Source organism: Pezoporus flaviventris, unplaced genomic scaffold, assembly GCF_033815535.1.
Source record: "Pezoporus flaviventris isolate CSIRO_AGI_PZ_B2104156 unplaced genomic scaffold, CSIRO_AGI_Pfla_v1 ptg000007l, whole genome shotgun sequence".
NCBI classification, from domain to species: domain Eukaryota; kingdom Metazoa; phylum Chordata; class Aves; order Psittaciformes; family Psittacidae; genus Pezoporus; species Pezoporus flaviventris.
Window position 1 is genome coordinate 70,393,388 of NW_026892555.1, and position 272,571 is coordinate 70,665,958.

General features: G+C 40.2%; 1 protein-coding gene and 2 long non-coding RNA genes across 14 annotated transcripts; 2 read left to right on the top strand and 1 right to left on the bottom strand.

Moving 5' to 3' along the window:
* Window positions 1–33,213: 33,213 nt before the first annotated feature.
* Window positions 33,214–36,263, bottom strand: LOC133267127 (uncharacterized). Its single transcript, XR_009742644.1, has 3 exons — window positions 36,101–36,263; window positions 34,223–34,294; window positions 33,214–34,039 (listed from the first exon to the last, which is right to left on the bottom strand). It is a non-coding gene; the product is annotated as an uncharacterized LOC133267127 (long non-coding RNA).
* On the top strand, window positions 34,706–198,943 carry COBL (cordon-bleu WH2 repeat protein). Of its 12 annotated transcripts, none has more exons than XM_061449117.1 (16): window positions 34,706–34,831; window positions 84,710–84,916; window positions 91,569–91,779; window positions 92,510–92,738; window positions 94,785–94,829; window positions 97,161–97,255; window positions 100,576–100,659; window positions 124,563–124,757; window positions 147,238–147,376; window positions 150,340–150,513; window positions 173,837–174,149; window positions 185,876–185,979; window positions 186,965–188,988; window positions 189,642–189,761; window positions 191,898–192,155; window positions 197,612–198,943. In XM_061449117.1, the coding sequence occupies exons 2-16, from the start codon at window positions 84,717–84,719 to the stop codon at window positions 197,627–197,629; spliced, it is 4,209 nt and encodes a 1,402-aa protein (XP_061305101.1). In that variant the 5' UTR covers window positions 34,706–34,831; window positions 84,710–84,716; the 3' UTR covers window positions 197,630–198,943. The 12 variants fall into 12 exon arrangements, with proteins under 12 accessions (XP_061305101.1, XP_061305107.1, XP_061305110.1 ...); XM_061449123.1 differs by lacking the exon at window positions 34,706–34,831 and adding an exon at window positions 42,475–42,763; XM_061449115.1 differs by lacking the exon at window positions 34,706–34,831 and adding an exon at window positions 42,506–42,763 and having other exon boundaries at window positions 186,968–188,988.
* An 8,940-nt stretch (window positions 198,944–207,883) lies between these two features.
* LOC133267118 (uncharacterized) lies at window positions 207,884–236,667 on the top strand. The gene is made up of 3 exons (XR_009742641.1): window positions 207,884–209,286; window positions 212,780–213,326; window positions 233,717–236,667. It is a non-coding gene; the product is annotated as an uncharacterized LOC133267118 (long non-coding RNA).
* The last annotated feature ends 35,904 nt before the right edge of the window (window positions 236,668–272,571 follow it).

Consider the following 272,571-nt stretch of genomic DNA (forward strand, 5'->3'; position numbering starts at 1 on the left):
ATGGCTTGGAGCAGGAAAAGATTCAAGTGCTTGGTTAAGACTCACCTTTGAAGAACTGCTTCAGAAAACAGTTGACTTGTTTTGCTCTTGCAATGGGAATTCTGAGGAGAGATTATCATCTGTAAAGAATCTAATGGTTTAGGCTCTGACAACCTGGGCAAAGCTGAAAAATAGGAGTCAATCATGCTGTGCAGGGTTTTGGTACTTGGTTTTGAGTGTCCTGTGGTAGGAACTTGGATTTGCTGAGGTTCAAGGTCTGTCTTCTTGGATACTTTCTTTCCTCAGGAGTGTGTGCATGAAGTAGCTAATCAAAGTTTCCCTTGGCCTTGGATTTGAGATGGAGGGATTTATGCAAACTACCTCCACAGCTTGGAGTGGTACTCACATTCGGAACAGAGAAATAAACTGATGGTAAGGAACGACTATTGAGGCAAATCTCCTATTTGTTCAGCTGAAACTGCTGTCAGAAAGTCTTTGTTTAGGATTAAGGGTTTTGACAATTATTGATCTTCCTTATGTAAACTTTGCCTCAACTGTTTAGTGGCCTTGTCAATGAAATTTTATCACTGATTTTCTCATTACCCTCAGCATAATACCAGTTTTGTCTACTGAAGACTTTCTCTCAAATGGGAGCTTTCAAGTCTTAGTCCTTGGATCTTGTTCAACCCCAATTGATTTAATTTCCCATGAATTAAGCCCTTTTTTCACTATGAAAAATAAATCTGGGGAAAATGATTTTCCTCAATACCCTCTATAATGTTATAATTGTCACTCATCTGTAAAAATAATAATAAAAGCACATCACAGTTGCTAGCACATCATGACTGAAACAATGTCATCCAATGCCATGAGCTACTACAGTGTAGGTCAAGTAACTCTTTTTGTTCCAATAGCATGCCTGCTTCTGCTCTTTGGCTTCATTTCTCTCGCTCAAAAATAGCGGATACTTCTGGTCATTAGGGTATTCACAGAGATGCAGAAGGAATTGGTTCAATTCCTACTGTATTTGACATAGATAAGTGTCAGATCTATTTTTGCATTTGCTCTGACGGGTATTTTTGGGATGGCTTTGCTTTGGATTGGAGCCTCCTAAGAAACTGTGTCATAACCATCCTTAGAAAAAAAGTTTCCCTATCAAAACAATACTATCTTGCCTGGGGGAGAAATAAAAAATTGACCAAATCTTGTGAGCACTGTAAGCTCAGGCACCAACTTTCTTCCATGTATTTCAGGTATTTTGATATTCTCTGGTTACTGTATTAGGACCTCCAATTAAGAATAAAATTAAACAGCCCCTCTCCTTCTACTCTGGTGGCTGGACAAACAACAAAATTTGGAAGTATTTACTGGTGTCTGTCAGGAAGTCAGGGTAGTGAGAGATGCTTCAAGAATCACCTTTATTTCTATGTACTTTGAGTAATAGGCATTTTCATGAGAGCTTATGGCAGAATATTCCCTTACTGACCTCTTTTGGCACAACACACTGCAATTCTTGAATTATTTTGTTCTCTCTTTAATGCTATTAGTCCAACTAGCATGTTCTCTACTGCCAGTGGAAGTGACTGGTGATAACCTTAAAAGAGGTTATCATAGTGACCTATATGTCTGTATATATGTCAGCCTGACTGTACCTGCTGTCTGTTTTACCATCTATTCTTTCTGTGGGCCTCTGAAAATTGGGGCAGGTAAGCATCACAAACCCTGGCTGTCAGTTGGTATGGGAGCAGCCCAGTTGCTCAACACAACTACAATGGGTGAAATGAGCTGTGCCTTGAAAAATTTTACCTGGTCTGTGAGTGATTAATTCTGCAGCTGTACTCTCAAAAGTCAGGTATGATTCCTCTGCATGTGAGACAGATGAATACTTTTGTTCCACTGTGTAAATGCTTTAATTTCTTCTAACTTAATCAAAAGTGAGCCATAGCAAGTTTTAGCAGGCTCCAGGGGAAAAAAAAAATGCAGTCAGTATTTTTTGTCATTAGGTTTGTCACTTTTACCTATGAGGTTGGGCTTGGTTTCACTAAACTTCATTTATTTCTTTTACAGAATATTTCACTAAACTTCATTAATTTCTTTTACAGAATATAAAACTTGGGCACGTCAGTGAAAGGTGCTTTCCTGCATTGTTTTTTTTCTAAACACAACTGCTGGTCACTTAATTTTTTAGGTTGGGGCATGTGTGATTTCTTTTTTTCTTTTGGCTTTTTAAATTACAATGTTTACAAGAACAGCAGAGCTAGGAGGCTTTGGAGCATCACCAAATTGCACCATCAGAAAGCCTCTGGATCAATATCCTAATTAGCACCTCTCAAGAGGAGGTCACTGCCCAGAATTGACTCTTCTTGATGCTGTGAAAATAAAGAAAAAGGGTTGCAGGTTGATAATATGGCAATTTTGCATCAGTAGACCAATGATAACAAAGGGAAAGAATCAATTCAGCAATTGACTTCAGAAGAAAAAGACTCCAGTATCTTTTCTGACACCTCTGCTGCATCTCTAAATTTTTGAGATACTTGGGTTTTGGCTTTTCAGGGTAAGACTGCCTGGTAGGAAGGGTCTGAGTCAAATTAGACTCTCTTGTTCTACCCACATATGCTCTGCCTTTTCCAGTGTGATAGGCTTTGGTCCAAGCTGACCCCTAGGTAAAGAGTGACAAAAACTAAGGAGGAGAAAGTGTGGGAATATCTCAGCAGGAGGCTTCATACTGAGGAAGGATTTGCTTTGGCTGCTTTAGTTCTGTGGCCCTCCTCTGCAAGGGAAGGATCAAAAGTTTGCCACTCTGGTTGGTCTATCCGAAGCACTGGTAAGGATAATTCCACCCTCCCTCCCCACCTCCTCCAGTTTATACAAACATTCATTCCTGATGGCACATAACAACAAGCAGAAAGCTGTGAAAATGAGCTTCTTTCATAAAATGAAACTTGTCAATTCATCTCCTCCACAAATCCAAAGTGTGATGGTGCAGTGTTGGTCACTTTGTTGCCCTGTGAAAAGAAGTCTTTGTTCTTCATAGCAGTCTGGAAGCCAAAGGTTAAAGGCTGAATTCTTCCTATGCCTTTTCTCAGGCTGAATCTCACACAAGAGATCAACCAAATCTAGGCTTTTTGTCAGAGCCCTTGCAAAAAAAGGATGAGCTCAACTCTGGAATATGTGAGAGAAGACAGGAGATAAATGATTGATAGGAGAAAAGTTGTTTTTAACATCTCTTTCATTCTGACATATAAACAAAGCATCTATTTGTTCATTTAGCTTTCCTTTTTTAGTGTAAAACCAAATAATGGAGGGAAAACTGTTCAGTCTCCCTGCAAGTGATGTTCCACTTCCTTGCAAGTGTGCCTGTAGTACAATATCTCTCCTCCAGCACTACTCTAGGCCCCCACAGAAGAGCCCTGGGTCTTTGAAGTTCTCTGTGCACCATTGTGTTTATTAGACTTATTATTTATTAGACTTATTATTCTCTTCTTTTGTTGTCTTGTTTTGTTTCCCAACTGAAATGGTACCTCTGCCACTTAAATACATTAGAAACGGTTGCTTCTCTCTTCACTGAAAGAAAGAAATAAATAATGCTGAGGGCTGTTCATCATCACTTCATTCCAGCACTTCTGCTATTTTTGGACTTGTCACACTCAGTCTTCCTTGAACAGATTGCATGTGTGTACAGGTAAATGATGTGCTGGTAATTAAAAGCCTAAGATTTAAAACTAAGCTAATGTTTGAATTTGCGTAAGCTGTCTGTGCTGTGCAGGTCTTCAAGGTCAATCTTAACTTCAGGTAATAACAAGTGATACTTGAGGATGAAACTTTGCATCTTACTATTTATTAGTAACTTCTTTTTACAGTAGCTAAATCTATTTACTTGTATTCTTGTGGAATCTCAGGCTTGGACTGAAATAACAAACATATCCTATCCTCTGAAAACGCTTTAATGTATTATTTCTGGAAGTGGTCCTTAGGGTAACCCTGCAATGAAGGCGCTCTAATTTTCTGCCCATATGGCTTTCTGGTAAACAAACTGTTATCAAAATAAAAGCTCTTCTAGAATGATTGAAATGCATTTAGGGAAAGGCTTTTACCAGCCTGGAAACAAGACACTTGCCAACTGCATCCACTAACAGCTGCTCCTGAACTTTTTGTACAGCATTTTCTGAAAATGGTGTATTAGATTATGTAGGACTGCCCGTTCTTATCCAAGTTCCAATTTTCAGAGTAAACGGTTATGATGAGGTTTGGAGTAGTAAATTAGTAAGTAGAGTACTATAATACTCCATTACCTAGTAATACAGCCCCTTTGTATTAAACCTAGAGCTGGAATTCAATAAAGAATTGCAATTTAAAGGACAGTTTGAAATGCATAATGTTTTTACATCATAACAATTTCCTTGTGAAGCTTTATCTTACAGGCAGCATAAGAGCACTGAAGCAGCTGCCCACATCTGAAAGAAACTGTGACACAATATTTATTGATGGGGTTAGACCCTTTAGAAAACAATGCATGTGTGCATATAAAACCCCCATGCTTTTGTATGTAAGTATATATTTATACATCTCAGCTGTCATAGCACTCCCAGAGGTCTAATTGTGAATTTTTAGCTGAATTGCATCTGTCTGGAAGTTCATTATTCAGCAAGTCCATATGTTGTTGTCATCCACACCTGAACCAAATGCAGATGTGCTGGAGCCTCATGACTTTCTGAAAACTGGATCTCTAACAAGGGTCATGGTTTCACTTTCTCTTAATGAACCCTGTTATTACGTAGTGAGAGATTACAAGGCACTATTGGAACAGAAGGCATGCAGTGCATTTTCTGGAGTATTCAAATAGCAGATAGTCATTCAGCGCAACAATGTGCCAAGGACTTCTTGTTATCATTTAAAACTAATAGTTAGGATGATCACAAAACAAAGTGAGAGGCACCATTTGTGCTGCTCTTTGAACTTTAAGCTTACTGGTTCATATTGATTAAAAAAGATATGTAGTTTGGTTTGGTTTTGGTGTGGAATATTTTTGCTAAGCATGACAGTTTGCTTAAAATCTCTGCAGATAGGAAGACTTACAAAAATACAAGTGCAAGTTACAGCACACAGCAGCTGATGACTGAAGTCAGGATACTCAGCACTACTAATACAGTTTGTTGACAAACACCTGTCCGTTAAATTACTTACCCATCTGCCTGGACAGCACCCTTGTAAGCTTACAATATTTTTCTGGGCTAAGAAGAAAAGCTCTTAGAGATGATTATTAAAGTCATGGGGAAATGGAGACCAAAACTTTCTGCTGACTCTTATGGAAAGTCAAAATAGTATTTGGGTAAGTTTTAGGGTAGAAGCTTATGATTCTTTCTAAAGCTTCTCAGGCTAGCAGTGTTGGGGCACACTTGGCATCATAAACCTGTGCTGTGTACACAGCACAGTAAACTAGCTAGGCTGAGGCCCAACAACAGCCTGGTGTTTCATCTTGGCTAATTAGATCTGCTTCTCTTCTAGTTGCCCTATGCTGTCCTATGTGAGAAGAGTTTCAGGTACCCAGATACCTGTGCTAGTTATAAATGAAGTTATCACATCGCTTCTGAACACAGATGTGTACAGAAGACCCAGTATGAAAGACATCCTGGGGCTGTCTGTGTTTATTACCCTTTCAGGCTGTCAAATGAACCTAGTCTTGAATTATTGTTTTTTTAATGTTTTCTAGGTTATTTTTTTTTTAACCTAATAAATTAAATATGCTACGGAAAAGCAAGCAGAGTTTTGCTCCTTAGCCCAGAAAAACATACTGTAAGCATACAAGGGTGCTGTCCAGGCAGATGGGTAGGTAATTTATTGGGCAGGTGTTTGTCAACAAACTTTATTAGCAGTCCTGAGTCTCCTAGCTTCAGTCATGAGTTGCTCTATGCTGAAACTTGCTGTTGTACTTTTGTAAGTCTTGGGGCAAGGTATTGTGTGTAGGACAAATACTACTTTATGTCCTTGCTGATGTCTGCTATTTGATTAACTTATGCTGTTTAATCAATCTTGGCTTGAAGGACAAGTCCTGGTCAGGTGATGTTGTTAAACATAGTCAGAGAGTCCTTGGGGAAGCAGGGGGAAGAAAATGGCAAGCTCTTTATTGTTTCTCTCCTGCCAAGAGATAGAGTTAAAAATAGAGGGAGTAAAAATACCTGTGAAAATCTTAAGCATGCTCTCTATCGCCCTTGCTCACCTGATGTTTAAAAAAGTCCATTATCTATTGTGCATTTATATACTTTCTTTTGAATGTAAGACTACAATTACCTTGTAGTTTTAGAAGAGACCAGAGATTTGTTTTCAGTATCCTTGTCAAAGCATGCTGGCTGCCAGATAGTCTTCAAGTATCGACTTATAAGCAGGGAAGACCCAAGACATGTAAACTCTGATACCACTTCAAGTTGGCTGCAAAGTGCAAGAGGAAACAGGGAAGAGATTTAGGAGCAAGTTCGGAAAAAAAAAAAAAAAAAGTATTAAAAGCAGAAAATGACCTGTAATAGACACCAAAGCAAATATCCTATAAGAACAAGCAAGCAAAAAAAGCTGTTCTGGGGTATCCCTGTGGTCCAGTTACCTTAATCTATGTTTGAGGAGAACCTCAGAGCTGTGGTAAGATTGGACACCGGATTTTGTCAATCAGGAGCTGAGTGTACCAGAGATCTCCACTGCAGACAGAGGCACGCACCCCTGGGTCCCTGCCTGCGCTGCCCCTCCCTGTCTGCTCCTGCAGAGTGCCCGCAGTGCTGAGCCGTGGAGTCAGCAGGCTAGTGTTTGTGTGCAAAGAGCGGCACTGAAAATGTGAATGGACAATTCTTGTCAACAAATTAGATTATATCACCATTGAAACTGGGAGGACCAATGCGTACCTGTGTGAGCTGTCAAAGAGAATTGTAGGCTGACAGCTTCATAGCTGTTAAGCAATGACATTGAGAGTTAACAATGTGGGCAAACTCCCAGTCTGCAGCCTGAAAGGACTTTCACCTGTAATGGAGAGGATTTGGAATAACCTGGAGAGGTGGGTGTTTGCATAGTGGTAGGAACGATGTGATCCAGATCAGAACAAGCAAAATCAGAATCAGGCAAAACTAGAATGAAACATGCATGAAACTGTACAGACATGATGAGACTCAAATATTTCAGTGTCTTGACTTCTGACCTATTTTTCACATCTGGTCTTTTTACTCTTTCTATATAAACCAGCAGTCATACATACAGAGGCAGGGAAATGCTTCTATGTGGATTATGCCATTTCACTTTGTATTTGTTTTTTCTTGGCAAGAAATCTTCAGAAGAAATATAGTAATGTATGTAGGTGAAGCACTAACAATAACAAACATGCCTCCTGGATAGAAAACTCAGACTACCTTTGACAGCCCTCCAAGATTTATGCTACCAGCCAAATTAGTAGTGTTCAATTAAAGCTGAAAGGTACATTGCCTAGCACACCTCACAGTTGTGAGGTAGGGTCTCAAAACTTCTCAGAAGTCCTCTGTGGTGGCTGCTGCTGCTCAGTGACCTGAGCAAGCTCATGCGTTGCAGGCAGCCAGGGTAAGTGGTAACTTCTTTATCCCTTGCCACTACCCCTGTCTTCCCTATCCCTGATGGACCTCCCCTCCAAAGGTCAAGAAAAGAAGTTTCCTGGTTTGGGATTTTGTAGGGGTGTTTTTGTTTTGAGGTTTGGTTTTGTGTGCATGTTCTTTTTTTCTTGGAGGGGAGGGACTGCCCCATACCTAATGCGGTTTAACATTTGAAAACAGAAGAACTGCTCTGAGTATCCAAACGTGAGGAAGGTGCTGCCTTTGGACACCTGAAATTGGATGCCTTGGTGCGTCTTCCTTAAGCTTTATGATTTGACTTGAACATTTACTGACGGTGGCAACCGTAGCCTGACAAACACATCTTTCCACAAATATTTATCTGAATACTTACATGTGCTTTGTACTTGAGTCCTGTTTGTGTTTCTTTTCAATCAACACCCAATCAAGCAGTATTACTTGCAGGAATGTACTTGGGAACTTTTAATTCTTAAGCAGGGACTGGAAAGAGTTCACAGAAAGCAAGGTTTGATTTCAGAAATGCAGTGTTTACAGAGTAAAAAAAGGTTGGTTAATCATCTGAATAGGAAAATCAACATGTGCCGAGTGCTTTTTCACAATGCCTTATATTTTAAGTATGGCTCCTGAATTATCTGCTGGATAATTATTATACAGGATTTTTGTTAAAAAAATTAAACGCAGAAAAAAATTGCTGAAAGAACTTTTTGAGTGTATATTGTTGTTCTTATTTCATATCCTAATTTTAAATTATTCACATAGTTCTGAAATCCACTGTTTAATAAATTAATTATATTGACACAACAATAACATTTTTCTCATGCAGGCAAAGCTACTTTTACTGAAGCTGAAGACCTTTTCTTAGATGTCAGTAGCAGTTTTATATACTTTTAATATGATTCATAGACATCAGTGCAACAAGAGCTATGAGAGCGTAATACATCTGCATAGCCTTTCTCCCTCTCAGTCTGCATTCGAAAGACAGTGCAACAAATTTGGGAAGAGATTCATCTCTTTCTTCCTCACCAGTGCACAAAAAAAAGAGTGCTTATTTGCAGACTGCCTACCTGTACTTCAGAACCACCTGAAGTCCCAGTAGCAACCATTGAAACTCTCGACAGAAATTTCTACTTGGAGAAACATTCAAATATGTTTTGATTCAAGTGGGGCTTTTAAGTAAAAGGAGTCCAAATGCTACCAGCATAGGAGCAGCCTTGTCGCAAAAATTAATAAAGAATTAAAGATGGGTTTGCAATCCCGATTGGTCCAGGTTTCAGTGAATTATCTGCTTTAAATCCTGTGCTAGAGCTTCTACATTTTTTTTTTCCTGAAAAATTATTTGAATTCCAAGTCCCTGTATTTGTTGAAAGGATGCTCTCGCTTCAAAGATTTTAGAAGTTGATCTTATTCTTTACCTGCATGTCATTTGGCTGAATTATTTTCAACAAATACTGCCTTAGATCTCAAACTGCTTTAGACCTCAACAGAATTCTTGACTTTCCACGCTGCTTACAGGTTTTTGTATTTTTTTCCTTTTTTCTATAAATCTGTAGATGAAGCCTGGCTCCAATTCTCCAGAAAGAATCTAACAAAAGATTTTCTTAATGAAAACAGGTTGGTTGGATGTTTTCAGGTTGGTTTTGATTTTGTTTAATCTACTTTTAAAGAGTAACAGTTAAAACTATAGGCCATATAGTGGTGAGAAGCAAAAGTATGCTGGGTTCTTTTATTTAAAAATGACAGTGTAGATTAATTGCTCCTCTTTACTGAACCTTTCATGATAGCCATAACTTACTGATTTTTAAAAAAAGAATTTTTGCTGTGTATGAAAATACGAGCCCACAAGTTTGATTCTTTTCCCTGACTTAAAGTTGTTACTTTAATGACTTTCCACTGACCACCTATAGGTACCTCTCTTGCTGGTTCCATTATACTCCTTTTGAAACCAACATTTTTCCAACACTTTCAGTAAAACCAGTATATATCTGAAAAGATTAATGTGAGAAACGCTGAACAGCTGGCAGAGCTGGGTATTCCAGGGCAGCTGAAGGGAAGTTTCTTCCTTCTCTGCCTCCCTTTGTTCTCACTGATGAACAGTGCATGCCTACTGCATCTCTTGGGATGACAGAGATGCTGTGCTACCCCATGCTGATGCTGCTAGATCACCTAACCCACAAATGCTCTGATATTTGCCTCATAGAGGCAATCCCTGGAGAACTCCCTTAGTGCTGCTGATGGTGTGCCTCTTGGCTGGATTCCCCTGGATCAAGAGGAATACTTCCAAAAAAAAAGAGGCTATTGAAATTCCATCAGTCTATATGCAATAAAAGGCTTGACTTTTTTAATTCTTAATTGTGGTAGCTGAGGCTGTAGAGTAGACTGCAAAAAAAAGCAGTGAGGGCTTTTCAGTTCTTGGAAAGAAGAGGGACTTGGGCAAAAAGTCAGGGGTTTTTAATCAGAATTTGTACCACCTTTGTAAACACGATGGGGGGGGGGGGGGGGGGGATGTGTAACAAATGTGTCTACCAATTCAGAAGGTAAGTTTAGTAACTGAATCATTTACATTCAAGGAAAGAAGTAACTGCAAGAAGTAAAATGTGAAATTAAAAAAAAAAAGAAGTGGGAAACAAAGACTCTTTGTGGGATCTCAAGAGCCAGAGGGAGTTTGTTTAAACCAGTCGGGCAGGTTAAATGTAGAGGTGCCCTTTCTTTCAACAAGAAATCCCCCAGAATTGTCAGTTGGTCTTAAACCTAGACAGTGAGTCTTTGTCCACTGAATAAACAAAGTGGAATAAACAAAGAAAAACAGTTGTGAACATGGTGATAAAAATACCTTTGAGAAAATCCCAGGGCCTGGAGGGCTGAGATATAGTGGCAAACTGTGATCCACCTCCAGCCTTAGCTTTTCAGTGGCTCCCAGCTTTCCTCAAAACAGTGCAGGAGTTCTTTTCCACCAAGCACCGTATTTCAGTATCCACTTGACTAGCACTGAATCAGGGATGCATTAGATGGGGGGAGAAAAAATGCCTGAGAAGAACATTTTTTAAAGTTGAAGGTTTCACAGTTACTCCAGCTGTATGCTCACTAAAGGTCTCCTGATGTTTGCACAGTGCAAAAAGAGCTTCTATGTTAGCACAACAGAAAACAAAACAAATCTCCAAATGATATTCCCATTTCAAAAATGGTCTACTCTTATCTGAATCTAGCTGGTTCCTACTAGTTGATTAGTATTTAAATCTAGTGATAAAAGTGTGGTGGAAAGAATGAGCTGTGCATTAGCCATCTTGATACAGCTCCTGTTAGATATTCTAACTTGGAGTGAATACAGAGTCAGAGTACACTAACAAATTACTTTAAAACTTCTGCCACCTCTCAGGAAGCGAGCACTTTTTGGCAAAAAGAAAAACTGTTCTTACTCAGAGTTGTCCCTTTTAGATCACTTAATAGATTAAAAGAAGAGAGGCTATTTCTAGTCCAAAATACACTGCCTCTTTGTAATGCATACTGGTGGATCTAGGAGAAATGAATGAATATCTGTCAGAAGAGGTGTTATATTAGAAAAATAGGAATATGTACATTAATCTCTGTGCATGCTTCTTAAAGACTTCTTCTGTTATTTCAATAGTCAGAAAAATGAGGACTGAACCAAACACTTCGTCACAGTGTGTGAATTCATCCTTACCTTGAGGTGGAATAGTCTTTTAGTACATAGAGCTCTTCTTGCCAGTGTATGAAAGAATCTATTGAAAACAGATGTTTTGGCCATCTAATGGGTAGACTGAGTATAAAGTCTGAACAAATCTTCCAGTAAAGAGTTTCCTTCTAGGCAGTACCCGTTATCAAGAAGGTGCTCCTATCTTAGCTATAAGAAAAGGTTAGGGTCAAAAATGTAACAGTAGAAAAGACTGAGTTGTCTCCTTTTCTCACAAAAATAAATTCTAATGTGTGTAGAGAAGAATAAAACATTTCCTATTGTTATCCAGAATTTCTTGCTAATTACTGGGGGCAAGACATTAGGTTCACAAAGAAAAAAGTTGGTAAAATAAGGGAAAAGAAGCGCTATTGAAGTATTCCACAGCTAGTTTGAGAAGCATGGGTGTCATCTCTTCATTCCTGATTCATCAGTCACCTTGAAACAAAGAGCTCATGCATTTGACCTGCTATATTTATTTTTAGTTTAACTTTCATGACAAATCCAACCCTGAAGAGAGAGTGGATCAGAAGTCTGAGCAACTGCTACAGTGAGATTCTGCTAAGTATGTTGGGTTAATAGAACACTCATTTAATCTGCCAGGGAATAACAGAATAATGGCAATAAAAACTCAATATGACAAGCTGTTCTCAAGCTCCAGGCATAACAATCTTCTGATGAAATAAACTCTTCCTCTGCCCTACCCAAATTGTATAATGCCATTAAAGATTTATCGTTTGTTGTGACTAGGTATTAAATTATAAAGAGAAAGCTGGAAGACATTATGTAAAGACTGAAGATACTGTTTCAGTGTCTTGTTCAGGCACTGCTTACCAGCTGATTTACTTATGCCCTGTGCCAAATTACGTAAGAATATACTGAAGAGACAAGAGTGGGTTTTTTCCTTAGTGCTTGTAACTGGTTACAAACATACCAGAAAGTTTCCTGAGACCCAGATGTATGTTAGTCTCTCTTAGGCTTTTCTTATTTGCAGTTGACATGAAGAGCTTTTATTTTTAAGGGTGAAATATCAATGGTGAAGTGCTTGAGAGGATGCAGATGCTTTTTTATTTGTTGGAGGCAGAACACAATGTCAAACACTTTTAGCATTTTTCTCCTTGCTTGCTGTGTAGTTAATAGTAGCCCATACCATAATGGGCTTTGTAAAAGCCATCATTTTCACCAGGTGAGGTTTTCTTCACAATTAAAGGAAACGAAAAAAAAATCAGTATGTGTATACATTTCAGATTGAAAACTAGTCCATTACACCACCCACCCCAAATAAAACCCCTCTGAACATCTTTTCCTACTGGCTTGAGAACTCAAGTTCTCCTCTGCTTTCAGTGCTAGACACCGTAACAGTTAAAGCAATATAAAAAAATAAGTTCTTGACTGTTTGTTTTCAGATCCTGATGTTGAGGGAAGACCAAGACCATACAATCACATTTTGCCAGGCACAAGTCAATAGGATCAATACTTGGCAACCTTACAAAACTCACAGTGATTTAGATTCTAGACTAAATTAAACCTGAATTTAAGATCAATTACCTTCACTGAGAGCTGCTGACTTACAAAATCTGATCTGGGGACTGCTTTTCAGAGGTAGTTAATTACAACGAATGTTGTAGGCGGTCAAAACTGGTTCGGTGCAAGCCATGTCTGGCCAATACATAAGAGAAGTGTAAGTAAAGTCTCATGACTGGTTATGAAAAGGACAGAAAAGCAGCATGTTTAGACTTTCTTCTTTCCATCTCTATCCTCTTGGAAGTTCATATGCTGCTTCTGCAGTTCTACTTCAATTGCAGGAAATAAGTAAGATACCCTACACCCAGTTCTACTCTCTTAAAATTGTGAAAGCTTCCATTTCTCTGCCCCTTGTGTTTGGGAAATGCAGTGATTGCCTCCTTCTGTTGTGTGCTAGGGCTGTTCTGCTGGCAAGTGTAAAACAATCCAAAGTCTTACCAGGCAAGAAGAGCAGCCTTTGGGAGTAGAAGGTGTCTTTATCACACAGTCGAGCCAGTAAAACCTGAGGTGATACACAATAGTATCATCTGTATAAAGATGATATACAGGGCCGTTCTTTGCCGTACGGAGAAATTCGTGTTGGGTATGTGACAGATGTTCTGTATCTTATACATCAATGACTAAATAGTTGAACATATTGTGATTTTACTTTATTTTCTTGTTGTTGCTTAACCATTATGTAGTAACCAAATGCAGTGTTGGTCTGAACAACAGAAAGAGCCAAGAATATATGTTGCTTAATCCATTGTATCTTGCCTTTTACTGGTGTTTATTCTGGCCTGCAGTGATTAACCTATTTTTATTGGCTCACTTTCCTCTTCTGGAAAGTTGGCAAAATTCTCAATACCTGTACTGTACCATGAAAATATTCTGAAACTCAGGTAAAGTGTTAACTGAGATGACTTGTAAAGCACATGAAGAGTCACCACTGAGAAGTGCTATAGTCACTCCGGACATCATTAACTTTTTGCAGGCCACCTGTACTTATTAAGATGACAAGCCAATGAGCTGAAGATTACAAAATAGAAACAGAGGTCCCATTGACATGTGTTTGTCTGTAAATTAGTAGGAAGCAATAGAATGACTGAAGAAAGCACTTAAATAAAACCAGATTTCTTATTCCCTAGTGTTTCACTGGGTATCAGCATGTATTTACAGCTTCAGTTAGCCTAACTTTTCTGGAAAACTGTAATGTTTCAGAAGCTTGCAGGAAGAAACAAGTTACTGTAAGATGAGATAGATCTTTGCTTCAGAAACTTTACCTTTTTATGCACGTGAAAATTGGTTCTCGCTGCTTTACCAGGAAATAATTGTTTGCAACTCTGACAGTTTTAAACTGTTTCTGTTTGTGACCCAAGTTTCAATTCAAAACTATCTAAGTGCAATCATTCCAATACACACCTTTTGTTAAATCTTTTTTTTTTCCAGTGCCCTCTACTGTATTGTGCCTTTTTGCTGCTTTTTTCTCACCACTTAAAAGCCATTAGTTTGCTTTAAACAGTCACTCTTCCAGCTGAACAGATGCAAGCGTCACACAAATGCTGTGAGGAATGTTCCATGGCAGCATCTGGTGCTTCGCTTTAAAGTTTATTTTTAACATGAAATAGTTATGAGTGTTCATTTGTAGCTGAAATGCTGTCTTGTCAAAGCAATGCAATTATGTCTGACCCTTCAACAGGAGGGACAAAAAATGCAGTGATATTGTGTTAAGGTAGACCTGTTCAGGGCAAGCCAGTGACTTTGCTTTGTTATTCATCATATTCATGCAGTGGTGCCTATCTGTATCTTCTATGCTAAGCGCATTCTTTGAAGTCAGGTTGTGTCATGACAAGCTGCATCTTCAAATCTTATCAACAATTTTGGCAACCTGTTTTGGTTGTGGGTTTTTTTTTAAAGTGTTTCTTATTCTAGCTTTCTTTTGTTGAAGAAAATTTGGTGCTGTGGTGTAATTATCTCCTTTGTAATTTTATGTGACATCACAGTGTCATTGAAATCATTGCTACTGTTGCTAAGCATAAAACTGTGATGTCACAATGGTAGATATGATGATATAAAATGAGAACTGACCTTGGAGGCAGGGGGAGGCAACAATAATGGCTTTATGGTAGTTTATCACCCCTGGGGAATCAGTGTGAGCCTCAGCATGGCTGGAGCACTGGGGGAATGAACCGCTGGGGCTGCTGGGGTGCTGCAGAGTTGCTCCCTGACATGCTCTTTTCCCTCAGCTGTGCCCTTTCCATCAGGGCTATGAGAGAGAGAGAGAGGGTCCTCTTACTGCCCGGAGCCAAGCGGCAGCTCCCATCATTCAAAAGGGAATCCCACACTATGGCTTACAGCAGTTTTCCAGTCCTCTGGTGCCAGGGCTGGTGGAGTGAGAGAATCTCTAGCCCATTATTTCCAGCCCTGCAAAAGGACTGACAGGAAACATATTTAAGCAGATGTCTTGTGTTTTAACAAAGTCTCAGTGAGTCATCAGCATACCCTTAGGCATTCAACGAACCAGACAGCTTTTTAATGGCTGTGGCATCTTGCTCACAATCTAATATTATGCACGCATTCCATATAGTTAAATAAAGCACACATCTTCTGCTGGGGAAGGTCCATAACACTTTGCTAATGCTGGTAAATTTGCTGTGCAACTGACGACCTGGCACAAGAAGATGATGCCCTGTACAACCTCAATCTAATTTGGTGTTAACAGCCAGAACCTGATTCTGAGCTGCAAGTGGCATTGCTGTAGCAATCTTTTGGGACACCAGCACTTGTCGTCTTCAAACAACCCATGCAGACAAAAGGCTTTTTGTGAGCTGGCTGGCTGCCTGTGAGGTACATATGCAGCTGTGTGCTACATTAATTTTCCCCTTCTTTGTCCCAACATGCCTCTTGGGGACTGACTCAAAGTGAGTTAAAAGAAGAGAAAGATGTTATCCACATTAGTGTTTCAGCTGTTAACAGCCGTAAGCTCTTTTTTGTCTATGGCTGCAAAAATTAATGTCCTAAATTGGGTGAATCGTTGTGTTGCATTTGACAATTCAGTGCAGCAGCTACTGAGGGTGATAGAGAAGTTTATCTTCTTCATCTGGTCTTTTGATACTCACTTGTGCTTTCCTTCTCCTCCTGTGAGCAGAAATACAGCCCCATGTGCTGCACTCCCCAATTAATGACATCTAATTAATCAGTCTGATGCTAAATGGAAGCACCGGAGGGGAGGACATGTACCCAGCCAACGATCTGGCTACTGAAAGGTCAGGTAAAATATTTACCCACGACTGTGGCTTGCACAGCTGATAATGAACAGTCCCTCCTCCTTGGTCCCATATTTCTGGTCTGCCACTAAGCGTGGATGTGAAGCTCTGTTTCTGTATCAGCAAGAGCAAAGCAAAGCCTCATCTTAAATACCTGATTGGATGATTGCAAAACATTTGTTTCTATGTATGTTGTCGGTTTCATACACCTGATAACCTGATGCCATGAACTGACATGAAACCATTGCTAGAAATAAACCCCAGCTAAATCAAAACGTATTACAGAAGCATGAAAACAAAGAATCTAACAGTGCAAACTTGTGTGAGAAATAAACAGAGTAATTTATGGCACTATTATGTCTAAACAGAATCTTATACTGTTGCAGAGCTGACCTTGGATTAGTATATCTGAGGGGATTTATGTAGACGTGCTTTCCCTGGTTTGTGCAAACAACTCAATCACTTCCTTTGAAAAGAGAAATTGTTTTTTCCAGCCACTTTTTCCTACTTAGTCTGTAAAAATAGTTTTCATCAAATGTCATTTTTACTTATGATTATTATACCAGACTGCCTAAAGACATTGGGAAGTACACTGTACTGCTATGTTTATGGAGGAGGATAACTTCGGAGACTGCTTTCCAAGTGCTGTTGTTTGGGTTTGGTGAGGATTTTTTTCTTAGGTGGTCCAAACAATGCACATTGCCTTTTTAACTAAGATACATCCATTTCAGCAGCACAGTCCATGTACTACAAATAGTTGGTCAAGCAGCCTCAAACAGAATCAAGCAGCCGGGGTATTTCTTCTCCAAGGAAACGGGGCCTCTTCATTTCACCCTTTGATTAATTTGAGGCTAATTTTAGTAGACCTTGAGCCTTGACTGGACTTTTCTCTGGACTCTGTGGAAACACTGCACTGCCTCAATGTTGTTGAATTGCTGATGGTTGCTTCCTCAGATTCTCTAGTGTCCTGCAGAGAATTCACCTTGAATCCTAAATTGATGGAGGAGTGATCTTGCTTTCACCTGCAGAGCTATCAGACCTCTTCTCCTTGAAATCTCATACTGCTGCAGCCTGTTCTGAAAGGTTTTGACTTGCAAATACTGTTCCTGTATTGGAAACTGAATTCTTGCCATGTAAGAGGATGGCTTGTCCTGCTATGTATCCTTTAGAGTTTTAGGGAGGAAAGCACAAATCTGTAACGAACAGGGGCTTTATTGCTGTTCTTGTAAAACTGAAGAGAAATCATTTCATACACATCTACTTTTGCAATGTTTGTTCTGACATAATATCTGAGTTTACCTGTACGAATGCCTCATGCCAGTGTGCTTTACTGGCAGTAATGGGGAATCAACTTGCCACGTCAGTGGAAAATTAAAACATCACCTAGACTTCCTTGATGTTGAATTGATTTGCTATGGAAGTGGGAACAATAATTCTTTCCTGCATGTTGCTTTTCAGTTGTTCTCTTGCTGTGAGAAGAGGGATTTTTTCATGCTGTGATTAGTAAACAGGTAGTGTAACTGTCTGTATAGTGTATTTCTTCATTCTTTGGTATGAAACTTGAAGGGGGTACCAAAGCTCCTACAGACTACAGTAAGCAAATGTGTTAGAAACAATGAGGTATGTGGCATTCTAAAAGATGCACCTGAATGCACTGGTGGTGACATCCTTGCATTGTGGCAGATTGACAGATTCAGCATTACATCTTATACCAGAATTTTAAATACCTTAGCTTTAATAGACATATTTGAATCCAAGGTTGGTTTTTCTTTGCACTTGACAGCAATCATTATGGATTTTTTTATTCTGTCTCTGAAGATGGCCAGGAAACCTGGGTTTGCTGGTTTTTGTCTGGGACCTATTTTCTGTTCATATTGATGACAAACAGGGCACAGTGGCTTAAATATTTTCCTGAAGGAAAAAAATAGTCAAGACTTAAATTGTATTTACTCTGAATAGAAACCTACTCAGTGAGGCCCTTGAGGACACTGTGGTTATTCACTGAGTTGGGTGATACTTTGAATGTGTAACCCCATCTTTTTCATATTAAACAAAGGTAAAGAGATACTGGCATCTGGCCCATTAACATCCTTAATCATGAAGATTCTGCTCAATATGATTAAAGCTGATGGAAACAGGGTCTTTGTTTTGAAAACAAAGCAAAATAAAACTACAAAACCCCACAAACAAACACTGGACTAATTCATCAAGCAAAGATATATATGAAGCCTGAAGCATCAACAAAAGGGATATGAATGGGGAGAAGCTTCCTAGGGCATCTATAAACTCCTTGTCACTTGACAGTAATGATATATAAAGGCATCACAAATAATATAGCCTGTAAGTACCTCTAATATTTATGGAAATTCTGCAATGGAAGCTTACATAAGGGAATTGAAAATATTAATAGGAAGAGTTGTGTGCTTTAAGGAAGCAAATGGAAAGATCGTGACATCTCAGGAAAATCTGAAACTTCACAGAGCTATTAGCAAATTCCACCCTGGGTTTGAGTTCAAATGTTTTTGTTCACACAATGTTTAGTGGAAAACAACTTAAGCAAGATGCACCATGCTGGCTTCATCTATTGCAAAAATTACATTAGCTATGGAATCTGTTAGCTGTATTACAGAGAAGAGCAATATTATCCACAACGTTCATCCTTCAGCTGTTTGGAAATCAGCTGCTGCTGGAAAATATTAACTGGGAAAGAAATTTTGTGGCATGGTGCTGGTTTTGATAAACAAAAATGAAGGAGAATGTCAGAAAGAATGTAAAACACCACACAAACCCTCCAGTGATTTGGGAGAGGATAAGTGCACTTGATTCAGTATCAGGGACTTAAAATCAAGGTTTCCTCATCAACACTAGAGTCCTAAGAAAAGGGCAGGTTAATTGTGTTGTGAAATATGTCCCTCTGAGAGGTATTCCCTCCGAAGTTGAAAAGTCTTAAGGGTCTAACTAATGTAGAGCATAAACACCTTTGATATATGAACTTGTGTGAGATAGAAGTATTTAATTTCTAACTCTACACTGAGTACCAAATAATTGTTTGCTATGCTTTTGCTAATATCCAGACAGCCTGCAGTGATGTGTTTGAAATTAATTCTGTTCTGATTGTCAGCAGGACTAGAGTGACAATTCTGTTCACACATGATCAGTTCTTTAATGCCCTTTAGTTTTTGATCAGAAGCATCACAGTATCAGAAAAACATACAGCTGGAAGCATCTAATCTCACATATGCAATAGGTAAACTTTGAACAGCATTAACATGTAGCATTATATGTCCATCATTCCTTAGAACTGAGGGACTCACAGCTGTAGGACAGGTGTTCATCTCCTGTATATTGTGTTCTAACAGCTGGCTGGAAATGAATCAATTTTCAGTGTCTGAGTAACAGTAAGCCTTATGTATGCACTTAATACTTTAACTTTGTAAGGACTGGCTTGAAAGTAGCAGGGTTTTGGATTCATTTCCTGAAATGTGCATCTCGGTGGGATATTGATAGTGAGTATCTTTTGGCTAGAAGCTCTGAGTTAGTTTGCATTAGGAAGCTGTTCTTATTACGTTTAATTTTTCTCCTTTTTTTTTTTTCCCCCATTTGTTTGTTTTCAGTAGTTGCTGTACAGATGTTTCCCTTCCATATTATTTGAATTGGTACCCAATGCTATAGGTCTGATGTTTTGTGGGTCCTAACATCAGCAGTAACCTAACCACTTTGTGGAGAGGTACAAGTCTATGTTGTGGTATTCTTTTCTTTTTTTAATGCCATAACTTCTGACAAACATCCTTGAATTACCGCTTGTTGAATTCATTAGGGAACTGGTGTTTGTTAAACATCAGATTTGGTTAATAAATGTTTTACATTCTTTTCAAGTCTTTTAAACTATGATCTTCATGTTTATGTATGTGACAGATAAGGTGACAAAGACTCTTTTGCCAAGGAAAAGCACAATACAACAATATTTCCTTTACCAAGGAAAAGCAAAGAATGGATTGAGTTGAAAGACAAGAAGCTAAGGTAAAGGACTGTAACATCCACTTTGTAGGCTTGAATGAACTTTCTTCCCTTTCTTATGCCCTAAAAAAATCTTCTGGCCTTCATTTATTTTGCACCTTATTTGGACAATCTTCTTTGCCATTTGATATGACTGAAATTTCAAGGACATTAGAGAAGACTTTAGTTTTTAGGCAAGTGACTTGCCAAAAACTGTTCTCTGCCATTCTCACTCCACTTCAGTATTATCTGGACTAAATTTTATTTATCAACTACAAAGTGGTTCTGACGCATGTTTTCATCCTGTCTAATAAATACTTTCTCAGCTATGAGTGTGATATCTCCCTTATGCTTAATGGTGAAATAAAGAGTGATTCATCTTTCTCTGCAAACCAAGAAACTGGTGTGCTCAGAACTCAATTCCATCTCCTGGAGGCAACATCTAAAGTAAGAGAGGATGAACTTAGTTACCTAAGTTAAAAGCCTGAAGGTAACAATCCCATAATAACCACTCACTTCACTAAGAGTTGAGAGTATTAATTAGCACCTAACAATTATTTGAGTCTTTGAGAGCTCTGTCTGCTATTGAATAACTCAGATAACCAGCAACTACCCTACAGCAAGCAAGGCTTACTCTCAGAGCACTTGTACTTTACGCATATTTTCTTTTTCCTGTGGGAAGTCCAACTTATTTCAGAAGAAAAACCTGGACTACATTTATTGCAAAGACCAGTGCAACCAAGTATCAGCTCTGCAGTCACTGTCAAGCCACACACGCTGTTGTAAGATAAGGTCAATGAGGGCATTGCGTTTCTCTGCTTCTCCCTTCTCTCTCTGATGCAGTAACTTCAGGAATAAAGACTTTTTGCAAGGATCGTACACAGTCTCTTGAATTTTAAATGAGCTACAGATTACTGTATTTAAAACTGTTCTGAATGCCCACCATAAATTTCATTCACTTTACACATAAGAGCTAAAGGATATTTTTTCCTTGTAGATTTAGTTGTGTGTAGGAAGAACAGGGTTATATGAGGCTATATTCAATGCTGTTGCTGCTATAAAGCTGAGCCTTGCAGGCTACCTGAAACAGTAAGGTTAGCATAGGAAAACTAAAGCAGTATTTTATAGCTGTAGTGAACCTTAAATTAGAATTATTCCTGTGAGCAAAGCATTTTCTTTAAGGAATACCACTTGTCTAAAGGTGATACACTGGGCTTCATTCTGCCATTGGATGCTTATCACAAATCCTTTTCGGCTATTCTCTTTTGGGTAACAGGGGCTGTGGTCTTCTACTGCAGGCAGGGATGTTCATTCCTGATAATACTGACTGGGCAATCCAGAGAGTCTCTTTGGTATTTATGCACCTGGGCTTTTGTGCACATCTGCTCCCACTTTTCAGCACCTATGCATGCTGGAATGACTGCAAGAAGAAAGACGGAATTATGTTTGGGATGTTGCTGATTTTCTTATTATGCACTGAAGAAAGCTGAGTACCCATATTACCATACTATGAGTGTGCATATTACCAACAAGGCATATGGATTAATTACTGATCAAGAGATTAAAGGTGATAATGCACATGATCCCATCTAAGATATTGCTGTCTGAGGGTTGACCAACAGTTTACGTGTTCATTTGGCTTCATGTTCAGGAACTGATTGTATGCTTGGATGCATACAGGTGTTCACTGTTGCTGTGCACATGTTACAGAGAGCCTACAGGATTTATTTTTTATGTTGTTTGACTGTTTTCTCCAGTATGTGTTGCCTTACTGCCCTGCAAAGGTGTTTTCAGATATATCTGAATGGGGCTACCCTCCATCAGCTCTGAAACATGAGCTAGTGAAATAAAGAAGATAGCTGTCTTCCTCTCTACAAACACACGGAGCTGTGTCTCCCTGACAGACTGCAGCTGCCTGCCTGGGGATGATAGTGCTGGGTTTGCTCTGTAGGGTTTGAAGTGATTTTGTCCAGGCAGTACAGGCTTCCTCCTTACTTTCTAGTGAGGTGCCCTACTGATGTTCTTGGGATTAGTCATGGTACCTTAAGTGCTTGCTTCTGTAGAGAAAAATTGAGGGAGAAATGGCAGCTGCCAAAAGAGTGTGACTCTCGTCTAATATTCCTGACAGCCCAAAGATTAATAATTTCAGAAGTGACATGAGCACTAAACACACATATGTGAGCTGAGTGTGATGTGATGTCTGCACGTGATCTTATCTCACTGCTTTCGGAGAAAAAGGTTTTTTTTTTAGTTGATGGGAATTTGATACTTAGGTCTCCTGAGTACTTGTTGGAAACCTGACTGCGAGGCTTATCTGAGTAGGCACAAATTCAGCAGAAATTAGTTTTGTTTGTAGGGTTTTATAGCAGGGGGATTTTATCTGACTAAGGACGGGAGAGGGGTGGGCTCCAAATTTCAAAATTATGGGCAACAGATTCACTCACTATAAAATATAAAGAAATGCAGCTCACAAAATGTACTTTAAATCAACAGCTGCCCCTCGGGAAATCTGACAGCAGTTAGAAAACATTGCTGCTTATCTTATGGACACCTAAGATGTGGGGAAATTGTGTAGTGTGACTACAGCACCTTTTCTTATGATGGACAGTATTTTATTTTGGCTGTGCACAAAACATGTAACCTGTTTGCATAAGCCAAACAATGGAAATGGAAATATATTCCCTGGAGATAGAGAGTAACTTTTATCTACTCTGGTCAAATATGCAGTCAGTATTCAAGTAACAAAATAATGTGTACTAATAGCATCTCTTTTGTATTAGTCTCTCTTTCTTGTTAAAACCATAGTAACTCAAGAGTCTGTACGTGTTTTTCTACTGTGTAGAGAATGGATAGGGACCCTTTAGCCCCACCCAGTGAACTGCTTTTAGATCCTGAAACTGAAGTTAGGGTTTTGTTCAGACCACTTCTGCCACTTCTGAATGAGTCAAAAAGTCTGAAAAGGGCATGGTAAAAAGCAGGTGGGACAAGAGATATGCATGAAATGCCATAAAATATTACCCCTCCTTTCTGTTGGGAATAGAAGTATCTCATTTGTTCAGTCACATTGGTTGCTCAGACATCAGACAAGGCTGGTGTATGCAGACTGTTATGCATATGAGAAGGCTCCAGTTTAAATTTGGTATGCTTTTCCCAGTGTATTCTTGATGACAGACGGGACTTTTTTCCTCGAGATTTCAATGTACTGGCTAGATGGGTTCCATTTGTCTTTAAATGCCACAGAACATATGCTGAGAGTGTCATCAGTCATAGGAGATTATATTTTTAATTGAACTTCATATTTCCAGAATGCTTGAGTACTCTGTGGTGCTCTCAAGTGCTAATGTTTGTGTTAAGACACCATATTAGCACATATGCAACGTGCTCCATTCCATCCATCATACCATCAGGGCATCCATCTGCCTACTAACCCTTCTCAAATGGGGTAGCAGAGCAGCATTTATAGTCAGATCTCATTTCTGCCTGAAAACAGATGAATACAAGATGTTCATGTGCAGGGGTTTTAGAAATAAAAATCCCTCTGGATCAGACCTGCCACCTTTGCAGAGATTTACCTCCTTGCAGAAAATAGGAGCCACCAGCACGAACTCTTGTCTGCACAATGGAAATATCAAGCTGATCAACATTTCCGCATTGCTAGCAAGATAATCCTCTGTTTGAGCTGCTTATCTGAAATCTGTTCCATGAATCTGATGGGAGGATTTACCTTAAGTAGCTGATTATGCTTATGCTGTTGCTGAACTTCCTTCTCTCTCCTTATTCCTTCACTTTAAGAAAAATCATGCAACTCTAGAGACTGTAGACCTCAATTAAAAACAAATGCAACATTATCTAGATGAACACTCATTAGAGCACCTGAAATTATTGTTTTACTTTTGTCCTGATCTACACTTTTCCCCAGATGCTCACTGCTGGTGGCCTCTTTAAGAGAGAGGACAGGGGGCTAGGTGGATTTTTAGCATGAGCTTATCTGGGTGCTCTTACAAAGTAGTAGGGTTTGGATTGGTTGGGTTTTTACCTTCTTTTTTAAGTATATTTGGGGGGTTTTGTTTGCTTGGATCTTTGGGTTGTTAGGCTTGGTTTGGTTTTTGTTTTGTTTTGTGGTTTTGATTTGGTTTGGCTTTTTTGGTTCAGATTGACTGAAGGCACTTAGCTGGAGAATTCCTTTGCATCAGGCTAAGCCCTGTCTGTTGTCCTGGCCTGAACCTGGCTGCGAGGGAAGTGCAAAGACAGAATAAAGAGGTTGCCAGATTAATTATTTCTAGGGCATGTGAGAGTCTTACACTCTTCTGCTCTAACTTAAACTGCGGAGAGGAATCATGGTTAAGGAATTTGTTTTTTAAGGTATTTTGTACCTGATTGAGACTTATGAGGAAGCTTTAGCAATTAAGTGCCACATTTGGCCCTTAATGTGATGGTGATAAAGAATTGCAAAGATGTATGCAACATGTAGTCATACATGAAGGAAAAGTACCATAATATGGGACATAGTTTGGGGTTCATTTCTCAGGCATATAATAAGTTCTGTCCATGAAGAAATGTTTCAATGGTTATTCAGATTTCCCATCCAGTCTCTTTAGGAAGATTCTCTATAGGAAGATCCTCTTTAAGTTCTGTTTGCACACAAACTTTCTTTTCCCTCAGGATGTGCAGTGAGAACAATATAGTTCTCTTGGTGCAGCTACTGAATGAACATCCAGTTCCACCATGCAAGCAGGTCTGGCTTAGGGTGAAGCTTCTTACATAGCCTAGCAAGGTGTCCATCTCATGAGTGTGAGAAAAAGACTTGAATTCAAGTAATAAAAGGCATTTTCATACCCGAGAAGAGGTACTCGTAAGGTCTAAGTTTTACTCATATAGTTATAAAAGCTTTCATTCTCCTTTCACTGAGTTGCTAAACAGAATCACCCTGGATTTCATGCAGCACTGCTGTGGCTTCTTGGGAAGCTGTTGGACATGGCCTTCCTTGAAAGCTCTCCTGCCCACAGCTGGGTATACTGCTCTGTGCAACACGGCCCCTAGGGAAGGAGGAGCAAAACATGCCTGATAGTTCTGGGCATGAAAAATGACAATCTCTGAGGAAGAAATGGCTCCTGTCCAACCTGTCCTCCTACTAATTCCTTAAAGAGGCTAAAGTTTCTCCTCAGAAGGTTTCAGACTTTGGGAATGTTCTGAAATCGCCTTTCATTATCTTTGCAACTATATCTTAATTCTGGATGAATCACAGAAGTTCCCACTAAATCCTCAGGAAGTTTTGGACTCTGGTATTTCAAAAGCAAAGGCGTAAGTAAGTGTTTTATGAAGGCATCTGCTTAGGTATTTTTGTCGTATTTCTTTTATATTGTTTTTCCTTTGCCACATTTATCATGACAGGTTTTACACAGTTACCTCTTTCTCATGATCCTGGCTCCAGTAAAATTTTTAGAAGCCTTTTCATATGTAGTCTATAGGATTTTCCTAAGTGTGAACCCATTTGAACAAATCAGTGCTTCTGGCTAATTCCCTCAAACCAGCACTTCCCAGGACATGCTGAAGTGTTGCAAAAGCTGTGCTTAAACCATGACCATAACCTGTTTTATTCTCCCTCTGGATTTTGACAGTATTTTTGTGCACAGCCATTTACATCACCATGTGCATAAGGCCAAGTACTGAATTATGACAGATTTAGCATGAAACACAGCTTTCAAATTGTTTTGCATTTAGTTTCTACTGACACCTGTGCTAAGCGGCTTTACTAGCCCTGAGGCAGTAGGATCCTACATGTGTCACCAGTGGTTTGATGCCCACAGAACTCTTCAGTTCATGGAAACCTATGTGGGACTTTGCTTGAGACCCAATTATGGTTTGGCAGTTTTTTAACTTCTGTTGCTCCTTGCTACACAGGGTTGTCTTTTGTTATTACATTTCACACCAGTTTTGTAATTTGAGCAACAGATCCTGCAAAAAGAATGTGAGGAAAGAAAATTATTTTTCTCCAGCTTTCTTGTACTAAGAAGTTATTTCCTAAGGCTATCTGCTTAACTGCAGCTTCTGTTTGTGCATGGAGATACTAGAAGAATGGACATTATGGTTCAGCACAGCAGTTTAATCTCTGGTTTTGATTTCTTCTCTATTTATCACCAGGTCCTTTGGGGTGAGATTGAGTAGAGTGTTAAAAGCCCATGCAGTGGCTCCTTTTTTCCCCTTAACTGTTTTCCATGGTTGGTGGCAGGAAAGTTTCTTGCCACTCCCTTGTCTGAGGTTTATGTAATGAATTGATCATAGTCAGTGCTCCCTCTGAACTTGTTCCAGTTTGGCAGAGCTCTGCTGTTCCTGAGTCACCGTGACTCCCAGAGGAATATTTCCTGACTTCAGACCTAGGTAGGCAATTTCTCCCTAATGTGGGCATTTTGAAAACAGTCCCCAACAAGAATCAGGCTCTCAAAAAGATACTGAAACAGTGCCATTGTTCAGGCACATTCTGAGGCTGTAGAAGCTAAAAATACGGACCAGCTCTGACTCTGAGACACCATGCTGAACTTGCTGCTCTGTGTGTTGTGCTTCACTGAATGAGATACTTGCTCTAAGTGCATATTCTAGATGCCTCTGACTGAGAGGGTCAGTCTGAATCTCCTTACGTAAGTGTTTCAACACATGTCATTTATGCACTCTGTATTGTGTGTTTTTTTCTCATGGTCACTGATTTGCTTTCCCACAGACAAGTTCTAAGTGTATCACCATTATCCCAGCAAATCATCAAACTAAACCTTTCACCAAGAACCAATGATACCAGATGTAATACTTCTTGACAGGTAGTTCTACCAGCTTCTTTTCCTGGAAGCCTGGAATAACACTGAAAAGCAGCCAAAGACTCTGCAAATTAGAAGTCTTTTTCTTAGTGATTACCAACATGGAGTAAGCAAAAAGCCAAACATATTGTAACAAAGCAAGCAGTTAAGACCTCGCAGTTGCTAGAGGATGTGATACTCTGCTGACAGTCTGGTGGGTTTGTTTCACAGCCAGTGGTTTTTACAATGAGGGTGCTGAGGCACTGGCACAGGCTGCCCAGAGAAGTTGTGGCTGCCCCATCCCTGGCAGTGTTCAAGGATGGGACTTTGAGCAACCTGGTCTAGTGAAGGTGTCCCTGCCTGTGGCAAGGGAGTTGGAACTGGATGAGCTTTAAAGTTCCCTTCCAACCCAAACCATTCTGTGATTCTATGAAAGCACTCTAAAGTAACAGACCTTGACTAAACCATAAAATCATCCCCATCCCAAAAAACACCACCCAAGTCTGTGTGTGGTTTGGACAGTGAAGTGCATTTGTCCAAGCATCCCCCTTGAGCTGTAACTGTAGGCCAGGCGGGGTTGCTTGCTGGCAAAAAGGTAACTCCTTTTTTTTTTCCTTCTTGAGTCTCTTTGGGAGTTTCTGATTCACTTCCTCAACTTCTGAAACAGAAAACTCAGCATACATATAACTACTTCTGCACTCTCTCCCCAAGACACCAGCAAACATGGGTATTCACCCTCTAGCTCCCTGCGGAGAATTATTCCTTTTTCCTTTCCACCAACAGGTGGAGCAGAGACCTCTCGCCTGTGCTGCTCTCGACAGGAACCTTGCATTAAAAACAGTACACTTGCTTGTTTATGTCCCCAGAAATGATCCCAATCTTTAGGTTATTTCCCTCGCCTTTCCTGCCAACTTGCTTTTACCACTGTGGTCTGTTCTCCACTGGCAGAATGCAAGCATACTGGATGGGACCAATCATCAAGGTCTTTTTTGCTCTCCTTCTAATAATTCTAAAAATTTGTAACACAAAATTCAAGGTACCTTTACTAAAATAAAATTAAAAAAAAAATTAAAAAATGAAAAATTATTCACTCATTAATGTGTGCATTTCTATATTTTGTGTAGGAAACTTCCTGCCAGACCTATGATTTGATCCTAAACTACCAAAAGTGTCCTTACAAATTGCTAACAGACCCAAACAGTGCATAAACAGGTTGCACAACATACACATTCCTATAAGTTAATGTTTAACAGTAGAGTGCCACTACTGAGATCTCTTAAACAGTGCTTGTTTATATGAGAACCCTTTGCATATCTCTGGCAGTGAAGAGTGGATCTCAGTAAAATTTGCACCCAAGTTACACTTAGAGTTGTTCAACTCTTCTAGAGCAGGAGAAAGCCTCCTGCAAAATGAGCATGTGACCTCAGAAATAATTCTAGGGGACTTTTTGTTCACCACTCCTTTATTTGTAATTTGGTTTAAACTATCCTAAATAAGACTGCTGGATTTCAGATGTATTTTGTGCAATTACCTTAAAGCAAGCATAGAGTTCAGCTGTGAGATTGAGGTTGCACTCACGAAAATGCATATAAACTTAATGAAAAGTAGAATTAGGTGTACAGACATGGGCACATACTTTGTCTCTGTTTGCCAAGTTCAGCTTGGGCTCCCTGATGAGGATCAACAACATCAAACCATTAACTGAGGCCAATGTCCCATTACAGTACCCAAAGATAAACACAGGAATGGAGGGGTGTTGATATCTTAATGGCCCAAACAACATTATAATATCTATATAAAAAAAGCACCTTTTTCTCCATTGCTACAGTAGATAGCATTTTGCTTGCCTGAATTTGGACAAGTCACCAGTGGATCAGGGCTGATGGGCTGTGACCTCTAGAAGTTAATATGTTACACAGCAATAGCATAAGACAGTGTTAAGGTAGCAAATGCTGGAATGAGTGCTGACTCCAGGGGGGTTCAAGTCCAAGTGTCTCAATAAGCTCTCCTGTTTGACAGTACTTGGGGTATATTGCTGTACTGTCATCGCTCCTTGAAGATGTCACTTTCACCACCCTCTATCCCCACCCCAAACCAGGAAGCCTATTTGGGCTTCAAACAGCAAAACCCTACTTGTCTGTTTATAGGGTATTTCCCCTGTTGTTATTAGGATGGCTGTAACCTGAAAGGTGGCATGAGGAGGCTGTAAGCATGCTTGGGAGCTGTAAATGTACTTGGGAGCAGCAGGGTTGGTCCTCTAGGTGAACCACCTGCCCCACTGCATGCTACACAGAGACAAAGCTGCTCTGCATGTGAAGGGGGAGGAAAAAGAGGGAACAGCTTTGCTGGGGCCAGACAGGCAGGCTAGACCGCTTCTTTCATGAACTGTGCCAGCTTAGATTAGCTTGAAGTGACTATGAAACTGCAGTCTAAATTAAGCTTCATCGCATGTACCCAGCATTATTCATAATTCCTAAGAGGCAAGAAGTTGGTTGGAGTCTGGGATGGTGTTTAGTTATTTCAATACATTGCCCTTTTTTCTTCCTAGATCTCGTTTGCCTCTTTTTCTAACTAATAAGATAGACTATGACGCCTTAGTATATCCTCAGACTACATATCCTTCATCCTACATATCAGTGGTAGCAGGGATCCTCTGGAAGAGTGCAGTCATTCCATTGGAACACTGCTCCTGTTCAGAAGAAACCTTCCTGCCAGGATGTGACTGGCAGCAACAAGGTCTGGGTTCAAACTGAAGGGAGTTGCTCACAAAGTGGTGACTTGAGGCCTCACCTGGACAAGTGGGAAAATTATACTGAACCAGCTAATTTCTCTGGTTGGCAAATATGAATCAGCTAACAAAGTTCTGTGTTTGGTTTGTTGTTTTTTTTTCTAAGAGAGAACAAATGTATGACCAGGTAGATAACAGAGTGATAGTAACTGACTGTTATAGTTGTTCTTTGACTATAACAGTTCATAGTCTTTTCCTCTGAGGTTGTAATTTCTAGGCTAGATCTTTTCCCATAATCTGCTGTAAGTGAAAGCTAAGATTTGCTGGGCAATACACTGCTGTGTAAAGTGATGCTCTGATTGCTGCTCAGCTCTCTGCCTGCCGTGCCTCTTGCTGCTTCATCTCCATGGGCCCTGCCAGCTCTGCTGAGAGCCCCTATGCTCTCAGCTGGCTGCTCCCCAGCCGGCACAGCCATCCAAGGGACTCTGCAACTGCAGAACTTCTGCAGTGCTTTAAAGCTGAGAACTATGCTTTAAAGCTGAGAACTACCCGCAGCCATCAGCTGAACTGAACTGAACTGAATGGGGAGCTGGACATGGATCTTCAAGGAGTCAGGGAAATTGTTGTTTTTCTGCCTCCGATGCTGATACAGTCTTCAGGACAAACTACCATCCCCTCCCAAGCTAGCTAAGCATAACCACTAGCCTTGCACTCATAGCTTCACATTAGCTATTGCCTTAGGTTGCGACAGCCACTTACCCAGATAAATTTCACAAAGCTGCAAATAAGTTACAAAACTATAAATATCATCACTACAGCTACAAACTTTTCCCTAGTTTGTAAACTCTGTTTCTCAGCAATGTCTCTAAAGTGTAGGAACACAATGTACAAAAAACATATTTAGGGTACAAAAAACATATTTAGGGCATGTCTATTTGGGCTTTCTGTTTGCCTCCCCCTCGACCCACTGGATGGCAAAAGAGCCCTTTTCTGCTGGGGCTTCCCTCCCTGCTGTGGTTCAGAGGTGTCTGAGCAAGAGGTTATTGATTTTGGGGCCCAGCCATCACGTTCAGGACTGAACTAAGGATCGTTCTGCTGCCCAGGTGTTTTCTCTTTATGTTTCTTTAACATAGAGTGCCTGGTCATACAAGAGACAAAAACACAACTCCTTCACAAGCAACTGAAATCCTTACCCCACTGATGTCACAGCTGACACCTCTGGCTGTGGGTGGGTTCAACCTGGCCACTCCAGCTCATCAAAGCAGCCACGAGCTCAGGAATTCTAAACCCTTTTGCTTGTTTTTGCACCTCTTCTCTCACCAAAACTGGAAGCTTTGAGAATAAAACTATACAGGGCGTCCTTTCAGCTCCCTGCTGCAGCTTCGCTTTTATGATGGTGTTAGCAGGATCTTTCATCGTCCGCCTCCCCAGAGCACCCTCTTCATGCCCACACAGCTCATTCCCATTTGAAGTAAAAAGTAAAAAGCTCTTTGGCTTTGCTTAGAGCATAGCTGGGGATTACAAACTCAGATAGCATGATGAAAATAAAGCCAGCCTGTTCTCTTTTCCAGGAAGTAGTGACACCCTGCTTACTTCACCACCTTGGGAAAGGAGTTTACCCCTCCACCCAGAGCTGCATTGGAGAACTATTAGCCCCATGTCCCCAGGGAGCTTTGCCAGAGGCCTCCCAGTGGAGAGCTGCTGGATAAAAATGTTCTAAAGCCTAATTTTGCAGTGAGACCTTGGGGAATTTTTGTTGTTTTGGTTTGGGTTTGTTTTCCTGCCTATTTCTCTCTTCCCTTTCTCAATCATTAGTCTTTTCCAAGCCTTAATCCAATAACTGAAATGTTATTAAGACCTTCATTGGCTGTTTTCTTGTTACAGGTTGTCACAAGACTGTTAAACAAACCACGCTCATCAAAATTTCCTCCCCTGACTTTTCCACAGTCTGTTTTCTGATCATACTCTTGCTTACCAGATCCCTGCAGAACCACGGATTTAACTTTGAACTTCTGTTGATACAATTTAAAAAAGGGACAAATTCCTATTCTATTTTGTTGGCTCAGCTGCTGTACTCTATTTTGATTCCCTTAGGAATAAGTGTTCTGAATCCTGGTGTTCAGTTATGAGTTGACCTCAAACATCCTGTTATGTCAGTGATGAAACAGATACTCTAACTTGAGTGCACAAACACAGATCCAAATCCTTACTTGGGCACTCGAGAATTACAGAGTGGTTTAGGTTGGAAAGGGCCTTTAACAATCATCTAGTTTCAACCCCCTGCCATGGGCAGGGACACCTTCCACTAGACCAGGTTGCTCAAAGCCCCATCCAACCAGGCCTTGAACACTGCCAGGGATGGGGCAGCCACAGCTTCTCTGGGAAACCTGTGCCAGTATCTCAGCACCCTCATAGTGAAGAATTTCTTCCTTATGTTCAATCTAAATGTACCCCCTTGTAGTTTAAAACTGTTACCCCTTGTGTTATCACTAGAGACACTGGTAAAAAATTTGTCCACATCTTTCTTATAAGCTCCCTTAAGTTTTGAAAGGCTGCAATAACGTCTCTCCAGAACCTTTTCTAGGCTCAACAATTCCAGTTCTCCCAGCCTGTCTTCACAGGAGAGGTGCTTCCTCTGATCATCTTTGTGGCCTTCCTCTGGACCCACTACAACAGGTCCATAGCTGTCTTGTGCTGAGGGCCCCAGAGCTGAATGAGGAACATCTGGTCAGGTCTCAGGAGAAGCCCCAGGCATCTGGAGCTTCCAAGTAAGTCAGTATGCAAAAAAAAAAAAAACCAACCCACCCCAAAGAAAACAAAACTCTAGAATTGTGAAATTATGTATGTATGGATAAATGCATGTATTTTGGAGTCTATGTTACATCCATCGAAAATTCTAGGTTTAGCCATGCTTGATCTTCATTCATCAGGAAGGAATGAGGTGTTCATAAAGCAGTAGGGTAACAAATGTAATTGTCAAGATCTGTATTAGACAGCAGTTTGGAAATGCAATTGTAATGTATAAATGAACAGTATTTTATAATTTTGTAAGGAGCCACGTTAAAACTGAAAACATGGTGGCAAGGTATTTGAATTTGCAGTGACACTTGCAAATACCATTCTTTCCTGAAAGGTTAAAAATGCCACGCCTCCAGTTGCACACATACTCCCCTATGACATTAAGATCTCACAGAAGGGGAAGGTTATACCTGTGATGGGGTGACCGTGCTCTGGAGGCCTACCTGTTGTTTAAGGTATGCTGTGAGCTTGGCCACGGTTCAGCTAGGATTGGGCAACCCGACAGAGAAAGGTTTCGGTAGCAGTGAGCCAAGGCTGTGGTGGGGAAGGGCATGGACACCTTCTTTTTTTCACACATAAACATTTGCAGGCAGGAGCTGACCATGCTCCCTCAGCAGGGCAGGACCTAAGGATATCTTCTGCATATGCAAGAAGGAGGACCAGCACTGAGCACCCTGAGAAACCTCTACAGAAGCAATGACTCAGGCCACAGTGGTTGCTGCAAGATCCACAGCTGGTCATTCTTGTGCACACCTACAGTGTCTGACTCAAGCTAGCCTTTGCTTCGTAACCACTGGGGTGTTATGGTGTGTCAAATGCAAAGTATACATGAACAAGTGAAATGTCACTCTGTGATCTTTCGTTTTCTCTTGGAAGCTGTAGACAGGTAGACAGGTTTCAAAATACATCTTGAGTGAAAATTTGCAAAGGCTTCCATGTGCGTTTTGGTCCATTAATGGTCATTAATGTGGGCTTTTGTGACACTTGGATTTAAAACACCAGCCAATGCTGTGAAAGCACATCCATAGTTATCACAGGCATTGATCTAATGCATTTTAGAATTATTTACACCTGAATTTGTTATATTCCAGTAAAAGAAAAAACTGTATGTACAGCTGTGGATTATTTTAATATTTCATCATATTATGAATAAGTATAAAAATTAACCAAACTGATGTATTCCTTTAAATCTCTACGGACACGTGCCTAGTTCCTAAAGAGATAGTTGTCTATATGCTAGACCCTTTGTGACTATTAAGGCCTTTCTGTGATAGACAACTTGTATTAGGAGAAAAGATGGGTCTCTGCAGAACTATTGTTCTCCCTTGTCATGCATCTGTGTTGAGAGAGGGGAAGGTGGAGAAAAGGTGGGGCTCTGGCAGCCTGCTCTGCTGGAAATAAAGAGTTGTGCCAGACACCAGCTGCTGCAAGGACAGCTCCTGCCACGGGGTCAGAGAAGGAGCCAAGCATCAGTTTGCTTTCTGGGCTGTCCTTGAAGAAACGTGGCAGCACACCACTGTGTGTAGCAAACCCACGGGAAGCTTTGAAATCTCATTATTCTAGTCTGCGACTGTGAAGAGTAGGAAATGAGTTGTCTTTGTAAATTAGAGGCGCTCCATATTTATTTTTCCAAAGGCACTCTAAGGACCTACTTTGTATTCCTAATGCCCTGATAATTTTCACGCTGTACATTTTCTGGATACCTGCAGATGACTCACCTGAATAAAAGGGAGTGTTTCATTTTAACTATGTCATAATTTATACCCCTCCCCTAGACTAAGATTGCAGGGTGAGGAGAGCAGGCAAACCAAGAGAAGACAGAGAAATAAAAAGGTTCCAAAGGTTCATCAACCACCGCATGTCAGGTACAGCATGTTTAAAGCACGTGTCAGACTTTTTACCTTCATGTTGTCCTTTAGGGGCCAGCAAACAGCAGGTTCCTGTGAAGATTCATGTAGTGCCAGTACAGGTGGCTAGAGGTAGGATTAAGATGTAATTAACCTCACGCTGGAGAGGAAGAGGGGAAGAAATGAGAGAAGAAAGGTTTCATAAAACACCTTGTCATTACTGCCCATGTTTGCAAGTGATGTGAAAGATTTGGAAAAACCAGTCGGAGCCAGTAGAAAACCTTTCATTAATATTCAGTAGGCTGTTGATCAGGCTGGTGATGTTCTTCAAATAATCCATATTTCCTCCACCCCTCTTCACTGACCAGTTTATCTAATCCCTTCCAATGAGAGTTTTTCTTTATTCTATTTATGTTCTGCTTACAGGAGCAGGGTGAGGAAGGTGACTGCAACCATTTCTAAAGACGGAAGCATTACCCTGTCTTGTCTACGTGACTGCACCTGTCCAATGACACTGTGGTGAACCAACTGTGTACTTCATCTCAGCCCAAGTTCTCCTGGATTAGTACCACTGGACATCTCTGGAAGATCTCCCTTCCTCTTCCTTTGACATACACAGCTAACCCGTATCTTCTGGAAAAGAGCAGCAGGATTGATCTCAAGGTATGCTAGCAGAAAGAAAAGTATTACTGTCTTGTCACTTGTTGATATCAGGGTGTAAAGCTTCTTAATATATGAAGGGAGAGTTAAGAAGCCTTTGCTGGCCCCAGGGGGATGTGTGCTGGGGAAGCCACCTTTGAGCCAGTGATGGTGTCATGACATGACGGTGGCTAGAAAAAGTTTACTGTGCATGATGTCAATTCAAATATGCCCAGGAAGAATTCCTTAAGATAAATGATATCATTATTTACCTCCTCACACTTGTAACCTAGGTCTGAATTATACATAAGGCTTTATGGATGTCAGTCTTCAGACTTCATCTGCCTTCTTCATATGCTCTCCTCACAATAGCATCCATTAAAGTTCTATCCTTCTGGGGTATAAGTCTCAAATTAAGGTAGCGCAGGGATTTCAGGTTCACGAGGTCTACATTTGGGGTGGGAATGAATAAAAGGAAGGCCTTTGGGGACGCATGTGGTAGTTTAACAGTATGCAGGTATCCAGGTCCCTGTTCAGTTTACAGAGAATTCTAGAGATGATATAGTATTTCAAAGTGTCTTATTTTTTCTAGAGAATTAACAAATATAAGTGTAATATTGATGAGCTTTCATATGCATGTGAATCTTTTTGTGCTTTGAGGTGGTGTTCAGCTAAGGTCATCACAAATAATGCAACTCAATGGAAATAGCAGCAGCACCACCAAGCCTGCTACTTTTCTTTTTTTGCCTAAGTACATAGTATTTGTCTTTATCTGCAGTGTATTAATTTTAATTTAAATACAGAACCAAACCCTGTTTTCATTTATGTTGCTATCAATCAGGATTAACCTGAAAGGTGCATCAGATGATGCAACTGTGAAGTGAGAATTACGTAACTATAAAATTCTACAAAATCTATGCTGTTACTTACCTATGCTGAAACTTGAAAATGAAACCTTGAGATACCACTACCTCCTGACCACGGAAACTTTCTAAATTTCACTGAAAGACTGTACTGAAAAAAATCTATTTAGAAGTGGCAGAAGTTTAACACAGTCTGTGAACTAAAAGATAGTTGTGGACATTGTTAATAAAGCCTATCTTATACGTGTTAAATATTTATAGAGAGCACTGTAAGTAGATATAATTCTTCTGATTAGAGCCTCGCCGTATTATATACATGAAAATAGAAATAGCCTTCTAGAAATAGAAACCCTGGTATTCAGTATTAAGTACAGACATGGCTCACTTGCAAATTGTTTTCTAAAGGCATATGGTTACTGCAGGGACTAACTTCAAGAGCAACTTCAGCAGTTAGTAGCTGAAGCCCCACATGACAGCCAGTGTTTCAAAGGCAGCAGGCACTCCTTGCTTCCATTGCTTGCATAACTACCCATGCATCCTGGGAGAAGAGCTGGGTACGATGCAGTATCCAGAGAGCTGGGAGGAGCAGGCTGTTTGCAACAGTGGAGCCACATGGTGTTGTGTGTGGCGTAAACAAAATTGGGAACACGCCATGTCCATACCTTACAGAGAGGGAGCTTTCTGTTTTCTGAATTGCTGCATCACCTCTGCGATGTCAGTCCTGCCTGGCTTTATGAAAACTTGCCCTGTCTGTACCCCATTGACTGGAAAAGTGTCATGCCAAAGTCAAGTGCTCTTCTATGGCTTCATTCCATTTCTAAATGAATTGTTTTCAGTTCTGTGAAAGTTATTTATGCAGAAGGCTCATTAATGTTCTCTTTCTGCTAGTTCTGCTGGGCTGAGCTGCCCAAGAGCTCTACTTCTCTTTCATGAAAATGCTGAAAGAGTGGGTAATTCTAAGCATAGTACAACTTATTTTCATTTAAGACAGAGGCAAAAGGGGTTTTAGTGGTACCAGCATCTGGAAGGCAATGAGTCTCTTTTCTAAAATGCTGCTTTGGCAACCTCAGGCTCTCCTTGGCATGGCAAACAAAGAGCAAAAACCTCAGTGAGGAATAGCTGTAGCTGGGTTTACCCAGCTCAGTACAGTGAAGATACATTTACATAAATTAGCTAATGTTTTAATTTGAATTTTGTTTGCAAGCTGGTCAAGACTGCCCAAATGCTCTTTTCTGTCATATAAAGTGACATGGGCTTCAAGGCTAATTTTATATTTTCCCTGGATAATGGTGTTATCTTCTCTAACACTGTTCTCGGATGAGTATGACCCATGCAACTCTTTTGATTTTGGATATTACCATCTTGCCTAGGAAGTTTCTCACCACAGCTGAGCCCAAGAACACAAGTGCCAGCCCACTGGGTCTGTCCAGGTAAATATTCTTTCGTTAATGTCAGTTTAACTGCAGACTAGGACTGGGGTTTCAAATCCTGAAAAAAAAAGTGCATATAAGAGGATTAGTAGAAAAGAGAGGAAACAGAAGTCTACTTGTCAAAAATATATAGAAAAAAAATGGTAGGGAAAAGCAACAGACCTTCCCCCAAAAGCAAACTGTTGGGGGAAAAAAAGAGGAAGAATAGCATGTAATCAATACTTAACCTTTAAAAAAAAAAAAAAAATCCCCAAAGTTCTGTGGTGCTTACATTCAAGACTGTGTCAGCATATTATAGAGACATATCAGCTTCAGTCTGGGTTATGTCTGCCATGTCCACTTTTAGCCACATTTAAAATAACCTGGTTTTAATTTCCTAATGACTGTGTCGTTCACAGAAATTCCTCTTATTCTATTCTCATCCTGGTTTTAAACCATTTCCTCATCACTGTTCATGTACATCACATTCCCTGCTCTGCATGTGTGCTCTGAAATCCTGTCTAAGGCAAAAGGACACCCTCTTTCCATAATATTTTTACCTGGCATGACAGTGCTCGATCTGCCTTGTGAGTCCTGAGCGTCAGCGTTGGGCTGACAATGCATCATACATCTGCTCATCTCTGTGCTGCGCTGTCTCTCTCTCCACCTCACCCCTTTCCAGACCACACCATAGTTTGAAGGCAGGAGTGCACAGTCAAGCAAAGCAGCATTTTCCACGCAGAGACTTGGAAAGAGCCTCTAGCGTTCTCCATCACACTCCTAATTTATTTTTCTGGGCATCTTAAGGCCAAAAGTCCTCCTAACCTTCACTTACTTCAGGAAGTTTTGGGAGACAAAATCTCTGACAGGATCTATCTTTCAAAACAGAACAGGTTGAGAGAGAAGACAAAGGGCAAGCGTCAGTATTTCTACATATACAGGAGGTAATTACCTGGTAACGCAGAAATAATATGAGCTGTCTCACCTAAAGCTACATAAAACTGTATCTGTAACCACATACTCTTTCAGATGGCTTGTCATGTTTTTGGATAATTGATATCTTTTTCGGGTCTTTTCTTGGAAACCTCTACTGATATCACAGACTTCTTACATGTAAGTCTCTAAAGCCATGCAGAAAACTAAAATCTCTATTCCAAAAACCTCAGGTTGCCCAGGGTAGGAAGTGTCTTTGCTCTCTTCTAGATGCTGCAGAAGTGCAGTTTGGCACTGAGTCACAAAGGAGGCTCCTCAGCGTGACACCAGATGAGTAAGAGAAAGATGAACCAGGAACTTGTCTGTGATTTTCTATGTGACTATGGGCAGATCCAAGCACAGGATCTTTGTTCACCCTTGAGTGCCTCAGTCATGGAGTCATGGTGCCTTTCTGAAGCAAACTCAGCCTCTTCAGGGGTATTTGATAATACTGTGTTAGTCTTGTCTAGAACAGCAATGATGTGATACTTGTTCAAACCTACTCATGGTTTTTGTTATTTCGACACGTTCCTCTAAAATTGGTATCATTTGCTCAGTTATTTCAGGTTCCTAATAAAAATAATAGGACCCATAGGGCCAAATCCCAGAACAACTTTCTGAATTAAGGGTGCTCTGGGACTCAAGGAAATGGTCTAGCAAGGCCTGAAATTTTTTTTTTTTTTCTTTTCCTTTTTTTTTTTTTTTTTCCTATAGATAGCAAAATAAAAATTTTGTGAGCTTGAGGCTATGCAGCTCCAACTGCTGTAATTACGCAGCCAGGAATTTTGCAATTGTACAGTATGTCAACTCTCTTAGAGAGACTAATGGTTCAACTGCAATTTCTAGATTGCTTAGGATTTATGTGGTTTAAAATGTGTGTTTGCTACTAACTAAATGTAACTACAATAATTACTGCTATCTTTTTCTGCTATAAATTTGAGTTTGTTATTTTTGCTTTGGTTTTTAAGCTCAAATCTGGTTTCCAATTCTAGGACAGTCCTCAAACAGTTAAATTGCAGGAAGAGATACATGCTAGACTAGAGAGAAGGCTCTGGTTTACCTAATGATGAGTTGTTTTTTCAACATAAGAAACAAATTCTTTGGTATTAGACTTGTCCTACTAGATTCCTTACATGTTCAGTTAAGTTTATACTATAAACTCAAATTCCTGAAACATTGCAGGCCAGTTTTAGCAGAAGAAAAATGTAACCTTTAAGGTTTGATTCAGTAAAACTACGAACAGTGAAGGTGAGTAAAACCAGGAATAATGTTTTGAAGATTGTGTAAGAGCAGAAATGTGAAATTGCATTGGTGATTATTTTTTTATTTTTAAAGGTCTAAACTATTTTAGAGCAAGGATTTTGTCATCTGACTTAATTTGACTTAATTTTCTTAGGAAATAAACTGAGGAGGCTCATCTAAATGGAGATGAAGCTATACAGACAGGAAAAGGATGAAAGCAGCGCAGGCGAGCTGAACATAGTCTCAGAGACATTTTATGAGATACTGGCAAATACTCATAGAGCCCCTCTCCAAACGAATGCCATTTTCCTAAAAAATGAGCACAGCACCCCGATTGTAGGGATTACAATGCACACAAGAAATGCCCCTTTTGCCCTTTTTTGGGGGAGCTGGGTCCGGTGCCAAGGAACTTGGAGAAAGGCAGATTCCTGTGCTGAACTCAGAGTGTGCTCACTGCATTTCACCCAGCTATTTCATCAGCTAAAAGAGACTGAAGAACTGGGGCCATGGGCAGTCAGTGCTCCCGCACTCTGGAGATGTATAGGATTATTATTTCAGTGATTAGTAGGCTTTCACTCTTTTGCTGTGCTATATAAAAAGTGAACATAATAAGCAAATACTATTTTGTTGTTTTGTGCTTTACACCTCTGCTCAGGTGTGTCACTGTAAAGCAGAAGTTACAGCTGAGGCAAGGGAAGTTCCTTCAGGTTCTTGAAATATCTGTGTAGTTTGCTAACGATGCAGACAGGGGAAGGTTTGGGAGTTTCCAGAGAGGTTTTGTGCCCATGAGTCTATTTCAGGATAGGAAGGAGTTCATTTAGATTGAGGTGAGACGAAAAATGACAAAATAGCTGATGAACAGAGCCATGAAATCAAGTTCACCCATGATTTAACAGATCACCATTCATTCCTGAAGCTATGGTAACTGACAGTGAGCAGTGTCAGAAATAATCCGCTTGCAAAATGAACTATGTAAGATACCCTATTTATTTTTATGAGGGCACAAATTAGGAATATGCGTGTGGCTCAGATAACCAGGGTAATTACTAAACTGTGGCAACTTAGTCAACTTCTACCCATGGTAACACAGAAATTAGAGATCAATGTTTTGCTTCTATAAATTTGTGTATTTGTTCCTCTACATACAGCTAGGACAGCCAGCTGTATCTTGCCCTTCAGCATCTGTACATGTCAGGGACAGAGAGGAAGGAACTGAAAGCAGCATTCTTAGCTGAGAAGATGGGAATTAAGGGGAGACCTCAGGTTGTCAAAGTGCGAGATGACAATATTACAGATGACAATAAGTGTGCTGTAATATGTTGGGGTAAATGCATGGAAATAAATACTTTTACAATAATGCATAAGCCTTGGTACAAGACAAAGGGTGTTTACAGTAACCTTTCATTTATGTAGTGTAGAAAGGGTGAATGCATCCTTTTCTGTTACTGGCAAATTAACCCAATGTCTGAATGTTTCAAAATATTTCCAATCTGCCTGGGATGCGAGTTCCTTGCAGACAGCTACGTCATCACTCACATGCAGCTTCTGACCCAGTTTTGCCAACTCTTGCTTGCTGAGCAAGAAACACTTGGTTTTGGAGCCAGAGCAGCTGCTTGCATTTACTCTGGTCACTGAGCTAGGCAAGACAGTTTCAAACGGGCAGCATATGCAAAGATAGGTGTTCAAGAATATGCTCAAAGACGTATGCTTCCCTGAGGGGAAGGAAACATTTGAGGAAAGGGGTGAGGAAGAGAGGCTGAGAGAACTGGGGTTGTTCAGCCTGGATTAAAGAAGGTTCTGGGGAGACCTCAGAGCAGCTTCCAGTACCTAAAGGGGGCCTATAAGGACTCTGGAGAGGGACTTTTTACAAGGGCATGTAGAGACAGGACAAAGGGGAATGGCTTTAATCTGAAAGAGGGTAGATGTAGATTAGATAAGAGGAAGAAATTCTTTACTGTGAGGGTGGTGAGATACTGGCACAGGTTGCCCAGAGAAGCTGTGACTGCCCCATCCCTGACAGTGTTCAAGGCCAGGCTGGATGGGGCTTTGAGCAATCTGGTGTAGCGGAAGGTGTCCCTGCCTGTGGCAGGGGTGTTGGAACTAGATGAGCTCTAAGGTCCCTTCTAATCCGAACTTCTCTGATTAACCAGAACCTGTGGGACTGTCTCCAAGGCAGACGGGTGAAAAGGCAGGTCAGGCAGCACCTCCTCCTTCCCCTCACAGTCCCCCACCTCAGTTTCTCACCACCACTTTACTGAGCCTGCTTGCTCCTATCTTGCAGTCCCCATGTTGCCTGGCGGCCTGAGGCCTCTTCCATAATCCTCCCATAATGGCCAGAAAAGCCAGGGAAAGCAAAATGGAGACGGCTTGAGGGGAGCAGAGAAATCCTTACATGTCCAAGAGAGGCCAGGGTTCCCAACGCTGGGCACAGCGGACAGCACTCGCAAGCTGCAGTAACACAAGCCGGGCTCCCGCCTCCAGCTGAGTTCTCCTTTCACACACAACAGTTGCTCCCCTGGGAAGCGGCAGGACGGGAATGCCTCTGAAACGGCACCTCAAGACTTCAGCGTGCTGTGAAGGCCGTGCCGGTGGGGCCTTCACACCGCTCGGTGTGAGCCCCGCCTGGGGCGTGAGGCTGTAGGTGCAGCGGGTGAAACACCACTTAGAGGTCTGCCCTGCAGCCCCTCTCTCGACCAAAGCCAATGCTAATGGTAAAAAAATTGTTTGTGCCACCTCTAAGAACACAGAAAAAATCTGTGAGAGTAAAAGTAACGAGAGCCGAGCCTCAGCTGGCTTTACCAGGGGCTGGGCAGGGCTGGAAGCTCAGGAAAAACTCCCCTTCCCCGCGGGGGTCTGCTTCGGGCAAGCTCTGGTTTGCCCAAGTTCATAGCGAAAGGGGTGCAGGAGCTGGACTCTGTCGCGTCCCAATCCTCCAAGTTTCCCATCTCCTGCTTCTCCCCCGCCACGGCGGGGTCGGCCCGGCCGGTTACATGGAAACGGGCCGGCAGCAACCCACCTTCCCGGGCCATTGAGGGGGCAGCGTCCGCCGGCCTCCTTAGCGCTGCCCGCCCCGCCGCTGACCCCAGCCCAGGCAACCTCCTGCTCGGCGTACGCAGCTGAGCCCGTAGCGCGCGGAGCGCGGCGTTACTCCCCTGCCGGCCTGCTAAGGTGGGCGGGCGGGCGGGCGGGGGCCGCTGTGTGCCGCCTGGGCAGGGCACCTCATCCCCGCCCGCGGGAGCGGTGGGTGGCGGCGCCCCGGGCAGTGCCGCCCGGCGGCGGGGCGGGGAGCTGGGCCGGGCGGACGGGAGGCCGGCGCTCACTCGTTTTCTCTCTTCCCTCCCTCTGGATCCCCCAGCTGCCGACCTTCGCCGCTGTCCCGCTGCCGGCCCGCTCCGTCCCTTCAGAAGTGGCGAGAGGGGCGCAGCCATGGAGACCCTTGTGCGCCCCGGGGCCTGCAAGCCTCCCACTGGGTAAGCCCCGGGCCGGACCGGCCGCCGCTAGCCTCCGCGGGCAGGAGCGGCTTCAGACGGCGACAGCGGCCGTGCTGGCCGGCGTGCTGCGGTCCCGTGCCTTCCCTGCCTCCCTCCGGAGCTGGCGCGCAGGTGTCGACCCCGCCGTGCTGAGCACAGCCCTGGGTGGCGGCCGATAGGGGAGAAGGGGACACGACCGGGCAGCGGGGCGAGCGGCGGCAGGCTGAGCCAGGCTGCAGGAGGGTGGAAACCGGCTGCTTCGTCTTTTCCTTTTGCAAGGGGCGCTCCGACCCCGCTGCCCCTCCGCCTGCAAGACCGGGGCGGCCGGAGAGCGGGGATTGCTTTGCTTTGGGGGTCATGTCTTGCAGCGGGCTGGCCAGGCGCGCCACGGCGCTGAGGCGGGCAGGCGGTGGCCGCCTACACCCTTCGGCACTGGCCGCCGAGGTTCGGAGCTGGGGCAGTGGCTGCGGGGAGCAGAAGGGTCTCGAAGCGAGTGCACCCGGTCCGGCGGGTGGGACCCGGGGCCGCAGGGGTCGGTGCGCCCGCTGGCTTGGGTGGTAGCGCGCAGCCGCCAGAAGCTCTGAAAGGGTCATTCAGCCGTCTCGGCCGTGGGTCTCGCTGCCCTACGGCAGGGCCTTGGCGGGGGAAGGAGAGCAGAGCGCTGCCGGCCTCGAGTTCAAAGTGCTCCAAATGGTCAGAGGTTCGTGGGCTGGGCGGCTGTAGGTGCCCCCCGTCCTACGTGTTAGGCAGCGCTTTCGCAGCAGTAGTGCTAAATAGCAGTCAGCCCTTGGGTGACCCACAGGTGGATTTGGGTTTTTGTCAGGCAAACGCAGAACACGCTAGCAGTGGATTTATTAGTCTGTTAATTAAGGGATGAGAGCAGCAGCAAGATGAAGTCCCAAGCGGACTCTTTTGTCAGAGCAGGAGCTGGGCAAGTTTTAAGAGCTGTGCTGTCTGCTCGCTGCAATTTACTGCTCTACTTCACACTGTGCAGGCTGGAAAAGGCTGTGATTGCTTCGGTAGCTTTTATAGTTTTACTTATAATGTTCATGCCCTAAATTTATTTTTAGCGAAGTAGAAAACAGCTTTAAAGTATGTTATGATGGGCTACCAGAGTTTGTTAGGTTTAATTTCCATAGTTTCTGTGTTTGATAGAGTCTTGCAGTGCCTAACTCAGAAAGTAGAACAGGGAGCACTGTGTGAAGGAATTATGTTGTTGCTAGTGCTTTAGTAATGAAACTGTACGTGTGCAGTGTTTCTCTGGCTTGCAGAGTATGACATAACCTGCTTTTTTTTTTGTTGTTGTTTTTGTGAATAAAATGGTTAACTCAAGTTAAAAATCAGCCTGTTTGATCATGACCTTTTATGCTCACCTTCTGTGAAGAGCAGTGGATGCAACGCACCTCCCTTCTCTATGTTGAGGTGATACAATAGTACATCTGCTTTCTAAAATCCCAGTAAATAAGAGATCTAGGATACCAATTTACATGTGTGCTTTGAAGAGTAGCTATCATTTCTCGGATGGAGTGCTGATTAGCAATTGCCTCGATTGCTAAGTTTCTAAAGATTGATTGAACAGTTTGAATTTCCAGTGAGAAGGCGTGTTGTCCCTGTATCTCGGAGATGAGCACTGTTGTCTGAGGACGCTTCTGAACAAACCTCCTGAATCCTGCATAGCCAGTTTCATCTGTGTAAACCTGTTCACGGCCAGATTCTGGTATCACATATATGATCAGAAATTACAGTAACTGCATTAACTTTAGCCAGATTCCTCCTGACATGGCTCAAGGAGTCAAATCCAGTCCTAAGGTGAAGATGTGCTTGCAATATTGTGTAGCAAAGTGTGTGGGTGCTAATCCGCTTCCCTGGAAGCTGATGACAACGCCATCATGTGCACCAGTGGGGATTTCCAGTCTGTTTTGTCTGAGTTGGTTTCATGTCTTTAAATACTGCTTGTTGCCTTTTCTTGCAAGTCACAGGTTCCCAGCCTAGATGTGTCAGTGCTATTAGCAGTGAGCTTCACATAACGGTTTGTAATTCCCTGAATTGCTAACGTCCGATGTGTCAGTGCTATTAGCAGTGAGCTTCACATAACGGTTTGTAATTCCCCAAGTTGCTAACGTCCATGCTGGAAATGGGTGGGTGTTTGGTCCCTGATCAGGTTTTATTCACTCAATGAGAAAATCAGCTAGGGCCAGGGAAGTGCAGCAAGAGGACAGATTCGTCTGTCCTTGTTGGTTTCTGTATGAATCCACATGTGAGCTACATCTATGGAGAGTGCTGGGAACACTGGCATTTAAGGCTGCTGTGGCAGAAACACCTTCCTTTCATGGCAGAAGAAGTGCTATGCATGTTTCCAGTTTATTGATTGCAGTTATGAAAGGGAGGTTAAGATGACCACAACTTCACAATTTTTAACAAAATTTAGGCAGACTTGTTTTGTATGTGTAAATCATTAACAGCAACATTATGAGTTTCCTCTGTTAAACTGAACAATTTTAACATGTTGTTTGGTACAGGGTACAGCGGCTCTGCTCTGTGCTTTACACAGATAAATTGACTACATGTGTTTCATAGTACGGCTCTTTGAGACCTGCATTTAAAAATGGGATGCTATGATGGGATTCTTTTTGTTTTAAATGGCAAAGGAAAACTGCAGTTTGTACTGGTCTTGCAGAGCTTTTCCCATTTCTCAGCACCAAGAATTTTATTACTGCTAATCGCTAGGCATGAGTTTTCTAAAGCTTTACTAAGTCCACAGTGCTTTATTTAATCAACATTTATTTTGGCTTACGAAGGTGAATTTAAGACAACCAGCAGAAGCAGCAGCAGCAGGAATTAGGATTTATTCTATGATCATGAAATGGGTGCTAGAAGAGAGAAATACACTTGTTTAAAATCTGCTGCTTTGGTGTCTGCATCTGCTCTTACTTCATTAAGGAGAGCAGAGATGGGCTTCTCTGGATGTTCTGATCGTTGATTTTTTTGACCATAACATGGGAAGACAGACATTCATTGGTCATAAGTGGCATAGCAGGCCCAAGCTTAAAATGAGGACTTGAAGGGTCAGTTCTGTTCTGCCCTGTTAGGAGCCTCACAAGGTGAAGAGCATCTTCCCCTGTTGCTGAAAGCATCTCCTATCTATCTCCCATGGAAACTAGCCACAGTTCATGGCTCCTTCTTAATGCCTTTATGTCTGAGCTCAGAAGAGCTTCCTATGAGGGTGGTAAGCACTGGTACAGGTTGCCCAGAGAAGCTGTGGATGCCCCAGCCCTGGAAGTGTTCAGGTCCAGGTTGAATGGGGCTTTGAGCAGCCTGGTCTAGTGGAAGGTGTTCTTGCTTGTGACAGGGGGTTGGAACTAGATGATCTTTAAGGTCCCTTCCAGCCCAAACTGTTCTGTGGTTCCTCTTGTGTCGAGCAAATGCGGGGAAAGCCTCTGTGTTAAACAAGATGTATGAGTGTTTTAAGTAGGACCTTTATTTTCTGTGCTTTAACTCCTTCCCTGTCTCACAGGGCCTAATAGTACTAACAAAGGCAGGCGCACATTAGCACACCTGCTTCGGAGGGACTTACCTGTGGGATTGAAGCAGCCCTGGAAGTCAGATAAAGTCTGTGAAATGTCAGTAATGTTTACATGCAGAACCAGGGAAAGCAAACCCCCAGATGCAGAGCAAGTGCCCATCTCAACTTGTTGAAACCTTTCCCGTTCTTTTATGCCCTCTCTGCATAGTTAAGTGGGCTACTTTGTGAAACTGCACATCTAGCTTAAGAGGAAAAGAAAAAGGTTATTTTTTTTAAGGTTTTTTTTTTTTTTTCATCGTGCCTGTGCTCAGGGTATTATTTGTAAACCTTGTCTGGAAAAGCCTGGAGGGCAGAGTTCTCAGCAGAACATCTGTGTGAGCGTCTATAACACTGGTTACACTGTATTACACCTTCAGATGTTACAAGATTTAGGGTATAAAGAAACAATGATGTAGTTAATTTTTTAAATCAAAATTGGGAAACGGAGCTATCTGCATATGTTTCCTCTGGTTTGTATTAATACAAGATTTCTGTGTAACATTCAAAGTACCGGATGGCAATGGGCGATGGCTGCAGTTAAAAATGTAGAGTAGCAGTGTAGTACTGGCTTTGGAGATTGCTGCCTTGGCTGGCTGCAAGGTTGGTGCTTGTGCTTTTGACATTATCCTTTATGCTGTGTCCCTTTTGGTATGTGCACTGCTTCCATAGAATTCAGGCAACGCTTCTTATGTGTACATCTGAGACAAGGAGCTTCTCTGTAATACATTTTTCTGGTACCACAGGCAATGTCAGCCCTATCTTCCTCTCACAGGTAGTTTGGGTCCAGAGTAGTTTTTTCTTTGTCAGTGGAAATACATCACATTACATAAAATTCTGGTAACGGTGCACAAGAATTGTGCATGTTTTTGTGTAAAATGGAACAAGGCAGTTTTTACTGTTTTTCACCTCTGTGGATATAACTGTTGAGGTGGAAGACGTCCGTATTTTTGTTCATGACTAATACCTCAGGGTTGCTGAAGATAAGCAAGGTAATTGTAAGAAAAAGCTAAATGGTGAGTTAGAATGCAGTGTAATCCAGTCCTGACAGCTGTTCTTTCTGAATTCCAATGTCCCATTTCTCCTGTCTTCTTTTCCCTTTTTTTCCTTTTGATTTCTTTCAGCAAACTTAGTTTTGTACTAGAGTACAGGATGAAATAGATGGCCCTCCATTTCTGGGCTGTCTAGAATATTCAAGGTTTGTTTTCACCCTCACCATCTCCCACTCATGTCTCTCATTATTTTCTTTCCTCTTGATATCATTCGTAATTTTTCATCTTGTTCTTATATGCCACTCCTGCTACTGTAAGATGAAATTGAACCTTCTCTTCCCTGTTGTCACCTGTCTTGTTTAGTCTTTCTGTCTTTCTCTTGTAATTTCAGATTCATTTTTCTGCAGGTTTTGCTCCTGTAAGTTTACATCTTTGTTAAATTGCTTATCTTGATGAAAACACTTTACTGCTCTGCTGAAGGTAGCACTATGTTTTGGTGGGACAGATATTACTTACCACCCCATCTGGGCAACTTGCAGAGTATGGTGAATTTCAGGATGTTGCACTAGATAAAGGTGGAGAGAAAGGGGTTTAGTTACAACTTAAAGCACTCTCACCTTTAGGTGATGGTGACCATTAAGGAAAACCAACTATTGAAATACCTATTTTGAAGTCAGTTCCCTAAACAGATGGCTGCTTTGTGTGTAGTTTAATCTTGCTAGGGAAGTGGTATATTGCTTTTTGCAGAATAAGTCAGATCACAGTGCATGATTATAGCCAGAATGAAGGGATTTTTCCTTTTGCATTCCAGGGAATGAGAATTTTCATGAATGTATGTATTGATCCTTAAACATCTATGGTATTTTAAATGCTTAAAGACTCCTGTTGTCATAGACTTGAATTATCCTGTTGTCACAGACTTGAATTTTCTTACAAGCATTTGTGAAGGCTTCCTAACAATATTCTTCTGGGTTAAAGAATTACGTGTAGGAGACTCCATTTTATTTATATAGGCAAAAATGTGAACACATTTGCATGACGTGCTCCAAAAGCAGCCAGGAGGCCTGTGGCAGAGTTAGGGAAGTACCTCACTTCTCCTGAATCACAATTCAGTGCCTTAACAAGTATTCCCCTGTGTCTGGCCTTTAGCTACTCTGTTAGCATCAGCAAACACTTGATTTTCTGGCAAGCACTGCATTCTGTATACTGCAGCTTTTTGTGTTGCTCTGGCATTGTGGTTTCCATGAAAATTGACAGCTTTCACACTTTAATGCTGCTTCTAAGAGATTGAGGGGTCTTTAGAAATCTATTTTTCCATAACACATTAAGCCAGGTTCTGTATTTGAGGCTGGGAATTGGGAGAGACTTAAAATCTGTGTTTCCAGCTAAAATTATGATATAAGGACCTTTTAAAAGTAGCTGCATTTCCAGCTAATGGAAATTACAACCCTTATTAACATATTAATCCTCTTACTGTATAGAGTGTTTCCAGAGCTGTTAGTTGCCCAGTGAGCCAGGCTGCTTATCATTAAATAAGCAATGCTGGGAATAGTGTATTGTTGTCATAGTTTCAGCATGAGAGTGTCAGCAATGAGCTGTGGACTCAACCCATGCCAAGGGGTGAGTCACAGAGATTGCGTGGCAGGGCCACGCTGCGATGGCAGTCACACACAGTGTCTCCTACCCACTGTAGTCCCTTTGCACCACAAATACTGTCTTTTTGGTTTCATTAATCCCCCAGCTAATGAGCTGCCTAAGATGCTGTGCATTTGTGCAGAGTAGTGGTTGTAATCAGAGAAATGGGGAAGAAAATGGATTAAGAACGTTATTTCTGTGTTCCTTGGCTGTTACTAGAGCTCAAGGACTGGGAAGATCTGTGGGACAAAAAAAATAATTTCTTGCTGCTGACCCTATAAATTCAAACTGGTATCTGCATGTTAAGCTGTGTTCTGTGTGTTCATCAGATGTGTTGTATGAAAGAGAGCTGTTGGTCTCCTCTGACAGTTTCAGTCATGAAATGTGAGTTATAAAGCTTTCTTTAGTAGTCAAAAAATAATAGAACCTGGTATATGATTTCTTCTTTAAAGTAGTGAGCATCATTAAGGCAGGTAGGAAAGTTGCAGCTAAACTGAGAACTTGGTGTAGGCTGGGCCTGAGGTACTTGCAGAGGTGCAGTAGATGGGACTGTGGTTTTGGGTTCAGTTCTGTGTTCTCTGCTGTCTTATTTTTTATTAAACGTGATTGACCTGTGCATAAATTTTAAGGTTGATCTGTGAGTTTGTCTGCCTCTCTCTGTGGGTTACAGTGGTGCATGGAAAGTGGAACAGATAAGTAGGCATGATGGAGAATCCTTCACCTAAGTAATCAGCAGCCAGGTAATTAGGGAGTTTGCTTACAGAAAACCCACAATCAAGGACCTACTTGACACAGGAAGGTCTGAGGATTAAATCTGCAGTAGCTTTTACTACATTGAATTGCCAGGACCACCCAGCAGCCTGGAGTCCTCCTTTTTCCTTCAAGCAAGAAGCTGGCATGGAGCTTGAGCAAGAAAATTACATTTTATATTATCAGTGCTCTAAATATAGCCATACTACAAGGTTCAACAGCAAGTATCAATCTACAAGTACTTAATCAGATAAGTGTTACTTTTTGTTTTCACCAAGGGTGACCAACAAGCAGTACAGTGTTGGTGTTGCTATGTGTTGGGTTTTATTTATATAAATGCACATTGATCTGATCCAGCTGTTACTGATGTTTTGTTGTGAAGTTGAGCCAGAAAGGTAGAACTCTGTTGTTTTTCAGTAATTGAGGGTTAATGACTTATTTATTTTGCAAGACCACACAAATGTGTAGAGATTTAAAATGGGTAACATTGATGGTTGATGAGATGCATTCTGAATTTTCAGATGTTGTTTTAATAAATATATGCGCTGCCATTCATCGTAAGACCTCTTTATAATTAATATATATATTATTTATAATTATATAATTTATTATTTATATGTTATTTCTAATTAATATATATTAATACTTTTTGTGAATATTTTGTCAATGGTTTAATTAGACTAGGGAACAATGAAATTCAAGGGCCTGGATATAAACGCATCATTGATTGGTTGTTGCCATCTCTCAGGTCTGAGAGTTGTTCCTGGTAATCTGCTGGTCCCCCTTCCTCTGAAAAGGGAACAGGCAGTTTGGTTTTTTGGGAGTAAGATTTCTCCTTGATACTTGCGTTATGTGGTGTCAGGAGATGGTGTGGTGGTGACGTGAGCAGGAGTTTGTCCTCCCAAGGTTGTGTGAATGTCCTCATGCTGCTGTGTACGTAAGATCCACGAGATGCAGAATCAGCTCTGTCAAATCCGCTGACTTCTCCAGGGACACAAGAGGAAAGCTACAAAAGAGCTCTGGTTTAGATTTATCTAGATTACTTCTGTTTTAAAAACTTGCCTCTTCCTTCCCACCCCACACACCCCACAGTGGGCATTCTCCTGTGGTCATCCTAGAGGTCTCTTGAAAGAAAATAAAGTAGTGAATTCTGTGCAGGATCCTTTAACAAACTACTCCACCTTTTATTTCAGTTGTGTAGTATTGTTGAGTTACAGTAATAATTGATTTTTCCTGCTTTAGCATGTTCCAGAAAGATAAATAAAACCTCCAAGTTATTTTATAATAGAACATTATTTATTTTGTTCTTATTTCTGTGATTAAATAGCTTTTCTTTCTGCATTTTTCTTTTTTGTTTGAGGTCAGTGTATGGCATATGCAGCAAAAATACCACCTAGGTAAATATATCAAGAATGGCATGTGTGATCTTACTGTACAGAACTTGTATTTTCTCTTCTGTTTCTGTCTAAGCATGCCACAAGTGTTTGTCTCCAAAATCAGTAAAGACTTTCAGCCAAATTTGAAGAAAAAACCTGTTTTCTGTGCTTTTCTTTGATCTCTCTTGTGGCAGTGCTTTATTTCTGAACAGCACAGCAGTGATTCTGGGTGCTGATGAGAGAATGTCTTGGTGTGAATCCAGATGCCTTCTTTGTCTTGTCTTTTTTTTTGAGTAACTTTTTGTGGTACTTGGTACCAAGCTTAAACTTTCTTGGATACCAATTAAATTATTCCTGGGTTCCCTGGTGGTGCAGGTCATGTTTCAGTGTCAGCAAGGCTTTCTCTGCTCTAGTGGAACTTGCAGTGTTGCTCCCAGTCACTTCAACGTCTGCTTTGATCAGTCCCTGCTGGAGCATGGCTTTCTCCTTGGGAAGGAGACCAGCCTTTGGCTTCTGCTGTGATTAAAATCTTGCTACTGTGACACTTTCCAGTGCTCCAAAGACTGACTCTACCAATTCATTAAATAGTAGCTACAAATAGGTCAGATCATGTTGCTAAACTGCTGGTGGTGTAATTAAAACAATTACTTATTTTTTCTTTTAATTACCTCTGCTTCTTTGCGTGTGTTGAACTGGAGAGACACGTGGTCATCTCATGGCAACACAGAGCAGCATTGCATGCTAAAATAGTATTATGACATCAGATGTGCATAGCTTTCTGCTTTTCAAGACACAGCCTTTTTACTGTTTTTACGGCTCCTTAAGGTCTGTTGTGCAGCTTCATTCCTTGAGTGGTGCCTTGTCCAGAGCGGGACAAACTGGGACCAGTTTCTGTCCTTACTGAGTCTCGAACCCTGCCTGTATCTAGTGAAGCTGCAGGTCCTTCAGTGCTGGGCTGTGTGTTTTATTGGACTTGCCTAAGGTCAGCATGGCGCAGAGATGATGGGGAGGAACCAGCATGTGCTGAGACATCGTCCTCAAACTCCATCAGGACTTCTATAGGCCAGAAGGTATTTTTATGCCAGTTCTTACATTGCTAAGTGGAGGATTGCTATGCGCAGATCAAATCTGTTGCTCCTGAATATAATACGGTAATGCAGCATTACTTTCTTCTTAGCAAACCTGGCTCTTCCATTATGAGACAAACACAGATGCATCTGTGTGTAATGGATAGAGTCTCCAATATCAAACGTAAAAAGAAAGAAAACAACAGTTACGCCTCACCTTCTGTGTGTAATTACAGAACAGTATTTTATCTTAAATTCAGAGATTTGTGGATTTTCCAAATTACTGTGTGTTTAGGAGGAGGATAAGAAGTTATACTTTATACAGTTTTAAGTAATAAATGTAATTGGCTTATTTTGTCCCTTCATTTTAAGTCCGGCAGATTGTAACATCTTTGTAAAACTATCTAGAAAGAGACTATGTAAGCACAGGCTTAGAAATACATGTTGATGATTAAGCTATTTCATGACAAAAGTGAAGTTGCTGTTCTTCCTAACTTCTAAATAAATACAGTTAATTATATTCCCCTTCCAACTCTTGCACAGGTTTGTAAGAAAAAAGAGAATACCTTCCTGAAAGAGCAGTTATTCTGCAACTAGCATTTGCCCCATTTTTAACCTCACAGGTATCAGGAAACAATCTTTCAGGGAACATTGGTTATACCTCTGGTGAAGAATTTTTTTAAAAGGTATATTTTCCTCCAGCCTCGTATAAGGCAAACCAGGGATTTACTGATTAATTTTTTTTTTAAGCGTCCTTATTTATTTATTTATTTATTTATTTATTTATTTATTTATTTATTTTTAGTAAAAGGCTGTTAGCACAGTATTGTACAGAATGACCAGCAGAGGCTGGGCAGATTTAAGTTTGTCTGTTCCCATGGTTTATCTGACTCTTCTGGGACAGAGACTGAGAGTCTGCTTGCACTTGCCAGAGAGTGAAGAGCCGCAAAAGCACTGGTTAATTGTTTAATGCAATATTGTAAATGGGGCTTTGGTCAGCTGCTCAGAAGCAGCTTAAATTTATATGACCCATTTAGCATGGAGGAGAGCAGGCATGGCTGTGCTCCCGTTCCATTAATATTCAGCTTTTAAGCCAAAGGGCCCGTGGGGTTTGTATTTGCTGTGCTTTACTTGCCATGCTGAGGTGTGCAAATCCCAAGCAGCTCAGCTGAAGTCTCTGGGTCTGCTCCTGCATCAAATAGGTGGGAGAGGGACCGGCGTGAACAGATTGGTAAAACAGTTGTAAGTGCACACTGATCTTGTCTCTTTACTGGGCTTCTGGTTTATATTTTATGTTGCCATAACAAAACCTGGGTATCTCATTTTAAAGGGGAATATGGGTGAGTGTGTTTAGGTAAAGACAGGTGAATTCACTGTCTATATTTCCCTATATTCTCTGCCTGTGGTTGCTTGTATTTATTTACATGATGGTAGACTTCAAAGTGCCAATTTTCCACGAGTATTTTACAGCTAAAGACTTCTTGACCACTAACAATATTTTCCTACTGGTTAAGTATAAGGAGGTCACTTGTTTCCGTTCTCACTTGTTCTTTTTTGGGAGACCAGATAGTAGTAATATTTTTGTGAAAAGCCCACAGCTTGTCATGCCATTATGCCAGCCTTATTTAAGAATACTGCTCATCTATACAACTGTTTATTGTTTATAATTGTGTATTCTCAAATTAGCCATAGTTATTTTGGAATGAAATCTCTTTGCATTCAAGTGGTTAAATCCCATACTTTAACCTATTAAAAATGAGATCCAGGTTTACTGGAAAACATTTTACAAACATAAAACTGCCTGAAGTATAAAACCTGTTTATAGATACCATAGATTTCTTGCTATGAAAAGCACCGTAAATTCCCCATGTGCTTCATTTTCATAAGCAGCTACTTGGAAAGAAATATTGCTTGTGGTGCATTGCCAATTATCTATATACTAATTTGCTACCTGAGAATAATTTCAGATTTTAAAATCAGCTTAGTATTGAATTTGTAGGGGGGGGGGGAAGGTCCTAAACTACTTAATATTTTACAGTTTGGCTTAAATTTACCTGGAAAGAAACTGGCAATGCTGACATTTTTTTTCAGGGTGTGGATGTGAGAAATAAAGGAAGGAATTAACCTTTTAAAAAAGTGGTGTATGTATGAACGGTTTTCAGTCATTATTATGTATGTAAATTCCCACTTACCTGTGTTGTTACAGGTCAAACAACTGTTCTGTATATAAAATATTAAGCTGTCTTCACTTAAGTAGTCTCTGTGTGCAAAACTTAGGTGCCAGATTTGAATAGGAGGCCATGTAGGAGGACTGGGAGCAGAGCTCTGTTCTGCCATCATTCGAGGGGCACTGGTAGAAATCAGCCCTTCACGTGAATGATCCAAATAGCTGAAAAGGGGAAGTACATTCTCTTGCTTCTCTTTTACGGGTTATCATTTGTAGTTTGTCCTTTTGATTAATCTCAGAGAAGTAATGTGGCCTGTGCTGTTTTTTTCCCTATCAAGTGTTAATGAACATGTCACTAGTGTGGAGACCGAATTTGCCTTTCCGGCTTGGCCAGGAGGGGGTGGGCCGAGTTACTTGGGAAAACATAATGTGGAAGCTCAGATGTCAGAGAAGCCCCTCATGCTCCACTTAGCACCTGGCTATCCCTGTGCAACAGTATTTAAATGTTTATAAATCTTTCATAATCATTGTTTATTTGAAAACAAAACCCCAAATCAGCAATAGCGGTTTTGCAGCTTTAAATTGCTTTCACCAAGCATTATTGATGGTTAAAATGTTAAAACACCCTAGGAGGTCTTTTCTCAATTTTCTATGCTGCTTTTCCCTTTTACCAAGGATACTGTCACCATGTATAGAAAGAAAAACTGTAAGTTCAGTGACATTCAGTTGTACTATAGTGATGCTGAAGAGACTAAAAACAGTATTGTTCCAGCAACCAGGTAAATTTTCTAATAAAATTCGTGGAGCTAAATGAATTGGAAATTTCACATTCCTTCATTTTCCATTTTCTGAGCTGCCTGTGATTTGGTCCTTAGTGCTTATCACAGAAAAGTACTGAACTCTTCAGAATTAAATTGTATGAGCTGCTTTGTGTGACTAAGTAGTACATGTGCAACTAAGTGATTGAGAGTGGTGTTTGGAAGGAAGGATTGGGTATAAGTGCTTCATGCACAGCTCTAGTCCTTGCATACAGGTGATCTCAGTAGCAAGCCTTTTTATCAGTGGGTACAGGGGAGAAGTGGCGCATATCATTAGTCTGTTTTACTGCTCATAGAAAAAAATAGATTCTCCTTTATCCTCCTGGGTTTGTAGGCTCTCTCAGCATTTAAAAGCAAATATGTGCCTATGTTAGGATTCTTTGAAAAATTACGGCCTATCTTTGAATTAATATGTTCATATTTCACATGTAGTTGCAGGTGGAAGATGAAAAGGTGTGCTTTGGGCAGCGTGTGTTGAATAATACTGGAAATAAATGCTACTGCATGGGCCTTGCTTCTGGAGCCAGCATGTCCACTGTGTTGTACAGTTGTGCCATTCCTTCCAGAATTGTTCTGCAATCTATTTACATGGAGCAAATGTTGGACTCATGGATGGATTTATGGGGATACTGATCTGGCAGACCGTGCAAGCTTGTAGATTATAAAATTTGCCGTACACAGGGAAACTAAACGTTCCCAAATAAAAACTCTCTTTATTTAGGGAGGTGGTACTGTGAGTTGAAATAAAACCTGGGACGTGGCTTGTGTTCCTCAAAGCACGCGTGGGAGATGAAGAATGAGGGATATCTGGTTTTATTGCTGCACAGTAGCGTGTGGACATCTGATGAAGGCTCAAAATTGCCTGAAATTCTGTGTTAGCTTGTATAGCTCTGTGATTAAGAGGCATGGTGAGAGTGTTTATGTGGTTTGGCAGTGGTGCCTGCAGATTTCATGTTTTTAATAAGTTTGTCTTAATGTATGTATATGTCCCTGGAGCTCAGAGTAAATACAGCCCACTTGGAGAAAACACTTGGAAGAAATGAAACTGTCCCTTGATCGTGAAGTTTATTCCTCTTGGCTTGGCCTTTTTTATTTTTTTTTTATTCCCTCTTGAAAGTTTCTGATTTTGTGGCATGACAGAAGAGCAGGGTTGTGTACTTGAACTTGTATCTGGAGTAAAGTTATTGCAGCTTGGGGACTGCATTATGAAAGTGGTGGAAGGAGCTCTCTCTGCCACGGCTTGCTGTCTGATGGCCACACTTTGCTCAGTCTCATGCTCTTGGGTCCTTCCAGGTCTTGTCCACAAGCCCATAGCTCTTGGCAGAGCTGTAACCCCCCTACAAGTAGGCTTCAGCAGCACTTTGATCTGCTAATGGTGTCCTTACTGCTGACGTTGGACCAGAAGGTCCCAAATCCAGCAGACCGAGGGAGTGCATGTAGAGGGCATATGACAAAGGAAGGGTTTATAAGTGCACAGATATGTAAATTGCTTTCTTCAGGCTGCTTGTATTTTTTATTATTTTTTTTCCACTTACACCTTTCAGTTTTCTCTGCTGTCTTCTCTCACTGGGGGTTCCTGTGAGGCAGAAAAAAGAGGAGAAAGAGGTGTTCGCAAAATAACAAGTTAACTTGTGTAGGTATAGTAATAATCATACAGGTCTACATTATTAGATGTAAATTTTACAACCAGTATATTAGAAGAAACACTTAAAAATCTTAGAGTTAGCTTATATGTAGGATTTAGGTAAGAATAGAATTACTTCTTTTCCCTTAGTCCCTTAGTTTTCAAGCTTAGACAATATAAGTGTATTCTGATACACACCTTTGTAATTATATAAAATTGGTAACATGCCATATGACCTCTGGTTACAGATCTAAATACTGGCGTCAATTCATTTATTATGTTTGTGTGTGTTCTTAAATCAGTCTGCAATTCATAATGTTCCATCTTTATTACAGTTTGCATAAAGTAATGTATTCTAATAGGGCAGTATTTCAGGGAACACTTAAATGAGAGAACTGAGTAGATCATAATACAGTTTTTTTTTACAGTGAAAAATGTTTTTCTTTTCAATAGCATTTAATACTTCATTGCATTAACCTATTTTTGTCACAAAGTGGCTCAGTTAGTATGTACATATTCAGTAGATGGAGTTATATTGATTTAATACATTACTTTTTCACCCCACCTTGAAACTTCAAACAAAATCAAAACGTGCAAGTTTATGATACTGTTATATAAGTCATGAAGTTCCGGTTTAGTAATGACATTAAATGTAGTATAGAAGGAGCAGGGACCTTTTAATCTACAAAATTGACTTAGTCTTAAGTTAAAGTTCTGAATTGTACCAGTGACAGTTTCATTTTCCAGCAAAGTTGAAAGTAATGTTTTAATGTCTGAATCCATTTTGTTTTTAAATACATTTGTGAAAATAGGAGATTTTTGACTTTATGTAGCAGAAATACATGGCATATCTTGCATGTTTTGGTTTCATAGTGAAGAAATTCTAGTTAAAATAAACTGCAGTGACTTACCTTTTTGAGAAAGGGGGAGAAACGATTTTTTTTCTTCCCTTCTAGATCAAGTTTTAATGCCCAAAGGTTTTTTTCCTGTCTCAAATCCTTTCTGAAATGACCAAATAAAAAAAACTTCTGTTTTGCAAGGCCTGCTTTTGATTAATTTGATTGAGTTTTATTTACTTACTTAATCTGAACCATGCCTCCTTCTTATCATGTAAAGTCGCTTACTGTTGCTAAATATACCCATGTAGTTTAAAGAAGCAAAGCTGTGCGTGAGTACGACCCATTCAGAGCGGGGTTGTGGGGTAGGGAGGGACCTGCTGGTAACCCGAGAGCAAGAGCAGATGCTAAATTAGCAGCTGGATCATTAGTAACAAGTCCACAAATGTCTGCTGGGAAATGATCTTCTTTGGACGCATAGTAGCGTGGGTGTGTGGGTTATTCTGAGATTCTAGCATCTAGTTGCTCATTACCCATGATTCAAAGGAAGGTCGTGGAGCCACAAGGATTTTTATTAGTGGGGTGACTGGCAACTTGTTTCCATTGAAAGTACAGGCTGCATTTATAAGTTCTCATTATTGTGTGGCATATTTTTATTAAGACATCAAATTCGAAAATGACTGCATGTACAAGGAGGTTGCTGGCAGTATTGTAGTTACAGACTTAAGTATAAAACCCCACTAAAAGACCTGTAGAAAAGCAAAACAATATGATAAAGGTGTCAATAATCCCAGGGTTATGTTCCATTTCCACCTTTAACATAAACAGGTATTGACCACTGACTGCAGTCCAAAATAGATGATTGTGACTGGATGAGAAACGAAATCATGACTGAGTAACAGGGAGTAGTAAATGATGTGTGTTAAGTGGTAGCCAAGCAGGAGAATTGAAATAAATAAAAGATCAGCAGGGAAAAAAGAAAAAAAGAGCTGTCAGAAAAGTGTTCTTTATTTGGGCGACAAAACTTAAATTTATGTCTAAGTCTCTTGCTAATACATGCTTTGAAATCTATCCGAATATTTAGTGTAGTTTGCCTTCAGTCTGCCCTTTCGCGCCCTATAACTGCAGCACACCTTTCCCGCTGCAGTACTGTGGACTCAGCTATGATGAGGAGTATGTCTGGTTTTACTTCACATTGGAAACCAATATAGTTCTTTATTCCATAAATCAATGGTTATGTAAATGTGTGCACCTACCAGTCACCATTTTCCCACATTGAAGAACATGTTTGTTTTTCATTTAGTGAAAATGATTCAATTTCCTAGTATAAACAGGGACAAAAATGATAGAGATGGATGGGAAAATGCCCCATACTATGGCCCTAGTGTTAATGAAAAGGTTTGTGTTTTCTTCTTTAATTGGGGAAAAAAAGCCTTGTTGTGGAGGGGGAAAAAAGACTTCCAGCTGACTAGTGTGACTATCAGCCTTGTCATCAAAAGGGTTATATTCAACAAAGTGAGTTTGTGGTGTTTGGGGACAGTGTCTGTGATTTAAATTCCCCCTAAACCTAAAACTCCCCTCTGAACTTGTGTCTAGACACCCCCACAACAGTGATTTAACGTCTGAAGGTGTTGTATCCTGTTCAGTTATCCTCTTCTGGTATTTCCATACCAGTGCCAGGAGCTGAAGGTCAGGCAAAAGTTAAGGCTTTGGGGCTGGCAGTGAGGTTTTTGGAGGGCAGGAAAGGGTCTGTAGGTCGTAAAGATGATTCTTAGAGGAGCCCCTTTCTCTGTGCAAACCTCTCGCTTATTTCAGAGGGAGACACACAAGCTGGATCTCAGTTTCAAGACTTTGCTATTCTGGGAGAGGATGAAAAAGAAACTTTCAAACAACTATTTTCATTTTAATATCCTTCTCTGCTAAACAACCTGGCAGCTAGACTAGATCTTCTCTCGCTTCCCTGAAGAATTAAGGATTGGTGTGAAAGAGGTAACAGGTTGAAGTCATTTGGTTACTGTTGGAGTACAGAAGCCCAAGGGAAAAAAAAACATAGCCAGTTTTGGACGATGTAGTGGCTATTTATGTTAGGCTAATTATGTTAGGCTAATTATGGTAGAATGCTGAGTTCATATAACTTGGCAGAAAAAGGTGGAGATATTGCTTGGGTTTTGTGTGTGTATATATATATGTATCTAACATTACCGAGTTTTAATTAACATGTTAATGTCTATGGTAGAATAGTGTGTATGTGTGAAGGCCATATAGTGTTACTCAGTTCCAAGTACACGTGTGGGGGTGGTTTTATTTTGGGAAGGAAGAAAAAAAAGTTACACTCTGGTAGCTTTTTGACAGGGAGGTTAAGGAGTGTGATCCTTCAGTTGCCTTTTGGCAAGGAACTGTTTTTCCATCTTCATATACATGACCATAATTAAGCATTAATGGAAAAACAAAGTAGCTTGTTGTAAATCCTCCAGACAATACATCCCATTCTAGTGGAGATTTGTAATGTTCTGCTGCATAGCTGATGTGCTCGATGAGGCTGCTGTCTGTTGTGAAGCAGGTGGAATGGAGAAAGAATAGAGCTCTTTGTGGTCACCAGGCTAAGGGCAGCTACAGGTTTGGTGTTTTGAATTTGTTTGTTTTTAATATATGTTAAATATTATTTTTTTTAATAAATTCGTGTCTTCCCCTATACAGCAGTTTACTGGGAGCCTTTGCCACTAGCAAAGAGGATTCTTTAGGGTGACACTAATGCTCGATGAGTGGTTGGGCTGTTTCTGATTACAGTTGTACGGGTTAGCCAATTCACTCTGTGTACTTTTGTCTTGCAGTATTTTCTAAATGATAGTTCCATGCAGTTTTCTTACATATGCACTACCATGCTTTAAGCCTAAAGAAAAATTAGCCTTTGCATTACTGTCTGTAAAATCATGTAGTAACTCAAATAGTCATTGCTGCATTGATTTGTATCTGCTGTCTTGTACCTGGTGTGTTAGTTTTGAAGCTTAGGATAGTATCTGCTTTTTTCATTTCCAGTGTTTAATGTGAGGTCTAAATATGAGAATGCACTGCATAGTCTCAGCATGTGAGCCTCTGTATTCGAGTTTGATTCTGCTCGCTTTACTGAAAGGCAGGACATATCCAATGTACCTTGACACTTCTTGAACAATTTTGTTTTCTTCATAAACAGGTCTTCTCTTCATTCAGGACCTATTTTATCAAATTATTCTCTGTTTATTTGTACCTGTGTGTGTCACTTTCTAGTGTTTCCTAACTTCATGGATGATGTGTAATAACAGCATCATGAATGATCTGTAAAGCTCTGGATCAACTCCCAAGTCATTTTACAGCAGACTGCAGTCCATTGTATGTGCAGGGAAGAAGACAACCTTAAGCTTCACTCTTTGCTGATTTATATAGGTGTTAATTAGGAAGATTTCAGTCTAAATTAGTGATTTGAGAGACAGTGGTCACTGTTCTTTAAGTGATATGAACCCTTAATAGAGCATTTTAAAATATATAGTAATTTTAAAAAAGCACTATTAATGCAGAGAAAATGTTTATGGTTTATCATCATTAAACATCTGTGGGGACTGTGGGAGCTAGCCTGGAAGGCCTGACTCTCCAGCCTGAGGATTTGGCCTTCAACACAAGAGCTTGGGTTGTGTGCAAAAGCCAGCAAGGTCAGCTAAGGAGTCTGCAGAACAAACCTTTTAAGATCACATGGGCATGAGTTTAAACAGCATTTGGGATTACACTGTTTTCCAGGTGTATTCCTCTGTATTCTGTCAAATTCCGTATCTTTTTGAAATTGTGGTTAAAACAGACTCTTCCTTGGCAGTGGCTGATTGAAGTCAGGTCTTTCTGTGGATTTTTGTGTAAAGACCCAGGGGCTACTTAAGTGCTGCATCTTCTGGGAGAGAAGCAATGCAGAAATCACAGTGATTGTGTGGTTTGATGCCTCCTTTATCCTTATTCTAGTTCCTGAACTGCTGCCTAAGCTTAAATACCTCAGGTACAAGTTACAGCAGCCCCTTGAAAAGCTTTGTTTGTACATCCAGACATTGTATATACTGATTTTTTTTTTTTTCTTTTTTTCAGCAAACCCTTTGCATTGGGGTTGCAGTGGGAAATATTTTCCCTTAGCAGGCAGTCTAATATATTTTTGTAAACCTTTTTTAGAAATAAGAATTGCTACACAAGGGCTAAGCTCAGAAAGGAATCAGTTTGTGTCTCTAGGACAGGTAGATTCTGCAAATGCAGGCACAACAGGAAATGCCCTCTAAACTCAGGTCCCACACATCCAACTGGTTCTTGTGCCTGCATTGCATCTTGCTGGTTGTGGATCTGGGACAGTTTATTATACAGTTCTGGACTGCAAAGCTAGATTAAAATACAACAAAAATGAGGACTCAAAAAATGCCACTGCCATTGGAAAAGAGGAACAGTTGCTCACACTGTGTGTCTTTTGATGTATTTATTCAATTCAATATAGTATTGTCCTAGCCACCTACCTACTACCATGCAGTAGGTATCTAATGGGTGAGCAAAGGTGCTGTTTTTTCATGTTGGAAATTGCAGTGGATTTTTCCAACAGATCCAGCTGCTGGGAAATCCAGTTTATGCATTCAGACAAAATCCTCATGTGTTTTAACACATGTGAATGTAGGTGTTGAAGGCTGAAATAAAAAAAAAAAAAAAAAGGGGGGGGGGGGTATGCCAGTTCTAAGTTTGAGTTCTGTTCCAGGTTTCTGTGAACAAAGAGCAAGGAGGCCTGACAGGGCTCGATGAGAAGGGAGGGTATTAAGAAATGCTCATTAAAAGGTGTCATAAACCTCTGATATGGGAGCCTCTGCACATTCTCCCTCCTTAAAGGTGTTTCAGTGGTGTACCTGTTTTTCTGTGTGTTTTAACACAGATCCAGTATTAGGTAGGATTTCTCCTCCTCCCCTTGCTTCCCCAGCACATTTCATACCCATCGTGTTTCTCCTGCCAACTATACCTATCTCTCAAGTCTCTGTCTTGCTTTTTCACTGAGCTGGGTTTCTGGCATGTCACACACCATGTGTTACTGCTTTGACTCCCTTGCTTCATGGTAAAGCCCACTGATGCTGAGTTCAAAGCGCCCGTTTGAGTGATGTGCCCCTCTGTGCTCAGCAGGCAGGTGTAAAAAATCAGTCTGCTCCTCTGTGCAGGATTATTCTTGGCCAGAGTGTTTCTAAGGTAACACAGGTGTTGCCATGTATAAACCCACTTCAGAGGGGAGGGTGTGAGCAGGCTTCGAAAGAAGCGGGCATAAACAAGGCAGATCCTGTACATTTCTGTGGCACAGTGATCCCATGAAACCTGCCCAGAAGAGAATCCAGCTTTGTGGAGAAATTGCTTCATGCTGTGTAAACTGAGGTTTGGCTCCAAGAGAGTATTCCTTTTTTCTGTTTTTTCCTTCTTCTTTTTTTGGGTGGTTGTTACTTCTCTTTTATATCCTTGCTGACTGCAGACAGAGTAGCTGTTGTGATTTAGCTACGAAAGACTTAGTGATCACCAGCTATGAATATAAATCCAAGATCAAGAAAAATAAAGCGGGGCTCCGGTGCCAGGACGAAAATTGTTTCTATTTCATTGCCCTGGAAGGATGAATGAAGGAGGTGCGATACTTGGGCAGTTTGTACTAAGCTGCTGTTTGGAGTGATTTCAGGCAAAATTTTCCCCAGGTAGGTCACATGATGTATTGTATCTACCTGGAAATAAAAACACCATTATAGGCAAAGTGGTATAAATGTACACCCTCAAATGAGTTACTTTAGAAAAGAAAGCTGGTCTGTCTGGATTTTGTATTTGAAGAAACATATACAGCGATACACCTGAGGTAACAAGCGAATGAAATCTCTGCTTTTTCACCCACAGTTCAGTTGTGATTTCCAGCTTTCAGTTTCATACTGATTTTTGTACGATGAGTTCCTCTAGTAGCAGGCAGGTAGGTACACATGCTGACTTGTAGGTATGTGTTGAAATACAGTGGTGAGGGCACAAACAAAGGTGTTCAGAAGCAGGCTGCTGCTCATAATAATAACTCATGTGCTTTGAACATCTTAGCTCCTCCAAGTATGTGGGATTTTGATTTGACTGGAAAGGGTAGTTGAAAGCAAGAGATTTTACAGAAGGTGTCATTTGCCAATCTCAGTTTGACCAGAGGTGAAAGCACATTGACAGCACAGGAGACCATCCACAACCACAAAACAGAGGCAATAATTTTTGTCCAGTGTCTCTTGGTGACACTACTGTGAAAAGTTAGGGTTTTTCTTTTCTGATGTTGAATCATCTTGTGAGACAACATAAACAAATACTGTCTCATTAATGTTTTTGACATTTTTTTTTCAGTTTGAGAAAATAAGATACATGTGTTTTTTTGGTTTGTGTGACAGCTGTTATGTAATGTGTGATAGACTTGTCTGTCCTTGCTTAATGCTAAATTTTCACCATAAAATACAGAAGTAGTACAGATTGTCTTGGAGATTATGACAGTTGGGGACTCTAAACTTTATATAGAGACACAAACTTCAGAAGCATTTCTAAAGTGGTAGTGTTCTGTATTTAGTCTTAGACCAGACTGGTAATGGGAGAGAATGTGGAGCTCACTTTCAGGAATTAAAGCAGACTAATGGAACCAAGGTTGCTTTGCTATTGCAGAATATCAGGGTTTTTTCAAGAATAAATTTTTAGCTACATTAAAGAAACATACTTCAGTGGGATTCCATTTTGGCTCTTGGTAATAGCTCATCCATTACTTCATTGTGATCTGGGGATCCTTGTTTTAGCATATATTGGTTTTGGGGACTTTCATATACTTCATGTGCCATGTGCTTTCTTGATGAACTTGCGGACCAAAAGCTTAAAGAAATCTGGCTGTTACTATTAAAAAAACAATTGTCATTTTGAATTAACCCTGTAATGTGTCAACAGGGTTCTTTAGTTTTCAAGCTGCAGATCTGGATCAGACTAAATGTTTTATTTCAGTGTATCAGAAACAGATCTGCACCACTGCTGTGACTGGTGAGAGTATTATTTCCAATTGGACAGCTGTCAGGTCTCTTTCCTTCTATTAATCCATCTTTTAGATCCTCTGCTAGTGCATTTTTTTTACAGTTTTTCTAACAGCAGAGTGGGAAAGAGCAGTTTGTTTTAGGGTATCCCTAAATGCAGAAACTATAAATGTGAATTTTTTTTTCCTCTCCTTTGAAACTCATGTTCAAACTTGACTTTTGTATTAGTTTTCTATCTTAGTAGCTGGCATCAGATGGAGAGATATGAGAAACATGAGTTATGATGCTGATTGACTTCAGGTGAGACAGTGGCACTGCCAGGATGTCTTACTATCTAGAACAGAAAATGAGTTCAGGATTATCTAGTCAAGAATTAAACCAGAGATGAGTAAATTGATGTAAGGAGAAATGAACAACCACTGCTTCTGGATCTGGATCTAACTGTATGACTGATACAGTATGAAGTATTTTTCTGTCAGTGAGCACTTTCCACAAAAATACTAATAAACATTCAGGAAGTTGATTATTCTTTGTCTTTATTTAATAAATGAGTTTCTTATTCTCAGCAACATGATGCATAATCCCATTACATTGACTGTAAAAAACCTGCTTCCGTTTCCCTTTCTTGTTCCAAAATGGGCTACTGTACAATACTTATTGTCTATGCCACAGGAGGAGAGACAGTGGTCTTTTTTTTTTCTTGCACACAATGGCTTACTTGTGGTACTGAAGATTAGCTTTCAGCAGATTACTGAAAAAAGAACAGATACACTGGGTATCTGTCAGTACTAGGTTTCTCTGCAGGCGCTTTTCATCTGGAAAGCATGGCACTTTAAACAGCCTCCAGTTAAGTCTGTAGAGTGTGACTTCCATAATTAAAAACATAGAAGTGAGTTGTTTTTAACTGAGGGCCAAGCTGTGGAATGACAGGTTTCTTAGTATTAGCTAATGAAAATATTTGTAGGAGGTTAAATTCCGAAAACCCCAACTCTTAATCCTCCAGAGCAGCAAAATCTGGTAGTTTATGCATCATATTCTTCTGTCATCCCTGCTGTTGATTTTTTGGGGGAGGCACATACTCCCCACTCTTCTTCTCCAGTTTCTAGCTTACAAAACTGGATAGCTTGCCTACCTGTTATTAATGGCTACAAATTTTGCTGAAAATGTAAAATGTTACTCCTTACTAGGACACAGGTAATTATTAGAAGTAAAATGAGAGTGAGTGGTTCTGTAGTAACACACAATGCAAAGTAATGAACACTTTCAGAAGGGACTTATTTCCTCTTCCTTGTTTCCCAGCTGGATTTTGGCTTTTTCATCCTTTTACCAGTTTTTTGGCTTTGTAGTACTCCACCGTTCTTTTCAAGCATACCTTTTTACTAGTGGTGGACAAGAGAGGAACGATGTGGCAGACCACATACCTGTCTCTTCTTTCACTTTCTGTCTGTGTCTTTATTTTTATTGGTTTTGTTTCTGCAAGTTAATTTTTCATCTTTTTCCAGTTTGTACAAATACAGTGTTCATATTCTTTCGTTTTCTCCTGATGCCTTCCATCCTAAAGGTGTGTGATTCATGTGCTGTTATTCTACCCCAGGCTAGATTTGCTGTTACTGTATCTTGGGTTTGTTGTACAATCAGGAAATGGTTATAAAAAATCAACCACTGCTTTCCCATTCTCTAATAATGAAATGATATAAATATATTTCATACATACATTTTTTTAATCATATACATTTTTAGTTCTTTGGTGTAGTAACTGGAAACAGTTGTAAACATCCATGCCTTGTGTGTAGTTTCCGTTAATAAATTTTGTGTGATTATTTTTTTGAATATGTAAAAATAAAGCTCTCAATGTCACTGTTAGCTTCACACTCAGACACTTTGCTCAAAAATAAAGTTTGGTAATAGGATGTGTGTGCTAAAGAGATTGCAGGAGCAGTTGGTTAAGTTAGAGTTAACATAATGGACCACACTGTTCACATACCAAGGGGATTAAACATTTATCAATTTATTTTCTATAAGGATTGTTACAAAACCCAGCCAGACTGTTGCTGTTACCCCCCTGGCTAGCTGAGATGCCTGTTTGCATTTTGTGATTCCTCTCAGTACGTTCTCTAATGATGGTGTAATTAGCACAGTTTTGCCAAAGGAAAGGGGATTTCTCTTTTGGCTCTTGCATTGTTTTTCATGTGAACAACAAGAATGCATTAGCTAAAAATAGTGTTTAAAAGAACAGGAGCTGGAACGGCCCCTCCAAAACAAGCGGAATAGTGCAGGGTGTGAGCAGCTGCTGCCAACCTGCTAACGCTTGGGTTTAAGCCCAGGCAGAGCAAAGCCTTGATGCCCGCAGGTGGCAGGGCTCCCCCAGCCAGCGCCTTTGCTGTGTCTGTGTCTACTCACATAGGTGTGCTCAATTAGAACTGCCGTCAAACACCTGACCAAATTGCTGATTCCTTAAAAATACTTAACCAGCAATCAGAGACAAGTGTGTTCACTATCAATATGAACAAATACTTTGTTAAAATTTTTCCTCTCTTCTTTTCTCCTCTCCCAAGAGAAATATAAAGCTCTGAAAATAGAAGCAGTGGTATAAACATGCCATTTAAATATATATATCCTCCTTGATGATGTTTTACACATCCATTTTGCCAGCAGGTGGCTATGGAAGATGATCAGGAAGCTCTCTTGAACTCAGTTGTGTTTGAGCCACTGTAGCTCTCTTTTCACTTGGAAAAAGGATGTGAGGATGGGAGCAGAAGGATGTGTGTAGGAGTATGGATGTCTTGCTAGCAGTGGCGGATACCTATATGTTGTGAGGTGCCTTTTTTCAAGTGTCATGTTTTTGAAGAGCTTGAATTTAGTAGGAACATCTGAATTTGGCTCTTTGTTTTCAAGACCATTGCTGCTGACTTAACCTGTGTGAGAAGTTAGTATTTTAATGCTTGTGATCTTCAGTTTACTGACATTTATTCAGTAACAAGGTAACTGAAAAGTTGAAGTAAAAATGCAGGGATGGGGTTTGGACGTCTGGGACAATATACAGAGCCTGTCTGTTGACCATCCAGATGTGTTGCTGCCATCTCTGCATTCACGGAACTTCTGTAAGTTCATTTTAATTAAAGAAGGGATCTAGCTTATTTGAATGGTAGACTTTTGAACTTTGATCAAAGTTTGTCTTACAGTATTCGTAACTGATCACTTAAGAGTAAGACATTTCTGTATCACTGGCATGCTAGATTTGAGTGAGTGGGGGACAAAATGAGGGCAAAAATTAAGCTTGAAATACTTGGGGATTCTGTGTTGATAGTGCCTGTGTAGTTGTATCACCAGGCAAAGGACACAGGTAAGATGGAAACCCTCTTGCCAGAGTTCTGAGGCAGTGTGTGTGATCCTGCGGTGGTGGCCTTTGAATGAGGAGTTCTGCCATTTCTGTGCTGCTGGCGAAGCTTCTTGTTGCCCTTCACGGTTTTCTTGTGTGGTTTCATAAAGCATGTACTGCATTCAGCATGGAGCAAAGGTGAACTGAGTGGCTCAGTGGGAGATATGAACTGGCCCTAAGAGTTTTGCATTGTCTTTACTGTATTGTTTTACTTCTTGGGCTCAGCATGACCTGGATTTCAGTGGGATCTGCTGATCAGCTGCCCCTGTTGGTTTGTTTCTCTATAGCCAGAGACTGTATTGTGGGACACAAGGCTTCCTGCTCATAAGCCGGACACTTAACCACTTGTGGGCCTCAGGCAGCCCAGGTGCTGCAGATTGGCCTCTCAGTAGATCACTGGAGACATCATCAAGAAACCTCTCCACTTTCATGGTGTCTGTGCACTTTGTTGTACTCTGTGTGTCACCAGAGTAGGAGAAGCAGGATGAACGTGGAGGGATCTGCCTGGGTTACGGAGGCTCTGCCTGCAGCAGAGGAATGGATGGGACCTTACTGTCCCACAGCCTCTACTTGTGCCTCAGCTGCTGAGCCTTGGTCAATTTCCCTTGAGTGGAGAAGCTAGATGGAAAGGGAAACTTCTCTGATTCTTCATTTTAGTCAGTGGTGCTAATTATTAACAGTCCTGTGCATCACTGGGGGGAAGGTGTTGGGGCATGGCCTGCAGGGGCACCCCTTGTGTGGAGCGGTCGGGCTGGGGCTGCCTGTTGCTGGACACAGCCGGCTCCGACAGCCCCATCACAGGGCACTACTGAGGCCCTCACCCGCAGGCAGGCACCTCAGGGAAAGCCTGGGTGTCGAAGGGCAGGAAGAGCTGAGCCAAGGGAGTAGTGGGGCCAGTGCTGCAGGAAGCACCATGGCTGAGGTGGTGGTAGCCTGAAGGCACTGCAGCCCATGGAGGAGATGAGTGAGGAGGAAGACAAGAGTGAGGAGGAAGGCGGTGGGAAGAAATAGCTGCTCACAGCCCCTGTGCCCCGCACCTCCCCTGCGGGACCAGCGTGAGCCATCTGGCTGCTGTTGGTTGGGCACTGGGAGCAAGATTCACGTTCCTAGTTATATGTGCAGGACTGTATATGTGTCTTTTAAATACTCTTCCTATCCATCCACCAATTTATGTCAAGAAAAGACCTAGGAAGATACTTTGGAAATATGTAGCCGTGTTTGGGCTCTGTGTGGCTTTTTTTCCAACTGGCTGAAGGAGTAACTGCTCAGTGGTTGCATTAATTAGCTGCCAAGCTACTTGTTGAATCATACCATATGAAGCCAGAGAAGTATTTCTGCTAGCATTAGTTGTTTCTTCTTTCAAGTGAAGATGTTTAAGGACTGACAGAAATTCCCTTTCAGTATGTTCATGCCTAATTAAAATGCAAAAGCACACTGCTTGTCTACTTGATGTTAATTCTTTATGGGTGGAAGTTTGCTGAATCAAGGGAGAGATTGCTAGGTGAGGTTAAGGTTAGGCTATTTTATTTTTATGAAGTGGTGTTTTTTCATGCTAGCACTGATTCTTTAGTATTAATATCATACACATAGGGTTTTTTTCCCATCCTAAGCCTGTTCCATCCTCTGCAGCAGAAATTAAACCCAATATTATGCTCATTATTACCATGAGTATAGAAAGTATTTCCTTTTTTGTCTTTCTGTTTCAGATTTCTTCTGTCTTACTAGTGCCATCTACTACTACCAGCTATGCAGACTGGGTGCGTGAAAAGGGTGTGTGGAATTACTTTGTAAGCCCAACCCAGATATTTTCAATTGTTCAGATTCTTCTAAGTTTAAAAATAAGCAGTTAGACTTGTTACGTGACACCGTGCATATATGTTTAATTTAGTTGTCATTTGCCACAGTTATCAACATGCGGAGTATTTGTGAAAGATTAAAATCTTAATGCATTATTTGTTTTGAGAGAAGAAGTAATTGCGAAATTGAATTCTCACCCTTCTCTTCCTACCCCGTCTCTCTGGATCTAATCCTGTGGTCAGGGACATCTGTGGTAAAGCATAGCTTGCTTTTAACAGCAGTGTGGTTAGGATAATTGGAATAAGACTGATGCATTGATAAGTCTTTGGATATTGACAGGGAAATGGGTCTTTTTGCAAATAGTATTTTGGCTAATCTCTGTGCATGTGCATTTATGTGTTTTATCCACTTGGGGTGGACTTTTTGTGTTGCTGCGTGTGTCTGGCTTACGTTAGGAGGCATCTGCCTCTAGGCATTGATTTTCTGCGTCATACAAAACACAAAGGAGGACACATGATGTTTCATACCAGGTAACATGCTTTTTTGATGCTGCCAGGCCAGGCAAAATCTTCAGTGTAGTCGATTACTGTGCTTATGGACCTAGCAGACCAACTGCTCTGTCAAAACCAGCACATCCTCTTGTGAGAATTTGATACTGGCTGTGTAGCCAACAAGTGACTTCATGGTGTGTAAATGCCTCCAGTGTCTCTTCACTAGCTCTGAATGTGGGCAGTGATGACACACGGGTGGTAATGGATCTCATGTCTTCCATTATTGTGTGATAAATTTTTTGGTGTATAACAACCTAATCAATCAGGGTGGGAGAAAATAAGTTTGGTCTAGCATTTTCCTGGACATTTCCATCCTTTGCTGTCTCATCCTGTTTCCTGATGCTGTGATACTGAACTTAGCCTGCTAGGAGGCCTGGACAGGCAGGGGCTAATGTCTGCTTTGGAGGCATCCTTGCTTTGCCAGCAGCATTCAGCGATGTCCTTCCATCTAGCAACGAGGAGCAATCAGCCTGCTTTGCTCATATCCGCATCAGTAAATGTCTGATAATTTCTTTATTCAAAGTACTGTAGATGAGTATTGTATCAGAAGTTGCATAGAAGAAACAATGCTGCACAGAAATAGCTGGATCCAAATAATGAATGAAACTTACATAGTATTTAATACTTCTCATATATTACTCCTGACTCAGAAGCAGAAACAATAACATAGCCCGGTAACATTTTTAGTACATCAAATACATATACATGGTTATCATTTGTGTAGGGGGAAAACAGCATTTACATGCTGTATGTCCTATGAAGGTGAGAAGCAGGCATGTACTCTTCTCAATTACAGTGTGCAACAGCTACAGGTGTGAGATGCTTTTGTTTCCCTGAAAGGAGAGTACAACAAAACGCTGCACCCTTCCCACACTGGTGTGAGTAGCCCTCAGTCATTTAGCAGCATGTACCCTAAAGGGCAGGAGCTGGATGAGCTTGCAGGATTAACTCAGACAGCATCGCTGTTACTTCTTCAGGGCTAGAATCAGACTTAGGACACAAGGTTCAGCAGTGGTTGGTGTCCTGTGGAAAGAAGCTTGGTGGTCCTCCTGCCTGTGTGTCCTGGGTTCAGCTGTAGCAGTTATTTTTCTCCTTCCTAGCAGCTGATGCAGTGCTGTGTTTTGACTTTAGTCTGAGAACGATGATGATAACACACCGATGTTTTAATTGTTGCTGAGTAATGGTTACTCTGATCAAGGACTTTTCAGTCCCTCATGCTCTGCCAGTGAGGAGGGGCACAAGAAGCCGGGAGGAAGCAGAGACAGGACACCTGACCCAAACTAGCCAAAGGGGTATTCCATCATGCCCAATATATAAACTGTGGGGAGTTACCCAGAAGGCCCAGTTTGCTGCTTGGGTTGGGCTGGGTATCTGTTGGCGGGTGCATCACTTGTGCTTATTGTTTGCTTTTCCTTTCCCTTTTAGTTTTATATTCTCTCTCCTTGTTATTTCCCTTATTATTATTGTATTAGACTTTAGTTATTGGACTGTTCTTATCTCAACCTGTGGGGTTTACATTCTTTCCTCCCCATCCCAGCTGGAGTGTGGGGGGGAAAGGAGGAGTGTGAGTGAATGGAATGGCTGTGTAGTTCTGTGTTACCAGCTGGGCTTAATCCATGACACTGTGTTAGTCAAAATAGGTTCTGACCCCTCCACCCCAGTCTGGTTTTTGGTCACTCTCTCCTTTTCTGTTGGTTTCATGATTCATTCGGCAGCTTAGGCCGATGACTGGTCCATGGGGCTAAGGCTGGTTGCTGCTTACCTTCCTGCTGCAGGATTGCATTAATGATTCATTATAGGCAGACACGTGTGCCACTAGGTGCATGTACTCTGTCATCCGTGTTAACCAGGTAGCCTGCAGAGGAGGAAGTTTTAGGGTTTGGTGCTGTTAAGAAACTGAAAACAAAATTTACATTTGTGTAATGAATGCTATCAGTGTTTTTGTTTGTTTACAAAATACATGAGCCAATGCATGAGCCTTACAGCAGAACTATCTGGGAATATGTCCTGAGCCTGTGGTAGCCCACAGTGAAAGATTTTACATGGTCTGTTGTAGTAAGATAAAGAGGGCTGCCAAAATCTTGAAATAGAACTCTTGCAATAACATGGATCTTAATTAACTTGACCACTTGGGAAGTCTACCTTTTGAAGGTAGAATTTTGTGGAGAAAAATTGTTTTATTTATATAAACCAGTAGCATTTATTTTTTACTTCAATTTATACTATAAAAGAGGGTGTGAGAAGGGTAAAAGCTGTATGCATGCCTTTGCTATGGCCTACATTCCAAGCATGGCACTCAAAAGAACATGATAAATAAGATCTTACACTGGAGGTTATTACTTTTTCTTCCAGAAGTGAGGAAGAGTATGCTTTTTTTGGTTTAGTTTCAAAATAAAAGGAGGTACTCTTTCTGGAGGATCTGTCAGAAATACTGGAGCTCTGTGTTACTTGTTGAGGGGCCAGCTATGACTTTCAGAAACTTGAAATGCTGTCTTTAAATCTTTCAACTCTCTTTTCACCATCTGTGTCTTCTGTATTCAGGGTGGAAACCTCTGACTCAGCTAGAAAGGCGAGTCCCTTTCACTTTTGTTTTGGTAGATGTTACTCTGTGTTTCTCCTGCCTTGCTGCTTTGCTTGGGGGTGGTTTGTGTTGGGCTCAGCAGAAGCGTTCGGAGGAACCTTGCACTATAGACTGCATCCAGGATTTTCCTGGCCAGTAAAGTCCCGTAAACATCAGAGAGGATGCTAGATTTGCTAGCTGTTGAGTGTACTCATCTCTATTTGGGAAGAACTGTGCCAGCATGTGTCAAGTGAGCTACTGTAAGGCCCTGGCTCAGGGAACACTCTCTGTATGCTGATAATTTCACCAATTATCACTATGCCAATGACCTTCCTATTTCAGAGGAGGCGACCAAAGAGGATGTGGTGTGGCCGTTCTGACTCTATCTTGTGTCCTCAGATTTCCTTGACCTCTCTGACTCATTTTAGAATCGGAAATGGTACAAGGTTGGGTGGTAACACAGAAAGATAGGCTTGCTTGTCTTTTTATTGGATTCCCCCCCCCCCCCCCCTTTTTTTTTAATACATTAGTTATATTTGATATTATCTGTTTTCAATAAGATGTAGTAAGAACATATTAGAGAACTTTGCCTTTGCAGATCTAAAAGGAGGCTAGTTAGATTCCCAGGGAAGTACTATGCAGTTGCTTTCAGCATCCCAAAGCTTCCTTAGATGCCATGCTGCTGATGCTCAGCTTTGTCCTGGAGCTTGGAAGTTGTCTTCAGGCTGGGGGAGGCAGCAAGTGGGACTGTCAACACAGAGCTGAAACTGAGCTCTGCTGAGGTTCTGCCAGGCTGAAAATTAGGCTTTCTGCAGGGTCAGTGGCAAAACTCCCATTGACTTCACTGGGTCCCAGCTTACTTTGTTTTGGTTTTTATTGGTTGTGAGGAGGAAAACTCTTCTGTTTCCATTGAGTTTTCCCAGGTAGTAGCTTTCCGATGGGACAGACACCCTTGTTTCAGTATAGTCTGCCAACAGCTTGCACAGCCATGCAGTGCCAGATCTTAATGTGATTTTCATGCAAGGGGAAGTTTATTTGATGATATTCTTTGCCTGTATTTTCGTGAAAAATAATTGAGTATTTGCTTTTTTCAGCCATTGGTTTTATTTGAGTTTAATTGACAGAGGCAGAGATAAGCCTAATACAACAGCTTTTTATAAGCCTGTGTAAAGTTGGTGGATGGTAGAGGTGAGAGGCCTTGTAAACCACCCTACTCTGATGTTAGCAACAGGATAAGGTCCAGAGTTGAAGGCAGTCATTAAGTGCTCCATAATGGAAAAAAGCTCGTGAAACTTCTTACCTTTTTTGGTATCAAAAGCAGTCCCAAGAAGTCAGAGAAACCGAAGGGAATCAGACATCATTAATACTCCTGTTTCATTGGTTTTGTCAAGGAGATGAAAATCTTTTCTTTTGGTTGAAAGACTAGCTCTAAAGTGCAGTGGGTTTTGGTGCTTGCATTCGAGATGTGTCCTTTTTCCATTTCTAGTGTAACCATGTCAGTTCATGTTATAAGGTAATCTAATATACCCTGCTTCTTGTGTGGGTTTTGTAGGCTCTGATGAGTTTGAAGCTAGCTCAGGCATGTCTACGCAATCTTGCTGTCACTGTTGTGATGCCCCACCAGTACTTACAGAGCAGCCTCAAGCATGTTTGCATTGGGTTATCTCTGAGTAGCTTTTAAAGCTCCTAAGTAGTGGATACGTCTGCTCTCTTGGTAACGTTTTCTCATTCATAACAGGTAACACTAATTCCATGGCTTCAGTCTGCTGATGGAGATGATGCAAGGTCTTGGTTTTACTCTAAAGTCCATTACAACCCTGACTCTTGTCTGTCTCCTGTGTCCTGAGACATTGCCACACATCAGTAAAATGCCCAGAATAATCATCCCTGATTTGAATGTGTGTGATAAAGAAGGAGGGTATTTGGCTGCTTCCTCTCTCATTTGATACTGTCTGGGTGTGTTAACATGCCTGATTTATCAAGATTTTCTTCATAGCATGCTTTGCACTGTGTGAGGCTGTTAGGTACTCAGTTGATATCACATCCTTTTTTGATTTGCGTGATTTAAAATCTGTTAAGTACCACATGTGTCTACAGGATACATTAAGTGGAATTTTAAATGGAATCTAACTAAACAAATGGGTTTTGCTGACGTATAAAAATCATTAAAACATTTCTGTTCTTACTTGATGAATCAAAATGAAACTTCAGTCCTACTAATCAGCTGTTTGGCATTGTAAGTGTATTTAGCTGTGTTAACATTTGCAGTTTTCTTTTTCATCGGACTTTCTGGTTTTATGTTAATGTAGGTCTCTCAACTGGAATAGAGTTGGAATAGGGTTTATTGCCTTACATTTAATTTGTAAATTTTCTTCTAATAAATCAAAATACATTTCAGTTTAAGCTAAGAAGCATTCCTGTGTCACTTAGAAAGAAGAGAGTATCTTACAAGTGAAGACAAAATACATGCGGTTCTTGTAAGAGATTTTACTAAGTCAGTCAGCACCAAGAAAAGACACAGAAAATCGCCTGAAGCAGTTGGATTTCCTGATAAAAATACCTGTAGCATCCCATAAATATGGGGTCTGAGAGCAGTTAAGTGTTAGGTTGAAACTGTATGTTTCTGTATCTCATTGACACTGAGTATTTGCTTCATTAACCTTTTTTTAATATATTGATGCACCTGGTTTCTTACTGTGTGATGGAATATGAAGTAAGACTAAATTATAAATGCTAATTAAGAAGATAATTAAGAGAAAGGAATGTCCTAGCATCTCTGATCTATTTCTCTACAAGTGAATGCAAAATGTATCTCATGAAACTTGTTAAATCTTTTAGGGGATTTGTTCTAGCTCTGAAGAGAAGCTTGTCAGCCCTGTAGTTCTGGTGCTGGCAGTTTCCCACTGAAGAGCCCAGTAATCATAGAGCCACAAAACGGTTTGGATTGGAAAGGACCTTAGGATCATCTAGTTCCATCCCTTGCCATGCAGGGACGCTTCACTGTGTTATAAAAATAGGAATTAGCATAGTAAATTTCATCAGAATTTCACTAGCAATATATGTTGGTTTTATCTGACTCTTTCAAAGCTATTCTATCTTCTGTGTCCCTTGTAAACAAACAATCAAAAAAGCACTTTGCTGCAGTAGGGCCGTAATCTACTGAGTCTTCAAGCCTCTAGCTAGTGGTTCATTCTCAGTAGGTGGTAGTGAGGTTGTAAAGTCTTTGTGCACAAAACCAGAGCACAGTCTGAGATACATTTGCTCAGTAACGCAGTGCAAATGTGTCTTGGAAGTTGCATCTTAATTGACAGTGGAAGTCACACCAGGAAAGCTTATAAATCAGTGTTGATAAGCAATATATTTTATATTTGTTTATTTAAATAGCCTTATTGAAAGTGGTTGTTGATAAGAGATTAAGAAAGTACAACCACACTGAAATACGTACAGCACCTATAACTTTAAGGGACTTGGCGCACAGTGTTAGTATTTGTGAGCTAGCCTCAGGCTTGCGTAAGCACATCTTTAGTCTTTGACCCCTCTTGAAACAAATTGTCGTCTCATTGAAGAGAATTATTCTCATGGTTTACTATTAGGCCAGGTTGGACAGAGCCTTCAGTGGCATAGTTTAGTGTGAGGTGTCCCTGCCCATGGCAGGGGGTTTGGAACTAGATGATCTTAAGGTCCTTTCCAACCCTAACTATTCTATGATTCTATGAAAACTAATGTAATTATTGGGTGCTCATAAAGCCTGTTCAACTAGTAAGTTACCTTTCCAGGCCTTAGAGTGTTACTGGAGAGCTCAGTGTGGAGTTGTGGCATGAGGCACGTGGGTGGCATTTGTAGTGCCCTTGCAGAAATACAGCTGACTGGTAGCAGAGTGAGTGCAACTGAAGGATGCGTGTTTACCTGCAACATATGGAGGATGCAATGCCAGGAGTGATTTCAGCTTGCTTAGAAATGCTCTTGGCTTTGTTTCCATGCCAGTGTTTTTCCACAGGTGAGCGTGGTTAGTTAGAATCCAGTTAGCCAACATAAACCTGACTATAATTTCATGAACAATGCTAAGAAATCTCACTAGGTGTCTTGCTAGGTAAATGATTTGACCTTGTGGTTTTTGCAGCTCGGCCACTGGATTTGCCATCTGCAGGGAACTGGGTGTGCAGTGTCTGTGGTTCTAGCCTTCTGTCTGCTAATCTGAGCATCCTTAAAACAGCTCAGTGAAGATTTGAAACCACTAAGAATGGAGCAGTGCCCTACGCTTGGATTATTAGCATGGACACTAACCAATGCCACTGTGCTTAAGCATCAGTAACATTAAAATAGAATCATTCTGTTTTCTTATTTAAGCATACCACTCAAAGCAGTCTCATTTAGTCACAGTAAAGGAACTGGACAACATTCACATGAGCAATGATTTCATTATTGTTATCACTTCTATTATCATCATCATCATCATCATCATTACTATCGGTTGGAATGGAGTGAGACTAATAGCTCAGTACTGTGTAAGTGGGAAAAAACAAATGTGTGTGGATAACAGAGGAAGAAGTAAAAAATACTGGTGGGAATAAGACTGGGTAGTTGGTTACTGAGTGCTTTGCACTAACACATTGCTGATTCCCCTCAAGTCACTTTAACAGCCATTGCTTGGCAATCTTTTGATTCTGGTCAGTGTGAAACAGAGGTAGTTTTTGTTCAGTTGCTGGTGGCTAAACATATTTCCGTCCTAAAACCTAAATGTCTTTTGCCTTTATCTGTGTTTTGGTTCATCTGGACTTTCTTCTCTGACAGATGTCCTTGGGTAAAGACCATGGTTTCAGCATCCCTACCTAGTGTGCTATTTTTCTACTTTTGCTATTCTAGGCCAATTTTTTTTTTTAAGGCATGTTATCCAACCTCCAGTATGAATTGTTAGTGGTTTTTTTTCTGATCACATCTCCCGGGCTAAAGAGTTGCAACTGTTCGTGTATCTCTGACTCAAATATGCAGTATTACCGCAGTTTAGATTGCAGGAATTTAATGTTCCAGAGTAACTCATCTATGCTTTCTTGCCTTTAACCGCAGAAGACTTCTGTTTTTCTTCAGCATATGTTTCAGCAGCTGAGGCAAATATTTACGTAATGTTACCTGCTCTCCCATTTCTCTCTTTTTACTGACGCACAGCATGGTGGAGTTGCATGTGATGGCACCAGCTCGTAGTGTGGTCTTTGCCACACACTGAACATGTGGGTGGTATCTCAAAAGTCCTGTGATACAGCTATTAGTGATACAGACCTCACAGTGCTTGTTCAGTCATTAACTGAATCAGGCATCTGCCCAAATCCTGGGATTTGGCTCCTTTTTAAAAGATTTTCTCTAGGGCCTGTGTTCTATTTTGTTTTGGGAACTGATACAGGTAGATCTGTTAGGCTCCCTAGTGTGACTATGATTAATAGATGTGAAAGCATTTGTAGGCTGTAATACTGTTCTTTGATCAGTTAAAGCTCACTCAACATATAGCTCTATCCTTACTTTCACTCTGAGGGTTCTCGAAAGGAGCAGTGAAGTGCAGGTAATCAAGTGTTCATGCTTATGACTTCTGGCCCTAAAAATTGACTGTATCATGAAACTGATACGTGAAATACTTTGTACTGGATCTTGAGGGAATGTCTCAGTGACTGGAAGGAGGATTAAACTTTTATTGGAAGATAATGTACTTTTAACCTAAAGTGTAGTTCATGTATAAAAAATGAGTGTATTTGGGGATACCAGCCATAGGCTAGTAAGTCATTTGGCATTCCTGCCAGAGGATGAGCTCTTGATAGTTCAGCCACTTAGTGTCACTGCTGGAGTCTGTAGTCCCAGGCGGATAGAAACCAATTTTCTCTTGTTTGGCACCTGTGCAATGATTCACAAGCAGTGGAGCAGCCAGGTCTCTGCCATATGTTGGGACACATCTCAGCTTCTCATGAAATGGGTCACATCTGGGGAGAGATCCATGGTAGCAAAATTTATAACAATGAGCTTACTCGCCTTTACTTTTGAGACTGGGAAACTGCAGCACAATGTTTTTTCATGATTGGTTGGTTAAGTTTGTGAAAGGTGTGAAATTAGAGGTACAATGTTAAGGACTACTTCCGTTACACTGTATCATCTCACCTTGACTTATTTATTTTTCTCTGATTTTACCCTTGGGCAAGCATGGTCATGTACTTCCACCCCTGCTTCCTCTTCTGCAGATGCTTTCATTCAGTTTGCCTCTGGTCTTTTATTTTTTTCCCTTCTGGCATTAAACCTGATTTTAAAATACATAAAGCTGTAGGGTTTCTCATCAGTAGAATCAGATAGAAGATTAAAATATAATTAACTTTCATTTCTTTGCCAAAAACAAATTATTTTTTCCTGTCTATTTTGGGTGACTTTAGCACACCCACAAGGGAATCATTTCATCATGTCTGTCAGTGTGATCCTGCTTTAGAAATGGAATGATCTTTTAAAAGTAATATGAAATTCAAGTAAATATTACAAAAGAGAAAAGTGTGAAATAATTATATGTACTGTAGTACCCAGGAACTCCAATAAAGACTGCTTAAATAAAACAGTATTATTTAAAAAAAAAAAGTAGTGTAAGGAACCGTAACTATTCCCTGAGCCATATCCATGTGGGAGTAATCCAGTTCATTAGACCTTGGTGTCTGCTGAAGATTTCAGCTGTTTAGAAAGTGCCGTACTTGTGTAATATTATAAATGTTATGAAATCTTGTAAAATAATACTGGAAAGAAGTTATTATAAGAGTAATATATTTTAGACCTGTACTTTAACTTCTGTGTATGAGACAATTAAAGGCTGAATCAGCTCCTGCCTCTTCAGTAGTTACAGACACTGTTGTGGTGCTCTCCTAGTTTCTCTTCTCCATCTCTGTCGGATTTCTTTAACTTTTGTTTTCCATTTTCAAAAGTCCTGAGATAGTTTTACATTGGTGCTAATAATCTGTTTGTATTTCCTTTACATTTGTGTTGCGTTGTACTTTTTGTGAGCTGCTGCGTCTAGAAGCTAGAGGGATTTTACTTGCGAAGAGGAAACTTGGCTTATTATAACGCGGGTGTCTTTTTTCTCAGCCTGTGATCTGAGTTTGCTTTGACATAAGCAATGAAGAGTTAAATGTTCTCTGAAGGTATCTGCTTTGAAGGCTGGATTGCTAGGCAAGAGTGACTTCTGTAGTGCTGTGTGTGTCCTCATGGTTTGGAGTTCAAGGTGTGCCTCAGGGCTGGGTTTCTAGCTGTGCAGTACAAGTCGCCAGAGAGGGAGAGTGAAGGTACTCATCTCCTTTTTTTTTTTCCTTAAACAGCAATGTGCATGAATTTCCAGTCAAAAGACTACAGGAGTGTGACCACCTGAAAGCTGAAAATGTTTACTCCCTCTTTTCCACCCAAGGGACATGCTGTGCTTAGCACTGAGCACTTCCTGTTGTTTTATGCCTTCTAATTACAAGATGGGACATATACAGATTTCACAGAGTAGCCCTCTGTAACTGTTCCAGGCTTGTGCATTGCATTGACAAGACTGCAGATTGACTTGACTGAGTTGGAGGTCTTGTGCTAGTTGTTAGCTATATCAGAAATTAATTTTGCCTGTAATTCTGGTGTGTTGAAGGGTGGTTGCTTTTCTGGTTTGGATTAGTCTGGGGCTTTTTTGTTCTTGCTTGGAGCTTTTACCAAATTCCTGGTGATATCCATGGGATGAAGTCTGACCTGTACCTGTAAAGCTGCCTTTGCTTTACAGCTAGGGCAGAGAGGATTCCAGATTTTCTTGAGCATGGTGTGTGTGTGTGTGCATGTTAGACCTTATGAGAATAAAGACAATCTCTGCATAGCATTCCCATGGGGTGGAAGTCCCAGGACCAATTCTGTTTGAAAGAGGGATCACGTTTTTGCAGGATGGGATTGTAAAGTCCAGGTTGCATCCTATTACTTGGTAGTTATATATTAATAAAGTGTAGGTCCAAAGGGCTTGTGTTACTTTGCCTAGAAGTTCTTCATCTGGCGAAACTTTTCTTCATCTCTGTTGCATTTCTTCTATGTGCTGTGCTACAGAAACACTGGTCTTATTAGTCAGTTGGCTTATTTTTCCTTTTCCATTTTGAGAATCTTGATGCTGTTTCTGGGACTAGTGCTGGTAGGTTATTTATGTATTCTGCCTAATTATTTCCTGGCTATTTGCATGTTTTTCAGCTTACGGTAAAGTGAGATGAACTATTTCAAGCCTCAGTAAAAAGCACTGTACATTTGTGTATTAGAATCAGCTGATTGCTTTTACTGTGTTTTCCTTATCCTGGGTTGAAGCATTCATGTAACCATGAGTGCATCATATGTTTGAAGTGTTCTTGCTTGTAACTTCATCCACAGACTAATAGCAGATAGGGGTCTTAACATACCTTAGGACTGAGCACAGGGAAAGATGTTTGTGGAGGAAAAATTTTTGTTGAGCTGAATTTACTTCAAATTTAACTTGTACTGAAGAATGGTGTGCAACTTTTTAATAGTGTGTTTTGTTTATAGAGTTGAAAGTACCCATGCTTAAACAGGCTTTTAAATCACACACTTTCTCTGTGCATTTTAGGGGGGGGGACAAAAAGGCTTTTCTTACTGAGTGCTCTTTTATTGTCGTATATGATCACTGTGACAGAGAAATAATTCCTTTTCTTACTCACATTCAATAATATTAACAGGCTTCTCAGCACCTTCTGACTGCAGTTGCTAGAGCCTGTCAAAAGGCAGCTGCTCATGCAGTTCCAAGGTAGTTAGAGCTGTGGGTTTAAGTGTACGCCGTGTGGAGCTAGTTTCCGAGATGGTTCAGAAAGTTGGCTAGCAAATGCAAAACTGCGCCATGTATCACTCTACAAATGTGAACTTTAAAGGGATCTGCTTCCACTGAAATAGTTTGAGATATGTCATTTGGAAAATGTTGAAAACCAGTCATTTAAAGCAGTCATAGTGTTTCAAGGGAGCATGTAGTTTCTATTGTGGAAAAGTTCATATGAGGTCACCTGAAGCTAGGTTAGAAACACTGCAGTGGGAATGTTTTCCCTTTTCTTTTCTCTGATGTCTCTGAAAGAAATGGACCTGCGCTGTCCTTTCTGCGCAGAAGAAAAGGAAAACTGTAGTATCTGAAAGACCCTGACCATGTAGTGCCAAAAAGAATATGCATTGTTACAGATCTTACTGAAGTAAAGTGAGCATCACTGGTCAGTGTGTAGCTGATGCTTTTGATGGAATGATGCCTGATTTCCTGACACACACTGCCCTCCCTAGCCCTAAGCAGTGTTGCACAAGGTCTGTAACTGCAGATTTGGCTGTAAAGAGTACATAAAAAGTGGCCAGATAAAAATTGCACTTCTGTTTCAGAGCTATAAATTGGTATTAAGGTGTCTGGCCTTGTTTGCCTGTTCCTTCAGAAAACCAGGTGCAGCTTTACGTTGATAGGGAGGGAACAAGCACTGTAGCATAATCACAGTTTACTTTCAGGTCCTTCATCAGGCTCAAAAATCATTCATCATTTCTCCCCTGAAGTTTGAAATCTCTTCAGTTTCAGCTGCTTTCAGTTTCATTCGTTTTATTACCATTGCTTTATTTCTTCTATCTCTGTTCACTGTGAGATCTGGAATTTACAAGTCCAGGTAAACCATAATTAAAGACCCCCTAGTTCTGCCAAGCTCAGGACACTTGGCTGCTTCTTTTCTTCCCACTGTCTTTTGTACTTCGGGAGGAGCACTGTATTGGAATTGTCCCCTCCCACAATATAGGACAAGCTTTAAAAAACAAAAGAAGAAAAGCTTGTTTTAAGAAACAAGTTGTTGTGAATCTCTGTGGCTGCTTATGTGCAGTTTCTGTTACGGAGAGCAAGAATTACATCATTTGTAAATTGATCTGAAGTCCTTAAATATTGGACTGCATGAGTAAAACTACTCTGGCACGATCTAGATTTATGCAAAGCTCCCATGCCTCTCCCCACCTGCTTACAAATAACAACTGTAGGCATATGTAAAGGGCTCTTGAGCAGAAGGTGAAGCTGAACATACAAGATCAAGATGGACTTACAAAAAAGCAAGGTAGCTTGACAAACAGTAAAGGCTTGAACTTTTTATCACCACTTCCAGGGGGAGCTGCAAGTTAGTGACTGATGACTGTGTGACTCATTGGGTGTATACAGGATAAAAAGTGAATGTTCAGGGAAAATTTCCCATGGAAGAGAGATTGCTGTAAATGTGGAATGTGGAGGTAACTCTCCCTGTGTATTTGTAGAGGAATGCCATTTCGTATGCACTCATGAAATGAAAGAAAGTATCTGCATCACTGCTAATTTTGCACTGTCCTGCTGGGATCTCACTGAAAAATGCATTTTCAGGGCAGTGTAGTGATTTTGTGCAAGTAGAGACATGGCATAGAAATTGTTGGTTGCAAATGCTGATTAAAAAGTGTGGGGGGTTTGGCTTGTTTCTCTGTGTGTGTGTGTGTGATGTAGCTCTTACTTTTTTTGTTTTATTTTTTTCTCTTCCAGAAGCTTATATTGGTAATCCAAACTGTGTGTTAGTCTGTTTGTCTGTGAGAGTAGAGATTATCTCTAATTAAAGAAGTGCTCGTTTGGTATTAACTCTGTTCAGTTTTTAATTTTTATTTTTTTCTCCCTGAACACAGTTTCACTCTTGATTGATTCAGCCATTAAGCTTTGCAGGGTATTAAGCATAGAGTGTTTTCTCTGTACTCCTCTCTTCTGGACCTCTTTTTGTGTTGTTTGCACTTTGAAAATGATGTGCAGAATCAGTCTATTCTCTTCCTGCACCCTAGAATCAGGCAGATTTAAAAATGCAGGCAGTAAGCCTGGGTAATAATTTCTCAGTAAATATTTTACTGCTTTTTCCATCTGTTACACTAAAATCTGACTTAAACTAGGCATAAATCTAGTCAGAAGAGGTCACTGGGATATTAATCATCAGAATTAATCCTCTTCAGACATGTGCTTGGTATAAGGCCAGCTATTCAGAAGTTTAACAGTACACATATGGCGCTTATCTCTCTGGCTGCTTGCCAGTGAAGTAAACTTTGAGTTTGTGGTGGTTATGTAGCTCCGTAAAGTACACTGCTTGTTTGGTGCAAGTTATGCAGTTTTTCTGTGTTGCACATAGCCTACTACTGGAGAATGAGTTCTCTTCAGGGTGCTTTCAAAAAGCTATAGTCTCTTAGTATTAGTTGCATGGTAAGGAATGATTCCATTCACGTTTGACCTTTCCCTGCTGCTTCCCTATGAAGTATGATGAGCCAGATTTAATACTACTTAGAGCAGAGGAAGAGATGATACTTCACGTAGAGTAATACTGTGGAACCCAAATATAACTGAATGAAACTTCACCCTGCTTCCACTCCTGCTGCTCTGACTTGGAGGAAACATTCATGTACATAAATACAACTCTTTCTTGAGTCAGGTCTGGACTGGACCCAGCTTTTCTGTTAATCTCTTCAGAGGAGTATGCTTTGTACTCAACAGAATAATGATTATTTCATATCCTAATTATGGAACTGATTCATCCCCTGGGGCATGGAAAACAAACAGTAGGAGTGAGTGCATCATTAAAAAATTAGCGTATTTTTAGAGAAGAGGCAAAATGCAACTCCATTGAAAAGTTTCATTGTAAAGAAAAGTGGCTTGGATTAGAGAAGCTTTTTTAAACAACCTGAGATTATGGCTGAAAGAGCATTTTTTTATATATATACTTTGCTCACAGGAAGTGATTAATTATCTTCTTGCTTTATTTCTCAAGGAGAAGAATGAAAGCTCGTGCTCCTCCTCCACCAAGTCAACCTTCTGCTGCAAGTAGAATTCAGCGCGAGCACAAGTCACCCACAGAGACAGCTTTGATTTCTGATCAGAACCTTGTGAGCGTGAAGGAGAACATGATAAACAGATCGGTGGACTTGACAGTCATTTTACCCAGCGGGGTGGAGCAGAGGAGCACAGTACAAGGAAGGTAAGGCTTTGATTAGTTCTCACTTTCTGGAGCCCTCTGTTCCCAGTGGTGTACTTCCTGATACTAAAGTCTCCCGTTCTGAGTTGATGGGAGTTTCTCTGCCATGCTTCTCTCTGCATTATAGGCAGCTTTTGTACCAAAGTCTCCTGAGGGCTATGTATAAAGGACCCTTCCTACTGGAGCAGGAAGGATTTAGCAGTGATTTTGTCACTCTCTTCCCAATGTATCACCCTCAATACGTGTATGGATCTGTCTTTTCCATGTAGTGTCACTAGGCTAGTGTTAAGTTGTATCACATCTCGTAATACAGAGTGGGTTTGGTGCAGTGAAAGTAGGTGCTGCTGGCAAACAGAATTCCTGACAGGATGCCTGTCTGGAGTCATGCCGAGAAGCAAGTTCAGAAGATGAATGATTCATTGCATTCAGAGCTCCTGCCTTCACAAATACATTGCAGTTGTGTAGACAGCAAGGCATCTGCTGTTATTTAGGAAGCCTTTTCTGTATAAAAGTGTATTGTTTTTTTTCCACAGGAAGGCAGGTTCTCATTGTCACAGGGTACAATCAAGGGCAAACTATACTGGAAAGACAGTTTTGAGTTAATTTTCTTCACCATGGGAGCTCTTCTTTCTCATTCTCTCTGTAAGAACTGTTTTGAAAGAGGAAGACTTACTTCAAGAAAGAATTTGGAAGTGTTCTAAAAATATATTCAATACTATGATGAAACCGTAGCAAACAGAGGTATGGTCAAGACACTGTACAAAGGGATAATACCATGTTAGGAGAATATGTAGATGACTGTTGATAAATCAGGGTCTGTGCTTATTTTACATTTGGGTTTTGCAGTAGTTTGTCTGCATTCCTGTGAAATTACTCTTGTTGGTCTGATATATTAGTCTGTTTTGATGGTTTGTCATCTAATGTGTATTGATGGCTGAGGAAGATGCATATAGCAGAGTGCAGTGTCTGGTACTTAATTCTTCACCCTACTTTTCTTGTAAGAATTGGTGTTTGCTTAGAGACTCTTAGTAGACTAGTGCAACTTGTGTGAGTCAGCCCCAAAACCAGAGTGATGTTAAAAGTTTTAAGGAGAGCAGTGCTTATCAGAGCTCTCAGATTATGCATTTAGTGATTGAGCTTTTATGGGGAGAGTTGGACTAATAAGTGAAAGAAGAGAAAAAGCCTAGAAAGTAGAACAGGACATGAAATGCACTGGCTATTGGGTCCCAAGGAAAGGTAGTGCTATACTGGCAAATACAGGTCGCCTGGGAGCTAACGAGAGGCTAATCTTCATGCAGCATTTTGTATACTGAGATACATAATTGCCATATGGTTAGAAAATATTTTCTTTTATCTGAGAAAAAAAAACCCAAACACTCCCAAGACTACAAGAGTGGTGTTCTGATGTGACCTTTTAAAGAAGCTACAGGAGCAGAGAACAAATGGAAAATCCCAAGAAACACGCTGTCTCTCACAGGTGTTTTTTATTCTTGCCATTGCTAGCTATCACATACATGGAGACTGAGTAATTTATTTGAGTTTTTGGTTTGTGGACTAAAACCTGTAAGAAATGTCAAAAATTAAACCTTAGGCATTTCTCTGGCATTATTTGTATGGTCTATGTTAAACGCTCTAAGCAACCAAAACATTCTCTTGGTTGTTTTGTGAAGGTGCCCACTTCTTTCCATTGCATGACAGGTCTAGGCCCTGGATTTATTAAGTTCCTGCTTGTGCTAACTGATTATCACCAGTGCCTAACCCAGGTAGTAGGTATTCTCCCCCAGTGCTGTCTTGAGCACTTGGAATGGAAAGTTAGTGACAAATATCAGGCACTAATAGTCACCTGTGGGAAATGGAAGACTGTGGAAACTGAGCAGGGAAGTAGGTCATCCCAACAAGTTATGAAATAAGGGTACCCTGTATTGAGCCCTATATTACAATTGTATCAGACGGTGAACAGACCTCATGTGTGCTGCTATTCTTTCTAACCGCTGCAACACGAAATTCTGTACATGAACACTGGTTCATGTTTTTAGAGATGTGGAATACAACCCAAAAAAAATAAATAGTGAAATGCATCTGAAATATTTAGGGGATGATCTGTCTTAAGTGTCCAGGTTTGGGTGAAAGTCCAGGCATTCTCATCTTTTTGCACTGTTTTGACATGGCAAGCTGGACACCTACAAAGTACAATGATAAGCAGAGGTAAGCATTTAATGATGAAGATACTAGATTAAAACAAAGAAGTGTTTAGTTTAGTTTGAAGCAAGTTTGTGAGCTAGTGCAGGTAATAAACTCTTTTCCATGTTCATTCATTTTATCTATGGTGATATCATGGAAGGACATTTCAGACAAATTCTGCCATTGTTTATAGTGCTGTAAATCTTGAGTATTTTCATACCCATAATAAAAAGTGAATTCTGCAAAATCTGTTCTTGAGTACCCAGGGTAAATAGCTTCTCTGTTGCAGAAAAAATTGTAAAACCTTGCCCTGGGCATCATCATAATGAAAAACAATTCTGTAATTTCAGGAATTCAGTTCATAGACGTACACTAGAGGATGTTTGCAAATAACTACTGTAGTTAATTAGTATCATTTAAGGTTATTACAAATGAACCAAGTTAAAAGTCAAAAAATTTATCTTTCAATTTGTTTATTGTACGTAAGCAAAGCAGCATGTTGTTAGTCTTACTTTGCTTTTTATAAAGTTCCTATAAATATCAGCAACAGGGTAGAAAATTGTCATTAAATTTCCTTGAAAGATAGTTCAAGAAAACAAGAAAATGTGTGCTGTTTAAAGGTATTTTATAGTAATCTGGAATTTTAAAGTAGATTTATTTATAAAAGTTAATTCAAGCTGACAGTCTCTCTTTTAAGAGTTTATTGTCATCCTGTAACAGTTTATTCCAGATTTTGGAAATACATAGTACAGCTCGGTATTTACTGTATACGTTGCTGATTGTGTAGGAAGACTTCTTACCTTTCCGTGAAGTGCCTGCTGTGCTTTGGAGCATGAGAAGATAATAATGACTATTTTCTGTTTTTAAATGAAGATAGTGAAAACATAAAGACCTCAGGTCAGCCCCTTTACACTACTGTTTCTTTTCCAATCACTTGTCACTTTAAATTGCTAATATATGTTTGGCATTGACCTAAATAAAGATTCTTTCTTCCAGTTGGAGATTGTTTTTTAATGGACATTTGTAGCATGAAAGTTGAAGGTAAGAGGAAAGTCAGTGTCATTTGATAGAGTACAACTTATCCTACACATTTATTTCCTAGATGTACAAGGCTGTATTCTAAAATAGATCTCTCTGTGTGATCTAAGGAGATCAGGCCAAGCCACACTCAAAACAACTCAGTTGCTTTCTGCCTCTTAAACTGTAGCTGTCTTTTCTCAACAGGACGCAAGCGGTCTGATGTGCTCAAACTTCATTGTGGCTTCAGCCTGATAAATGTTGCTGACAAAGTAGTTATTCTTTACTGTCCAGAATTGGTGTTAAATGTCAAACAGCTTAGTAAAGTATATGAGAACAGAAAGTACTCTCCTTTGCTAAAAATAGTTGTCTGAATCTTAAATTGGGTTCATCCTTCAGTTTTATTGCTGTGCTGTAGTATTTGCATAGCAGTCATTGTTGTTTGGTGTCTGTCACAGTGCTTGGTTTCTCCAGCCAAAATTTCAGCAACATTTTATGAAAGTAAGAAAGTAATGTGTTTCTGAGTAGTTGGAGAGGCAGGAGGCATTTACCTTCCTCATTTTGGCTTTAGAGTTAATCCTTTATGATCAGACCTGCCTGAATTTTTAAAAATAATTATATACAAATAAATATAAAAAAATTAAAAATACCAGGTCTCAAAAGAAGGTTAAAATAAAGTGCAGATATGTCTGGAATAGGATAGAAGCAAATGAAGGAATGACTCTTTGCATCTTACAAGAACTATATTCAGCCCAAGGTTAGAAAGAAAAGTTGGTCTGGATCAGTAGATGGCTAAGTACCATTCTCTTGCTGTGTTTAGTGGCTTCTGTGTGTGGCATATACATAGAGTTACTTAAAATGAAACTTCTATTTAAAATCAAACTGTACTGTATTACAGTTTAGAAGGAAGATTTTTCAAGTTGATGAAATTGAAATATGATATAATTTTGTTCCAAGGACTTGCAAGGTCCTTGTTGCAAGATCCTTGTTGCAAGGACAAAATCCTCTGTCTCCCTCCTTTCTCTTCCCTTCTTCCCCACCCCCAAATTTTTTTCTATCCTTTTGAAGTTTTGAGGAAACTATTTTCCCAAATTTACATTTTGGGAAGAGCATGCTATTCACTTTGAAGTTGTTTCAAAAACTTCAGAGATACTGCTTAGTTTGTACTCCTAAATGATACAGGCGAAGCCTGGGGATGCTTCTCATGGAGCAGTTGCATGTTGTGAGCAGCATGGCTCAGGATGGGATCTTGAAGACTTCCTTAAGTGTTACATTTAAAACACACCTGCTGTGTTATCAGCAGTAAGATGAAACTTCAAATTTGGTTGGATTTTTGAATTGTTCATTGTCTGGAAAAAGATTGTTTAACATGGGTGATTGTCTGCAGCTTACTTTCCCAGGTGGCTGGTGTGGATTCTAATCTTGCAGTTGTACTGTTGCCTCTGAGCATACTTCATCGTTTCAGTGGAAGGTGCATGGAATCAAACTGTTATTTTGATGAACTATATTTAGAAAAAAGTGCTGATCTTTTTTAAAGAAGTGTTTTTAATAAAGTAGTTTGCATGAGGCAAGATAACTGTCCAAATTTGCATGAATTATCACAATATTATGCATTACAGAAATATATTAGCATTCCACTTTAAATAGAAATGTCTAGCACATAAAACACCGTGTATTGCGGTTCTGTCTGGTTATTTGCTTTTGTCTGAAACAATAGTAATAAGGCTGGGGGAAAAAACACATGCAAATTTTAGTTTAAACGAAATATGTCTGTAAACAGACGAGCTAAGATTTATATCAGGCGGACTGACACTTTTTTAAATGCTGACTGCTGCACAGCTGAATGAATATTCATGTAGATACTGGTGTAGGTGGGGTTCTTCTGTAGTTTGGACTTAGTGTAAATGTTTCTTTTGGTTTGTGATGTGTTACATGAATTGAACATGGTTATGAAATGCAGACATTTGCAACTTGAGAACAGTGCCAAAGAAGTTATCACGAAGTGACCTGGTACAGTTTCAATTTAGATACTACATGTTTCTATTTAGATGCTTTCTACGTTAGCAGTTACCACAGTGCTTCTGTTTTTCTGAAGACTCCTATACATATTAATGACATCTGTTTTCCTTGTTTGATCTTCAGTCATCATCTTCTCACTGTGTTCTTGTTTTTTTCAATGTGATCACCTATTTCAGAATTTCCACCCTTTGCACTTTTTCAGCTCACACTGTGTAACTCAGTTAAACTTGAAATAGGTTACTGTAAAGAAGATCCTTTCATGAGCGGGAAGAGCTGTCACCTACATACGTTTTAGGCTTTCAGCTGTTAATAAGGGACTTCTTTTGTTTTCCATTCATGTCATCTTTGCCATTAGCTCTCCAGGGTTCTTCACCAACTTACTGAGCACTTGTTGGCCAGCAACATATACACAGAAGAAGATGGGTGGCAGCAGTTTCTCAGATGCCAATAGCTTGCAGTTGAGGGGCAGTTCTTGAGCTACAGATGTAATGATACTGGTTTATGAAACCAAAACATTTCAGAAAAAAAACCCTCCAGATTTATTAAACCTGTTTTCTCTGATCCTGGATGGAATTTTAGGAAGGAAGATTGAAAAAAATGAAACCCTTCAGTACCTTGGTAGAAGAGAATTTCTGAGGTGTGTAAGAACATGGTTCATATCTGCTATGTCAGGCAGCATCAATCTTCAGTGAATGTTCAGTTAGTGACATAAAATGGAGTACCTCCATGCAGAGGTGTGAAATAAGAGAGAGGCAGTGACTGACTCTTAACCGCATGGTTTAAGAAGCATATCTGCAGTAAGAGTTCTTGATGATGCAAATACTTAAAACCAGATGTTTTTATGCAAGGCTAATATTCTCACCAAAATAAATATGGAAAGGATCACTTGTACTTGGAAATATTGCTGGTGTCAAATGGATTCAGGGAAGTTGTCAAGTTGTAGAGCCAGAAAAAAAATCCTGTCTACCTTTTGTTTCAAATTTAAATGTTCCATTTTGAGTTGTGCTGTGTGCTACATTCAAATCTAGGTGGAGTTTACCATACTGGGAGCGCATCACTTACTTATATCTTGTCTTCATGTACAAGAACAGGGTTTGAATTGGAGAATTTAATGTATGGATTTAGCTGTTAAGATGCACTCTGTCCGCGTTTGGCTTATATTTGTTAGTACTATTACTGGCACTGTGTTCTGCCTCATAGCGAATAGTTAATTGCCAGCTCATAAATGCACACTGAAGTGCAAATATATTTAATTCCTAACAATTTATCTGATCTGTTTAGCATTTCAAAGCATTAGCACTGTTCCCTCCCAAAGATGGCTAACTAGTGACACATCCTCAGCTTGTGTTGTCTTTTTTTTCTCCCATCTTAAAACTGAGGTAAATTTTTTAGCTACTGCTTTTTCTCACACTAACAGTAAATGTTTTTTTCTGTACAGTAAAGCTGTGATGGATCTCCTGGTTGATCTATGCAGCCAGTATCGCTTAAATCCATCCCAACATAGCCTTGAACTGAAGTCTTCAGGAACCCAGCAACCTCTGAGTTACAAGCCAAACACTTTGATAGGAGCACTGGACGTAGAGACGGTACTTCTGAAAGAGAAGGTTCCTGAAGAGAAGGTGAAGCGACCTCTGCCAAGGGTCCCTGAGGTTGGTATTCTGTATGGCTAAAATGGGGCAATGAAACATTATTTCATTCCTATTATTTCAAGCAGTTCTTCCAATTTTTGGATCTTCAAATCAGATGGGAGAAGCTTGAGATTGACTGTAACCTGCTTTACTAGCATAACTGATTTCAGTGCAGTCTGGCAGGTGAAGGTCTGGACTCCAGCATTTAGACAAAACGTTACATTGCATGTCGTTGAATAGATTGAAATCTGCTCTTATAAAGACCCCTGACTGAAGATGGGGGTGATTGAAATTTGCAGTAGTGGCTGAAGTGGCGGTTGTGAGATTGTGTGGTGGGAAGGTAGGGTTTTGGTGGTATTTCATTTGCCATACTTTATTGAGGATAGGGGAGAAGGCTTACTGCTAAAAAAGGTATTTCAAACTATTACGAAGATTCAGAAGTAGCCGTTTTCCAAATATGTTTGCTGAATCAGTATATGTAATTACACTGCCATGCCTTTCAGAGATTCAAAGATTACGTCTGCCTGATTCCTTTTCCTTATTTGCCTGTTCTTGTGAGTGTCTCCTTAGTGACAGGGGAGTTCTATTTTTTTTTAATTATTATTTTTTTAATAATATTTTTAATAGTATGCATGTGCAGTAAGTTTCCCTAGGAGTCAAGACAATATGGAGGTCCCTAATGCCTTTCTCACTGGGGAAGAAGCCTAGCCATCACAGAGGGAGGGCTGAGACTTTGTGTCTGTTTCTGCAGAAATCTGTGAGGCTGGTAGTGAACTACCTGAAAACGCAGAAGACTGTAGTTCGAGTTAGTCCGGAGGTGCCTCTCCACAACATCATCCCAGCTATTTGTGAGAAGTGTGAAGTCAGTCAAGAGCACATTGTTCTTCTGCGAGATGGCATCACTGGGGAGGAGCTGGAGCTTACCAAGTCCTTGGAGGAGCTGGGGATAAAAGAGCTGTATGCCTGGGACAGAAAAAGAGGTGAGCTGAGACTGAAAGCAGTCATGCAGGGTTAGATGAAGTGCTAACAATATTATAGGTGACTTAAAAAGCATTTGTGCTCTTGTTGCTTTGGGGCCCAGCTGAAACAGCAGAATGACATCTCAGTCCTGAGAGCTGCCTGGCTTTGTTCAGTGAGCCGTGCCCAGAGCGGCAGCCAGGACAACAGTGTGCCCAGCCGTCCCTGGCTGCTCTTGGGCCTTGTGCCAGGCTGGGCTGTCCCCTGGCAGGGTGCAGGTTGGCCTGGGGCAGGGCAAAAGGAGGAGCTCTGCTACCTCCTGGAGCTGCTGTCAGTACAGGTGTGTATAACACGGAGGCCTTGTCCAGGCAGAGCTGTCATCTACCTGTGCTGTGAGTTGGAGGGGAAAAAAGAAGCAACATGCCATAGTCATGGCAGCTGCGAAAGCTGAGAGGCAGAGGCAACAGACCAGGGTTTATGAGAAGCAGACTGTGGACAGGTTCATAGACAGTTCCTTTAAGCAGCAAAGCTACTGATGGTTTAGTGAAGAGGAGCTAAGAGGTATTTGTATTTAAAATTATGTTCTCTTATTTATTCATTCGCACTTTCTATTCTCATAGACGATATTGTAGCCTCAGCTTCTTGGACTCGAGTTTTATCAGCCAGATTGTGTATTCAAATAGCATAATTATGCCATGTGCTTTAAAATGCACCTGCTTTAAAAATGCACTTCGACAAGCGCTACTTCCTTTTGAGATCAGAAAGTGATATTCATTAAAATTGTCTCCTGCAGTTTGTCTCTATTGATATGACTTGCAGCACAGTAAATGTACTTATTTATTGTTTAGGTAATGTCAGTCTTGTAGGTGCTGAGCAGCAGGCTTATTTTTTATTTATATACTTACTTATTTATGTTGACATTCTGTCTCTTCTTTCAAACTCCTTTGGTAAGTGACGGTTCTATCTCTATGTAAGTCAAATGAACTTAGACTTTTAAGTAAACCAGATGTCTCCTTTTCTTTTGAATTGTTAGGATGGTCAAAAAAGTGGCTGACAACATGTCATAACTCAATTGCATGTTTGTTTTTTAGGATACGTTTGCTGTAATTAAGCTAGCCATTTTGGAGCACTGTAGTGAACATGCTGAGTATTCATCAGGATTCGTTCAGCATAGTTAAAAGACGATGTCTACAGTAATTAGCCTAAGCCTTCCTTAAACTCTTTTCCTTTAAAATGAAAGCAATGGTGTATATACTAGTGCAATAGTGGTCCTTGAATGCAGCTGTAGCTCATACATCATACAGACTTTACTTCAGTGCTGAATTTATAGCAGAAAATTATCTAAATTGCTTTCTACATCAGCTTTTATATATATGTATATATATATTATTCTTTTTTAACCTTTCAGTATGCCTTTCATTATAGTGAAATCCCCCTTATCCTATTTCAGCCTTTTCTGCCTTCCTCTTTACTTTGCCCCATGGTGTCTGATGAGAACACTGGTAAATACACATAAAATTTACAGAAAGTTCCCTTTGTTCCAGCAAATTCCTCCTTCTGTGTTCTCATTTATAATCTCCAAGAGGAATAATTCCATTGTTTTCAGAAGCAGTTGGTGTATGAATTGTGCACTGAGTAGATGTTCAGTCTGTTTAGTTATCAGAACAGATGGATTCTTAAAACACATTCCCACTGGCAAGTAAGGCATCAGACATGCTGAAAGCATAGGCTGTGCTTGTAAAAGTTGGTTTGAGAAAAGCTTGTGCTTGTCATTCTCTTCTTCCCTGAAACAGATATACCAGGGGCTGAAGGAATATTAAAAGGCAAGCTCTGCTGCCACCTGCTTACTGAATTCGATTTAGCAGTTGAAGCAGCTTCACAAGTGAATTAATACAAATGCAGCTAAACTGCTTCTTGGAGCAGCTCTGCAGGTCTATTGTCAGTCAACATTTTTTTCTGTAGCATTTAGGAAAACAAGCAGTAGGAGTAATTAATGAATATTGTGGCTTATGAGGCGAATTAAACTTTAATATGTCTTCTCTTGTCGTTTCCTTGCCTGCATTTTCCAGTTCCTCCATCAAAAACTCAGTCTGAACCTTCTCTGAACTATAGAGGTACTGTACAATGCCGCTGAGGGAAAACCGTCTTTTCCTTCACACTGTGTTTAATGTGGGTTTGGTAGATGGATCTTTAAGAACGTTTGCTGTAGATAAACAAGCTATTTTAGATCTGTGTTGTCTTTTTGCAAAGTGTTGTTTACATGTCTGTGCTTTCAATCAGAAAAAACAGGCTTCTGTGCCTACTGCTTCTTCAGTAATTGCCATTAAAATGCCAGCAATTAACAAGACCTGTCATTTAACTGTTTTGTGGTATGATGTGTTTCTTTATAGATTCCAAGCATTTTCAGGTTGCCTAAAGCATGACTAGTTGAATTTCAGAAATACTAACATTTCAGAAGTCTCTCAGATGCAAGATTTATTTAGTAACAAATACATAGTATTTTGAGATCTACAAAGTCTTCCACTGAATTCAATTTAAATGTAGTGATGCATTTTAGTATCAAACCCGTGTATGTACATTGAATAACTCTGAGTCGATTCTGACTTCTGAATTGCTATGGTAGGTGGGGTTTGATTGGGTTGCATTGGTGCTTCTACTTCTAGTTAAACAGAAAATGTGTATATCCTTTCCATCACTAAGTATGTTATATTGCTCTAATTATCCTCAAGAAAGGTATGGTTGATTTTTAATTTGCTTTACTACTTTGCATCACTAGTAAACACAACATAAAATAAAAGTGTAGATAAGTTCTTTAAGTTTTCAGGAAGGAAGGAATTCCACTAGCAAGCACATATTACCTGAGGGCCTGTTATCTCTTGGCTTCACTAATGCCAGTACTTTTCCTTCTAATCTTCTGTCATTACCTGTTTTGGCTTCCTCTTATACAAAGCACAGTACTAGAGAGAATATCTACTGTATTTAGTTAAGAAAAATTGATGCAGATTTATAAAAATCCCTTGTTGTTCTGAGATTATAGGCGATGAATTCCAATTTATTGGCGGTACACGATGTTTAATGGTAATGTTGATGGTCAGCTGCTACTGACATGGCTTATGCCAGCCTTTCATCATTATTGTTCATAGTTGAAGACTGTGTAATGGAATCATGATCCACATTTAGTTGCAGCCCAGCTCTGAGCAGAAAAACGTCAGTTTCTGGTGAATGAGCATATTTAGCTCTTAGGATTTGAGGAAGGTATTAATTTATTGCTGTATTTTTTTTTCAGTGGAGTTGCAGCCTTTCTTAAGGATAGTTTCTCCTTATTTTCCTCTGGGTTCATCATCTTTACCCTTCTGCTGTGCTTTGAACTACTGTATGTTCTTAACACCTTCTAGTACCTGACATTGTTGATACGCAAAAGTGATTTGTGTGAAAATCATGTGCTTTGTGTGAAATGCAAATCAGTTAACGGGACTTCTGGGATGAGGATTTTATTTTTTGAAATAAACCTTTATTTTGTGTCAACAAACAAGTCATTTTGCATTAGCTTCTTAACTGTTACTAAATAAAGCAAATATTTAGAAGAGAAAGCAATTTTTTTCTGTACATTAAACTTTCTGTGTGCTAGTGGGATACTCTGATAACTCTGGGAACCAGGGAGAAATCTTTATAGCATTAGTGTCCACTAAAAAAAAGTGGGAGAGCTTTACAGTCTGTACATTGAATATCAAACCAGTGGTTGTTCCCTGTAATGCATGGTTTTACCATTTTGCTTGGCTCATGTGGGGGAAATTGAAGGGAGACTAAACAGTCTGAGAATTCATACAGTTCCTCAGCTAGTTCAAGGAGGACATGCATATTTGAGCTCTTACCACCTGAAATGCATATAAACTCACCTCTTTTCCATCCAGAACTGAAAGCGCCAAGGTGAGAAAAGGAGTACAACCAGCTGGCCTAAGTTGTAAGGAGAACCCCTTTTCCAAATAAAAGTCTTTTTCCTCTTCATGGAACTTTATCCAGATCCATGTGGAGAGTCTTTCCATTAAATTCACTGTGCTAAGTCAGCCCTGTGAATTGTTAAGGATACTTAACCATCAGTTCACCCTTATCTCTTTTTGAAGGTCTTTGAGTACTCCAAGAGTGTTAAGTGAGACATCTAACAAGCAGCTCTGAAGACTTAGCGATTTGTTTTGTCTTATAATGATTACTAAATTGTGATTGCAAGCGTACTACAGTTTATTAAATTATTCAATTATCCTCCATTAGATTTCAGAACAGCGAAAGTTTGGAAAAAGAAAGTGCAGGATCTGCCAGTTACTGGAGAATTCAGTTCATAACATCTCCAGTTCATAAAAACACAGCATTAACCCAGGATGTTTTAAAATACTGATCTTCTGAATCTTTATTTCAGAAATGTAAAAAATATTCCATTATAATTGTTTCAGAACCAAGTCGAAAGACTTCAGTAAACAGTGATGCAATAGAAAAAGAAAAGACAAGACTTCTGGGATTGTTTAATGCTGATAGAAGAAGCAGCAAGGTAAGCAATTGTGTACTACCTCACTAAAATGAATTGGTTTTTTTTCAGATGTATTACGTCTGTGGGTGATGGTGTTTATGGGTGGGTTTTATCATCCCTCCCTCCAAGGAGTAATCTGTTAGCAGGTGCATAAATGATATGCAATTAGTGCAACCTGATGGAGATCTCAGCTGCCTATTGAAACAGCCAGTCACATTTACCATTTACCTTCTTTTTTAATGCTGTGGGTTCGGTAGATGTTAACAAAGGGCAGGAGTTTCAAGCAACTTATGTCCACTTCATAGTGCTCAGATTACAAAATGTATTCATGAAAGAACTGATATAATGTAGAACAATTATGATATCAAGTAGAAGTGTCTTATTAACTCTATTGTCTGTGGATGATGATAAGTTTTATGGCATTTATATCTTTAGAAGTTCTGTGTAGTCATGCTGTTGCCATCTTCAAATCCATAAAACCAAATAATCAGGTGTAGAAGAAATAACTTGCAGTACTAAACTGAAGGATCAGTATCTGATGGGGCACATTAGGCATTTTTAACTTTGTTTTTAATCCTGAGTTGGAAAATTAAAAACAGAAATTCTGTATAAAACAATTCTCTGCTGTTGAGGTGCCTTTATGAAAAATTTGTCAGTCATCATGGGAATTAAATATAGAAAAACTTTTTAACTGAAGAAAAACGCCAATGGACTTTTGACTTCATACTTTTTGCAACCTTCACTAAAAATTTTGGTGTCAACTGATTTTGAATCTAAAGTATTCTATACTCTAGGATATAAAAGTAAAAGGGGAGTTTTCTTTTGTCTAGTTTAAAAAAGCCCTACAAGGCTTTTGAAGTGAAAATATAAAATGTGTGTCTGATCAACTGGTACTAAGAAACTCATGCTTGTTAATGGACCAGCATTTCATCTACCCTTCTAGTTTTCTCAGTCATGTTTTAAAAATGTGAAAACTCTTTATTAGTAGTCTGCCCATTTGGTTACGATCAAATCTGGAGTGCTTTTGCAGGGGAATAGCTTAATGGACACTGGGAATTACTGTGTTGAAAAATCTGATCTGTCATGAATGCTCAGCTATTCTTAACACCTTATAAAGGACACATGCAAACTGTATTCCGTGAGATAGGAAGTCAGTCCCTTTCAGAGTGTTTATCCTGTGTAGGAAAATTATTTCCCCTGTAGAAGGAAACAGAAGCATAACTGAAGCAGTAATGCTGTATCGGCCTGGAACAATTGGGTAAGCAGCGGAGGCAAGAGGCTTGAGCCTCTAGAGCATGCTGCAGGTCTGCAGTTCCTCTGGAAGAACTGAACATACTACAGCGCGCAGTTTCTGAACTATAGTTTGTTCTCTGATTCTGTATTCCTAACCGTCGGTATGAACTGTGTGCTCCTGGAGTTCTAACTCCTGCTGCAGCTCAGATTTAACTTGTAAAAATATTTATGTTTGTAACCTTAAAAAAAGTTGTCATAAAGCATCCCAATTCTGTGGTTACTGCAGTGTGTTTCTCACACCTGAGTTCAGGGTGACTGTCAAAAGATTGTAAACTCCTTTTTTTATTATTCCCTTCTTTATGCTTGATAATCAAAGACAAAGGAGGTGATACTCTGAGGATTTTAAAAATACTAATTTTATTAGATGCCAAGGATATTGAGGATTAATTAACAAGTTACAAGTAGTATTTGACCTGGGGAAAAGTAGGAACTCTGCAAACAAGTCTGTGAGCTTCTAAATCTGAGGTAAAGGTGTAAGTTTTTCTTGCCACTAGTTCTGACAAGTTAATTGACTTTTCTTGGTCATTCCTTTTTTGGACTCTTACTTTCAGATGGCAAGTACTCTGTAGGAAAAGAAACTAAATCAGTCACTTGGTTTAGTCCAGCAAGGATGTCATTGTTGCCTTTTCAGTACAAGCCTCAAGGAGTTTGAACCCAAATAGGTAGAAGGGTTACTGAAAACTGGAGAACAGTGCAGCACACAGGAGCTAGCAGATGTTAACTGGCCATAATACATCTGGCTTGGTACTGCAGAAGATTTCCAGCCAAAACAGCAAGTGAAACTGCTGAACTTAGCAGAATGAGGGCAAATTAAATAAATTCTTAAAAGAAGGATCTGGTAGGTTTATGAAGGGATTATATGATGGGAAGCCCAGTGACTTCAGGGCACTGAAAAAGAAGGCTCAGAGCTCCTACACTCTGCTCTTCACACTTATTCTTACATTTTTTTATTTCTCCACAAGACAAGTTGGCTCTTCTTGTTTTATTTTCTTTGTTTGCATTAGCAGTGATGCTTTTTCTCTGTGTGCATGTATGTGATCATGCATAGTCTGTATTTTAGAACTATTTGATGGCAAGAATTGTCCAAAGTCTTGCACGGTAGTACCACTGCAGAGCTGCAGGTGTTTACAAGGGGAAGGCAGTTTTATTTTGCAAGGGAAGAAAAACATTAGCCTATGTTGCTAAGTGTCCTGGATCAGGTGTCACTGCATGCTACAGGCCTGCACTCAGATTTCCATGCCCACACAAATGCTTTCTTTTTCAGCTAGCTCACCAAAAGCAATAGCTGTGGTATGACAATACACTAGATCTAACTTCTTGAAAGAAACTCTACTATATTATAAACACAGACATAGACTGAAAGCAGAGTCCTCATGGTTGATAGAAATTTCTTGAAAGTATTTCTTTGGTTAACTTTATACTGGCAGGCTTAATGCCAGATCAGGTATCATCTTGTTCTCTCCATTCTAATTTTATGCTGGATCAGTTGCTTTCTGTTTTTCTGCACCTGGCATAAAAAACATAAAGGTGGCATGAGCTCCCTGTGAAATGTAATCATGTGCCTGAGGCTATACCCAGATCAAATTGGCACTGCTAAGCAATCCAGTAGAGCAGAGGTCCTGTGCAGACAGTCATGGGTTGGCTTAATTAGGTAGGGTATATGGTAGTGCACAGAAACAGTCCCATCACTGACGAGGGTCACGGAAGAAGTTCTCTACTTGTTCCCCTCGGTCTGTGGATATAGCAGAGACTTAGGTCTGGTTCCTGGTGATGTACAAGTTGCTAACTACCTGTTTTCCTCCTTGCCCAAGAATTGTTCTGTTTCTTTGTATTATTCTTCTTAAATCTTTCTGCTGATGGATTTCTTAGGGCCTTGCCCACACTAGAGAAATATTTCAGACTACTTCGAAGTTTCTCAGCAACCAGTTACAGAACTACTCAGAGTGTTTGTCTTGGTTCTGTGATGAGGTTTGATGCTTTGCTGTGGCATGGGTTTGCTTCTTTCTTTCCTTTGCTGCTGCTGTGTAGGATACTTGTTTGTGTTGCAGACAGAAGAACACTTGGGGATGAACAGAGATTGTGGTGAGGAGGATGCTTTTAGTTCTGCATCTACAAGTGAAGGAAGCTTGGATGTAAGTACTAACACAGCTTGTAGATGCTATTGCATTCCTATTAGATCCTGCAGTTTAAATAAACAAAACCCACTGCTATTCCTGATGCTTGGCCAAGTAGAAATAGCTTTCTACTTAGCTGGCTTAGTTACGTGAGCACGCTGTTCTTGTATCTTGATGAAGTTAAAATGCAATGCACTGTCTTCAAATAGTACTTGTGAGCTTCACTATAAATAAAGTTTCTTTCAACACTAAATTCTAAGCAGATGTGAGCAAAAAGTGTTTTAACCAAGGACATAGGTGTTGTGACTGTAAGACAGTGACAGTACTGCATGTTGCAAAAGTATGTTTGCCTTATCAGTGACATTTAAAGGGAGCTTTTCTTTTATAAAAACACACCTCATACTTATCTCTTTGCATGTCTTCTGCAGCATGGCAGCATTCCATTTGTTTCATAAGTAGCTTGGAGGTGGAGAGTACTTTTTTTTTAAATACTGGAAATAACAGAAATCATTTTCCTGAAGTATTTCAGTAGGTTTTGGGATACTAAAATCCTGTGAACCGCATTTAGGATGTTTTTTTAAGTGCCTGATGGACTACTAAGTTGTGAGAATTTAGGTATCTAATTAAGAAGTGTGAATCGTAAACACCTTTGTAAGGTTGTTCTGGTGGACTGGTAATCATAGTAAATGCTGTGTCTTTTTGTTGCCTTTTTTAATTGCTTGGCTTTTTGTTATCATACTTTCAAAACCTGGAGAAGACTCTGTTGATGACATGGTAGAAGCCTGAAACATAAGGTTCAGGTCTGAATCCCCCTTTCACAAACAGGTATTTGGAAAAGGAGTGCTGATCTGCAAAACATACAGCCCACTAGCTACAGAGGAAGGTGACAGAAAATTGTGGAAAAAATGGAAGAGTGAGAGAAAAAATCCCAGATGAAAAGGATAAAGAAGTCAAAAGGGAGAAATGGACAGAGAAATGATTGGCTGTGAAGTTTAAAAAAAACTAACTTTGCAAATCTGTGAAGACTTCATAATGAAAGAGTGCTGAAAAGGAAAGCTGCTTATGACACTAAAAATTTGGGTAACACTATAAAGATGAATGTTTAGGGAGGCAGCTTTGTTAACAGAGTCCTAGTAGAAGGTGATGTGGGTAATTGAAATATTCTAGGTAAAAGTATAGAAAATTAATTAGAAGCTCTGCCAAAATAAAATATTTTCATGGTTTGTATTCACTGCCATTAAATGTTAACCTCAGTATGTTGATGCCCAAGTACTAGAAGAGGAAGAGGAGATTCCAAGTGAGAATAAGAAGATAATGCAGATACCCTGAACTAGCTTTTACACTGGTGTTCAGTGCTTTCCTCAGAAAAGAGGCATCTCAGTTCATTTTTGGAGGTAATCTTACTGGGCAAATCATAAATGAAGATCTGGTTTTTTTTCATTTGACGTTGATGAAAAGTTTTCATTACTGTCTTGGACATGTAACTGTCTCCTAAAGGCACAGGTGATAGGGAGCAAAGGGATCTGTTTTCTCTGGAATAGGTTGCCCAGGGACGTTGTGAATGCTCCATCCCTGGCAGTGTTCAAGACCAGGTTGGACAAGGCCTTGGGTGACATGGTTTAGTGTGAGGTGTCCCTGGCCATAGCAAGGGGGTTGGAGCTTGATGATTTTAAGGTCCTTTCCAACCCTAACTATTCTATGTTTCTATGATTATTCAGTTACATGAACATTCCAGAAATTTAATTCTTTTCCCCTTGCTCTTAAGAGCAAATAATCTTCAAAAACAATGTAGCCCTTGTTCAGTGTTTACATCTTTCACTCCTGGCTTGACACCTTTATTTGTATGAGCACCTATCCTGCTAAGATGTAAGTGCATACTTAAATGAATGTGTTGACATAGTTCCATTTTAACTTGGTACTATTCTGTTAAAGCCTGCAGAAGATGTATAAATCTGTATAACAGATCCATTCAGCAGCACAGAAGGTCCTTCCTTTGAACGGGCTAGATGGGCTTCAAGAAAAAGCTCAAAAATTGTGACTTCTTAGATGTAAAACTCTAAAATGCTGTAAACTTGGCATACACAGTTGGCGTAGATAACTTGCGTTAACCTAGGTTAAACTCAGGTGGAAATGCCAATGAAAGTACTTTACAGTTTTTTAAATTCAGCTTAACAGTTCCATATGGGCTAGACTCTGAAACCCTTGGTCATTCTGAGTAATTATTTATTCCACTTGCTGAAAAGATATCCTCACTTACTTTGATGGAACTGAGTATCCTATTTAAAATAAGTGGTATCTTACATAGCCATATATATGTGAAATAGACATTTAGAGCTCATTATATAGATTCATAGAATCATAGAATAGGTAGGGTTGGAAAGGACCTTAAGATCATCCAGTTCCAACCCCCCTGCCATGGGCAGGGACACCTCACACTAAACCATATCACCCAAGGCCTCATCCAACTTGGTCTTGAACACCACCAGGGATGGAGCATTCACAGCCTCCCTGGGCAACCCATTCCAGTGCCTCATCATCCTCACAGTAAAGAACTTCTTCCTTATATCCAATCTAAATATAATATAAATAATAATAATATAAAAGTTTCATTGAGCTGGGATAGAACTTTGACAAAATATCATCCAGTAGATTATCTTTAGTAATTTCATCAGATTTAGTAATTTCATCAGATTTACTTTCTGTTTACTGTTTTGTGTCATCTGAAAGTATTTTGCATTCGTTGTGCAGGTGTAAAAGCCAAAGTCTCAGATCTGTTACTGAAAAGAAAGTGGTTTGCCATTGCCTTCATTATAGTGCCTGACTGTATCAGGAAAAAATCTTCTTGCCTGTAAGGAAATAGGCAACTCATGAAGTAATACTGAGATAAGGGCATTTAAATACTTTTCTCATTGTTACATGTTGGTGATGTGCTCTGAATTGTAGAAAAAAGCAATTATTCCATTTTGGGTATTGACAGGTTTTTTTTTGAAAACCGGGGGATATGAAGGAATAGAATAAAGGTATAAGAAATAAGAGATCCTTAGTATTTATTCAAGCACAAGTTATATTCAGTTTTTAACCACCAAACTATTATCGGTGGCATATTTACCTAATTATTGTTAGAATTATTAATGCTTCTAAAAATACTTTGGATTGTTGATGAGGAATCAGATTTTCAAAATCAAGATGGGAAAGACAACACTTAAGCTTGAGGTGAAAGGGCATTTGTTCACAGTATCAGCAAAAATAAAGGTGAAAAAAGAAGAATTTGTTAACACCTTAGAGAGTGTAAAAATGCAAGAAAAGAATTCTCCATGACAGTCCTCATGAGAGCAGCAGTTCATTATACCATACACAGGATCTGAAATCTAATGGAGTACCGTAAATAAAGCAGAAATCTTTTCCCTTAATCTGTTCCAGTTTTGTGCTAAGCAGATGAGCTTTATATCTGGGTTAACTTTTCATGAATCAAATGCTCTTGAAAGATACTGGTGTGTAAGTACAGCATACAAATAAAGGAGTTGGAAGTTGCAGCACAGTTAACCGTGTTCTGCTTTTTGTGTGCCAAAGACAGACAAAACTGCAATTTAAAACAGCTGGGGGGGGGGGGGGGAAGGAATTTAACTCTGCCGCTTGGTGTCACTATCCTCAAATGAAAAGTTGATCAAGATGAAATTGGGTATTTGGAACGCAGTACTAAAATTAGATGTTTTTATTTTGGGGGCCTTCATGTTTTCATAAATCAAGACCAAAAAAACACGTCCCAAGCCCTGAACGATGTGTAGCTCAGAAGTGGACTTTGTTTATATAATAAATCAGCTTGGGAAAAAATATTTAGAAGTACAGCCAGAGACACTTATCAGAGGATTTGGAACTTCAGCACAAAGTCTTATCGCACAAGGTTTCCTTAGTTCACACAGGGCTTCAGCACAGCAACGTTAGAGGATTTTCGTCAGGACCATTTTTCAAACATTTAGTCTTCAGTGATTGTTTGAATATAGGTAGTACTCATAACACAATCAATGAACCAAAAATGAGGCAAATAGTTCCCTGCTTAACGAATCTGTCATGGCTATTATTATACATGTTCATGAAGAAAACTGTCAGGGAAAAAACAATGGTATTTTAAATACCAGTTTCAGATATGTTTAGGATATGTGTATGGGTTTGGTTTTTTTGGGGGTTTTGGTTTGTTTGTTTTTTTTTTGTTATGTATTTATTTATTTATTTTTATTTTCATGGCACCCGTATAATTGCAAAATCATGTTCGAGAAAAAAATACTGTTACTAATGTTTAAAAAAAGTCATCAGGACTTCTAGTGCATTAGTAACCTTACAGTCACTTCTTAAATGGTGGGAACAGCTATTTTCCCTATAAAGGCTTTTAAAAAATAATTTATTTACCTTTTCAGGGCCTCGTTTGTCTTAATGTACTCTTAACTTTTATGTCCTTGTTGATGGCAGGACATACCTTTCATGATAAACTTTCCCAGTTCAGAAGTGGCTGGAAAGCAGAAATGAAGTACAGTTTCACAAATGCTATTTAAAATGTGATTTCCCTTTACCCATGTCAGATCCCAGGTGATCAGTTAGTACCATCTACTGTCCAGGATTTCACCTCTCATGCCCAGGTATTGTTTAGGGCAGTAGGAATGAAAATACTACCTGTGTCACCTAAATGGAAGTTAACAGCCATCTACTTTTAATATTGCCTTGTATCTGAAGTCCCATTCACTTCAGATTCCTGTTTCATATTCTTGCCTCTTGGTCTCCTGACAATGCTTAGGATGATGTTGTTTATATGTGTTTATTTGTACTAGCAGAGTCAAATCCTGGGCGAGTTCTGTTGTGTTTTACCCAGAGTTATCTATGTACACTGTCAAAGGCATAGGTTGTGATCTGGCCTTGGAACAATTTTTCTTACTGTGGTTTTGTTTGCAAAACATAAAATTCAACAAACTGAGTATGGAGAGTTGTCTAAATACTAAGGCAGACTGGTCTGTTCCCCCCAGGTGCCTGTAAGCCCTTAGTTAGATGCCAGAGGATTCCACTAGGCAAGATAACAGTATAGTTACATAGTTAAATGTTTTCATCTGTGCAACTGTTTACATAATTAGAAGAAAAATAGATTTATTGAATACCAAATATCTCAGGATAAGGTTCACCGTCACGGTAGAGTTACTTTTAGTTTGAGATCCTGTGATACTCTGAGGAAAAAAAAAAAAAAAGAAATCACTTTACTGTTAATTTCCTTGGTAAGAAGAAAGGTTTGCCAGAGCTAACTGGCTTGAGACTGGCATTCAGAGAATTCTGGTAGCAGAGATGACAGTAGTCAACTTTTCCTCCTTGTCTACAGAGGGCAGGAGAAGAAGTAAATTGCTTTATATGCAGCAGTGAAAATTTAACGGGTTTTAGAGAGGGGAGAAAAATCTGACTGCATGGAGGTTTCACAAGGGAGCAGGTTATTAAAGAGACTTATCATCGTGGAATCTGTAAAACCTCCAAAAATATCTAGAGGATGAGCTAGACACGATTCTGCCTTGGAGCAGAGGGATAGACTAGGTGGATGGTGGAGGTGCTTTTCAGCCAGATTATAGCTGCTGAAGAGATGTAGCTGTACCCACCTCCTTTTGTGGTGTACACTTACAGGATACTAAGTCTTTGATCATGTGAATCACAGATACTTTCACATAATATATCTTCAGATTCTTATTGTACATGTGGCATAAATGTATACAATATGTGTTACATGTCATAGCAGAAGGCAAGACCCTGAAACAGTGGTTTCAGTGGCACCAGACTTCAGTTCCTTGCTCCAGAGAGTGATGTTACTAGATCTCTTCAAAGAAAAGGTCTATGGAGTTGGTGTTTAGAAAATTAAAAAAAAAGTCATCCCAGAGCCAGCTGAACTACTCTGGCTAAAAAAAAAAAAAAAGGGGGGGGGGGGGAGGAAGTCTGAGGCAGACACCTGGAATGGAAAGCCTCAGCATCTATGGTTAAAGCATGGTAAACTTACAAGCTAGTATCTGGTGAGGAGACATGTCGGCTGACCCCTGTTGTCTGTTCTGCTTAGCTTGTACTACCACAAGATTGCCAGCTTCATGCATTCAAAAATCACTTGTCAGCTCTTGCCCTCACCACACAAAAGTGGCTTAAGATCATGAGACTGGAAAACAAATCATTCAGGGTGGACTTCCCTTCCCTGTGTTGGCTTCTGAGTGCTGTTTGTAGAGGTCCCGTTTCTAGACTTTTTTTGCAACCATGAAGTTTTTATTAAAATCAAAAGTTTATCACATAGTTATTGGTTGCCAGAGCCTTCATCTTTACATAAAACTGCATGGTTCAGAGAAAAATCACTACAAAACATAGTATTCAAGTTGTTGCTTTTAGAAAGACAACTTGGAGACTTCAGTTCCCGCAGTGTTTTTTGCAGGACATTTTGAAGGAAATATGCTCGTGAAATGTTCTGAAATGAACAGAGATAAATGGATCAAGTTAAATTGAAAGGGTTTGGGTCATACCTACAGAAAGAACTGGGCACAGGTATGCCTGGCAGTGGCTGCTTTAAATACCCAGCATTGTGGTCTTCTGTTGGACACTGGATCTAAGCATCCCAAAGTCAGATTTTCCAGGCTTTAAAGCCACTGAAATCTGCACAGCAGGAGCTGCATGTTAAACTCTGCACATCCTCTGTGTCTGCTACCTGCCTCTGCTCAAGACTGAAACCTTGAGTCAGCTGCTAGGTTTAGGCATTTAAAGCTTTTACTCTGAAAGCTTACCACCTACCACTGTTAGCCAAAACGTGAGTGTGCCAGAATGTGAGTGTGCCAAAATGTGAGAGCGCCAAGTTCAGTTCCCTACCTTTAGAGATACCAGCCGATCTTCTGTCTCTCTCTCAGAACCTTTATTGAGAGATCTACTTCCTCCTTTGCAAAGAAAACCAGAAAAGTTGCTGTGCTGGAGACTGCCTGGAACAAAGCTGTGAGGTATTCTTGATGTGGGAAGCACCCTTTTGTGAAAATACCCAAATATTCAGTGACTCAGAAAGAGACAGCAAGAGCAAGCTGAACTATTCAGACCAGTAACGAAATAACTGCGGTGGCAGCTCTGGGTTCCAGTGCCAGCGCCAGAGATGTTTTTCTATGTTTTATGCTAAGCAGATGTTAGATCCAGCAAACAAGTAGTCACTGGAGCCAGAACTGGAGGAGCCGCATGACTTGCTCCCTGCCCAGTTGAGTGTCCTGATCTCAGACTCTTTCTAGCTAAACTTATATTCCTGTCCTTGAACAGAGAATAATCTTGCTCTGCTCATGAGAGGGGAAAGTTTGTTTTGTCTCAGCTAGAAGAAGGTTTTGAACCTGGATTTACTACATTCTTATTGAATCACTGAATCTGGGGCAAGGGTAGGACAAGAGAGGAGAAAAATAACCATAGCTGCTGCTTCTAACAGTTATCATTTTTGTGGAGCCAGGTTTCTTAGTTTTGCTTTAAGCGCACCTATTGGATCCAGGTGCTGATGAAGGTGGAGAGATTTGCCAATTTTATGGATCCCAGTGGAGTTCAGGCAGGAGTTTAGAAGCATAGTTTCTCAACAGTTTTCACACTCGGCACACCCAGAAGCAGAATTCAAGCATCAAAATGGGAGTAAGCATATCAGAAGGTTATGTGTCACAAACTGATTGAAGGGAAAGCACAAAGTAGTGTGAGTTAGGGAGGCCCAGCCTAACAGGAGTGCGGTAAGTTAGGCTAGTGTGAGGCAATTCAGCTTCCAGTCCTGGGCTGCATGGCATCGTTCTCCATACTGTGGATGTACCCGATTGGTCTGGCTTCAGTTGGCTCAGATATCTCCCTCGGATGTTTAATTAAGACCTGGTGACACACCCTTAACCACCCAAATCCTTTAATGTCTGATTCATCTTTTGTAACTGATTTCACTGAAAAGTTCTGGAAAAAACAGAATAAAGCAGCAGCTAATAAGAGCAATGGCTTTTAATTTGCATTAATAAAAGAACATTAAAAAACAAACGTAAATTCCATTTAAGATTTTTGTAGTGACATCTCAACCACTCAGGCTTTGCTTTCTTGGCTTTTAATATTACCAGAGCCCCTTAATAGTGTATAATAACCTTGTAATTCATATTCACTCATAATTCATTCAGTATATTGTTCTTAGTGTAACTGGTAAGCATGTAGTGCTGTGGAAAATGCCACCTTTAAAGAAATGTTTATGCCAGGATCAGGCTTTTCTACCTGATTGGATAAGCAGAGATGTAGTTCCTTAAAAAAGTCTTTCACATATTTCTGTGTACGTAAAATGCTTTTTATGTTTAAGTTTGGGATGGTCTGGGAATGAGTCGGGGAATTATTAATTCCACTGCGAAGTCCATTTCTGCCTTATTTAATGGTGGATGTCCAAAATATTTCTTGTAAAGCTTTCAAGTATAACTACTGTAGTGAAAGGATTAGTGTGTATTTATGCTAATGCCCTTTATTAGACAAAATCAGAAATGGCTAATTGTATGTCATGGACTCCGTATTTCTAATACAATGGAAGCTTTTTTTTTTTCAGACAGTAAAACCTGTTGCTATAGAGGCATAATTTGAATCACATATAACCATAGATTTATTATATTAGTTTAAAATCCTATTAGCATATGTAGATTTTTAGATACAGTGGAGATTTTCAACGCCAGTTAAGGTATAATTTCTTTCTTTTGCAAGCAATTTCTGAGGTATGAGCACTAATAGGATTTGGTTCTTTTCCAGCCTCTTCTGTGGACAGTGAAGACTCGATTTCATTAAAAGTAGTGGCAAACAATAACATTTCTTTTAATTAGATGATCTCACGATTTCCACACATATTCGTTCTACGCATTATTGTTCGTTGGCAAAACTTTGCTGCTTGGTAGCGTGTGAAACCATATGTCTCAATAACATCTTATGGCAGGTGAGGGAGGATTTGCAAAACAACATTTGCTGACAGGACACAATGCATTTCACTTTGATGGGGAAGTTTTCCTTAGTGAACTTTATGGCTTAGTTTTCTCATGCATAGTCAAACTTATGTGAGGCTTAGTGGGCCTTGCAAGTCTCTCAAAGAGGAGTTCTGTGAAGCCCAGTCTGACTAGCACGAAGTACTGTGTGCAGCTCATTCCTTCATCACTACTAAAAGACTTTTTAATGCCTGTAGCACGTGTTTCTGTTTCACATTCTTTCCACTTTTCTAACAAACAACTGTTAAATTGGATTTTATTGGTCTTCTATGTGCAGCTCAAATACAGATCTTCCTCTTTGAGCTTAGCAGAAATGATTACAAATAATTTCAGACATGGCTTTTTCTCTGACTCTCCAGTGTTCAATATTTCATTTTAATTTTCAGCAGCATTTTGCGATGCAAGCTGAAGAGGGGGAAGATTGACAAATAGCAGTCAGTCTTCTTAAAGACTTTTACAACAGCATGAAGTAATAATACCTCCAGTCAGATCCACTTTCTTCAATTATTATTTTTTTTAATGTCATTTACGCTTTTGAGCAGATCTCAAAATATGCAGAGAAACTAAGAAAAGTGTTTCTGGGTTTATAAATGGTCAGCTGGAAGGCCAGAAGAAAAAGCAGATCAAAGCAAATAGCTGGAGGTAACCCTTCAGAGTTCTTAAATAGGTGCGTAGCTGTAGGTGTTGGACCCACTGACTTTTTCAGTGTCATACCAAGCACCTGCTTCAGTGTTTTGCTGGTTCAGTACCTCAGTGACCTGGGTGAGAGCGCCAGGTGCAACCGATGTCTAGGACGTGAGCTGTGTAGGCAGCCTCTGAAATATGCTGGCATGGTGAGATGGAGAGATTGCCAGTAGATTTATGACTCTTAGTATTTGGTTCCCCCACGCTCCCCTCCTCCAGTTATAACATTTTTTCTTTCCATCACAGGAAAGGCTCAGGTACGCATGCTGATTTTGATCTCTCTCAGTTTCAGCACAGAGCTGGTGTGATTTCACTGACTCTAAATGGAGCTTGTTCTGATTTACAGTTGTTTGCATAGGACAAGAGTCAGCCCATTAAAGTGCACTGTGGAGGTTTGCCTTGTAAAAACTTAATGGCAGCAGATTTGACAGAAGGGGGAAGGGAAGAAGAAACATTTAAGACTATTTATTAATCAGGAATTCCAGGAGTGAGGCTTTTCTTGCCTTGATTCTGGCAAATGTACAGATGAGAGATACTGTGCAGGGACTGTTTCTGCACAAACAGAGAAAGCCCTTTAAACGTAAACATTTGAGCAGCTGGCATGGGAGATTAGTGCAGCAGTGGCGGGAGGGGCGTAATAGTGGATAGTGGTGCTATCTAAATTTAACAAACGCTAAGCTAGGTCCTTGTTCTAGTTGAAGGATTACAGGTCAGAAAGACAATATCAACTAAAAATACTAGCAATTGTACAAGACAGTCATAGTCATTAACTAGTATTTATTTAAAACAACTTGCCTTTCCAAAGTTGTGACTCCCCCAAAAAGGGGAAAAAAATGTTTTGTGAGAAAATGTTCTATGCAACTGGCTTGAATTAAGATAAAAACCAAACCAACCCCACACTTTATTCTGTCTATGGAAGGGCAGTGCTTTGAGACTTCTTAATGTTTTTTCTTTGGATTGTGAACTGTCTTAATGTAATTTTCTAATTTTAATTTCCTGTGGCTGAATATTATATCAAAAGAAAGCATCATGCTGATTGTGAAAATAGTGTAGGGCCTGTTAGCTTCGTAAACATGTGTTCATATGCTGTTTAAAATCACCGGGGGGGGGCTCTGTTGTGGTTTTTTAAACCCTCATCTAATAGTTATGCAACTAGGCTATACATCAGGATATCTGATCATGCATTGGGGTTTTTGTTTTTTGTGTTTTGATCGCACTTTTAAAACAACTCCTTGCCTGTTAGCTGTGATCAGATTCACACGTGTTTTGTTGGAGGTGCTTTACTTTCTTTATTTCTTTAGCAGCAGAGACTAATGTATGGGTTTCTGGAGCCAAATTTTATGTTTAAAAAAATCAGAGCTATGCTTTATGTGCTGGCATTCTTATGATTTTCATTGAGTTTGAAAGTATACTGAAGAAGAAGATCTGGAGAAATGACAGCAGCATAGTTTAGAGCATTACTGTCTTTTGGCATTGTAAAGTTAAGAGTGACCATCCGAGACTTGATGCAGGACTCACTAAAGCCAGTGGAAAAATTCCTCATGGTTTCAGCTGGCTTTGGACCATGTCTTTTATGAGTTGTTGGCCATTATCTACACTAGGCCATTTAAAAATCATTCTTTCTTTTGCTACTTCAGGTTCTCTTTTGCATGTACAAAGGTCCTCTGGCACTTTCACCATCACGTTTGAAAAAGTGAACCTTTTCTGTGGACAGTTGACACACATAAACCCCTCAAAGCTGCTTAATTTACGCAGCAATTTCTCACTAGGGAAGGAGAAAACCCCAAAGTACACATGTTAAGTCTTGTAGATGATGAATTTCAAACAGTGGCAAAGGAAGGGAGTGGCTTTCACCAACCAATAATTTGTTGCAAAAGCAGGTTTTTCTTTATCTGGAGCAGTGCATACCCAGAGAAGTAAGCAGAATTCTCAGTATGGCTTGCCCTGTTTAAGGTGTAATTGTGCTAGTGAAAGTCCAAGTGTAGGTATATGTTGTAATTGTTTACACACTTTTTAACTTCCCTGTCAGTTAAATTGGGGACTATGCTTGAAAAGTTTCTGCCACAGCTCCTCACTGGGGAGTGCACTGCAGTGCGTTGGAATACTCCAGTTAGCAGGAATAAATAGATATGAGAGCTGCAATGTTTTTATTTTTTTTTTTTTAGTATTTCACAGTTAATTCACAAAAAAAAACCCAAGTCTATACACAGTGGGAAAATTAATTTCTTAGGAATAACAAACATTTTATGAGTTAGGCTCTGGTGTCCTAAGGATATAGTACTGAATTTTTAGACTTGGAGAAACTTAGCTGGCTATAGTATACTGCAAAGAAGGATAAAAATATGAAATTATATATGTGTGTATGTATATTAAGTGGGAAAAAGCTGAAGTAACTTGGGCTCTGGCACACCTATACTTCCAGTCACTTTGCAGTGTCCTATATTTTCACTTCATTTTTATTTAGAAGGTGGGGTAGCCTAGACGAAGTTAGAGTTAAAAGGATAATAATGCATGCTCACAATAGGAAAAAAATAAAAAGGCCAAGGATGTTTGAAATAATGTTTGAATATAATTTAAGAAAATTCAAAGGGGTCTGCTTCTTTATTCTTAACCTGTTCTTCTGTGCGAAGTTATTGAACTTGCATGATTTTTTCCAGCATGTTCAGGATATTGATTATCCTCCTAAGAGGATAGCTTTCGAAGAATCTTTCAGGATGGAGAAGAAGCTTGTATCTGAATTTCATGCTCTTGCAGGATTGAGGTCCTGAAATTAATTTCCTTGTGACTTCTTTGGAATATAAGCGTATGTATTTTTCTATCCAAATTGTTCATCTCCTTTAATGGAACAAGCTTCATTTCTGTAGGTATTGATCTGTGGATATTATGAAATAGAAGATGGATGTGCATGATGCCTGGATGTGCTCTCTCCATTGTCCAGCAGGAGAGAGTTGTCTTTGAACCTTTTCTTCACCCCTGTACTCTTATACCCTGTCCTCCTTAGTCCTTCTCTTCACTCTTGTGACCAGCGATGTTGGTGTGGGACTAAATATTCAGCTGTTGTAATCCAGAATGGTTTGTTGGCATCAATACCTGAGCATCAAGCTGTGAGCACGATGTGTGAGTTTGTCTTTTTTTAGTTTTTTTTTTCTCTTCTGCAGCAAGCTGTCATATCTTTTTAAGGGGTTTGTCTGCTCCAGTGCTGTTATTTGCAGCCAGAAATTCTCAACATGAAAGCTGCAGATGCAGTTTGGGGGCTTGCTTAGGCCACCCCTTAGGTTTTCAGGCTCAGCCTGTTGTACTCAGTGTATGTAAGTACGCGTGCATACAGCCGTCTGAAAGGGCTAATTGTAGTAGCAGATTTTGCATGTGTATTTGTACCTGTGTTTGTATGTAGCTACATGTATGCATACACACAGGCTATATGTATATACATGCACATATGTAAGAGCTAATTGAAACAGAATTCCTGGCTGTTGACTTCTCGTTCATGTTGCTAGAATCCTCATAGTGACTCTGTAATTTGGATTTGTTAACATTTGCGCTAATTTCAGAGTTCAAAAGCTGAGTTCTTCTTCTAATTTAAGTTTTAAAATCTTCAGAGCTTGGACTGTTTTTCAATAATATCTTTGGCAGTGTATTATCATTAAAAAGTGTAAAGCTTCCTTTTTGAAAATGTGCTTTGACAGTTGGATATTTTTATTTGTCTCCCTCTAGCTAAGCACCTACAGTTACCATAGACTTCAAAGGGAAACGTAGTTGCACAATGTCATTCTAAATTAACAAAGCTTTTGTGTCAGAATCGGATTATAGGGATTGGAGCTAGGACTCAGTTCCTTGAGCTTGCTTAAAATCAGAGCAACTCCTTTGACTTTAGAGAAGTTCTGCAGATCGTGCTGAAAATTTGCCTTTGAATTTCAGTACGGATTTCCCCCATTCATCAACAGCTCTAAGAAGTAAAGATTTTTCAGAGGCTGAAGGTCACGTGTGTTAGAATTTCAGCAGACACTGAAAGATTATGAGAATGTCTTTTCTCTGGAAAACTTGCCTAAGGAAAATGTTTTCATTAAAATGGGGAAAAGCACTTTAACTGGAATAAAAATAATTTTAATAAAACCCAGAAATAATTTCTTCAAAACCGAACAAATACACACCCAAAAAATTCATGCCAGGAAACTATTCCATTCATAATTCTGGTCCCCATAAAAACTGGCTGTGCAGACATTTAGAGCAGATGTTTTTAAAATTGTATGTTTTATGTGAAGTTTCCATCTCCTTCTCCTCCAGTAAAAATGGGCATATCTACAATGAAAATACAATGAAGATGATCAGTTCTAGTGGCTTGATAGTTCCTATGTGTTAAAATAACTTGTTGTACAAGAAGTTCTTGTCAGTAGTTATTCAAAATATTTTGAATTTCAGAAGGACATATATTGCAAATGTAACAACTCCTATCTTCAGTGACCAAACACATTAGCTAATTGATTCGAAAGAATGAGTAAACCTAGAGAAAATAAATCCGTATTGCAATGATGAATTCATTTTGTTCAAGACCTCTGATCCTTTTTGCGGTTATTTGTGCTGATGGATGCTTAACACCAGTGGAAATTACAAAAATGCCTTTTTTTGCTGTTGTTGGTCTTTGACCTTTTGAACTCCCTGTTTCCTGAAGTCTGTTGCCAGGGCATTAATAACAACAGATTTTAATTTTCAGCTTGGTTGTTCAACACTGTTTGAGTTAATCTGTTTTCCCATAGTGCAGAAGTGTAAGTGAAAGGAGAAGCCAGCCTTTTTAGACTTACAGAAATTTGGCTTTTTCCATCCTCACACTTCCAAGATTGCTCTCACTAAATCTGCTAATGGCCTTCCAAGGCCAAGTGTAAATAGCCTCTTTTCAAATGTTCTTTGTTTTCCTTCTGGCTTGATATTTTCTTGTCTTCTTTCTATACTGGGTTTGAATTGAATTTTGAAGTCTGTGTGATTTTTTCCTAAGTAATTTTGTTTTTCAGGTTTCTTTAAAATGCATTTTTCCACTAGGGTCTGTCATTGGCTTGTAGGCATTTCTTTTGGTACATTTTAAAATGTTTCTGTCGTTATTTTCTTTCATTCTGCCTCATTCCGTATCTTAGGATGCATTAAATCCATTCCACAGAAATATTTATTACACATTCACAAATCTATATATTAATCCCCTTTCAGTACTAAATCTTTACCAGTTTGAGTTCTGTTCATGTGACTCTTTCCCCACGGTTTCCCTTGCCATCTTTCTGGGCTCATCTCAATGAGCAGCCATTGAGTTTTCTTACAGAATAGAGTTTCCATCCTGCACAGTCTCTTTAGTTCATTGTTCCTTCTCCAGGATATGAGCCAGTACTCTTGCCATCATGTTCACTGGAGTCTTCTGCTTTTTGTTTTGCTACTCTCCTTTTCCAGATTTTTGTCTCTGAATTTCTGCAAGGACTCCCACTCTGATCAAGTCTGGTGTTCATATTCACTTCATTTTTCACCATAATGACTGTGGTTTTGTTTCTCTCCTCACTTCTTCCTGTGTTCTTTCCTACTTATTTTTCATCTGCTTTTGTACCACTTTGACAAATATCCAAAAGAGACTTGTAGTATTTTCCACATTTTTTCTCATTTCCTTTTATAATTCATCAAACTCCCTTCATGTCTCTCGTTACAAGCCCGTCTTCTATCCCCATTTGATGAGACGTTTAATCATTAAAAGATAGCGCTTATCTTTATAAATTTTATATATAAATTTATTCTGCTACTTTCCCAAAATGATATTTAAAACAAAAAGACAGTATTCTAACAAATGAGACACAGAGTTGTCCACACACTTCCAGAAGTCAAGATACAACATTTTACGCTTGTGTGAAATGCAAGCAGACCTTATCCTAAGCATCTGCCATCATCCCAGACCATGTCATCCATGGTGCAGCTTGAATGTGGAATTCACCTTAGGTTGCATCTGCATCCTGCACTTGTACCTCCCACCAAAGTGATGGACAGTAATGTTGGCATTAAACTAAAAATTAGCATGGAAAATATCCAATGCAGAAATGTTGTCTGCATGTTAATGAGGAGGTTTTCTCACTGGGAATGTGTTGCCCAAGGAAGTTGTGAATGCTCTATCTGCGGCAGTGTTCAAGGCCAGGTTGGACAGCCCCTTGGATGCCATGGTTTAGTGTGAGATGTCCCTGCCCAGGGCAGGGGGGTTGGAACTTGATGACCTTAAGGTCCTTTCCAACCCTAACTGTTCTGTGATTCTAGAGTTTACATATAGGGAAATTGAGAATCTGGTGAAAAGCAGAATATTAAGTGGAAAATATACTGGCTTGTGTGGTTATGAGCTGAAGTTTGGCCTTGGACAATATGGTTTAGTGTGAGGTGTCCCTGCCCATGGCAGGGGGTTGGAACTAGATGATCTTAAGGTCCTTTCCAACCCTAACTATTCTATGATTCTATGATAAGTTTTCTTTTTTGAACATACGCCTACTTGCTTTGCCACTGACATTTGTTCAGAAGAGAATGGTCAGCAACCCAAGTTTCTTTCACTTGTGGCTGAATAGCTTCAGAGTTCAGTAAAACAATTTTTCATCCTTCATAGGATGTGCAGTGACAGAAATGAAACAAATTATGCATTAGGAAGATCCGTAGCAAGTGTATTTTCACTGCATTGAGGCTGACTTGTCAATGCTAACATCTCTGAATCAAAGAAAAGTTTCTTTTCTTCTGAACAAGTTGCTTAGCTCTGATTCACAAAGTTCACAGGATATGTGCTTGATGGTTACTGCAGTGACGCCAGTGTCCAGATTGATAGGAGAAGACACAAATGATTTATGTGTGCCTTCCAAACATTGATTTATACACTTCGGTCTTCTCATTAGCTCCAGGCAGCATTCCAAGTTGTTGAAACATGGCTCTGCCTTCTTTCCCTCTGTCCCACCATTTAGAAAGGGGGTGTGTACCTTCTCTGGTCAAGAAAGGTTATTTTTGTTCATTGTTCATTTGATACACCATTATCACTACTGGTGATATTACTTTTTTAAAAACTACGAATTTATTTGGAGCAGACTGTCACGTAAACTCAAATGTAAATCAAGTTAGTGTCTCTTCCCTTCTCTGCATGTATTGCCGCAATGGAAAAAAACATTGCATCCATTTCCCTTGCTACTATGACTGTCACTTTCATTCTACCAGGGAGACTTCTTCAGCTTGAAATGAGCGATTTGGGGTAGCAGCAATAGACAAAGATTTTGCTAAGCGTGAAGTGTAGTGTGACGTGGGAAAATGTGGAGAGCAAGACTTGAAAACAGGAGAAATTATTTGAAGGAAATACATTGAATTTTAAATCACTGAAGGTGATTTAAAAGTTTCTATTCTTGAAGCATTCAGGAATCAAATTTATCATAAAATCTCTGAGTTACTTGAATATATTATATATGTATACACACATATGTATATAATCTCATTGTTGGTTTCATATATCTGTATCCCACTCCTTTAGATGTGCCGTGGTAGTTTGTTCACTTTTGGAGAATTCACAGTAAACTTGTGATCTCAGACTGGCTGAATACTGAGGGAGGTGGTAGTAGTAGGTGTTACTGATATTAGCACTTAGGCTTAGCTTTACTGCATCAGACTATAAATTTGCAAGAATTTACAGACATGTTCATGCTTAGCTGGAATAAATGTATTCCCAATCCATGTTTTCTAACCTACAGATCATTTTAGTAAAAAGTTAGATTCCTAAGTATCAAAGGAGACTATTTGAATGTTTGTAAAAGAAACAATCAACTTACTTGTGATTTTTTCATATTCATTTAGTATCCATCTGATTTTCAAATGGATAAGGACTTCTGAATATTGCTTCACACACAAGAAGTTTAAGAAACACTAAAGAAGGTTCTTGGAAGCTCTCTTTGGTTGGGCACCCTCTTGTGCACTGTCGTCGGTGTTAGTGCACAGGGTTTGAGTAAATACCCACACTTGTTCCCTCTTCGAAATTCACAAACAGTGAATTGAAACTTCTTGGTCTGTTTCAGACAGCTTTTCCCCTGGAGGCTTCTACTTTTCTAGTTCCTTCTCTTGGGTGCTTGTTGTTTCAGCTTTTCTACTGCAAAAGAGGTTGCACACCACAGGAGGTGTGGAGTGAACATACATCAGTTGGAGCTGGAAATCAAGCTCATGCTCCTAGCTGTAGAGGTGCTTTACATCATGTGACTTTACTTAAGTAAGGACAAGAAGTAATCAGATAAACTTCTAGGAAGGGAAATGAAGGTGCAAGGAAAAAAAAACGTAATGATAAGGATAGTTAAGCAGTAAAACAGCATAATTGCAGGTGGTGTGGACCTGTGTCATAGGAAGGTCTTGGTAACCTCTGCAATGACAGATTGGTCATGCTACTTCAGTGCTGGGAGAACATAGATGACTTTGTAAAGGAGGTGAACTCCTTGCACCTGGCACTGCTAGGATTTCTGTTCAACAAACTGTATTAAAATGAGAGGAATGTGGTCAGCTGTGGTGAGGGAGAACTGGCAGGAGCATAGGAAAGGGAACATTCTTAGGCATTTCTGATTCTGGCTGTGTTAATGTCTGGTGTCCACCAAATGGGTCCCGACCACAAGATCTGGAATTGCTAGCTAGATGCTACAGTAGACGTGTACAACCATAAGATAGCACCATAGTTGTACAAACTTAAAAGTGTAACTCAAAACTTTTACAGTAAAACATCGAAAGCCTACTTGCCAAACATACAAAATTGTCATGGTACTGCCTGTACGAGTTATTGTTGTGGAGATGAAACAGTTGTTTCTCTTTTAATATTGTGAGGGGTGACCAGATCATTTCAGTGGCAAAATACAATTAGAAAATAAAGCAACATAAATAAATTGCATAAAAATCCCTTAATTTTTTTTTTTTTTTTTTTTTTTTTAGTTCAGAGCAGGAGCTTTCTCTTTCTGCAGACTTTATGCAAGTACCAGAATCACAAGTGCTTCAGGGAGTACAAAACCCAAACTGTATTCAGTGTAGCTAGTTAGAAAAGCAAATCTGAGTAGTTAGATTTTGTTGTTTTTTTTTAAACTATGTCTCCAAGCAGTCTTCTGACCACAGTATTATGCTTTGGTTTGGAAGCAGAGGCTTGGATTAATTCAGTTTTGGTGTTGTCAGATTTAGTTCTAGTATAAGGAATTTCAGAATCATGCCAAGAGAAGCAGCCTCTGACTTCAATTTCTGCAGTAGATCTGACATAAATTACCTGGTGTTTCAAATGGTGAGTCGTAATCAGTTGTGGTGGTGTCATTCAGCAAATCCATAAAAGTTCACATTAAGTTTTGGCATTTGGAGTTTGAATGTCCAGCATGTATAAATATTCTTGCTGTCACTGAGTAGACGAATTTGTCCACCTGCTCTAAATCTTAGCTCTTGCGTTTACCCATGGTAAAAAAAACCCACCACCAAATGTTATTTCCTGCATAACACTTTTATTCTTATGTTTTGTCTCTGTTTTGGAAAAAATAAAACCCCTTTTTGCTGATACATAAGGTACTTTGAGTGCTTAAAAACAGCTCAGTTGACTACTTTTGATTTAAAAACTTCTCAGAAGGAAATTGCATAACAAGACTGGGAGTCAAATACGTTGAGCTTTGGCAAAGAGCTGCGGAGGAAGGATCTGGCTGTAGCAACCTCACAAGAAAAGAACTTGACATTTTGAAAGATTTTTATTGACCGGTGTGGACAGGGAACAGGAAGTCAGAACACTCTCACAGGCAAGCTGCAGTCTCTTCCTTGCTGACCTTTAAATGCCACTTAGTGTCATCAGAAAATCAAGGAAATGCTAATAACAGGGCTTTGGGTAAGAGAGTTATGTATGAGTGATATCTTCTGAAAACAAACATGAGCTGACTTCCATTTTTTATTCACATCTGTTTTTGTAAGAGGCAATTCTCACAACAGTGCACTTTTAATACGTTAATCTTGCATTATTTTATTATCATTAAAATTTTCAGTTGTATCCATAGTATGTCAGAGTTTTAGAATTGCATTCTAGGTTGACTTGGGAACACAGACTGGCCTCTGCTTTAGGGTCTTAATCTAGCTTGTGTTGAGTTCAGGACGCTATGGACTTTTGTAGTCTTGTAGAAAGTTGACTTCTCATTGTCTTTTGAATGACTTGTATGCCTCAGTCACCAGATTACTCTGAGTCTTCGTACTTCTGCATTTTTAACAGCTCCTCTTTGACATTCCAAAAAGTCTTTGGAAGCTAGATTTCAGCCTCAAGAACTAGCAGGAAAAAATCCTAAAAATAAACTGCTAAGCCCCAAAGAAAGCATCTTGTACATTATAAAAAAAAAAAAAAAAAAAAAAAAAGAAAATTCCTTAGATTTCAGCAGTTTAATGACAGGGAGAAAGCTAGCTGGCAAGTGCAATATGGAACAATGGATCCATGAAACCTGATGGCACTATATGTAGGCATGGCATATTATTGCCTCCTTCCAACATCTACTTCGTGGAATTGAAATGAACTTAGGTCCATGGTTGTGATTCGGTACATGTTCAAGACCCTTGCTCAGCTAGAGTCTTAACTTGATTGTTGACTGTACTGGTGTATCTGTACTTATGCTGGGTTTTCTTTGGCTTAATAAAAAAAAAAAATAAATAAAAAGGGAAGAAAGAGGAAGCTATTTCTTTTCTCTTGCTAGGTTGCATTACTTTGTTGTTTTTTGAATTCCTAGGAAAGTGCTCTAATCCTAGCGATCTACCAGACACTGTGATTTTACAAGTTGAGAGACAGTTTTGAAAGCTTGCTATTTAATTCATTGGCATGAATTTTCTTTTTCTGACATGATTTTTCCTTTTTTTTCTTTCTCTTTTTTTTTTTTTTTCACAATACAGTTACAAAACACAGATTGTAGGAACTGATTTTGACTCTGAACAGAACATTCATGCTAACCTGTTTTTCAAATGAAACAGAGGATAAAGGCTGACTTTTTTAGCTAGCTACATTGGCTGCAACACTTCAGCTTGGCTTTCCTCTATTACACTGCTGTAATTTGAGTAGTTCCACTGAAATTAATGCATTGATACCAAATTAAAACAAGAAGAAATAAGAGACAGTTTGGGTAAGTGGCATGTACATACCAGGTCCCTGCAAGTTTGCTTAATTAATGTTGTATACTCCTAATAGTTGCCTTGCTAACCTGCCTGAACCCCACCTCCAAAATCCATTGATTTGGAAAGAAGCTGCACTGCATCTAACACAACATAAAATATAAAAGATGGGTAAGCCATTGTCTGTCTAGATTAGGTTTACAGCGAAAGATGAGTCATGCCAAAACCACTTGTGTCAGTGGTTTGTGTCCAGTGTGTTGATTTTTTCTTTTCTTCTTAAAGCCACTAGGAAGCACTACACGTGGAAATCTTGAAGGTCTGCCTTCATTTAGACAAAGCTCTCATTGCTGACTGATGGGGCTTTCAAAACGACTTTGAAGTTGTGCCTCATTCCACTCCCCTGGAAGCCATAGCAAGTTTTTATTTGAGGGGAAGAGTCTTAACATGAGCATCCTTGAAATGCTCACTCAGTCTATAATGGGCTTGATATAAAGGTTGGACTTGGAAAAGAAAACATAGGTGAATTTTTCAAAATGTTAGGCTGTTTTTTTCTTTCATTAAAATATTATTATAAACTGTTGTCCTACATGACAACTATTTATAGTTTCATGTAAGAATTACATTTTTTTCTTGCATCTTCTGTTAGAAAATTCAAGCTCAAGAAAAACCCAAACACAACAGATTTAGAATGGTTAGTTGTTCATCACTGTATTCCTTCACAGTGATCTGTTCTCTGGAAAAGGATTCTGATAGCTCTTCAGTCACAAGGCCTAGAGGTAGAATCGAATAGGATGGTAATTTAAAACTGGATATATCTTATCTTCTTACTGGTACTCTGTATTTGTAATTCTGTGAGGGGAAGTCTCAGTGGGGTTTATTATTTCTATACGTATTTAAATCTCTTCACAAAATTTCTCAACCTTTTTATCCAGCAAGGAAAATCAAAGAACTGTCACAAAAGCATACCTATTGAATACACTTTAAAATTATTTTGTTCTTTCATTTTATGAGTTTGTGAAAAAAGAAAACTATATTTCCCCCTGTGAATTTTGTCATTTCTTTAGGAGTAAACAAACTTTATTTGATAGGACCAGGTACAGTGTGCACTGGAATGACTTAAAACTTGTAGGTTACAGATGAGGTCATCATTTTTTCCACTGCCTAAGATACAGGGCCAAGAAAAGAGTATATTTATAAGATTAGACCTAATCTTTTAAACCTCACCTTCCACTTTGAGCTTTTTTCTCCATTTGCTAAATAGATGAAGAAGCTATTGCTGCTATTCAGCTCATAAAACTTGTCAATGAAGAAGATGTGGCAAATACTGCTTGACATTAGTCAGTCAGAGAATACCAGTAGCATGCCCTGTTTGTGCCAAATACACTAGTCCAAGACGAAGTCTGCTGTGCAGTGTGCTACATAAAAGGTAACAGAGGCATCCAGCTGGTAGTTTTAACTCGGTGATGGTTATGTAGTCAGTTTTCTATCTGCATTTAGCACTTTCAGTTGCTGTCATGGGAATCTGTAAACCATTGAACTCTACCAAGCAGTCAAGAATATGTACTACATAAATCTTTTTGTACTGTTACTTTTTTTTTTTTACCTTTTATGCTTCATCAGTGCTTCCTCAACGGTTCTAAAATGAAAATAATTGCCTTTTTGAGCTTGCTGACCCTTTTTTTTTTTTTTATTTTTATCTAAGATTGCACTTGGCACTTGTGGAAAGGAATTATCATGCCATGTCACTAATCAAATTCACTGAAACTTACATTCTTACAGTAAGCCACATATCCACCACAGCAATGCAAAGCATTTTCCAGCACTTTCCAGGTTGGAGAACTTGGGTTTAAAGAATTGCCTCTTTTATCTGGAAAGTGATGGGATTTGTGGTGGTCTCAAGTTTCCTGCTTGTATGTATTCTCTAGTTTTGGACCAAATTCTGCCTAAGAGCTTTATGTCCTCAATGAGTGAATTTTGCAAATGCAGTTGCATGTTCTGTTGTGCTAAGAACAGCCTTATCAACCATGGTTATCAGCCTGTGCTTCCGGAATTCGTATCCTGCTCCAGCTCATGGTGGATTGGTATCTGGTGATTTCACAGAAGCCATTTCTGAGAAGCGACCGTCTCGTAACTTAATTAAAAAGTAAAATCTTTAATTTAATATGGATGCTTCTCTTAATTAAAAATAGCAAAAGGTGACTCACAGGTTTGAGGGAAAAGTTTTTGCTTAGGTCTTTATTAGCAGATCCAAAAAATTAATTATGTTGAATCTTAGTGTCAAAACTAAATTAAAAATGCACATTTTCAAGTAATCATGCTTCCCAGTCTTTCCTATTGTAGATTTACTGCTATAAGACTGCATATATTTCTATCTGTGTATTGATATAAAAATATATGAAGGCCTGAGTCTGAAATCAGTGAAATTTTTTCCATTAGTTTCATTAAGTTTTTAGTGAGAACTAAAGTAATTTTTAACATTAAGGAATAATTAAATATTTTCTGCTGCTTCTTTCATCTGGGTTTATTAAAATCCAGAGTGGTGCTTGTCCACAGGGCTTCTTTTGACCAGGTGAAATGGTTGTTTTCAGTAGATTGTGAATTATTATGCTTGATCATGCATATTGGAAATTGATTACAGCAGAGTTTCTCTTACATAAATATGCAGAGAAGACTCCAGTAAATCAGGCATATTGATAATAAAATAGACAAGTCTGGGACACAGCGTGTGATTAATACAGTGTTCCAATTTATGAGCATCTCTTGCTTTCAGAAATGTGTATTGCTTGTAATTTAAATACAGCTGTGAATGTATTTGGATAACCGTAACTATGTATCCTGATGAAGCATATATTTTAAATAGCAAGCAGCAGTAGTGTTCCCATCAATACTACTGTTAAACTGCAGTAGGTGCTTATCATGCCTCGTGACTTACTGCCTATAAGCTTTGTTCCAGTTGATCTTTAGAAGTTTCCAAAAGTTACAGTTTGCAATTCAGCAGGTTTGGCAGAGGAACATACATGATTATTCATATCATTGTTTAAACGCTAAGCAGATGTGTTTTGTTTTCCTTCTTTCTTTCCCATTGTTTCTAGAAAGTGATGTTAATCCAAGATGTTAATCCATTTACAGGGTTTTTCCACTGCACCAAATTCCCCTTCGGTGAATTCTCGTTCCAGTAGCCTGGGTTCATCACTGTCCCTTGGTAACATCTCAGGAATGACAGCAAACCCAGAAGTGAAAAAGCGCAGAGCACCTCCTCCACCGGTTGCGACACCTGCATTGCAGAACGTGGAGATGAGTGGACAAGAAAAGACAGCAGCACAGGTAACAGTGACACCGCAGAATGAGCTGCTTTGCTTGAAGTGCTGGCTACCATTAGTTCATTTGTCAGAGCTAAAGTAATTCACAGATACCGTGACTAGCCATTAGCTGTGGCTCACCAAAACTCTTGATCTTGCAAAATAAAATTACCAGAAATCTTGGAGTTTTGTACATATTCACTGAGCTTTCTTGAGACTGCCTCAAGTTTTATCCCATGTCAGGACTCTTTCTAAATCATAGAATCATAGAATAGTTAGGGTTGGAAAGGACCTTAAGATCATCCAGTTCCAACCCCCGTGCCATGGGCAGGGACACTTCACACTAAACCATGTCACCCAAGGCTTTGTCCAACTTGGCCTTGAACGCCACCAGGGATGGAGCATTCACAACCTCCCTGGGCAACCCATTCCAATGCCTCACCGCCCTCACAGTAAAGATCTCCTTCATTATATCCAATCTAAACTTCCCCTGTTTTAGTTCAGAAACATTTTGTGAGGCCTTATGCTAAAAGAAGGAGAGTGAAGAAAAAATAAGGCAGAAAAGCTGGAAATTGTATAGAGTGACTTGGTGTCCTTATTGGCCAGGACAGTCCTTGAAAATGAGTGACAGTTCTAGTGACTGACAAAAATCTCCTTTGTACTGTTTTGCCCAGAAGCTTGTAAGGCCTACATCCCTGTTTCAGGTACTACTGTGGGATACCAGAAGATCTGCTCTGCTTTCTGAGTCATGCCATGTGACCTTTCAAAGCAGTGCTCTGGTTTTGCTTTTAGAAAAGGTCACTGTTCCTCAATCCAGTTATCAAGAATTAAACAGAAATGGGGGAAAACCTTTCCGAGGATGTAACCCTTTGAAAAGAATAGAGTTAAGGGAAAAGGAAATTGTTCTTGTTTTTATAGTGACATTCAGGTGTGTATGTTACTAGACATGCACAAGCACATTAAGACTTCTGGTTCCACCATCAACAAAAGTAATACATTTTAAATATAATACTGTAAAAGTTAGTATATAAAGCCATGCCAAATAAGAACGCAAGGAGCCAATACCTTCAAGGTTGTGTAACACGGACTGACTCTTATCTGCTTAGGACTTATCACCTGTACAGCAAACTGATCTTTTGAAAGCTGTCTTAGTGCAAAATGGAGTCAGGAATGAATCTTTCAAGTTCAGTATAGAGGGGAAGACTAGGGCACAACCTCACTCTCTGTGACTCTTGCATATCTGCATTAAGACATATGGTAAATAAATGCCTTCTCCAGTGAAGCATTGTGCAGCTAAAGTCAGTGCATGCTCTTCGTAAAGGACTGTGGAACCTTATTTTCCCATTCTTAAGATCTCTAAAAGTATGAATGCTGGAATATACCAGTGTTTTATCTTTCAGAATCGGACTAGGTGCCTTTGAAATAGCACTCATGTATAGACACAACTGAAGAGAAACCACAATGTTGCAACATTTTGTGCACTTTTTGAAATTTCCTTTTGCAATTCCTACTGTAAGTATTTTGATGAGGTTTACTGTGTCTTCCAGAGTTAAACACTGTATTTGAAATAAATAGATCTTTTACTACAAAAGTACTATGGCGTTATAACTCTTAAGTTTCTACAGGTATGATAGCCACAGACTATATAATTTTGCCATTCTCTTAGGCTCATCTCCCTGCAGTGTGGCCATGATATCTTAAATTCTGTTGCATATAATATATACATAATATAAACTCTCTTTAAACAAGTTAATGTTTATATTTCCATCATGGCCGCTGATAGATTAAAGTGCTGACTTTTTGAAGGCATTAGGAGGAAAGTACTTTATTTATCACAAGTAGCATACAGTACGGTGTCAATTTCAAATTCTCTTAGTCTAAAGGAAAAAGCCATTTTGGAGAAGGAAAACAGATGAAGGTTGCATCAGACATTTTTCTGTGACAGAGTTAATTTTGGGCAATAGAAATGTCTTGTGTAGTTGACAAAGGCAATGAAGAGCAAAGCAGATTATGGGCACAGTTGTTAGAGTTGGATTGCACAGTTGCATCTGTTGGGTAAAGGACGTCTTTCTGAAAATGGTTGCATAGGTCAAAATATTAAACAGTTATAGTGTGCCTCTGAAGTTCCTAGGCTGAAAGGTGTTCACAGGGTGCCCTGCAGTTTGAACAGAAATGTGTGTAGTACAGTTGAAATGAAGCACAAGTTCCATGAACCAAGTGAAGAGATTAAGTATTCAGTATTGTGTGGCAAGGTAGCAACAGAGGTATTGTTTATAAGAGAACCCAAATAGTTTTGTTTTATCTACGTGCAGACTATCCAGTTTGCTGTGAAAGTGGAGGAAAAAATCTCAGGGTGTAAGTTGATTTCTTTAGTTTATGGGAAAAAATTAGCAGTGGTCTTTTTTTCAAGGAAGGACGTCAATTCCTTATTAATGAACTTCCTTCCATAAAAAGATAAGATGTTTGTTTAGAAAACTTTATTTATGTGCAACTGTTACTAACAGGAAATCCTACAAAAGGGGAACATGTTTATTTCCAGTGAAGCTAGCACATTAATAGAAAATGAAAAAGGTGGTTCAGAAGGTTTTTTCTTTTTTAACTATCTGATCCCAGAAAGCTGTATAGAAAAGCAAATACTATAGCTGTTATGAATACCTGTAGTTTGACTTCCCAACACAATAAGCCTGTAATTTTTAACCTGTTGTTCAGCTCCAGAGCATTCAGTGTTCTTTATATGAATGGATTCCTTGAGGAATATGCATCTCATCTCCTTGCTTAGTGGTTGCAATCAGAAATTTCCATGTGTATGAAGACTGGGGTGTTTTAATTTATGCTTTATATGTTTAGGTTTTCTCCTTTCACTTTTCTGGATAGGTGGATTGCTGGAATATAATTTTACCATATTGCAGCTTTTGCTTCTGTGGGGCTTACAGTAATTTACGTCCTTGAGGGCAAAGCCCCTGCAGTAACTTTAATTACTTTTTAGTGCAGTGTCATTAGTTTTCCATGTCTGTTTGAAGGTAATGTTTCCTCTGTAACTGTTTTAAATCTCCTCTAGAAAATATTTATTTCTGGTCAGAGCACAACTGAGCAATGTTTCAGTGTGCTGAACACGCATTAAGTAGTTTGCAAAGGAATGCAAAGTCAAAGAAAAGAATCTACAGATTTCTTCCCTGGAGACTTCCCCCCTGCTTATCTTAAACATCTTCCAAGTGATGCTATTTAGGATAACGAGAAGTCACTTGAAAAAAAAAATGCTTCTCAAAAGAACAGGGTATGGCAACATTACCAGTATGAAAAGCCAGAAAGCTGGATACTTTAGAAGCAAGGAGGTTCCCTCCTTCCTTAAGTTGGGAGATGAAGACCACACCATTCAGAGAGCAGAGCCTGAGCAGTGTAGGAGTGAGGAAAAACTGACTCTCCTTTGCAAACAATACCTTTTCTCTATCACAGCACTTAAGATGATGTGCTAGCAGAATTATGAAGTCTCCTACACGCACAGTGTAAACTGAGTCCGTTATAAAACTACACAGTTTTCAGGTTTATTTCCGTGTTTATATAGTTTCCTGGATGTACTGTAGATAAACTAACATACGTTCCTCTCCTCTCCATCCAGATCTTAAACTTGGGTTGTTGACTCCCCATTCTTGGTCAAGGCCATATCTTTAGAGAAGACTACCTGCCCTCAGTGTTTGATCACAGCAGATGTTCTGTCACCACTAATAATTTAGTCATTGAAGAGGCTTACTCATGTAAATAAAAAGGAATGTTGCAGCCAAAAAGAGTCAAAGGCTTGCTCAGATCATTGCTGACAGGTTTCTTTCTTCCTGCTTCTAGTTTATTTTTCACCAATTTTATGCCTAAACGTAAAGTTCAGCTTTAAGAGAATCATTTTAACATGAACAAATATAAAAGAGTCTATCATATCTTTTCTGGAGGAGAAAAGGTACTCATACTAAAACTTTGCCAGATTTCTTATTTATAAAGAGAAGATACTTTCAGTATTTGCTGTACATCTTATTAAATGGGAAGAAATTTCATATGTGGAAATGCAGACAAAATACTATTTTTGCCACCTTAGTTGATTTCAAATACTGACCACCACACTGGATTTTTCTTTTTTCTTTTTTTTTCCTTTTCAAGTCTTTCTGTACTTCTGTGGCAGATAGCAGCCTCCTGCGATGTATGTTCCCCTGTTCCCAGTGAATATTGCACTTGAAAGAATTATGATTCTCCTGGCAATCGTTGTTAGGAGTGCTGCAGAGCTGGCAGGACACTGGGTTAGGCATCCTAGTCATTTAGTAGCATTTTTATGCCTTTGATAGGGATGCTTTTCTCACAGCAGAATTTGTGTTACAGTACTATTCACTGTCCTTTTATACGTAAACCAATATATGATCAAAAGCTTAAGTCCCCTCTGGTTGATTGAGCATTTTAAGATTGTGTCAAAAGAAGGAGGTACTCTAGTGAAATGTCCCACTGAAAGCCATTGAACCCATATGCAGGCAACCTTGCAGGCTGTAAATGACATTTCATTTTGTTCAGCCTGGAGAAGAAAAGGCTCCGGGGAGACCTTAGAGTAGCTTCCAGTACCTAAAGGGGACTTATAAGAAATCTGGAAAGGCACTTTTTACAAGGACATGTAGTGACAGGACAAGGGGCAATGGCTTTAAACTGAGAGAGGGGAGATTCAAATTAGACATTAGGAAAAAATTCTTTATTGTGAGGGTGCTGAGGCCCTGGCACAGGCTGCCCAGAGAAGTTGTGGCTGCCCCATCCCTGGTGGTGTTCAAGGCCAGGTTGGATGGGGCTTTGAGAAATCTGGTCTAGTGGAAGTTGTTCCTGCTTGTGGCAGGGGGTTGGAACTGTATGATCTTTAAGGTCCCTTCCAACCCAAACCATTCTAAGATTCTGTGATTCGATGGCATGGAAATGATGGCAGCATATAGTGAAAACATACCTGGAATACATTCTACCAGCAAGAACCACAGAATAATGTTCAAGTAGTAAAAATAAAGGACAGGCAGTGAACGAAATACATGAATGAAATTATATTGAAATCATTATTAACATACTAAATTTGCTCAAAGCGTTATTAAACCATAGTCTCACCCAGATTTCCAGAATCAGTCCCTGAATTTGCAGTTCTCAGATTTCCCACGTGTATGTGTCTATGCTACAGGCATGGACTTGGAAGCCACTTGAAATGTGACTCATTATCTTCTTTAGAAGTAAAATGTATTCTGAAACAGTGGCCAAGTTTTTTAGAAATGGTTAGCTCAGCTGTCCGTAATTAGGAAGCTGAGTTTGTAGCTTGATGTTTTCTGAACTTTTAAGATGTCAGAAGCTACGTCTGGTTGCTCAGCAACTCGGTATCTGGCCACTGTGATTTTAATATCATATTATTTTTCACTATGCCACCTTCTGTTGCAAAAGGAGTTTAAATTGAGATTGTTAATATAAAAATCTGAGCAAAGCCAGCATTTTCTTCCACTAATGTTCCCCCAGCACAGCAGGGTTTGGTTTTGTTTTATTTTGCACAGATATCTTTCTTCCATGTTTGCACAAAATGATTATCATTCTTCCACCTTACTTCTTCATAATTTAATGCCACAGCTTTGTGGTTAGCTGACTGCAAGGAGAATCTTGATCAGTATTTAATCACACTGTTACTGCTGTTCTCCTCAGGTTTTCAAAATGACATATTTTCCTATGGCTGCAAATTAATCTCTAAAGCAATGAATACAGGTCCTGTAGAACAGTGTAGAGTAAGGTATATTCCTAATATGTACATTTGTGTCAGTAAGGATGCCATCAGTAGAGCTGTCCATCTGTGTGTCCTGTGAGTTAAAGTTTCTTAAATCTGCTGTGAACCTGGGTTTTTTGGGTGAATCTGGTATTTCAGATAGTAATAACACTGCAGTTGGCTTTCCTTCTGAGAAACAGATGAGTGCGTAGAAAGAACCTATGTTTGTATGGATGACAGACTTTTTTACTCACAAATTTTCTTGGACTATCAAAAGCATCCTTTTATGGGAGAGGCATGGTAGCAGCTGGCACTGCAATTGTAGGAAAGTTGAGGGACAGAACATGCACAACTGCATGAGAACATCTACCATGAACTGAGATTTATCATAGGCAGGTGTCTAAACCTGCTTGATTAACGTATGCTGTGAACACCTCTAGAAGCACCATATTCTCACTACCTTACTGCCTTCTACCTCTTCCTTTGTGCATCTGCTGTAATTCATTGTTGTGAAAGCTTCACTCTTATCAGAGTCCTGTGTCCAGAAAAGAAAAGTTTCAATTTGCTTTAAATTTGCCTAGTTGGTTAATCCTGTTTTTGTAGAAATTATTGTGGTTGTATTTCTGGGAGGGGTTGTTTGGATTTCATACTTCAGCAGAATAGCCTTATGCTGTAGGTATTTTCTTCCCTTTTGCCTTATGGTTTTTTTTTCCGTATAAGGTGAAGTCTGTATGAATTCTTGTATTATACTTCTTTAAAATGTGAAAGGTAGTGAGCAGTTCCTGGTGTAGACCATCTGACAGTTGTATTCAGCTTAAATTAGGAGCCAAGAATTCAGTAAAAGGCTGGATGGACTTAGATTAGTTATCTCCCTTTCTTAGGTTACACCTAAGCCAGAAATGTCTACTAGAAGTCAACAAGATATGAGTGCATGTTTTTTTTATCATCTTTCAGAGAGGAAGGGAGGTTTCTTTTGACTCGGAGGTCTTCTGGGTGAGGTCTTCTCAACCTTTCTCTTATGACACATTTCCTTTCTCAAGTGTTCTGTGAATATATTTTTGTTTTGCTTTGTTGGGTTTTTTTTTTCTGTGGAACATCTAGAAGTCTCTTTTGAGAATAACAGATACTTTTTTCACATTCTGAGGAAGGATGCAATGAATCAGTTTCTGCTGTAGGAAAAAGCTGGTTTTCATAATGTCTTTTACTTCTACAAAATACTGCATCTTCTAGGTTACTTCTCAGGTTTTTATAAGTTCCATAAGGATACGAAAGCAGGGTTTGTTCTGAAGGAGAAGGGAGAACACTTGACTGATTTTTTAATGTTTTTTAAAATGTTGATTTAAAGTTATTTAATAACTGGGTTTGTTCTTTTTCTGGTTTCATTTTCTTGTTGTGCACAAAGAAGTCCTGAAATGTGTATGCTGTGTGTTTTTAAAAGCTCCTTAGCTTGTGTTTGTTAACTGAGGATATCATGTGTGTTAGCCAAAGCTATCTTCAGTTTTCATGGTAGACTTGCTAGAGTTCTCAGGTGATGTGTGGTATCTCTTAATAGCATTTTTGTGATGAGGGCAGGGATATTGAATCTTCATGAAAAATGCTTTTTCTCAAAAATTTCCAGAGTTTTTGAGATGATAGAGGGGTAGTACAGCTGCTAAGAAAACTTGTTAAGTCATGCTGTATTCCTAGGTTTTGTATTACAGTTTTGATGTTAGTTGCTGGAGTGCACATGGTACTGCTGTGCGATGCCAGACTGAGAAGCTGGGGACTTCTTATACAGTTGGCATGAGGCAGTATTTTGGTGAGGTCAAAGAGTAGCTGAGTCTTTCTGTGTATTAATATGGATATATATGTAGTTAATAGGTAAACCCATTACAAATTGAGATTGCATCTATTTCTCTATATTTCACATCAAATTCATGTAGCACTCACTTATTTTGGATGTACTAGGCTGTAAGTACTTTTCGTTAGGTTTTGAGTATCTGTCGTGGGTTCTCTCGTTGGGGCTTTTATTCCAGTTATTCTGTCTGAAATTTTCCTTAGAAGCTTATTTACTTCATTTATGCATTTCTGTAGATGTTGAGTTTATGGGTATGATGGGGTCTTTTTCATTTGCTCATAAAGACATCTATTTTATAAATAAATACATATTTTATAAAGAAATCATTTATTTTGCCACACTGATATAAACACTGCCTTGCTCTTTGGCTAGAGAGTTGCCTACTGTTCTCCTAGGATGATAAAGCACTTCAAGTTTGCTTTACATCTTTCACAGGTTAAGGTTGTCCACATAGGCAGATAATGAACATGGAGCTTGTCCAGTAACATAGATAAGGAACGTGCTTTAGTTCCTTTGTCTGAAGAGTGTGCTCTAATTCCTTTGTCTGAGCAGCAGCTGTGCAAAGTATTCTCAGGATGATGCACCAGAGACTGCAGTGCTATCTGAAACGGAAAAGATTTTACAAAATAACTGTGTATTAAGTCTCTTTCTACTGTGTGGAGCAAAGAAATAGAGGAAATAGAATAGTGTTGCTAAATGCTACCAGTGCCACATTTTGGGTTTTCATAAAGAAATTCAGAGGAGGAGAGGAAAACAAAAAAAGTGAGAGTTGGCATTTACAAAGTTTGCGGGAAATAAAGAAAACCGTAAGTCTCCCAACATGGCTTATAGTGGGAAAATTAATAGAAATGTAATAGAAAATTTAACTAGTTGTCATCTGTGAAGATAATGAACAGGGTAAATATAGCTTTAGTAAAACAGAAACCTTACCTTACAACTCTCTTAGAGTGCTCTTGACGCATGCAGCAGACAGATGGATATGTGTGATCTGGTTGATACAGTCTGTCTGGGTTCCTACAAAGCTTCCACAAAATTCCCTCACCAGGGATTTCTTAAGGAAATCAAGTCTCCATTCCATAAGGAGGAGGGTCATTTTATTCTTAAATAACTGACAGTAAAGAAGAGAAGAGTCACGGGTTAGGAGTTAATAATCTGCTCATCTAGTGGTGGAACGTTGCAACAGCTTTAGGGTATTTAAGGATCCATGTTCATCATATTAAGAAGTGACCTGGAAAAAACAGTAAAGTGACAGTTTGTTGCTGGTACTTGAGTTATCCAGATAGTACAAAGGCTGAGAAAGAAACTGTTGGACGACCTTATGAGATTGACTGCTGGCAGCACTTGCAGGTGAAAACAAGTAAAATTCTATGGAGGTGTGAAGTGATACACATGAGAAAAAAACACCACTCTGAATTTTCCCTAATACCTTGTAAAATATTGGTCTCTAAGGTGGCAATAACCAGTTAGGAAGATCTTAGAATCATGAGACATACTTCTTTGAAAAAAGGCAGCTCAAACATCAACAGCAATCAAAAAAGCAAATCAGATGCAGAATGTTTTAGGAGAGGAAAAGAAGGTAAAACCAGATCTTTATTACACCACTGTATTGTGAACTTTATTATGCCATCTTAGATACTACAGTAGCGTTCCCCTTGTTTCAGATTTTCTGTATTACAGAATGGGAAGAGTCTCATGGAAGGGCATCAAGTGTAATTGAAGGTGTAGAGTAGCCTAATACGGAGACAACTAAGTAAACCATTATTCTTCACTTGACTCTTCATTTGAGATTTGACTATTCAGCCAGCCATTACAAGAGCATTTGAAGATAGTAAGAATGAGGCAAACCCCACAAAGCCAAAGTGTGTTGTTCTTTATGCGAGCAATAGATCCATGGAATGCCTTGCCAGGGGTTGATGTGGGTGCCAAAAATTTTACTTACACTCAAGAGGAGAATGAACAAATGCTGCAAGGATGACCAGTCTGTGTGAATCTTTAAATATAAACCACACCAGGAAGTCACCGTTACGAAGATGGTTGATAGATGTAAAAATACTCGGGAGGAGGTAGTAGTGAACATACCTTCTTCCCTTTTCTTCTGCTGCCCTCCAGGTGCTTCCTGCAGTCTGATACAGAAGCCTGAGCAGAACCCTTGATCTAACCCAGTAGAGATACTTTTGGAGAATACTGAAGAGATTTGTATCTAAATATTTGTCTCATATGATCTGATACCACTCCAGGAAAGTCACTGGCAGCATTCTCAATGACTTCACTTGGTCTTCTTATCACTGTAATTTGATAATGAGGCATGTCTCTTGTTAGAAACAGCTGTCTTTGATTGCTAGTCCCAATCATCGCTCTTTGTTTTGTGCTCGTAAGTGCAAAACTTGCAGAATGAGGCTGTAAGTTTTGCAAGGAAATCATATGAGCAAAAAGAATTTTACAGCATGAGCCCTAAAGCAACTTGCCTGGTATACATGTTGCAACTTAGTATTGTAAGTGCAATATCGAAGAGCCCTACAGGACTCCGAGGGTCATATTTTCAGCCCCCTGGACTGCATCTCAAAATACAAAATACAAAATAGAAAGCAGCATGAAAGGCTTGATCCCATTCTATTTGCAATCAATATCAGATCCACATGCATGTCAGATATTCTCTAGTTTGCAGGTCCTCTGAGGAAAAAACAGCAGGGACACTTCTGACTTGTGCAGTGATGGGGCTATTGTTTTTCTTAGCAAATGATGATATTTCTACCTTTCAGGAGATAGCAAGTCAAATTGGTCTTTTATGGTGTGCTGCTTTTCTGGATCTGTTCACTTGTGCTCAAAGGATTGGGCAATATTTCTTAAAAGTGTGTAATGGTGGAGCTTGTCTTAATGACTTTCAGTTAATTGCCTTGTGTTGAAAAAAAGCCATATACAAACTATTGCACTTCATAGACATGAAATTCTGTGATGACATGCATTAAGTTTTATAGAAACAGTCAGCTTTGTAACCGGTCGTAAACCTGAAAAGTTTTATCTTTTTAGTATTTCCACTGGAGATGAACCTGACTTGTGCTCTCCTATTGCAGATTTCATTATCAAGATGTACCAGAACCGGTAGTAGGAATAAGAGTGAGTAGTACAAGAGGTCTGTGGTCCTTAAAATGCCCTACATCACAGTAAATGCCTGGGAAATCAGAACACCAAACAATTAAATTCAATTTGAAGTTATCTGTTCAGTTTTCTCTAAAGAGCTCTAAAGCTGACATTCAGTTAGCTGAATGAGAAGTATCCAGACTTGTTCATGTCTGACAAAACAATGCTCAGGTGGCAAACATGAAACCAGCCAATAGAACATCAGATAGTATTTACTGTGCAATCTTGATGCTTTATTTCATTGAAGAAGTACATTCTAGTTTTGGTAAAGGATGCAGGCCTAAATTAGAAGAAAGTAGAGAAATGTGCAGTGATGGCTGATGCTTTGTATGATGCTTTACATGATGCTGTTATGTAAAGGATCAAATTCAGGAAGGCTCAAAAAAAAGCTGCTAGTGAGAGGAGTAATTTGTACTTCTTTTTATGAGAAAAACAGCTGTAAAAATTAATTCTGGTATTTGTGCACTTAACCAACATGTTAATTCTTTAAAAGTAGTTATCAAAGGCTACAGCTAGATGACACATGCACTGTAGTAACTACTTTCTCAATATCTTCAAAGAGTATTAGTTAAGGGTATGTTACATTTTAATACTTCTTTGTACATCTAAAGAAATTCCATAGTTTCAGTCCAAATTACCACCCCTCCCGTTTAGAGCTCCTAATGATCATGTTGCTGCACATTTGTTTACTAGCAGAGCGTGTCCCATTTTGAAAACAAAATTCCAGAAAGCATTTTAATAACTTTAGGCAAATGGTTTTTAGCCGACCAATTTATTTTCCAAGAGGTGTTGTGTAATTAATACCCTCATTTTCCAACTCTTTTGTCCTGTAATTTTAAATAAAGTAAGGTGTCCCAGTGTGATGAATTAATTAAAAGGAATCTTAGTTTTCTCAGTCAAGAAGTGATTAAGTGGAGTTGATTATATTTTTCTGAAGTTTGGCCAGTATCAACAAGGTGCAAAATGTCAGTGGAGGTTTTGATGCCAGCCAGAGGGTGCAGCCTCTCAGAAGTGCAGGGGGAAGTAAGACTGCATTTACACTGACTCTTTGAGAATCTGTTGTAACGCAGTTTATGGTCAAGTAACAGGTTTTGCACCAGAGTAACTTAGAATTTTAAAGTCTGCTTTAAAATTATGTCTGTTTCTGAAAGAGTGCTGCTTCTTCAGCCTCTGGAAAAAAATCTGCTGCTTTGTAAGACGAATCCACTGTGTGTCTTTATTGCATTACTAGAATTAAGGTTTTTGCAACTTTGGCCATAAAATGGCAGCAGTGTAAGTTAAGAGTGATTTAAATTGCTTATCTGCTTTAATTGAAGGCTGGGCTGTGTGAAGTAGTGAGTATTTCATGATTTGGACGTAGATAGGCAGTTATTTACTGTAGAGGGGTGGAAGAGTGTAATTTCAAAATTTTGTCAGTTCCTCTATGGTCTGTTGTCCTGTTTTTCTCTGCGAAGTAGTCCAGTCGTGCACTCTAACCTGTGTAGGTATGACCTCTGAATCAACATCAAAGTGAGAGTGACCTGGTGATCCTTGATATGTGTATAAGAACCCAGGCAAGGTGGCTTGCAGTGTCTTTATTTTACCATTTCATGTACATCACATAATAATCATGCAAGAATAAGAGATTTGTTTGACAGGAGGGCTTCTGATTTAAGATAGCAATTAATAAAATAGATCCTTTTATTCTTTTGCAAGAAAACGTACATCTTGAGAGTTGAGTCATAGAATTATGTGCAAGAAAATTCTTGGAATAGTCTTTTCACCAACATCAATAGCATTCTTGATCTTTTGCAATAATCTAGTTTCTTCTGGCTGTGAGTTAGTTCATGGATCACCTGCCAACTGGTACTAAACAGGCTATACTACCTGCCTTGGGAATAATACCACAGCTTACCATCTGGTGAGATCATGATACTATCACTTGACCTCCACATGTGGTCTCTGTCAAGCACTTCATTGAAAACTGGAAAGACATCAGGGCCGGAACATACTGTTCTATGCAGCCCTGAATTTTGGCAGGGTTGCAACATTTAGTAAGTAAACTTCATCTGGCTTGCAAGTCACAGACAAATAGGACAGGCTGATGTCATCATAAGCTTTAACTCTCATTAAAGAGAAAGTATGTGTCAAGTAATTATTAGGCTCTGTTGGGCAAGGTATTTAGGGGAAGTTAATAGACAAAGATGATTTTAAGCAGTGAGGCTTCTGAAGAGCTGGCATTCAGTAAGCAATGAAACATGACCCTAACACTGTGCTTAATTTAGAAACTGGCTTTGTGTCGCTTTTCACATTTTGCTTGTAACTCCACCTTTCTTAGATCCTAAATTAAAATGGTAAAAAATTACAGAATAGAAAAATTAACTACGTAAATGCATTCTGTGTAAATCAAGTTTAATTTAATGTTTTAATAGCATGGCGTTCAGGTCATTGTTTAGCCAAACAAGAAAGCAAGGAAAAACGTCACAAGTATTATCTAATAAAAACTGTTCTCTGCTACTTCAGGCTGTCATTTGAGTTACATTCACAATAATATCCCAAAAGTAAGGGGAGAGGGGACCACCAATACAGTTCCTCTGACTGCATATCACTTCAGGTTTTCGCCTTTAGAGGATGAACAGTGCAGGTCACTGGGAGAAATAGGCACCTTATTTTGTTTGCAGCGTGCAACAGACAGCCCCTGAGTCTTGCTCAGCTCTGTGTTGCTGACACTTCCAGGCAGAGATAGCAAGAAGCATGCCATGGTGGCATTATCTAACATGTCTTTGCAGCAGAGTCTGTTTGCAGTTTTGGATGATAAAAATCTTATACTTGTGGGAAGGTACCTTGATGTAGAGCCACGTTACTTTACAGTCCTCATTAGTATTTAGTATTAGTTATTGATGTCATGGTACCACTTTGCTATTCCCCTCTTCCTGCTTTCTGAAGGTTGTAGAAACAGGCTTCTGGCTGCCCTTAAGTGCTGTAAGGAGCTAGAGTTGAGTGGAAATTTGCAGCGGGGCATTAGGAAGGGATGGTATGGACTAGATGATTCTACATTACCTGATTCTACAAAATTGGTAAAGAATTGGGAACTATGACTTGACTTACCGCCCAGACCAGGTTTCCCAGGCATTCTGTGTGCCTGCAGATGCAGAGGGCTGATATAAGAGGGTTGAACACAGGGAATAGGTCAGATATGTTTTTCTCTAAGTTGAGAAGACTTCTGAGGTGATTGCCTAGGACTTGGTGCTAAGCACAAGAAATTCAACTTGGCTATCTCTACAGAAGAAAATTTGAAGTGTGGAGGAAAGCTTAAGCTCCAGGGAGGTATGTCACTTAGTGGCAATAGAAAGGGTATGGTTCTCCTTGTTCCTGGTCAAACATTTCTGTGATTGCCTTCTGCTTTCTAGCCATAACACTTCTTAGGCAACAGTCCATCCTTTTGGCAGAAAATTGGACAAAGATGCAGGCTAAATTTTGCAGACCTTCACTTGTCTCACAACATCTCAGATTTTTAAGGGCAAGCAAGCAGACCAACCAATCTGCCAGCCTGTAATCCTGGATGTGACGCTGAGGAATTAAAAATGGTATAGAAAACCCTTCAGCCAGTGCCTTTCCCAAAGGCAGTGACTCACAGAAATTACATTGATCATGTCAAACTCATTGGCAAAGTTGTCAGAAGAAATATGAGCTGCAGTCCTGCTATGTATTTTTAACTCTTACTCATGTTCATTTGTCGTATTAATTGTATTGCTTTAACTAAAAAGATAAGCACAAATATGAAATGAAAATTTGGAGGTTGTTTTTGCCTTTTTTTGTTTAACTTCTCTAGAGGAGAAATGAATCTTAGTAGTAAACTGCTTTGTGGTGGGTTTAAAGTGCAATTTTTAAGTGTTTGAGAGGTTTTTTGTTGTTTCCTCTCCCGCCCCCCCAATGAAGACATAAATGAGGAGGATTAAATTGTATTCAGAGAAACAGAGGAAGTTCAATTCTTTGCCAAAGCAAACATCCGCAGACTTGTGTAGTCTACATGTTTCAATGCATGTGAAAATATTTGGTGATGTGGAGTGACTTCCCTGAGTGGAAATAATATTGCAGCTAGCAATGAGATTTTGCAAAAGAAGGAAATCACAGCTATCTTAGTAATTTAACATCTCAAAAATTTGTTTATGGATAGTTTCCTGTCTGACACATGGAAGTGAACAAGTTAAAGTGTTTAAAGATTAGAATGACATTAATTTTTAACTGCCCTTGACCATGACTTTTCACAAAGGGTGTGTTCAATAAAAACAGATGGAAAAATGAGCTTGCCCCTTCACCTTGTAGTGGCTTTCATGTGTCAACTGATTTAGCTTTCTGTTGCCAGTCAGCTGAGTATTCAAGGACATCCTTGGCTTTCACCTTTTTTATTTTATAAATAAAATAGCAAGAACATAGTAATTTCTGTAAAATCCAGCAATGCTGAGCTTTTTTTTATGAAGACTGAGATGTTTTTGCAGTCACAGCTTTTTTTTCTTTTTTTGATAGTGACTACTAAATTCCATTACAAAACTCTAATACCAGATTTGTATAATGCAAAAAAATTAATTTTAAATTAAGCAGCATAAAAGTAGGCAAAGCTATACAATATTTCATGGCATCTGATTAAAAGATTAATTACAATGTATTTGCAGAAAAGCAATTCGATTTGCACTCTATAAGCCAGACTTCTCACTTAACGCAGTGCCTGATCCTTGCAAAGCAAACTCAGAAGCTAAGGCCATGAGTATGGACAGAGTGCAGCCACCACATTGTCCAAACGCAGTACAGGAGGCACGGTGCAGAGCTTCAAACTTAGGAGGGAACACCCTGATACAAAGCAGTGTTGTGTCAGAACACAAATGCAGCTGTCCTGCTTGAAGAGTTAGTTGGTGTTATACTGTGGACTTGAACTCATGTTGGCAGCAGCTTGGGCATCTCTCATCTAACCTTGTTCCATGTGGGAGTGGCGTGTCCGGAGTAGCACCAGCTATTGGGTCTAGTCAGTCCAAATGTCAGTCTTGCTATCACACCATGCTTGTCTATATAACTTACTTTAAATCTCCCTTTAACTTTATTAATAATTTTATCTTCAGGTTTGTGAGATCCAACACTGAAAAGCAAGATGTACAGAACTAAAATTACCAATGAGGAGAAATTGCTTGCTAATTTGTAAAGCATAGTTATTTCTATGCATCTTATCAAATGATAAGTTTTTCAGATATTATCCTCTTTTAGCATTGTTTCCATGTTCCAGATTTTTTAGTATCTCTATGTATTTTGGTTTCGCAATATGTCACTGGATTGCATGGGATCCTAGTATGCATTTTAAATAACCCATACAAGTGCATTCTACAACATCAGAACATGTTTCGGGGAAACATCAGGCTGCTGTCTTTGAGTGCCATTTGTAATGCGCGTGTGGATTAAACATTCAGTTTTTAATCAAATGAAATGGGTACTACCCAATAAGGAAACAAGGTAGAGAAGTTAAGTGCTGAATAGGCAATTTAATACAATGAAGCTCACAGTGGTCAGCCTCATGAATTGCTCATGCACCCAGTTTATTTGAGAGCTCCTTGAATTTTCCTTTGTCAGTGTATGCTGGTGAAAAGCCTAATAATGTATGACCTGTCCAGGGAATATTAGACATATGAGTAAATGTTGTTTAAGACACATTAATGTTCAGTAGGGACTTCTTGTGGTTTCTAGTGCTAGGCATGTTGAAGCATCTGTTGCCCTGTGAAAATGCAAAATCAGCTGGATAGAATAGTTTTTATATCATCAAGCTTAGTGGACAGATTTATGTCTCCATTCTGCAGCTGAAAGATTTATCTCTCTAATTTTCTTAGAACGGCTCCTCCTCAACTGCTTTAAATTATGTACAAAATCGTAGCAAAATATTGTTAAAAACTCTCAAACCATAAATCTTACTGACATACCAACCTACCACTTGTCTTTCATACAGTGCTATAAAGCATCAGTGCAGTTATGGTTATATCAGGAGTTTAGAACTGGTTAATAAAATACGTGTCTTTTCTTCTTTCTTTACTTGTAAAATGGCTCTTAATTATGTCAAGATTTCTTAAATTCTTTATGAAGGGAAGAGGGTTGTGATGGTCCCACCCATAGTTTGAGATTATGCCATTGTTTGTTTAGTTACAGATTAGCTCTGATTTTTTTCTGTGGATCATATTTAAACGCTCTTGTAATTCTGCAGGCATTCTGACCCCACACGATATCATCACCAGCAGGTGTATCAGAGTCTGGCCTGCTTAAATCAAAGTGTGTGTCTAGTCAGTGTTGGATGATGGAAACCAGTTTTTAGTCAGAGCATGGTAGTGATTGAATCCATGTGTTCTTTTTCCAATCCTTTTTATTTACTTCTAAAAATAATTTCTGCAAACAATCACTCACTGATTCCCTGAACAAGACACTTTTGTATACAAATCAGACAGAATGCATTCTATAGCACAATAAAAGATCCTGATGTGTAATATTGCACTAAAAAAAAATATAGAAGCAAGAGAGTATCTGAGCTGTCTTAACAACAGTTTGTATCATATGCTATGTAATTTTTTATTTGCATGTGCTAAACCACCATGGGACATCCCGTAAAAACAATCCTTTCCAGACATAACCCTGTTGCTGGTAGAGTATGTGTATTGCCTGTAGCTATGATGTATGAGCAGGAAGAAAATAGCTTTAAGGATGGTTTTGTTAAATAGGAAACCTGGAAAATTGCTAAGTTTTCATGTTTCCATTTCTCCTTTTTTATGGCAAAATAATAGCAGTGAGACTAAAGGAAAAATCTGTTGCCATAAGACAAATGTTTCTTGTAACATTTATGAAAATATTGGGAAGAGTTGTTTGGATTTTGAAGCAAAAGTATGCACTTTTTTTGTAACATCACAATCACATTTTGACTAGATCCACTGAGGGAGTTTCTGTTAAAGCATGGTTAGAACTGCTTAGATCTGTCTATCAATTATTCAGGGTTTCTCTGTTAAGTCTGTATGCCAGCTACTATACCTGCAGTTGTTCAGGGAAAACCTGTTCTAGGTAACTCAGGGAGGTTCTGATTGCTTTTAGTGTGCAAGCCCAAGAAAGTCTTTCCATGGTAATTTTTCAGTTGTTCTTGTATTCTTAGTTGTGTTTCTGAGCTGATTGCTCAGCTTTTTTTTTCAGGCTCTTTCTCAGACCTGCAGAAAGTACATGTCTCTTGTGTATCTATGCTTCTTCCAAGACGTCAGCTCTCCTTTGCCTTGTTCTCCTGATGTCTGTGTCCCAACACAGTAGTCCTTGAAGAATATCAAGCCCCCTTCAGCTTAATTCAGTAAATGGGCAAAATGTATTGCTTGAAGGCAGTAGCTCCCAGAAGGCATCCAAGTGGCCTTCAGCATCTAGTTGAGAAGTTAATGTGATGTTTTTCTAGTGTTAGCTTAGGGATTTTTACCTCACTGTATCATCATTTTGGAGCACCTTGGTAGTTGCTATGTTCTTTACTAGTCAAGATATAACTGCAGTTAAGAACAACATTACAGTACTTAGTTATTTAATAGGGATGCCCTGTGTGCACTTCCCTAGGTTTCCTTAAGCCCAGTCCCTTTTTCTTTACCATCTATGTCAAGAATGTGTGCATTACTTGCATAATAAACATTTCCGTTAGAAAGATTAATAGGAAAGGGTCGATACAAAACCCTCATGTCTGACTTCTAAGCAGAGGACAGGCAAGGCAAAGGAGCGGAGCTCACATTGGATTTTTGTGTGAGAACCTCCTTGCCTTTGAATGCTTGATGAATTTGGTGGTGGTGGCTTTTGCTTCCTTGGGCCTCCATTAATATTCTTCATGAATTCATATTCAGTGAAACTTAACCCAAAGAAAATACTGGCCTCTTACAAACTCAGTTTACACATCCACTCTTGCAGTATGCACAGACCTTTTGCAAGTAACATGACTGTCAAATGTTACTGATTGAAAATTTCAAGAACCTAGTGGTTTAGGATTCTTTTCCACACAGTTTTGACACATAACCTCCCCATGACATTGTTTTGGTCTAAATATATTCTAAAATCTTATCTAAAGCTCTCAAATCTTAATAAAGATGTTGAGCTTTCACAGAAGGAAAACTCATTCAGCACATTCCTCAGATATTTTGTCTGCAGTATTTGAAGTGGTTTTCAAACAGCATGTGAGCCATGACAGTAATGTAATGGAAAATGCGTTTTTTGCATCATATATGGTCTTAGCAATGTAAGAACAGAAGTGACACTGTTTGTCTGAACTAGGTCCTTTTGGCCCACTTTATTCATTTCTAGCTCACTTGATGGTATTAATTATAGTCAAAGAACACTTGCTAATATCTTTTAAAAATATGTATTTGTTACATAACAGAAGCTGGCCTACTAATTTCTCCTAGTTAAAAATGCTACATAGGTGGAACACAAGTGTTGAGAGTAGGAAATACTCTGCTACATCTACAGAGGAGTTCCTGTAACAAAGTTTGAATGGAAAATTACTTCGGATAATGTTGTTAAGGCTTCATTTCTTCATAAAAGAAGAGGCCAGCCATAACAAATTACTTTCAAATTCAGTTGGGTTTGTATATATACAATTGCAAGAAAGAAACGGCGTGTTCTTTGTGTGTTTTTCCATTTATGTTTAGCATCGTAGGTTTACTGAAGTTGGCGTTAAAGAACTACTTTTAACAATTTTTATGACCTGTTCTTGAACTAGACACTTCTTATATACATTGTAGTGTGGCTGGCTTTAAACAAGCTTTTCATCTTCTTTATAGTGTTTTTAAAGTACACTCCACTTAGCTGACAGTTGAATAAAAGCATTTTTTTGTGTGTATTTGACCAAACTTGCGTTATTGTAGTTGCGCACTAGCTATTTTCTAGCCTTTTCTTTAGCTGTAGCAGCACGTTCATCCATACATCTAATGTTCCTTGGCAGATTCAACTAAATAGGAAGGCATAGAGTTGAAACACATAAGCTGCCTTCTAACATGGATCCTTTCTTCTTAGTAACGCAGTAATGTATCTTTGAGGAATTTGACTACCAAAGTAACATCCTTTACTCATCTGGTACTTGGGGAAAGGTAATTAGTGCTCTCTGTAATTTCAGGGGGAAACTCAAGTTTCCTTACTTTCTGCCTTGACTCTCAAGATTTCCTAGACTTTTGAATCATGAGTCCATCATTTTTTTGTCCTCAAGTAAAATGACCTTTCTGTCTGGAGAGACAGGAGTGACTGTGAAAACTGCAAAATGCTATTAAATAACAGCTAAAGTTGTGACTTGTGCTTGTGAAGTGTCGGGGAGGTTCAGATGCTGCCTGTCTCCCAGATGATTGAAGTTCTTCATAGCTGCTGAATTTTGGAAACTTTGCAGTCATATTAATCAAAGTCCCCACTTGGATAATTTTCTCTTCTTTTGTAATGCAGTATCCTGAAGGATCAAGATAGGGTATTAAATGCTCATGTCTTCAGGTATGTGAAAGGGAGCGCAGACGAATGTCATTTTTTTTCCAAGTGCCTATTTGCCAATTGCCCAAAACAGACATGGAAAAGAATGCAGCATCAGGTAGCTATCTTACATGTAATTCCTCCTCTGTAAACCAAAGCCTGATGAGTCTGTTCCACTGAACAGTTTCCCATGTTCAGCTCAATACTGGGTATTCTATTCTATAGGAACTGGGGGGTGGAGGGATGAGATACAACTTCAGTCAATTCCAGTCAGTTCCTAATCCCTGGAAGGCAGTCGCTTCATCAGGAGAAGTGATGAAGATATTCACTTCTGTATTTGCTTAATATGGAGCAAATTCGGGGCAGAAGTTTTTAAGAGGAGCTCTAAAAGTTTGCTGTACCCATTCCTGAGCATTTAACCTTGTGCTCTTTTCTGGGGATAAGTAGAATTTTTCAAATCCATGCAGTTTTATGACCAGAATTGAAGTCTGCAATATCACAAGTTACTGTTGACATTCTTGCTCATTTACTGTGCCTAAGTTTATCTAGATTGGCCTTACTGGTTTTATCTAGTGGACATTTAATGGAAAATGCAGAAATAATACATGGTAGTAGGAAATAAGACCAGGACGCTTCACTGTGCGGGTGGTGAGGCCCTGGCACAGGTTGCCCAGAGAAGCTGTGAGTGCCCCATCACTGACAGTGTTCAAGGCCAGGTTGTACGGGGCTTTGAGCAACCTGGCCTAGTGGAAGGTGTCCCTGCCCATGGCCTAGATGATCTTTAAGGTCCCTTCCAACCCAAACCAGTCTATGATTCTGTTCTCTGACACGTTTCTTTCCAAAGACCCAACGCCTTTCTGTCCAAACCTCCAGCCCCTCCATCTTACAGAAGCAGTTTGCTACAAAGCTGCAGCACATCTTGGTTGATGTGCTCTATTGCCAGTGCAATTTATTACCAAGTTTCTCCATATACAAGATATAGGTTCGCCAGGAAGGGATAGAGGGTGTCCAGCTGTCATGTGACACAGTGGTTAGAGCATTATCCTCAAAGGTGGGAACAGAATGTTTGTAGTTTATAACCTAAGACCCTCCTGAGTGCTTTTAAAAAGTGAGGGAGACTCTATTCATGTCCCACTCTTTGTAAAATTAATTTATTCTCAGAGTTCTCACCCAGTGTAGGAACAGATGTGTATAAATTAGTGCCTTTCCTCTTAATTCTGATAATGACTTTGAGCAGCGTGAAGCTATTATTTGTTAAATGAAATCTTCCACAACAAATGTATTTTAAGGGTTCATTAGTCCTCTGGATTAAAGAAAATATTATTATTATTGTTCTTGTTGAGGCCTTTGAAATACTAGCAAACCACCAGGCAGTTCTGTATATTAGATACCTTAGGCTATGGGGTGTATCAGGATGAACAGAGCAGTGAAGTCACACAAGTGAAGACTCAGGAACGTCAACAGCATGCCATGTGTGGGCAGCTCCCATTACCCTCTGCCTCAGCTAAGCCTGGTTCCGTCTAGTGTTGTTAGTACCCTTCAAATACAAGAATTCAACAGATTTTCCTGCATGGTTTTGTTATTATTATTTTTCCAGAAAAAGAAATTAAGAGCTAAGTTCCAACAAGCTACAGAAAATATTATGCAACCCAGTAAAACCCAAGTCACTTGTAATAAATTTTGTCATGTTTTTAAAAGCAGCATAAACAGCAATGTAGTCTTGGCTTACCAACCAGCATGTGCCATTGTTGGAAACTGAGGTGTTACGGATCATCAGAAGTATGTCTGTGAAGTCCAGTAGAAGTAAATAGAGTACAGTATGATTTCATATCATCATGCAAGCAAACTTTCAGTTCTGATTCTTCTCTCAGAAGTCCTTAAACAAAACTTTGAGAGGGAAAGAAAAGAAAGGTAGTTTATTCCGTACACATACCGACTGGATTATTGAACCATAATTTAAGGTTTGAAGAAACCAATGCAAAACAAGATTATACTATGGCTTGAGTTTAACAACACATGTAGTGTCATTCTATGCATTGTTGAATGTTGGGCTCTCTAGTTCTCTTTTACCACAAACATCAAATGTCTACCAGACTGGTGTTACTGATGGGACATTCGTCTGCAGTTCTTGTCCCTTTCCTTCTCCAAGTTCAATGTTATTATACCTCTTCTGTCTTTTTCATCTCTTATTGGCACTATAAATGCTCGTTATAAGTATCCTGTGCTCAGAAATTAGGTCTTATGACAAATACTTTGTTGCTAACAATTTACAACATCAACAAAACGTTTCCTTTACTGTGCCTATTCCAACTTTGCTAGATTTCACAAGGAGGATCCCTAAACGATTTACAGAAAAAGAAGAGGCGTGCCCCTCTTCCACCAACTGCATCTGCTCCACCCACTCCTGCCATCCCAAACAGGACAGAAGAGAGGGAAGACAAGAGGAAGAGCACAATGGGTGAGAGGCATTCTTTTCTCCTGTGTAATCACATGCATGTGCTTTTGGTGCTCTCTGTTTGAAGTTTCCTTAATTCTGTTATGCTGTGAGTTTAGAAACTTTTGTAACTTGGTGGAAAAAAGCCACATTTCTCTGCAGAATGAAAGTCTGGAAATAAGTGTTTCTATATTACCACCTTTTTTTAACGGCACCTTTCAAAGTACTATAGGGTAGTAGAAGGTAGCTAACACTCATCAGATAATTTTAATGTTTGGTACATGCTGCATACCCAAAAGCACTAGCCTTGGGCCTATTCTGCACCTCTAAGGTCATGGTGGTTTTGGTAGCAAATGGTAATTTGGAAATGGTAAATGGAAATGCTAGTAAATGGAGATAGGCTAGGCAATGCTGAATGCAGCTGAGGCCGTGGGGTTTTGTTAGAATAATAACTATTACAGTCAACCTTGTTCATTAGCTCCCAGTGTTCTTAAAGCCTGAAGACATTTTCTTTTGCTGGAGTCCTGCAGCAGTTTGATATCAACTGCCCATATTCTTTGAGGCTTTTTCTTTTGAATTTGGTCCTCATTTTTTTAATCAGTCCATCAATCAGTCTCTGCAGAGTCTTTAGCTAATCAGTAGAAGAAGAGAACTGGTGCTCTCAAAGGAGTGCTTACATAGTTGGGTACAATAAAAGAAACTCTGGCGCTCAGCTGTCCATGACACCATGTTTACTCTCATCCAGGAAGACTGAAAAACGTTCTCCCAGACCTCTGTTCTTATCTGACTGTTAGTTTGTTCAGATCAGTGGGAGCTTTGCCCAAGTGAGGACCCCAAGATTATGCTTTTAGCAAACAAAGTGATTTTATGATGGGTAAAGATATGAGATAATAACCCCACATATATTGGAACTCATTTTTCAGCACATTAAGAAAATTGTTCTTCAAGTGCCATAACGCACTCAGTGCACTTCAGTTTGTGCCTTTGACCTCATGTTTCATAAAGTGCCTAAGACATACAGATATGACATCCTGTCGTACATAATTGCTTACATTACAAATGCCTCACAGTTTAGAAAAAAAAACTCTTGGCTTTGTTCCAACATTTATTTTCAGTGAATGCCTCACATTTAATGCCTCAGCATTTGTGTAGCAGCAGGAGTCCATTATCTTGGGACATGTTGGACTCCACTGACATCTCTTACTTAAACCCTCTAAGGGGAACGTTATTGCTGTGCCATATAACACAGGAGTTTTCAGCAAATTGGCTTACTTTAACCACTGCAGATGTCAGTCTGATGCTTTGCCCTACTGCTGATCACTTAGTGATGACATTTGGTGCTTTAACTTTTAGTGGTCATTTTATTTTGCATCTGTGCTCAATATGTTACAAATGAAATAAAGCAGAGCAAAGCCACTTCTAGTCCGTTCAGTAGTGTGTATATAAATGCTTGCTGGACAGACTCTGCTGATGTAGGATTCTGGAGTATCATTTACTTTAATGGAGCCTTATTATTTTATACCAACAAAGAACTTTCCCACAGTAGCCCTATCTTCAGATTTTTTCTGTACATTTTCTGCTACTTTCTTGAATGAATGCGTTCATTAACAAGAAAAAAAAATGTTAACAGCAAGGGAAGTTTGGTAAAACAGCCTCTCTTCAGGGTCCTTGCAGGAAAACAATGAGAAAGCACAGATGGCTCTGAGAGAAGAGAGAAAAGCTGTAAAAAAAAAGGAAGACTGTAGTGAAGGGAAAATGTGCTGCAAGAAACAGGCAGCCACATGATGGAAAAAGGATTATAGCTACCTATGTATCTCTCAAGTTAGCTACATGAATCAAAGCAAAAGATCTTACCAAAAATACTCTCAAACTGGCAAATTCACTTCAGTATTCAATACTGAAGCACTTACTGTGACCCTGAACTATTGTGCTCAGTTTTCTTAAAGCAGTAAAAAGGAGTCTGCACATTTGCCAGAATTAATTTGTGTTTTGAATTTCTGGAAGCTAGCGACTAGCTAGAAAATCATAATGTTTTAATCTTTTTTCCTCCCTCTCAGTTCTGCTTCACTTTTGAGCAGCACGAGAGCATGAGCTTTAGAGTATAGGGATGACCAGAATGGATCAGACCAGAGGTTTTCAGCAGTGACGATAGCAGATGCCTGAGTTAGTGTATGAGAGCAGAATGAGCAGGTAGTCATGGTTCCTCAGTGTAATTGCAGCATCTAAGGACTTTCCAAATTGTAGTAGCTCTATGTCTGTACACTAGAAACTAACAGGAGGTTTTTAACATTGCAAATGGTTACCAGTGTATAGTGCAAAGTTGGAAGTATTTATTTAGTGCTTGAACATAGTATTTAAATAAGCTCTCAGCCAAAGTTATGAGTATTTCTTTTGATAACTTAAACACTGATTTGCAAAAAACAACTTAATCATCTTTACAATGTCAAAATAATAAAAAACCTACTCAGAAAAAGGAAAGAAAAACCTGTCAAGATATTTCAAAATACTGACCTAAGTATCGTCCTCTTTCTCTCTGAGAGTCAGGAAAACAGTCATGTAAAGTATCCTAGAGGTCAACAAATGCAGGCAGTTTGGCACTTAAGAAGATAAAAATAAACCACATTTTCACATTTCCTTACATAGCTTGTTTCTTTTTTTTTTTTTTTTTAATTGAACTTTTTTTCTCCTTCTTTATGTCTGCCAAAACTGTGATTTTAACTGTCAGTTGCGATGTGCACATAGGCCCCATGCTCGATTCTGGTCCTGTTGCTATTGGTTTAAAAGAGACCTAGCTTTTCCTTCTCCCTTAATTATTTGGGGTAAATAAGAGCAGATTTAGATCCAGAGAGATTTTGGATGTGGGTAAGGGAATATCAATGTGTGTTTGAAAATAGTAATTTTCAATAAAAATAACAATTAAACAAGGAAAATTAATGAAATATTCATTATCTTGCAGTGAAGTAACTAGTCAATTGATCCTCCTGTAGGTGATGGACGGCAGGTGCCACAAAAGCCTCCTAGAGCTAGCACCACCCGAGGTCCACCCCAGTTAGTGATCCCCCCACCCCCACCTTACCCTCCTCCTGACAGAGACATTGTGGATCCAACAGTGTGTTACACAGAAGCAGATGTTACAGCACCAACAGAGCTGGTACCTAAACGTATGTTTGAAAATACATGTATTTGCATTTCCACTCCTTTGATGGTTACTGTCAGGGGTAGCTTTTCCAGACTTTCCTCTCTGCTGTCTAGACATACATGTCTGTTTTTTCCCTTTTTATCTAGCCTGTTGTTTTCTAAAATGTCCAATGCAGTGTAACTAATTAATACAAAGTAACCAAAATGTTTGTTTGGAGACACTTTTTTTGGATGATACCTGGCCACTGTATGGAAATATTTAAAAACAACCATCAAACCTTGTGACTTTGTGCAGCTGGAAGCAAAAAGCTGTTCTCTTGTATTAGTTGTCCGTGTTTGGTTTTCTGGACTAACGTGTTTTCTGTCTCTCCAGGTAAGAATTCCTGTGAGAGTCTGTAGGTCTGTCAGTCTAGGTTGAAAACTGCAGGGTGTTTGCCGTAGCAAAATTAAACCATTTACAAGAGGTGTATGTTGTTAAAGGCCTTCCTGTCCTAATGGGTACATCTTCCTTGCCATCTCTGGGTAGTCTTTTGTGTGATTCTACCCTTTGTGGCATAACAGTTATCAGACAAAGAAATACGCTCCTTTCCACATCCTTGTGTATTTGTGAAAAGCATGTTTTCATACTACTTTTTTGTGCTTATCCATTGATTGTCTTTAAATCTTTGTACACAGTCCAAGTCTTTGATCACGTATTGTGTTCCCTGTGGGCTTGCCCTGCACACCCATGTAGATCCTGTAAAGACAGTGAAGCTCTGCATGTTATGGCTTCTCATGAACACGCTTCCTTTGAAGGTCAGGAGGGTGTTTCCTAACCATGGTATAGAGAAATGTCTCTGTTACTTGACAAAACTTTTTCCAGGACATTTTCTTTACCAAACTTAATCTGCAGGTAGCAGTTCTCTGCTACATGAATGTTGGTGTGGTGTCGTTGGACAACCGCGAAATCTGTAGCATTATTTTCAAATCTGTGCTGAGGAAATACAGATTGACAAGTTTTATTGGTGGGAAAAGAAGGAAATTAAGGAGATCATGCTAACAGAAAACCTGACTCTAATTGAGGATTAACCCTAACTCATTTTTACTCACATATGCACAGAAACCGTATCATACTTAAAACCTTTTTTTTTTTTTTTTTCTAGATACCATCAGCTTCCCTAAAATATTTTTTTTATTAAAAATCCATTGTGGCCTTCTTTTCATTAATATTTATGCTTCATTTGAGTTTCTACCACTGTTATTTTGCAATGCTTTTCTGATCTACTTTGGTGATCAAATACCCTTTAATCAATGCAGCCCCGATTTTATCAGCCTGATCGTTTGCTCTTAAGCACAATATCCCAGCTGAAAGGATTTGATGAAGCTTGTACTTGGAAACCTAGCATGAGCTTTTATTATTCTCCGAGAGCAAAAGAATGGTGCTTAGTGCATACTTACTTTAGACTTAAAGCATGAGTGTCGAAGAGGGACAACTTGAGCTTTATAATTACACTGTGCTCTACCTAGATAAAGATGCGTATATAGATTTACACAAGAGAAATGCGTGTAGATGTACCCATGAAAGAAAGCAGCATGTATGACAGATGCTAATTATATTGCCTAATGCCGTTCTGAAAGGTGCTTAGATACTGTAGTGATTGAGCAGTATAAGAACAGAGTTTTGCAATGATGTTTTTTATTGCCTGAGAATGCCTCAAGCAGTGCAAATAGGACTTTGGCGGTGGATTCAAAGAGCAACAGTTTTCAGTCTTCCTAACTAACCTCAGTAAGTGTGTTTTCTCATAGAACAAGGTGGTAAAGTGGATAAGCTACTGATGCTAGCTATTGATGAAAAGCATGTTTGTTCTAAAAATCACTCTTAAAACAGCTTTCTCAGATGAGGATTGCAGTCTTCCTTCACTGAGTGGGTGACTGTCAGCAGCAGTTTATCTTTCACAAGATGAAATTCCAAGTCAGAAATTAAAATTCTGTAATCGTGTGGAGTTTTAAGTTCTTGTTCCGTACCATCTGCCACTGTCTGTGGGGCATTGTGCTTCACCCCTTGCTCCTTCCCAGCAAATACACAGTTGTTCCACTGTGCTCTGCGAAACCCGTGTTGAGGAACTTTGATTTCATAGAGGATGGTGATAGTCACTCTTCATGGAGTTTTCCAAACTTATATAGAGTGTAAGTCATTCATGAATAGGGCTTTTAGTAAGGTACTTGAGCTTTTCTGACTCTAATGGTGAGAGTCTTTTCTACAAAGCAAGAGTACAGCTGTTTCTCATAGTTTTTAATCTTTCTGTTCTCATTACATGACCTTTCCTCTTAACTTTAGGTCTGGCAGACCCTTAGCTGCATGTTGTATACATGTCTAAAATGATATGGGATCCTATCTCTTTCCCTGTCTTACTAATCAGATTGTTCATGATCTGTGATTCTAAGACTAACTGCATTTTGGGAATGCAGAAATGGAGATTGTCAGCTCTGTTGCATGGTGTTTTATTATGTCACATAGTTTGTGAAGTTCCCACTAAGTGAGTCAATAGCAAGCTCTGTGCTACTTACCTCAGGTAAAGAATGCACACACTGAAAGATTGCTGCACCTGGGCAAGCAATTAAAACATGCTGCCTTGAAACATTTTCAACTAACTAATTAGAATAACTGCAATATTCCCATGAACCCATGCTTAGCCGTTTATTTCACTTATTATGAGCTATCATTAAGAATTGCACTAAGAAATTAAAAGCTGTTTGAAAAATAATAAAAAAGTCACCTTCTTTTAGAGCGAGATCCACTCTGACAGTGGGTAAAGTGCTAGTGAATTCAGGGTTCGCACTGGGTAAGGGTTTGACAACTGTTTGATTTTTAAATTTCAGAATGTGCTCTGTCCTTATAGAAGTGAAATCATGGTTTGAACCTGTCTTTAGTTTTAACTATAGATCAAAATAATCAATCATCACTTAACCAGAAAATCTGAAAAGGATGAAGGAATAGGTATAACCATTTACTGGTTGTTTCAAAGAGATGACATGTCTGCTACTAGTTGATGGATAATAGCAGGTTAATGGGAAGGAGCCTTGCCCTCTTATCTATTTTTTAATGTTTTTCACTGTATCCTTGATATATTAATAGGTAATACAAGCCACTTGGCAAAAGGTGTGACAATTTCACAAGCAATTCAGTCATATTTCTTCAGTCTTTCACAGTCATTAGGGATATTTTCTAAGGGTTGGACTTTGTTAACCTGAAGCAAAAATAGGTAGAGAAACTCACTGAGAGGAAACTGCATTCTCTTGCCTGTGGTTCTAAATTAATCGAGAACTGCAGGCTGCTGCATAGGTAATTTTGTGTGTTCCTCATAGTGCACTGTGTCAGAAGGCATCTGTGAAGTGACCCAGCCTTTTCTCTTGGAGATGGTCTTTAAAGCAAAAAACTTGTAAGCGTGACTTAGGAGATTTACAGCACCACCACCACTCCATCTATTCATCCAGCCTGATTTGAGGCTAAAGAATGGAGTTTCCTACATCATCTGTCTTGTACCTTCTGGAGAATGAAAATTCAGGCAAAGTAAAGAAGAATTCATAGACATGTTGCATATCAGTAGGTGTGTTGTGCTTTTGGGATTGAGTTAGTTTGTGCTAAGGGAGTTAATCTCAGAGCATCTGCTGGATTTTAATGCATGTATCCACTTCCTTTGGATGTCTGATTCTTCATTGTTACTAAGCATCTTAGCCATTCTGCTGTTTCACCTACACAATATTTATAATTTTATCCTTTTACTCTTTTCCCCCAACAGTTTACTGTTGTGCATCATTCCCTTCATATACCAAGCGAGTCTGACAGACCTTGCCTCTTCTTACGATCTTCATACCTCTGAACCTTCTATTGCCTCTGCTACCCTGATTCTTCTGTTGCCTTCCTTCCTCCCCTGCTGGAAAAGAACCTTTTTTTTTTTCTGACTGAGATTTTGGCTTCCTTTATTTTTAAACTTGCACATTCTCTTTTAATTACTATTGATTATTTTTGGCTGTGGTTCATACTCATTTGTGAGATGTATGCTCCAGAACTGAATGCTGTGTTACATAAATCTATATGTCAGCCTGAGAAAGGTTATCTGCACATTTGTCTATTCTTTTTCAAAAGATTCTTTTTATTTCGAGCCATGTTGAATTTGATTTGGGTTTGCAAAGATTGTGTTTTGGGATGGGGTGTCTTACTTTCAATACTGTTTAGAGATTTAATGAAAACTTCCTAAAAGCATTTTTCATTTTTTTTCTATTAGCCTAGGTACAACATTTTACATTCTCTAACATATTCTATTTTTCTTTCACTCAATATGTTTTGTTCCTTTGGAACAAAACAAGAACTGGGCATGGCTTAGTCAAGTTGAAGTGCAAGATTCTTTCTATATCTTGGCTATTAATCAAGCTGCCAAGAAAAAAGAAACAGATCTGTTGGATCTGTAAGGGGCCTAAAAGGAATACTAAGAACCACTACCAAATGCACTGATTCATAGGCTTTACTTCTGCTTTCATCCTGATGCTTAATATGAGTAATTTTATCTTGATGATGGAGATATCCTGTGGAAATCAAGGTGTGTGTTCTATTTCTGTATCAAAAGATGCAAACACTGTTTGCTCAAGATATATCTTGTTCCACAAGTCTGCTTTTTACAGTTGTACTAGGAATACTCAGCGAGTTATAATTAAAATATCAACTATAGGATTGTACTTACCGAAACCTTATTTGTGCTGAAGAAAGTCCTTTATGTGAAAGGCCTGTAAGACATGTATTTTTAATCATTCTGAACTATAAACATGGGTTTTATGAGTTGCAATGGTGCACACACCCAGAACTATTCTGACCTCACATGTACGGTGATTTAAGACATTTATATTATTTAAATGAGTGAGTTGCAATACATAACTCTAATTTAAATGATGAAAAATTATTGTTTTACCCTCAAGCAGATAATCATGTTCATCTTGAATCCTTTCCAGGTAGGCAAAATGGAGAACAAGAAAGCAAAGCATTCCTATGGATAATGCGAAACATGACTAGAAAGGGTTTTGACAGTTTTTAATACAAATATAACATGTTAGTTTGTAAGCGATGCTTCAGAAAGTATACTTAATACCCTAAGGGTCTTCTAATAAAAGTGGAGCAGAATTGAACTCTCTACGCTGCCAGGTACTTTGTAATAGCTTCTTAAGACAGGACAATGGTTTAATTGTAAGTCTTCTCTTTAAAAAAAAAACTTAGTAGGTGTTCACAATGTGAAGATTAAGAACCTAATTTACCCATTCTTATTACTCTATTTACATCCTATTTGTAACTCCATAGAGTTACATGCCCTGTGGAGTTCAGACTAGTATAAAAATGGCATAATGAAGTGGTGAAACAAAGCTTCTTGCATTGTGTACAATGTAGAAGTACAGTGTATTGTAAAAGCAGTTCTTTGCATTGGCACCAGTTTAGCTTAAAGGACATTCGAGTTTTCAACAAAATAAGATTTTTGATGAAAGTTTCCTTGCCTTCAAGGAATACTATGATCCCTCTCCACAGAGCAGACAAGTTTGCTGTAAAAAGCTCTGCTTTCAGGTGGTCTGCTCAAAGTCCTATAAATACTCTTGGTAAAAACTCAAAAAGTTCCTTACTTGTCCTTAACTTAGTTTTGTTTTTGGTTTTGGTTTTGGTTGTTTGTTTTGTTGTGTTTTGTTTTGTTCTTTGTTTTGTTTTATTTCTAATTAAAATGCAAAAGTTGCCTCTAAAAGTATGTTTATGGGGATTATCATTTTCTGTAAAATTCCTGTGTAAAATATTTTAATGACCAGTTTAAGCTAGCCAGCTCTAGCACTCCATTTCTGAACTAAAAAAAGAAATTCCTTTCTTATGCCAGTTCATATCCTCTGTTTCATAAGTGCCAGGTATATACAGTATTGAACAGAACTTTAAGAGAAGAAAGAAAGAAGAAAAAAATTATACTTCTAATATTAGTATGTTTAAAACCTCCCAATATTATATACAGTGTGGGAAAGACCTTTCAGTGACACTCATAAAATCCAAATCTGTTCAATGGAATTGCATAGGTACTCTGTTTCACAACTGTAAATTCATTAATGGTGTGTGTGCTTAAACAAAGTGTGTTTGTGGGAATATGAACTTGCTGGAAGTTTGGTTCATGAGCATCAGCTCAATGCTGAGTTGCAGTTGGGGAATCCCCACTTGTTCTAGGCTTCGACCCAGGATTTCTCATGTTGCCTCGATTCAGCTTCTGGAAGAGAATGAGAGTTCTTCTGTCATTTCCAATGAGAAGAAGATATGTCAGTTTAGGTCAGTTTGGTGGAGTCTTAGATTAGCATTGATGTGAAAGGACACTGGTTTTACTCCTTTTATTTTAACCATGGACACACTAGAAGTGTAATGAAAATGTCATGGAGAAGTTGGTAACAAATTGACTACTATAGTGCAATTTTTCATCAAAATGCTCTTACCAAAGTTAGTAAGAAACACATTTAATATATTCAGGATTTATCTGCACTAGCAAACAGCATTGCTGTCCTTTATGGCAAGGTATCTGGGTGAAAAACAAATAAACAAAAAAAAAAAACAAAACAAACCCCAAACTGAAAAATACTGTTGAGCCCTTTCAGGACAAGTAAATGCATAGATAGCTTATAAATCAAAACAAATTCCAGTATTATGACTTCGATGGCAGTGACGTTCAGTGCTCATAGGAAATAAGGATAGATTTATAATTTATGATTAAACCCATTCTGACACCTGATGAATGGGCTCAACTCCTATGAAATCCAGTGAATTGGAAACAGATTCAGTTTCCTGGTGCACAGATTTTACTGAATGACCGTATAAATGCTTTTTTATGTTGACCACCAGAGGGAGCCGATGTTGTCACGCATCTGCAGTAGGTAAGCAAGGAGGAATAATACTAAAGTTGTAAGCTAATAGATACCGCACTTACACAAAGATTTTCAATTCTTTAAGTGTGCCATGAAATTAAGCAGAATTTACTGAGTCGTTTTGTTCAGCAACCAAAAAGAAAAAATAACTGTTTTTTTCTTGATTTTTTTTTTTTTTTAATCGGTTTCATTACAAATAGGAAAATTAAGGTAAAATCATATTTGGAGGTGATGCCACAGTGTTGGCATCTTCCAGACGTAATCTCAAACTTTTGCTCTAGGCGTTCTTGCAAAGGGTGGTGGCATGTTGGGTTGGTTATTACATCACATGGATATTGCTGGTGTATTTATGGTAGCTGTGTCCAAGGTGTGGAAATTAGTGCATATGGCTGGTGTCTGTGCTTCAAAAAAGTGCACAGGAGTAGGTCAGGTTTAGTGCCAGTATAGGAAGACATGTTCTGCTAGAAAGATTTATCAGCTTGAGTTTTAGCATTTTAAAAGCATGAGCAGATTGTGTTAGTATCTATCCTCTTTCACAGAGAAATGACTTCATTACCATCACTTCAGTCATTCACAGGCTCAAATCTAGAATTCAGAGACTCTCCAAACATCCTTAAATGTCTTTTCTACATGCAGTGCTTTCTTTTTTTTCCCCTTAAGATTGAAATCTTTGAGGATTGAAATGAATGTTGTCTTTCTCACTGAGCAGCTGGATTTTTTCATTTTAAGCTACAAGGCTGTAGAATATTAAACTTTGAACTCATTCCATTTTTATCTTTAGAAAATATGTTACTGGTCCAGAACTAAAATTTTTTCTGGGCAGGTAAAATATGGAGAAAATATTCTGAATATATGAATGGAAAAAATAATTTCTCCTTTTTTTGTTCATTTTTAACTGGAACTATTTAAAGGTGTCTATGGCATCTAGAGTGCTCAAATAAGTGCCAGGGGAGAGTGATTGGTATAGAATTCATCCAGTCCAAATTGTATGATGAATTGCAAAGACCTACAATGCATTTAAACATATGGCCATGCAATCTATCATATGCCCATCATCTGTCCCTGTATTCTGTATTTATAAAGTAAACTCTGTGGCTGTGGTTCTCATACACTCATCATTTAAGTTTACATCCATTTTAAGCTCTCTTTATTGTTCCATCCCAGTATAAAAGTGCCTCTTTGTGAGAGTTGGGCCGTGTGTGTGCATATAAGACACCAGTTCTGTCTTCTGTACTTGGCTTCCAGTCACTGCCGTGACTCTCAATATATATTTAGTACATGCAGTAGGCACCATTTAACTTTCCGTACTAAAATACATGTTATTTTAGAAGACAGAATGTAATTTATTCCATCCCTTGAAAATTACAGCCATGTTGTTTTCTAATGTCACTGCAAAACTATGAGCTCCCCCCTCAAGGACAGTGAGACAAACTTGCTGTAACTATTTACACATTTCTCATTCAGGTATCTCGTATATGGTACACAGATAAGGTTCTGTATTGCACCTTTTCTATGGCTAGAGGAGTCCACTGTTAAAATTCATAAGAAGTTGAGAGAACACAATGTGACGTAGTTAATTCTTTGTTTATCCAGAAGAGCTTACACATAATAAGCTCTGCTGATTTTTGCTGAAGTGGAGAAGGGGGAAGGTGATCCTGTATTTTTCTATGCAAAAATCAGCTCTTTATTCCTTGATTATTGCATATTCTTCTGTAATGCTCTGACTTCAAGTGGTAAATGACTGTTGAAAGGACCAAGCCCATTAGCAAGAATGAACTACTTTAGAAGTTAATAACATACTGAATAGGTATCAACTACTGAGTCCTTTATATCCCTTGAATGTTCCTTGAACATGAAAGTTTGTTGGTTTTGGTTTGACTTTTTTTTTTTTTTCCTGTTCAGTTCTAATAAGAAAATTATAAGTTTCGGTCAACAAATCTGATTCATTTTCTCATGCCTTGAGAAAGTTCTGAAGCAGGTGATTCAGTCTTGGATAAAGGTAACACCAGTTGAAAAGGGGGTATTTTGTATTCACTCATGTGTTCACTCTGCTGCTGCCTGTATTGGAAATAATACCTGTGATTCTGCAGACTCTGAACAAGAAATCAGTCCTATTATAAGGGAGCACAGTTCCATTGAATATAACAAATTATTTTCTGGTTACATTATATGGGACTAGACTTCAGTAAATTAAATAGCCTTTCTAGCCTCATTTCCTGTTATTTAGGGGTTTAAGTGATCATTTACATATTTCATAGACTGTGGAATAAATCTTAACGTCGCTTTTCCCATCCTGGCTAAATGTAAAGACATTTCTCTTATAATGCCCTTGCAGCCAGCTCTGAAATCCAAGTAGTTTGTGGATAAACTGTGAAAGTTTATTCTAAGTGTAACCAAATTCCCTATTTTCCTCTTCCTTAGTTAAAATAAGAGCAGTTTAATTATGTGAGCTGTACCTTTGATAACTCATCTTAAACATACTCCGTTGTACTCAAACATTGAACATGAAGAAACCATCACACCCATACAAATAGAGACACTTATGGTTTATCAGTACCAAGCTGGACTAAACATCTGTGTCCATCCAAATACATGCATGTGGTGTGAGTGTGTGTGTGAGAACTTTAATCCTGGGTAGGCATTTGAAGTTACGCTTGAGCTACACATTATGTGTTGGCCAGATCAAACTGGAAGGTTGGCATTTGAAATGGCATTGAAATTTGTAGTGTGAGATCCTACAGGTTCAAATGCGGGCAATGCACAGGGAGCTACATAAAGCAAACTGTTGAAAGTTTTTGTATTCTCTGTTCCAGGTAGGTGATAACACCCATACCAAAGTGCTTATCCATCTTTAGAGGTGCTTGTACTCAGCTTTTCCTATTACCACTTCTTAGCCAGTAAACACTGACTAAAATGCATGCCTGCTTTCTTCTAAGAAATTGAGAATTCTGGCCATGCACATTCACTTCTGGGTTTTAGGGCCTGAGGGAGCAAAAGGCTGAGAGCAGAGACAGAGTCTCTTTTGTCAGCTCCTTTTGTGGATTCCATAATTGGTTCCTGGCATGGATGAAAGAACTACTTTCCAACCTACTGTACCATAAGCAAAGGTGGGGTGTAATGGAGGACAAAGACCTAAAACAAAAGAAGACCAAGGAAAGAATGAGAAAGGAGGACTAAGACAGACAATTTTTTTTTCTTTTAACACTGTTGTGGTTAAAAGGTGAAGGTAAAGTTGCTAAATGTGTGGTAACCTCCCATGAGCAGTGAAGGACTGGGAGTGGAGTATCTGCTTACATATTAGAGCAAACAAAACAAGAGTTTTTTTCAGTTAAAGCGTGTAATGAAAATTATCGATACCTGATTTTTACAACATGTAGGTTACCATTTTAGTTCTTGTCTCTCCCGTGATTGTTTCTTTTGTCAGTTTTTTTCTTTGAGAAGTTAAAAACTGAAGGGGAAAATCCTTTTTCATTTGTAAAAACATGAAAATTAATGACGAAATATTTTCAATATTTTTTCCATAACTAAGCGAAAACATGCCACAACTCTCTAAGGTGTGTGTATAAGTGAAACAGTCAAGACTTGAATGTAAGAATTTGAGAATTCTTATACTTCATAAATTATAAGAATTATGAGGAATTATAGAATTAGAACTACTGTAATAAAAACTAATCTGTTAGCATTAAGGTCAACATGGTAACTGTCTTTATTTGGCTTCTACTTGTAAGCGATGAAGCAATTTGGAAGCTAAACAGACTCATACTTGATTTGTTCTACAGAAGGCCTTACAGTGGACTGCTAAGGGCTGTAGAAGGCTAAGCCTGTATCACCTGCTAGTGTTGCTGGAAGTAGATATGACTTTGGGGACTATTGCATGAATGCATTGATATTTTGGTTTTATTCTGAAACCCTGTTTGGGTACTACCAGTCTCTTGGACATGTTAGCTCAGAAGTGACATAGTTCTTTTTTATCAGGTATCCTGCTTTCTCCCCAAAAAGAGGATTTCACACACACCACCACCACACCCCCTCCATCCCCCCCCCCCCCCCCCAATAAATCTTGTTTCAATTAAATAAAACATATGTAAACATTTTATTGATAATTTATAACTTTAAAGTATATTTTTTTACCTTTTAAAACCCTTTCCTGCTTGCTTTAAGAAAGCGAAAACAATATGCCGGTTAGCTGAGCAATCACTTAAAGAAATTTAGAGATTTAAGTGTCCAGTTTTCTAAATGAACACATTAAAAAAAAAAAGCATGCATATACTGCAATTTGTTTTCTCCACTCCCCTGTGGACATGCCCAGCTTCCTCTGTACCTGGCAGCTTTCCTGTTCTGTATTCATCAAGCTAATCAATGCGTTTCAGGTGTTCCTCAAATAAAATCACTTGTCTTCAGTCTGCTCTTACAAAGGACACAGACTGTACTCAGGTACTAAGAAAGCTTTTTTTCACTTTCGGGGTACATTAAATACTTGTCACCATTCCTAATAGCAAGGCTTTAGCAATGTATTGATTGCATTTTTTTGCACAAAAAATCCTCACACAGGGAAACTCCTTGTGGTTTTTCCACAGAGTTGAATTAGTGCCTGTGAGGAAAGGAGCAGGCTGAAAGCTATGGAGACAGAAGTCTTTAAATTTAGGTGCTGTAATGTGAAGAGTTAAATCACAGCTTGATTCTGTGCTGGTCTGATAGGGCTACTCTGAGGTGAGAGGAGAGTTCTAAAATCTCTTGCTGAAGTTATGAGCAGTCAAGAGAATGAAAATAATGTTTAATGTTTGAGCATTACTGTACAAATTATACCGTACAAAGTTGAACAGTGGCCAGTCACACCTGCTAAAACTTTTTCTGGACACAACCCTTGCCTTTTTTTTTTGGGGGGGGGGGATAATAAGGGGAAGAAAAGAGGATAGTAAAGGGTAATAATAGATTAAAAAAAGGGAAAAAAATAGATGGGGGAGAAATTCCTAGAAATTTCAACATCTTCTTTTCAGAAGCAAAATGATGTTAGACTTTAGGAATTTTTCCTTTTTTTTTTTCCCCTTCTTTGTTTTCTTCTTCCTACCTTCCCCTGACCCCAACAAGTAATTCCCTAAGCATTTCTTTTAGACTTCTACTTTAATAACTCAGTTCTCTGGTACCTAAACCCCACCACCCTCTTGAAACTTTGCTATTGTTCACAACATCCTTCCCTCAGGTATCCCTGGTAGATAATAGAGAATGAGCTTTTCTGTCAGCACATATATGAAGAAAGTCTCCTTGTTCTGCCCTTTGAAACTTTTGGGACTGAACTTTAGACTGTATCTTTCCGGACTAATTCAGAAGTTGTCAGCCAGTTTAAAAGTTACTGGAGGCTTTCATAGACTTACAAACCTACAATAGGGTGACCTTCTCAAATCTAATTTCTGTAGGAACTGAGGCTAAAAAGAAAGAAACTCAAAGACATTACCAAATTTCTGGTAGGAAAAATTACCTTTTATGCTGATCCTAATTAAGCCCATTAACTCAGGTGAAAAATTCCCCGAACTAGCTTGTCTGTTTTGAGGGTATGATCATACCGAACCTTCAAATTCTAGAAATGGCCCTGATCCAACAAAGCACTTAAGCATGCTTAATCAGGTACCCCATTATACAGCATGCACATTATTATTGAATGAACTGTGTAAATGAAAGCCTTAAAATGCTTCAGATGAATAAAAATGCAGACAAATTTTCCCTGCGGGGATTCATCCCATGCAGGAGATACCTGCAGCTTTGCATTTTAATCAGTGAGCAGTCCAATCCTGCTCCCATTGAAGTCAGTGGCAAAACCCAGCTACTGAAGTGTAAGCAGGATCTGATGCCAACAGCACAAAATACGGAAGAGGAAAATTTATTCCAAGTGGGTGTTCAGGTGGTGACCCATTTCTTGCATCAGGCTACTGTTCACCATAGCACCAGAGATGACACTCTAACATTTTACTATCTGAAAATCAGTACAGAGCATAACATCCAGTTACCACTCTTGCATGTTTGCATTTCTTCAAGTTAATAGGGAAAGAGAGCCCCAGGGCAAAGCACGATTGATGAGATAATTGACTTCACAAGAGGACTAGGAAAGAACAGGCCAAATCCAGCTCTGACTTAAGTATTCCATCTCTGCATATATCTGAAATAATCTGATCTAGTCCTTCTGCTATCAGAGGAGTGGTGGCATGACAGCAGAGCTCTCCTGTGAGCACTTTGTTCTGTACCTGTTGAATAGTCCCCTCCTTATCAGGCTCCCAGGGAGAGCTTTAGTGCTCACTGCTAAAAAAGATAACCTCATGGCCAGAGCCAGCAGTGGAGTTCTTGATAACCCTGCAGTTGATTCTTGCCCGATGCAGTGATTTCTTGGCTAGGTCTGTGTTAGCAGAAGAGAAGTCTGTCTCTTACCATCCTTCCATACAACCAATTGTATGGAATGGGATTAATTAATGGGATTCTTCACTGTGTTTATGGTGCTTTGTTGCTAGCATAGCCCACAGTGCCTGGCAGTGTTTTAGGTGGTAAATGTGCTTGGCATTCACTGTCCTGGCCTCATTGCTCTTGATTTGCCTTCATCCCACCAGGGAAGTCTGCTCTTCAGAGCGCGTAGGAAATGTCCTTTCAAAATGGTACAATGCACCTCTGAAGGGTACCTGTCTCACACAAGATCTTCAGGAGGTGCTCTGGTCCTCAGTTTTGTTGTCTGCAAGAACAATTCTTTCTTTGCTGGGCAGTTTCAGAAGGCAGAATGTCATAATAATGAGAAGTGTTCAGGTATTCCCAAGCAGTGTTGCTCCAGGTATATACTTTTATTGACATCATTGGACATCTTACAGCTGTGAGAAATGTGATAGCAGAGTAGTTGAATGTGAATGTTCAGTAAAATGTATAGCTAAACTCAGAAAAGAAGCATGGTCTTTTGGGTTAAAATATTTTTGGAAATCTAATTGCCAAAGTAAACCACCAGCCTAAGTGTACTGTAAAGCCTGTTGTTGGAGAGGGAAGCAGGTCCATTGGTCAGGAGGTCCAAGAGGAGTCAGTTAATGTGCATCAAAAGAGGTCAGAGTACACCTTTGTGTCTTTATAGCACAGAGGTGCATGAAGATGTTCTCATATCTAAATTTGGAGTTAGCTGCTGAAAAACTTCTGTGAAAGTATTTATGTTATTGGTGGTTTGGCTGAAGCATGTCCAATTAAATGGAGTTATTTTGTGCGGTCCTAATTGTAAGTTAGACAGGTGGTTTGTGCATGAAATATTTAATTTTCTCAGGGCTCTGTTTGATTTCAGATGATTCTACAGATACTATCCTACACAGGGATAGAAGGTGATGTAAGGGAAAATGATGTATGGGGGAACCGAATGGCAGCATCACAGATCTGAATGGACTGAGGTGGTGCAAGAATGGATAAGAAAAAAATATGCAAGAATGATGAAATCCCATTTTATTAACCACCACTCCAGCCTGGAGTTCACTCTTAGCTTTTCATATTCAGCAAAACCAGTATTTGTTGCCATTACTGCCAAATGTTGCCATTAATGCCTAAGTCTGCATTGTTAGGAAGGTACTAAGACTGTATGTTCATATTTGTGCAGCAGTTCTCAACAGAAGTGCCATATGCTCAAGGCAAGTATACTTTGTCCCCATAAATAGAAAGCAACTGTTAAAAGCTTTTTTTTTTTTTATGTAATACCTACTGGTTTCAGTAATAGCTTATTACAGATTGACCTGATTCTTTTCCACACTTCCTGACTTTTAAATCAATTTTTAATCAAACATAAATACACAGCTGTGAGCGGAATGGTGTCTCCGTACTATGGAAAGAGTTCTTAAATCCCACAAAAGTGTGTGTGTTTGGTTTAGGGTGAGGTTTGTTTGTCTCTTGTTTGCTGAGTTTGCTGGCAGCTAGTCTCTGGGGAAGGAAAGTATAATTACAACACAAAAGTGTTTTATGTTTTTCTCTGGATTATGCTAGAAATGCAAAACTGTAGTAGAGATTTTATGAAACTGTTAACAGACAAACTTAAGGAAGAGGATGAATTGGTAGAACAGAGTGCACAGAGGAGAAAGATGGTGAAGTTTAAAAAGAAAAGTTGAGCAAATGGCCTTTTTTCTGTGGTCTTAAAAATCACCTAATAAAACATTGTTTTATTGCATAGGTGCACTAATCATTTCTGGTTTTAATCATTACACCATATACGCTTTTCAGGAAATTTTATAGAGTGTGCTCTCTAAGGTGGCTCATGAAAATCACCTTCACAGTCCATTTGTTTAGATTCTGCAGTGTGCTTGAATGGAAGCTGATCACCTCTGTGAAGGGTGCTGATTGCCAAAATCTATCACTTAAGACTAGTAGTTCCCAGCAAAATGTGGAAAGTGGTTTATTTCTTTACCAGGTTCATTATATTGGGCAGTGCCTGGTTTTAGATCTATATTTTCCTTTCCCACAAAGCCTCCAAAGAGCCCCATTATTGATCACTGCATGTTACCAATGTTACACATGATGATTTATGAAGTGCAAATCTGAAGCTATCTATTATGTGCTCTTAAATATATTTTCAAGTTATCCTGCTCCTCTAATCTACATTGTCTGCTTTTTGAACTTCAGGGTTTAGGCACAATGCCCCTCTTCCCACACCTAATTAAAGGACTGACTAGAGCCAGGACAGCACCTTGTGAGTCATTCTAGCTTGCTGTTAATCTCAGATAGTGAACACCAGGAATTGTGAAAGTCCCACCATCATGCTTTATTGTATAGGAAAGGAAATGAACAACTCACACTACTGATTCACTTTTTAAAATCAATCCTTCTCTAAGCCAAGTGGCAATGTTCTCCAGTTAATCAAGGAAAGATCTACTTTGACACACGATCCTTTTCCTGTCAAAGAGCATTTTGCTCTTTATGTTGCTTTTGCGACATCTGATCCCTTTGAATAAGGAAGGCTGGTTACTGGCTATGGTGTAGAGTTGTCAGAGCAGCCAAACAAGACTTTTATAAAAGCAAGGAACTAGTAGGTTCAAGAGAGTGCCAAAAAGGAGAGGATGAAAAGCAGTTTAGCAATAGCAGCAGCATTCTAGGTCAAATGGGCTTTGCAGACATCAGAGAGGCTTTTTTAGTCATTAAAGAAAGGATTGTGGAAAAGAAATGGGGATAATAAAGTCCAGTATGTTAATTTTCTCCTTTCTGAAAATCTGTGTTACATTAGTTCAGAAATTTTTATTTGCTTTTTTGGCAGGTGGTAAAAATAAAGGTCTGAAATAGGAGGGGGTAGCAGGCATTTATGTGAAGTGGAAGTTTCCTCTGAGTCTTTGAAGAGCCAGCAGACAGTCTTATTACCTTAGTGGTGTTTTGAGAGAGAGGTACTTCACAATAATTTTCAGCATAGGTTTGAAAGGAAAATCAAACATTAGTGCACAGACCTTAACAGTTACTTGTACATGGGAAAAAAAATGGAGGAACTAGTAGTATTTTCAGTTCCCACTCCCTGGCTTGATCCTATTTTGTCTTGCCTCTGGTATAGGAAACACCATTGCCAAAAAAGCTTTTGTAAAAGTTACAATACTTTTGTGTTGTGATATGAACTAACAGCAGAGAGGTTAAACCTCAAGAAAAGTGCTTGCTTAACTACCTCAAATTCATAAGGCAGCCTAAGTGAGTCCACATCGCATTTATTTTTCAAATATAGGAGAGTAGATGTAGGTAGCTAGGTTAGCTGTGATTAGCTTGGGATCAAATGTGATTAGCCTGGGATCAAATGATTGACAAAAAGCTCAACATGAGCCACAGCGTGCACTTGCAGCCCAGAAAGCCAACTGTATACTGGGCTGCATCAAAAGGAACATGACCATCAGGTCAAAGGAAGGATTCTGCCCCTCTATTCTGCTGAGACCCCATTTGGAGTACTGTGTACAGTTCTGGTGTCCTCAACATAAGAGGGATGTGGACCTGCTTGAGCGAGTCCAGAGGAAGCCATGAAGATGATCAGAGACCTGAAGCACGTCTCCTATGGAGACAGGCTGAGAAAGCTGGGCTTCTTCAGCCTGGAGAAGAGAAGGCTCAGGGGGGACCTTATAGCAGCCTTCTAGTACCTAAAGGAGGCCTACAGGAAATATGGTGAGGGACTTTTTACAAGGGTATGTGGTGACAGGACAAGGGGCAATGGCTTTAAATCGACAGAGGGGAGATCTACGTTAGGCGTTAGGAAAAAAATTCTTCCCTGTGAGAGTTCTGAGGCACTGGCACAGGTTGCCCAGAGAAGTTATGGCTGCCCCATCCCTGGCAGTGTTCAAGGAGAGGTTGGTGGGGCTTAGAGCAACCTGGTCTAGTGGAAGCTGTCCCTGCCCATGGTAGGGGAGTTGGAACTGTATCTTCTTTAAGGTCCCTTCCAGCCCAAACCAGTCTATGATTCTGTGGTTCTATAATCGGAAATGCTGCAGTTTCACAAAGTGTATCTAATAATACTCCATGTTCCATTTTTCTGATGATAGGTCTAAATGAGGCACGTCTTTTGTGAGTCTTATTTTTTGTTATTGGCTAGCTTGTCAAGGAGTGGATTTCATTTTCTTTGCAGGTTTTGAGCAGCAATAATCACTGCAATTAAACAACCTGTTGGAAAACATGAGCAAGGGGCGTAAGGCTAGGAAGGAGACTGAAAATAACTATTATGGGAGTCACATGCAGAACTCTGTGAGTCAGCATCATGCCCTTACAGTGATGAAGCACTAACCACAGACTGGGTTGCACTAGCAAGAGCATAGCCAACAGATCAGGGGAAATTATTACTCCCCTTTATTTGGCTGCCGCAAAGCCACATCAGTGTCCACTGTCCAAAAGTAGGTTCAGTTTTGAGTTCTGTGGAACAAGATAGTGACAAACTAGAGTAGGTGCAGCAGAGTCTAGCAGAATGCATTGAAGAGGTTCATGGAGGTGTTAAGGCAACAGGGCTTGGTCAACCTGCAGAAGAAAAGGGTAAGAAGAATTTGAATTCTGTTTTGCATCTGACAGAAAAGGAAGAGGGAGCCAGACTCTACTCCTGAGATTCACTGCAGAAGGATAAGACTGCGACAGTGACAAGTTGCAGCTGGAAAATTTTCCATCTGGCATAAAAAAAAATGTTCTTTATGGGAAGAAGCATTAAGCATTTCCCAGAGAGGTTGTGGAGTCCTGGTGCTTGGAGGTTCTCAAAACTCAGATGCTCAAGGCCCTGAGCAACCTCATCTAAAATGGAAGTTAGCCTTGCTTTGAGGAGGACGTTGAGCTAGGTGACCTCCAGAGGTTCTTGCCAAATTAAATTATTCTGTGATTCTATGACCTAAATGAGCTGAGCCAACATTAATCTGCTCTACATCCTCATTTTGGAGGAGTGCTGAAGCTGCGGAGCGTGGTTCCTCACCTCAGCAGTCCCTGGCCTTGCCTTCAGTTTCTGCAAGGCAGTTACAGGAGTTGGGAGAGGAGTGCCTTGGAGCCTGATCTGTTCCCACATTCCCTATGCTATAGTTAATATATGAGTGGTCATTTTGTTTTCTTTTTGTTTCTGTTAATTTAAAAAAAATGAAAGGATGGATGTAGGCTCAAATATGCTAAGAATTATATTTGAATTAGAAGTGTCTTAACTGCAATACATAGAAGTCCCCCGATTCTGTATTCCATCTTGTGCTTCAGCTGCTCACTGAATGGTTTTTAATACCTTTATCTATGTACGTGTTTTTGTTCAATGAGCAAAATGAGTAAAATATTAGCAGCACACATCGTATCTGTGCGGAAACTCTTAAACTAATCCTGTGTTGTCTCTGTTAATCTCTGTTGATCACTGCCATAATAAATGATATCTTTTTCCCATTTCTGCCACCAGCCGCCTTCCAAGTGCATGAAAAACTGTACACTTCCTTTGTGATGGTCTACCTTTTTGCTGCCAGTACAAATAATTAAAGCAGCATTTATTTTTCTTGCTAGAAGATTTAACTACTTTTAGTGAAATAATTATGTTGTAACTTTGGGATCATTATAACGATATTCTTTAACATCATGAAGTTTTTTAATTTTTTTTTTTTTTTTACATCTGCATTGTGATAGACCATTCAAACTGCAGCAAAGCAATTTTGGTCCATGAAAAGAAAGTTTTTTTGGCAGTGGAACAAGTGATGAAAGAAATTAGAAAATAATTACCAACCTCTTAGCAAGAACTCAGAGGAATTCTGAGTTCAGCACTCTGCATCTCTAAAGCCATTGTAACGTTCAGATTAGTCACATCAACATGTAGGGGTTAAATAAAGAGTTACTTCTTTAAAAATGCTCTTGGATACACAGTTCCTGTTCATTATTGAATGTGACAGTAAACCACAAGCAGTGCTGTAAAAACAGAAGGTCACAGCAAACAGTTACAGTCTGGCAAGACTTACGCCCTGTGCCCATTGGACTTGGAAGGAGTGATGGCTTGGGGTTTGGTGACTGATTTTGTAAGTCTGGGTAGGATATATGTCTTTTGAATACTTAGGTCTGATTCTGATCTCGTTCAAAGTTGTTGGTAGTAGTAATCCAAATGAGTATGCTGCTTACAGTAGTTGAATTAAATCTTCATTTCTGAAAGTGCTGATAAGCATTTAAACCAGGTGAGGTTTATCTGTCTCCCCATCATTGGCATTCTGTATGAGTAATGTGTACATATATGTGATATCAAACTGCACTAGTGCAGATATGACTCCTCTAAACTCAGAGTTCAGTGTTTTCCTAATTAGTTACAGCCTATTGAGATTAAAGCGACAAGATCTCTTTTGTGTTAAACAAGAAGCTCACATTCTTTACTGATGAGCTACTCCCCTCTTTCCCTCTTGATGATTATGGGCAACATTCTTGCAATCAGCCATCCCAGTCCCCCTGCAAGAAAGCCTTCGTAACTTGTGGTTGACCTAATTGTGCAGTGACAGTGCTGCTGCTGCTAAGCAGAGGAAATCCCTGTATGGCTTTCATTTGGGCTTTGCAGAGTCTGCAGCCTGGAGCAGGAGGTAGATAAGTGGCAATGTAGGGCATTGAGAGACACTCTTCAATTTCACTTCTGGGTGAGATGTCCCACAGAGATTCCAGTATGACTTGGAGACCGCAGGGCAAGTTCTACACCCCCTTCAGTATCACACCCCACTTGAAGCCAGTGAACGGGGCCACATGTTACTGAAAAAAAAACATAGCATTTTTACATACTTGGAAAGTCAGTCTTACGAGGTACAGCAGTGTTTCAGTAATATGTTATCTGCAGCAATTGTTACTTGTGTGGCCAGTCCTGAAGTACTTGCTGAATATTCTGTCTTAAACCTGGATGTGTCTACATGAGGTCTTGAAGATCAGAGTCCATATTGAAATCTTCTTTGTGTCATAACAGAATAGAGAAACAAGTGTTGACATTTGTCTTTATTCAACCAACAAATAACCGCAGGAGCTGCTATAGTGATCATGCTGTGCTTAGTGTGTGGGGGTGTTCTGCATGTGTGATCTGATAAAAAATACATAAAAATCACAAGGCAGAATCACATCTACTACTGCGTGTTCTACTACCCAGTTCTCCGTGTAGAATTAGAAAGTTATAAAAGGTATGTTCTGACTCCTGGAGGCAAGAACACTCAGTAAAGTTGAGGTAGGCGTTTTTCATGTCGTATGTCATTACCCAGTAATGCCCATCCGTCTTCAGTTTGCACCAGTGAATTCTTAATCAAGCATGTAGAAGGAAAAATAGATTCTTACTTGATCCATTCAAGGATGGCTCAACTTTAAAACAGGGGTCTTTTAGTGATGTTCTTAGCTGAAACAAGATTGTTAGCATGACACAGAACCATAACAGTCGTGTTTTTATGTGCGTGCTTTCATGTTCAGACAAGTAGTAGTGGCAATCAGCAGGGTTTGCCTCAGCCAGCAACTCTGTTCAGTGCCATGTGTTAACTGTGTTAAAAAATTAATGGATCTTCTCGATGAAAAGATTATGGAAGCACTTTGACAAACGGATAGGCTTGAAGAAAGGGGGAAATTTTGGTTTTGCTTGAGCGCAGGGAATTTAATTACTGAATAGAGGGAGGTATTTCTGTAGTTCTGTGCTTCAGGATAAAACCACTGTTGAATGTGGAGGTTCTTACACTGGACTGGATGATTCAGCTGCTGAGATCCAGATGTAACAGATAGGGATCAGTTTGCACATGGACCCTGATAGTAAGAGAATTGGTTTTCTTTTTGTTTGTCAACATGTAGGAAGAATGGTCTGGGGGATAGACCTGCTGTAGGGCAGCTTGCTGAATCACAGCAGGAAAGAATTTAGTGTTGTTCCTACAGTAGGCAAGTAGGGCTGTGGGACCAAGTGGATCTAAATCCTTGAGCTGAGAGATGCAGGAAATAGTTGCAGGCAGGCGAGAAGAGGATGAGGAAACGAGAGAGAGAGAGCAAAGAAGGAAAAGCCTGCCATCCTCATGTCACGAACTGGAAGTAGGCACTTTGTTATAAATTGCTGTTCCAACTATAGGGTGGAGGTCATTTATGGCATCCTGGTGACAACAGATGTGGCCTGTGTTACAAAGGTCTCTCTGCATCAAAGTGTACTGCATTGTGCATTACTTCAAAATCTTGCTGTGTGTTTCCACTCTTCGGCTTCCATTTTTTCAGCTGATGTCTTTACTATCCTGCTTTGCTCTGGCTTTAACTCGTTGTAGCTTTTACTAATGCTTTGATGGTGGGATTGTTACTGGGGCTTTTTGTGTTTGAAAGCCTAGCAGGCCACGTACTCTTGCCTGTTCGTTTACTTTCTATTTTTCTGGAGTTTTATTATTTGGTGTTTAATGTCAAATTGTTCGTATTTCCCCTTGATGTTGGTGTTTTCCAAACTGTATTTCTGGCATGAACATACTCTAATCCATTCAGTGGCACATACTTAGTTCCTCTAATTGCCATTTTTAGATGGAATGATCTGGATTAAATCTGGAACCCAAAGCTAATGTTACAGAAAATAAGGTCAAAGAAATCAAATAACATTACTTCCAAAGTCGCAATAGAGTCTTTGGATCATCTTCCATCATTAATATTGATGCTTGACAGCACTTACAACTTTAATCATGATTTGTAACCCTCTGAATTTTATTGCTTCTGCTGTCAGAAATCAATTTCAGTACTTAATGGCATCTTGTAACCTCAGCCAAGGAGAATGTTGGTTTGATTTTTATTTTAGTTTTACTCAAAGCTTCACTGCTAAGCTGCACCCTTACAAGATTATTTCTATGACATTTTTTGACAAAGTTGTTTTCATGTATGTTTCATGTATGTTTCAAAAAGATTCTGACCCTACAAAACAGGGAAGTAGTATGTTTAAACGTAGTCATGCTTGTAGACCTGGGACTTCTCATATAATTAACAGGTGCCCCAAGTGTCTGCAGGATCAGGCCATAAACTATTGTTTAATCTTCCTTTTACATACTGAGATAGAAGATAATGGAGCACGCTTGTAATTCCCAATTAAACATTTAGATGAGTCTGTATTGATTTCTTCTGATCAAAAGAAGTGTGCTTGGGCTTGATTCTGTCTTTGGTCACTCAGTGGAAATTATTGATCTTGTTGGGAGTTCCCCCTTAAAGGCATATTTTGCAGGATGGAGTCCAGAGTTGTACATTTCTTAAAGAAAATAACAAAATTGTATTTTTTTATCAAAATATCCACTCCAAAACAAGCAAAACCTCAAGTATCTCATAGGAACCAAAACAGACTAAACAAACTAAAACAGAACAAAAAATTGTACTATGTCTAATCTTCTCTCAAGATTTGCAACTTTTAATAAACATGCAATGATCTCCTTTATAAAGGACTTAACCTTGGAAAAGGTTCTGCTTTAAGCATCTCAGTGTATACTTTTCTGTACTCTTATTAGTAGATTTTGTATGCTTTAAGATGTTTGTTATTCTCCCACTTAATGGATAGGAAATAGAAGGGCAGTAAAATAAAGTTACACCCAGTGGGCCAACAGTAGATCTAGTTTACCAGTTCAGTGTCCTGACTGGGAAATGCTGCAGATTTTTACTCATGTATAGATTTATTATTGGAAATGTCATGATTTGTTTGGCAGCATGGGAAAGGAATAATGAGATGATGGTGTCAGATGCAATAATGGGAATGATTTCTTACACCACATCTGTTAAACCTTGGTCTAATTGCCCAAGAAGCTGCCCCTGGAAAGTTGTTTCTTCATAGAAGGAAACTGATTTGCTATGAGAGTTATAAAACCCAAACTCCTCAGGACAGACATAGCAAACCACCTTTTCACATCATCATTATCCTATATACAAATATTAAGCTCCATCCTACTATTTCTAATGTATTTCATGTGTTTTTTCCAGTTACAAAGGAATAGGTCTCTGTGTTTGATTTATGTGCTGATGACTTGCAGCTAACTTTCCTTGCTATATTTCATTTAGAGGGCCTGCTGCCTGCACATGATAATGTTTATGTAGTGGATGACACGGTTCTGGAGCTATCAGAGGTGGAAGAAACAGCATCAGAAAGCAGCTGTTTTGCATCTGAGGACACCACCGAAGATTCGGGTGTTGTGAGTTCCCCATCTGACATTGTATCTTTGGATTCACAAAATGACAGTATGAAGTTGAAAGACATCAAGATGGTCAATGGCTACATGGAGTCAGCTGAGGCAGATGCGATGCATGGCACAGAGGCATGTCCTTTAAAGAATGCCTACTGCAATAGCATGGAATCTGACAGTGCTCCACAAAGGTAAAACATTTATTTGCAGTCAGCTGTTGGAAAACATGTTGCATGTCCTTCTTGTAGGGAATCATTTAAGAAAACCGACTTCTGCTTTCTTCTGCTCTTTCATAAACCAGTATGAATGCCAAATGACTCCTCCCAGTGAAAAGCTCACTGCCAAATCCCCTCCAGTGACATACTTGTAGCAACAGGCAAAGGTCACTTTTCTGTTTGAACTTGTAGTTACATTTCTTGCAAAAGACCGCTGCCCTCCGGAGTTGATTTCTCTAAGAAGTCTGAAATAATTTAGTTACAGTCTGGTTTATTTTGTCGTTCTGATAGCATATGAAGTGCTTAAAATGTTGCTATATATTGATCTAGAAAAATGACATGCAGGTCATAAAATGGGAAACTCATAAAATGGAGGAATTCAAGCCCCTGAAGGCCAGGTGGAGAAGGATTGTATTCAGTGAACTTTGGAGATTGGTTTGTGGATGTGTGCATGCATATAGATGTTCAACTAATGCTAACCTCCACTGGAGTTATACCTTGGGTTTAGGGTTTTTTTTCCAGCATATTTCCTTTCCTTTTTTTTTTTTTTCCTTTTCCCCCATAAATAAACATTTCCCTGCAGTTTTTGCAAGAAAATACAAGAACCTGAAATTTAATTAGAAACTGCCTTCAAGCACAAGTGACTCTGACACTGTTTGTTTGCCAAAACTCACATAGTTGGTGGCAGGGCTGTAAAGGGAACCCAAAATTTATAAGACTTTGTAAATACAAACTGGCCAAATAGGAAGCTGTGCTCCAGCAAGGAGGGTGGCCTGGTAGTACTGACAGGGATCCGCTCTGTGTGATGCTGCAGAGTCATGGGACAGGGGCCAGAAATTCCTCTGAATTCTCAGTTGACACAAAGTCTGTGCTTTCTGGTCTCTCTCCATTCAGCTGCTAATCTGTAGCCCCTTCATAAGAGCATGTATCATGACCTAGTTATTTCCTTCCACACATTTCTGAGGGAGAACTTCATCTTGGATCATGCAGTGGGTGATAAATCATGGATAAATTAGGCCAAAGTTAGTATTTAACCTATTGGAATGATTTTTTCTTTATCCATCAATATCAAAGGAGACAAGGTCAAGCCTCACTTAGGTAACTTTCTCAACAATACGTTTTTCTCATAATCTGTCCTTTCACAGTTTCTTAGGTCCTGATGCAGTCTCTATTTGGAGGATTAAATGGACTAGTATAGCAACTGTGATTAACATTCCAGACCTGATCTAAAAAAACAACCCATTAATTTCAGTAGACTTAGATTGGGTCTTATAAGATAATTAAGCAGTCCCAACTTTCCTCAAAATGCAGGATTTAAACTGATTACCATTAGCATAATGTTGAGCAGAGGCATCAAAGTAAAACCCCGTAAGAACAATACTGATCAGCAAAAAATATTTTGGATGTTTTCTGGGGGTTTTTTTGTTGTTTTTTTTTTTTTTTTTAAACAAATAAGAGATTGACCACAGCTCATCGTGACACAGTCCCTCTTGGAAGTCAGTAATTTTTCCATCTTTCACTTCAGCCAAAGGTACGTATTCTGTACATTGCATTGAGACTTACCTTTGCCACACAAACACACAAAATCTTTGATAGTTGGGAAGAGTGCACATAGAAGACACAAGGGGATATTTCATAACCTGGCCTGCAGTACTGCTGCTTAGGGGTCTTGCTGAGCCAAAGGAGTGGAAGTTGAAAGGATGGTGTGTTTTAATGCCCTTTGCAACCAGGGAGGTGACGACTTCCCCCTGCTCAGCTGCTGTGAGGCCATTGCTGTGTGTCCAGTCTTGGGTCCCCAGTGCAAGAGAGAGGCTGGCAAACTAGAGGAAGCCCAGAGGAGAGCTATTGAGAGGGCTGGGAGACTGGAGCACAGAGCATATGAGATGGAGGGAGTCACCTGTGGTGTTCACCTTGCAAAATCAGTGTGGGTGAGGAGGGATCTGCCTGATTTTCCCAGAACAAAAGCAGAACTATGAGGCTTCTCAGAGGTACACAATAAAATGACAAGAGGCAATCATCACCAGGTGCTGGAAAGGAAATAAAAATTGCATATGAAGAAGAAATTCCTCAAAACAGGAGTGGTTAAGCAGTGAAAGTTTGCCCAGAGAAGTTGGTGAATCTTCATGCCTGGAGGTTCTCAGAACTCAGCCTGGCAGAGCCTTGGGCAGCCTAGTCTGTCTTTGAAATTATCCCTCCTTGGAGCAAGAGGTTGGGCTAGCCTTCCAACTGAATTTTTTCTGTGATTTTATTGTGTTAAATATTCTGTATTTATCTAATATGTCCATAATTTAAGAAGAGTGGGCTTAGACTGAAAGAAGAGACAGTTATTGTCATTTGGGGAGTGCAATTATTTTTCATAAATTCCATTTATTTTTTAGGCTTTGGGACAGCAAAATTGCTTCAGATCAACTTTAGGGTAGAGCAGAAACTTAACATTTGTGATTTATTTTAATCTTACATCAGCAACCCTTGAGACTGCCACAGTAACAGTGCTGATAGTAATATCTTTTTAATTTTTATGCTCTGAATGTTTGTAAACAAGGTTAAAAGTGGAATTTAGTTTAGTTTGAAATTGTGCTTGTCTAGATCCCTTTGCAGGTCAACTTGCTGTTTTCAAAAGCCACTTCCTAAGTGTAGAAGCAAGGAAAAAGATGTGGGGTTTTTTAAACTTATTTGTATGAATACTTGTTTTAATGGGATGTAAATAAATTCTGAGTACAATTTTGAGTACAGCCAAATTTGGAGAACACCAATTTCAATTCCCACTGTCAGAACAGCTGCCACCCCACTAATAATACCTTTTGGGTGTTCTGAGATTGTGTGTAGTTCTTGTGATGAACAGGCTACTTTCAGGACCGCACCAGCCTCCTAAATTCCCAGGAAAGTCAAAGTGCAGTTTATGTGAATAACTGATACCAGGCTACACAGAGTTTTACATATATTTCATAAGGTACAAAAAACTTAAAAGAAAATTTTACATGGAGTTTATTCATTCCTTTTTATCTTCTAGTCCATTTACCAAGATGTAACTCAATTGTGAAAGGAAGATAAGAACAAAGAAATGGGAGAACATGTTGCTATTATAAGCAATGGTTAGCAGCAGTGAATCAGGAGTCCTCCTTGAGTCTGAGCTCCACTGAAGGCAGAAATCTTATTTAGTGACTAATTTGGCCAAAGCTTGGAAAAAAAACATTAATAAGAATAATGGAAATATTTACCTTGTCATTTTAAATTGTAAAACTGACTAAAACTTGGGCTTTTCACACAGTGAAGTAACTAATTCCTAAGAATTTAAAATGCTGTATGCTAAAATCATTTTGTACTCTGCGGGCTCTGAAAAGTACTCTGAAAAGCAAGCAAATTATATTTGGAGTGTGAAGGGCTATAAAGAATGTCCAAGAGGCATTTTGCACATACACTGTGAAGAACTGCAGTGAAGAGCAGAATCAAGTCCACAGTTCTTACCTAGGTTTGGTCCTGAGGCTTAGCCTGTGCTCTGAGATGAAGAATATTTTGCCATTTTGCTTACTTTGGTTAATTGTTTGTTTAGTTTTAAATTCATTTGTTCCCAGAGTTTCTGGGATTGTTTACTGGGTGGCTTGGGTGGTCTCTGTGTAGCTGAAGTGCTGATAGCGTTAAAATGCCCCAGCAGGGTCTGCCCCTCATCTGCTGCTGAAGTCAAGGAGAGTTACGAGCATTTAAGGTGCAGTCTTCAATATGTGATCGGTTTGTCTGCACGTAGCAGTAAAGTGGTACGACCAGGTCAGAAATGGCATGTACAATGGGCTTTGCACACGCGGAAGTGACAACCACAGCAGAGCTCCAGTCTCATTCAGTTCCCAGCGCACAGAAGCAGAAATTTCTGAAAGAAGGTCCCCAGATTTCAGGGTTTCCAAGCTGGGGTCTTTCCCCCATAGTTTTGTTTTCCAGTATATGGGAGCAACTTGCAATTGCATTCTGTTTTGTTTTGGGATTCTTGTTCAAGCAGTCTTAATGTAGAATATCAACTCAAATATGGAAACACTCTAGTTCTACCCTTGGCTCTGTCTCTAACCTGTTAAACTGTCTTTGTTTCTCCGCCACAGACTGATTATTTTTTTTTTACGGTAAAAACCATTAATGCAGCTATCGTATGTCACGATATATTTGTACAGTGCCTGGTGGAGCAGAATCCAGACCTCAGCTGGAGGTGCCAAGGGCTAACCCCATATAAATAATTGACTACATGCAGTGTTTGACTGTGAATGTTTTACTATTAACTGCTGACTCTGAACATTGTACTACATAGTTGTCTTTCTTCATATCCTTCCTTACAGTTGATTTCTTTGTGTTATGTATCTGTTCACCGAATTTTAATATATAGTGTTAAATGAGTAACAAGAAAACCACAGAGAAGCTGAAATGTTGCTTATGTAGCAGTAAGTACATCTCATGATCTCACAGTGTTGCAACTCTGTCCTCCCGTACCCCCTCCTTTCCCATCCCTTGTGTGGTGTCATCACGCAAGCTCCTAGGGGCAGGGATCAGACAATTTTATATGCCTATAAAGCATCCTACTGTCTGGAGCTTTATAAATAATTATGCATTAAAAATTATGTTAAAATAATATTATTAGGGATGCTAGGTCACGTGCTCAAAGTTAGGTAACATTAAGGCTGTCCGTGTAACCTTATATTCCTCCCCTTACCCTTAATTGCCCCGTTTTTGTTCAGTCTGATAATGTCTCTATTTAAAGTGATCATATTCTCTTTTGGTTTCTTTTCTTTGTAAGTTTCAGAGCTCGATTAATAAAGCAGGCATACCGCTGTTCATTCTCTGTTCAAATTCTCTTCTGGAGACAGGACCATTTAATTTCCTTTTGCTCTTTTTATCTTCCTCATCACACTAGTATCCATGTGCCATGCAGACTTTAATTCATTTCTCTGCACAGTACTCGTGTGGGATGAAAAGGTGTCATTATGCTATTTTAGAGAAGGAGAGCTGATGTATGGAGAGTCAAGGCAGACTGGTAACCAGTTGGACCACACAGGACTCTTTTTTTTTCAGAGGACTGAGCATTAATGATATTCCATGTATCAGAATGCAGCTCTCCTTTCCCTCCTAACTCTGTTCTTGGAAGACGTTTAACCATTTGGGCTGAAATAAAATAAGGGAATGATCATGGGGATGATATAAACTGTAGCATTTGGACTGCCACCTAGCAAAGTTATATAATTTCTCAAAGTCAGAAACAACTGAAATCAAGGCTTTAAAAGGGTGTCTTAACAGTTTAAAATGCAAAACTCTCTTTTTTACTGTCTTGAAAAGATTTTAAATGTATTACAATATTTTAAATAATAGAAGTGTTTTCAAATGTCAAGGGAACTTGGCAGTTACAAAGCTAAATAAATACACACTTGTCTGGGCCAAAAAAGATAAAATACCTTCCAAAGGGTCTGAAAGGGATTTTCCTCTCCCTTGCATCTCTGTTTCAGTAGCCATGAGAGAGGAATATTTTTTCACGTACAGCTAGTGGAGGGCATAGGGTGGGGGTGGGGGAACCCTCCTAAAATCCGTTCATGCTGTGGGTCTGGACAGGGATAATCTCATTTCCTCCCTTTCTCTTAGAAGATTTTGTTGCCTTTGGCTCTGGTTGAGGTAGTTGAAGCTACTGGGAGGAGAAGAATCCTCTTCATTACCAACCTGAGAAATACTCTCTGTTTGCTACAAATCTGCTAAGGTTTTGATGAGTTAGCTTGAAACAAAAGCTTGAAAGGATAGGAGTGAGTGAACTTGTTCTGCTTAATTTTCAGCCCATTCAAATTCAAATGTTACAAGGCTTTGTATTCCGATTGGGAAGGACAGGAGGGAAAGAAAAGTCAGTAGCTGAAGAGAATTCAGTGATGAAGCTGGTCAGAGAAAGAAAAAATATAGTAGTGAGTGGCAGAAGGCAGGCAGGAAGGAAAAACTGTGATGAAAAATAGCAGTGTACGTATGTGTTATATATATATCTCTGTGCACAAACACATTCTATATAATTACATGTCACTTGTAACTACCTCCGAGAAATACAGGAGTTTTATTCTGTTATTTCTCTATAGGGTAAGTTCTATTTTAGCTGGGTAGGTATGTGTTTTACCTTTTGAAAACAAAAATGTAGTTTTAAGGGGGAGGAAAGTAGAGAAAGGGTTAAAGTACAGGGTAAACTTCAGGGATGAAGAATTACTTAATTAAAACCCAGATGTCTGACAGATTTGCAAGCCTCTTCTTACATAGTTTTGCTAATTTCCTTCCTTATCTCTGTCTTTCCCTTTCCCCTTGTTCCAGAAAACTCTTTCAATTTGTATACTCTTCATGGACTTTTTTGCTGGCAGATCTTCATGGAGGGAAGATACTAATAATACCAAGATTAAGTAATAGATACAGTTGTTACAGAGCAGGAATCCAGATTGGCCTTTCTGTTAAACTCATCCACTGGAAAAATGCCGTATACTTTGGAGCTATAGAATATTTTGCATGTTCGAAAGCAGTTTGAGTTGCTAATGTGTAGTGCTGGCTTCCAGGAGAGAAAGGCTCTGGTCCTTGCTCTGTTTCTTATTTTTCTGTGTAACCCAAGGGAAGTTATTTAACCTCACTTTGCCATCTTTTAACTTGCAGTGTTATATTGCACAGGTGATGTGTCAGTGTTAAGATTTAAATCATACTAGTCCACTTTCCTGACTATTTCTGGCAGTGCTGTCTGCCTGCAGGCCTTCCCATTGAGAAGCTGATGCCAGAGGCCCATGTGAGGAGCGGGGAGTGGAGGCATGCTTCCAGCTGTATAGCAACTACAAGCTGCTGCTTATGCAGCAGGACCCTGGAACGAACATATGTTGGGAGACTCTGGAAGCTGAAATCACTCTGGTGTGTAACAGGCTTAGAGATTTCTAACATTAAAACACAAAATTGTACTAAGCCAAAGCATTTTCATTTGCTTTCTGTTTAGATTTTTGACCAGTAACCGTGGGGGAAGACTGTAAAAAGACGATAAACCCAGCTGCAGATGAAAATTTATTTCATTTTCTACCCCATCTATATTTGCAAATTCTTATTTGTAACTGGGTGGTGGTATATCTGAAGGTACTACTGGGCTCGTGTGTTGTAGGATTGGAAAACAGTAAATGCAGTCTCTGATGATTTTTATTCACCATCAATATAAATGCAGTCTAAAAACCTTTGTAAGTTTGATGCAGTCTCACAGAACTAGGAACTGAACACAAGCTAAAAAACTTGGAATGAGAATGATACCTGTACCTTGCTCTCAAAAAGTATGTGCATCTTTTTTTTATGGCTCATTGAAAAACATAAAAAGCAAGGTTATCTGGCATTCAACAGAATATGACCATGTGCTTTTTCTAGTTGCCTGATACTTTCAGAAGTCTTGCATCAAAGACAGGTGATGACTTTGCTATCTAACAAGTCCTAAGTTGGCTGTTCAGTCTACACATTTTGTGTTTTAGCAGGCTTTGGTCAATCAAACATTAAAACTTCATGCTCAAATTCACAGGAGGCAGCAGAAATGGAAAATATCTATGGTCAGGTCATAGCTTAGGTGACCAGAAAGTCCACCACTTATACTAGCTGCTCTCCTGCTGCTTTTATATTCGTTCCTTGGAAGGGAATAGAAAAAAAGTCATCTAGCCCAAGAAGTGCAAAGAATGAAAAAACAGTCCCTAAGATTTTGTAAACTATTGGTTAATCTGGAAAATAGTTACCTCTACTTTTGAAGAGTACTTTGCTGCATCACTCACAAAAACAAATATGTAAGCACCTTGAGTTTACTTAATGCCATCTTTCCAGCCTGGTTGAATAGCAAGTTGTATTCAGAAAGCTTCAGCCATGCTTTCTACAACTTAAAATTGTTTAGCATCAGGCTCATCTTTAATACCCACCTCAATGTATACCCAGGGTAGGACCATTTCTCTTTCCAGCATTTGTCTTACACAAAGGAGAATATTGTGAATTCATTTGGAAGAGGAAAAATCTGGATACGTACAGATGGGTTAATATAATTCCACAGCATCAGACTGAGAATACTGTCAGAGCTGGGAAAGGAGCCCAGATGCTCCAAATCCCTGTTAGGAGTAACCGTATCAGGTTTCCATGTCAGTAAGTCCATGCTAGCTGCCTAAGACACATAGGAGTAGCTAATGCTTTTGATGTCTGTTGAACAGCCTCATAGCAATCAGTATGTCCTTGCGTGTGCTAGTGCACGGTGTGCCTGCCTGGATTTGACTCTGTTATGTGCAATGGTTCTGTCTTCCCTCCCCTGCTAGTATACACATTCATAAAAGCCAAGTTCTCTTTTGATAACAGTAAATACTGCAAAATGAGTGAATCTTTCAGGTCATACTCAGTTAACCTGAGAGGTGTCTTCTGCCCATTTCTTCTTGCCTGTTGCCACTGCAACAGGGCATGTGTCTCCCTGTCTTCCCTATTATGTCTGTGGATGTTTTGAATGTCCTGCCGTATTTCAGATGTCACCAAGTGCTCGAGTTTAGATAACTGAACCTCATCTTCAGTTCCTTCTCTGCAGTCTACATAGGTATGTGTTGTATTTAGACAGTTAATGTGGGAGTTGTGGTCTATACCTCTGGTACCATACATGAGGCTCGCCAGAACTCATGGGAAGTGCCTGAGGAGACTCATGTCAGTTTTATCATTTGCAGACCCCCAGGTAAAGCTTCTTTAACTATAACAAAATGGCAGCTTCTGTCATTGCAAATCCATTGTCTTACCACTGGTTTGGTTTTCTTTTTAATGCAGCATTCACAGCTAGGTTCATCAGAGAATTTTCTTTCTTTCTTAGAATGTAAACTTTCTCGTAAATACTCGTCTCCCATGGCACTGATTTGGTGAAATGCTGCTGTAACTTTCATTTTTTTGTCTCCAACTGAGCAAATGACTGCTGAGGAGTTGTAGCCTGAGCTCAGTGGAACACTAAAGGCTGTAGTTTAGTAATCGCTTTGCTCCATTCTGTGCTTTTGCACAAATCTCTGCTAGTTTACAGGAGTAATAAGTGCCCGGGCTTCCATGAACCATGCACGTCTGCCATTTTGAACTTGGGCTAAATGCTTGCCGTTGCTGTATTTTTAGTGCCTCACGTTTTACCAGAAAGGTAACATAAAGGTTATCAAGTTCTTCCCTAAGTTGGAAAAGTGTGTGTGAGAAAATAACACTGGTAATGTTTATCCAGAATATAAAACGTGGTATCGGAATGAGTTATATTTTTCTTGAATTCTGGCCAAAACAGAGCTGTCAAGAAAAGGAAAGTGTGTAGGGTTAGAAGGGAAGAAAGTGCAGGATTAAAAAAATAAATAAATTGGATGCCCTTTTGTTTTCCTTTCCCAAATGCTGTTACGAGAAAGAGTCTTCTTAGGCATATTTGTAATTATGTGAGCTACTGGAAACTACCAGACCTTCACCTCACAAAATGCGTATCACATTTTAATTTCCCGATGCTAAGAATTTGAAGGAAAACCCTGTGATTAATCTGTATCTTCTGGCTTGTTTTAGGTGAGTTTGGAGATGAATTGAACAATAGCTCTTTTAGGAATTTGAAAATGGGAAAGAAAAGACCTGCTTTTTCTGAAGCTCCCTCTGTAAGAGCAAATAAGAATCCTTTCATTTTCACTGCATTGTTCTCTTTCCTTCAGAAAAATTCTGTGAATTGGATATTATTATCCCAGTTGTCTAGATAAGGAGATGGAAGCAGAGATTGAGAGGCAAATTATGTATAGTCACTGCATAAGTGCACAGAGGATAATGAAAGAGACCTCTGCTGACAGTTGTGCCCATCAAGGAGAAGATAATGTTTCTATAAGGAGTCATTGAAAGATTCCCATTGATTAACATGAGAAAAGAGATGGTCAGTACAGTGGACCTACACTGCATGTTTGGAGCCCAGGAATCCCTGTTCCAGTCCCAAATACATTTTCCTAGACAATTTGCCCATAAAATTTTCAAGCCAATAGTTCCTATTATTTCCTGGAGAAGGCCAGTGCAAATGCTAGAGCAAGTTTAAATCTTTCTTTTCAGATTGCTCAAATGAGTAATCTCATTGATTTGTGTGTGTGTGTGTGTGTGCTTCAGGGTACATTGAACTGCATAGAACTACCAGTGCCAGTTGCCTGTGCTGGAGACTTTGACTGATTTGTGCCACCTTTCTTTTAATCCATCACAGGGAAGACTGGGTTTGCCATGAGTCTTGCAGTGTGGGTGCTGAGCCCGAGCATCATCAGTTCACAGTGGCTTCTGAGGATGTTCAGGGCCTGTCAGTGCTCAGGTCAATGGCAAATGTTGCTGTTTTCATTGATCCCAAATACATGAATACAGCTTTGTAAGTGCAAGGCAGTTTAGGTGCAAGTAGAAGAATCAGGCTCCAGGACTAGTACAAAAGACATAAAGAACAGAGAGGTGAATGCTAAATAAATAAATAAAAAAGTAAAATGAAATAAAATACCTGATGCGTCAACATGTGCTTTCAGTTGCTCCTGGTGTGAGCAAGGGAAAAATCGAACAATAAAATAGCAAAAAAAGGAAGCTACATTGTTAGATACAATTTAAATCAATGTCAGGAAACATTCCTGAATTCCTGTTCATGTTACTGCCTTAAAGAGCAGGAAGAAAAAGGTTGTGTTTGGTAAACAACCAAAAAAAAAAAAATTCATCTGTTCCTGTACTTATGCGATTAAGGATTTGATCTTGAAGAGGACAAATCTACTTCACCTGACCTGAGTTAACTGTAAGTGTGGTTAGAATGGAAAATTATTTTTTCAATAGGCTAATTGCAAGAGCAAAACTTAGATACAGTGTCACAGACAGCAGTGTCTTAAACTCAGGTGAGGAACAGGTAGCTGGAAAAAATAAATTGGCCAGTATGAAATCTTGGCTTCAATGCTGGTCAAGATTTTTCTTCCTAATAAACATAAAATCTGTTGTGTAACAGGTTGCCATATGGTTTGGGTTTTTTAATTTTGGTTATTTTTCATTAGGATTTTTCTTTGTTTCATCTTTTTTTTATTATTATTTTAATAAGTCAAGACAACATTTGACCCCTACTCTGATTCGAGACTTGGTTTCGATCACTGTACACCTTCATCAAAAAACATGGAGTCCATTTCTGGCAAAATTGGGCCCCTTGATATTTCATTTGAAACAGTTCTCAAGGGATTAGTTTCTCTTTCCTCTTCCCCTCCTTCCTCTCAGGATGCAGAGTGATTGTCTAATAGTACGTAGCTGTATTTATTTTTCATTACCATGCAATTTTTACTTAATTAAGGTGAAGATCTATTGGCACAGAGGGTGCACAGAATGGCTAGCGATCTGCTTAAAAATTGTATGGATATGCAAAACTTTGGCCTTGGCGTATTCTGCTTTTTCAGCAGCCCAGCTGAAGTGTGTACTTCACAGTGAGGCCAGACTGTTTCTTTGCAACAGGCTATATTAATCCTCATCTTTTGATTGCCAGCACACCGAGCATGCTTAGGCACCACGGAGATCCTTTCTAGATGTGGATGTGTTGTATGGTGGTTTGTGTCTCTAAGGCTGCATATTTTTCCCACTTTGGGGAGTGAGTTTCAGAATCCCAGTAGAACCAAAGGGGCTAAAATGGTAGTGTATTTCAGAGCAACAGTGCAAAGCAGATAAAAGGTGACCCAACCTTTTTCTTCTCTTTCATATAGCAGGAGACATGAAGAAATCTCTCTGGCTAAGCAAGAGAATGAGGATATACTCATTGCTGCACAGCTCCAGCAGACTTTGGCTGGCCTGGATGAACATTTAGAAGGTAGGAGTGTGTTACTTCTGAAGTACAAAAGAGAGGCATAGCCAGGAGATACAGAGTCAAACTGTACTCTGGAGACTTTAGTGAAGCTAAATCAGTTGTGAATTTAGCTCTGTGTTTAATGAGCAATGCCTCTGGTTTGTATTTTATCCTCAAGAAGAAGAGAAGGGGGGGACATTTTTGTACCCAATGCCTCCTCTGCATTAGCAGATATACTTTAAAGTTAAAATTTTGAAAACATGGAAAGAAACAGTGGGAAGAGATAAAATGTCGTACTGTGCTCCTCTTTTTCCTACTGTGAATAAAAGTATTTTTCCATTAATGGTTTGTCACCAAATGATGTTGAATACATTTTTAAAACTTCCCATCTTAATTTCACTACTTCTGCGGTGGACTTGGTTCTGATTTAAATTTCGGTGAGTTCTCTGACACTGCAATTTCTTAGCTTTTGTGTTGCAACCCTTGATTTATACCAACAAGTTTGGGAGGAGAGTTAAGCTTCTTGCACAGTGAGGCTTCTGGAGTCACTGGAAATGAAGGGTGAGAAGAATGGAAAAAAAATACAAGTACTGTTTCTTTGTTTGCTTGCTCAAGGAAATCCTTCAGCTGGGCTGTTATTACCAGGTCTGGGAAACATAATTTGGAGCTGCTTGCTGTTTCTCAGAAATGTTTCTCCTTTGGAGTCATGTGGTGAAATGTTTATCACTGAGAGAAGTTAGTCAAAGATAAGGTATGAACAATAGATGAAATTCTGCTTTCAGCTGCATTTGTATGTTTCCCACTGGCTGAAGCAGGAGGACTGCAGGAATATTTGGCTGATCCTAATCAGCAAGAGACAATAAAACAGACTCAGATCTCTCCTTTTTTGTAAAAGGCATTAGTGTAACTAAAATATCTGATCCGCTTAAGCTTTCCTGGCTGTTTGTATAATTTAAAGTCATATTGCCTAAATACTCCCTATATGTAATGTTATGTCTGTGTTTTGCAGCAGTGGATGGTATAAGTAACTCTGACACCGAGTACATCAATGAAGTGTTGAGCCCACATACAAAAAAAGTTGAAGCAGCCCAAGATGTTACCAGTTCCGTTCCAGTGACAGTCATAGATGGTGTTCCAGAAGTTAGCACCTCTAACTCAGTTGAAAATCAAGAAATGGAGGCAAGGCTTTCAAAAAGTATCTCAGCTGACTCTGTTAATATGGGAAACTTTACAAATAAGAACAACAATGCAGGTTCCTTTAGTAAGAGACACACAGGTGGTGGAGCTGTATGCATATGCAAGGACCTAATACATCAGCAACCATCTGAAAATGAATTTAGTCACTTGCTTGTGGAACAGAGGAGAGATATGTTTGAATCTCTCACATCCTCCTTCGAAAAAAGAAGCGAAAAGAACTTAAAACTGGACACACCCCACAAACATGGTGTGAAGTCTGAGGAATGTAAATCTAAGTTGACTGCATCTCGCTCCAAGGCCATGGCTGAAATCAGTACAGCAAAAGAGGAGATAAATCCATTTAATGAATGCAGTAACAGGGAAAGATATCTGAAAAAAAGTAAATCAGAATTAGAAATCAAATGGCCACCAGCAAAAAAAAATGAAGTAGAAGAAGTCCCATCAACACCCACATGGTGTCATCGTGCCCAGAATTCAGGAGCAAACTATGAACCTAAAATGGGTTTGACAACCTTTAAAGTTGTCCCTCCAAAACCTGAAGTAAAACAATTTGATAGAGGAGTTTCACTCTCCACTGGTGCCATTAAGATAGATGAACTAGGCAACCTTATAGGCCCAAACACCAGTGTCAGTAAGCACATACCAGGTAACTTTACTGATGAAACTGAGGAAATCTGTCTTGGGAAAGTGAAGGCATTCTGGAGATCAAGTTCTATGGAAAAGCAAAGTGATGACTCTGCTGAGCATCTTCCTAAAAAGTCAGCAGCCACCACAAATTCTAAGCCCTTTGCAGTAAAACCTGAACACAAACCTGTTTGTCCTGCAGCTCCAAAACCTGCAGCACCACAAACTGTTACTACCCAGGGAGCTGAAAGACAGTCTGAGAATGAAAGGACCAAACCACCTCTTCCGGTTACACAGTCTCAGGTAACATCATTAGTGGCCCCAACCATTCACAAAGACAAGCTGGAGCTTCCATTTGTAAAGCCACATAGGAGAACTTCAAGTCAGTATGTTGCCTCTGCGATTGCAAGACACATCAATATAACTACCTGTAAGTCTGACTCTATTATGGAATATCGCGAAAAAGATGAAAATAAGCAAGGAACGGGAGAGGTTAAAACTGAAGCAGAAAGTTCACCAAAAAGATGTATTATTGTGGCCAAATACAGCCCTGTGGAAACAGAATCAGCAGAAACAAGAGAAACATTTTCAAGTATTTTTACTCGCAGTCAGAAAGCATCACAGAGGCTTACATCTGGTGATAATTCTGGCATGGAAAACAAAGTAGTTAACATCAGGGCACAAAATCAAGCAACTCCTCTGAGTTTCTATAAAAAGAATGCCAGTGTCCCACTTACTAAATCCTCTTCGAAGGATAACAGTGCAGAAGATGATCATGGTTTAAACAGCAAACAGAGTATAGCAGAGAAAAAGATGCATCTTTTATTTGACCAGAAGTGCGAGACTTTGACCCATACTAATTCAGCCTCAACTCTTAAGTCTCCCGATCTCCAAGGAGTCCCATCCCCTTTAAGCTCATCTTTGCGGGTCAGTAAATGGCCACCTGCTAATGGTGCACAAATCAGTTCGCTTAAAGCTTCACCCGAGCTAAATGGTGCAGCTGCAAACACAGAGTCAGAACAGGAGGAGAAGCTGGATGATTCGGATATTAATGCTATCAGTGAACTGGATGTTAATGTGCAGACCAATATCTTTGGACCAAAGAAGAAGTTCAAACCCGTCATCCAAAAGCCAGTACCAAAAGACACATCACTGCACAGTGCCCTAATGGAAGCCATTCAAACAGCAGGGGGAAAGGAAAAACTCAGAAAGGTAAACTGGGGACTTCTTTTAGCCTGTTCAGACTGCAGAGCCCTGTATTCTCCCTGTCAGACATCAGAGGTTTTATAACTGGTACAGTTGCTAAAGAACCGGAGTATACAAGGTATTTGAAAAATTTCTAATGGCAAAATACAGACCAAGCCACTGCTTATTCTGCACATCCTGTAGATTAAGCAACACCACTGCTGCTGCACTAGCCAGAAGAAGCAGAGGGTTCAGAGGTGCAGCGTAAGGGAGAGGTAATTGAGGTTAGCCTGAGAGCTGAACCCACATTTCATGTGAAATCCACATGTTCACATAACATGTGAACTCACATGTTATGTGAAATCAGGAACACGCAGCATGGAGAACACTTGTAAATACTTACAATGAAAGAAAACTGCATTTTTTATCACTAGGTGATCCTAGTTTGCCATTGGCTTCATGCTCAGGGAATATGAGATGGCATCTGTAAGTACAGCATTACTATCTACACATATGCTCACCATTCAGTGCGAGTAAGGGTTGTAAAAGCAGGCCCAAAAGAAGATAGACTTGACTAGTCTCCGTAGTTTGCATTCTGGTACAAGTGCCAAAAGTATTTTTGATAGTGTTTCCAAACTACCTCTACTGACAATGTGAGGTTTATTGTTTTCATATTCTAGGTTTCAGACAGTGCACTAAATGACAATCACAGCAAACCCTCATACATTGAGCCAGAGAATGAGCGCTCAGCCCTACTAGCAGCGATTAGAGGCCACAGTGGGACCTCAAAGCTGAAAAAGGTAAGAAATGAAGATGGTAAGTGATCTCCTAAGTGTGGTCTGTTCCTACTGGATGTTTTGAATAAACCCAGATATGTCACAAACTAAACATTGTGCTGCAAAGAGAAAAGTTGAGGGGGAAAATAATATGACCCAAGATCAGATCTGACTTATGTAGATAGCATAGTGGGTCCAGTCCTATCTTCTGCTATAAAACTTAACAGTCCTTCAAATTGTGTGCTTTTAGCTGAGAGGGAAGCACATAGAAATCTAAACTAATTACAGGGACTGTACATAGAAGACATCAGATGTTCATCATTTTCACATTTAAGTGGGGTATTTTTGTGCTTTAGGAGTATGCAGTTAGATCAATATATTTGCATTACCTACCATATGCATCAAAGCCCAGTTACCTGAAGAACACACTTAGGACTGCTTCACGCATGGTCTTTATCTGTTAACATGAGCTGTTGCATGAAAGTTGTATGCAAGTAACTGATACTGATGGAACATCAGCTTTCACTGCTGCTGAATGATTGCTTCTGTCTGAAAGATTTACCTAATCATTAAAGTATGTCTTATTCCTAATAGCCCAAAACTGCATTGTTCTAGCTTTAGTTTTCATTCAGTTTGCTAATTCAGCCAAGGATGTGTATTTGGCAAGGAGGTTCTTATTTCCCTCGTGCAGTGACTCATGCCATTAGCACATACCCAGATAGCAGGCATGAGTTAGAAAGAATCTCTTGCCTGTGTTAGGAAATTGCTTTGTCCCTCAAATACCTTACTGCCCTTGCTGCAGGTAGGGTACAGCCTCCTCTGAGCCTGAGAGCAGGGTGTGCTAGGCAGCAGCCATCTTCACAAACACTTAACTGCATTCTGCATTCATTAGGAGTAAATGTAAATTTGTTTAAAAAAGGCTCTGACAATGAAGTGATAGGGTATTATCACAGACATTTTGGAATACTTTCCTCCAGCAGAGAAGCTTTTGCCATCATTTTAAAGGAAGTTGCCTAGAAACTGTGAGCTTCTTTTTCACACCATGTCACCTGTGCTAGTTAAATCATCGTGTTTGTATGTGTACAGGGTGAGATACAGATGTGCTATGATGAAAGGGCTGTCCCTTTCATATTCTGTCAAATGTTCATTTTTACCTGACATGACATGATTCCCATATTGTGTGTGTGTACAGTAAAGGAAAAGAATATAGGTGTTTTCTGAATGTGGATTGGATGGGAGAGGAATCCTTTCATTTTGCACTAGAGAAGTCTTGTGCCTCAGTTTCTCAGAGGAAGAAATGCTAATGCATCTGCTTGAAAACCTCCCATTTGGCACATGATATTGAATTTCCTAATAATTGCCAAATCATTGTAATTACCAACAATTTATCATGGTTATTACTAGTGATGTTGTTAACGGCAAAAATGCTTGTTGAGACAGTTGACGGAAGAGCTGGCTTAGTCTGAAAGATTGCCTCCTCCCCCTGCATTCATCTCAAGTAGGCTGAATTTCCAATCTGGTAATTCGTGCAGAAATTTTAGTATCAGAAATGTCACAAAAACATGCTTGGAAGAGCAAATCAGTTGATTTTGTTCTCAGCGCTTTCACATAGTTCTCTCTGGTCCTATTTTACTTCATTTTGGATTTTTATGATGGCTGGAGACTTTAGCTTTAACAGCATTTTTTCAATGAAGCCATGTCTGGGAGTTCAGAGCTAAAAGAGCCTTCCTGTCATCTGAGATTATTTCTGTGCAGCCCAGACTGCAAAAAGTAACAAGATTCCTGGGTGGCTACTGCAGCCGTAATACATCTTCCTGATTCCAAAACCCTTGTGGTTGATTCCAAATGAATACCAAGTCCAACTTTCTCTCTTACCTTATGTGCCAAGAAGAGTTACAGGATCCTGGAGCTCACAGTAAATAAAGATTGAGTTTCTGAGACATAGTCAATGCCAAATCCATGATGCTGGTAATCAGCCCAGCTGAGTGATGTGAGTGAGTAGTAACAGATGTTCAGCCCTGTGAGCAAACAAAAGTTCTATGTGGTTTACATCATGCAGGCAAAGTGAAATTGGGGTACTGAAAGTGCATCAAATGTCAAATAATTACAGTTTAGTCATGCTTGATATTAATCACCTCCTTTCAACTGCATAATGAGCAGATCTCCTCGTTGGCCTCCGAAGAGCTGCAGAGTTTTAGAAATACAGAACTGTCCTTGAAGAAGACAGAAAACCCTCAGGAGCAGCAGCTTTGTATCCCACCTGCCCCTGCCCAGCCGCCACTGCCACCACCACCTCCCTCTCAGCTGTCAGCAGCAGCTCCTAAGTCCTCAGCCGTGGCTACATGTAACCCTGGGGAGGCAAGGCAAGCCCTGATGGAGGCTATTCGCTCAGGTGCTGGAGCAGCAAAGTTGAAAAAGGTAAATGTACTTCTAGATTTTATTGCGGGTGAAACAACCTCCACTTGCTCTGCATTGAGAGCCATTTGTAAGCTGTTCTAGCCATGTATTTCTTTCTTCCATCAGAAGAGGGTACATGCACTGTTTTCTCTAATGGAATCAAAGATTTCAAACCTTTGAACACCTATTAAAACATACTATTAAGACTAAAATAGGCTTGTGCATGTATGCAACCATGTGAATAAGCAGTACTTTTTTTTTTGAGGAGAACATCAAAAGGATGAATATAATTTCAGAAAGTATTTTCATGCCCTTTTCATTCTTGTGAATCTGAGGTAATACTGGATGTCTTTTAAACAAGGTGAACTTAGAAAAGATCAGACATGAGACCCTGAAGCAAATTTAGAAGTAAGTATTCTCTCCTAGTATCAGTACTGTTTCCTAGACCTTGATTCCCAACATTCTTGGTTGCACGTCCTGAGATCTATCAGTAGAACTCTGGGATCATCTTAATGTATACCTGAACTTTATGAATTGGATGATATGTGTTACAATTCTGTGGTCAGCTATAGGTCAGTCATCTCCCAGATGGCTAAAAATGCTCAGTTGCCTGGGAGTGATTTTTGGAGGAACTTCACTTACCATTTTAGTCAAAATTTGTTCTTCCTAACCTTGGGTTACACTGCATTTCTTGGTAAGAAGAAGCCAGTTTTCCTTAGCGGAGTCATCCCAATATTATACTGTAGCATCCAAGAACAGACTTTGATCCAAGGACATTAGGGAATGTACAAAGCAGATGTAGTTTTCCCAACACGTGATTTTCCTGATGCCAACCATAAAAGTGTAAATAGGCTTTAACCTTGCTTACTTAACCTCTTTAAAATAATTCAAAAAGTACAATAAAATTTTAACATTAAATAGTAGCCAAAACAATCTTGTTTCTGATTAACTAGAAATTTCACAGAATCGTACAAATAGCACAAACAAATCAGTGTTTCAGGGAGCTTCACATCAGCATGCAAGCAGAAAACTGGATGTGCATTTATTTTTCAGGTGAAAAATTGCTTCTCCATTCTATTATGAATAGGTCTGAGGTCACCTGGCTGGTTCAGCTTGGAGAAGAGAAGCCTGAGGGGTGACCTCATCGCAGTGTACAACTTCCTCAAGGGGGACACTGGAGGGGGAGACACTGATCTCCTCTCTCTGATGACCAGCGATAGCACACAAGACAATGGAATGAAGCTGTGTCAGGAGAAGTTCAGATTGGAGATAAGGGAAAGGTTCTTCACTGGGAGAGTAGTCGATCACTGGAACAGGCTCCTCAGGGATGTGGTCATGGCATCAAGCCTGTTAAGAGTTCAAGGAGCGTCTGGACAATGCTTTTAGTCATATGGTTTAGTTTTAGGTAGTCCTAGGAGGAGCAGGGTTTTGGATTTGATGATCTTTATGGGTCCCTTCCAACTTGAGATATTCTATGATTCTAAGACTATAAATTATGAAAGAATTCCAGATCAGGCCTTTATTTCCCCACTTCACCAATTTACAGAAAAAAGAAAAAAAAAAAAGGGATTTGGATATTCAAGAATACTTTGTGCAGTTGCTTTCTAGTTCTTTCCAAATTCCTTGTTCTTCCAACTACTGCTCCCCCTCCTGCAGAAGTCCCTAAGGGGACCTATAGCTCTACTCATTAAAACAGGTCTTTATCGTATCATTTGGGGATTTATTTCAAACTGTTTGATAGCCAGTAAAGGCCATGAAAATAAGCTGGATATACTAATGCATTCTGCTAAGTGCTGTGTCTGTGTTCTTTCATTTTTCAAAACACAGTAATTTTTGGTAGCTTTGACATTGAAATGACAGAAGAGTATGTCACATTATATAGGTCTTTTATGAAAATAAAAGAGACCAGTGTTTTGTCCAAGACAGAGGATGATTTTCTTATACTGTGTTGCCCTTTCAGATATTGGATATGCAAGCTAAGTCGTGTATATGCCAAAGGCATGGTATCACTTTGACATCTGAGGTCTCATGCCCTTGATAACTGATAAAAGCAAAAATGTCAGATTTCTCAAAGACTTTCTATCCAGTGCATATTAATATCTCTTCTAGCTAGCTATGGTAAATTGAGAGCCAAATTCTGGCCCTTCTCTGCAGCTAGACAACTTGTAAAAGCAAAAGTTGAATCCATAGAGGAGAGAGAATACATGATAGCTGCGTACCAGGGTTTTATTCCTTTACAGCCGAAGAACTTATCTCCAACAAACACTGAGGTTTTTTGTAAACAGTGGCTGTCAGGTGGCTTTGTCCCAGGCCTGAAGCAAACTTTTTCCTTTGTTTTGCCTCCTTTGTCAGAGATCTATGATGTTGTGATTCGGACACGTGAGCACAGAGCCAGTTTTAGCTCTGCCTTCTAGAAGATGTTGGTTACAGCAACTAGACAGCAGAGTAGGTAGTTCAGTTCAGTTCAGTAATGGCGTCTGTTTGTCTTACATCGTCTTCTCAAAGTTTCCTGGGACAGAGACTTCTGATGGTGAAGTCATCTATTTAGCTAATATTATGAAGAACTGGGAAGAATCTGCATTGCTTAGTTATGTGTGACTCAGTTTGTGCTTATTTATGAGGGGTTATTTGCAATGGAAGTGGATCAAACAGGACTGTCAGGGAAACCAAACGTAAAAAGCAACCGATTGTCCAGATAAGAAGCATCTCAACAAACATTTGAGCTCTAGTAATATCTGTGAAAAGGCAACTCCTCCACTCCACCCCTGATTACACAGCTGTTTGCTAAAGTCATGAACTTTAAGGTTAAAAGATCCACTGTGCAGGAAGGGAGGAGAGAAATTGCTGCAGGCTGGTCAGGCTTGCTGAGAGTCAGGGTCTGCACAACACAGGCTGTAATTGGGTCAGCCAAAACAAACCAGAGCAAAAATAGGTGCTTGAGGGAAATGCCAAGTATAGGTAAAAGAGCATGTACATAGGTCTCCTGGCTGTTCTTTAATCCATTTCTTGGGGTACTGTGCCTGCTTTGGCAAATAAGACATACTTTGATTTGAAGAAACGGCTTCTGTTCTGTTGCACACTGTTGCTGTCCACAGACTCCCAAAGGAAGATTCTTGTGGGTGTCAAGCCCAGTTGGACCTGCTCAGTAAAATGGTTCATCCCCAGTACAGTGCAGTTCAGAGACCTGCCAGAAAGTGGTTACACTAGAGATCCTGCCCAAAGGGAATGGAGACACAGATGTGTTACTGGAACGGGATGAACTTACCGAACTGGAAAAGACCTGGTGATGTGCAGGAAATATCCTCCTTCTTCAGTTTTCATAATGGTCTCTCAAGAAGCCTGGCAGGTGTTTAACATGTCCAGACTATAGCAGCAAGTCAGGGAAATGGCATCAAGTAAAGCCACCAGCCAGGGTGGCTGACCTAGTGCCTTTGGTGGTTAATTATCTTCAAAACTGAGCATGTCTCACTAGCAAGGAGACTGTTTCCCAGCTGTGTGGTCTGCCTCCTGTACAAAGGAGAACCAGATGATCTGGGAAATGAACAGCTGACCTGAGACCAAATTTTGTCTAGTGCTGGTGAGCAAAACTCAGGTTATAGTGTTGTACCCTTTGTGTTTCTGGTGTTAAAAGTGAACTAGTGCTTTCCTTAAATTGTATCAAGCAATTTTTGTTACAATTTCACATACTTAAGATATTTTGTCTACTTTTTAACTTTTGGTTTCAGAAAACGCAAAATAACCTAGCTAGATTTCTGAAGTTCCGTATATCGTTGCGTGTGTGGTTTTGTGTCTGTGTAACTTGCCTTGGGATTTACCATGATTATCTATGGAAAAAAACATAACTACACATGCAAATAACCCATTAGATGTCTAGCTGTAGGTATAGTTGCAGCACAAGCCCATGCAGGATTAAAACTCTTACCAACAAAGAGAAGCTATAAAAGTTGCCTTAGTATATATGCCATCTACTCATTTTAGGTAGAGTTGTACCCAGGGATTTGGTGGAAATATTGCAGGAGAATGTGCCTGCACAAGGTAGGGAAGGCAAGTTGTATATCTGAAAAACAGGCTTTTGCTTATAGCAAAATGATTGCTGTAGACCACTTCTTAATGGTACATGCAAGAAAAATTGTGCAGATTTCACATATTTTCTAAGAGAGATTGGAGCTGCATCTAAGCAGCCTTTTCGGCTTGTGATTTAAAAAATTGAGTTGGCTCCATCACACTATCCAGAAGCATTCATGCCAGTGTTCAGCATCAGCATTTAGTCATGTGAACTTTTTGATACGTGCAGTGTATCGTTCTGCTGGCAATCACAGGAGCCAGGTAACATAATTACTGCACCCATTACAATGAGTCCCTGGTATATGCTGGGATAATTTGAAGTTGGTTGCCAGCAGGTAATGCATCGATCTGAATTATGTCACAAAGATTGTCTTCTAGGAAGCATGGCCTAGTTCCATACCTTTATGTCAGAGTGGACTCTTTGTCTCATGTTATCAAAGATACATAATTGTGAATTAAGAAACACTGTTTCTTATCAGTGTCTGTGGGTGCAATGACAAAGATTACAGACTCAAAGCCGCAGCTGATGTTGGCTTTGCTATGCTGGAAATGAGGCAGGAGGCCCCACTGAAAGGTTGGCTGAGCTTGATATACAGGTAGTCAAATGAGCCTATAAAATGATTCTAGTTCCCATGCACAGTGAGAGGCAATCGTTTGCGTGCTGTTACTGTATTTGAATTGAAAGATAACATTTAATATGAACTCTTCACCTTGCTAATAATTTATACCATGACCTATTTTTTTCCTCAAGAATAAAGCTTCTGCCATGGATGCTAAGGCTGAAATGGAAGATTTAGACTTGATCATATACATTATTCTGTTTAGCTTTTGTGGTGATCTTAATGTAGATCTCTCTGATAGAATCAAAGCTCAGTAACTTTGATTTTGGAAGAGCACCCTAGCATATGTATTAATATTAAGCATATGTTTGGATGACCTGAGGACTAGGAAGGAAGATAAGCATTTGTTTAAGTATTTTCCTGAATCAAAGCCCTTGGGAGTTCCCTTCACTCAGACAGGAAGCGAGGTACTCATCAATTGATCTTTATGACCAGGGACAGTTAGCCAATACTGAACAGATTTTGACTGTCAGATACTGTGTACTTGCAGCGTCTGTTTCTGTTCATTCCACAAAATGAGGGAAGAATATATCACCTATGTTCCATTAATCATGTAATTGCAGCAATAATACCTAAGGATGTATGAGGTGTGGGGTTTTTAGGGAGGGATAGCACCTTTCATTAGGCCAACCAATGCAGCTGGAAAAGAGCAGATAAGCTTTAAGTAGTCTCAAGGAGCTGATGAAGAGACCAGGCTTGAAAACAGCCCCACAGGAGTATGTTTGGTTAACAATGTTAACAGTTGGAAGTTTAAAAACATCTTGAATGATCATGTGCTTTTCTTTGTTATAGGTCCCTCTGCTCGTTTGAATCATGTATAAGGAACAGGTAATTGGAAAATGTAATCCCATATGCACCCATAATCATTATTCAAGGTCTGAAGTGGCAAAAAAACATCAAGAAGTTTAGTTTATTCTCTTTTCTACAAGCCAAAAATAAGCTGTAGTTAATATTCTGTGTGTTCCTGCATAATGGTTCTAAGGGGAAAATACGTTGCTCTGCTGTAAAGCTTCTGTGCCAAGGAACTGTGTTTTGCCTCTGAATATTTAAGGTTGCCAATAAACTATTCTTGTTGGCAGGTTAATAAGAATATAAACACTGTGCAGTCCTATGTTAATACTTAATTGTGTTTATGGGCAAAATTAAAAGACTTTGCTAGCTATCTGAAAAGTAATACTCATTTCAAATTGCTAAGAATATGTAACTGTTTCAGACTTTTTACTTGCCTCTTATTTGATTTGGAAAAGGGCTGGCTTTAATAAGCAGTTAGAGTGAAAACTAGGATAAAGACCTATTAAAAAACAATCACAAGAAAAAAGTTATGGTACATTATGAAGGATCTAAATTGTCATATGCTGGAGTCATTGGTTTTTAAAATGAGATGAACTTTGTGTCTCTGGGGAAGCTCTGAGAAAGCAGGCAATCGATGAATGTGAGACAGTGTCTGTTGACAAGTTACTTATGGGATATGACGTATAGGATGCTAATACACAGAGATATACTGAACCCTAGTAACATTTGTGGCACTTTAAAATTCTGAGATACCTTAAAGGATCTCTGTTTGCAACAGACTGTGAAGGTTATAAAGAAGATTCGAAGTACTGCATAGAGGTCCGAGATTTAGAATTCATTTCTGCACTGCAAAATGAAGGGAAGCTGGTTTATATCAGTAACCAGGACTTTTGTTGTCTCTTGTCTCTTGTTCAGGTCATGCATAAGTTGGCCCTTTGTTTCCAATTTGTATGGCTGTTGTATGTTGTATCACAAGTATTTATAGCAGCATCTTTTTCAAATGTAAACTACTTTGGTAGGTGGTGGTGTACATATTTTGAAAATATTTCATTAAATTGATTAACTTAAAAAGGACAAATGAAAATGCTTTTTCACATTTCATATGTTGTAATGAAACTGAAGGAGAGGAAATTTGTACATTTACATTTTTATAATCACAGACTGGAGTGGTGGCAGATTCTTTTTTTCTTTGAGCTAAAATATAAAATGTATAGCTATGTAATGTTGAAAGCACGAGACTATTTAGCCCTCTGCATTTAATGTGACTGTATATTATATATTGTAAAATACTGATGTCTTAGTGCCACAAATAAAAAGAAAATCCAAACTTGACATGACTTGAATGACTTTTTGCCAAATATTTTCCATTTACAGAAAGAAATTAGAACTAGAACTTAAGCCAGTATGCTCTGTTTGATATCTCAGGTCTAATATAAAACTTCTCAAGCCAGAAAAGAGCTCACAGCTAATAATCCAGGAACACAGTAGAAATCACCAACTGGAATGAAGATGTCAGAGATACACATTTCAATAATAATGCAGTACTGATAATCATCCGTTTCCTCATTAGGAAAGCTAATATATATTCAGAATATATTCAGAATTAAGGTGCTCTGTCACATTCTAGGGTAAATGGGATCACCTTTGTTGACTGGTTAGCCTTCTTTTGCCTTGAAAAGTCTTCTCAGCATGCTTTAGATCAGAAATAATAACATGTTACAAATGCTATCACAGGAAAGGATTCAGTCACTCCTAAGCTTGAATGTTACAGACAGTCCCACCAGCAGCAAATAACAGCTTCTGTGGTTAGGTGCTGTAAGACAAACTTCAGTGCAGGTCTCCTTGTTCTTCGTGTTGCCTGAAGGCCCTGTCTCTGTAGCCCCTCCTTACTAATGCCCATTTAGTTTAATAAGTTGTATGGGTACTTACTTTGGAATGTAAGGGTTCCAGAACTGGATTTTGAGATAGTAAGATCCTCCAGGTTTTGCAAGGCAAAGTTTCTGGTTCTGGATGCTGGTACTGTATAGGACTGGAGTTTATAAAAGAGTTATTCATGGATAAATTTCTCAGTATCAGATTCCCATGGGTAAAAGATTATAAGAACAGCTGCAAGATGAGATGTCACCTTCACTGTGACAGCAAAAATATTACGAAAAATCCTCCTGGCTCAGTCACAGCTCAAGCTAAAATTGGAGGGGGAGTTCAGCTGTCTACAGCAGGAAGCTGCACTGGGTGTTCAGTCCCTGCTCTTGTTGATGGGTGTTGTGTCTGCTCTTAGATTGTCATCCAGGTGCTGTTGAATTCCTGGTAGCAGCTTAATCTAACCTTAAGTGAATGGAAATTTTACTATAAACACATTTATAATGATGACTAGCTATAGGTATGACCCTTCCATGTAATAACTTTCTATTAATGCTCTTGGTAGTCTTCATTTGGGAAGTAATCATGCGTCAGTGTTTTTGTGCATATCAGACAAGCACTTTTTAAACTCTTCACCCCCTCATCCCTTCCTTTACACTGCTCTGGGGATCAGAAACTGGGTTCCTACTGGATGAAATTAATTCAGGAGACACACTCCAGCACAAGTTGGCGTTCAGTCCATGGAGCTAGGCTGGAGCTTATCCCAAGGTAAAATTAAAACCCTGAAAAGTGTCTAGTAAAGACACTGTGTCCTCGTCACCAAGTATGTTCATCTATATATCTGCTCTTACTGGTCCAGACTGTTTGCTAGCACAGACACAACCTCTGTCTAGAGGTATACATGCCACCTGGGTTAGCCCCTGCCATGTCCCTTCATGGCACTTGTAGCTAGACAAGCTACAGGCTGTTTTCTTTTTTGAAGGACTGAAAGAAGGACAGTGAGCTCCCCATGTATCTCTCAGCCTAGATTTACCCTACATGCTCTTACCTCAGTTCAACCAGAGGAAAGTCTGATACATGCCTAATTCTTCTGGTCCTTTATATTATTTTTTGAGTAAGAGATTGAAATGAGGTGAAAATGGTATCACCAGAAAAATTGGATGGAGGATTTGGATTTGGTATCTTGCACAGGTACAAATCAGTCTTCAGGACTTGGAGAAATCTATCCTCATGTCTCAAATAAAATTTGTAGGTCTTCCCTCCCCTTTTTTACATGTTTTTAACTGAGCTCAGAGTATTAATCAACCATGAAGCCAACCTTAAATCACTCTGAATAGATACTTAATTTAAAATAATACTGTCTGTCTGCATGAGCTATTTTACTTTGGGGACTTCATTATAGATTCGTTGTACAGAAGCCTGCTAATGTTTGCCATGCAAAGTATTGGACCAAAAGACCTTTTGACATGCACATCAATCTACACAGTTTTGAACATGGCAGGATTCAACTTCCCCAGCTCTACAAGTGATTTACACAATTTATGCTACATTTGCCACAGCCAAAATAGGCACTTCAGTAGCGTGTAGAAAAAAAAAGAACAAGAGATGCGTTTATGAAACAATGGAAAATGCCACCCTGAGACAGTTTTCCCTCTAACCTCTCCAGAAAAGAAAGAAGCACTTCTGTTGTTTGGTGCTGCTTAGCATTAAACATGTGGTTTAAACTGAATGCAAAGATCTGCACAAATCTTGATTTGAGTCAGTTTGTCTGAATGACATGTTAATAAATTGGTTCTTTGTTGGTGCAGTATGAAAAATAGTTGTCTTCCTCAACAGTTAATTAGGAACTTTTACATATTTAGAATATTTATTTGTGTGTACTATTTCTCTACTCATCTCTAATCCTCTGTTGAGTTATATGTGCATTACGTATACCAACGTGCTTTGCCTATGAGAGTTGTGTTAAGATTTACGAGGCTGTTCCTATTCTTACTCCATTTGTTGCTGTTGAACACACACCATAAAATATGCTATACCTTTGCTAAAGCCATAGCTGCCATAGTGGTTGCGTTTCCTCACTTGCAGAAAAGGACCTTTCCAATGACAGAGTTCCCTTTTAAAAGATAAAGTGAAACAAAGAAAATCTGATTTTTCAGTAGTGTTCACCTGAGTTTGGTGCAACATTATTCCGATCTGCCTTGCTTTTTTTTTTGCCAGTTAGGGTGTGGAGTTTGATTCATTGCTGATGTCTTCATTTGGCTGAAGAAAGTTTCCATGTAGTTGAATTCCCAAAGGTTGTTCATCAAAGTATGCTAAGATGGATGAACCTTTCTAAAAGCAAAAAGGTACCTTTTTTGGTTTTGTTACTGTTACTAAGTATTCTTAAGTATTTGTTAAACAAATATAATTTGGTTCAGTACTAACAGGCTACATGATGCTGCACCAGATAGGAAAGTCAAGACTCTCCTGTGTTGGTCTACCAATTTGTGTATTTTTTTTGTTCTTGTTTAGACAGTTTTCTGATTTGTTTTAATCTTTGAACTCTTTAAAAAGAGAGATAAAATAGAGCTACTTAACAGGAATATTGTGGTTTTTACACTTAGGGAACAAGCTCACTACTGTTATCTGTTCCCTCCCATCACTCACTCTGTGTATGGGAGTGCACACACACAGAGTCTCCTGCATAGTTTCAGGAAGTCAGGGGTAGTTAAAAAAGCATCTTCACCATGGGATCCTTCTTCCATTTCTAACAGTAGCTTTTTCTGTCCCATAGAATAGGAACTTTCAGAAAGTCATGGGCTAAGTTTTGATGCAGTCACAACAGCTATATGTATTCACTGCTGGAAGCAATGTCAGATCCAGCTCCAGATAATGGTGTCTTCAGCCAGTTTCTTTTGCTTTTTGTCTTCTTTTCTGTCTGTAGATTGATAAAAATATGTACGTGCCATGTCTCTTTTCTGAGGTCATTATTGTGCTTGAAGCCCTAAAGGTTTCCCCTTGAACAAAGCATAGTGGTGTTGTAGTTGACTTTCACACTGAAAGAGGACATTATTCATACACAAACACTACTGTCTGGTTTGCAATTCAGGAAACCTTATTGAAAGAACAAGACTGTGGCACATCATTGTCTTCTGCATCGTAACCTGTGTTTACTGCAATAGGAACAAAGCAAACACAGTGCAGATATGCATGGGTTTCCTTTGTCTCATTTCATGCATTCAACAGAGGAGTTTCTGTCAGAAGCGCTGGGGTCTGTCCCTTGTAGTGCTTGGCACGGGGAAGTGGGTCATGACTTGTGGGTTCTGGTTTGAGTGGTACCAGTGGTTGATTGTGTCACTTTGTTTTTTCTGCCTTACGATAAACCAAAATGTGGTTTGATTTAGCCACTGCTCGCAATGGCAAGTGGAGTGCTTCCACTGCAGCGATGAGCAGAGGCTGCACAGGTGAATGGCAGTTGAGGTTGTGAGTGATTTGTGATTCAGCCTTTGCACAACTGCAGTATCCAGTTCCCAGTAGCCAGTAATCTGTGCAGAGGTGATGGTGAAGGGAGAGGAAAATGGATTTGTGTGCCCTGTGACAAAAGAGTGAGGCACATGTAACCCTTAAGAGCTGCAGCCCTCTTTTCCATGGCAACGCCTAACAGTGCAGGTGATGTACAGGAGGTGCCTCAGTAAGCAGTAAGTCCACCAAAACTACTGATACATTTGGAAATCACCAGGAGACTTCACTTCACTTGAGTCTGCAAGTATCTCTGCTCTGCTAATACAGGTCAGTTACCATGCTCAAGACAAGGTTTGCTCAAGACAAGGTTTGAATGGTCCCCATTGTAGACCCTTTCCTGCTAAAATCCAGCCCTCAGTTCTTGGATCAGCCATAGTGGTTGGTGGGTGTACCCAGTGCTTTCCTTCATCTGCCAACACTGAGCACAGAGCAGTGGTTTGGCTGCCTGCACAGTGCCTCTCCGCTCTCTCATTAACCTCACTGCTAATGTTCCAAACTTTCCAGCTTATGGAAGGAACTGTCAGAGGCAATTTGCATATAGGCAGTGCTGCAGAAGTGCAAAGAGTTATATTTTCATGTGTTGATGAATAATTTAGCAACAGTACTGTAAAATTACTGCTTTAGTGCTGCTGGGGCCAGTGTTTGTACAAAGTGTTCTTCTAGCCCAGTTATACAAGTTAAAGCTTGCTGGGTTTATCCTATGCATCTGTCGTTAGAGAGAATTTTTCCAGGTTCAAGCTGGGAATCAGAGCAGGGTTTTTATTCCAGGACAGGGCCGTTCCTCATTCTCATTTATTGGTCTGATTGTCCAACCTATTTTTTTCAGTAGTCGGTTTTGCACTAGGTTGCATATATTAGTGCTGGTTTTCTCCACAGAGAAGGGTGCTGTGTAATGATTTTCCATATAAATGCCATGGTTAAATTATCCATCCTCATGGACCTTTGCTTTACATTAAGGAGCAATCTAAGAACTATTTTAATGCACAGTGACCACAGGTTTCACCCCCTACCCTGTGGAGGAAGCCTGCGCACTTACATGGGCAGGGAGCAGAGAATATGGACAGATTTAGATGAATCTCATTTTGGTGTCAAGTTGGAAATTGTTCCTTTGAGATTCAACCTCTTCTATGCTCAAATTGGAATTAAAAGATAAGGGAATGAAAGCAAAGAGCAATATTATTGCCACCCAAAAGCATGCTTGTAAGGATAAAGTGAGATTGAAGTGCTGTGGTAATTCAACACCAAGACACTTCCAGAAATGGGGAAACTCGCAGGTTTCCTTAGGACTCTGCATCTCAGCTGCTGCTCTGCTGTATTCTACAAGTGTTGCCAAGAGATGCTTAGTTGGAAATGCAAATACGTTCAAGGCTGAAGGATCAAAGAGCAATTAAATTAAAAACTGCTGACAGGTCAATCTTAATAGTCATTTCCATGCTGAAATAAGTCAATAAATCTTAGCTTGCAATAAATCTTACCACATAAAGGTGGGCTTGCATAACAGGAAAATGTAGTAAAATATAGCAATATATTTTATGCAAATGCTTTTTTAAAAGTAATGAGCAGCATGTTTTATTCATCTTGTCCTGGCATCAAAGCGGTCAAGAAGACATTGGACTTCTGGAATGGGTTAATCCTTTGCAGCAGCAGTATGCTGAGCAGGCAGAATGTCTTCTATTTATATTACTATTTACTTATATTTGTAAATACAAGCCTTAATTGAGCTCCTGAGCCCTACTGTGTTTGGTACTGTGCAAACACAATGCTACTGTCCCTGCCCCACAGACCTCTACAAATGAGAAGAGTCAGAAGAGGAGGATAGGAGCAAAGCAGCCTGGTGACTTGCCTGAGGTCACCCAGGATGTCAGTGGTGGAGAGAGAACTGGAGCTTGGAACTCCTCCTGTGTCATGCTTTGGCCTTGTTCTCCAAGTCACACAGCTTCCTGGCCTATATACTAAATACAGTAAGTACAGATCAAACAAGAAACAGACTCAGCCTGTCATTGGTATAGTGCAAGCTTCAGAAAGGTAGGGAAGATCTGCTGGCTTTCATACCAGACACCTTAGTGTACCCCTGCGTTTTTATTTATTCTCCAGATGTTCAAGGCCAGGTTGGACAGAGCCTTGGGTGACATGGTTTAGTGTGAGGTGGTCCTGCCCATGAGAGGGGGCTTGGAACTAGATGATCTTAAGGTCCTTTGCAACCCTAATCATTCTATGATTCTATGTGTAAAGCATGGAATATTAGGTATCTCCAACAAACACATAGTACAAGAGGGAGTTGGAATCCAGCTGCTAAATTTAAAACATATTTTTTGCATGGTAGAAGTTCCCTGATGGTTAAATAGCCTGTATCTCCATTATAGCTTCCTGCCCACCTGTAGCTATACTGCCCGCTATCCCCACGGGAAGACTGGAGAGGAGAAAGTTCCTGATAATGCTGCTTCAACAGTGCCCAAGTGCTTTAACAAGGCTCTTTCTATTAGCCCCTGTATAAACACAGGATGGCAGCCCATGCAGGCAGCTCCAGGTGGAGGGAGCACGGATCGTTTTAAGTCATTTGCACGTTCTAAATCACTGGGCACGATCTTTGAAGAGTAGATCTTGTGTTCCACACTGTGCTGAGGAGGCAATGGAGACTGTTTCAGGCTAATAAAATTCCCAAAAAGTGACCGGGCACAGGAGAAGTCCTGTTCTCAGGGAAAACCCTAGCATCAGCACAGGCTCACAGCTCACCCTTCTTTTCACAGTGGAAAGACTGGGGATTTTAATCCCAATTCTGAAACAAGTCAAAACTTGGTGAGCACAGTAATTGCACCAGTAAAGAAAGGGCTTGGGGACAGCCTGTACTTTCTGTTTTCCTTCCCCCATTTCTCTCTTTTTTTTGCGCTGAATCAGAAGAGCTGTTCTTGGGTTTGTGTGGTCTCCGGCAAGATGCAGTACCTCTCTTCCAGAGTGTTTTTCCTGGCGCTAACAGACCACACAGAGCCCAACCCAGGGTAACAATGTGCTGCATGTTCCCAAAACTTGGAACAGAAGATGAAGATTTCTTGTTTTCCTCAGGATGCTGATCTGATGTTATGGTGCCAAAGGTGCAGTGTGAATGAGATTTCAAAACTGATTTCAGCAAGCTGAAAGATGCTGTGTACATGAGGCCCTCAGTGACATGGTTCAGTGGTTTTCTTGGCAGTCCTGGGCTAGTGGTTTGACTTGATGATCTTAAAGGTCTTTTCTAACCCAGTTGATGCTATGATTCTAAGTTCCCCTCCCATACCTTTTACTTTAACCAGGAGAAAGTTTTCCACCATTACCACAAGTGGGGAAAATGTGCATTTTCCTCAAATGCCCAGGACACTAAATTGTCACCAGAAATCAAAGGTGGCATTAGAAAAAATAGGCTGACATTCCAGGGGAGGTTTTTCTCAAGAGCAGGTGACCTTATCCTCCATGGCAGCAAACCAGTCCAGCACTGGCGTCTGCCCGTGAAGAACCGAGCGGAAGGTGTAAACCTGGTTTTGTAAGAAACACGTCTCAGCTCTACCTGACCTGTGCCTAGCAGCAGGTTTTATTTTTAGGTGTGTGAGGCAGAATTATCGGAGATGAAGAACCATGAGTCAGACCCGCAGGATCATGGGACCAGCCACCAGTGTGATGAGGGTTGCATTTCCCAGTTTTTAAGGGAACAGGTTCTGCCGTGTGGTTTGGTCCGCCTGATTTCTGAAGCTCCTCTGTCTCCCACTGGGTTGTGGGTACAACTGTTAGCTCCGTACCCTCCTGCCTCGTCCCCCTGGCTGTGCTGTGGGGTCTGGCAGGGAAGCCCAAACCAGCCCCAAAAGCAGCGGGTCAAGAAGAGATCTTGTGTCAGCTCTCCGCTCAGCCAGCCCTAGTGAGCACAGCTCCTCACCCAGCCCCTGTCCACACCACTAACTCCACACTGTGTATTAATTGCTGCTTAAAATGGAAAAGAACCAGAATAAGAAGGATTAAAATACAATATTCCCTGCAAGCAGCGCATCATGCCGGGAAGCCTCCCTGCTTTTCGGACTACTGAATATTTAATCCACATTTGCCAGTGAGTACTGAAATGTAATCCAAGCCAGTGCTCAAAAAATATCCAGCCAGATTACTTAGTAAGATGTTTTTTATAGTATTGAGGGGGAAAAAAAGCAGCCTGTCTTATTTTGCTCAGGCCTGGTCAACTCATAGGTTTTGTACTGGTACAACTATTTCTCTTAGAGGTGTGATATTTTTCACTGAAATAGATAAACCAATATAACCACTAGTTGGGGACACTGTTGTACTGGCACAAAGGGGCTTTATACCGCTACAGCTTATTCGCCTGCTTGTATGGAAATAGAAATTTCAGCATAAATAAGTATATTTATACTGGTATAACTGTTTCTACCCTAGGGAAATTATACCATTTTTATTATACCAGTACAGCTACAATTTTGTGTGTGGCTGAGCCTTCGCAGTGGTGCCCCTTCTGTGTAGGAAAGCCCTTGTGGTGACCAGTGACTTGCTCTGCCAGAAAACTGCAGAAAGTCAATGAGATTATTCAGGTATTAGTTACTGCACTGGATCAGGCTATCAAAATCTGGTAGAGGAGGAGGGTTGCTTTCATTTACATTTGTTGGCTGTAAAATAGTCCGTGTATTGACTGGCAATGGCTTTGATGATATCTAGGGCAGCATAGAGAGTCTGGAGAAGAGAAGGCTCGGGAGGGACCCGATCACTCTCTATAACTACCTGAAAGGAGGTTGTAGTGAGGTCGGGGTTTGTCTCTTCTCCCAGGTAACAAGTGACAGGACGAGGTAACGGCCTCATGCTGCACCAGGGGAGGTTTGGACTGGATATTCGGAACAATTTCTTCACAGAGAGAGTGAGCAGGCATTGGAAGAGGCTGCTCAGGGAAGTGGTGGAATCACCATCCCTGGAAGAGTTCGCAAACTGTAGATGAGGCCCTCAGTGACATGGTTTAGTGGTGGTCTTGGCAGTCCTGGGTTACCCCAGGTTGAACTTGATGATGTTAAAGGTCTTTCCCAACCTAGAAGATTCTATGATTGTATGATAGGGGCAGCAGACAGGTAATATGAAAGTCAATCTTTCATTGCACATTACAAGAGTAACAGTGACTCTTACAATGTCTGCCTAAGTTTGTTTTACAGAAGAATATAGTTTCGGTAGCAGAAGGGTGTTGGTAAGTGTCTGTCTGCTTTGGAAATGAGCGTCCTTCCCTTGCTCACAGAAGGCTGTCTACAGTTTGCCCCAGCACGATGTAGAAGCAGAAAGACATTATCCTGTGAGAAAGTTGCTTATCCAGTTGCCATCACTTACAGACAGTAAAAGCTAAGCAAAAAAGGAGAAATACAACTTTTAAGGATAGTCAGCAGTTATGTGGAGCTTTTCACCTTAAAATGCCTTGCACACTCTAGTTTATATTTAAACTCATATAGCTAGAGTACATATGTCCGAGTCTATCTGTGTGGGTGCCCTGTCCTTTTTTATGTACTGTACATAAACATACAAGGAAGATAGACAACACTCAGCAGGTCAGTATATGTAACAAGAAAGTAAATGAAGTGTACATAGCAATGGTTGGGAAACAGTTGATCCCCTGCCATCAGGACTCCTGTGGGAGGGGATGGAAGGGAAGGACATTGTCTCACAGCCTCTAGTTGCACTAAAAAATAGAGTCAGCCTCTCCATTTATGTGCTAAGAAAGGCAACTTGAAGAATGGGGTTGAAATTACTTTTGAACACCTGCTGAAAGTGTGACTACTTGTGGTATTATTGATAGAGTATGCAAGTTGGTGACCCGAGTCCTTTCCTACCGTATTCAAGTTCACAGTTTTCCTCTCTTTGCCTTTAATGATTTAGAGGTCGTTTTGGCAGTGTGGAACAGACATTAATTCACCTGCTGTCCTGAAGGCCATTATGAGAAAAATCACAAAGTCAGAGCAGTGGCTTGATTTTTATGACTGAAGTCTTCTGCAGACATGAGCCTATTATTCAGCTGCAGAGTTGTGTGGCCCTCGAAGCCGAATTGCAGGGGTGAAGGTCACTGCCTTGCCAGTAATCACATTGCTGTTACATGAAGTTTTAATCAGCAAATACTGGGCAAATATAGCTCTGGTACTGTACTGTTAAATATAATGGAATTTGCCCCACAGATGACTGTAGGTCCTTGTTGTTAAAGCAGCTCTGCCTGTTTACCTTTCAGCTGCAGCTTAAACGTATGAAATGTGCCATAATCCAGCTTTCCCCACATCAGAGGCATGAAGAAACCACTTTCCTGTAGCATTGCATATAAAGAGGTAACATTTCTTTATTTGCCTCACATATCAGAATTCAAGGCAATCAGTCATTCATTCTACATCATAAATAATACATGTACCCAACCAAACACAAAAGGCTGTACTTCTGTCTGCCTTCCCTCCGCACCTTAATAAGATCATCTGAATTTCAAGATGAAATGTGCAGTCTCATATTTAAATCATTAGGTCCCTGTGTGGTATTTCATTTCATTTTTGCAAGGTCAGGGTGGCCAACATGGTCAAAGAAGGAAAGAAAGATAAAGCCATTATCAGCAGAACAAATGTAACTGGTTCATGTTGAAGAAGAAATGGGTGACCCATAGAGGGTAAAGACTTGACAGAGATTTGCAAGGGAGCAGTAAATCAGTGGTTTCAGACCACCTCTGTGGTCCAGTGTCCCACAGTAATGTACCCTCAGCTCCTCTGTCAGTCCTTCCGCAGGTTCTGATGGGGTTTGCTGAATGGGTAGCAGTCCAGCTTCTGAAATGTGTGTGGCAAAACTGGGGAAATCTGGAACAATCACCCAAAGGGAACAAAATTTCACAATCTTAGTATGTGGCCGGAGCTAAAACCTCCTGGTTTCTGAGCAGTTTCTGGATGTGATTCCCTCACTGGGACAGAGGATGGTCCTGAGACCAATTTTTACCTCCTCCTAGGCTGCTTCTGTGACCCAGTCACCTCATTCTTGCACATCCCAGTTTCCAGTCCTTCATACAGGCTATTCCCTCTGCTGGCCTCCCCTGTCCTATCCGTTTCAAAAGCAACCCTGCAGAGAATGAGGAGGTAGCTGAACTGCTGGGCCTTTGCTGAGCACTGGGGAGGTCCAAGTCTTTGGGATCAGTTGTGAGCCTCCCAACATATCACTGTTATATAAGGCAATCAGTTTAACTCATATGTTCTAGCTTCCCTGGGTGTGAAACTGCGGGTGTTTATGGTGGGTTACTGGCTCATAAAGGTGTTGTGGGTAATGTTTGTGAGGCACTTTGTTAATTAAAGGTGGTAAGTTGTCTTTACAGCCAGAAGATCTCAGCAGGGGCTCAGGTAAATGCATTTAGGCACTAAGTAAATGTTTCAACTCTTACTAGCACAAGCAGGAGCAGGACCTCGAACACAATCCAAGAGTGAGAAAAAATCTGGCAGGCAAAGCACAATATATTCTCATGTCATCTTTATATAACCGTTTAGCCAAAAAAAGGTCACCTATAAATCCAGATAGCCCCAGACAACTGAACTATAAAGCTAGTTTACAGAAAAGGTTTCCAAAGCCCACATGATCTTGTATGAGATTAAAAATGGATTAAAATGTTACCTTGGACCACAATAACCTGATCAATACCAGGACACCTCTCAGCAGTGACAGCTTAGGCACAGGATAGCTGCCGAAGTGCATTATTAGAGCTCGTAGGATAGGAAACACTAGCAGAAGTGTCATGCCTTGCCCCATAGTTATATCCACAGTACATTCTGTCCAGCTAGTTAAGACTTCTGTGATGCCCAAAGCTGACCTCCCTCTTCTGTCATGCCCCTTACAGTATCTTTCAGGAAGAAGAGAGATCACAAATAAATGATCTTTAATGGGAGCTGCCTAGGTTGCGGTGGTGGACTACCAACTGCAACCACAACACAGCTTTGATCCATGTAAGCTCATCCTTGGGCAGGTGTTTGTCCTTTCCCCATTTCAAGCTACTCTAGGGGCTTCCTGGTGCAGTACTGAGCAAAGCACGATGTGCTTTGTGCCCACTGTGATGCTGGATGCAGGAGCAGAGCTTGGCAGCGGGGACAGAGCCCATGGCGTCGCTGCGTGGGGAAGAGGTCAGAGGTTTTCAGAATTCAGTGTCTCCTCACAGCCAGTGCAGCCAGACCATGGTGGTCAGCAGACCGCTGACCACAGAGCAGTCACTGGCCCATGCTGGAGATTATTCAGGAGAGAAATAGGTTGTATTCCCCTCCAATTATCTTTTTATTGCTGCAAGCAAAAAAGAAACAAAAATCCTTTAATGATATGTTTTTTCAAGTCCATGGGCTCAAGATAAACCAGCAGGCTTGAGAAAAATATGTCCATAGAGGACAAAGTGAAGAATTATGACTATTCAAAACACCACATATCCTTTCCTACTGCTTTTTCTCCCTTCCCTAAGCTGCTGAAAGAAGATAGGCTGACAGACATGCGCCTGAACAACCCTTTGTACATGGCATATCTAGAAATTGAAATAACTATGTACAATGAGTTACATCGACTGCCTTATACCTAAATTAATCACAACCAGATGGAATGGGGAAGATGTTACACACGCACACGCACACATACCTGCTGAGGAGGTTACAAAGGAAACCTATAAAGTGATGGATGAAAAAATAAGATTCCTCTCTACACTTGCTTAAATCTGCATCTTCTGCAGTGCTTATCTGAACCCTGAGCTCTTAGAGGCGTGATAAGCGAGCCAGACCTATTAAAGCCTCGTTTGAACTCTTCAGAACGTGCATGCAGCCCTGTGTCAGCTGAAACCCTGCTGTCCCCAGAGCCCCCAGGCTCACGCAGAAGCATTAGCGATGTCTCAAGAAGCGTGGTGTGTTGCTTCGCTGTGCTGCACCACTTCCAGGCTCCTCACCCACAGTCAGTGAGAGCACACATCTCCTCTCTCTGTCCTGCAAATACTGCTCAAGCATCCATAAATATTTTCTTGTCTTCAGATGTTGACTCCCAGCCCAACTGCATCCCTGGGTCTTGTGCCACACATTTTAAGCCAAAGGTTGAGGTTTTCCTCAGAAACTCCCTCCCTAGCTTCCCCTGCTCTTCCTGGCAAGCAACCAGCTCAGCTGCCAGGATAACCCTGGCTCCTCCTGGAAAACAACTAAATGAGCCTGGCTTTCTTCCTCCTGGAGGCAGCAGGTCTTTCCAGCTGCCTGGATGGCTCAGGCTTCCTACATTCGTTCTGATGCCCAAGCAAATCTTATGGAGGAAAGGAGGAGCCACAAAAAGAGCAAGAGCTGCCTTTCAAAAGCAGCCCCATGCAGTGTCCCTTCTGGACTGTGGTGAGGCATTTGGGGGTGGCCCAGGGCTGCTCTCACTGTGCCTCAGTGAGTGGATTCACTGGTGATGGCCTTCAGCCCCTTTTACACACACAGTCCTAGAGCCAGCTGGGATCCAGGCCAGTTTCTAGAGTACTTATGGTCCTAAGGGGTCATTGGATAGAAGAGAGTCAAAAGGGCACAGCAAGGACCTGCTCATACTTGGTCTCACCTAAGCGTTGTCCCAGTAGATGGAGGTTAGTGAAGGAGTCACAGGTGCTCTTCATGGCCTGTGGCCTCGGTTCAATCCTGCCACAGGCTGATTAGTTAAAACCCCACCATAACCGGTTTGCCTCACAAATCAGCTCCCCCGAGAGTGTCAGCTTTGCCCTCAGACTGGAGACAAAAGTTTGTCACTGGCACAGCTCGCATCTTGCTCCAGCTGTGTATGGATGGTTTATGAGCTGTCATTCCCTTTTGATAGGTTTTGCCTATGTGTTGGTCATTAGCCTGTGAGCTTCCTAAAGCAAAATTTCCCATGGGGATGAAGAGCTGTAAAGCACTTAACGGTAAAGCCACACTTTACTGTTAATCCCATTCACAGACCATCACTTTTCTAGCACTAAGTTTTGGAGCCTTAATAATAGCTGAAATGCTGTTTCAGTCCTTCCTACCCTTGTTTAAGCCCAGTCAAGAAGGGTTCATGAACAGTTTATGTCTCTTCTGCCCTTTGGAAATGTTGGAGAAATGGTGCAAAACTTGAGACTTGAAACAAGGGCTAAACATTGACTTTCATTGACTTCATCGTCAACCACAGCGAGCTCCCAGGTGTGGCCCTGCCTCTTCTCTACAAGTTCAAACCTTATCCCCATGGCAGGCAGCTGCTGCAGCAGGACTGAAGGAGTGTTTTCTCCCTTATGCGGAGATAGGAGCTCGCTTGCAGCCGTGTAGCTGAAGAGCGTATTTGCGCAGCAGAATAGCTGGTAGCTATTGTGGTAGAAATGGGCTCTGTAGTCTGCTCAGCCTTACAGGTAAGTACCTGCCTGCTTAACAAGCTGTTGTTTTGGAGCAATCTTGTATTACAATAGTCCAGGCTTAAAAGCTTTGATGTCTCTGTGATAGAAACTTCTGCTCAACACAGAGTTTTTTCCCTCCTTTATTATTCTAAAAGTACATGAAGAAGTCCTAAAAGGTTTGCTTCGTTTTTCTGACCTGCAGGGTAGGTTTATGGCAGCCTTGTCCATGCCTGCTGAGAGGACTAATGAAGTGGATTGGGAGATTTCTCTACCACTTGCTGCAGAGGCAAGGTCATATATTTTTTAAGACAACTTCTCACTCCACTCCTGGTAGCTCTGTGTGTATAAACAATGCTGGGCACATTTGGGTTCACCTGCATGGTTGCTGTGCTAGCAGTAGAAGTACTCCGTGGGCTCCCCTGCTCCAAGGCACGGACGGTTGACTTTCCCGAAGTCCTCAGTGCTCACATCAAGTAAGATAGCCATGCCTGAAAGTCTGAGCTGTAAGAAGGAAAAACCAGAGAGAGATAACCTGGATTTCTGAGCTAAGGCTTAAAGAAAACAGAAGAAAGCAGCTTTCCTATCTTCTATGAGATGAGAGAAGCGGCCAGGCAGGTAGACTGAATTTTTTGTTATGGTTCTCTTTAAGGCCTTTAAGGAGTTGAACAAAAGGCACAGTCTCCTATCTCTCTTTCTTTTCTAAGTATACTGAATATAATGAGTGGTTTTATCTGATTAAAGAAGCAAAATGCAGACAGTAGGGGAAAAGATGTATCATTTTCTGTGGGATTGCTCCCTGCTGGTTTCTGTAGCCCCAGCACCAGGCTGTAAGCCTTTGGACATGATAAACTCTGTGACCTCCTCATGGGAATTAAAGGTAGTTTCATTTTTTCTTTCTTTCCTATTTTTTTTCCCCTTACTGCTCCAAGTGATATGAAGCTTGGCTGGAGACATTAAAGAGCATTAAATTACTCAGTTTCCAGAGCTCACTTTCCTTTTTAGAAGGACTGCCTCTCTTTCTTTTTTTCCAGCTTGATAATTTGTTGCTGCTGTCTGGAAAAAGGTCAGGCTTGCTCACATTGTGCAGCACTTCTCAGACTCCTGGGTATTTTCTTAGATGGGAAAGGGCTTGGTGCTAACACCCTCCACTCTATACAGGTTCGGTCTTGCACTGAATATTGGAAAAACTCCTCATGGTTGCATTAGTAGGATTTAATTCCATTTGTAGAGGAAAATTGCTTGTAGAACATATGCAGACGTGATTTCTGTATCAAATAGAGATGACATCTTAATTGCTGCTTGTGGACAAACCCTCTACTTCTAGAGTAGAGGCAGCCCCTGCTGAGTCAGCCTCTGTCCTGGCCTGAGCACAAAGGCCTGAACTTGTCTCTCTAATTTGCTTCATTAGTTATATATATGATACTGGCAAAGCTAAAGCAGTGACCCTTTCTAAAGCGGTGTGATAGCTTGGGTCCTTTCCTTCTGACACTGAACAAGGAATTGTACCAGGAGAAGGAAAACTGTGGTAAGCCCAAACTTGCTGTTTCCCTGCAGCACTGTAGTACCAGAGCTTCCCTGTTTGGATAGTGTTTTTTCCTACCTATCCTCTACACTTCTTTACAACTCATACCTGCAAGACAGGCTTTTTAACATATCTTCAACATACCCCGTCCATGGCCATGCTGGTTACAGCATGGGACTTCTTGGAGCTTGTCCATGCAGTGCAGCAGCCCATCATGCTGTGAAGCAGCTCTGAACAAGGAGCATGGCCTCCTGCAAAGACTCAGTGCTCACAGCCACCTTGCTGGCTGCCCTAACAGGGAGATGCTGTTAGCTCCACAGAGAGCTGCAGCTTAGAAAGGTGGAGAGAGCCATTTCTCAAAAGAGCTTGAGGAAGAGGCAGAGACATGAACAGCTCCTCCATAAATGTTTTGTAAAGACCTGGAGGAGGAGCTTACACCCAGGTCTGGGGAGGAAGCACATTCTAGGCTAGAAGTGGATGAGTGGCTTGCTGTGCACTTTCAGGCTGGGTCAGCACCATGGGATGCCCCAGCAGTCCCATGGCTCTTGGGAGATCGCATGGTCCCAAAAGGGTTTTGCCCGACCTGACACAAATTTTCAGGATAGGAAATGTGACCTATAAAGAAAAAGTGGATAACCATGTGCCTCTTCTCCTGTCCCTCCATCCTGCCTCCAGATACCACATCACTTCTTACAGCCATGCCACTGCTTGGTCTATTGACTTGGTATATTGACTGTCTTCCACCAACTTCAAAGTGTCCCGCATTCTCATAGCCTTCCCACCTCAGCAGCGTATGCCTGTCTCACTGCTGTGCCCTGAATCCTAGCATCACGCTCTCCCCAGGATTTCTGGAATGGGGTTTCCAGTGACCCTGGATAAATACTGGTATTTCTTGCATGATTCAATAACATCAGAAAATACTTGAGTTTCTGAAACGAGACTGACTGGTACGCTTCATCTTATCAGCCCAAGTAAATAAAAAGTACATTAGGAGTTATTCTCCCAGATTAATGAGCCTAATTTAAACTGCTGCTATTTTTAAAGTCCGTATTTTAAGTTCTCTGTTTCTTTCTTCATTTTGGAGTCCTTTCAGTGCAATTGGGAAGACTCAGAGCTACTGTTTCAAAGATAAAAGTTGGTCTTCAGATGACATGATTGCATGCATGCAGTGTGGGCTGAGAGCAGAAAAAGAAAACCATAATGCAAAACTTGTGCTGACATTCTGAGCTGTCAACGTTGAATACTTCAAGTTAATTAGAAGACCAGACATGTCCAGCCCAAATGGATATTTGATTTACTGCATACCATCACAAATATATACTTATAGGTTGTTTAATCACTGTTTCTGAAGCAATGTAGGGACAGCAGTAACTGCAGGCAGGCATACTGTGTGGTGGGGATGGGGTTGGGAATGGGAATGGAAACCCCTTGTTCTTTGTTGATTTTCAACAGAGAAGCCACCAGGAAGCATAGTAGGAATCAGGAAATCTTGTTCCCATCATCTTTCACTGGAGCTTACATCTTTGGTAACCAGATAACCATGTGGCTGAGCTTTTTGCAGCTAAAGCATTTTGGGTGGCCTTGAAGCTGGGTATAGCCTGCTCTACAAAGAATGGTGGTTGTGCTGGAGTTCCCTTGCATGGAGCACCTGCCTACACTTACTCCTCATGGCAGGACCACACAGTTTGCAAGCAATGGAAAAAGTCTCCACACAAGAAACATGCTGCTCTGTGGCTTTCACATCTGCTTGGTTTTAATCCCAGCTCTGCCCTACTGCCCTTTCTTCAAGTCCATGAGGAGCAGAGCAATGCTTTGGGGTAGATTAAGGCTTTCTGCATCAGGAGGTTGGAGACACAAGTACAGGCTGGGCATGTGGTGTAAGAGAGGGGTCAGGGTCAGGCACAGGGGCTAAATGAAGCAGGAAGAAGGTTTTCCATTCCCCGAAACAGGTAAGTGAGAAATTAAGCCTCCATATGAGCTGAGGAGCACTGGCCTAATGCTGGGCTGGGACAGGACTGGGAAGTCACTGGTTGTGCCCCAGCCCTGAGCAAACCCCCCTGGGGAAATGCAGGGAGGGGATAGGGAAGGGACATGCAGTTTTGGCACTGGATCTGTGTGGCTCTGGATCCGTCCCTGGCAGTTGTGCCCTGGGGTGCAGCAGACAGACCCCCAATGGGCAGTGGGAGAGCCAGGGGAAGCGTTGGGAAGGGGGAGGCTCCAGCAAGGGCCATGGGAGGGAGGCAAGCCCCAGCGAGGCACTATTTTCAGTGCGCGCTGTCAGGCAGGATTTTCTGAGGACAATATATTTCCCCATGGTGACAGCTCTGGCAGGCGGTGCGAGCGTGGCTGGTCCAAGCCCTGCTCAGGGGCTCGCTTCCTAATTAGGAAGAGAATTTAGGAAGAGATCCTGATTTTTTGTTGTTGTTTACCAAAACCTGGGGGTTCACCTCGCTAGAACAAAGCAGTCCTGCAGCATGGACACCCTTGGTAAACACCTGCCACAGCAAGGTTGATGGCCAAAGTATCATCTGTGGAATGAATGGTCACACAAAGACTCTGTTTACACACAAAGGGATGCACAGGCTTGGAGCTGACAAATGAGCAATGGTTCTGAAGATGTACTTAAAGCAGAAGACTGAACCTTATAGAAGAAGTAGCCATACTCAGAGTGCAGGAGCATGAGAGAATCAAGCGAATTAGGAGGCAAATGTAAGTAAAATACAATTCTTTTAAGGAAGGTGCTTTATACACAACCAATAATTAACTTGTGGAACTTACTGCCCCAGCTGCTATTATTGAGGTCAGCAAAGAAATAATAAGATTTAAAAAGGCCCATGAATAATAAAAAACACCAAACATTTTACTCAGTAGAATAACAAATTACAAGGGATATAAATCACCACACTTTAGATCATAAATAACAATAAATTTCCCAGCGATTAGAAGGCAACTTTTGCTAGGGGCAGGTTCCTTGGTAATTGCTCATTTTAGCACTTCTCACCCTTTTTTTTCCTCCAAGCATCTGGTGCTGGCCACTGCCTCAAAAAAAGAAATGGGTTTAGATGGCAAGCAGGCATTTTCTGTGCATGCTGCATTGTAGTGAAGAAATTCAGCTTCTTCCCTTAGATAAGAACTATTTAAGAGGGAGTTTCCTTTGCAGAAACACTGCAATAGCAGCTGAAAACCTGCAGTGTGCTATTGTAAGCTGTGATATTGGGAAAAAGCCTTAAGTAAATAAATGTTGCATTATTTTCATCTTTTTATCTTTCCTAGGACAGTTCCTAGTTTTTGTCATGATTTTGTTTGTTTATTTGTTTTGGGCTTTTTAAAGTAAATCATAGAACAATTTCAAGGTAAACACTGTGCTTAGACTATTGTGGTTTTGTGGCATTTCTTCTGGCTGCTCTGTCAGACAAGCTGATTTATAGACGGGATAAATGCACGTTGCTTCAGTTGACACACCAGAGAACCGAGGTTCAAGCTATTTAGATTCCAGCTCCTTGCTAATAAAGATTAATACAGTTCTCTGAGTTAACATTTAATTCCTGGGCTGCCAAAAAGAAAGTAATTTGAAGCAGCTAAGAGACAGTCATGGAGCTGAGCTGGGTACAAATTGAATCAAGGCTTTCAGAGCTCCCTTCGCAGAAGCTCTGCTCCCTGGCTTGCTTCCTAGCAGGATGCAGGGCAATGTTACTGGCACAGGCACTCTACAAAGACATCTTGTGCTGCTTCCCCATCCTGAGGTTTTCCATATGCTTTCTCCATACTCATTAATTAAGGGGGGCTGAGGTGGCACCACCTCACTGCCCTTGGGATGAAGAACGTGTGCTTGGGTCAGAGGCTTTGTAGCTTAGGTCTGTCTGTATAGACCAGTGACTATTCTGACCCTGTTCAGCTCTGCAGGGCATAGCTATGGGATATTTGTCCTTTCTGCATGCTCGGTCATCTCCCCTCCACTGGGCAGCCAAATTTTTGGTACAGTGAATACCAGATTCCTACATGACACCAAAGCTGCTCCTAAACTGCATCTGCCCGTTCTCTCCATGGGAAAGCATGATCAGTCCTGCCCCAGAGAGAGACTAATAATACAGTCTCCACCGTTTTGGACCAGCTGCTTTCCTAAAATTAAATACATTGGAGTGCCTGGCGTTTCTTCTGAGGAACTGTTTATAAATGTTAGGCAAGGACTTTGCACCACCGGTTATCATTTTGCAGGATGTGCTAATAAGGCAATGCTCACCAGAGAACATCTATCACACAAGAACTGGTGGCAACATTTGTTTCCTCAGAGGGGAAAAAAGGGAGCAACCTGGTCAGTTTGGATTCGAACAGCAAAGACAGAAAAGAAGTACCTACGCTACAGACAGCCTGCATCTTAACTCTGTACTGGCGATATGAATTTCATCTTTTCCGTAGTATTTTTCATACCTGCCCTGTTTTTCATACACAAACACACACACGCACACATATTTACTGTTTGGAAAGGTGGGATAGTCACGATCCTCTAATGACTTTCTGCAATTCGGGCCAATGCGGTACAGTACTCACTGGCCAAAGTCAGCAGCTGGCTCCTGAGGTCTTGGTGGGAAGGGGATGCAAGGGGGAACAGCTGTGCTCAGCACAGTGACCTCCTGGTGCCACCTTATGAATGGACAGCGTGCGGCCACGTAATTTACCTGAACACAAATGTTTAGCAAGAGGCTTTGGTTTGTTTTGCGTAATGCTTCTGTCTCACCACAGGGCAGTTATCAGTGTTTGCCTGATTATGTGGTATCAAATGGTTCTGCTAACTTTATTCAGCTGGGTTCTTCTCAGGGAAGGACGTCTGTTCCCATCCACCAAGTCCTTGATGCAGCAGTTAAGTTAGCATGATCCAGCCTTTTTTCTGGGCTCCATATGGTGAGAAAGTAAATGAAAAAATAATAGAGCCTTGAGAGCAAAGGAACAAGATGGTTGTCGAGGTTAATGATGTCTTGGATTGAATTGACAGAATTTCGGTGGATCACAGGAGGAATTTATGGTACTCGGGGATGACACTCTGCGCCCACACAGACAACTGGGCATTCCTCCCACGACTGTATCTGGCCTGCTGTGTGTAGCACATAAATCCACTGCTGGTTTTCTGTGCAAGGAATCCCACGCATGGGACCAAAAAGGCTTGTGGCAGTCACTTCCCTAGACCACAGCTCCTCTTCCAAGATCCTCAGCTTTTGCTGGAGCTAAGCGAAGCGTGTAGGGCCGCAGGGTGCACATGTACCTATGTGTGTGAATGTGCACGGGGACACAGGAGAAAATGTGCATGGAGGGTACAAAGGTTCTGTTCCAAACACCTCCTGGAACCTCTTCCCTCCTGTGCCACCAGTTTTCACTGCAGCTCTAGAAAATCTGCCTTTTCACTGTTGGCTGAAAGTTATTAAGAATATTGTAGCATTGACAATTGCTGTGGAAAGAAATCCTTACCATATGGCACTGCGAACTAGCTTAGAGAACATATAGACACAAAACACCATCCACAAATTAAGTAAAGGAGATGGTTTAAAATGACACAATTAAATACTTTTTCCCCCCTAACTGTTTTTAAATGAGGTTTTTCTTCATGACAGAGTTGGGTTGGAAAAAGACTCTCTTCAGCTATTGATTGCAAACAGACAACCCAAAAATGCTCATTTATTTGTTTGTTTGCAGCCAGACCCTTGTTCCCCCCCTAGAGAGTATGTAAACTGGCAAACCACTCATGATGACTATTTGCTCATCCTCATTCAAGGCCTGTAATTGATACGCTAAATGACGTGATATGTTTCTATTCCCTTGGTGCTGTGATTAGACGACTGGATCTCTTTTAAACAGAGGAATAAAGAAATAATGACTAGTGAATAATAAATCCTTGTTTGTATGCTAATACTCTGTTGAATATCAGGTGTGGTATAAAAAGTGGCTATTCCCCAAACAATTTGCTCAAACAAAACCCTTGTTCTGAATTCAAACACACTTTCTTCCATATCCAGTCGTCTGTAGCCGGAGGCTTCACAGAGAAAGTGTGTTTCAAGGAATGATTTAAATGAAAATGGGCGGCTGCTTGGATCATAAAAGAGGGAAGGAGTTCCAAGAATGAGAAACAGCTTGGAAAAAGGGCCAAAATCATAAAATGTAAATTTGTGCTTTTAGGAATCGTTCACTACTTTTCAGACAAAAGGAACCGCTTATCCTCCACTCACTGGGAAGCGTGTCCCTGGCTCTAGGAGAAGGGGAGGTTGTGAGTCAAATGGGAAGGTGATCCATATGTTAAAAGGGGGAGCTCCAACCCAAGCATGTGCAGCCTCTTCATCCCTGGACTTCAGGCTGTGCCTGAAGCCCTATGCTGCTGGCAGGACAAGGAAAGGCTCCAGTGCAAGCCCAAGGGCCTCTGCTTCTTCAGTGGAGCACACGAATTCTGCACCAGCATGGCCTGTGAGGATTCCACTGCAGATGTTATGATGGAGATTAAAGAGGAGCATGACTTCTTGAAAGTGTTACAGAATGCATGCCCATGCACAAGCACCACAGGTGGAGGTAGCAGATATGATGATGTGCCTGTGGAATGTGGGTGCGTGAGTGTGCATGCATGTGTATAAAGCATCAGACTGACAACTGAAGTTGGTTTCTAAGAAACAGTTTGTTTCTAACACAGTTTGGTGATCTGATAAGCCTGACTGCTGAGGCCGAAGAGTTAAAATTGCCGCATTCTGTGCAAAGGATTTTTATATCATTATATTAATCTTAAATTAATGTTAATAACTTTATTAGATTTCCTTAGGTATCTGCTTTGTTTGCTTCATTGGATTACCCATTATGCGGACTAGATTCCCTTCAAACCTGGCGATACGCACGTTGCTATAGCTACCCCAGTTCTGGCTATTTTTTCCATAAAGCAGGAGTTCTGAACAGCCTTCCTGTTCCAGCATCTGAAACAGTTTGCCCGTAATTTTTGTATTCATGTGTATCTTGCATTTAAGTCTTTCAGACTTCAGGAGTCTGTGTTTCATTTGCCTCTTGAGAAATAGTAAGGACCTTTATCTGAGGACATTTAAACTTCATGGAGGCACATCAGGGGACATCATAGGTTTCTGAAGAACACCTTTGAAATTAAGAATTCTCAGAAGAGGCAGTGAGGAAATCCTCGGGAAGGAGAAGTAAAAGCCCTCCTCTGCAAGAAAAAAACAGCTGAAAAGAGGAAAGGCCAACAACTAAAATGCAGCAGACGTGTAACAGCTCAGCAGTCAACCAACTGTCTATAAGGTGTCATCCACTAGGAAATCCTAGCGATGGGTGAAAACATGCACAGCTTTCTTGTGTGTGCACCAGAAAGAATCTTCTGAAGATGTTCTATGGTCTCTTTCTCTGAAGAAAGAATCCTCTGAAGATGTTCTCTATCTAGAGCGGCCCAGGTGCATGCTTCAATCCACTTTCACCAGCAACCCTCTAACACATGTGCTCAGACGAGACTCTAAGGGAGAACAGAGGGGTGTGCAGGCAGGTTGGTGAAGGAAGGTGTGAGGAAGATATTTTGTGACTATCACGCAGGCAGGACAGATGAGATTTTGCTGCCTTGGCAGCTACCCTCTATCCCATCTGCCATTGTGGCCACAAATCACATCTAAGCAATTCTTCTTACATGGCTCCTGGTGTTGCTTCAACTAGAATCAAACACAATTTATAGCTCGAAGTTTCTTATGCAATGTTCATGCCAACAGGCTGACAGAGAAATATTGTAGAGTCAGTGACACAAATGCAGAGTGTGGGGTCAGGGGATGTACCAGACTTTCCCTATTTGTGCTTGACAAGCTGTGTAGACATAGCCTAGAATTATCACCATCCTCTACTCCATCGACATCTCTGGTATTTCCTCCAGGCCCTGCAACTGGCAGCACTGGATTCTTATTTTACCTGGCATCTGTTGTTTCCTTCTGACCAAATGGTAGCCAGTGTGTCTCATACACTTTAATATCATACTAGCAAAGCCCCAAAATATGTTTGAACACTGGGAATGTGGTTTCCTAAGGTTACACGTTGTCAACTATTTCAAAGTGCAATTCAAGGTTTTTGGATGAGGTAAACAAAGAAGGGGAGAGAAGTTTCTGCCCAAGTAGGAGTTTTCAACTGCCTAAAAACCATCGAAGTTTGTTCAACAGATAGGGAAGAAATTGTTGGCTCTGTGAGGCATGGACTTACCCCCCCTGCAGCGACTGGCTGCCTCACCTCAACCAGCCCCAACTGTTTGGACTGAGGAATTGACATTTAACCTTGATTTCACATTTTGTGGAATGCCAAGTCCAAAGGCTTTTATTATTCCACAGTCCGCCTCAGCAGCAGGGTGTGACTGCAGAAACTGAGGTTTCAGACTTGATGAGTATCAAGTTACAGCCTTATCACGATCTGAATTACTTTACGATTTCTAACTGCACAGGGTAGACTGCCCGGGATGTGCAGTAAAATCTTGCCATTCATCAGCAAATACTGCAAACGTGACCTTATGTTCCTCGAATGAGCTGTAGATGCAGTTCACATTTCCCTAACCCCATCTCGTTTCTCCTGAGATCTCTCCCAGGTCCCTGAGGGCACTCTTTCCAAGAAGTAGGCAGGTTCCTTTACTTCTTTCTCAGGTATGAGCTAATGATCTCCTTACTTCTACCTCCAGGCTATACCTTCATGCCAGCTGAGCATGACACTTGCCCTTTACATACTGTGGGACCTTCGCCTGGAATTCAACTCATGCTTCGGTTAGGCATAACTGAGCCCCTTCTCTGAAAAGCCTGGTTACACTTTGGGCTCAGGTCCTCTGCATGCCAGCTTCTGCAAGTGACAATTTCCTCTTCCCCTCTTCCGAGAATCAGGCTCTTAGCAGAATACTGTCTTTCATTTGCTCTCCTCTAAGCTTTGGCAAACAACTCTACCACTGAGCTGAGGAGCACAGACTGAGGAGTCACCTTGAAGCTGTAAATCTGTTTGAGGGGATGCTGCTGAATTAGGGGACTGTTCTGGTCTTTCCTGCATCTTTGTTTAGTAACCATACATGATCTAATGTTGATAATTCAGATAAGGATACTCTGCCACACAGATACACTGAGGTTATATGATATGCAGTTAAGCAGGATGTATTACAGCTCAAACTTTGTGCTAAGAAGGTAATGATCAAGTCAGCCATGCCAAGGACACCTTGACCTGGTAACCTTAATAGAGACAGCTTCCCTTTTACCGTAAGCACATTGCAGAGGGCTGTGCTCCTGTGCCAGTTCCTAACAACGTTAAAGCAGAGCTTTGCCCAGAGATCCCTATTTCTCCTTCATCTCCACCATAAGCAAACTTGGTCATTACTTTCCACTCTACTTAGTCAAATGTCTTCTGATATTAAGATTCAAAGTGTACAGGATGCACGCCAAAAATCAATATCCTGCCAAAATGTAGCAGAAGCTGACTTCTCTGATCTCTTCTATACAGAGACATCTTCATCAATGTGCTTGAAAATGAAGAGTTAGAAAGAAGTGGTGCCTTTCCCAGCCACTGATAACGTTTTGTCAAGAGAGCTATTGCCTTCCCTTCTTTACCCATAATTTCATGTTCCCTTCTCTCCCACTCTCCCCTGCTAACACCATTTCCTTTGGAAACAGTTGATCTCACTGGTACTCTCTTTTCTTTTGGTTGGGTTTTGGTTTGGGTTTTTTCTCCCCCTGTATATGTAGCCTGATAATACAGAGCACCTTACCTCTCTTATGCTCAGGAGATAATCCTTGAATAAGAAAAGATTAAAAAGCCTGCCCTTCCATTTCCCTAGCTCCATGATTTAAACCTGTTTGTGTTCCTGGGGTCTCCAGCACAACATTTCTGCTCTGTGTTCAGAGACTTTGCTCATCTCTGTCCTTGCTTTGTAACCTGTATTTTGAGAACTAGCGCTTGCCACTATCAAGAAACTGTGCTTATGTAGGGAAATGCAATTTATTTTGAACTTCAATGGTATGAGATATTCTGCACTAAACTGTTTGAGAGGCTTTGTTTTCCTTAAGTTTTAGGAACAGAGAAAGATATTCTTCATATTTTCTTAAAGTAGCCCATTGTCTAATTCAATTAGCTGCTCTGAAATAGGAGAATAATAACATTTAATTACACTGGGATACACTGAGCTCCCAGCACACTTGTTTAATCAAAAGTAAATGTTGTATCTGCAGAAGTTTTTTAACAATGTGTTATGACTACAGCATGTCATATAGTATGTTATTAAACGCAATAGAGAAAGTAGCATAAAAACATCTGTTCCGTAGAACAGCGATATTTTAACACAAATATCTTTCTATATTACCAGCCTGCCATAGAAAATGAAAAACTGTAATAAATATGAATTATCTGATGTTTTATCTCCTGTTTTCAAATTTGGCTCTGGCATCTTTCAAATTTCAACTACTGACTGCTCAGCATGGTATTTAAGTTACCCAAAGACATATTATATAATTTATTTATATAATTGTTTCCAGCAATATGCTGAGTGTTGTTTGAAGCACAGTGATAAAAACAGCCCTTGCCACAAATTATTTACAGTCTAGATAGAGGCATGGACCAATTCCCTCACAGCTTAAAAGCTCAAGGCACAAACAGCCCTTTAAAATGTTAAGGATCACACTGGTTTCCAGAAATTCTACTCAGTACTAGCAAGACGACCACGCACCTTTTGCCCAAGGTCTCTATTGTGGACAGCAGTGTTATATGGGGTTACCTTCCACGCTTTCTGATGTCTTCAGGCACCCTAAGCCTCTTGCTGATGGGCTCCAAAACTACATAAAGGTGATTTTGGCTGTAATCCACCTCATGTCTGGTTCTTGCATGCTGAAATACAGGAGTTTGCCTGCTCAGGAGTGAGGCAGGGACTTTCTTACACCAGTGAGGAAAAACTTGTGTAAACCATGAGGGGAAGGGACAGTCCCCGCCTCAGAACAGGAGACCTCTGCTAAGGATGGTGATTCATATAAAACACAGTTAACACGGTGGCCATTAATTAAACCATTATGCAAAAAGGGGGTTGCTTCAGCAATTTACTTGCATCAGGCATTTCTAAAATACATGCTGTCCCACCCAGATTTTTCATGAGCTGTGATCTCAGGACATGTCTTTATTACCAGCTGTGCAGGGGAGATTGCATTTGTCATGCAGCAAATCAGAAGCAGATGAGATGGAGATGATTCCTGCAAGGCAGCTTAAACAGGTTACTGTACCTCACACCACACCAGGGGCAAGCCTGATCACAAGCAGAGCTTTGCAAGAAGCAAAGCTTCATGATCACTGCAGCTTTACTCCTACATGAACCAAGTATCAGGCAGCACTCACCAGCTATCTTTCTCTCCAAACAATGTTTAATTTATTGAATTGTTTCATTTATTACAACCACAAGGGTGCTTTAAAGCTTGAAATGTATTATGTCACTAAGAAATGCACGCTCAGAGAGAGCAAACTCTCCTGCTGTTGCTGTCATTACCACAGCTGTTAAATAAAATGGTCAGAGTTTTAATTGTTCCCCTAATCATTGCATCATATCTTGTTTGGGTTACAGCAAAATGCTTTATGGGCTAGTTGCTGTTCCAAAAAGTGTCAAAAATTAATCATTTGCTGTCTCACTGCGGCCTGGGGGCGCTGACCCCTAAGGGAAACAAACCACAAATCACCTCTTCATCAACACACAAGGCTGCTGAGCTGTATGGCTCTGTTTTCCCGTGTGCTGGTAGAAGTGGGCCTGACACCAGGGACATTAATAGGTGTGTCCTCCAATGAACACACAAGCCCAGCATATGTCCCTTGCCGTCTGCCCACCAGCCACTAGGGGTGAAACAGAAAGAGGATCCAAAGAAAAGGCTAGTTTTCTTGAGGGCCCTGCCCGGGAGCTGAAGATGAGACCATATTGTTCTTAGATGGTAGCTTTCCAGAGGGAGTCGGCATGGGTTTTATCTGGCCAACTGCCTCAAAAAGAGTCACCCTAAATCAGTCCCCTGGAATCCAGGCAATGTAAACCTTTCCTGTCCCCAGTACATGCCAGCATTCACAGCTGCTAAGATGTGGGCATACTCCTGCATCCCAAAAATAAATTGTGATCATAGCCGTTATGCCCAGCCCTGCACCCGGGGCTGCAACTGTCTTGGAGGCCAGCTGTGGAGAATGTGAGGCACTTCGACAATTAGGAAATGCTGGCTATAGAAGGGAAGAGCACACGGCAAAATGTTCTTCATAACTTCTGAGTTGAGAAGCCAGGGAGACAATAGATACAAGTTAAGACAGGGCGTGAGCTGAGGTGGACAGAATAAAATGGTTCTTAGAGGGCAGAAAGATCTATCTCCAAACCATTGCCCGTGTCTTCTTTGGGTGGCTTTGATTGTGCTATGCTGAATTACACCACCTAGAGGCTCTGACCCATGGGTCAGGTTGCTAAGAAGGTTTGTGCAATAATCTCTTAGTCCTTATGAGCTGAGAGAAGAATAGGAGAGTGGCACCCTGCTGCAGCCAGGCAAAGTGCCAGATGATGTAGAATGCCCACTGAAGTGTCCCACTTCTGATGTGGTGGGCAGTCTAGTGACTTTGATTGACAAGAACTTGGGAAAAAGGGGTGAATAGTGATTACAAATGGGCACGGCTCAAACTATGAATGTGGTAAGAACTGTCTTGTATCTTGAGAAATATTTCAGTTTCAGGAAAAAAGAAATGATGCCCACAGCTCAGTATTCAGCCTATTCTGTCCTTTGATCCCAAGATGTGGGATGACTGCCAGACTCCCATTTTGTAGCAGTAAGGGCTGAAGCTGCTCAGTACCTCACAGTTGCATATCCTTTGGCTGTTTATGAGGAACATTTGCCTGTAGTGATGATATTAACCACTAGCTGAAGGAATACTGCAGTCTGCTGTAGTCCCAAATGCATCAGATAATAATGGTAGTAAAAGAAAATGATTTGCTGGGACTAACTGCTTAAATACTTGGTTCTCCAACTGAAAGGAAATCTGCATAAAATACAGCTTATAAAAAATAATATATCCTGCAAGAATAGCCTAGACACCTTCTGTAAAAGACAAATGGTTTAATTATAAACTGATGCTGTTCAGGGTACATTCTTCTGTCTTTACTGCTGTGATTCTTGGAGCTGAGGTTTCGTGGTTATTCTTTTTAATTTTCACTTTGGGTAGAAAATAACTGCTCAGAGAAGAAACAGAAAAGAAATGAGGTCAGGGAATTTAAGAGAAGACATCACACAGCAGCTTCCCTCCTCCTCCCAAGCATGAAATAAATTAAGTAATAGCTCTACACTCAGCGTTCACCTTTCAGAGCTAGGGATGAGAGTTACACAGACCACAGGAAACTCAGTCTCTCTATAAAGTAAAGAAAATGACAGGGCAGGTTGCAAAGTGCTGACACAGGCAGTAACTTGCTGCTCAGAAAAAAAAAAAAAAGACATGGTCAAATTGTGCTGGATAGAGATCATCAAAGGGATGAGTAGTCAGTTTGTGAAGTGCCTGAAATCTAAAGGCCATGCTCAACGATGTGCCCCCTTTCACATGCGCTCTGTTGTCTGACTTCTCCCAGACCCACAGTCTAACCGCATAAAGTACTGCTTTCTTTTTTTCCCCACACCTAGACTGCATAATTGGCAGCCATTAAAAACTTCCTGAGAAAATAAACCAAGTCTCAATTTCCAAATGGCATAAGAACCATTAAGCATAACCAAGGATCCTGAGAGAATTTAATTTCAGTGCATGTGCTTAAATCCATAGTCTGTTTAAAACATGACTTTAAACTGCAGAAGTAAACCTTACAATATTTTTAAGCAAAAAGCCCCACATCCTAGTACTGTATGTACCAAAGGTCTGTGTCACTTGAGCTGAGATGTGTAGAGTTATTTATACATTTGTAAATCAAGTACAGATCAGGAAAAATGGAGCCATTCAAATTAACAGCAGCATCTGCCTATTCTTCCTGTATATAAGTGACTCTGTTAGCACTGTGTGTTGTAAAGGAATTGTTCACTTCACTGCTGGAAGTTGAAGTCTTGGACTCATCATGACCAGCATCATAATGGGCAGATAGGAACCAATTTGGTGAAAGTAAGGCTGACCAGAAAAAGCAGTCTGACATCCTGCTTGGAAGGTGCACAGCTTCTTTCAGGAGGCTCCTCCACGAGGGACTCACTCACTGAAAGACCTTAGTGCCTGGAGATAACAAGTCAGGCTGATGAGCACTCTCCGAGAGACAGAAACAAGAGTGTAACATTGCCCATGCATGACAGGCAGGCTGAAATGTAAGGCTGCACAAAGCAGGAGGACGTACTGTGAATCTTGCGTTTACATGTGACAAAGGATTATGTCACCATAACTTCTTATGGCTTTATGTTTTATAGTTCTGACAGCTGTAGATATGAGTACACATGACAACATGGGTCGCTGAGGTTCTCTTCATTTGTATGTCATAGATGTTCAGTTCCAAAATATCCAAAAGGTATTCTTCTCCTCTTAGACAATCTGCAACATCCTAAAACTAGCACAAAAGCCTTTTAGTTAAAACCTAAAATAAAAGCTCAGATTCTGCAAGAGGCAGAACAAAGAAGACCTTGATCATGGGGTTGAATTTCTAGCACAGATGCTCATCTTGGCTTCATTTCAGGATGCTCTGAGTGCACCATGCAATTAGGCAAACTCTTACCCGTCACATCCCAGCATTGGAGCTCTACTGACTTGTGTCAGACACAGATGATGCTCTGACCCTGCCCTCCAGCAGACTACTTCGAACTAAACAAAAATAAAGCATGGCACTTTTTTTGTTCTGCTTGCTGTAGCTTTAGGAAAGATAGATTTTGAAGTGGACAAGATTAAATAGCACCATTTTGTTCTTGCTGTAGATCTGGTAGCTGCTCTATGCTTCTCTCCTGAGCAGCTGGAGTCTCATGGGACAGTTTCTAAGACAGAGAAGCTGGAGCTGAACACAGAAAACTCAATTGGCAGGCAGTTTAGGAGACTTTGTCTTTCCTAAACAGTGACAGCACCAGAAAATACAATAGACATCCTATTTCCCTTAGCAATTTTGCCAGCCTCATGAAGTTTAACCATGACAAGTGCAAGGTCCTACACCTGGGTCGGAGCAATCCCAGGAACAGGTACAGGTTGGGCAGAGAAGAGATTCAAAGCAGCCCTGAGGAGAAGGACTTGGTGGTGTTGGTTGATGAGAAAATGAACATGGGCTGGCTTCAGTGTGCGCTCACAGCCCCGAAAGCCAACCGTATCCTGGGCTGCATCAAAAGGAGCGTGACCAGCAGGTCGAAGGAGGTGATCCTGCCCCTCTACTCTGCTCTTGTGAGACCTCACCTGGAGTATTGTGTGCAGTTCTGGTGTCCTCAACATAAAAAGGACATGGAACTGTTGGGACAAGTCCAGAGGAGGGCCACAAGGATGATCAGGGGACTGGAGCACCTCCCATATGAAGACAGGCTGAGAAAGTTGGGGCTGTTCAGCCTGGAGAAGGGAAGGCTGCGTGGAGACCTCCTAGCAGCCTTCCAGTATCTGAAGGGGGCCTATAGGGATGCTGGAGAGGGACTTTTCATTAGGGACTGTAGTGATAGGACAAGGGGTGATGGGTTAAAACTTAAACAGGGGAAGTTTAGATTGCATATAAGGAGGAAATTCTTTCCTGTTAGGGTGGTGAGGCACTGGAATGGGTTGCCCAGGGAGGTTGTGAATGCTCCATCCCTGGCAGTGTTCAAGACCAGGTTGGACAAGGCCTTGGGTGATATGATTTAGCTTAAGGTGTCCCTGCCCACGGCAGGGGGGTTGGAACTAGATGATCTTAAGGTCCTTTCCAACCCTAATTATTCTATGATTCTATGTTCCCATTGTAGGGGTGAAACTATTCAGCCATTCAGCATTTGTAGTTTATTTAGGCAGGAAACATATCATTGCCTTATAAAATGGTACACCTGTCTCATAGTTCATTAAATATTAACAGCAACACCATAGATATGAACTGCAATAGTTTTATTATACTAATGTTGTGGGTATATCTTGTTACAGTTTAGTGTGGACAGAACAGAAAGAAAATATGAAAACATGGATTTTATACAAAAATTACAGACTAATGTGATTTAGACACCACTGCATCCTTCTGTCAGAGATAACAGTATCAAGTGCTCCTTCATCCTTCAGCACTGCACTATAGAAATACTAATGTTTATCACTTCTGAAGTATCTTTTCTATCAGTAGATATCAAAGCATTTGCCTAGGACTGCAAGTGGCCTTTGCAGCAAGCTTCTCTCGCAGAGGAAACCAAGGTAGACAGTACCTGGAGCCGGTTGCATCAGCTGCAAGAAAAGTGCTGCAGAAATAGGCTCGGCACCCTGACGCCGGTTCCCCAGCACCCTCTTTTATCCACTTAACGGTGCTTGCTATATAAGGGACAGCACGCCACATCTACCGGACACTTATATCCCACGCAATCTCATTAGCCCTGCTGCCTGGCTCCTGACCTTTGTCAGCCCAGGACACCAAACTGAGGCCCTGAGAACCTTGCTTTAAAAAGCCACGTACTTTACTCTTCCTTACTTCAGCACAGGCAGGAAGCAGCAATACAGAAATACCACGCCAAAGGCTATTCCTGCCGCTTTCCAAGCCTGACCTTCACATCCCTGTTCCTTATGGATAAGGCTCCAGGAGCCTCCGGGTCAGGCTGGGAGTCTGCAGGCTTTCTTGGGGGCTTTCCAGTCAGTCCTGGGTTTAGCTGAGCTGGGAAATCTGCAAGAATAGCTTTTGTCTTACCGCTGCTTTATTCCTGTTTCCCAGCCTCGCTGAAACAAAAGAGGCACAGGCAGCATTTTTGGTGTCGCAGATGAATAAGATTTTCCTGGAACGAATAAAAAGGTCAAATTTGGTTCCCGTCACAACTCCTGTGCATTTGTAGCACATGGGCCCTTGCCTTGGCACCGCTGCTTTATGCTTTAAAGTCAGCCATTGCCTTTTTGTCCAGTTTTAATCTTTTGTAGTTTATTTAAAGCATCCAAGCAAATAAATGGTTTATGTTAATTTTGTGGACCCAAACCAGTAATTAATGCCATGGACCCAAAAGACAGAACACTGCTGAAGACTCCATTTTGGGGTTTCTTCATGTTTCTCAGTTCCAGAAAGCAAAATTTTCAGACTAGAGTAAGGAGGAGATATCCTGGGCCAGGTTAAACTATCCTTAATGTGCTCTGCTCACTCCTGTGGTATCCAAATGGTGGAGCCTGGAATATGGTAAAAATTGAGCTGGGAAACAATGACTTCAACTGAAATTTGTAACTTCATAAGCCAGTCAATACATTACTTTCATTCCTTATCTCTATGTTCTTTCCTAAAAAAAAAATAAATTAAAAAATCTTTATTTAATATTAGTGTTATTTTTCGTGTGACTTAATCTGTAATAAATTCAGACTTTTGTCATACTATGCATCCGCCATACAGGCCTTGAGGGGGAAAAGAAAAACTATGGGGACTACATTCTGGAAAGACAAAAGCTGCCTGCTTTCCATATGTCATGGCAACCCTCAAAGGGAAGGAATATGAGAAGGAATATGTTTCTGTCTAGTCTCTATTTCTTACTTTGCTAGAGTTTATACCTGGGCATAGTCCCAGACTAAACAGTGTATGGGAATTGGAGGAAAAGATGGAATTCCACCATTAAGGAAGGACAGGTTTTGTAGAGGTTGGGGGCAGGGGAGTTAACAACACTTGGTGTTTGAAGCTAATCAGGGGTTTGTCAGACACAGTTCCAGGCCAGAGGATCAGAGATTTTTACAATTACAGGGGCCTGATGAACACTGTTTGGGACTATCCCAGGAGCTGACTGAATGATGAGGAGAAGATTTACAAATGTATGTGTGAATAAATAACCTTGCAGCTGCCTGTAGGGTGGCAGCTTTTGTTACTTGAGCTGTTTGTAGGGTTTGCTCCATATTTGCTCTGTTAAAATCTCTATCAGATCTGAAATTGTAAGAGGTGGTTGTTTTACTGTCTTTATTTTTTCCTGTAATTGCTCTCGAATGCTATCCTGTTAAACTTTTCCAGTCATCAAGCCCAGGCGCTACAAGTTACGCACTATAACCCAGCATGATAAAGCCAGTAAATAACCCGAGCAAACAACTTGAAAAGTAACTATGGGCAGATATACTGCTCACCCAAACCAGTTAACAAATTTTTGCAACAACTGACATTTTCAGGCAAAAGTAGGAAAGACTTCGGGACTGCTGTACAGTCCAGAGAAAACACAGAATGCCTCAGAAACTTATGTAATGCTGGCTTCAATGATCTCGATAACTTTTCTTGCAATATGTGTTACTTATACTCTATTTATTGAACTTGTCCTTCAAGTAGAACAAGAGACCGTCAAGTACATTCTGTACCTCACAGAATTTATATTCTGTCATTAAAAACAGTATTAATGGGTACTACAGTGTTTCAGATCATAAAGTTTAAGACTAGATTAATGAGGAGCATGTATCAATGTTATATTATACTTAAATAGACAAATTTAAAAGGATTTTCTTTCCATACGAGGTCAGAGGCACATTTAATGCCACAAAGGCCTCACACACATGTCAAAAATGAACTTCTTCAGTTTCGGAAAAAGCTGTTGTTTAATAAGTTAGTTAGGATGACAAAAAGGGAGACTATGGAGCTGAGTTCTGCAACTGCTCTGAGGCTGAAAAATGTAAACAAATAAAAAATAGAAGGAATAATCCAGTTCAGTTGTGTCTAATGGCAGATAATGTTGGTGATAAGTACTGCAGTTATGTTCTGCCTTCTTATCTGGAAAGACCACAAATAATGACTAACTACTGATAAAAATAACAATTCCCTTTGCAGACTTGCTTTTTCCCCTCCAACTACGTGTGGACTCTGTGAACAAGAGCCTTGTGATGATGATGACTTCTGAGTACCTTATGTGTTGTCTTGGAATAAATTTCTAATTTATGACTGTGTTGATTGCCCTGGCTGGATGGGGAGAAGCCTGGAGCTCCCAAACCCCCACCTCCTCTGCTTTTTCATCCTCCGATGTTTTATTTTCCCAGCAGCCCAGCTGTACTCTCCTCATACTGTGTGCATTGTCGGGATTATCTTCAGCCATGTGAACTATAAACACGGCTCACTGCAGCCCAGCTAACGGAGTGGCAGAGGGCCAAGAAGGAAAGTCGTCCTCTTCGCCTGCAAGGCATCTGAAAAACAGGCCCAGGAAGGGTCTTTCCCTCACTCTGCTCAGACCTCTGGCACTATAATGACAAAGTAAAGCTCCCAAAACAATAGAGCAGTTGTTTCTCCACGATGGGATACCCCCAGGTACTCATGATGACCACAAGGATCCCTTCTTTTTTTTTTTCCCTTTAATAAGTTATGAGGGAAAGAAAGATTTCTCCTTGTTTTCCTTTACACATAGCAATGTCCTTCAGCAGACTTTATTTTCAGAGACTAAAAAGCAGAACTCAGACTGCTTATTTTCCAATCACTATGAATTTGGGTAACACAGTTCTTCCATGTCTCAAGTTTATCACATGTAAACATGGGAAGCAAACCCTCCTATTGGTTTGTAATGTGTCCTTGTAGCTGTAACGTCCAGAGCTTACTGCTGCAGAGAAGTATTTTGTTTTACTGAAGTCTACGTGAAGAGTAAGGATAACACCCACAAAGTTTTGAAATCACTTAATATCCCTGTGGAAAACTAACTCTCTTTAAAATTATTGAGTAGTAAAGGACAAAGTGGGAATTAAGAACATAAAGAGCTCTCTGTATCTGTGCCTGTGGTGCTACTGATATAACAAGGAGTACCAGGGCTAGTCCCTAATTAAAACAGAATAGTTGTCTGATTAATGGGCAGCACCAGATGGCATCAACCGAGGTGCCTTTTTTAGCTTTACTTAGCCATTCTTCAAAAAATACTTATTTCGGGCTATGGTGAAATTCTCTTCCATGGGTATCACCTATAAATGTATGCTCCCTTTGCAAATTCCTCAAGTGCCTAGGAAGTGACATTCAGAATAGAGCAGCTTATCAACCTTAGCAGGAGCTGTCATTAACACTCAAACCATATTTTCACTTCTTTACATCACAGGCACTTACTTTACAGCTTGGTGGAGGAGAAAGAAGGGCTTCAGCTCCAGCCCTAGTTACTGATGTGTTGCACTGCCAAGCAGACACTGGAGTCAGCAGTGTCGAAGCATGTGTGGGAGTCCAATCTCCAACAACCCCTGGCATGCATCTAAACTTCAGACTAGATTAAAGGTCGAACTTTGCTTCTGTCTTTTTTTGACTTGGAGAGCCAATGTCCTCAGGCAAGCAAGCTATTACGTTTTATTTCATCAGTTAGTGGGAAGCAGCTGCTTTGCTTAGCATAATTAATGAGGAGGTCAGACAGTATACAATAGTGTTATATGGAGCACCAAGGCAAGTAATTGCCCATAAACCCAGTATCTTGTAAAAAGGGAGGGGAAAATCCACCTCCCTCGAAGAAAAAATTAAGAGCACAGTACTTCCCTTTAGCCATTGTTGAAGCATTCCCCCTTCAGGTCCTTCAAGGCCAGAAAATCATTTACCAAAATTATTCAGGAAGTAATCCACAACAATGCTCTCTGTTCTTTACTGTTGCAAATATACATAAGAAATATCCATGTAAAAATATACATGAAAAATATTCAGGTAAATGGAAGGCAATTGCACAGTGCTGTACTCACCAACCCTCCTGGGGTGTCCAAAGGTAATTTAAAAGACATTGCAAGCTGATGTTCGCAATAGTTTCCTGTAAGTTCTGTTATGGATCACCTTGTTTTCAGCTTTTTTTTTTCCCCTTTGACTGCAGGCAGGTGGGACAAAAGCCATTGGCGTATGCTCATTCGTGATAAGATGTCTACACTCTGAAGCCAACCCGGAGAAGAGCAGGAGATACACTTTCAGAAATACTGAACAGGCTAACCCAACAGTAGCTCACACTGAGTAATTCATTAAGACACTGGGAATGCAGGGGAAAATGGCAGGATATGTGTTATCTCTCTCAGGCTAAGTTTCATTGTCTAGAACAGACTAGACTATTTCAGTTGGAAGGGACCTCATCTAGTCCAACTGCCTGACCACTTAAGGACTGACCAAAGGTTAAAGCATGTTGTTAAGGGCATTGTCCAAATGACTCATCAACACTGACAGGCTTGGGGACCTCTCTAGGAAGCCTGTCCCAGTGTTTGACCACCCACTCTGAGAAATGCTTCCTAATGCTTGGTCTGAACCTCCCTAGCAAAGCTTTGAACCGTTGTCTAATTTGTCTTTGATCTTTTTTGATAAAAATGCAGGGTGGCTTCTGAAGAACCCAAAGGTGGTGAAATTAAGGGTTCATGAGTCTGATTCATTCCACTGAAAAGGTGATATTCAGGTCCAATGAAAAGCCTCTGGCTCACTACCCTGAGCATCTTCTCTTTTTACAGCAATGATAGACCACCACACTTAAGTAAAGATGTCCCTTTACTCAAGAAAGCTGTTCCTATTTTGCTTGTAAATGTGACTGACCTCAAGGCTGCTCTGCCAGACTTTCTCATGCTGACTAATAATCTGCTTCTGCCAAAGGGTATTCAACGGAACTGGAGAATGTTAGGATCGCAATATATATTATGTAGATTGCAGCATGTATGCGAAACTTCAGTATAGAGCCTTGCTCTGTGTGAATGCTGTGGACCAAATGCCAGGCAGTACTTTACTCCATTTGCAGTTTCACTGGTTTTGGTGAGGATCTTACCAGTGCAATATTAATCAGTGCAGCTGAAGAGATCTGGTCCTGTATAAAATGTTAGGGCTCCATATGAGAAGGTATATTAATATATTAATTCCTCTGAAATCGTATACTTTGTACATTTTGTTTGTATGTATCAGATGGTACTAGCTGCACAAAATTAAGATGGCTAAAAGTGAGGAATCTTACAGTCCTGTCTCAGGTGTAGGAGAGGTTATCCCATGCTGAGGTTCTCACTGACTATAGAGTCACCTAACCTTTAGGAGGCCAAAGCAGGCTGAGATAAGTCCCCTCCACCCTGTTAGTAATATTTTACCCAGACACATAAAAATATAATCTTTTTTATATGTATATATATCTTAATATATTCATGCTATAGTAACATAAATGTTATTAACATTAATATGTTTGTGTTCTATAAATTTATACATATATAATGTATCTATTTACTTTATATGTTAATATAGTTTTAATATATTTATTTAGTTATATTTATGCCTATAGAAAAATATTTATATATTGAATATATTTTTCAGTATTTACTGAAATTCATATAACAACATGTTTCCCATGTTGAATACTACTGCAAATATGGGTATATCTGGCAAAATGTATAATACACATTTAATAGTGTTCCACCTATTCTTTTCTGATTTTTTTTTTTTTTCTTTATGTATAGGAAGTTTTCTGGTACTTAAAAGAATCAATTTAAAAGAATAAAAGAATAAAAAAAAAAGTTAACTAGTGCTGACTGCTTTTGCAAAGTGTTACACAGAGGTCAGCCATGAGGTACATGGGCAGGAAGATTACTGTCTCCATCTTCCCAGTGCAGGGAAGGTGGCTCTCCCATTACCCAGACTCACCATGGCTGGAGTGCCAACTGTAATGGAAGGAACATTTGGAAGGAAACACACTTGTCATGATGTGATCCATGAATATTTTACATTGGAAACACACTTATTTCACAGCTATTTTGGCATGTCAGTGTCTGCTTTGGGGATGGCAGAATCAAGCTGGAATTTGGGTTGTGGGGTTCTTTTGTTGTTGAAGCCTAGAATATTAGATAAAACATTTAGGTCTGATTTTCAGTGCACTAAAGAAGCATGCTAGTATTTTAACCTAAGACACAAAGTTAATAATATCCTTATGGCTGGCTCTTGGACTCCCTTCTCTCAGAGACAAATGCTACCCACGCATTCCTTCACCCAATACACAGTCATAACTTGACGATTAACGTTGTACTAAGACCTACTGAGATAAATCAGAGAGAAGCACCACATTGCTTTATATAGAATAATAACTTGAAGCAAGTTAGAAATGCAAAGAGAGCTGTAAGAAAGGATATTTCTAATGAACAGCTCCCTGTCAAACATAACAGCAAGGAGCAGGAGTGACGAATGGCACAAGCTGAAGAATGAACATAGGAGAACCAGGAAGGAATCTGAAGCCCAAACAGTTCAAGATATAAAGGCAATTTATAAATTCTTAGCTGATTCTGCCATCTCTGAGACGTGACTAATGTGGAGGCAATGACAGCCTGTGGATGTCTCAGGAAGAAAGAAAGTGGTGCTGAACGGAAAAGCAGAGTTTGCAATTTCTAAACTGAAAGACTGTGTCTATTTCTATTTTCAATTAAGCACCATTAACACAGGGACCTTGTTGTTCTTCAGAAGCAAGTACTCTCCTGAGAATGGCAGAAATAGGTATCATGTGTGAGCAGCGTCCCTACAGAAAAACAGAAAAAAACAACTGCCACATAGGAAAAAAGGAAACTTTGGAGCATTCATTTGGCCCTCGCAGGACATCTGAACACATGAAAAGAATAGTTAACTCTCCTTAAGTATGGAATAAAACAGAGCTATGTTTTGAGTTACCTGCAGTAGTGCAAGGCTAACAAAAAGAGGGAAAGAAAAGTGTTGATTTTTATATAGAGGGTCCATATTTTTGTTTGCGTCTATGCTGATTTGAGGTGTTTTCTACTGGATTTTCCCTTCTCAGAAGCAAGGACATATAAAACATTGCCTGTAGATTTATTTGATCACTGCTTCATTGCTTCTGAAGCTGAAATAACATACCCTCCAAACCCACTAATATTTCTATTGTGACCAGACTTGTCCAGAGTTTTACAATCCTAATTAGTTTCACAGTTGTCTTGTTGTTTTCCTGTACTCCTCCTCTGTCTGCTCATCACCATCTGCTGTTGTCCACAGTAAGATCTTAAAGGAAGGACCATCTCTTTGTTCTGCCTTTGTACAGCACTTCATAGAAATAGCTCATTATGGGAATCCAGGGCTGAAATTCCTAAACACCATGGCAATAAAAGTAGTGGATAGAAAGAATAATGAATGTCAGAAACAGCAGAGAAATGCCCAACTCCTTCCTTTTGGATAGCATCTCCTGCTTTTTGACTTTTATCTTTTGTTCCTGTGCCATTTCTGCTCAGCCTGTTACAGGAATTGCTGGAAGAAAGAGTCAGATGAGCACACAGAGCTTGATGACAGTGCAGGCACAATCTGGGAGGAAAAGGCAATGATGGATGTGGGAAAGAGAAAAGTGAACATCAGAATAAGTCCTCTTTCAAATTCACACAAGGGCAATTGAGAAACATCAGCTTTGTCTGTACCTGCACTTCAGGCTGTCTGGGGGCTTTGCTCTGTTTTTGTCAAGTTAGAAACATTTAAATTAAGACATATTAGATGCCATTTCTGTCCCACTGTGAAACTTTCAGTGGATGTGGTCAGTGACTGTACTGAAATGGAGCATTAGCCCTAAGGTCAACTCTCCCCCTCCTTTGGCAGCTCCTCTCTCTAAAAGCAGACAGTAGCTCTGCATAACGCTCAGTTGATGCTTCCTACTTACTGCTCTTGTTCCCTGTTTCTCACAGAGCTTTATGTTTGTTATTTATATGTACTAAGGATGTAAGACTCTGGTTCATTCAGTAATTGAAAGTACTCATTATACAGGAACAACAAAACAAAATTGTCAATGCAGTTGAAAAGTGAGGGGTGACCAGAACCAGCACCTTTGCAATTGAGCTCTACTCTAAATTCTTGTGTTATGGGAGTAAGGGGGTTTCTTAGATTTGATGAATGATATGGAAAATCTGAAAGAAAAGTATATTTTTCACAAGTTAATAGAAAATTCCAAACACAGAGGAGGCAGGTTAGTTCTAAATTCTTGGATTAGATGGAAAATGTGATAGAATTGCCTTCAAAATCTGAGGTGTTATGCCTATTCAATATACAGCAGATTAGGAGACAGTGTCTTGAAGCTCAAAGAATGGGTTTTGGCACATGAACAAGTCAACATAAAATGGTGAAACTAAATATTCATAAGGACTGATCTTTCAGAATTCTTTAAGAAACATGAATTTTCATAGCTGTTCATCTTAAATTGTGGTCTGTGGTATTCAGTTGCTCATAAAACTCTTCTAAAGTAAATTGCCTTTTCAAATAAGGCTGAACTTGTTATTTATAAAGGTTTGTTAAATTAATTCAATTAATACTTAATCAGTTGTTCTAAATTTCATCAAGCTTATACCCATGGTTTATGCCAATTTTCAGCATTCTCTCATTGTTCTGCACAACACATTCATTTATAGGACCGTCATGTCAAGGCTGCAACATTCTTTTAACCCTATAAAATTAATAAATGCAACATTACTATAAAATATCACCTTGATAGGTATATATTTTTAATGTTTTGGACATCCACTTTTCAAATGAGTGTCCAAATCTCTCCTATTATCTTGAAATTTTATGACCGATGAAGTAAGTTACAGCCCTGTTTTAGAGAACTACACATTATCTCTACAACATCTGCAGTCTGTCTTAATGTAGGAAATTGCCAGGTGACTGAGCAAAGGCCTGAGTCATGCTATTTAGTTATTTAAGGTGACTTTAAAAGACCAAGATGACTACTCAGAAGATGACAGTGTTCCCAGGGCAGTTCCTAGCAGTGGTAACACAGCAGCCCATTGTGCAGCACAGCAATTAGGAGTGCCAGCACTGATTGGGATCCTGGGGCGCATTGTTCTTCCTGATTTTCAGGTCATTCCACCCAATGGGCAGATGCTGGGGAAGTCATAATAGAGATTTCCAGTTTGGGGATGCAACTCAACAGAAGACCAGGGGTAAGTGTGGGGTTTTCATCTGTCTCTCTTTGCTAGAGGAAATAACTTTGCTGTTCTCCTTTGCTAGAGGAAATAACTGCATTTGAGAGAGGCTAACTACAATGAACACAAGTATTTAGAGTTGTGTTTGGGGAGTTAATTGCCGGTGTGCCTCTGGCACTTTGGGGGAGCCATTGGGACTCACATTCCTTTCCCTCCTGACACCATGTAATCATTGGGGTAAAGACTATCATTACCTGTTCCCTGCAGAAGTGTTCCCAGGAGGTACCGTTGCACCAAAAGCCTATGGATACTTCAAAAAAACTTCAGAGCAGCAGTAAATGGCCCAGAAAATGTTTGTGAGCAGTCTGGCAGGGTAGCTTCAGGCAGACTCCTGGGGAGCTGAATGTCTTGGGTGCCCCCAGTCTATGCTGGAGATATTCAGAGGTCAGTGCAGTGCTCTCAGTGGGGTCTGAGAAAGTATGAATTGGAAGTGAAAGGCCTCCAGGTTCTGCCACACAGAGACTGGTTGGTAAAACTGATCTTTTTCATTAAGTACGGCCCAGTGCAAAAGAGCTCAATGGTCAGCGTCCCATAATTGAACGCTTTTTGGGGACCGAGTTTTGTTCATAGAATCATAGAATACCAGGTTGGAAGGGACCTCAAGGATCTTCTGGTCCAACCTTTCTAGGCAAAAGCGTGACCTAGACTAGATGTCCCAGACCCATTCCACCTGAATCTTAAAAGTGTCCAGTGTTGGGGAATCCACCACTTCCCTGGGGAGATTATTCCAGTGGCTGACTGTTCTCATTGTGAAAAATTTTCCTCTTGTGTCCAGTTGGATTGCTGAGTGGTATCAGCATATTCAGACCATCCTCCTCCACCTGGGATATTTCTCTCTTCCCCCTTGCCTCTCTCGTGAACCAGACCAAATTAGGGTTATCTGTGTATTCTCCTTCCCTTCCTTTGCCTTATTTTTTCTCCCCATGCGAGCTGCTGTAAGCTTTCCCCAGTAGTAGGGTAATGACCATTGCCTGTGGGATTGATGCATGGTGTATACATCCTGGGTAACAGATTAGGAGCTGCCTTAGCCTTGACCCTGTGTCAGGCTCCTCAGCAGGTAAGGCAGGTGGGTTAGTAGAGTTTGCCTCCACTGCCAAGGGATGATTCCTATATACCACAGGAATAAAACAGGCAGATCACATGGAGGCAGTATTCAGGAGTGCAGAGACCTGAACAACGACTAGGAGTAGTGGCACACAGCTAACCTGCCTGGGTCCCCAAGTGCTGCTGGTAGCAAGGCACATGAGAGTCCTTAGGTGGATGAGCTAGTTGGGGGACACTGAGCTAGAGCTGGGAGAAGAGATTCCTATGGCTACCTGGGACAAGACAAAGACTGTGGCTGAAAGACTGAAGATTTACACTAGAAAAAGGGCAGCAAAAAGTTTGAAAAGGTCAGAAAAGAGCAACAAGAATGGCTCGAAGACTTTGTCTTATAGCAAATGACATAAGGATACTGATCTAACTATTTAACAGTGAATGCAATTCATTGTTGATGCAATTTACTGAAGAACATGGTCAAATCTAAATCACCTGATGTCTTCAAATCAAGCTGGCTACCCAAAATATAAAGAGCTGAAAAAAGACTTGAAAGGACGAAATAACAAAATGATGTTCTATACCCCATGTGCAGGGTAACCCAGAGATGCCTAAACATGATCTGCATCTTCATTAGGTGCAACATGTCATTCTTAGCTAAACTAATACCTGCAAGTTGAGCAAATTTCTTATGCTTATAAGAAAATAGCTCTGATTTCAAGCCAAAACTTATTTTTTGGGCCTATGTTTTGCAAATTTTTCCAGTCACTCTACAATAGGTCCTGAGGAGACAGGAGAAATTGTGACCAGGTTCCTGATCACATATGGGTGTATTACTGTGCAGTGGTAATGTATTTACTTGCAGCAGATGGAACGAATCTGGGAGAACATCTAATGTGGTAATTGACACTAAAATCTAAGGCATTAATTAAATGTGTGTTCTACTCAAGAAGTCAACTGAATGATGAGTGACAATTAAAAATGATGTCTTTATAATTATTCCATTCCTATTTATGAAAGTAGAGTGTGACTGCATATTAAAATATGATTGAAGGTTTTATGACTCCTTATTCTTCCACAGTTAAAACGTTTGCAATTATTTCTCCCTCAGATTAGAACAATGCATAGCAATGCAAAATAAAACAGAGTAGGCTTCCTTCTCCAGTCACTTAACACAGGTTTTATATTGGCATATGGTGACTCCCTTAAGCAGAGCACTCCTCAGGTAGGGTGATCTGAATGGACAATTAAGCTCAGCATGCTGAATGCTGCAGATTCAATGTGAACATCTGGAGATGCACTTCCAGATCAATGATTCATTTTTAAAACTAATATTTGGTCAGGTTTGGGAAGTCTGCTGCAGCTGCAAGGGTGGAGTTTGCTCCTTCAGCCAAAGCAGTGGGAAAAATCCCTTCCCTTCACAGGGAGCAAGATTAGCCCATTCACAGAAGTCAGGGTCCTTTCCCTCAGTCTGCGTGTGCCTAATGTATTTCTTTGAAAATTCTTAATTAGTATAGCAGATTCAAACTTTGCAAAAAGGCTGCACACAGCTCTCTTTGGATTAGGGTAACTAGAAGTTGTAATTGGTTGCAATACCAAAAGACATTCTCAACCCAAATCTCCCACACCTCCACAATGACTCCCTAAGACATCAGGCAGTGGAAAATTCCCTTCTCTCGCCAAGTTTTTGAAAACTCCTCACAATTGCAGCCAGAACTATTTTTTCCCTGTCCATTATGTAACCATTAATTGTCCTCATTTTCATTTCTTTTCCAGAAGTTGTATTGCAAATATTTTTTTTCAGGAGCAGAGGTCTGATTTTATATTACACCCAAGAATTACAGGGTAGAAAACATGAGTCCTTTCTTTATTTGATTTTTTCTTTCTTTTTTTTTTTTAGTTTATTCTACTCTGCATATTTTTTCTCCTTTCTTTTTCCCTCTGTACTTATGGATGTGCCATGGAACCACTGGTGCATACCTTTATACCTTTGAGAAGGCATTAAGCCCAAATATAACTGGCAATGCCATCGATTATTTTTGCCGCAACACTGAAAAGAAAGAGAACAAAAAGTGTGTTTATGTGTATATATCTACACGTTTATACACACACACACTAAAGATAAATATTCAGTGAAGCTTTAAACCCGGTGCCAAGCTTGAGAAGCTGGTTTTTGTACTGGAGTCTTTCCTAGCACCAAAGGCAAAGGATTCACTACCTCTGGCTGCAGAGCAGAAGCAGGGCATCCTTGCAGCTTCTGCAGTTGTTGCTCTCCTGGGTGGATTGCAGCTTGGCAAAAACCCCTGGTTCATCTGACTGCTTTTCTTCATCTGGTACTATTTACTGAGCCTCCCTTTGCACTTCTCACGCATCTCACCTCTTCTCCTATTTAAATCTGTTCAGCAATTTGCAATAAAAATGCTGCCGTGTCCTCCTTTGATCCTCCTTGCTGGCTGCCCACCTTGCTTGACACTACTGCCTCCTCCAGAGTCCTGCTGCAAAATACCGTCACTGCCTGCCCTGAATCTTACACCCTACCTAGCTCTCCTTGCTCTACCCAGGTGCTACACAAGCATTTCTACATTTTCATGTTGCCTGGAAAACATCTCTCTTGCAGTCTATCAGCAGGTCTCAAGACACTTCTTTTCTGTCTATTCCCCCAGTCACCCGGTACATTGCAATAGATGAGCTTTTCTATTTACCTTGTTCAATTAGTTTTTGTTCTGCTCTGAATTGAATTTTAGCAGCCTATAATTTGTAAGTATTTAGAATTAGATATATTTTTGCAAGCCATTTGAAAAACAAGGATATCAAGCTTCCAGATGGCATAAAATACTGGTTTCTGGATTTAGTACTTCTCAAGATAGAACCTGTTAAAATCATGCCTGACTGGAAGGGTGAAAAAAAAAGCAAGAGGGCAGTCCAAGTACTGTGCTTCTGGGTTTTGTTGTTTTGGGTTTTATACTTCTTTTTCTTCCAAGTGAGTCTCTTACAGGTGACAGTTACTGGGGAAATAAGCAGAGAAGAGCAGGGCAATCAGTTCCTGTATGCAAAAGGTGCATCTAGAAGGTGGTTAGGGCGTGCATGAGAAACTAACCAGAGGCTCAGAGTCTTCTTGCTCCTCCTCATGTTAAACAAGATGAAATGAGACAATGGAAGTGCTGACACGGTTATTAGTGACATTAGTTTTATTCACATCATAATGCAAATTCACTAGTATAACTCTATTAATGATAAACAGCTGTATAATTTCAGATTTTTTTTTAGTTCAATATATGTTAATGATGTAAATTATGCCTAAGTTCCAATATAAGGTGATTTTTAAGGTCAGTTTTCATTGTCCATTCAACCTTTAAAATAAATCTTTTTTTATTTTTTATTGGTGCCATTCCATTTAGATCTTTTCCTGCTTCTAGCTTCCTTCTTACTTTATAAAGCTGCTGCTCATCAGCTTATCTCCCCTGCAAAGCTCCCCACACCTTTAATCTGTTTAGCCCATGTGTCACGGACTTTCTCCTTTTTTCAATGGGTGGAATTCAGATATTCTCACCGACAGCCTATCTTTCTTTGGGAAGATTAGATTATCTCAGGATTTTACAGGCAGAATTATGAATCAGGCAAAAAATCCACATCTCAGCTTGCTCCTGCTGCAGAGGCTTTCCAAGTGCTGTTCCCTGAAGATCTCTTTGCCCCAAAGCAAAAGCCTTGGTGTCGTGCCTGGCTTTACTCCAGCAGAAGATGACTGATGAAACAATATGGGAAAGAAAAGTTTAATCTGGAAGTTCCTATCTGGGGAGGGGAAAAGTACTTCTACCACAGATGGCAAGCATCCAAAGGAAGGCAGGTCTTGCTAAATATCAGAAAGAGTAAAGCTGCAGGATATTGGACACAGCAAAGAATAAAAGCTGGGACAAGTCCATCCCTTGGTTGGCCACAATATGACTGTGCATGGAGAAGAGAAAGCCACCAACTGGCAATCCCATTGAGCAGTCATCCTACAAGAGAAGGTCCTTTATCTCCATACCTGCTGCATCAAAAACTCCTCTGGCATGCCCACAGGAAGAATCACAATCATATAAAACATACTTTTCCCTAACAATTATGTCTGCCCATGCACCAGGGTACATGTGAGCTGCTCCCCAAAAGCCCCAGAACACTGTACATGAGCTATATGACCCCAGAAGCACGTGCTGAAGCACAGCTGGCAAAAGGATGCATATATACATCGATCTTTCATTCAGTGATCTTATTTCATAATGTTAACAGAGAAATCTCTCTATGTTTGTTTGCAGATCTGCTGTCAGTATTGTGGTATTTATAGTATAGGTGCATTTACATTATATTTATGTATTAGTACTGTTTTCATTAACCAGCATTCCCAGCCGGCAGTTGGCAAGGAGGCTGGCACCAGGTAACGATAGATTAAAGTGCTGTCACCTCAGAGAGTACAACTCAGGTGCTCTCTGGGGTGACAGGTACATACATTTTTGGCGAATGCAAAGGCTAGGTGGTAACAAAAGTATGCGGTAGTTATTTATCTATGCCTACATACTAGGCTAATGGAATCTCAACAAGTTTAAATATGTATAAAGACTGATTTTTTTGTCTTGTGGCAAGTCAGAGGATCTCTAACTTTAAGTAGAGTCTTACCTCTTCCAAAAGTTAGACATGCTGACAAATTACTGCTCTAAACTAATAGCAGTGTTGAAGACCTCTCTGCTAACACTATCTGATAAATACATCTACAATCTCTGCTTCCCACATTTGACACTTCTTAAGGGCTTGCCTACACAACAAAGTTGTTCTTACATTGATTTAAAAAAATGTCATTTGGCTTATGAGTGATTTAGTTCAACCTAGTTTAAATAGATTATTTTGAAAAATATGTGTTTATATAAAACATTGCATATATGCAAGTATAAAAGCTTTGCAGAAAGCAGCACCATCCAGGTTCTGACTTGGATAGAAACTGGATTCTTGTACAATTTCCAGTCTTGGACTCAGATAAAGGCTCATACTTTGTTTTCTTTTTTTCAAAAGAAATGAAAATGTCTCTAGGCATTTTAAATTAATGCTAAATTAAAAACTATGATTGATATATATGTGTGTCTATAAAACCATATATATATATACACACATACACATACACACATCTTCTGTTGGCATAACTAATGCTTTATTAGATGTCCTTATCTGCTTAGATGCACTTTCACTGAATAAAAGAGAGAAGCATGTGCTATCTGAGACACTGTCTCATATAATCCTAGTATTTCCAGACTGAAGTGCTTTTCTTCATTACATACAGAATGTTTAACAGTTCCTTATCATCGATACGGTTGTAACTGATGTGACACATCCTTTCTCTGTTGCCCATCCAATGTTCTAACACCAAAGTTAGATAAGAATTGGCACAAGTATGATTTCTCTTCTTCTGTGATGTAGAAGAACAGCCAGTCACGGTTTGTATAAATTACTTCATAGTCACAGTTATATATGATATAGTTTCCTAATGAGGCCAATTCCCTAGGCAACAGCCCAACCCTGTAAATGTCAAAGCACAGGAATACAGCCAGCAGGATGTCTAATTCAGCTGAATTCAATGGAGACAATTTGGTACTCATAATCACTTCACCTCCATAAGCTGTATGGCTGTTGTAAGTAATGTATTGAGGAAGAAAAAAAGTATTTAAATACTCCTTCTTAAGTGAATTATTTCAAAATCTCCTCATTTTCCCCAGCTATTTTACAGTCCATGTTTTGAAAAATGGTTTCTCTCCTGAAATTTAAAACAACCTTCAAGAAAAACAAGTAAGAAATTATACTGAAGAAGACCTAAGTATATTTAATACAATGCTTTGTGGACTGAGTAAAAAAGAAGTCTGCTTGTGACCATTTTATGTTCCTGAAATAAAAATAAGTTTCAGTCTTTCAGTTCACAGGTCACAAGCTGATCTACTTTTTTATTTTGCTTGCCTCTCCATCATTCCACTTCTTCTCCCTCACATCTCTGTTCATCTGTGTGCAAAGCAATGTAAAAATACCTCCTTTGCAAAGCAGTGCAATATTTTGCCTTGTTAGTCCTTTTAGGAAACTCCACATGCACTTTTGCATGTGTTGCAGCATATGCATGTATTACATCTTGATCAGAAGTTAGGCCTAATTTATTTCTCTACAAGAAGGAAGGACAGCAAAGAGATAACTATGCACAGTGATGATCTAGTGCATCTTAGATGCACTGTATGTCTGGGGCACCACAAAGTTGCCTGTGTCCTGACAATATACACAAACCTGAAATCTACCATCAATTGGATAATTGCCCGTGTAAGTCACTGCAGTTTTATTGTGAAGATCTTTGTGAAATGGTACCAAGATGGAAGGAAAATAGACTCTGAAGTTATTCGTGTATCACGGCCGAGTGCTGCTCAGTCCATCTCTGTCCAGGAACCTGGTGTCAGAGTAGCTTTGCAAGACTAATAAAAAGAGCAATCCATTTTTACTCCTCCTAAAGGACAGTGCAAAGCATGTATGCCTCAAACCCAAGCTTTAAAATAGAGAGTGTGAGGGTTTTACTAGGTAGTAAATGTGTGATTCATTATAGCCTGGCTTACGTGATAGGACAGAGCTCAGCTACGTATTAGTGGCACTTTCGCTCCCAATGAACCTGCTACACCATGTAATATTAAACTGCTAGACACACTAATGAAAAGAAGCTTGAGGAACGTATGGATACATTGCTCCCTATCTGTCAGAAAACTGCCTAGGGAAATGAGGTCAGCTATGTGCTCAGAAATTGTGCTTGAACATGAGGAAGCCTAGATTTGGTTCTGTAAATTACAGGGGATTTGGCCTTGCTTCCACCAAAAGTGAGAGAAAATTCCTTATGCACTTTCATTAAAGTAGGGTCAGAAGCTTTAAAAAGCACAGGGATACAAGAAGCATAGGGCCTCGCTATTTGAGCTGAATACTAAGGTTTTTGTAGCTTTCTACACAAGTTCAGTTGTGTAATGGTAAACGACGAACTGAAAAAAAATCACCTATTTGGTTTTGCCTAAATTACCTTTCCACTGCCTTTCACTTACCCTTGATTATCCTACTGCCAAAATCATATCAACCACGGGGTAGCTATTATCTGATATAAACCTATGTTATCAGGAATAAAGAAAAAGGACTTTCCTTCAGTTGTCTAGAGGGACTGGTAAGGTTTTATGTTCAGAATTTTAGTATGATCTTGAATCTCCCATTCTGGACATTTTCTTTTCTGTTCCAGTAGATTTGAACTGCCTTTTAGTTATATAGGTGTAGAAGCCCTCCTAGCTATGGCTAGTGTCTCTGCTGGACTGTCAGTTTTGCACATGAACTCCTTTTAGCTAAGGTGAGGATAAAAATAAATAGCTGTTGAAATAAAGTCTCTGTGATTATGTCTGTTTGGAACCAGAATATCTTGGACCTGCTCTCTTGTACGCAATGTGTGAAAAAACCTGCAGTTTGCTCCCCTCTTCTAACTTCTATAAAGTTGAGAAGGAACAAAGTCTGTTCTTTTACATAAAATTGAGTAGGGAAGGTCAGAGAGAGCTCTCCAGCAGATACGTGGGGAAGCGGCTTTTGAAGGAATGCCCTTCCACGTAAAGGCCTTTAGTGGGAAGTTCCTAAAAACTGCCACAGAATCTAGATGACTAACTACCGAGGTTGTGTGAGGACTTAACCACAACACAAGTACGTAAAGTCTGCAGGGTCTAAGAACTAATCATCGTACAAGGAGGAGACTGTTTTCCATTTCCTCTGTTTAGCTTTTTTGGGTTGTATGCCACTGAACTGTGAATGAGCCTGGGAAAGCTGGGACTCTTCCATCTCTCATGTTTAAAGTCATGCTGTCCAGCTCTGGATTTGGGTGGAAAATGAAGCCTCTCGTTCTGGGGCAACTCATTGACGGCTGGAAGACATTAGAGTTGTTGACATCTGTAAAGGATTTCAGAAATTATGAGGATATATAGTGAGGAGCAACAAAAAAGGCCACATCAGACCAGTGCTTCGTGGTCACCCAGGAGTTGCATAACTGAGGAAGTTGCATGGATTCTTTCCAGAAGATGTCAAATCCAGTCCGTCTGTACTGAAGCAGGACTCAAAAATGTGCACTGTGTTCAAGCAGCCACTCAACCAAAAACTCAGTCAGAATCTCCCTCTTACAGCTCTATCTGTGATGTGCAGTTCTGACTTTACTCTGACATGCTCCTTTACTCATCTATAGCAGTACATTTCCCCTTGTCTGTAACAAGGACAGACTTAAATCCACATATTAAATCCCACCTTGTTAGCATTTTATTTGCATTCTTCCGCAGCATCCTCCCTCATTTGTTTCTGCTCTCTTTCTTAGGTGGGTGGAAGAGCCAAGTAAGGCATACCCTTATTATGGGGAGGTAGAAACATGTAGCTCAAAAGCAGGGCCATTGTAAGTATTCAGATGAGGTATTGTAGGAACTGGGTGGGAAATGCTTCATGAGAAGTCTGGGACCTTGTAGGTTTCAGGCAACAACAGTTTCATCTTAGGGTCCTGCAGGTCCTACTGCTGTAGGAGTTCACCGTTGGATACTTGGACTCTTATGGTGACCACAGAGGGGTTCTCTGTTCTGGGTTTGCAGCAGCCTGTGTTGTTTTGCAGCTTAAGGAAAGGCTTTCTGTATGCTGAACTGCTACCCTTCATGTCATATTTTGATTGCATCTCACTTCTTTCCTGCCCTTGCCCCATGCACTGATGTGTTGACTGCAAAGCTACCAGTGTAGCTTTCCTGGTGGCTTACATCCATGTAAATGAGGCATAAAATCCAAGCTGCCATAAATTTATCCATGTCTGATGAGCACACTGATGAGCATGGCTGACCAAGATAGAAGAAAGCAGTAAATGAGACTGGAGAGAGCTTAAAGGGACCAGAGTTGCACAAACATTAATTGTGGTGTCATGCTTTAATCATATAGCAAATTATGATCTCTCTTTCTCTTACCACAGCAAACAGTTTCCACCTCTCTCCATGCTTCTTGCATTTTTGTAAGATGTTTTTCTTTGCCTTTTCCTACATAAAAGGCATCAACTAGAAATTAAATTCCTTTTTTTCTTCAAAGAGTGAACTAGAAATAAAACCCCCTGCAAACTCATCCACTTTTCGGGGGTGAGGAGGTTACAATCATAATTTGCCTGTCTTTCTAAATCTTGATTTTTTTTACACACTCTCATGAATAGAACTTGCACAAACAAGGAGAACTGACTAACTAAAGACACTGAAACTTCAAATATCAAGAGAGCTGTCAAACGTAGCGAGTAAGTGGGGAGGAGTAGAAATTTTCTTATAATCTCTTTCAGCTATTGTAAACACATCTCACTCGCAACAGCACATCTTATTAACAGATGTTGGCTGTACTCGTCTTTAATTGCTGCTGTCACTTCAGCTTCTCGCAGTTCCTGCTGCTACGGCTCAGCCATTAAAAGAACGCTTTTCCACTAAGTTCTTATTGCTCTGCCATCCTGTCCCCCTTCTCCAAGGGCTGTGGGTGTGTGTGTGTGCGCTTTCTCTGCAGCTTCCCATCCCTGCTGCCGCGCCTGCACTGTGCTGTGGGTGTGTGTAGGAGGGTGGTGTAATCCCTCTGTGTTCACACTGCACCGCTGACTCCAGGGACCAAAACTGTGGTGTCCCATCTGGTCTGGAGCCTGCAGGAAAACTGCGGGGCAGGTGCTCTGCTCATGCTTGGGCAGGATCCCTTTTTTATCCAGCATAAACAGTGGCGAAGTATTTTCCTGCACATAATCCTCTCAGTTCCTGTCTCTTCACTGCTCTTCTTTTCCTACCCCCAACACTGCCTTTTCTTTCTCCCATGGGACTGGCAGAATCTCAGAGGAAATAAGTAAAGCTTTCCTAATATAGAAGCTCATCTTCTCTCAAACCACTTCTCATTCTGTTAATGGAGTTCTGGAAATGTTTCCGTTCTCTCCCTACACTAATACTTTATTCTTTTCCTCTGATAGCTGTCCAAGCACCAGTGTCATCAGTTTTCTTAGCTTTATTAGCTTGTTTTGCAAAGAAATGCACAGGCAGTCTAACAAAACAACAATAAAAAAATTGGCTGGAGACTTTTACAGCTATGTACTGTCTTTAAAAGCATAAAAATGCATCCAGAGACATCTTTCTGAGGCCATTCCTTTACTGGGGTTTTACACTTCACAAATATATGTGCTTTACATACAAATATCAGTGGAAGATAACACAGGATGCTTAATAGATTTACATATGTTCCTTCCCATTTCTTCCTTCCCCTGATATATGTTTGGCTCAGGCCTGTTCTTCCAGAGACCTTCCACCCTTGTGGATGTAACATCAGCGCTGAATATTTGCAAATCCACTCACAAAATTTTATGTAACAAAAGCACAAAGTGCCTGCAAATCCTCCGTGTGGAAGGGAGTGCTTTTTCTGTGCCTCCCTCCCCCACAGTTCCACTTGTTCTGGGGAGAAGCAAGGGAAGCGCAGAGCAGTAGATGTGGAAACACTCTTGTTCTGCAATGAGAATAGGGTTTCCCACCAGGGAGAAGGTGTGGGTTAGTTAGTTTCCACCAGGGAGAAGGTGTGGGCAGGCAGATCTGCTGTGCCCAGCACTGGTCCTGCAGAGGCAGAGGGAAACTCAGGTACCCTCCTGTTGTCTCAAAACCCCAACTTCAAGATGGGAGCTCTGAGAGTTGAGCAAGGAGCCTTCCACCCTCAAAATAGAAATTGTGGGGAGCAAGGACATGCTGAGCAAGAATGCTTGGGAGGGTGGGAAGTTAGTGGAAAGAGGAAGAGAAGTTCTTCAGAAAGGGGGCATCTGAGGAGGCTGCAGCTGAACGCAGAAGTACGGGTGGCTGATAATAGGAGAAATGCCTGCAGTCGCCCTTGGAGAGAACTAGTTATATAGAGCATAGGAAGCAGGCTCGGTAACAACAGGCTTAGAATACTCTGCCTGACTTTTAGAGGTACCCATTACCACCAGCCACCTTCCTTGTGCTTTACCCTAGTTCCCAGGGCATGCTTTCCTGCCTATCCTTGTCCAGACACAACGTGTGCAAAAATAGGAACTGACCGAGATAAGCGCCACAAAAGGACAATTGCTGAGTAGCAATGCACAGGAGGGGAGATAGGAGAAGAGTCACCCAGTATGAGTTTCTATTCCACACAACCTCTTCCAGTGAAGACTCACAGACATCCCAGTCAGAGTGTGCCCCACACCAGCACACACAGCTCCTGGGCAGGTTGTAGCATCTGGTCTGCTGGGGAACCTGTCCCTTTGAGACCTGCAAGGATGCCAACAAGGCAGTTGCATATCTGAGCAGGGTCCACCTAAACCTGAAAGTGAGGGAAAGGAAAATAAAGTATCCCTGCTAGCACAACTTGGTTATATGAACCATAGTTCGGGGAAAAAAAAATTGGCCTTGGTAAAGGCTAGCTATGCCAGCCTCAGAAATTCTGACTGCGGGTTTGGTGATAGCTGTGTGCACAGACTGCAGAGACAGGAAAAACCTGAGCTGGAAAAGTGTGCTCTCCAACAGGAACACAAAATTAAGGTGCTACTTTTATGCTGCATTTTTATTAGTGGCATCACAAAAATATCACTTGCAGCATGCTTTTTTCACTTCTCCCACAGAAGCATGGAAATTAACATCAGCTAACCAAACTTTGTATTGCTCTGGAGGAAATGTCGTTGAGAGGTGTTTAAACATTCTTTCTCACTAGCTGTTTTTGTTTTTCGTTTTTTTTTTACTTTATCAAAGTCCAGTCATAATGAAATGCTTGTGTTTTCTGTTTTAATGTTAAGGTGTGATTTAATTCTTTTCTTCCTTCTCATAGTTTAGGACACACACATACCCCAAGAAGCGAAACACAAGAGCCTTCAAGCAGAGTCATTTCCCATCAGATTTCACACTGGACACGATATGCAGTTCAGATGAGATACAGATGTGAAAGCCACATGGTCTGGCACACAGCTCCCAGGTGCAGACAGCAAGCTTGCCCCCTGAATGGCTTGAGAACATCTTCACTGACTGTGTTTTGCCATGTGCAGGAAAATAGCTATGCTGCTCATGGAGGTGAAATGAGGTCACATTTGGGGGTCACAATTCTTCCCCTCCCTGTCCCTTATGCCAAGGGAGATGTGTCTTTGCTCACGCTGCTGCTACGGAGGTCTCTTGTCTTACCTTCCCCTGTAGCACTGCTCCTTCCAAACCCAAGTGGGCTAAGGAGACATTGCGATGGCACAGCCTGGTGCTGGCACCTCTGCAGCTAGCATGGGAGGAGAAGGCACAGTCAAGTTCTAAGCCTCTACAGCCATTTCCCTGCTCACCAAAAGCCCAGGCCACCACACCTGCCTGTCTTTATTGGCTCTGTAGGTTCGCAGGAGCAACAACTAGTTGTTTTCCCCCAGGCTGAAGTGCTACCACTTAGAGGTAGCTTATGCAATCCTGTACGTGAGCTAGCTCTACCCCAAACAGAAACCTAGTCAGGGTGAAGGTCAATTCCTGTGAAAATGTCCTATGCTGCTGCTTGGTCTATCATTCAAATTACTCAAGGTCATTTTTTATTTAATCATGCTTCTTGCCATGATTTTTTCCCTCCAACATTGTAAAAAACCCCAACAATTAGATAACGAAGCATATGTAGCTGGTTTTCCTGGACTGTTTCTCAGCTTTTTCCTAAATTGTCACTGCCCCCTTGGACATCAGCAGTGGGGTGGCTGCCAGGTTTCCACAGAGATGCAAATGAATTCTATGCAATAAAATATCATCTCTACTTAATTTAAGTCCCAAATGTACACGGTGACAGTTTTATGTTTGAATAATACGAAAATCTGAGATATTGGATGTGAATATAATTTAGAGTCAAGAGTTGACAAATATTTCTGTGCTCTGGAATTCAGTTAAAATGCACCATTGCACATGCTGTGTTTCGGTGGTGAAGTACTGCTTGCCTCTGATTGCTGCAGGGTAAGAGCTTTATTTTCCTAACCCATGATTTAGTGCTTTCCACCCCCTGTAAAGTATAACTAACAATGCCCTCAATGTGAGTTCTGGTAGCTGAGGGGACAAGGGGGAGATGGTTGCAGCAGGGAGATGGAAAGCAGGGAGAACAGAAGGGAAAAAATAGGGATGTCTGCAACAGGTAAACACACAACTTGCCTGCTTGAAGAGCTGAAGGCTGGATATTGGGCCAAAACCTCAATTAGATGGTGGCAGTGGAGCTCCAGTGATTTTGAAGGAGCTGAGCCAGCCTGAACCAGCTGAGAAGCTGGCCCACAGTCTTGCTTTTGGTGTCCAAAGTGGTCGGAGCAGGGGAGGTTTGAAACTGTACTCCTCACGTACCGTGGAGGGGCCTGTGGGAATGATGTTTGCTTTGGCATGGAAGAGGGTTAGTGTAGACCTAGCAGGTCCTGCAGTGAAAGGCTCCTTTCTGCTCTGAGTGATGGTAACTTCCATAAAGAGAGCAAATTCATTCGGAGATACGGTTTAACCCACATCCTTCTTTAATTCATAGGTCCTTGTACATTGTGGACCTCAAAGTGAATCTGTGTGGATTCTCTTGTCCCTGTTTTCACCCCTGGATGTCCCGCATCTCCCTGCAGAGCACTGCTATCATGATGTTTTCCTGGATACCTATTCCAGACACCCCCCCTCCCCCCCCTTTAGGTACCCATCAGCAGAGAGGATCCATGTAGGGAGTTGATACAGACTGATGTGTTTGCAATGCCTCATTCAACATCTGTGGGCCTGGATTAAGGAAAAAGAGCTGCTGCATTTCCTCTATCTTTTCTTTGCCGTACAGAAAGCCCCTACGAGGAAGTCTGTACTAAGATTTTCCCATTCCTGGCATGCTTTCTGAAGTTTGCTCTCTTCTTCCCTCCCATCCTCTTCTTTTTCCCCATGATACCTGCTCAGGCTCTGTCTGGTTAGAAAGATTATCTTCTCCCAGCATGCGAAATTAGGAAGTATCTGTGAGGGAAAAGTGGAGGTAGATAAGAGATTTCTCACCACAGGCAGCTGGTGCAAAATGTTTCAAGCAGAGCAGGAAGGCCTGAACAAGGTGGGGATTCAGTAAAGCTAACATCTCAGCATCCACCCCACAAAGGCCACCTTCTTTCAAAGAGATAACTAACAGGGCAGAGGACAGGTGGTCAGGGAATGGCCCCAGTTTCTTTTCTGATATAATGACAAGAGGATATCAAAAAAGAACAGCAGGCAACAGGTTTAAAATAGACAGAGATACTACATTATACAACTTATTATAAGTAGTTCCCCAGTTTAATCATAGAATTTTGTGAAGACTAAAATATTGTATGGGTTCTAAAACTGATTGACAAATATATTGGATTAAAAGAAAATAACTCCGATACGGGGAATCCCTGAGGCACAAAACCTGCAGAACAGGGATCTACTGAAGAAAATACCACTTTGTGTTTGCCCTGCAACTGTGGTTCTCCAATAAGCATCTACAACTGGCCATCTTCACCGATAGGACACAGGGCTGGCAAGCCTTAGTCTGATCCAATACCACCACTGCTACGTTCAAAGGCCCAGTCATCAGGTGCTGAGTGCCACCAGACCTACAGCACTGTTCTCTTTAGGAACTGTGAAAGTAGCAGGCTAGATCAACTTTCTAACAAGACCAAATACTGCCATGGAATTTGTAATTCCAGATATTCTGTCCAGAAACTCTGAAGGCATTTTCTTTCCAGATAGAGGAGAATAAATGCCCACGGTAAATACTGAGTGTACTTACCTGTGAAAATGCATCTAGTTGGTGCATATTTAGTACAAGAGAGTCCTTATACATACATGATTCAGCAGTAACATGGATATATTGCCAATCCTAAAGAGATACAGCAATCATTCTTCACTTCCCTTGGGGTCATGATATGCTGATATTCCTCACCTGACTGAGATGGTGGAAAAGCATCCCAGGTGAGAAAAAGAAGCTGTTTTGAAAACCAGAACTGAATGCATTTTGTGTGGCAAAACTCCAAAGACAACCTTTACCCATTAGCAATTCAGAAGGGTGGTGCTGGTATGGACAAAGGGCACATGCTCACTATGTTCAGGAATGGCTGCTGACGCCTGACTGTTTACTTCTGATGCCATATTGTCTGTCTTCCAACTTTATTACAACAGACCCAAGAAATCCTGATCCAGAACCTGTGTCTATTATCTTGCGGAGGCATTTCAAGCTGCTGCAGTACCTTCAATTTATTGCAGGCTGGTAAATTGTAGTCCTGCATTGTCTGGTAGTTGGCGATACATTAAATACGGCAACTTGAGCAAGGCTCTGGGCTCTCGGACAGAAATGCTTTATCACTAAAGGAGTTGCTTTAATCAGGTTAGCTGTTTTATCACAGCACACCACACTGTGATACCAACACAGTGCTGTTCAGGCTTCTCATTATCTTAGGGCTGTGAGTAATATTTACTAGCCATGCTAGTAGTGTGTCCAGTTTTTGATAGTTAGCAAAACCTCTGCAGTTCTGCCTTTCAATTATCTAGGATTCCTTTCTAACAAACGCTGAGCAGATACCACAGCTTACTACTCACGGTTTCTTCTAAATTACAGAATCTCTATCATGAAGTCAAGTCTGCTTGTTAAGAATAATTGGAAATATCTCACTGCTATCTCTCTGAAATAAACATCTCATGCTCTGAATGCCCTGGTGTCAGCTAATGAATATATTAATATTGAAAACGTGAACTTATTAATTCCCTGCTGAATGAGGATTTATAGTCTGATAGCATTTAACAGTGGAACAAATCATTCATCACAACAAATTGATTATGAGCATTTATAGGAAAATGTGACAGCATACGCAGATTCTTGGTCCTGTCACCCTTCCTCACATCAAACCCTCCCTCAGCTAGTGGCTGTAACACCTCCTGCTTCCAGAGCTGCTGCAGGCACAGGGATTGATCAGTGCAGCAGCATTAGCATATTTACAGATAGGGAACCAATTATGTGTTTTTTCCACTCCCCAAATTCTCTTGCTTCAGCTCCCTAGCTCTGGATACAAAACATACACCAGAAACCGTATTAAACCCAATTCCACATGTTTGAATTGGCAAAGATTGTGTGATACCTGAATAAAGGGATTTTGCTTTAGGTTTTGGTGCAACCTACCTGATGGTTCATGAAGCTAATGGGGGCAAGGAAGGAAAGTTATCTTCTGTCAGTGGATTTTATGTGACAGATTTCAATTGTATCTTCAGATATTCAATTCACACCACTTGCAATTCACATTACTGCATGAAGAAACAGACTCAGGAAAAATGCATGACTGAATTAATGTATTTAGTGCATGTCAGTTCAGCGTTGAGGTCTGTTTAATTTAATTACGTGTTTGCTCTCTTCTTATTTTTTTCTGTTTATTACTGTTTGCCACACACCCCTTTTAAGAAGGTGATGTCACTTTCTAGGACTTTGTACACCTTGACGCAGACATCTATACAGCTGGCTAACCTGATACGGTGACCATTGCTCCATCAGATCTGATACTAAACCTTCAGGAATAATCTAATCAGACTGATCTTGTTACGTATTTGATTTCTTCAGTATAAATTATATACCTACCTGTCACAGTAATTTCTGGATACTTCATAACTACAGTGTGGTAGTTATACCTGTTAGCTTTGATATTATATATGAAAGATTTGGGGCTTACCTCTGGAAAAAAAAAAAAAAAAGTAGCTAAGAATGGGAATTAAGATGTTTTAGGGAAAAACTCTCAAATATCAGGAAGATTTCCTGAGGTATATTTATTACGTAAATTAACTTAACTCATTCTGGAATTTCAGTTATTCCTTGCGTCTTACCAAGTGTGGTGTGTGAGGCTGACACTTGCCTAAACTATTCTGTAACCACTCCAGGATTTGGTTTTTTTTTTGTTTTCATTTAAGTTCTCATTGCTCTGTAAGTATAGGAAAGAAAAAGGCATGAATGTGGTTTGAGCATGAGGATTCTCAGACTGGGTGACTAGATGGGTCCAGAGGTGCCAAAATTTTGAAGATTTACCTTTTTTGAGTAAAATCCATCCATTCTCTTTTAGTTTTGTCAGTTACGGATCTGATCTCATTTCCACTTCATTAACAGGAGCTTATCCATTGCTTCAGTTGGCAGAACCCTTTACTATGGTCAAGAGTAGTACAGTGAAGTTTATACCAAAGTTCAGCTTCAGCTTAATTTTAAAACCTATTCATTTTATCAGTGTCTCTCAGATCATGCTGTGCTATACTGAAGAGCTGACTCCCTGAAGGCAATAAAATATTTTGAGGGGTTTTATCTGAGGAGAAAGAAAAAAAGACACATGACTTGAAGAGTAAGTGTCTAAAAAGAAATAGAAATTTTACATTAGGATGAAGGTAGACTTAATTGAGAGTGAGAAAAGGGAGAGGACATCTTTCTTTGTACTGGGAAATCTTTGTGTATGGGGAAATTAATCCTCCTGGTCTTTTTTAAATAAATCACCATTTGGTATGGTGAGCCTCAATTTCTTCATGCCCATTTCCATCATACAGAATTAACTAGCAAATTGGTTGGCTTCTCATAGCTATCTGACCCTTCCAGTTTTCCTTTCCATCCGAGTTTTCATCCTGTCTCATTTCTTTGAGAATGTGTCAAAACAAAGACAGGTAGCAGAAACCTTTCTGTGGTAGAAAGGAGAAGAATAGTTCTATAGCACCTGCTCTCTTTGATCTCCTGCTGGTTGGTCACGCATCACAACTACTCACACTGCACCATCCTTCTGCCCCTTCTTGTCCTGGTCTTCCCAATGGCAAACTGCCTTTCCTTACACAGACCTTCTCTTCCTCCTTTTCAGCTCATTCTGGTTACCTTCCTTTCTTTTTGATGCATTTCTGCATCTTGACTATGCACATGTTATTTCGCCTAGAAACACAAGTTGATGGGTATGGTCTACCACGTGTTTACATTGACTTTAGCGATTTTTGGATGTAATTCTCTCTCTGCAAAGTATGGACTGTAAAGCAATATGTTATTTCCTCCTTGTTGGTTCTAGAGAGTTCCATGTAATACTGCAAACTCAGTCCTCGCCTTGCACACAGCATTCAGAAAGTTGCTGAATGTTGCTTCTGTGCTGTACATTTATTGACTGAAACATTTGAGTTGTTGCTTTTCACACTGGTAATTTTAGAGCGCAGATGCCTAGCATGTTTACTCACATACCAAGGCTCACATTTAATGAGCAAAATGTCAAGTATATTGTTATCCACCATAAAAACTGTGAAAAATATCCTTGCCATCTGCAGTGTGCCTTCTGCTTCAGCCTAAAAGACTTCTACAAGCAACTACAAGAAATTATCAGTAAAGACAATATTTATAAATGGAACCACCTCTAGAGGACCGGATCTTCCTCCCTCCCACACCCCCCCATTCCTCCGGGAGTTAATGAGCTGGGGAGGAGGCTGGGAGCAGGAAGGGGAGCCGAGAGCTCTTGGCTCCTGGTTGCAGTCAGCCAGAAAAATCTCTCCACATACTAAGGAAGAAGCGGAAACAGGACAGTGGCACTAAATGGCATTGACAGCGTCTGAGGGCCATATCCTGTGCTGATGTCAGTTGGCCTAACTTCATTGTCTTTGCTGAAGTGACACATCAAGCATAAATCAGCACAGCTCAGCTGACAATGTTTGACTTGTGCCAGCTGAGGATCGAGCCTGAAATAACATTCATGAAATAGATGGTGGATAGCGAAGCTGAAACTGGGATTTGATAGACTGCCACAAAAAAAGATAGCATCTTCCAAGAAAATGTTTTCTATTTCTCCACCAAATGTAAGACTCTCTGGGGCAAGAACTGGCCATTTGTTCTGACTTTTTATGGTGCTGAGGACAATCTGTCGCTAAAACTTCTAGCTTGTCCTGCAAGAATAATAAAATGAATAACTACTACTAAAATGTCCTTCTCCAGACAGGGTACGACCTTTTAATTTTGCTCTTGCAAAGCCTTCGATCCCAGCACGATTAGTGAGTTCCAGGACTGAGATCTAAGTGCATTTTGAAAAAATGCTGCTGCTCACTGCTGTTATCCCAGCATCCAGAAGCAGCTGAAATTCCAGCCAGACCTTTATGGGGCAGAGCTGACGAACCAAAGCCAGAACATGCTCCCTTGAAGAGGAGCAAAGATATCTTCTGCCATTTGTTCCAGCTGTTCTGCCAAGTCACCCACATACCCTCAGCACTACCAAGTTCATCTGAACTGCAGTCTAGCACAGACATCACAAAAGCTAGTCACTCCCACAACTGGAGGCTAATGAAACAGAAACAGGTATTGTAATTGTCTAATTGACACTGCCTTGCCTTTTTCCTTGTGCACATGTTGAACAAGAGGATCAGGGAGAAAATTGCTGCAGTAATTAGCAAACATAGCATAAATATTTATAAAGGAAACTCCAGGTCAAATGGATTTTTAATTTTTTATTTAGAGTTATTTAGATGTAAATGTATTTCCTTAATTGGACTTTAAGAAGGGCACTCACATGTTTCCTTTTGAGCATTTCTAATATAATCATCACTTAGGCAATTAGGCCACTCGCTAAGCCACAAATCTTATCTTTCATATGGGTGAGTCATAAATAAGGACTGAGTCACAAATAGACCAGACAGACAAATGGTGGCAGGAAGGAAATAAGATTGGCTGTGAATATATTTAGGCTGGAAACTAGAAGATGGCTGCAGACTACCTGAGCAGTGCTATTCTGATAGTTTTCTAATTGGGAAGACCTGAAGGGAGAGAAGTAGCTTAAATTGCTTTATCCTTTGGCTTGAAAAGCTCATGAAAGGGATTGTACACCAAGTAGGAGAATTTCTTAAGACTGAATTAGACAGTAGGAGTCCTCAATTATTCAGAGTTTATGCCTGCCACGACTACCTCCAATTAGACTGTTAGTGGATGACTTACCTAAGTTGTCCCAGCCAGTTCTGTTGTTATCAGTGGTCCTTAGGACTCATATGCATCAGGGACAGATTGCACAGACAGATACAACTATGCCAGTGTCATCATACATTCAAGGCTCTACTTAACGAAGAATCTAGTGATTGCATTGTGAGTCTGCAGCAGTGCAGCTATGTTGCAAAACCCTCTCATTAAAGAAAGTGAGAACAACTTGACTTCTTTTGATTGCACTCAAGGTCAAGTTCAATTATGGGGTATTCAGTGATGGGGTGCACCTAATAAGATGCAGATCAGCTAATAGCTCTATCAGCTAATGAAATGTTTGACCAGCACAATGGCTTTCTGTCATGCAAGCAGAGTACCCAGGAGTTGCTGTAATACAAACATTGGGACTGAGGATGTTGGGCTACCCTTTACTGGCTTCTGTATTTTTCCAAGGAGAAAGGGAGACTGGGATTTTTGCTCATCACAGAAGACAATTTGCTTATTTCCACTTACTTCCAAAGTCCCATGTCCATCAAAGCATGAGTTTCACTGTGCCTTCCAGTTCCATATCAGCCCTGTTCTGCACCATCATCCTCTTCTTTAAATGTGATCCTTGCTTTCCTGTGACATGGTGTAACTCAAAAATGTGCTTTTAATCAATCCTTAGAGCATGGATATACACCTTGTACCATATGCACCAAATCATGTGTTTTTAACAGTACACTCAGGGCACACTCTGCTCTCTCTTGCTCCCTTCCCCACATGCCCTTTGGTCTGTGTCCTGTCATACGATAGAGGTACTGGTGTTTCCCAGAAATATTCATGCTTGGTTATGCAGCAGAAATGCGTATGACATGATGCTGAAATTATATAGCTATGTATGATTATCATGGGATACCAATGCCTGCATTTTCTTACGATGAGGGCTGTGCTCCCCAGTCAGAGCTCTACTCATCTGAATGAAATGATCCTTTGACTTCAAACATCAGGACTATCTGAGCGCAAGGTTTAGTACTAGTATTTTAGGGTTAGTCAGTGCTTGTTTTCTGCAAACTTACACCTAGGTAGTGTTTTACTTTCCTGGAGAAATAATTCTATTTCTTCTTGTTTCTAAGCATTTGGTCAGTCCACACATGGCAATAGAAAGATGCCCTACCTCATTGCCTCAATGTGTGGGAAGGTTTTAAGTAGACAAATACTATAAAGACCTCAAGTTCAGTTTTCTAGAAATAAGGAATAATTAAAATATTAGTATTTAAGTGTAAAATCTAAATATATACGTTAATATAAAAGCATTAGCATATCTTTTAACTATACAATATCTGTTGCAGAGTTTAGAGATGATGAAATCAAGTCTGACTTCAACTTGCACTTTGACCTCACTGGGACAAGAATTGCATCCTAGTATATAATACATCCTGCTTTCTTGAGAAGTAGTCTGTCAGGGTAAGAGTGTCAGAACTGAAATACATTCAGATCAATAAATTTAATTAAATTCTATAAATCAAAACACCTCTTTTATAAGTAAATTGTACTTGTTCTTTATATCCTAACTTTCTGAACTGCTAGTTGAAAAAAGGGATTTGCTTCTCCAGAAATTAGTATATTTTGTCTCCTAGGTGGTTTGCCACTGGTTCAGCTTTCTTTTTCTCCTTTGCTAACCTACATGGTGAAGGTCATTCTAAAATGATTTCTGTTTTAAAAGAGTCAATTTTTAAAGATCCCTGCGAAATCACTCTTCCGTAAGTATGAAATAAAACCTCTGTGAGCTAATCCCTGCTTCGAATCATGCTAAAGTTCCCAAACTTACCTAAGTGCTATTGTGAGCTCTGCAAATCATGCCATGTATTTCACACAATATGAAGATAATATTTTGCTGATAGATGTTTTTCTAGCTCCACTTCTACAGAGAGTTTATACCCACTTAAGATCTGCTGTTGCTGATATTCACTGTAATTTACAGCAGAGTTGTCTGCTGTGTGCCCAATGTTGCTCATGCTTGAGGGTTTTGTTTTCAACCTCATTGCGTATAAAATAAGGTCTGAGAAGTATGCTAGCTTTTTCCCACTCTCAAATTAATTTATTTATACTGCCCCCCAACATTTGGGCTGAAATTCTTCACATTTCAATATCATGACTGTATTGGTTACTGTATCAGTGTAATAAGTAGGAAAATCTCCCTGCTTTTTCCATTTAAAAAATGCCTCTTTCATTGCCGAAGAGTTTTCTTGGCCCTGACTAGGGAAGCATACTGACTGCCTGTTTGTGGAGAGTTTCACCATCTCAGCAGGTTCCCTGTATCCAGCCATGCTGCAGGGTAAAACGCCTAGCTGGTATTCTTATTCAGAAACTGAGTTGTTCTACTTTAAACAAGTGCTTAACTTGTCCAAGAGGTGTTTTGCGTTGGCAAGCAGCTTCAGGAGTAGCTGAATACTCCCCATGTATGGGGTGAGCCTGCACAGCACAACCCAGGACTGAGCCACTCTGGTCCTGCTACGTACTTTCTTCTGTGACTTGTGAAAGTCTCTTTCAGCCAATGGCTTGCCTCTGCCTCTAATTAGCATCCCTTAACTTCATGTGCTTGGGTGCCAAGCTGATGGCAGAATGCTGGGATTTTAGAGGTGCAGATTTTTCTTCAGCTGGAAAATGCAGTCTCTCGGAAAACTGTGAGCATGGGAATGGTGTAAACCTAACTTCCACATCCATCAGTTCCCCCACATTCTAAAGCAGAGAAATCCTACTCACTGTGCTACCAGGGCACTATGAAATTTGTTACTGTTTGTAAAAGACAGCAGGTTTCTCAGATCAATACTGCTACTGAAGTACAAAGTAATAGTACTTCTAGAGGAGAAAGAGGATTGCCTTTTGAGTTGCCATCTGCTCCTGGCCTGGCTCCAATTGCTTCCTAGTGAGTAATCTGAAGGCAATTTTTTAGAATCAATTTGGTATTGCATTTTCACAATATGACATATGTAGCTCCAGGTCTTAAAGAGGGAGGAACAATCCACCAGTAGTCTGCCTCCCACTGTAGGAGCAAATGCTCTGAATTAGAGGAGAGTAATTAGACAGATTCATTGATTTGCTGTAAATATCCCTGTTGCATCGTCACCCCATTGTGGTTCACAGAATGGAGCCTTTTTTTTTCATATATATGGCATTTTCTAAATGATCTCATCCCTGAGGCATGGGTGAAATAAAGGTCAGTTCAAATGTTTCCCAAACAATAACCAGTGTAAGAGAATCACCAAATCTTCAGGGGGAGGAGGGAGAACCTACAAAGCCATCAATGTAAGGCCAGAAATGTTTTCTGTCATCTTAGAACAAGGGCTGTGTGGAACGGAACAGTGAGGTGGGCCCGAGCTCACAGAGGAGTCATGTTCCTGCTTCAAGGGAGCCCCCTTTTAACCATCCAGGAACATGGTTCAATCTTCATAGGGCAGTGTGTGTTAAAAAGGTGCTTGGTGAAGGAGAAGGAATGGATCTTGCCTGGTAGGTGTAATTGTCCTGAAAGTCTTTCCTGCAAAGACATTTTCTGTTCACTTTCGCTAATCTTTTTGAGGTCCAAATGGCTAATGGTATTAGACAAAATGCACCTTTGCACTACTAAGTTTAGAAAAACAGGATAAATCATAGCTAATTCTTAGACCATCAGTGACAAGGTTGCCTACCCCAAAGTTCCAGCATTGGGTGGTGAGAAGTTCTTGAGGAGCACCAGTGGATCTTCTCTCAGCTACTGTAGTAGCTCCTGGGAGACTCCCTTAGACTTCTCACTGGCTGTCGACCTACAGTACTGCTGAAAATGAACATATGGGCTACTGTGTTGTACCACATCTCTGGTTTTCCACTTCACATCTGATAAAGCATCAGAAGAAAACAATTAAGAACAACTTTATCTTAGTAACTTTAATTACATTCTTTGATAGCTAAATGAACAATCCCCCCAATTTACTTCTCAAGAATGTTACAAATCACACTAAGAATACATGCAGATTATTTGCATACATCTGACAATCACGAAAAGGATGCCCTTTGAGAAAGAACAGCCTTCATAGTTTTGAGAGGAGAGGAGATCTGTGTTTTGTCAGGGCAGCAACTACAAGGCAGTCCTTTCTGGTTTGAAATATTGCTCTCTTAACAAAGGATGTATATCACAAGGAACAATTTGTCCTCCAAGTTTTCCTTTATAATAAAGATACAGTAAATGCCTGCTTCTGACCAGACAATCTGAAGTGCAAGTCCCATCCAGATTTGCAAATGAGGAATGTGGCCTCTGCTGACAGAGGCATTCTCTGGGCACACCTACCAGATTCAGCCTAGCACAGATACTGGGATAAGATTACAGATCTGGCAATTTTCTTCTTACAATTGCATTAGATGACCCAGGCTAGGTGGAGAAAATGTAGTTTAAAATCTCTGCTTTGCTTCCCAAAGAAATTGACCCTCTCCCTATGCTGGGTGATATTTTAGCATGAGATTCTTTCAGTTCATCTTTTTTAAATAGCTTTGCATTAAATTATTAACTGAGAAGAGCAGGAAGAGTTAAGAGAGTTCGTAACAGTAACTAGTTAAACTTTCTTACCTTGCAGAGTCAAAGTCAGGTCTCTCCTGTCCTAGAAGGGTGCACTAATTGCTAAACCTCAGGCTCACTCTCATGATTTCCTTGTCTGCTTAAATATTTTTCCAAACAAAAGGAAATCATTTAGGCAGGTGAATGACTTCCTACTCCTTTTTTTTATAGATGAATAAGTAGACAAGACTTTTTGAAAATATAATTTTAAATCACTGCAGACACAACTTGTATTTTAATGCAAGTTCTCAATATTCTGTGTAAGCAGCCTACCCACTGTGCACTATGGATGGAGCAAGGGAATCTCTCCCCGCTAGCTGATTTCTCAGAAAGGCTTTGCTTAATTAGCTAAGGAGAGTTTGCAAAAGATTACAATTTTATGACAAGGGATTAATTTAGATCATAATGCAGTGTATGCTTGTTTTGGTTAGGTGATTTGTTTTGTAATTCCTGCACCAGGAAAGCAACTATGACTTCCTTTGGAAATAGCAGTCTGAATACAAGAAGCCCAGTCCAGACTTCAGTTGACTATTAGACATCTACGTTTTGCTCATTTAGAGCCACACAATGGGAATGCTCTCAAAACTTTGCACTGGCCTGCACCAGAGGGTGATGTGAGACATGAACTGGCTGCTGCAGAGCAGTGATGCCTGCAGGACACAGGGAGAACCTGCCTAATGCACGCCTCAGCTCCACATCCTTAGCCTATAAGCCAACTCAAGGCATATTGACACCTTGCAAGGCTGTATTGTACAGAGGCACATTTTAATTCAGAGGAAGTTGGGATCAGCACACAGCTCAGTGCACAAACTGAGGGAAGATCTGGTTTGGGTCCAGCACAGCTAGATTCCGTGTCTTTCTCTCAGCTTGGTAAAATCTACTTCTGTGCAATCCCTTCTTGTTTACATCACTGAAATATTTCTGATTTTTGGATAGCATTAGCTTGATGATCCTGCTACAGCAGCAATAAAATATGCTCCTAAAAGCTTCAGCATGCAGGGCAAATTATGGCACTGAAGGTTTTCTTTCTGTCTTTATTCTTATTTTAACCCCCTTCCCCAGTAACCATGAAAAGACTCAAGATGAAACCATAGTTGTGATAAGCTCCATAAGAGCTTTGCCACTGACTATAGTGTGGCTGGATTTCATTTTGAGTCTCAAGTTCTCATTGCATTCTCTCCTCCTCTGTGGCAAAGCTGTCAATGAACACTACATGTTTTGAATAAATCCCGATTTCTCATGTCAAAAATGAGAATATATAGTATAGCTTGAACTGAATCTCCTCCTATTGCAGTATAATTTTGAATTTTTCTTCCCATCTAGTGTTATCTGGCATCCTACTTGAAAACTTATTATGCATCTGGAAAGCAGCTGACTTTGATTTGAAAAAAGTGAAACACTTTTAACATGTCATTTCACTTAACATCTTTGATATCCAAAAGTACCCATTTTCTTTATCACTTTATCGGAACTGAGAGAATGCAGCAATTTACAGTTATTAATGTTGAATCAGTCAATGTGTTAATTGTGGGGCTAACACTGGGAACAGATGTGTTTTTGTAGAAGGGTGGGCTGAATGTATTCGTCTTTTTAACTCTGTTTCTGTTTGGATGATCAGTATATCTTAAAATTCCCTTCTCTCTACCACCTTGTGTAACTGCTCTATTTTGTACAGCCCAGAAAGAGCACATCTCTCTCACTGGAGCTTAGGGCTCCATCTCAAATTGCAAGATGTCCCTGACTATTGAGCCTTTTGAAAAAGCTGTAAATAGAGATATAACTTACCTAGCAACAAAAAGTAAATCCCCACAATGCAGTCTATTAACACAGTGAGTTTATTCAGTTATGGTGATGCCATAGCTCTTCTTCTTCTGTTGCTAGTCTTTCAGAGACTGACGGGAGAAAAAGTCTTTTCTATACTCAGCTAACGTTAAGAAATCCTCTTTGTAACAACTGGGCAGGGGTTGAACTATCTAAACTCTTGATGGAGTTTTTTCTGTGTCAGGTGAAAAACAGAATTGAGTGAATACTTGGGGAAAACATGTAAAGTTTTGAAAATGTCAGTCTTTTGGTGAATATTGAAATACAGGCTGTATCCTTTAGTTCATACAGCTATATTTAGTGAATGTTTTTATAAACATGTTTAGTTTAGAGCTTTCCTTTCCCCTTTCAGCTTTCAACCTCCACCATACAGTGACAAAATAAGTACAATGAAAAAGAAGGATGCAGATGAAAAGGAAGGAGAATGGGTGTGTGTCTGTGTGTGTGTCTGTGTGTGTGTGCGTGTGTCCCCATTTTAACATTAAAAAGACTTATTTTGTTCTGGATAACTTTTAAAAAGATTTGCAGCATTTGCTTCAACTATAGTAAAAACAACAGAAATAATAACTTTGAGTTGGTTTTGTTCCAGACTAAGTCTTATTAAAATTCTTATGTGCCAGAAGGCTTCCTGTCTATTAAAGGTGAAAAGCCTTATCCATGACAAGAGAAACTTACCACCATTTTAAAGGTTGGTCAGCATTTCTGCCTGTATACCTACTAGGTAACAATGACCATGTTGACCCTTTTTTGTTTGCTGAAGTCTTTTATCAGTGTATACTGCTAGTTAAAGATGATGCTCGGTGCTGACTTTCATTGAACGCTTTCATGAGAGTGCCTTTGAGAATGAAAGCAGTGGCCAGATTCTGATCTCTCCTCTTCAGATCTTCTGCTTTTGGATTTTCATTTCCTAAATCAACAGAATAGAAAAGAAAATTATGCCCTTTTCCAGAATAGATGTGAAATCTAAGAATATTTCCAAAGAAAACTTCATAACTACTAGGCAGTTTTCATTAGTCAATTTAATAAAACATTAAAATAACCTTTTTCTCTCTTGGCTCTAACTGAATTGTAGAGCTCAGTGTCCTTTGGATGAGTTCCAAAAAACAAAGTCACCCTGCAGAGTTCATGTCTCTGTGGAAAGCAAACTAAGTCCACTGTACTTGAACTCCAACAGCCATTTATTATTAGGTCTTGAGTCTTAAATGTAGTGCTAAATAGAGAATGTCCATATTCTGCTTGTATTTCAGACCTGTTTTTGAAGACTTAAAATGATAAGCTTATATTAATAAAAGTTTTCTGAGGAGTATAAATTGTAAAGAGTGCATTTTCTGGGCTTTATTTTGAAAGCAGTAAATTGGAGAATAAATTCACATCCTAAATCCAGTTGTACTACATGCTCTGAGCTTGGTAGCTGGGAGGTAGCACTACCCTTTTCATCTCAGAGGGGACTGCCACCCTGCCCCTCTTTTCCCCTAGTGCCCTCAATCCTCCTGAGCGTGGCTGGGGGTTCTTATTAGTTCTTCTATCAGGGGTCCATGGAATCAGTCTTCTCTAACCCGAACCTTAACGATGGCAAAGAAAAAGAAAACAGGGATATGGGACAAACTTCTGAGCACAAGCCCTGGCCCTGAGGGCACTGAGGCTTTGTGCGCTGATGTTTGCCTTTACTTGTTGGACTGTCCTTGAGCAGAAATAATGTTTATGCACTCAGAGAATGTTATTGCCTTCATTATTTCTGTCTGTTTTTTCTTGCAGAAAATATTTTTTTTTTTCCTTAGAAAAAATATTGGCATTTTAGGCTGCTATTTTCATGACCTGGGACACTACAGGGCTTTTTCAGAGATTCATTAGTTGAGGGAAAAGAAGACACCTTCCATAAGTACATCCTTCACTGCCATTACTGAAAGGATGCATTGCTACTCTACATGTAACGGTTCTAATGGTGCTATTTTGGATAAACAACTTTATGACAGTACAGTTTTGTCTTGAATGACACAGCTGTAGTCTAGGAAACTAAACATATCTTTCCTAGTGTTTTTATTTGTCAGAGGAGTATTTTCAATACTCGTGTGTATCTGTTTTTTCTAACCCACCACAAAATGAAAAATACTATCAAGGCTTGGGCAGTATGTATTTTTGTATGCATTAGAAAGAAATTTAAGTACAGACACATGCTTAAAAAATAATCCAATTGAACATTTTAGCATTGTCAAAGGCATTTGTAGAGGAATCCATCAACTCTTCTGATTTCCATACAAGTCAATTTACTGACTTAAAAATGTAACACTAATGGCCTTCAGTGTACACACTGTAATACTTTAAAATAATGTGCATGGCAAACGGATATGTTCTCATCCATTAATAATTTAAAAGTTAATTTTAGGTACTTACTCAATATGATTAACTGATGGATCAGCAGTCTTATGTAGAGAAACAGTGAGCACACTTAAAGGAAGAGCATGCTGGAAGACAGCCAAGTGGCTGCCTGTGCGATGGTACAGAAATACCTGGGTTTTACCTCTCCAGGTTTCCTTCAGGATCAGATACAGCACATCATGGCTGTAAGGGTGGCCTCTGTTTTTGAGATAAAATGTGCTAAGTGCCTCTGAGGTTGAGGTAGCACATAGACTTATGGGGAAGAAAGGGGATGTTTTGGAAGGAGGGAATCCCTGCGGCCAGTTGGATCTGCAGGACCGACCCAGTTATATAACTTCTCCCCTTTCACTTCTTGAGCTTTGAGGACACCCTGTAACGCCAGGCTGTAAATTGATATTCCAGGGTGGAAATACTACGGATGACAAAGTATAACTGTTTCATTGCGCAGCTGAAGAATGTGCCGGGGCAAATAGCATTCAACAGTCTATGTAGAAGAGGCGTGTGTCAAAGCCCGTGGCAGCAGGCTCTGTGAAAGCAGCAAGAACTGGACATCTATTGCACAAACCCTGGTCAAATCACACAGGTACATATATGGCTACAAAAAGCCAAAGGCTCTCACTTCACAAGGAACCACATGGAGCAGACAAGCAGTAACGGATACAAGTTGTACTGAGAGAGGTTTCATCTTGATATAAGAAAGAGGTTTCTTATGAGAACAATCATCCACTGGCACAACCTCCCCAGGGACATGAAGGAGACCCCATCATTGAGGGCTTTCAAGTTGCAACAGGACAGGGTGCCATATAACCTCATCTTGGCTCCTTTTCCCATGAAAGGTTGGACCTGATGATATTCAGAGGTGCCTTCTAACCTGGGCTGCCCTATCATCCTACTATCTATATGTACAGAAAGTTTATTATGTCAGCACATGGGGCTGTGATGCCAGCCATGCTGGTCCTGAGATCAGACCTGGTAGTCAGTGCTTCCTTACCTCTGGAGTAATCTCGGGCAGGAATCTGATATGACCTGTCCTGACCTTTTCACTAGGTAGTAACCTGCACAGGAGCCTTCTGTAGTAGCAGAGAGGAGGCAGCTTCTCCTCTGGTGAGGTACCAGCACTCTGAAACTGGACCCCAAAACCACACAATCAGGGTGACTGATGGCTTACATCAAGTCAGAGTAGACCAGCCTGATAGCGGGGAGACAAGGGTGAACTGAGAGCTGAGAAGTGATAGAGCACGGAGCCACCGCCTAAGGGGCCGGGCTGGAATGGGATTGGGACCGGTGCTAGTGGTGCTGACAGGCTGAAGAGCAATGCAATGCATTGCATCAAGAGGAGATGGCCGAGTAAAGCTTTGTGCTAGGGAGAGGCCGGGCAGCCGGCAGCATGAGGCGGGCGAGCAGTGAGCGGGCAGCAGAGTGGCACGTGTGTCCGAGAGGCTGAGGTGACACACACACAAGGGAACCAGAGAGAGAATCTGAGGAGTCAAACAGGGAGAGCAAGTGGTGAGAACAAAGTGAGATCAGAGCAGGCGGGAAACACGGGGATGGAGAGGGCGGCTGATAACAAAAACATTCCTTTAAATACAGTGAAGAAGAGCCACGGAGGAAGAAAGAGCAAGAGCAAGCAAGGTTTCATGTTACATTTCAAAATATATTCGGCTCGGGCGCTCAGCCACAATGCTCCCATTAGCGTACAGGCATCTGTCTTGGGAGGAAAAGCCCAGAGATTTCTCCCACTTCTCCCTGGCCTTGATTTCCTTTTATAGTGCTGGCCACTTCTTACGAGAGGTGTTACCGCGTCTGGTGAACCGAACATCCCGGAGCACGGTGCCTTGCGTTGAAGCCTACACAGTAGCTCTCAGGGAAGCGTGCATCTCCGCTTCTCCTAAAAGAGCTTTTTCGCAGTCCGAGTTACTTGCAAGCTGCTTGCAAGTAGGATTGCTTGGAGCTTGGGTAAAGCTCTGCTGACCCTCGGGGTGACATCCCACAGGTCCGCCTGCACACAAGTTAGAAGCGGCAGGCTGCAGGAGTGCTGCCGG

Coding starts and splice junctions, on each gene's coding strand:
- COBL (XM_061449123.1), top strand. CDS start 42,720: ATGGAGACCCTTGTGCGCCCCGGGGCCTGCAAGCCTCCCACTGG. Junction 94,830..97,160: donor ACCTTCTCTGAACTATAGAG/GTACTGTACAAT, acceptor TAATTGTTTCAG/AACCAAGTCGAAAGACTTCA. Junction 124,758..147,237: donor AAGAAAAGACAGCAGCACAG/GTAACAGTGACA, acceptor CAACTTTGCTAG/ATTTCACAAGGAGGATCCCT.